General features: G+C 39.1%; 1 protein-coding gene, 1 long non-coding RNA gene and 1 pseudogene across 3 annotated transcripts; 2 read left to right on the top strand and 1 right to left on the bottom strand.

The window, feature by feature from the left end:
• Window positions 1-104744: 104744 nt before the first annotated feature.
• On the bottom strand, window positions 104745-227587 carry CHIC1 (cysteine rich hydrophobic domain 1). Of its 2 annotated transcripts, XM_033201124.1 has the most exons (6): window positions 226884-227587; window positions 212954-213008; window positions 205862-206017; window positions 112489-112545; window positions 112157-112216; window positions 104745-110921 (listed from the first exon to the last, which is right to left on the bottom strand). In XM_033201124.1, the coding sequence occupies exons 1-6, from the start codon at window positions 227177-227179 to the stop codon at window positions 110871-110873; spliced, it is 675 nt and encodes a 224-aa protein (XP_033057015.1). In that variant the 5' UTR covers window positions 227180-227587; the 3' UTR covers window positions 104745-110870. The 2 variants fall into 2 exon arrangements, with proteins under 2 accessions (XP_033057015.1, XP_033057016.1); XM_033201125.1 differs by lacking the exon at window positions 112157-112216.
• LOC117077437 lies at window positions 227098-231089 on the top strand. The gene is made up of 3 exons (XR_004434765.1): window positions 227098-227234; window positions 228196-228254; window positions 230249-231089. It is a non-coding gene; the product is annotated as an uncharacterized LOC117077437 (long non-coding RNA).
• Window positions 231090-254169: 23080 nt separating this feature from the next.
• Window positions 254170-255295, top strand: LOC117077573 (annotated as a pseudogene).
• The last annotated feature ends 33063 nt before the right edge of the window (window positions 255296-288358 follow it).

Raw genomic sequence — 288358 nt, 5'->3', positions numbered from 1 at the left:
GCTCAAGGAAATAAGAGAAGAAACAAACAAATGGAATAGCATTCCATTCTCATGGATAGAAAAAATCGATATCATAAAATGGCCATACTGCCCAAAGTAATTTACAGATTCAGTGTTATTTTCATCAAACTACCATTGACATTCTTCACAGAATTAGAAAAAACTACTTTAAATTTCATATGGAACCAAAACAGAGCCTGCATAGCCACAACAATCCTAAGCAGGAAGAACAAAGCTGAAGGCATCATGCTACCTGACTTCAAACTACACTACAAGGCTACAGTAACCAAAACAGCATGGTACTGGTACCAAAATAGACATATAGACCAATGGAAAAAAAACAGAAGCCTCAGAAATAACACCACACATCTACAACCATCTGATCTTTGACAAACTGAACAAAAGCAACCCACGGGGGAAGGGATTCCTTATTTAATAAATGGTACCAGGAAAACTGGCTAGTCACATGCAGAAAACTGAAACTGGACCCCTTCCTTCCGTCTTGTACAAAAATTAACTCAAGATAGATTAAAGACTTAAGTGTATAACCCCAAACCATAAAAACCATAGAAGAAGACCTAGGCAATACCATTCAGGACATAGGCACAGCCAAAGATTTTATGATGAAATCACCAAAAGCAATTGCAATGAAAGCAAAAGTTGACAAATGGGGCCTAATTAAACTAAAGAGTTACTGCACAGCAAAAGCAACCATCATCAGAGTGAACAAGCAACCTACAAATGGGAGAAAATTTTAGCAATCTACCAATCTGACAAAGGTCTAATGGAAGATCCCACTCATGAACCCACACAACTGGAATCTACAAGGAACTTAAACAAATTTACAAGAAAAAACAAACAACCCCATCAAAAAGTGGGCAAAGGATATGAACAGACCCTTTTCAAAAGAAGACATTTATGTGGCCAGCAAACACATGAAAAAAAGTTAAACACCTCTGATCATTACAGAAATGCAAATCAAAACTACAGTGAGATACCATCTCATGCCCATCAGAATGGCAATTATTAAAAAGTCAAGAAACTACAGATGCTGGTGAGGCTGCAGTGAAATAGAAATGCTTTTACATTATTGGTGGGAATGTAAATTAGTTCAACCATTGTGGAAGACAGTGTGGTGATTTCTCAAGGACCTAGAACCAGAAACACCATTTGACCCAGCAATCCCATTACTGGGTATATACCCAAAGGAATAGAAATCATTCTATTATGAAGATAGATGTACACATATTTTTATTGCAGTACTATTCACAATAGGATTGACATGGAACCAACCCAAATGCCCATCAAGGATAGACTGGACAAAGAAAATGTGGGCTGGGTGCGGTGGCTCACGCCTGTAATCACAGCACTTTGAAATGCCAAGGTGAACAGATCATGATGTCAAGACATCAAGACCATCCTGTCCAAAATGATGTAACCCCGTCTGTACTAAAAATACAAAACTTAGCCGGGCATGGTGGCACACACCTGTATTCCCAGCTACTCTGGAGGCTGAGGCAGGAGAATCACTTGGACCCAGGAGGCAGAGTTTGCATGAGCCGAGATCATGCCCCTGCACTCCAGCCTGCTGAGAGAGCAAGATTCCATCTCAAAAAAAAAAAAAAAAAAAGAAAGAAAGAAAGAAAGAAAGAAAATATGGTACATATACACCATGGAATACTATGCAGCCACAAAAAAGATTGAGATCATGTCCTTCACAGGGACGTGGATGAAGCTAGAAGCCATCATCCTTAGGAAACTAACACAGGAGCAGAATACCAAACACCACATGTTCTCACTCATAAGTGGGAGCTGATCAATGAGAACACATGGACACAGGGAGGGAAACAGCACACACTGGGGCGTCAGGTGTGGGTGATGGGAGGGAGAGCATCAGAACAAATAGCTAATGCATGCAGGGCTTAAAACCTAGGTGATGGGTTGATAGGTGCAGCAAACTACCATGGCGCATATACACCTATGTAAGAAATTGCATGTCTGCAAGTTCTGCACATGTATTTCAGAACTTAAAGTAAAAAAATAAAAATAAAAAGAATCAAAAGAAATGAACAAAGTCTCCAAGAAATATGAAATTATGTAAAATGGCCAAACATAAAAATCACGGGTGTTCCTGAGGGAGGAAAAAAAAAAATTGGAATATTTATTTGAGGGAATAATTGAAGAAAATTTCTGGGCCTTGCTAGAGGTTTAGACATCCAAATACAAGGAGTTCAAAGAACTCCTGGGAGATTCCTTTCAAAAAGAACATCACTGAGGCATGACTACATGCATCAGGTTATCTAAAATCTAAGTGTAGGAAAGAACTCTAAGAGCAGTGAGACAAAAGCATCACATAACCTACAAAGAAAATTCCATTAGATTAGCAGCAGACTTCTCAGCAGAAACCTTACAAACCAGAAGTGATTAAGATCTTATCTTTAGCCCCCTTAAATAGAATAACTGTCAGCCAACAATTTTGTATCCCATAAAACTAAGTTTTATAAATGAAGGAGAAATAAAGTATTTTTCACACAAGCAAATACTGAGGAAATTGGTCACTACCAGACCAGACTTACAAGAAATGCTAAAAGGATTTCTACATCTTGAAACCAAAGTTCCATATGCACCAGAATAGAATCTCTTCAAAGCATAAGACTCACAGAGTGTATGAAACAGTACCACAATGAAGAAAACAAAGTATCTCTGGAACAGTATCTTATATCTATTAACATTGAATGTAAATGGCCTAATTGCTCCACTTAAAAAAATAAAGATTGGCAGAATGGATAAAAAAAGTCACAAACTAAATATTTTCAAGACATTCACCTAACATGTAATGATTCTTATAAACTCATAGTAAAGGAGTAGAAAAATGTGCTCCATGCAAATGGAAATCAGAAGCAAGCAGTAGCAGGTATTCTTATATCATATAAAACAGCTTTTAAAGCTACAATGCTAAAACAAGACAAAAAGTCATTACACAATGATAAAAGGATCAATGCAACAAGAAGATATTATAGTACACTCTTAAACATATATGCACCTAACTCTGGAGCTCCCAGATTCAGTATAGAATTACTACTAGACATAAGAAAAGAGATAGACAGAAACAGAATAATAATAGGGGATATCAACACTCCACTGACAGCACTAGATACATCATTGAGGCAGAAAGTCAACCAAGAAACACTAGACTTAAATTGCACTGTAGAAAAAAATGGACCTAGTAGATATTTACAGAACATTCTACCCAAGAACTGCAGAACATACATTCTTCTCATCAGCATATGAAACATTCTCCAAGATGGACCACATGATAAGCCACAGAATGAGTCTCAATAAAATAAAAAAAAATCAAAATTATATCAAGTATATTCTCAGTCCTCAGTGGAATAAAGCTAGAAATCAACTCCAAAAGGAACCCTAGAAAGTATAAAAATACATGGAAATTATATAATCTGCTTCTGAATGATTTTGGGGCTAATAGTGAAATCAAAACAGAAATTCCAAAATTCTTCAAAGTGAATAATAGCAACACAAGTTATAAAATCCTCTGGGACACAGCAAAAGCAATGCTAAGAAGAAAGTTTATAGCATGAAATGCCTACATCAAAAAGTCTGAAAGGTCACAAATTGATAACTTAATGTCGCACCACAAGGATAGAGAAATAAGAATAAACTGAACCCAAAGCTAGCAGAAGAAAAGAAATAACAAAGATCAGAGCAAAACTAAATGAAATGGGTACAAAAAATACAAAAAGATTAATGAACAAAAGTTCAGTTTCTGAAAAGATACACAAAATTGATAGCCCATTAGCTAGATTAGCTGAGAAAAGGAGAGAGAAAATTCAAATAAGTTCAAGTAGAAATAAAAATGGAGACATTACAACCAACACCACAGAAATATAAAAGATCATTCAAGACTACTATGAACACCTCTATGCACACAAACTAGAAAATCTAGAGGAAATGGATAAATTCCTGAAAATATACAACCCCTAGCTTAAATCAGGAAGAAATAATAGAAATTCAGAACAGACTAGTAACAACAGTGAGGGTGAATTAGTAATAAAAAAAATTGCCAACAATAAAAAAAGCCTAGGGTCAGATGGATTCACAGCTGAATTCTACCAGATCTTCAATGAAGAACTGGTACCAATGCTACTGAAACCACTCCAAAAGATTGAGAAAAAGGAAATCCTTCCTAACTCATTCTATGAGGACAGTATCATCCTGATACCAAAGACAGGAAATAATATAACAAAAAATGAAAACTACAGACCAAAATTCCTGATGAACATAGATGCAAATATTCTCAACAAAATACTGACAAACTAAATCTAATATCAGGAAGCAGAGGGTCATTGGTTCTTGTCTTCTTGGAAGAAGGAATTCAACCAAGAGACATGCAGTTACAGTTAAGCAGTAGGAAAGTTTATTTAAAGTGAAAATATACCCTGAATGCTGAGTTAGAGTAGTCTGCTTAAGCATGAGACAGCCCAGATAGGCATTGTGGAGGCTCTCTTACAAGAGTCTCACAGGATTATTCACAAATGGTGTGAAGGAGTGTTATTAGCAAGCATGTTTTGGGTGGTCCCCTGGGCATGTCTTATTAGCATCTTAAATCTCTGCCTAGGGATGTGTTTTTTACTATTACAATGAGCAAAATGTTACTTTTAAGGTGACACTGCCAAGTTGAGGTGCATGCTAGGCACTGGGAAAACTCCCTACTACAGTCATTTCCTGTTACAGATAAGTCCTGGATGGGGCTGCATAAGCATTACCACAAGTCTAGATGTGGCTACTGGCTATTTTTTCTTTTTTTTAAAAATACTAACTGCTAGGGAAGCATTGATTGCTAGTGGGGCAAGGTTTCCAGAGCTTCCTTCCTCCAGGGCTGCTGTTCCTTCTTATGTATATCTATCTACAAACTCTAACAAATCCAACAGCACATCAAAAAGATAATTCATCATGATCAAGTGGGTTTTATCCCAGGGATGAATGGATGGTTCAACATATGCAATTCAATAATGTGATTCACCACATAAACAGAATGAAAAACAAAAACCATATGATCATCTCCATAGACTGAGAAAAAGCATTCAATAAAATCCAGCATCCCATTATGATAATAATCCTCAACAAACTGGGCACAGAAGGGACATACCCTAAAATAATAAAAGCCATATATGACAAATCCATAGCCAACATCATACGGAATGGGGGAAAAGTTGAAAGCATTCCCTATAAAAACTGGAACAATACAAGGATGTCCACTTGCATTACTTCTATTCAACACAGTACTGGAAGTCCTTGCCAGATTAATCAGGAAAAGGATATAGATTCTTTCTCTTTTCCAATTTGGATGCCCTCTGTTTCTGTTTACTGATAATATGATCAGACACCTAGAAAACCCCAAAGACTCCTCCAAAAGACTCCTAGGTATGATAAATAAATTCAGTAAAGTCTTAGGTTACAAAATCAATGTACACAAATCAGGAGCACTGCTATCCACCACCAATGACCAAGCTGAGAGTCAAATAAAAAACTCAATCCCTTTTACAATAGTTGAAAAAAAAGTACCCAGGAATATACTTAACCAGGAAAGTGAAAGATCGCTACAAAGAGGACTACAAACACTGCTGAAAGAAATTATAGATGACACAAACAAATGGAAATACATTCCATGCTCATGAGTTGGAAGAATCAATATTGTAAAACTGACCACACTGCCCAAAGCAATCTACAGATTTAATGTAATTCCTAACAAAATATCAACATCAAATTTCACAGAATTAGAAAAAGCAACCCTAAAATTCACATGGGATCAAAAAAGAGCCTGAATAGCCAAAGCAATCCTAGTTAAAAAGAAAAAATCTGGAGGCATTACATTACCTGACTTTATACTACAAGATTGTAGTAATAAAAACAGCATGCTACTGGCATAAAAGTAGACACATCAACCAGTAGAACAGAATAGAGAATGAATACATAAATAAAGTCAAACAAACACTTACAATCAAGTGATCTTTGATAAAGCATGCAGAAACATAAATTGAGGAAAAAAAACCCTGTTCAATAAATGGTGCTGGGAAAACTGGATAGCCACATGTAGAATAATAAAACTGGATCTCCATCTTCATATACAAAAACCAACTGAAGATGAGTTAAAGACTTAAATCTAAGACCTGAACCCATAAAAATTCTAGAAGAAATGGTTAGAAAAACTCTTCTGGACATTTACCTGGGCAAATAATTAATGACTAAGACCTCAAAATCAAATGCAACAAAAACAAAAATAAATAAATGTGACCTAATGAAACTAAAAAACTTATGCACAGCCAAAGAAATAATCATTACAGTAAACAGACACCCCTCAGAATGGGATAACATTTTTACAGACTATGCATCCAACAAAGGACTAATGTTCAGAATCCACAAGGAACTCAAATCAGCAAAAAGAAAACAAATAATCCCATCAGAAAGTGAAAAAATGACATGAATAGATACTTCTCGAAAAATACAAATGGCCAAAAAATACATGAAAAAAAATCTCAATACCACTAATCATCAGGAAATGCAAACTAAAACCACAATGAGAGGCCGGGCGCGGTGGCTCAGGCCTGTAATCCCAGCACTTTGGGAGGCCGAGACCGGCGGATCACGAGGTCAGGAGATCGAGACCATCCTGGCTAACACGGTGAAACCCCGTCTCTACTAAAAATACAAAAAACTAGCCGGGCAAGGTGGCGGCGCCTGTAGTCCCAGCTACTCGGGAGGCTGAGGCAGGAGAATGGCGTGAACCCGGAGGGGAGCTTGTAGTGAGCTGAGATCTGGCCACTGCACTCCAGCCTGGGTGACAGAGCGAGACTCCGTCTCAAAAAAAATAAAAATAAAAAAAAAATAAAATAAAATAAAATAAAACCACAATGAGATACCACCTAACTTTAGCCAGAAAGGCCATTATTAAAAATTCAAAAAGTTGACATGGACGTGGTGAAAAGAGAACACTTATACACTGCTGGTAGGAATGTAAATTAGTAAAACCTCTGTGGAAAACAGCATGGAGTTTTCTCAAAAAGCTAAAAGTAGATCTACCATTTGAGCCAGCAATCACACTACTAGGTATCTACCCAAAGGAAAATAAGCCATTATACCAAAAAGATACCTGCATGTGTATGTTTATCACAGCACAATTTACAGTTGCAAAGATATGAAAACAACCTATGTCCCTAAGCCAATTAGTAGATGCGGAGGATGTGGTATATATACACCATGGAATACTATGCAGGCATAAAAAATGAAATAATGTATTTTGCAGCCACTTAGATGGAGCTGGAGGCCATTATTCAAAGCAATTCAGGAGTAGAAAACCAAATACCATACATTCTCACTTATAAGTGGGAGCTAAAGTATGGGTATACAAATGCATATAGAGGGGCACAATGGACATTGGAGACTCAGAAGAAGGGAGAGTGGGAGGGGAGTGAAGGATAAAAAAACTGCATATTGTATAATGTACACTACTTGGGTGATAGGTGCACTAGACTCCTGACTTCACCACTATACAATTCATTCCTGTAACCAAAAACCGCTGGTACCACAAAAGCTACTAAAATAAAAGTAAAAACAGAACTGACAATAGTAAGTCCCTGCCTATCAACAAATACTTTGATTAAATTCCCCAATCAAAAGACAGTGGCTGAATGGATTTTTAAGAATATCCAAAAATATGCTGCCAACAAGAACATTATCTTTAATGACACACAATGGCTGAAAATGAAGGAATGAAAAAGGTTTTTCAAGCAAATGGTCACCAAAGGAGAGCATTAGACAAAAATAGACTTTTAATCAGAACCTGTGACGGGAGACAAAGAAGGTTACTATATAGTAAAAAGAGGGTCAATTCATTAAGAGAAAACCACAACTATAAATACATATGTACCCAACATCACAGCATTTAAATATATGAAGCAAATATTAAATAATGGGGGAAATATACAGCAATACAAAAATTGCAGGAGACTTCAATTCTCGACTTTCAGCAATAGATAGATCATCATACAGAAAGTCAATAAAGAAACAGCACGATGGACATTATGCAGCCATAAAAAAGGATGAGTTCATGTCCTTTATAGGGACATGGATGAAGCTGGAAACCATCATTCTCACCAAACTATTGCAAGGACAAAAAACCAAACACCACATGTTCTCACTCATAGGTGGGAATTGAACAATGAGAACACTTGGACACAGGAAGGGGAACATCACACACCGGGGCCTGTTGTGGGGTGGGGGGAGGGGGGAGGGGGGAGGGATAGCATTAGGAGATATACCTAATGTAAATGACGAGTTAATGGGTGCAGCACACCAACATGGCACATGTATACATATGTAACAAACCTACACGTTGTGTATATGTACCCTAGAACTTAAAGTATAATAAAAAAAAGTTAAAAAAGAAACAGCAGATTTGAATGACACTACAGACCAAATGGACCTAACAGACATAGTAGCAGAATACACATTCTTTTTTTTTTTTTTGAGACGGAGTCTCGCTCTGTGGCCCAGGCTGGAGTGCAGTGGCCGGATCTCAGCTCACTACAAGCTCCGTCTCCTGGGTTTACGCCATTCTCCTGCCTCAGCCTCCGGAGTAGCTGGGACTACAGGCGCCTGCCACCTCGCCCGGCTAGTTTTTTTGTATTTTTTAGTAGAGACGGGGTTTCACCGTGTTAGCCAGGATGGTCTGGATCTCCTGACCTCGTGATCCGCCCGTCTCGGCCTCCCAAAGTGCTGGGATTACAGGCTTGAGCCACCGCGCCCAGCCGCAGAATACACATTCTTAAGTGCATATAGAACATTTCCCAGGAGATCATATGTTAGGCCACAAAATAAGTTAACAAATCTAAAATTGAAATTATATCAAGTATCTTTTCAACAACAATGATATCAAATTAGAAGTCAGTAACAGGAGAAATTTTAGAAAATTCACTAATATGTGAAAATTAAACAGCATAGTCCTGAATAACTATGTTGCCAAACATAATGAACCAAACATAAAACAAATGAGCCAAACATAAAACAAAAGGGAGTTACAGAAATAACTTGAGACAATGGAAATGAAAATAAACATTCAAAACTTATGGGATACAGCAAAAACAGCTCTAAAAGGGAAGTTTATAGCAACAAACCCCTACCTTGAGAGAAAAGAGAGACCACAAATAAATGACCTAACTTTACACCCCAAGGGACTAAAAAAAGAAGAGCAATCTAAGTCCAAGGATAGCAGAAAAAGTAAACAACAGAGATCAAAGCAAAAATAAATAAAATAGAGGCTAACAAGACAATAGAATAGATCAATACCACTAATAGTGGAGTTTTTTAAAAGAAATACAAAACTGACAAATCTTTAGCTAGACTAAGAGAAGAGTTAAATAAATAAAATTAGAAATGAAAGAGAAAATATTACAACTGATACCCTACAAAACAAATGACCTTAAGCTACAATGATAAATTATATACCAACAAATTAGATAACCTAGACTTAACAGATGAATTCCTAGAAACATACAACTTACCACAAATGAATCAGGAAGAAGTGAAAAATCTGTATAGACCAATAGCAACTAGGGAGATCAAAGCCCTAATCAGAAACTTCCCAACAAGAAAAATCCCAGAACCAGATGGATTTACAGGTGAGTTCTATCAAGCATTAAAAAAAGAATAAGCAATTCTTCTCAAACTCTTCCAAAAATTTCAAGAGGAAGTAACATTTTCAATCTCATTTTATCTCATTTTATGAGGCCAGTATTATCCTCATATTAAAGCCAGATTAGGACACTATAAAGGAAAATGTAACTACAAGCCAATATTCCTGGTAAACATAGAGCAAAAATCCTCAACAAGATACTAAACACCAAATTAAACAGTATATAAAAAGAATCATGCACCATGACCAAGTGGAATTCATCCTTGTGATATGAGGATGGATCAACCTATGTAAATCAATAAATGTGGCACACCACATTAAAATAATGAAAAATAAAAATTATGTGATTATCTAAATAGATGCAGAAAAAGCAGTAAGAAAATTCAACATTCTTCATAATAAAAACTCTCAATAAAGTGAAGTAGGACTGCACCTCAACATAATAGAGGACAAACATGACAAGCCCTGAGCTAACATCATATTCAACAGTGAACCTTTCGGTTTTTCTTCTAAGATCAGAAACAAGGCAAGGGCACTCACATTTATACTTCTATTCAATATTGTACTGGAAGATATAGCCAGAGCAATTAGCCAAGCAAAGGAAAAAGACATAAAAAGGCACCAGAATCAGAAATGAAGTTAAATTGTCTCTGTTTGTAGATGACATTACTTTTTTTTTTTTTTAAAATAGAAACCCCCAAAGGGTTTCTGAGGCAGAGCAAAATGGTGAAATACAAACCTCTACTGATCATCCCCCCTACAAGGACACCAAGTTAATCACCATCTCCACAGAGTAAAACACCTTCATAAAAACTAAAAATCAGGTGAACACTCATAGTACCTGGTTTTAACTTCATATCACTGAAAGAGGCACTGAAAAAATAGACAAAACAGCCTGGAATTGTCAATGCCACCCCTCTTCCATCCCTAGCAGCAGCAGCATGGTGTGGAGAGCACCTCTGAGTGCTGGGGAGGGAGAATACAGCAATTGTGAGGCGCTGATCTCAGTGCTGTTTAGTTAGAGAAGAAAGGAAAACCATATGAAACTCAGCTGATGCCTGCCCACGGAAGGAACATTTTAACCAGCCTTAGCCAGAGGGAATGACCAATTCCAGTGGTCCAAATTTGAGTGCCTACAAATCTTGTCATCAAGGTCCCTCTACAGCACTCTGTATCTCCAAGTAAATTTGAAAGGCAATCTAGGCCATAAGGACTGCTACTCTTAGGTGAGTCTTAATGCTGAACTAGTCTCAGAAACAGTGAAATTGGGAGGTCTCAGAGACAGTGGATTGGGAAGACAGTGGATTGACAGTGGATTGTCTCAGTATGCAACACATTGAGACACAAGCTGGGGCAGCCAAGAAAGTGCTAGCATTACTCCTCTTCTAACTGAAGGATACACAGCTCCAAAAGACACCCCTTTCTTCCACTTGAGGAGGGGAGAGGGATGAGTAGGGAGAACTTTGTCTTGCATCTAGGATACCAGCTCAGCCACAGCAGGATGGCCACTAGTCAGAGTCATGAGGCCCCTGTTTCAGGCTGTAGCTACCAGACAACATTTCTAGACACACCCTGTGCCAGAAGGGAACCCACTGCTTTGAAGGAAAGGACAGTCCTGGCAGCATTCATCACTTGCTAACTAAAGAGCTCTTAGGCTCTGAATAAACAGCAGTAATACCCAGGTACTGCATTGAGGATCTTTGGTGAGCCTCTGAGACTTGCTGATGTCAGGTGAAACTCAGTACATTACGAGCTGTGGTGGCTACAGGGCAAAACTCCTGCTCGACAAAAGCAGAGGGCAAAGTAAGGAGAACTTCATCTTGCACCTTAGGTACCAACATGGCCACAAAGGGGTAGAGCACAAAGTGGGCTCTTAGAGTCCCTGATTCCAGGACTTGACTCTTGGACAGCATTTCTGGACCTGACTTGGGCCAGAGGGGAGCTCACTGCCCTAAAAGGTGAGTTCCAGGCCAGGCAGCATTCCCCAAAATCTGATTTAAGAGCCCTTGGGACTAAAGGGAACATTGGTGGTAGTCTGGCAGTACCCCTTGTGGGTTGGTGTGGTGGTGACTATGGAGTAAGGGTTCTCTGACTTTGGAAAGAGGAGAAAATAGGTATAGTGACTGTGTCTTGTGGTGTGAGTGCCAGCTCCACCACAATACCATAGCACACCAGGTAGACTTCTGAGGTTTTAGACTCAAGTCTCTGACTTCTGGGTTGCATCTCTTGACACATCTGAGGCCCGGGGGACCTTGTTGCCCTGAAGGGAAAAACACAGGCCTGGTTGGCTTTGCCACTGCTCATTGTAGAGTCCCAGGACCTTGAGTAAACATAGGCAGTAGCCAGGTTACAGAGAGCCTTGGGCAAGACCCAGTTCTGTGCTGGCTTCAGGTCTGACCCAGTGCAGTCATAGCCGTGTTGGTGACAAGGGTGCTTGTATTACTCTACCCCCAGTTTTAGGTGGCTCAGAACAGAGAGTGAGACTCTGGGAGAAAGTAAGGAAAGAGTACAATAGTCACTGTTTGGTAATCCAGAGAATTCTCCCAGATCTTGTTCAAGACCATAAAGATGGTCCCTCTACAAGTCTGCAAGAACCACGGGGTTACTGGGCTTGGAGTACCCTCTAAAGCAGATAGAGCTTAGATTACAACACCCAAGCTCTTTCAAATATCTGGAAAATCTCCCCCACCCAAAACAATCTCCCCCACCCAAAAACAATGGCTTCAAATAAGCCCCCACAGCAGAGACTACAATAAATACCTAACTCTTTAATGTCCAGACAGTGAGGAACACCTACTAGCACCAACACATTCCAGGAAAACATGACGTCACCAAATGAACTAACTGAGGCACCAGGGACCAATCCTGGAGAAACAGTGATATGTGACCTCTGAGATGAGACAGAGAATTCAAAATAGCTGTGTTGAGGAAACTTGAAGAAATTCAATGTAACACAGAGAAGGAATTCAAAAATCTCTTAGGTAAATTTAACAGAGTTTACAATAATTTAAAAGAACCAAGCACAAATTCTGGAGCTGAGAAATGCAGTTGGCATACTGAAGAATGCATCAGAGTCTTTTCATAGCAGAATTGATCAAGCAGAACAAAGAACTAGTGAGCTTAAAGACAGAATATTTAAAATACACAGTCAAAGGAGACAAAAGAAAAAAGAATTAAAAAAATAAAGCATGCTTACAGTTTCTAGAAAATAGCCCCAAAAGGGCAAATCTAAGTTATTGGCCTTAGAGAGGAGGTAGAGAAAGACAGTTGTAGAAAATGTATTCAAAGGAATAGCAGACAACTTTCTAAACCTACAGAAAAATATATAAAAGTACAGGAAGGTTATAGAACATCAAGCAGATTTACCCCCAAAGAAGACTATCTCAAGGCATTTAATAATCAAATTCAAAGGTCAAGGATAAAGCAAGAATCCTAAAAGCTGCAAGAGAAAAGAAACAGGTAACATACAATGAAGCTCCAGTAGTTTTGCAGCTTCTCAGTGGAAACTTTACAGGCCAGGAGTGTGGCATGACATATTTAATGTGCTAAAGGAAAAAAAACTTTTTTTTTATCCATTGTGAATATGTACCACTTTTTCTTTATCCATTTATCTGTTAATGGACACTTAGCTTGCTTCCAAATTTTAGCTATTGTAAACAGTGCTGCAACAAACATGGGAGTGTAGATATCTCTTTGCTATACTAATTTCCTTTCTTCAGGGATATACCCAGCAGAGGAATTGCTGGGTCCTATGGTAAGTAAATATGACAGATCCACAGCTAATATCATACTGAATGGGGAAAAACTAAAAGCCTTTCCTCTAAGATCTGAACACAAGGATGCCCACCGTCACCCCTGTTGTTCAACATAGTACTGAAAGTTTTAGCTAGAGCAATCAGACAGGAGAAAGATATGAGAATCCAAATTGGAATGGAAGAAGTCAAGTTATCCTTGTTTGCAGATGATATGATCTTATATTTGGAAAAACCTAAAGATTCCACAAGAAAAATATTAGAACTGATAAACAAATTCAGTAAAGTTTCAGGTTACAAAATCAACATACAAAAACAATTGGCATTTTCATCTTCCAATAGTGAACAATCTATAAAAGATACTAAAGAATAATCACATTTATCATAGCCACACATAAAACTAAATACCTAGGAATTAATAAAAAAAGTAAAAGATTTCTAGCATTAAAATGATAAAACACTGATAAAAAAATGAAGAGGACATCAAAAATATAAAAATATTCCATATTCATTGATGGGAAGAATAAATATTATTAAAGTGCTCATATTACCCAAAGTGACCTACAGATTCAATGCAATCCCTATAAAAATACCAATAATATTAATCACAGAAATGGGGAAAAAAGCTCTAAAATTTATATGGAACAACAAAAGACCTAGAATAGTCAAAAGTATCCTAAGCAAGAAGAACAAAACTGGAAGAATCACATTACCTGACTTCAAATTATATTACAGAGCTATACTAACCCAAACAACATGGTCCTAACATAAAAAGAGACACATGTAACAATGGAACAAAACAGAGAACCCAGAAACAAATTCACATACCTACAGTGAATTGACTTTTGACAAAGGTGCCAAGGACATACACTGCAGAAAATATAGTCTCTTCAATAAATGGTGCTGGGAAAACTGGATACTCATATACACAGGAATAAAACTAGATCCCTATCTCTCACCGTATACAAAAAACAAATCAAAATAGATTAAAGACTCAAATCTAAAACTTCAGACTATGAAACTACTACAATAAAACATGGGGAAAAATCTCCAGAACATTGGTCAGGGCAAAGATTTCTTAAGCAATACCCCACAAAGATAGGCAACTAAAGCAGAAATAAACAAATGGGATTACATCAAGTTAAAAAAATTCTGCACAGCAAAAGATATAAACAGCAAAGTAAACGGACAACCCACAGAATGGGAGAAAATATTTGCAAACTACCCATCTGACAAGCGATTAATTACCAGAATATATAAAGAGCCCAAACAGCTCTATAGGAAACCATCTAATAATCTGATCCAAAATGGCAAAATACTTGAATAGACATTTCTCAAAAAAGACATACAAATGGCAAACAGGAATATGAAAAGAGTTCAACATCACTGACCATCAGAGAAATGAAAATCAAAACTACAATGAAATGTTATCTCACCCTACTTTAACTGGGATGAGATAATATCTCATTGTAGATTATCTTCGAAAGACAGGTGATAACAAACGTTGGCAAAGATGTGGAGAAAAGGGAACAACAGTGTACCCTTGTACACTGTTGGTGGAAATGTAAATTAGTACAATCACTATGAAGAATAGTTTGGAGGTTCCTCAAAAAGCTAAGAATTTACTTACCATAGGATCCAGCAATTCCTCTGCTGGGTATATACCCTGAATAAAGGAAATTAGTATAGCAAAGAGATATCTACACTCCCATGTTTGTTGCAGCACTGCTTACAATAGCTAAAATTTGGAAGCAAGCTAAATGTCCATTAACAGATAAATGGATAAAGAAAAAGTGCTACATATTCACAACGGAGTATGATTCTGTCATAAAAAGAATGTGGTGATTCAATCATTTGCAACAACATGGATGGAACTGGAGATCATTTTGTTCAGCAAAATGAATCAGATACAGAAAGACGAACATCACATGTTCTCACTTATTTGTGGGATCTGAAAATCAAAACAATTAAACTCATGGGCATAGAGAGTAGAAGGATTATTACCGGAGGCTGGGAAGGGTAGTGGGGGCCTGGGGAGTAGATTGGGATACTTATTGGGTACAAAAATAGTAAGAAATAATAGACCTACTATTTGATAGCACTATAGGGTAACTATAGTCTATAATAATTGTACATTTTAAACTACTTAAAGAGTATAATTGCATTGTTTGTAACTCAAAGGATAAATGCTTGAGGGGATGGATACCACATTCTCTGTGATGTGCTTATCTCATATGGCATGCCTGTACCAAAACATCTCATGTAGCCCATAAATATATACATCTACTATGTACCCATGAAAATAAAAAAAGGAAAACCCCAGAGACTCCATCTTTGGAGTCTGTTCAAACTAATAAATAAATCCTGTAAAGTTGAAGAATATAAAAATCAACATACAAAAATCAGTGGTGTTTCATGCATGCGTATGTTTACTGCAGCACTGTTCCCAATAGCAAAGACTTGGAATCAACCCAAATGCCCATCAATGGTAGACTGGATAAAGAAAATGTGGCACATATACACCATGGAATACTATACAGCCATAAAAAAGAATGAGTTCATGTTCTTTGCAGGGACGTGGATGAAGCTGGAAATCATCATCCTCAGGAAACTAACACAGGAACGGAAAACCAAACACTGCATGTTCTCACTCATAAGTGGGAGTTGAACAATGAGAACACATGAACACAGGGAGGGGAACATTACACACCAGGCCTGTTAGAAGGTGGGAAGGTAGAGGAGGGATAGCACTAGGAGAAATACCTAATGTAGATGATGGGTTGATGGGTGCAGCAAACCAGCATGGCATGTATATACCTATGTAATAAACCTGTACATTCTGCACATGTATACCAGAACTTAAAGTATAATAATAATAATTAATAATAATAATAAATCAGTAGTGTTTCTACACACTACAGTAAACTATTTGAAAAAGAAATTAAGAAAACAATTCAATTTAGAATAGCATCAAAAACAATACTTAGAAATTGAACAAGGAGATGAGAGATATATACACTGAAAAATATAAAATATTTATGTCAAAAATAAAAGAAAACACATATATGAAGAGACACCCCATGTTCATGAATTGGAAGAATTAATAAAGTATCCATACAATCTAAACTGATCTACAGATTTAAAGTAATTCCTAACAAAATTTCAATATAATTTTTCAAAAAAATAGCAAAAAAATCCTAAAATTAGTATGAAACCACAAAAGACCCCAAATAGCAAAACCAATCTTGAGCAAAAAGAACAAAGCTGAAGGCATCATACTTCCTGATCTCAACTATATTACAAAGCTATGTAATCAGAACAATATCATACTGGCATAAGAACAGACAAATAGACCAATGGAAGAGAATAGTGAGTCCAGTAATAAACTCACATATATATGGTCAACTAATCTTTGACAAGGATGCCAAGAATGCACAATTGGTAAAAGATAGTCTTTTCAATAACTGGTGTTGAGAAACAGCATACCCAGACTCCAAAGGATGAAATTTGACCCTTAGCATATACCATAGCAAAAATTAACTCAGAATAGATTAAACTTAAATGTAAGTTCTGAACAAAAGCTTCTAAAAGAAAATATAGAGAAAAACTCCTTAACAGTGGTCTTGGCAATGATTGTTAAATATGATGGTAAAAACACAGGCAACAACAAGATATGTTAAAGACTTAAATGTGAGACCCAAAAGTATAAAACTGCTAGAAGAGACCATAGGCAAAACACTATAGGACATTCGTACAGGCAAAGATTTTATGGCTGAGACCTCAAAAGCACAGTTAACACAAACAAAAATAGAGAAATAGGACTATATTAAACTAAAAAGCTTCTGTAAAGCAAAGGAAACAATCGAGAATGAAGAGACAACCTATAGAATTGGAGAAAATATTTACAAGCTATCAATTTAACAAGGGACTAATATCCAGAACAAAACTGGACTTTATCTCACCATATACAAAAATTAACTCAAGATGGATCAAAAACTTAAAATTAAGCCCCAGACTAGATGGATTCACAGCCAAATCCTATGAAATATTCAAAGAAGAGCTAGTACCTATACTATGAAGTTATTCCTTCCTGAAAAACAAAAAGTAAAAGAGGACCCTAACTCGTTCTATTAAGCCAGCATCACCCTGATACCAAAATCTGGAAAAGACAATTAAAAAAGAAAACTACAGGCCAATATCTCTGATGAATATAGATGCAAAAATCCTCAACAAAATATAAGCAATTGAATCCAACAGCACATCAAAAAGTTAATTCACCAGGATTAAGTAGACTTCATTTCTGGGATGCAAGGTTGGCTCAACATACAAATCAGTAAATGTGATTCACCACATAAATAGAATTAAAAACAAAAACCACATGATCATCTCAATAAATGGAAAAAACAATCCAACATATCTTCATGATAAAAAAATACCCTTGAGAAACTAGGCATCAAAGGAATATACCTTAAAATAATAAGAGCCATCTATGAGAAACCCATAACCAATATCATACTGAATAGTCAAAAACTGTAAGCATGCCACTTGAGAACTGGAGTAAGACAGTGATGCCAACTCTCACCACTCCTATTCAACATAGTACTAGATGTCCTAACCAGAGAAATTAGGCAAGAAAAATAAATAAAAAGCATCCAAATAGGAAAAGTGGAATTCAAACTGTCTTTGTTTGCAGATAATATGATTTTTTTTTTTTACCTAGGAAACCCTATAGACTCTGCCAAAAGGATCCTGGAACTGATAAACAACTTCAGTAAAGTTTCAGGATATGAGATCAAAGTACAAAAATCAGTAGCATTTCTATACACCAATAATGTTCAAGCTGAGAGTGAAATCAAGAACACAATCCCATTTACAATACCCACAAAAACATAAATACCTAGAAATAAATCTAACCAGGAAGTGAAAGATGTTTACAAAGAGAACTACAAAACAATGCTGAAAGAATTCAGACATGACACAAAAAATAGAAAAACATTGTATGTTCATGGATTAGAAGAATCAATATCAAAATAAGATCACGCTGCCCAAAGCAATATATGCATTCAATACAATTCCTATCAAACTGCCAATGTCATTTTTCACAGAATTAGAAAAAATTATTTGAAAATTTGCATGGAACCATAAAAGAGATCAAATGACTAAAACAATCCTAAGTGAAAAGAACAAAGCTAGAGGCATAACACTACCTGACTTCAAACCATACTACAAGCCTACAGTAACCAAAACAGCATGGTACTGGTAGAAGAAGAGACATATATACCAATGAATAGAATAGAGAACCTGGGAATAAAGCTTCACATCTACAGCCATTTGATGTTTGAGAAAGTTGACAAAAATAAGCAATGGGGAAAGGATTCCCTATTTAATAAATGGTGGTGGGATAGCTGGCCAGCACATGCAGAAGAATCAACTGGTTTCTTATGTTTCACCATATACAAAACTTAAATCAATATGGACTAAAGATTTAAATGTAAGGTCTCATACTATAAGTACAAGAAAGCCTAGGAAACATCATTCTGAACGTTGGCCTTGGGAAATAATTTATGACTAACTCCCCGAAAGCAACTGCAACAAAAACAAAAATTGACAAGTGGGACCTAATTAAACAAAAGAACTTCTGAACAGCAAAATAAACTATCAACAGAGTAAACAGACAACCTACATAATGGGAGAAAATATTTGCAAGTTATGCATCAACAAAGATCTACTATTCAGAATCTATAAGGAAGTTAAACAATTCAACAAGTAAAAAACAACCCCATTAAAAGTTGGCAAGGCATAAACAGACATTTCTTCAAAGAAGATGTACAAGTGGCCAATACACATGAAAAAATGTTCCATATAACTAATCATCACAGAAGTGCAAAGCAAAACCACAATGAGATACCAACTCACGCCAGTCCAATGGCTGCTATTAAAAGGTCAAAAAATGACAGATGCTGACAGGGCTACAGAATAAAGGGAATACAGATACACTGTTGGTGAGAATGTAAATTAGTTCAGCTACTGTAAAAAGCAGTTAGGAGATGTCTCAGAAGAACTTAAAACAGAACTACCATTTGATCCAGCAAGCCCATTTCTGTGTATATATCAAAAATAAAAGAAATCATTCTATCAAAAAGATACATGCACTCACATGTTCAACACAGCACTATTCACAATTGCAAAGATATCAAATCAATCTAGATGCCCATTAATGGTGGATTGGGTAAAGAAAATGTGGTACATACGCATGTCCTCACTCTTAAGTGGGAGTTGAACAATGAGAACATATGGACACAGGGAGGAGAACATCATACACTGGGGCCTGCCGGGGGGGGGGGGAAAGGAGAAGGAGAGCATTAGGACAAATACCTAATGCATGCAGGGCTTAAAACCTAGATGATGGGTTGATAGGTACAGCAAACCTCCATGGCACATGTACACCTATGCAACAAACCTGTATGTTCAGCACATATATCCCAGAACTTAAAGTTAAATAAAAAATAGAAAAATAAAAAATAAAAAAACAAAAACTAATTTGTGATACTAGATCATTATGATTTTTAGCATTTAAAGAATTGAGTGATACTCATGAAAAAGAAATAAAGCTTCCTTCCATTTCTCTCAAAAAAAGAAAAAAGAAAATGTGGTATATATACACCATGGAATACTATTCAGCCATAAAAAGAACAAAATTATGTCATTTGCAGCAACATGGATATAGCTGCAGGTCATTATTCTAAGATAATTAATGCAGCAACAGAAAACCAAATACAACTTGTTCTCGTTTATAAGTTAAATATTAGGTACTCATGGATATAAAGATGGCAACAATTGAAACTGGACTCTTAGAGTGGGGAGGAAGAGAGGGGGTCACAGGTTGAAAAACTATTGCATACTATGCTCAGTACCTGGGTGATGGAATAATTCTTACCCTAAACCTCAGCATCATGCAATATAACCAGGTGACAGATCTGTACATGTACTCCTGAACCTATAATAAAAGTTAAAAATAAAATAATGAAAAAGTGGCCAAATTTGGCCAAAAGGACATGAAGAGACATTTCTCAAAAGAAAATATACAAGTGGCCAACGAGCATATGAATAAATGCTCATCACTACTAATCAGAGAAACACAAATTAAAACCACCACGAGATACTATGCCACACCAGTCAGAATGGCTATAATTATTATTTACAGACAAGGTCTTACTCTGTTACCCAGGTTGGAGTGCAGTGACATGGTCAGAGCTCACTGTAACCTCAAACTCCTGAGCGCAAGTGATTCTGCCACCTCAGCATCCCGAGTAGCTAAGACTACAGGTGTGTGCCACCATGCCTGGCTTTTTTTTTTTTTTTTTTTTTTTAAGTAGAGACAGGTTCTTGCTATGTTGCCCAGACTGATCTCAAACTCCTGGCCTCAAATGATCCTCCTGCTTCAGCTTCTCAAAGCACTTGGATTGCAGGCATGAGGCACCATGCCAGTCCAGAATACTATTATTAACAAGTTTAAAAATAACAGATGTTGACAAGGATGCAGAGAAAAGAGAATGCTTATACATTGTTGATGGTAACATAAATTAGTATTTCATCTATGGAAAATAGTATGGAGATTTCTCAAGGAACTAAAAATAGGACTCCCATTTGATTCAGCAATGCCACTACGGGGTATCTACCCAAAAGAAAAGAAATTGTTTTATCAAAAAGACACCTGCACTCATATGTTTATCACAGCACTATTTGGAATAGCAAAGTAATGGAATCAACCTAAGTGTCCATCAGTGAATGACTGGATAAAGAAAATGTGAGGGGTGTGTGTGTGTGTGTGTGTGTGTGTGTACACCACGGAATACTATGCAATCATTAAAAGGAATGAAATTATGTCTTTTGCAACAACATGGATGGAGCTGGAGGCCGTTATCTTAGGTGAAATAATTTGAAAACAGAAAATCAAACACAGTGTATCACTTTTAAGTGGGAGCTAAACAAAGTGTACACATGGACACAGAAGAAAAATAGCAGACACTGGGGACTCCAAAAGGAGCAAGAGTTGGAGGGTGATAAGAGCTGAAAAATTACCTGTTAGGCACAATGTTCACTAGTCAGGTGACGGGTACACTAGAAGCCCAAATTTTACCACTACACAATATATCCATGTAACAAAACTAAAAATGTACCCTCTGAATCCTTACAAATAAATGAAATAAATAAATAAGAAAACATGGTATTACACACAATGGAATATCATCAGGCCACAAAAAATAATAAAATCACATCATTTGAAGCAACATGGATAAACATGGAAGACATTATGTTAGGTGAAATAAACCAGACACAAAAATACAAATGTTGCATGTTCTTACTCATTGTGGGGGAGCTAAAACTGTTGATCTCATGGAAATAGAGAACAGAATGATAAATACCAGAGGCTGGGAAGTAGGTGTACATGGGAGGCAGGAATGAAGTGAGGTTGGTTAATAGGTACAAACATATAGTTAGATAGAAGGAATAAGGTCTAAAGTTTGATAGCAGAGTAAGGTGAACATACTTATCAACAATGTATTGTGTATTTCTAAGTAACTAGACGAGAGGGCTTGAAATACTCCTAACATATAGATAGAAATTATAAATATTCAAAGAGATGGATACCCTAAATATCCCAAATTGAGCATTAAACATTCTATGCATGTAACAAATACTCACATGCACCCCATAAATATATAAAATGTTATGTATCAATTTAAAACCCCAGCCAGGTGTGGTGGTTCATGCTTGTAATCCCAGAATTTTGGGAGGCTGACCTGGAGGACTGTTTGAGGCTAGGAGTTCAAGACCAGCTTGGGCAACATAGCAAGACCATCTCCACAAAAAAATTGAAAAAAATTTAGAAAGACCCTGTTTTTTAAAAAAATACCTGCTTTCTTTGTGGGCACTTAGTGCTATAATGTCCCCCTACCCACTGCTTTAAATGTGTCCAGAGATTCTGGTATGTTGTATCTTTGTTCTCATTGGTTTCAAAGAACATCTTTATTCTGCCTCATTTCGTCACATACCCAGTAGTCATCAGGAGCAGGTTGTTCAATTTCCATGTAGTTGAGCAGTTTTGATTGAGTTTCTTAATCCTGAGTTCTAGTTTGATTGCACTGTGGTCTGAGAGACAGTTTGTTATACTTTCTGTTCTTTGACATTTGCTGAGAAGTGTTTTACTTCCAACTATGTGGTCAATTTTGGAATAAGTGCAATGTGGTACTGAGAAGAACGTATATTCTGTTGATTTGGGGTGGAGAGTTCTGTAGATGTCTATTAGGTCCACTGGTGCAGAGTTGAGTCAATTCTGGATATCCTTGTTAACTTTCTGTCTCGTTGATCTGTCTAATGTTGACAGGGGGTGTAAAGTCTCAAATATATTGTATGGAGTCTAAGGAAAGATCTAAATTGAAACTTAACATCACAATTAAAGAAGAAGAGAAGCAAGAGCAAAACACATCAAAAGCTAGCAGAAGGTAAGACATAACTAAGATCAGAGCAGAACTGAAGGAGATAGAGACACAAAAATCCTTAAAAAAATCAATGAGAGGGGGGCGGAGCAAGATGGCCGAATAGGAACAGCTCCAGTCTCCAACTCCCAGCGCGAGTGACACAGAAGACCGGTGATTTCTGCATTTTCAACTGAGGTACTGGGGTCATCTCTTAGGGAGTGCCGGACAATCGGTGCTGGTCAGCTGCTGCAGCCTGACCAGCGTGAGCTGAAGCAGGGCGAGGCATCGCCTCACCTGGAAGCGCAAGGGGGAAGGAAATCCGTTTCCTAGCCAGGGGAACTGAGACACATAACACCTGGAAAATCGGGTAACTCCCACCCAATACTGCGCTTTAAGGAAACAGGCACACCAGGAGAATATATCCCACACTGGCGGGAGGGTCCATGCCCACGGAGCCTCCCTCACTGCTAACACAGCAGTCTGCGGCGATCTATCTGCAAGGTAGCAGCGAGGCTGGGGAGGGGCGCCGCCATTGCTGAGGCTTAAGTAGGTAAACAAAGCCGCTGGGAAGCTCGAACTGGGTGGAGCTCACAGCAGCTCAAGGAAACCTGCCTGTCTCTGTAGACTCCACCTCTGGGGACAGCCCACAGCTGAGGTCCAATAGGGAAAGCAGCGGGGGCCGGTGCAGAGGCGAACGACTGTCTGACAGCTTTGGGGAGAGCCGTGGATCTCCCAACGCGGAGGTTGAGATCCGAGAACGGACAGACTGCCTGCTCAGGTGGGTCCCTGACCCTGAGTAGCCTAGCTGGGAGACATCCCCCACTAGGGGCAGTCTGACACCCACACCTCACAGGGTGAGTCACCCCTGAGAGGAAACTTCCAAAGGAAGAATCAGACAGGTACACTCGCTGTTCAGCAATATTCTATCTTCGGCAACCTCTGCTGCTGATACCCAGGCAAACAGGGTCTGGAGTGGACCTCAAGCAATCTCCAACAGACCAACAGACAGTCCTTCTGACTGTCAGACGGAAAACTATCAAACAGGAAGGACACCTATACCAAAACCCATCAGTACGTCACCATCATCAAAGACCAGAGACAGATAAAACCACAAAGATGGGGAAGAAGCAGGGCAGAAAAGCTGGAAATTCCAAAAAATAAGAGCGCATCTCCCCCTGCAAAGGAGCGCAGCCCATCGCCAGCAACGGATCAAAGCTGGTCAGAGAATGACTTTGACGAGATGAGAGAAGAAGGCTTCAGTCCATCAAACTTCTCAGAGCTAAAGGAGGAATTACGTACCAGCGCAAAGAAACTAAAAATCTTGAAAAAAGAGTGGAAGAATGACAGCTAGACTAATTAATGCAGAGAAGATCATAAACGAAATGACAGAGATGAAAACCATGACACGAGAAATACGTGACAAATGCACAAGCTTCAGTAACCGACTCGATCAACTGGAAGAAAGAGTATCAGCGATTGAGGATCAAATGAATGAAATGAAGCGAGAAGAGAAACCAAAAGAAAAAAGAAGAAAAGAAATGAACAAAGCCTGCAAGAAGTATGGGATTATGTAAAAAGACCAAATCTACGTCTGATTGGGGTGCCTGAAAGGGGGGGAAAATGGAACCAAGTTGGAAAACACTCTTCAGGATATCATCCAGGAGAACTTCCCCAACCTAGTAGGGCAGGCCAACATTCAAATTCAGGAAATACAGAGAACGCCACAAAGATACTCCTCCAGAAGAGCAACTCCAAGACACATAATTGCCAGATTCACCAAAGTTGAAATGAAGGAAAAAATATTAAGGGCAGCCAGAGAGAAAGGTCGGGTTACCCACAAAGGGAAGCCCATCAGACTAACAGCAGATCTCTCGGCAGAAACTCTACAAGCCAGAAGAGAGTGGGGGCCAATATTCAACGTTCTTAAAGAAAAGAATTTTAACCCAGAATTTCATATCCAGCCAAACTAAGTTTCATCAGTGAAGGAGAAATAAAATCCTTTACAGATAAGCAAATGCTTAGAGATTTTGTCACCACCAGGCCTGCCTTACAAGAGACCCTGAAGGAAGCCCTAAACATGGAAAGGAACAACCGGTACCAGCCATTGCAAAAACATGCCAAAATGTAAAGACCATCGAGGCTAGGAAGAAACTGCATCAACTAACGAGCAAAATAACCAGTTAATATCATAATGACAGGATCAAGTTCACAATAACAATATTAACCTTAAATGTAAATGGACTAAAGGCTCCAATTAAAAGACACAGACTGGCAAACTGGATAAAGAGTCAAGACCCATCAGTCTGCTGTATTCAGGAGACCCATCTCACATGCAGAGACATACATAGGCTCAAAATAAAGGGATGGAGGAAGATCTACCAAGCAAATGGAGAACAAAAAAAAGCAGGGGTTGCAATCCTAGTCTCTGATAAAACAGACTTTAAACCATCAAAGATCAAAAGAGACAAAGAAGGCCATTACATAATGGTAAAGGGATCAATTCAACAGGAAGAGCTAACTCTCCTAAATATATATGCACCCAATACAGGAGCACCCAGATTCATAAAGCAAGTCCTTAGAGACCTACAAAGAGACTTAGACTCCCATACAATAATATGGGAGATTTCAACACCACTGTCAACATTAGACAGATCAACGAGACAGAAAGTTAACAAGGATATCCAGGAATGAAATCATCTCTGCACCAAGCGGACCTAATAGACATCTATAGAACTCTCCACCCCAAATCAACAGAATATACATTCTTCTCAGCACCACATCACACTTATTCCAAAATTGACCACATAATTGGAAGTAAAGCACTCCTCAGCAAATGTCAAGAACAGAAATTATAACAAACTGTCTCTCAGACCACAGTGCAATCAAACTAGAACTCAGGACTAAGAAACTCAATCAAAACCGCTCAACTACATGGAAACTGAACAACCTGCTCCTGAATGACTACTGGGTACATAACGAAATGAAAGCAGAAATAAAGATGTTCTTTGAAACCAATGAGAACAAAGATACAACATACCAGAATCTCTGGGACACATTTAAAGCAGTGTGTAGAGGGAAATTTATAGCACTAAATGCCCACAAGAGAAAGCAGGAAAGATCTAAAATTGACACTTAACATCACAATTAAAAGAACTAGAGAGGCAAGAGCAAACACATTCAAAAGCTAGCAGAAGGCAAGAAATAACTAAGATCAGAGCAGAACTGAAGGAGATAGAGTCACAAAAAAACCCTCCAAAAAATCAATGAATCCAGGAGTTGGTTTTTTGAAAAGATCAACAAAATTGACAGACCGCTAGCAAGACTAATAAAGAAGAAAAGAGAGAGGAATCAAATAGACGCAATAAAAAATGATAAAGGGGATATCACCACCGACCCCACAGAAATACAAACACCATCAGAGAATACTATAAATGCCTCTACGCAAATCAACTAGAAAATCTAGAAGAAATGGATAATTTCTGGACACTTACACTCTCCCAAGACTAAACCAGGAAGAAGTTGAATCCCTGAATAGACCAATAACAGGCTCTGAAATTGAGGCAACAATTAATAGCCTACCCACCAAAAAAAGTCCAGGACCAGATGGATTCACAGCTGAATTCTACCAGAGGTACAAGGAGGAGCTGGTACCATTCCTTCTGAAACTATTCCAATCAATAGAAAAAGAGGGAATCCTCCCTAACTCATTTTATGAGGCCAACATCATCCTGATACCAAAGCCTGGCAGAGACACAACAAAAAAAGAGAATTTAGACCAATATCCCTGATGAACATCGATGCAAAAATTCTCAATAAAATACTGGCAAACCGGATTCAGCAGCACATCAAAAAGCTTATCCACCATGATCAAGTGGGCTTCATCCCTGGGATGCAAGGCTGGTTCAACATTCGCAAATCAATAAACGTAATCCAGCATATAACAGAACAAAGACAAGAACCACATGATTATCTCAATAGATGCAGAAAAGGCTTTTGACAAAATTCAACAGCCCTTTATGCTAAAAACGCTCAATAAATTCGGTATTGATGGAACGTACCTCAAAATAATAAGAGCTATTTATGACAAACCCACAGCTAATATCATACTGAATGGGCAAAAACTGGAAATTTCCTTTGAAAACTGGCACAAGACAGGGATGCCCTCTCTCACCACTCCTATTCAACATAGTGTTGGAAGTTCTGGCTAGGGCAATCAGGCAAGAGAAAGAAATCAAGGGTATCCAGTTAGGAAAAGAAGAAGTCAAATTGTCCCTGTTTGCAGATGACATGATTGTATATTTAGAAACCCCATTGTCTCAGCCCAAAATCTCCTTAAGCTGATAAGCAACTTCAGCAAAGTCTCAGGATACAAAATTAATGTGCAAAAATCACAAGCATTCTTATACACCAGTAACAGACAAGCAGAGAGCCAAATCAGGAATGAACTTCCATTCACAATTGCTTCAAAGAGAATAAAATACCTAGGAATCCAGCTTACAAGGGATGTAAAGGACCTCTTCAAGGAGAACTACAAACCACTGCTCAGTGAAATCAAAGAGGACACAAACAAATGGAAGAACATACCATGCTCATGGATAGGAAGAATCAATATCGTGAAAATGGCCATACTGCCCAAGGTTATTATAGATTCAATGCCATCCCCATCAAGCTACCAATGACTTTCTTCACAGAATTGGAAAAAACTGCTTTAAAGTCATATGGAACCAAAAAAGAGCCCGCATTGCCAAGACAATCCTAGGTCAAAAGGACAAAGCTGGAGGCATCACGCTACCTGACTTCAAACTATACTACAAGGCTACAGTAACCAAAACAGCATGGTACTGGTACCACAACAGAGATATAGACCAATGGAACAGACAGAGTCCTCAGAAATAATACCACACATCTACAGCCATCTGATCTTTGACAAACCTGAGAGAAACAAGAAATGGGGAAAGGATTCCCTATTAATAAATGGTGGTGGGAAAATTGGCTAGCCATAAGTAGAAAGCTGAAACTGGATCCTTTCCTTACCCCTTATACGAAAATTAATTCAAGATGGATTAGAGACTTAAATGTTAGACCTAATACCATAAAAACCCTAGAAGAAATCTAGGTAGTACCATTCAGGACATAGGCATGGGCAAGGACTTCATGTCTAAAACACCAAAAGCAACGGCAGCAAAAGCAAAAATTGACAAATGGGATCTAATTAAACTAAAGAGCTTTGCACAGCAAAAGAAATACCATCAGAGTGAACAGGCACCCTACAGAATGGGAGAAAATTTTTGCAACCTACTCATCTGACAAAGGGCTAATATCCAGAATCTAGAAAGAACTCAAAATATACAAAAAAAAAACAAACAACCCCATCAAAAAGTGGGCAAAGGATATGAACAGACATTTCTCAAAAGAAGACATCCATACAGCCAACAGACACATGAAAAAATGCTCGTCATCACTGGCCATCAGAGAAATGCAAATCAAAACCACAATGAGATACCATCTCACACCAGTTAGAATGGCAATCATTAAGAGTCAGGAAACAATAGATGTTGGAGAGGATGTGGAGAAATAGGAACACTTTTACACTGTTGGTGGGATTGTAAACTAGTTCAACCATTATGGAAAACAGTATGGCGATTCCTCAAGGATCTAGAACTAGATGTACCATATGACCCAGCCATCCCACTACTGGGTATATACCCAAAGGATATTAAAATACTCTACTACAAAGACACATGCACACGTATGTTTATTGCAGCACTATTCACAATAGCAAAGACTTGGAATCAACCCAAATGTCCATCTGTGACAGACTGGATTAAGAAAATGTGGCACATATACACATGGAATACTATGCAGCCATCAAAAAAGGATGAGTTTGCGTCCTTTGTAGGGACATGGATGCAGCTGGAAACCATCATTCTTAGCAAACTATCACAAGAAGAGAAAACCAAACACCGCATGTTCTCACTCATAGGTGGGAACTGAACAATGAGATCACTTGGACTCGGGAAGGGGAACATCACACACTGGGGCCTATCAGGGGGAGGGGGGAGGAGAGAGGGATTGCATTGGGGAGTTATACATGATATAAACTTATGCACATGTACCTAGAACTTAAAGTATAATAATAAAAAAAAAATCAATGAATCAGGAGCTGGTTTTTTTTGAAAAGATCAACAAAATTGATAGATGCTAGCAAGACTAATAAGAAGAAAAGAGAGAGAAGAATCAAATAGATGCAATATAAAAATGACAAAGGGGTTATCACCACCTACCCCACAGAAATACAAACTACCATCAGAGAATACTAAAACACCTCTACACAAATAAACTAGAAAATCTAGAAGAAATGGATAAATTCCTGGACACATACACTCTCCCAAGACTAAAACAGGAAGAAGTTGAATCCTGAATAGGACCAATAACCGGCTCTGACATTGAGGCAATAATTAATAGCCTACCAACAAAAAAAGTCCAGGACCAAACGATCACAGCTGAATTCTACCAGAGGTACAAGGAGAACCTGGTACCATTCCTTCTGAAATTATTCCAATCAACAGAAAAAGAGGGAATCCTCCCTAACTCCCTTTATGAGGCCAACATCATCCTGATACCAAGCCTGGCAGAGACACAACAAAAAAAAAAAGAGAATTTTAGACTAATATCCCTGATGAACGTCCATGCAAAAATCCTCAATAAAATACTGGCAAACCGAATCCAGCAGTACATCAAAAAGTTATCCACCATGATCAAGTGGGCTTCATCCCTGGGATGCAAGGCTGGTTCAACATATGCAAATCAATAAACGTAATCCAGCATATAAACAGAACCAAAGACAAAAACCACATGATTATCTCAATAGATGCAAAAAAGGCCTTTGACAAAATTCAACAGCCCTTCATGCTAAAAACTCTCAATAAATTTCGTATTGATGGAATGTATCTCAAAATAATAAGAGCTATTTATGACAAACCATAGCCAATATCTACTGAATGGGCAAAAACTGGAAGCATTCCCTTTGAAAACTGGCACAAGACAGGGATGCCCTCTCTCACCACTCCTATTCAACATAGTGTTGGAAGTTCTGGCCAGGGAAATCAGGCAAGAGAAAGAAATAAAGGGTATTAAATTAGGAAAATAGGAAGTCAAATTGTTCCTGTTTGCAGATGACATGACTGTATATTTAGAAAACTCCATCGTCTCAGCTCAAAATCTCCTTAAGCTGATAAGCAACTTCAGCAAAGTCTCAGGATACAAAATTAATGTGCAACAATCACAAGCATTTTTATACACCAATAACAGACAGAGAGCCAAATCATGAGTGAACTTCCATTCACAATTGCTTCAAAGGCCATAAAATACCTAGGAATCCAACTTACAAGGGATGTGAAGGACCTCTTCAAGGAGATCTATAAACCACTGCTCAGTGAAATAAAAGAGGACACACACAAATGGAAGAACTTTCCATGCTCATGGATAGGAAGAATCAATATCGTGGAAAATGACCATACTGCACAAGGTAATTAATAGATTCAATGCCATCCCCATTAAGCTACCAATGACTTTATTCACAGAATTGGAAAAAACTACTTTAAAGTTCATATGGAACCATAAAAGACCCCGCATTGCCGAGACAATCCTAAGCCAAAAGAACAAAGCTGGAGGCATGACACTACCTGACTTCAAACTATACTACAAGTCTACAGTAACCAAAATAGCATGGTACTGGTACCAAAACAGAGATATAGACCAATGGAACAGAACAGAGCCCTCAGAAATAATATCACACAGCTACAGCCATCTGATCTTTGACAAACCTGACAAAAACAAGAAATGGGGAAAGGATTCCCTATTTAATAAATGGTGCTGGGAAAATTGGCTAGCCATAAGTAGAAAGCTGAAACTGGATCCTTTCCTTACACCTTATTCAAAAATTAATTCAAGATGGATTAGAGACTTAAATGTTAGACCAAAAACCCAAAAAACCCTAGAAGAAAACCTAGGAAATACCATTCAGGACATAGGCATGGGCAAGGACTTCATGTCTAAAACACCAAAAGCAATGGCAGCAAAAGCCAAAATTGACAGATGGGATTTAATTAAACTAAAGAGCTTCTGCACTGCAAAAGAAACTACCATAGAGTCAACAGGCAACCTATAGAATGGGAGAAAATTTTTGCAATCTACTCATCTGACAAAGGGCTAATATCCAGAACCTACTAAGAACACAAACAAATTACAAGAAAAAAACAAACAATCCCATGAAAAAGTGCACAAAGGAAATCAACCGACACTTCTCAAAAGAAGACATTTATGCATCCAACGGACACATGAAAAATGCTCATCATCACTAGCCATCAAAGAAATGCAAATCAAAACCACAATGAGATACCATCTCACACCAGTTAGAGTGGCTATCATTAAAAAGTCGGGAAACAACAGGTGCTGGAGAGGATGTGGAGAAATAGGAACATTTTTACACTGTTGGTGGGACTGTAAACTAGTTCAACCATTGTGGAAGACAGTGTGGCAATTCCTCAAGGATCCAGAACTAGAAATACCATTTGACCCAGCCATCCTATTACTGGGTATGTACCCAAAGGATTATAAATCATGCTGCTATAAAGACACATGCACACGTAAGTTTATTGCAGCACTGTTCACAATAGGAAAAACTGGAAACCAACCCAAATATCCATCAGTGACAGACTGGATTAAGAAAATGTGGCAAATATACACCATGGAATACTATGCAGCCATAAAAAAGGATGAGTTCATGTCCTTTATAGGGACATGGATGCAGCTGGAAACCATTATTCTCAGCAAACTATCGCAAGAACAGAAAACCAAACACCACATGTTCTCACTCATAGGTGGGAACCGAACAATGAGAACACTTGGACACAGGAAGGGGAACATCACACACTGGGACCTGTTGTGGGGTGGGGGGAGGGGGGAGGGATAGCATTAGAAGATATACCTAATGTAGATGATGAGTTAACGGGTGCAGCACACCAACATGGCACATGTATACATATGTAACAAACCTGCACGCTGTGCACATGTACCCTAGAACATAAAGTATTAAAAAAAAAAAAACACCTAGGGCAAAAAATAGAGATCCAAATTCAAACAAAATTTGTGTATTTAATATCTCAGAGGTCAAAGTGCTTTGAAGAAATTTATCACCGCATGTTTCAGAAATGAATCAGAATTGTGCATTAATCCTGATTTTATGGAAGGTGAGACTGTGATACGGGAAGGTTAAACACCACTTTCCCACAGTGGAAAAAATAATCCAATGTATGTTTTAAATAGTTGCATTTATGGGGCTTGTTTGTCAGATAGTTCCTTAAATTTGTTCAGTAAACAATATTGGATACTCTACCTAGGAGGGGGAAAGTAGAAAGGGTATCCTGTGTTCATTTCACACTGGAAAAAACCTAATTTCCTCTAACATGTCCCTAACCTTTCAACGTGAACTTATCTAAATGAAATACCAGAGGAGCAGTTTCAACTCTCAGGCACGGAATCCACACCTCAGGCACTTCAGCTCTTACCTCTAGGAGGAAGCATCCACCTGTAGTCACAGGGATTAGTATGGAATTCCTATTCATCTCAAGGTTTAGAAGGCTGTATTGTTAATCATTCTGGGTCTCTTCAGTTAAGGGAACTCCTGATTCAGTTCAACAGTTTCTGAGAAACTAGGGAGCCTAGTTTAGGAGATAGGCAAATAACGTACAAGTCAAGGGAGAGCTAATATGACAAGCAAAAGTTCTGGGGAGATAAGAAGTGGTTTTCCCTTTGCTCTTGGGAATATATACATATATATACATACATACATACATACATATATATATATATCTCCATCCAGAGAGAATGAATGAATCTGAGTATCACTGTACCCATGACCAGGGAAGGTCTAATTCTTCCTCACACTACCAATAAGAATGTATGTACTCACCTCTGTGAATCCACTCAGTGTTCATCTTCCAGCATCAAGTCGCCCCTTGCATTGTACTCTGCTTCAGTTGACTCTGGTTCCTGCTCTCTAGACAGCTCTGGGTTTAGGCCCCTGGATCTGGGAACAGGATATGGGTAGGCATGCTGTAGGAACTAATCATTAATGGTAACTGTTGTAGCAGCCACATAACTAGCCAAGAAGGAGAGAAGCAGACAAGTAATGAGTGAGGGATGCTAGAGTCTAGGAATGGGTAGAGATGAATGATAGCAGAGGTGAGCTCAAGTAGAGGAGGAGGAGGAAGATAATGGTAGTTCAGTGGCCTGGCCCCTGGCTGGCAGAGAACTAGCACAGACTTTGGCTAGAGCATAAGCTTTTGTCACAGCCCTTCTCCAAGTTTTCTAAAAATAAAAATGTGTGTGTGTGTGTGTGTGTGTGTGTGATGGAGAGGTGAGGTGGAGGTTGTGGGTTTCAGTTGGGGAGGAGGTATCTAGGATGAGAGGATGTATACATTTATAGAGCTGTAAGGGCTTATTGTCTTTGGAGGGCCTAGAAAACACTGGCACCTAGGTTCTCCACTACGGTGGAAGTGCTAAAATAAATGACGGTGGACCAGCTGATATGTGGTAGGGCAGGTGGTTGACCCTATACTCCTTTTTTCATTGGGATGTGGGGGCGCTGAGGGGGGTGGGTGGTGGCACACAGCCTCTGGGTCAGGTACTGGACCTCCATACCTACAAAGCTGCCAAATCTTTCCAGCAGAGCTGGACTTGCCTTCCTGTCCAACTGCACAGATTTTTAAATAGTTACTTGGTTTCTCAATAGTTCTCCCAGAGGGCTAAAGATTGAGTCCCCTTGTTCTTCTGACAACCCAAATTGTAGGCTCATTGAATTGAACGTGCTCTTAGTGACAGTTAAAAGAAAGCAAGAGAACAGTATTTATGCTCATTGGCCTCTTCCTGTCGGAATGCTGCCAGAGTTCCCTACCATCTACAATCCTGGTGATTGGGACCTGGGTGCAATGCTGATAGCTCTGCTGCCTGTTCTAACATCTTTAAAGCCCATGCTAACGGCATGGGTGCACATTAACTCTGCTAGCTCTTACTCCAGACTCACTGCCATTTCTTGACAAAGGGAACTTCTGTCCCCCATTATCCTCTCAATTATTGTAGAAGTGTCAACATTTCCCAGTGGTCTTCCTTCCAATGCCTGAAATAACACCATTGGCCCTAGTTTGTTCTTATTCAGTACCCTGAACACAAACCACTGTACTAAGGACTGTCACTCCCTTTCTTGACACAACAGCAGATCTCTTTTTGGCTTTTGTTCAGGAAAAAATGTCTTTTGCCTTCATACTATCTCCGGGTCTATATACTGGTGTTGTACCATGTACAAATTTATTTGGAAGGCAGGGGCATGCAGGAGAAGGCAGTGAGGTAGGAACTACAGACCACCACTTTAAAACCTCCTTGTGGGTGAAAAGGAAGGAAAATAAAGGAGAAAGAAAATATATAAAAATCTTAACAGTTTTGCATATTAGGATTGGGGTGATAAATTGCTTTCTTATTTATGCTTTTTCCTTTTCTGCTATTTTATAATAAGCAGTTATTAAAAAATAGCACTTAAAAAAAGACAAAGTACAGAAAAAAGTACCACATTAGGGCACTTTTAAAAAAAATATTTATTTATTATTTTTGAGACAGAGTCTCACTCTGTCACTAGGCTGGAGCACAGTGGTTTTGAGCAATTCTCCTGCCTCAGCCTCCTGATTAGCTGGAACTACAGGCGTGCGCCACCAGGCCTAGCTAATTTTTATATTTTTAGTAGAGACAGGGTTTCACCTTGTTGGTCAGACTGCTCTTGATCTCTTGACCTTGTGATTCACCCGCCTTGGCCTCCCAAAGTGCTGGGATTACAGGCGTGAGCCGCCGCACCTGGCCCACACTATGGTACTTTCTAGGGTACTTGCTGGGGTTCTTTTTATCCAGTCCAACCTTGCTTGGAGACAAGCAACAGGCACCTAACTCATTTCAGGTGGAATGAATGTTTCTACAACCATTTTTGTTTTAAAATTCTTCAGGAAGTTCTTATAAGTCTGGATCTTCTCACCTGTCATCTTACAACCTCCAATCAATAAAGCAATATTTGTTTAAAAGAAAAAATACCATCTCCTTTCACAGTTCCTTCCTTTTAATTACTTAAACAACTTCTTTGACCCTAGGTTTCTTTGTGTCCTTCTTAAATGTATGGCAACTCCAACTGCTTGGGTTCTCAATAGGCCTAGGGCGTGTATGTTTTAAAAATACTACCAGGCACAGTAGTAAGGGAGAGGCATTAATGTATAGCTTATGCTTAACTATACTAGAAACCGGGCATTGAACTGATTCACTATGAGAATCAAACATGTAGAAGCAGTCAGGATATTTGTTTTTTTTTTTTTTTTTTATTATACTTAAGTTCTAGGGTACATGTGCATGACGTTTATATCATGTATAACTCCCCAATGCAATCCTCCCTCCTCCCCCCCCCATGATAGGCCCCAGTGTGTGATGTTCCCCTTCCCGAGTCCAAGTGATCTCATTGTTCAGTTCCCACCTATGAGTGAGAACATGCGGTGTTTGGTTTCTCTTCTTGTGATAGTTTGCTAAGAATGATGGTTTCCAGCTGCATCCATGTCCCTACAAAGGATGCAAACTCATCCTTTTTTATGGCTGCATAGTATTCCATGGTGTATATGTGCCACATTTTCTTAATCCAGTCTGTCACAGATGGACATTTGGGTTGATTCCAAGTCTTTGCTATTGTGAATAGGTGCCGCAATAAACATACGTGTGCATGTGTCTTTGTAGTAGAGTAATTTATAATCCTTTGGGTATATACCCAGTAGTGGGATGGCTGGGTCATATGGTACATCTAGTTCTAGATCCTTGAGGAATCGCCATACTGTTTTCCATAATGGTTGAACTAGTTTACAATCCCACCAACAGTGTAAAAGTGTTCCTATTTCTCCACATCCTCTCCAACACCTGTGTTTCCTGACTTCTTAATGATTGCCATTCTACTGGTGTGAGATGGTATCTCATTGTAGTTTTGATTTGCATTTCTCTGATGGCGAGTGATGACGAGCATTTTTTCATGTGTCTGTTGGCTGTATGGATGTCTTCTTTTGAGAAATGTCTGTTCATATCCTTTCCCCACTTTTTGATGGGGGGTTTGTTTTTTTCTTGTATATTTGTTGAGTTCTTTGTAGATTCTGGATATTAGCCCTTTGTCAGATGAGTAGGTTGCAAAAATTTTTTCCATTCTGTAGGTTGCCTGTTCACTCTGATGGTAGTTTCTTTAGCTGTGCAAAAGCTCTTTAGTTTAATTAGATCCCATGTGTCAATTTTTGCTTTTGCTGCCGTTGCTTTTGGTGTTTTAGACATGAAGTCCTTGCCCATGCCTATGTCCTGAATGGTACTACCTAGATTTTCTTCTAGGGTTTTTATGGTATTAGGTCTAACATTTAAGTCTCTAATCCATCTTGAATTAATTTTCGTATAAGGGGTAAGGAAAGGATCCAGTTTCAGCTTTCTACTTATGGCTAGCCAATTTTCCCAGCACCATTTATTAAATAGGGAATCCTTTCCCCATTTCTTGTTTCTCTCAGGTTTGTCAAAGATCAGATGGCTGTAGATGTGTGGTATATTTCTGAGGACTCTGTTCTGTTCCATTGGTCTATATCTCTGTTGTGGTACCAGTACCATGCTGTTTTGGTTACTGTAGCCTTGTAGTATAGTTTGAAGTCAGGTAGCGTGACGCCTCCAGCTTTGTCCTTTTGACTTAGGATTGTCTTGGCAATGCGGGCTCTTTTTGGTTCCATATGAACTTTAAGCGTTTTTTCCAATTCTGTGAAGAAACTCATTGGTAGCTTGATGGGGATGGCATTGAATCTATAATAACCTTGGGCAGTATGGCCATTTTCACGATATTGATTCTTCCTATCCATGAGCATGGTATGTTCTTCCATTTGTTTGTGTCCTCTTTGATTTCACTGAGCAGTGGTTTGTAGTTCTCCTTGAAGAGGTCCTTTACATCCCTTGTAAGCGGATTCTAGGTATTTTATTCTCTTTGAAGCAATTTGAATGGAAGTTCATTCCTGATTTGGCTCTCTGCTTGTCTGTTACTGGTGTATAAGAATGCTTGTGATTTTTGCACATTAATTTTGTATCCTGAGACTTTGCTGAAGTTGCTTATCAGCTTAAGGAGATTTTGGGCTGAGACGATGGGGTTTTATAAATATACAATCATGTCATCTGCAAACAGGGACAATTTGACTTCTTCTTTTCCTAACTGGATACCCTTGATTTCTTTCTCTTGCCTGATTGCCCTAGCCAGAACTTCCAACACTATGTTGAATAGGAGTGGTGAGAGAGGGCATCCCTGTCTTGTGCCAGTTTTCAAAGGGAATTTTTCCAGTTTTTGCCCATTCAGTATGATATTAGCTGTGGGTTTGTCATAAATAGCTCTTATTATTTTGAGGTACGTTCCATCAATACCAAATTATTGAGCGTTTTTAGCATAAAGGGCTGTTGAATTTTGTCAAAAGCCTTTTCTGCATCTATTGAGATAATTATGTGTTCTTGTCTTTGGTTCTGTTTATATGCTGGATTACTTTATTGATTTGCGAATGTTGAACCAGCCTTGCATCCCAGGGATGAAGCCCACTTGATCATGGTGGATAAGTTTTGATGTGCTGCTGAATCCGGTTTGCCAGTATTTTATTGAGGATTTTTGCATCGATGTTCATCAGGGATATTGGTCTAAAATTTCTTTTTTTGTTGTGTCTCTGCCAGGCTTTGGTATCAGGATGATGTTGGCCTCATAAAAAGAGTTAGGGAGGATTCCCTCTTTTTCTATTGATTGAAATAGTTTCAGAAGGAATGGTACCAGCTCCTCCTTGTACCTCTGGTAGAATTCAGCTGTGAATCCATCTGGTCCTGGACTTTTTTGGTGGGTAGGCTATTAATTGTTGCCTCAATTTCAGAGCCTGCTATGGTCTATTCAGGGATTCAACTTCTCCTGGTTTAGTCTTGGGAGAGTGTAAGTGTCAGGAAATTATCCATTTCTTCTAGATTTTCTAGTTGATTTGTGTAGAGGCATTTATAGTATTCTCTGATGGTGTTTGTATTTCTGTGGGGTCGGTGGTGATATCCCCTTTATCATTTTTTATTGCGTCTATTTGATTCTTCTCTCTTTTCTTCTTTATTAGTCTAGCTAGCGGTCTGTCAATTTTGTTATCTTTTCAAAAAACCAACTCCTGGATTCATTGATTTTTGGAGGGTTTTTTGTGTCTCTATCTCCTTCAGTTCTGCTCTGATCTTAGTTATTTTGCCTTCTGCTAGCTTTTGAATGTGTTTGCTCTTGCCTCTCTAGTTCTTTTAATGTGATGTTAGAGTGTCAATTTTAGATCTCTCCTGCTTTCTCTTGTGGGCATTTAGTGCTATAAATTTCCCTCTACACACTGCTTTTAATGTGTCCCAGAGATTCTGGTATGTGTGATCTTTGTTGTCATTGGTTTCAAAGAACATTTATTTCTGCTTTCATTTCGTTATGTACCCAGTAGTCATTCAGGAGCAGGTTGTTCAGTTTCCATGTAGTTGAGCGGTTTTGATTGAGTTTCTTAGTCCTGAGTTCTAGTTTGATTGCACTGTGGTCTGAGAGACAGTTTGTTATAATTTCAGTTCTTGTACATTTGCTGAGGAGTGCTTTACTTCCAATTATGTGGTCATTTTGGAATAAGTGCGATGTGGTGCTGAGAGAATGTATATTGTTGATTTGGGGTGGAGAGTTCTATAGATGTCTATTAGGTCCGCTTGGTGCAGAGATGAGTTCAATTCCTGGATATCCTTGTTACTTTCTGTCTGGTGATCTGTCTAATGTTGACAGTGGAGTGTTGAAGTCTCCCATTATTATTGTATGGGAGTCTAAGTCTCTTTGTAGGTCTCTAAGGACTTGCTTTATGAATGTGGGTGCTCCTGTATTGGGTGCATATATATTAGGAGAGTTAGCTCTTCCGTTGAATTGATCCCTTTACCATTATGTAATGGCCTTCTTTGTCTCTTTTGATCTTTGATGGTTTAAAGTCTGTTTTATCAGAGACTAGGATTGCAACCCCTGCTTTTTTTTGTTCTCCATTTGCTTGGTAGATCTTCCTCCATCCCTTTATTTTGAGCCTATGTATGTCTCTGCATGTGAGATGGGTCTCCTGAATACAGCAGACTGATGGGTCTTGACTCTTTATCCAGTTTGCCAGTCTGTGTCTTTTAATTGGAGCATTTAGTCCATTGACATTTAAGGTTAATATTGTTATGTGTGAACTTGATCCTGTCATTATGATATTAACTGGTTATTTTGCTCGTTAGTTGATGCAGTTTCTTCCTAGCCTCGATGGTCTTTACATTTTGGCATGTTTTTGCAATGGCTGGTACCGGTTGTTCCTTTCCATGTTTAGGGCTTCCTTCAGGGTCTCTTGTAAGGCAGGCCTGGTGGTGACACAATCTCTAAGCATTTGCTTATCTGTAAAGGATTTTATTTCTCCTTCATGATGAAGCTTAGTTTGGCTGGATATGAAATTCTGGGTTTAAAATTCTTTTCTTTAAGAACGTTGAATATGGCCCCCACTCTCTTCTGGCTTGTAGAGTTTCTGCCGAGAGTCTGCTGTTATTCTGATGGGCTTCCCTTTGTGGGTAACCCGACCTTTCTCTCTGGCTGCCCTTAAGATTTTTTCCTTCATTTCAACTTTGGTGAATCTGGCAATTATGTGTCTTGGAGTTGCTCTTCTGGAGGAGTATCTTTGTGGCGTTCTCTGTATTTCCTGAATTTGAATGTTGCCTGCCCTAGTAGGTTGGGGAAGTTCTCCTGGATGATATCCTGAAGAGTGTTTTCCAACTTGGTTCCATTTTCCCCCACTTTCAGGCACCCCAATCAGACGTAGATTTGGTCTTTTTACATAATCCCATACTTCTTGCAGGCTTTGTTCATTTCTTTTCTTCTTTTTTCTTTGGGTTCTCTTCTCGCTTCATTTCATTCATTTGATCCTCAATCGCTGATACTCTTTCTTCCAGTTGATCGAGTCGGTTACCGAAGCTTGTGCATTTGTCACGTATTTCTCGTGTCATGGTTTTCATCTCTGTCATTCGTTTATGATCTTCTCTGCATTAATTAGTCTAGCTGTCAATTCTTTCACTTTTTTTTCAAGATTTTTAGTTTCTTTGCGCTGGGTACGTAATTCCTCCTTTAGCTCTGAGAGGTTTGATGGACTGAAGCCTTCTTCTCTCATCTCGTCAAAGTCATTCTCTGACCAGCTTTGATCCGTTGCTGGCGATGGGCTGCGCTCCTTTGCAGGGGGAGATGCGCTCTTATTTTTTGAATTTCCAGCTTTTCTGCCCTCCTTCTTCCCCATCTTTGTGGTTTTATCTGTCTCTGGACTTTGATGATGGTGACGTACTGATGGGGTTTTGGTATAGGTGTCCTTCCTGTTTGATAGTTTTCCGTCTGACAGTCAGAAGGACTGTCTGTTGGTCTCTTGGAGATTGCTTGAGGTCCACTCCAGACCCTGTTTGCCTGGGTATCAGCAGCAGAGGTTGCCAAAGATAGAATATTGCTGAACAGCGAGTGTACCTGTCTGATTCTTCTTTGGAAGTTTCCTCTCAGGGGTGACGCCACCCTGTGAGGTGTGGGGTATCAGACTGCCCCTAGTGCGGGATGTCTCCCAGCTAGGCTACTCAGGGGTCAGGGACCCACCTGAGCAGGCAGTCTGTCCGTTCTCAGATCTCAACCTCTGCGTTAGGAGATCCACGGCTCTCCCCAAAGCTGTCAGACAGAGTCGTTCGGGTCTGCAGCGGCCCCGCTCTTTCCCCTAATGGACTGCAGGTGTGCGCTGTCCGCAGCGGTAGAGTCTACAGAGACAGGCAGGCTTCTTGAGCTGCTGTGAGCTCCACCCAGTTCGAGCTTCCCAGCGGCTTTGTTTACCTACTTAAGCCTCAGCAATGGCGGCGCCCCTCCCCCAGCCTCGCTGCTGCCTTGCGGATAGATCGCCCCAGACGGCTGTGTTAGCAGTGAGGGAGGCTCCGTGGGCGTGGGACCCTCCCGGCCAGGTGTGGGATATATTCTCCTGGTGTGCCTGTTTCCTTAAAGCGCAGTATTGGGGTGGGAGTTACCCGATTTTCCAGGTTGTGTGTCTCAGTTCCCCTGGCTAGGAAAAGGGATTCCTTCCCCCTTGCGCTTCCAGGTGAGGCGATGCCTCGCCCTGCTTCAGCTACGCTGGTCAGGCTGCAGCAGCTGACCCGCACCGATTGTCCGGCACTCCCTAGAGAGATGACCCCAGTACCTCAGTTGAAAATGCAGAAATCACCGGTCTTCTGTGTCGCTCGCGCTGGGAGTTGGAGACTGGAGCTGTTCCTATTCGGCCATCTTGCTCCGCCCCCCATCTGTACTTAATTTCAAGCCCAGTCAGATATTTGATACTGTAATTTAATCTTCACATTTGATGTGTAAGAAAAAGAGTGAAATGGATCTGTTCCAGGCCACATAGTCTGAACTACTAAAATAACTCAAGTCTTCTATTTCACAACTTAGTGCTCTTTTTACCATATTACTTAACGATTTTATAAAATGTAGATATGTCAAGCCTTTGGCACCATTTTGAAATAAGAAAACTAGTCTTTGGCACCATTCTACCCAGGACTTTTACTGGGAGCTTGCCCTATATTCTGGGCTTTTCCTTTTTTCTGCATCTTTCATTAATATGTCTACCCCAGGCCAGCTCTTCAGGGCTCTGTTGCTGCTTCCCAAGGTGACAGCAGGTATGTTAACAGCCCACTCTCTCTCTATTCCTGTATTCTGGCAACGGTGTCATAGCTTAGAAGAATGATTATCAGAATAAATTTCAGGTACTGTGAAAGATCAGCAAGAAGGATGTTTAGGGATGGTGAGACCCTGTGATGGTTCTCAAATCATACTATGTTAGTGGTATTTTAGGATTATACATTTGGCCAGGTGTGGTGGTTCACTCCTGTAATCCCAGTGCTTTGGGAGTCTGAGGTGGGTGGATTACCTGAGGTCAGGAATTTGAGACCAGCCTGGCCAACATGGCGAAACCTCATTTCTACTAAAAATACAAAAATTAGCTGGGCATGGTAACGGGCACCTGTAATCTCAGCTACTTAGAAGGCTGAGGCAGGCGAATTGCTTGAACCCAGGAGGCAGAGGTTGCAGTGAGCCGAGATTGCATCATTGCACTCCAGCCTAGGCAACAGGAGCAAAACTCCGTCTCAGGAAAAAACAAAAACTAAAACAAAACAAAACAAACAAAAAACAAAACAAAACAAAACAAAAAACTATACATTCATGGCCAGAACTTACAATGTTGTAGAAAAGGGAAAAATATCTTTACTGTTGATAGAGGCACATCATTTTCCAAGCTTACCAGCTTCTCTCTCTAAGTCTAAAGGCATGTAAAGAATGAAAAATGATGCAGATGACACAGCAGGTTTGGAACACCTCATGGACTTACAGGCAAATCACTCGATTTTATATACCTTACTTTCTTCATTATGGTTGATATGGTTTGTCTGTGTCCCTACTCAAATCTTATCTCAAATTGTAATCCCCACACATTGAGGGAGGGACTCGGTGGGAAGTGATTGGATTATGGGGACAGGTTACCCCATGCTGTTTTTATGATAGTGAGGGAGTTCTCATGAGAGCTGATGGTTACACAAGTGTTTGGCAGTCCCTTCTTTCCTCTCTCTGCTGCTGCCTTGTGAAGATGTGCCTTGCTCCCCCTTCACCTTCTGCCATGATTATAACTTTCTTGAGGCCTCCCCAGTCATGCAAAACTGTGAGTAAATTAAACCTCCTTTGTTTATAAATTATCCAGTCTCAGTATCTTTATAGCAGTGTGAGAATGGACTAATACAGAGAATTGGTACTGGCAGAGTGGGGTACTGCTATAAAGATAACCTGAAAATGTGGAAGCAACTTTGGAACTGGGTAACAGGCAGAGGTTGGAACAGTTTGGAGGTCTCAAAAGAGGACAGGAAGAAGTGGGAAAGTTTGGAACTTTCTAGAGACTTGTTGAATGGTTTTGACCAAAATGCTGATAGTGATATTAAAAGTGAGGCCAGGCTGAGGTGGTCTCAGATGGAGATGAGGAACTTATTAGAACTGGAATAAAGGTCACTTATGCTATAATTTAGTGAAGAGACTGGCAGCATTTTGCCTCTGCCCTAGATATCTGTGAAAGTTTGAATTTGAGAGAGATGACTTAGGATATCTGGCAAAAGAAATTTCTAAGCAGCTAAGCATTCAAGAGATGACCTGGCTTATTCTGCAAGTGTTCAATTATGCGCATTCACAAAGAGATGGTTTGAAATTGGAACTTATGTTTAAAAAAGAAGCAGAACATAAAGGATTGAAAATTTTGCAGCTTGACCATGTAGTAGAAAAGAAAAACCCATTTTCTAGGGAAGAATTCGAGCTGGCTGCAGAAATTTGCATAAGTAACGAAGAGCTGAATGTTTATAGCCATGACAATGGGGAAACTGCCTTCAGGCCATGTCAGAGACCTTCATGGCAGCCTGTCCCATTACAGGCCTGAAAGCCTAAGAGGGAAAAATGATTTCATGGGCTGGGCCAAGGACCCTGTTGCTCTGTGCAGCCTTGGAACTTGGTGCCCTGTGACCCAACTACTCCAGATCCAGTCATGGTTGTGTTATGCCCAGACCCTTTGTTCCCCGAAAAAGACCACCAGAGTCCAGAGTCAAAGCCAAGCGGCAAGGATCTTTAATGCAAGTTCGAACTTGGTCCCTCCGTTCCACAACATACAGGAGGGCCAGAACAATGCGTGCGCTTGCCTTTTATAGCCTAATGTAAACAGGACTTGTAAAGTTGCAGAGGAACGAGGGAATTCTCTAGGTTACAGCATTACAATTGGTTAACATTTTAAGTTTATACATTTAGCAGTTTTTTTATTGGTTCCCGTGCTCTCACAAACGGCTGTTTTCTTATCGGGGATTTTCCAGGTGGTGTCCTTCTAAAGTTGAGATATATGGTAGTCTTTGAATTGAAAGATATATGGTAGGGAGACATATGGTGGGATGAGCCCAGGAAGTTGAGGGATATTGGAGGGGAGACATATGGTGGGATATGTTTATACTGGGCTCAGGAAGTTGAGAGATATATGGCAAGCACTAGTAATTAGAACAGAAAAAGAACAAGACAGGGACTTTCACATTGCTTGTCTATACAACATCTGAAATCTATAGATAACATTATCGGCTAGGTCCGGCATCAACTTTTAACTAGGCTCAAGGCGCCGCCCGGGCTGTCTGCCTGTAGGGTCAACTTCTAACTAGGCTCAAGCGCCCGGGCTGCCTGCCTGTAGATTTCATTTGGTCTCTTTCATTCCTCCCTTTCTCAAGTACCTCTAGAGCCAATCTTGGGTCTTATAAGTCTGATTCTGTTTCAGCATCTACAGGTTGGTATTGGGCTCTGAGGACCATGAGCTGTATGGTGTCAAACCTCTCTCTGACAAACCGCAAAATTCTGCTAACAACACAAGGTCCTACGGTAAACAGAAATAGTAGACTTAGTAGAGGTCCAATGAAGGGGGCCACAGAGAAAACATATAAGAATTCCACCATTGATTTGCAGCTGAGGCAAACTGCTGTTTTCTCATTTCTGTGCTTAACTTGCGTAGCTGTTGGACCCTGTTCTCTACAAGCCCTGATTCATTTACATAGAAGCAACAGTCCTCTTTCAGGAACATACATGTACCACCTTTTCAGCAGTGAGTAGGTCTAGGGCCCTCCGGTTCTGTAAGGTCACCTGAGCTAGGGATGTGAGCTGTCGTTGAAGGGAGGCAAGGGACTCAGCTGATTCCTCCATAGCCACGGCAAATTGTTGGTACAATTTGTTGCTTTCTATGAGGGTGTGACCTAGGGCTCCCCCTGCCAGTCCGGCCGCAATGAGGGATGATGTGAGGGAGATTCCTACAATGAGGGGGAGAAATATTGCTCGTGTAGGTCTCAGTTTAGGGATTGGGTGAATGGCAGTACTAGTCCAGTTACCGGTGTACCCCAGGAACTCGCCGGCAGTTAGTAGAGTTAGTCGGGGAACTAGTGTGACAGGAAGACACAGTAGGCTGGCAACAGAGGGACTAGGTAGATTCTTAGATAATGTTCCATTGCACCAAAAGAATATGCCCTGCGGGGCTCTTAGGGAGGCACTAGGGGGCGTCACAGTGATGCTACAGAGGCTGGAGTTAGTGCCTGAAAAACAGTAGGGAAACTTTTTCTGACTAGGGTTTTGGTACAGTGGCACATTAAGAATGGGGGCGTCCGTGAGATTCTGAAAGTCCCTAGTTTGGGTGGAGGATTCCCAGGGCAGAGGGACAGCGGTTAGTGGTGGATGCCCTAGGGTGGCACACAGAAAGCAGCCAGACAAGCTGTGAAGTCCCGTAAGGTTGGCAAGCTCTAATCCTTCTTGTAATATTTCCAGCCAGGAGAAAGGGCGTAATTCTTGTGTTAGTCTGTCTTCCTGTCGCTGGATATCCCCATGGACTAGGGGCAGTATTTGAACTAGGCCACGCCACAGATAGAGGTGACTACTAGGCCATGTGGAGGAAGAGGAATAGTATACAGCCCCATGTTGAGGCGTGGTCCAGCGGGGGTCCCAAGGGTCCTTAACTATCCAAGTATAGATACCGCCTCTACCCTGTTGGTAAAATTCCACCCGGATTGCTTGTTCCACCCTCTGACTGAGTGCATCTTACAGTAATTGTAGGGGCAGCCTGCGTTTTGGTGCCACCAATAGTGTTTACAATTGTGTTTAGTCTGATCAAACTCAAAGCATATCATTGGTGCCACTGGTTTGGCTATCTGAAAACCAGTAAAATTCAGCAAAATTGGGGCACTGCACCCTGAGGAGGGACAATCAGCACTGGCCAATAATTTCCCGGGCTTATGAGGTTGCCCTGGGTGGGTTTGGTTTTCATAAAGCCAGAATCTCCAAACAAAGGGATTAGAAACTGGTTTTGTGTTAGCCCCCACGGCCATTAGGGCGACTAACATTAGGGTTAGACTACCTAGCTGCATGTTTGTAGTGAGCTATGCTGCCGGCGCAGGGTGAGTTTTAAGGGTTGTTCTTAGCTTTGTCCACAGTCCACGTGGTCGGTGCTTCAGTCGCTATTTGACGGGTCCGAGAAGGTCGGAGGCTGGGTCCACCGGCTTGACGTGGGTGTAGTGGATCCACGACGCGATGCCTTCTACCTTTAGGGCAGTGGGTGTGGTTAGGAGTACTTGAAGCGGTCCCTTCCACCGGGGTTCTAAGGTTTCTTGCCGGTGTCGCTTGACTAGGACCCAGTCTCCCGGCTGGTACGGGTGGGGTGTCGGTGGGGGTCCGGTTTCATATAATTCCTGCAGCTTAGGCCAGATTTCCTGATGAATTTCTGCAAGGCTTGTAGGGAAAACAAGAGTTCAGATACATTTTCAGTTTCAGATTTGAGCAGATCATCTTTTAGGCTGGGAACTAGGGGTGGGGGTCTGCCATACATGATTTCATAAGGGGTAAGGCCCAGTCTGTAGGGGGTATTACGGGCCCGGAACAGAGCGTAGGGGAGAAGGACCACCCAATTAGCGCCAGTCTCCATAGTTAATTTAGTTAAGGTCTCCTTTAAGGTCCGATTCATCCTTTCTACCTGTCCTGAACTCTGGGGCCTGTGCGCAATGTAATTTCCAATTAGCCCCAAGAATGGAAGCCAAATCCTGACTCACCTTAGCAACGAAGGCCGGTCCATTATCTGACCCTATCTGGATGGGAAAGCCATACCTGGGGAGGATATCTTCCAGAATTTTTTTCGCTACAACCTGAGCGGTTTCTCTTTGGTTGGAAATGCTTCAGTCCACCCTGAAAGGTATCTACAAAGACAAGTAAGTACCGATATCCGTATTTTCCTGGCTTTACCTCAGTGAAATCTACTTCCCAGTAGATACCGGGCCTGGTTCCCCTGAGCCTTGTTCCCGCAGCAACCTGGGATTGGGGATAGGCGTTGCTAAGCTGGCAGACTTTGCAACTCATCACGATGCTGCTGGCCGTTTCCGCTATGCGTCTGATCTTGAGCTTGGAGCGTCTAATCAGGTCCATCATCCGCCGGGCACCCAGATGGGTGGATCGGTGGATGTGTTCTAACACTTGCTGTCCTAATTTTTCTGGTAGGATAATATGGTCTTTAGTATCAGTCCACCACCCATTCTGGATCTGTTTCAGGGGAAGTTTGTCGATCCACTGGAGATCTTGTTCTGAATAATCAGGGTAATTCGGCAGGTCTCGGGGGCCGGATCAGGGAGCTGGAGTGCAAGGAGTTGACTGGGAGCCTTTGCCACACTCCTTGCAGTTTGATCTGCCAGAAAGTTGCCTTGAGCAGTTGGAGTGGTTGGCTTCTGGTGCCCTGGGCAATGTACAATAGCCAATTTTCTGGTTTCCATAGGGCTGTTAGCAGGGCTAGGATCTCTTGCTTATTTTTTATTTCTTTTCCCTCAGCCGTTAGCAACCCTCGCTCCCTGTAAATGGCCCCATGTATGTGTGCCGTAGCGAAAGCGTACCGGCTATCTGTGTATACCGTCAGTTTTCTCCCTGCCCCTAAGGTAAGAGCTTGGGTGAGCGCTATCAGTTCGGCCCTCTGGGCCGATGTCCCCGGGGGCAGGGGTTCCGCCCAGATTACCTCAGTCTCTGAAGTCACCGCTGCTCCAGCATACCTCTGGCCTTGGTGTATGAAGCTACTCCCATCGGTGAACAAACGAGGTCGGCGTCAGGAAGTGGGCGGTCCTGCAGGTCCTCTCGAACTCCGTGCACCTGGGCTAATATCTCGGTGCAATTATGGAGCGGCGCGTCCAGGTCCGGGTTGGGCAGCAGCGAGGCAGGGTTTAAGGTCGTTGGGGCAGGAAAATTATTCTGAGGGGATTTAATAGTAGTCCCTGGTAGTGGGTGAGCCGGGCGTTGCTTATCCATCGGTTAGGCGGCTGTTTGAGTACACCTTCGATGGCATGTGGGGTAACGACCCGTAATTCTTGTCCCAAGACAAGTTTATCAGCATCTTGTACCATCAGGGCCGTGGCTGCGATCACTCGGAGGCAAGGGGGCCACCCGGCAGCCACTGGGTCTAACTTCTTTGACAGGTAGGCGACTGGCCTCCGCCAGGGGCCTAAGTTCTGAGTTAACACCGCCTTGGCGACGCCCTTACTCTCGTCCACGTATAAGTGGAAGGGCTTAGTGACGTCAGGCAGTCCCAGTGCAGGCGCAGAGAGTAGGGCGGTTTTAATCTGTTGGAAAGCCGACTCGGCTTCTTCTGTCCAATTAAATGGCTGCTGTCCCCGCGTTGCCTGATATAAGGGCTTAGCCAGCTCTGCAAACCCAGGTATACATAGTCTACAAAATCCTGCCGACCCCAGGAATTCCCTTACTTGTCGGGTGGATTGTGGCCTGGGGATCTGCAGAACAGTCTGTTTCCGGGCGTCTGTTAACCAGCGCTGCCCTCCTTTTAGCAGGTACCCCAGATACGTTACTTCTGGTTTACAGATTTGGGCTTTCTTTGCCGAGGCCCGATAGCCTAGACTCCCTAGAGCTTGTAAGAGACTTTTGGTCCCTTGGAGGCAAGCTTCTCGGGTCTCGGCAGCGATCAGGAGGTCATCAACATACTGTAATAAGGTTATTTCAGGGTGTTTGCGTCGGTACTCACCCAGGTCTTCATGGAGAGCCTCATCGAACAGGGTAGGAGAGTTTTTGAATCCCTGCGGCAGTCTGGTCCATGTCAGTTGGCCACTTATGCCCCTTTCAGGGTCAGTCCACTCGAAGGCGAAAAGCTTTTGGCTCTGAGGGGCTAAAGGCAAACTGAAGAAGGCATCCTTCAAATCTAAAACAGTGTACCATTGGTGTTTGGGGTTTAGAGTACTCAGGAGGGTATATGGGTTGGGCACAGTTGGATGTATGTCCATAACTCTCTTATTGACTTCTCTTAAGTCCTGTACAGGTCTGTACTCCCCGCTATTAGGTTTCCGTACCGGCAACAAGGGAGTGTTCCAGGGTGAGTGACAGGGCCGAAGGACCCCTTGGTCGAGGAGCCTACGGATGTGGGGCGTGATTCCTTCTTTGGCCTCTAAGTGCATTTGGTATTGACGCACCAACGGGGTCTGCCCCAGGCTTGAGTTCCACAAACAAGGCAGGACGGTGCTTTGCTAGTCCTAAACCTCCCGTTTCTGCCCAGGCTCCTGGAAATTGTTGAAGCCAGGTTGCTATGTCCTGGTCAGGGGCCGCCTGCTCCTGGTGGAGCCGGTATTCATCTTCTAAGGTTATGGTCAGGACGGGCACGGGCTGATTTTGGGAATCGGTCACGATGGGCCCCTCAGGGAGGAAATGGATCTGTGCTCCCATTTTAGTTAGCAGGTCTCTCCCTAGTAGAGGACAGGGGCTCTCAGGGATAACCAGGAAGGAGTGGGTTACATTCTTGGCTCCAAGATTTACTGTTCTTTGTGTCGTCCAGGGGTACTTTTTAATTCCTGTGGCCCCTTGTACCCACGAGGACTTGGAGGATAATTTTCCCTCAGTTTTAACTAGGACTGAGTGTTGTGCTCCCGTATCGACCAAGAACTGAACTGGGGACCCCTCCACTTGCAAGGTTACCCTGGGTTCGGGGAGGGGGACCGAACCCCGTCTTCCCTAGTCCTCATTCTGAGTGACTAGTACGGGTGTAGACCTAGGGGGTCCCCGTCCTTGCTGTTTTTTGGGACAGTCTCTTGCCCAGTGGCCAGCTTGTTTACAGTAGGCACATTGGTCTTTGCTCAGGTTGTTATATCTGGGGGACCGCTTAGGTTGGGTGTTCTCTGGCTGTAGATGCTCTTTTTGTACAACCGCTGCCAGGACCTTGGTCATTTTTTCCTCTGGAGTATCTCTATTATTGTAAACCCGCTGGGCTATCTGAAGGAGGTCCTGAAGCTGTTTTCCCTCCAAGTCCTCTAATTTCTGGAGTTTTTTTCTAATATCTGGGGTTGCCTGATTTACAAAAGACATTACGACGGCTGCTTGGCTTCCGGGAGCCTCTGGGTCCATAGGAGTGTATTGCCTAAAGGCCTCCATTAATCTTTCTAGGTAGCTAGCTGGGCTTTCTGTCTTTCCCTGCAGAACAGAGTATACTTTAGCCAAATTGGTGGGCTTGCGAGCAGCCGCCCGGAGACCTGCCATTAGAGTCTGGCGATAAAGGTGTAGCCGTCCCCTACCTTCTGCCGTGTTGTAGTCCCACGCCGGTCTGGACAGAGGAAAAGTCGCATTTATAAGGTCGGGGTTGGCAGTCGGTTGACCGTCGTCCCCCGGGACCAGCTTTCTAGCTTCTACCTGTATTCTCTCTCGCTCCTCCGTCGTGAACAAGATTCGGAGGAGCTGCTGACAATCATCCCAAGTGGGCTGGTGGGTAAACATAATACTATCCAGTAAAGCCATTAAATCTTTGGGGTTGTCTGAAAACCGAGCACTCTGGGTCTTCCAATTATATAGATCACTGGTGGAGAATGGCCAGTACTGGAGCCTAGGACTTCCCGTGTCGTCTGGGGGCCCTATTTCCCGAAGGGGTAACGCCACTGTGGAGTCAGGCGGCTGGGGAGGGGGAACCCGCAAAGTACGCCCTCGCGTTAGCCCCGCCGGCCCTTTGGAGTTGCTTTCACTTTCAGCGGGTACAGGCACGCTGACTGCTTCCCGTTCACCTGCTCCCTCCTGCGGCTCCTCCCGGGGGGCTGGGACCCGGGGACCGGAGGGGTATGGAGGGGGTTCTGTGGACAGAAGGTCCTCGCTATCTGGTAGAACAGGATGGGGGGGGCAGTCGGTTGCTTGGATTTTAGCGGTCGAGCAACCAGTGCCTTACAGGGTTCAGAGGCTAATTGGAAAGGGGACAGCCAAGGGGTCGGGTTCCCAGCTATATCCTGCCATATGAGGATATATGGGATATGATCCGGGTGATTAGCACGCCCAGGCTGGAAAACCTTGGACTTTACCCTAGTGATGACAGGGAGACAAAACGTCCCTTCGGGTGGCCACCCTACGTTAAGGGCGGGCCACTCGGAGCGGCACAGAGTAATTAGCTTTCCCTTCCTGATGTCCATACCAAGATCATGGCCCCTTGCCCTAACATCCTTGAAATTACTTGTAAGGAGAGATAGGGGAGTGCTGGGTATTACCCATCTTGAACAATAGCGCCCGGAGTGGCGTCTGCAACAGGTCCTGCAAGGCAAAAGTGAATTGCTGGAACAGGTCCTGCAAGGGAAAAGTGAGTTGCTGGAATATCAACAACAAGTTTACGTCAGTCGCCAGCGCGCGCCAGAAATCTGGGTCAGAACAAGTTCAGACAAGAATACGTCAGTCGCAAGCGCGCACCAGAAATCTGGGTCAAAATAAGTGCAAACAAGAACCAGATGAGAGCCGGGGGACGTCTCCCACCGGTCTCCGCTGGCTGTCCTATAGCGCGTCCGCCAGGACGTATGCCAGCTTCAGACCTCGCGAGTCACAGATTCAGGCGGACTTAGAGAGCCGCGAATTCAGACAGGCTAACAGCCTCAGGCGGACTTAAAGAGCCGCGAATTCAGACAGGCTAACAGCCTCAGGCGGAATTAAAGAGCCGCAGGTTCAGAACGGACACAGACAGACAAAGACGAAGACGGGCAAACACAGACGAGCCGGCTCACCTATTAGCAGATCGATCCTAGTAGATCCGTTGACCAGGGGTCTGGTGGGCTTGGGGAATCCCGGACGAGCCCCCAGATGTTATGCCCAGACCCTTTGTTCCCCGAAAAAGACCACCAGAGTCCAGAGTCAAAGCCAAGCGGCAAGGATCTTTAATGCAAGTTCGAACTTGGTCCCTCCGTTCCACAACATACAGGAGGGCCCAGAACAATGCGTGCGCTTGCCTTTTATAGCCTAATGTAAACAGGACTTGTAAAGTTGCAGAGGAACGAGGGAATTCTCTAGGTTACAGCATTACAATTGGTTAACATTTTAAGTTTATACATTTAGCAGTTTTTTTATTGGTTCCCGTGCTCTCACAAACGGCTGTTTTCTTATCGGGGATTTTCCAGGTGGTGTCCTTCTAAAGTTGAGATATATGGTAGTCTTTGAATTGAAAGATATATGGTAGGGAGACATATGGTGGGATGAGCCCAGGAAGTTGAGGGATATATGGAGGGGAGACATATGGTGGGATATGTTTATACTGGGCTCAGGAAGTTGAGAGATATATGGCAAGCACTAGTAATTAGAACAGAAAAAGAACAAGACAGGGACTTTCACATTGCTTGTCTATACAACATCTGAAATCTATAGATAACATTATCGGCTAGGTCCGGCATCAACTTTTAACTAGGCTCAAGGCGCCGCCCGGGCTGTCTGCCTGTAGGGTCAACTTCTAACTAGGCTCAAGGCGCCGCCCGGGCTGCCTGCCTGTAGATTTCATTTGGTCTCTTTCAGTTGAAAGGGGTCAACATGCAGCTAGGATGTTGCTTCAGAGGATGCAACTCCCAAGCATTGGTGGCTCCCATGTGGTGTTGGATCTGCAGGTCTCCCAGGGATTCTGATTGTTTTGGAGTGGGGCTCATACATTGATGTTTATCATATTCTCAAGTAAATATCAAAAGTTGGGTTTGAAAACTACTGGACTATATGTGATTCTATGAGATGACCATTCCCAGAGAAGCAGTTATAAAGATAAGCTATATTCAAAAGGATTTGTAAAAGCAGCTCAGGCATGCACAGAGACACAGGAGATTTACACACTCTGGGCCCAAGATCCCTGGCAAAGGTGACTGCAAATCAGGCAAGGCAGGCAGGTCCATACATACCCCTAGGAAGAGGGATGAATCCAGGGGATCAAGCAGTGTTGGTCTGCAGGCCCCACTTCCATGGCACCTCACAAGATAAGACCAACTGGCTTGGAAATCCAGACAGCCACTGGTAACAGGGTAGCATCTGCCTGAGATGGGATGAAGTCATTGCAGGGAGGGGTAGGTAACCAGCTTTGCTGTTTGGATGACTCAGCTGTTCCAGCCTATGGGCCATGGAGTGTCCAAACAGTTTGGACTCTCAGCTGCTTTACCAATACATGGTCAGACTGCTTCTTTAAGCAGGACCCCAATCCATTCCTTTTCCAGCCAGGGCCTCCAGGCACTCTCAATTGTGTTCTTTGGATAGAATTCTGATTTCTCCCTGGGACAGAGTGCCCAGAGGGTGGGGTGGGCCACCACCTTTGCGGTTTGCACAACTCAGCCATTCTAGCCTGTGGGCTTAGGAGAATCCAAGATGCCCAGGGCAGAGGTGGTTCACCAGCACAGCACTGCTGTTTTTTTGAGGTATGGCCAGATTGCTTCTTTAAATGGACCCAAATACATTCCTCCTTACTGGTTGGTCCTCCCAGTCAGAACCTCTGGCCACCGCCACCTGTGTCCCATAGCCAACAGAGTTCTACTTTCTTCCTGGGATGGAGAGCACCACCTTTGCTGTTTGAGCATCACAGTTGGTCCAGCCTGTGGGCCTTGGAAACCCAAACCAATTGGTGGCTGAAGGGATCCCCCAACACAGCACAGCCACTCTACCAAAATGCAACCAGACTGCTTCATTTTTTTTTTTTTTTTTTTAAGCTCTGGGATACATGTGCAGATTGTACAGGTTTGTCACGTAGGTATACGTGTGCCATGTGGTTTGCTGTACCTATGAACCTGTCATCTAGGTTTTAAGCCCCACATGCCTTAGGTATTTATCCTAATGCTCTCCCTCCCATGGCCCCCCACCTCCTGACAGGCCCCAGTGTGTGATGCTCCCCTCCCTGTGTCCATGTGTTCTCATTGTTCAACTCCCACTTATGAGTGAGAACATACAGTGTTTGTTTTCTGTTTCTGTGTTAGTTTGCTGAGAATAATGGCTTCCAGCTTCATCCATGTCCCCGTACTCATGCTTTTTTATGGCCAAAAAGCAGCCAGTCTGCTTCTTTAAGTGGGTCTCTGATCCTATTCCTCTTGACAGGGTAAGTACTCCCAACCAGTGACTCCAGGCACATTCTACAAGTGTGTTCAGGCAGGCAACAGGTCAGTAGCCCCCTGGGACAAGGCTCCCAGAGGTAGGAGCAGGCTGTTATCTTTGCTGTTTTGCAGCCTTCACTGGTGATGCCTCCAGATACTGGAAAAACTGAGGCAACTAGGCTCTGGAGTGGACCCCCAGCAAACCACAGCAGCCCTAGGGAAGAGTGGCCAGATGGTTACAAGAAAAACAAACAAACCACCAGCAACAAAAACAACAAAAGACAAAAACCCCATCCAAAAATTAGCAACTTCAAACTCAAAGGTAGATAAGTTCACAAAGATGAGAAAGCATCAGTGCAAAGACACTAAAAACTCAAAAAGCCACAGAGCCCCTTTACCTCCAAATGACCACAGCACCTCTCCAGCAAGAGATCAGAACTGGCCTGAGGCTGAGATGGCTGAAATGACAGAAGTAGGCTTCAGAAGGTGAATACAAATGAACTTTGCTGAGCTAAAGGAGCACATTGTAAACCAATGCAAAGAAGCTAAGAATCATAATAAAACAATGTAGGAGTTGTCAGCCAAAATAGTATAGAGAGGAAAAAAGAACCAACTTGATAGAGCTGAAAAACAAAATGCAAGAACCTCACAGTGCAATCACAAGCATAATAGGAGAATAGACAAGCAGAGGAAAGAATCTCAGAGCTTGAAGACTGTCTTTCTGAAGTAAGCAGGCAGACAATAGAGATAAAAGAATAAAAAGGAATGAACAAAACTTCCAAGAAATATGGTATTATGTAAAGAGACAGAATCTATGACTGACTAGGGTACCTGAAAGAGACAGGGAAAATCGAATCAAGTTGGAAAATACACTTCAGAATATAATTCAAGAGAACTTCCCCAATCTAGCTAGACAGGCCAACATTCAAATTCAGGAAATGAAGAGAGCCACAGTAAGATACTCCATGAGAAGATCTCCCCAAGACACAGAATCATCAGATTCTCCAAGGTCAAAATGAAAGAAAAAATGTTAAGGGCAGCCAGAGAGAAAGGCTCAGTCACATACAAATGGAATCCATCAGACTAAAATCAGACTTCTCAGGGGAAACCCAACAAGCCAGAGGAAATTTTGGGTCAATATTTAACATTCTTAAAAGAATTTCCAACCCCGAAGTTCATGTCCAGCGAAACTAACCTTCCTAAGCGAAGGAGAAATAAAATCCTCTTCAGACAAGCAGATGCTGAGGGAATTCATTACCACCAGATCTGCCCTGCAGGAAGGAAGCTCTAAATATGGAAAGGAAAAACTGTTACCAGCCGTTACAAAAACATACTGAAGTAAACAGACCAGTGACACTATGAAGCAATCACATAAACAGGTCTGCAAAACAACAGCTAACATCATGATGACAGGATGAAATCTACACATAACAACAATAACCTTAAATGGAAATGGGCTAAATGCCCCGATTAAAAGACAGAGTGACAAGCAGGATAAAGAACCAAGACCCACAGGTATGCTGTCTTCAAGAGACCCATCTCATGCAAAAACACACAAAAAATGGAGAAAAATTTACCACCTCTGTCCTTTGTCCCTGGTGCCTCCTTTTGGACAGATCGTGGCCCAGCCACCCCATGAATCCTCACAGAAAGGCAGTTCCCAACACAGCCCCCAGGAAGAAGTAAAACCAGTTGGGCTGTGAGGGAATAGAGATAAAACCATAAAAAGAAATGAACAAAACCTCTGAGAAATATGGGATTATGTAAAGAGACTGAATCTAGGACTGACTGAAGTACCCAAGCAAATGGAAAACACAAAAAAGCAAGTGTTGCAAGCCTAATTTCTGACAAAACAGACTTTAAACTAACAAAGATAAATAAAGACAAAGAAGGGCATTACATAATGGTAAGGAGTTCAATTCAATGAAAAGAACTAACTCTCCTAAGTAGATATGTACCCAACACAGGAGCACTCAGATTCATAAAGCAAGCTCTTAGAAACCATCAAAGGGATTTGAACAACCATATAATAATAGTGGAAGACTTTAACACCTCACTGACATATAAGCCCAGTCATCGAGACAGAAAATTAACAAAGACATTTAGGACTTTAACTCAGTGCTGGGTCAACTGTACCTAACAGACATGTACAGAACTGTCCATCCCAAATCAACTTAACTATGTAAAAATGACTAGCATTCCTATACATCAACAAGAGGCAAGCCAAGAGCCAAATCATAAATAAACTCTCATTCATAATTGCCACAATAAGAATAAAATACCAAGAAATACAGCTTACAAGGGAAGTGATGGACCTCTTCAAAGACAGCCACAAATCACTGTTCAAAGAAACCAGAAGTGACACAAACAAGTAGAAAAACATTCCATGCTCATGGATAGGAGAAATAAATATTGTGAAAATGGTCATACTGCCCAGGTCAATTTATATATTCAATGCTATTCCCATTAAACTACTATTAACATTTATCACAGAATTTAAAAAAAACTATTTTAAAATTCATATAGAATCAAAAAAGAGCCTGAATAGCCAAGGCAATCCTAAGCAAAGAGAACAAAGTTAGAGGAATCATACTTCCCAACTTCAAGCTTTACTAAAGGCCTACAGTAACTGAAATAGCATAGCACTGGTACAAAAACAGACACATAAACCCATGGGACAGAATAAAGAAACCAGATATAAGATTGCAACCATCTAAACTTTGACAAACCTGACAAAAACAAGCAATGGGAATATGATTCCCTATTCAGTAAATGGTGCTGGGAGAACTGGCTAGCCATATGCAGAAAATTGAAACTTGACCCTTCCCTTACACCATATACAAAAATCAACTTAAGATGGATTAAAGACTTACATCTAAAACCAAAAATCAGCTGGGCATGATAGCTCATGCCTGTAATCCCAGCACTTTGGGAGGCCAAGGTGGATGGATCACCTGAGGTCAGGAGTTCAAGACCAGCCTGGCCAACATGGTGAAACCCTGTCTCTACTAAAAACACAAAAATTAGGTGGGCATGGTGGTGCATGACTATAATCCCAGCTACTTGGGGAGCTAAAGTAGGAGAATCTCTTGAACCCAGGAGGCAGAGCTTGCAGTGAACTGAGATCATGCCATTGCACTCCAGCCAGGGCAACAAGAGTGAAACTCGGTCAAAAACAAACAAACAAACAAACAAAAACCCCAAATCACAAAATCTCTAGATGAAAACCTAGGCAATACCATTCAGGATATAGGCACGGGCAAAGATTTTATGACAAAGCCACCAAAAGCAATTGCAATGAACACAAATATTGACAAATGGGATCTAATTAAATTAAAGAGCTTCTGCACAGCAAAAGAAGCTATCAGAGTGAACAGACAATCTACATAATGGGAGAAAAAATTTTCCATCTATTTATCTGACAAATATCTAATATCCAGCATCTACAAGGACCTTAAACAAATTTACAAGAAAAAAAAAACCCATTAAAAAGTGGACAACGCACATGAACAGACACCTCTCAAAAGAAGATATACATGCAGCCGACAAACATGAAAAAAGCTCAAGATCGCTGATCATTAGAGAAACGCAAATCAAAACTACAATGAGATACCATCTCACACCAGTCAGAATGCCTATTATTAAAAAGTCAAAAAATAACAGATGCTGGAGAGATTGTGGAGAAAAAGAAATGCTTTTACATTGGTGGGAATGTAAATTAATTCAACCATTGTGGAAGACAGTGTGGCAATTCCTCAATGATCTAGAGACAGAACTACCAATTGACCCAGCAATCCCATTATTGGGTATATACCTGAAGGAATAGAAATCATTCCATTATAAAGACACATGCATGTGTATCTTAATTGCAAACAGTATTCACAACAGCAAGGATATGGATCAATGTAAATGCCTATCAATTATAGACTGGATAAAGAAAATGTGGTGCATATACACCATGGAATTCTATGCAGCCAGGAACAAGATCATGTCCTTTGCAGGTATACGGATGGAACTGGAGGCCGTTATCCTTAGCAAATTAATGCAGGAACTGAAAACCAAATACTGCCTGTTCTCACTTATAAGTGGGAGCTAAATGATGAGAACGCATGGACACATGGAGGGGAGCAACACACACTGGGGCATTTTGGAGGGTGGCGGATGGGAAGAGGGGGAGGATCAGGAAGAATAGCTTGTGGATTCTGGGCTTAATACCTGGGTGATGGGATGATTTGTGTAGCAAACCACTATGTCACACATTTACCTATGTAACAAACCTGCATGTTCTGCATGTATACCTTTGAACCTAAAATAAAAATCAGAGATAAAAAAAGGAAACATTGGACTTAAACTGGACTTTAGACCAAATGGGCCTAACAGACATTTGCAAAACACCTAACAACTGCAGAATGTACATTCTACTCATCAGCACACAGTTCATTCTCCAAGATAGACTGTATGTTGGCCTCAAAATAAGTTTCAATATTTTTTAAAAATGGAAATCACATCAAGTATCTTCTCATATCAAAGCAGAATTGAACTAGAAATCAATAACAAGAGGAATTCTTGAAACAATAGAAACACATAGAAATTAGACAACATACTCCTAACTGATCTCTGGGTCCATGACAAAATTAGGGCATACATTAAAAAAATTAAACAAATGGAAATGGAAACAACATAAACAACATACCAAAACCTCCGAGAGACGGCAAGAGCAGTGCTAAGAGGAAAGTTTGTAGCACTAAATGCCTACATCAAAAAATACAAATATCACAAATTAAAAGCCTAACATTGTACCTCAAGAAAATAGAAAAACATGAACAAACCAAAGCTAAAGCTAGCAGAAGAAAATAGTGATCAGAGCAGAACTAAATAAAATTGAGGCCAATAAAGCAATATGAATGATCAATGAAATGAAAAGCTGGTTCTTTGAAAAGACAAACAGAATTGATAAATAGCTAGCTAGACTAACCAAGAAAAGAAAGAAAATCTAAAATATTAATCAGAAATGAAAAATAAGACACTACAACTGATGCCTCAGTCATACAAAATATCATCAAAGAGTACTATGAACAACCATATTCTAACAAACTAGGAAACCTAGAGGAAATGGATAAAGTCCTGGAAACATACAACCTCTCAAGTTTGTGCCAGGAAAAATAGAAACTCCGAACAGCCCATCAACAATTAATGAGACTGAATCGATCATTTAAAAAAAGTTTCCCAACCAGAGCAGAAAAAAAGCTCAGGACACATGGATTCACAGATGAATTCTACCAAATGTGAAAAGAAGAAATGGTTGCAATTTTCCTGAAGCAGTTTTAAAAAATGGAGAGAATTCTTCCTCTCATTCTATGAAGCCAGCATCACTCTGATTCTAAAACCAGGCAAAGACACAACAAAAAAAGAAAATCACAGGCCAATATCCCTGAGGAAAATAGATGCAAAAATCCTCAAGAAAAAAAATACTAGCAAACTGAATCCAACAACACATCAAAAAGAGAATACACAAGTGAGTTTTATTCCAGGGGTTCAAGGATGGTTCAAATATACCAATCAATAAATGTGATTCATCACACAAACAATTAAGGGTAAAAACATAGGACCATTAGAATAGATTAGAAAAGACATTTGATAAAATTCAGCCTCCCTTCATGATAAAAACCCTTAGCAAAGAAGGCATAGAAAAAACATACCTCAAAATAATAATGGCCATATAGGACAAATGCACAGTCAACATAATACTGAAGGGGAAAAGTGGAAAGCATTCCCCCTAAGACTGGAACAAGATAAGGACGCTCACTTTCACCTTTCCTATTTAAGATTATACTAGAAATCCTATCTAGCCAGAGCAATCAGGCAAGAAAAGAAATAAAAGGCATCCAAAGTGGAAAAGAAGAAGTCAAATTATCCCTCTTTGCTGATGATGTAAGCTTATATCTAGAAAACCCTGAAGACTCCATCAAAAAACTTCAAAATATACACTTACCTAACTTCAAAATATACTACAAGGCTATAGTAACAAACACAGCATGGTACTGGTGTAAAAATAGACACATAGACCAATGGAACAGTTGAGAACTCACAAATAAAGCCACATATCTACGCCAACTGACCTTTGACAGAGTTGACAAAACATACACGGGGGAAAGAATACACAGTTCTGGGAAAATTAGATTTCCATATGCAGAAGAGAAAAACTGTACCCTTATCTTTCACTGTATACAAAAATTAACTCAATATGAATTAAAGACTTAAATGTAAGACCTCTGATATGGCTTGGCTGTGTTCCTACCCAAATCTCAACTTGAATTGTAGAATTTCCATGTGTTGTGGGAGGCACCCAGTGGGAGGTAATTGAATCATGGGGGCTGGTGTTTCTTGTGCTATTCTTGTGATAGTGAATAAGTCTAATGAGATCTGATGGGTTTATCAGGGATTTCTGCTTTTGCTTCTTCCTCATTTTCTTTTGCTACTGCCATGTAAGAAGTGCCTTTGGCCCTCCTCCATGATTGTGAGACCTCCCCAGCCACATGGAACTGTAAGTCAAATAAACCTCCTTTTCTTCCCGGTCTCAGGTATGTCTTTATTAGCAGCATGAAAATGGACTAATACAACCTCAAACAATAAAAATATTTGAAGAAAACCTAGGGAAAGTTCTCTTGGACATTGGTCTAGGCAAATAATTCATGATTAAGATCTCAAAAGCACAAGCAACAAAACCAAAAACAGACAAATGGGATTTAAGTAAACTAAAAAGCTTCTTCACAGCAAAAGAAATAACCAGAATGAACATACAAGTTGCAGAATGGGAAAAATATTTTTGAACCATGCATCAGTTGGGACTAATATTCAGGATTTACAAAGAACTCAACAACAACCACAAACCAAATAAGCCCATTAAAAAGTGGGCAAAGAACATGAACAGACATTTCTCAAAAGACATGCAAATGGCCAGTAAGCATATGAAAAAATGCTCAACATTGCTAATCAAAGAAATGCAAATTTAAACCACAATGAGATATCATTTTATGTAGGAGATCAGTCAGGGTGGTGGGAAAAGTTGTAGATAGATGCAAACCTTCTTTGAAGGCTGGCTGGTTTTACAAAAGCTTTGGAAAAGGATTTAGCTGAGGGCAGCCAATTCTCTTATCCAGTGCCTGAAAGCTTAGGTTGGATAACAAGGGGATGTAAAGAAACTGATCTAGAGAAGTTAGTTCACTTAGGCCTTGGAACTTGACCTTTAATCATTCGCACACAGGACTGCTCCCTTGGAAGGTGGGGAGGGGGAACCATGTTAATGACCCACAAGTGTGTTAACTCAAGGCCTTTGTCATTAAATCTGTGCTAAATAAATGCCTGCAGTGCCAGCTTGTCAGGGCCATGGCTGCTACAACTCTTTTTGTGAGTGGCCTGGTCCCCTAGCCCACTCTTTCACTGGATATCTGTTTTGGAGTGCATTTGTTCATTCATCATTTGGCCAGGGTCTGCGGGTCAGACCCAGCAATTTTACATTAGTTAGGATGCCTATTACCAAAAAGTTGAAAAATAACATGCTGGTAAGGATGCAGCAAAAAGAGAACACGTATACACTGTTGGTGGGAATGTAAATTACTACAGCCTCTATGGAGTACATCATGGAGATTTCTCAAAGAACTAAAACTAGAACTACCATTCGATCCAGCAATTCCACTACCGGGTATCTACCCAGAGGTAATCATTATATAAAAACCTACCTGCACTCATATGTTTATCACAGTACTCTTCACTATAACAAAGATATGGAATCAACCTGTTTGTCAACTGATTATTGGATAAAGTAAATGATATATATATATATACACACACAGTGGAATACTATTCAGCCATAAAAAATAATAAAATCATGTCATTTGGAGCAACATGAATGGAACTGGAGGCCATTATCTTTTTTTTTTTTTTTTTTTTTGAGACGGAGTCTCGCTCTGTCGCCCGGGCTGGAGTGCAGTGGCCGGACCTCAGCTCACTGCAAGCTCCGCCTCCCGGGTTTACGCCATTCTCCTGCCTCAGCCTCCGGAGTAGCTGGGACTACAGGCGCCCGCCACCTCGCCCGGCTAGTTTTTGTATTTTTTAGTAGAGACGGGGTTTCACCGTGTTAGCCAGGATGGTCTCGATCTCCTGACCTCGTGATCCGCCCGTCTCGGCCTCCCAAAGTGCTGGGATTACAGGCTTGAGCCACCGCGCCCGGCCGAGGCCATTATCTTAAGTGCAACAACTCAGAAACAAAATCAAATACCACGTTCTCACTTATGAAAGCGGGGGCTAAATAATGTGATCACAGGGACACAGAACATAAATTAATAAACACTGGAGACTTGAAAGGGTGGGAGTGTGGGAGGGGGTGGGGGATGAGAAATTACTTAATGGGTACAATGTTCATTATTCAGTTGATGGTTACCCTAGAAGTTTAGACTCCACTGCTACACGATATATCCATGTAAAAACACTACACTTGTATCTGTTAAATCTAGACAAATAAAACAATAGAACAATAATAAAGGAACCAATGTTGGAAAGGTTGTCAAGAAGCAGGAACAATTATGAATTGCTATAATGATATAACTAGGTAGTATAAATCTTTATAGAGAGCAGTTTGGCATTATGCATTGAGAGGTCATTAAAAAGTAAGCTTGCCCTTTAACCCAGCAATCTCATTTTTGGAATGTACCCCAAGGAAACATTTATAAATAAATTAAAAATATTTGTACAAAATGATATTTTTATTAATGAAAAATTGGGAATTGTCCAAAATCCTACAATGAAAAACTATTTAAATCATAAAATCATAGAACGCTGAAGCTAGAATCTTTGAGGTCATTTTGTCCAAATACCATTTATTTGCCACCCTTTTTTACTTTTCAGAGGAAGCAGCTGAACTCATGTAAACTCTAATATCAACTGGAATGCATATGTTACAGCCAAACTTGATAAAGACTATAAAATGTAAGACAAAACAAAAATATAGCCCATGAAAAGTTAAATTTTTAGGCCCACTCCTTGACAGCTATCTGACATTTCTAAATTATCAATAACAGTTGGCAACATGCTTCTTGGATGATTTGCCTGATTCAGAGACAATTTATCCAGAAATAGACATAGAGAAAGGAGGTGGTCCTGTCCTTAATGTAAAGATAATTCAATGGAAACAGAATAAGAAATTCTGCATTGAAAATAAGGCAACTTTAGCTTCAGTTCCAACTCTGCCATTAAAACCAAGTCTCTGACACCACTCTGGGTGGGTGTTTTCTTGTTTCTTTTGGAGTAGATGACCTCAAAGATCTTTATTTATAGCCAATATTTTATGTCATTCTATAATATGGTTCCTGGAAGCTTAAAATTAAATTCAAAGAGTTGGTTAGAACATCATGCTCCTGGCCGGGCGCGGTGGCTCAAGCCTGTAATCCCAGCACTTTGGAGGCCGAGACGGGCGGATCACGAGGTCAGGAGTTCGAGACCATCCTGGCTAACACGGTGAAACCCCGTCTCTACTAAAAATATAAAAAAACTAGCGGGCGAGGTGGCGGGCGCCTGTAGTCCCAGCTACTTGGGAGGCTGAGGCAGGAGAATGGCGTAAACCCGGGAGGCGGAGCTTGCAGTGAGCTGAGATCCGGTCACTGCACTCCAGTCTGGGCGACAGAGCGAGACTCCGTCTCAAAAAAAAAAAAAAAAAAAAAAAAAAAAAAAAAAAAAGAACATCATGCTCCTAATGCCAACCACTGCATTTAAATCTTACATGCTCCCCTTCTTCTACAATCACAAGCTAACCCCTCAACCCTAGGTAGCAATCTCTCAAATATGTTACTTGTCATGGGGAGGCCTGAATGAAAGTGTTTGGGCTACATTCTCAAAACCGGTAAACAATGCCAATATAGTACTGCCTGAGTATTAGGAAAGCAAGGCATAATCTGGTTAAAACTATTGTGTCAGCTTTCTGGAGGTCAGTTGGAAAGATTTAAAGGGAATAAAAGAGCAAGTTTCCTTTAAAAGCCTACATTTGGAGGAAGAAAACCAAAGGAAAGGTAAATTAGTTAGTAATCGTTAGTACTATATGCCACTGAGGTTTCACACAAACTTTGGACTTCCCAAGAGTCCAAATGAGAGGCTGATAGCTGTAGGAGTTCACTGGATACAGCTCCCCTGAGGGAGAGGATTTCTCCTTTTTCTCCACAGTGCCCTTGTAGGTAGTATGTGTGGAGATGTCCTAGACAACAACAATACCTTCCCCTTCACTTTACAATTTTGAAAGCTCTTCCACATCCATGACTTAATTAGATCCTCACAATAGTCCTGCAAGACAAGGATTATTATATTCTTCCCATTTCATAAACTTATCAAAGACTAAGTAATCTCAAAGCTAGTAAGATGTGGAGCCAGAATTTGAATCCACACAATCCAAGTTCAGTGCTTTTTCCACAACCACTTTTTCTCTACCTCAGACGCAAAGTCTTACTGCAGCTTCCAAAAACCACCTATTCTTTCTGTTCCTACTCACTGGTCCATGATCTATTTTCATGCTTATCTTTAGTTCTACTTTACATTCTGTTGACATAGAAAAGATCTATTGCATACCTAGAAAACAGAGTGAGGTTTTAAAGTAGGTTGTGAGTGTTATAGGCTCAGTTGCTGACATTTCTTGAGGAACTATTCATTTTCACAAATTCTAAATCATTGCCCAAGTCATCAAGCCATGTCCCATGGCCAATCTTTCCTGTTAAACAACTAGACAACATGAACATAAATTATCTCTGTCAGCCATTACTAGTCTGAGGAGGAAATGAAGAACAGTCTTTGGGAAACACTCTGACTTATTCAGATCCAATAGCATACATCCCTTCACTTGCCCTATTCTTCATGGTTAATCTTGACTAATTCTTCCCTTCATTACAACTTCTGGTACCAGTGTGGGCATGCTATGAGTCATCAATCCGTTTTCCTTAGTCTTGTGGTATATGGAATTCTGGTGTCTTTTAACCAGGCATTCTTTCTACCCATTGAGACTTAATTCTTACTTAGAGTGTGGATTATGACAAAGCTCATTAATCTCAGAAACCAAACCAACACTAACATGAATCAGGTGAATTCAGTGGGGTAGTCAGTAGAGTTATCATTCCCACTTGTCCACACAAATTTATTTGTTGACTGTTTTCAGCACTTTGAGCAAACGGAAGGTTTAGACAGAGATGAAGAAAAGTCAAGACTTACAGACAAAAGCCAAACAGAAAGACAAATGAAACTGAAGATTTTATAACATGTCATAATTGATTACTCATTAAGCACCTGTAGATTGTCAGATGAATATTAGCGATATCATGGAAAATGGGGCTCAGATGTTTTTCCCTTCAAATATGGATGTTAAGAGTATCAGTTTAAAGGTTATTTATTTGAAATTTTCTTTCCTTAGCCACCACAAATAATCAGCTGGAGGAAAAAAGGCCTCTAAAAATTTCCCCAACAACTGAAATTTGTAATTTTTCACGAACTGCTCTTTCTGTTTGGCCCCGGTTATGTACATCCTATTTTAGTTTATTAAACCTTCACTAGTATGGGCGTGAAAGAAAATGAAATACTTAAGGCTAAGGCTTTAGAGCCAGGATACTGTGAGAGGATTGCACTCCCACCTGTTAAAGATAAAGCCACAGGATGTTCCAATATATTTGGATAACAACAGACGTCAGTATCCTCCAGTTTTCAACATATCTCAGCTGGGAGTACCCTAATTACCTAATCAGAATGGTTTGCAATTTAGGATTTCTGCCCAGACAATAAACTGCCTCTGAAAACAACTTTTTTTTGTGTGTGTGTGGAAATCATTCCCTATTAAATAAAGCTTTCCTGTGCTTGTCTCTGGGTGCGTTTTTCAGGGTTGCCCCGACTTTGTGTACCTGGCTTGCAATTCTTTGTTTTTCAAATAAATGCTATTTTATTTGAATTTTGTATCAATATATATTTTAGTTAACATAGCGGGATTACAGAAGTGAGACCTTAAGTGATTTTACCTTCCAGTGGACCGCCGTTTTCTGAACTCAGGTGACGTACCCAAAACAAAGAGCTCCTTATGCTCTTTGTTTCTTCGGATTGTTGATATGGTCACTGGTAAGTCCTTTCAGGCTCCAGCCTCCTTCCCTTTAGTTGAGGACAATGTCTTTATTTGAGAATTTGGGAACAGCTGTTCTAATTGTTCTGGCAAAGGCTGTTACCTTGTGCAGGAGTTTTCCTGCTTTGTTAGAAAATGTCCTGTTGGTTAGGAGTTCTTCCATTGATGAGTGTAATTATCATTATAAATATGGGATTCTTTAATTCTAAACTTTGTAATTATTGTCCCCCTTCTGGGATTCAAGATAGTTATATGTTCAAAAATTATGAACTCTCCACCTGTGTTTATCTGGAACCATGGACCTTTTATACGAAAGACATTTTGAAACTAAAATGACCAAATTGGTGTTCCTTTGATATATTTAAACTAGACTTTCTCTGAACTAAATGGAGAAGACCTTGGTTTTAAAATAATAAAATCTAAATGAGATGCTTATTTTAATTAGCATTTAGAAGTGTCCAAACTCATTCAGGACTCTAAAATTGCCACCCTCCAAAACAAAGTCTCTAAACTCACAAAGGTGAATAAAAAATTGAAAGAAAAAGTCCTCAAGGCCCAGGTTTCTTCCCCTTACTCTCATTTTTCGACTTCTTCTGCTCCTCAGTCTCTATATCCTGTACTTGCTGAACTTCTGTTCTTCTCATCCCAAAACTTCCCTTGATTCCCCTCATTCTTCTAAACCTATTCAAATTCACCTCTTTAAGCTCCATCCACATAATAATGGCCCTCTCTTAAGTATTTCCTAAACACCCTGGACAAAAGCTTAACCTAGAGTTCCCCAAGGTTACTGAGAACCCTCACAAATTTGCTGAAGAGTTTCAATTGTTATCCAATCTTATGAACCTGGTTTCTCTGATCTTTACCAATTAATGCACATGCTTGTTGGAGAAGGTCAGCCACAACACTGGATGGCAAAATCAGGTAGAAACAATCTTCTAACTGATAACCAACACAATATGCTGCCCAATAGGGGAAATGCCCAAGAAAGAGCCAAACATTTATATGAAGACATTCCTTTAGCATTCCCTAAGCCACTAGAATAGAACAGGATTCAGGTTGGCACTCAAAAGGAAGGTGAGGCAGTACACGATTATTACAATAGACTTGAAATAGTTTTGTGGAAAACTGGACTCCCTTTGATGTGAAATCTACCAAAGTGGCCTTTAATTCTATGTTTATAAATGGCCTAGCTGAAGAGCTTGTAATTCTAGTTAAATTGGCTCAACTTAATTGGGAAACAATATCCACTTCTGACTTAGTTAACCTGGACAACAAATTAGCCTGAAAAATTTCTATGACCAATAAAGAAAGGGCCAAGAAAATGCCCTTTATAATAAAACATGGCAGTCTAATGCCATAAACCAATCTTTAAAACTTGTTTTTAGGTTTGGAGGTACATGTGCAGGTTTGTGATATAGGTAAACTTGTGCCATGGGTTTGTTGTACAGATTGTTTCATCATTCAAGTACTAAGCCTAGTACCCAATAGTTCTCTTTTTCTGCTCCTCTTTCTCCTCCCACCCTCCACACTTAATTAGGACCCAGTGTCAGTTGTTCCCTTCTTTGTGTTTATGGGTTCTCATCATTTAGCTTACACTTATAAGTGAGAATATGTGGCATTTGGTTTTTTGTTCCTAAGTTTGCTAAGGATAATAGCCTCCAGCGCCATCCATGTTCCTGCAAAGAACATGATCTCATTCTTTTCATAAAACCAAATCTTTTTTTTTTTTTTTTTTTTTTTTAGGCGGAGTCTCGCTCTGTCGCCCAGGCTGGAGTGCAGTGGCCGGATCTCAGCTCACTGCAAGCTCCGCCTCCCGGGTTTACGCCATTCTCCTGCCTCAGCCTCCCCAGTAGCTGGGACTACAGGCGCCCGCCATCTCGCCCGGCTAGTTTTTGTATTTTTAGTAGAGACGGGGTTTCACCGTGTTAGCCAGGATGGTCTCGATCTCCTGACCTCGTGATCCGCCTGTCTCGGCCTCCCAAAGTGCTGGGATTACAGGCTTGAGCCACCGCGCCCGGCCCATAAAACCAAATCTTAAATGGGTTTGCCACTACTGCAAAAAGTCTGGACACTGAAAAAAAGTATACAATTAAAACCTGCTAAAATTCCCTTAATAAACTGCCCTCTATGTTGCTTATGGACTGACGGTGGTCTGAGAAAACACAGTTGGGTTTTCCAAACTCTTAATCACTTGGGCAAAATATCCCTAATGACTGAAAAAGAGGTTCTCACTGTCATTACTGGCTTTGGAGCAACTCCCTGTGTATAACCTCAGCTGCCTCAAGCAGCCCCTTCCTTGGAGTATTGAGAACATTCAAATGGTGGGAGTTTCTAATACACCTATAACAGTTTGCAAATCTTTACCCTTGCTTTTTCAATTAAATCCTCTCCAGGACAGTCATTCTTTTTTCTAACTCCTTTGACCCCAGTTACTTTACTCTGAAGGGACTTAAAAATGTCATGCTGCCATTTCCTTTTCCCAAAAGGGGGAGAGAGTTCTTGAAATGGACATAACCCTTCCTTTAACTGACAACAGTGAAAATTTCTCAACATCTTTGTCCATTTTTGCCCTTAACCTAAATAACAAAAATACTGAGAGATTAGCTATTTTAAAAGAGGTTTTTGAGGACCTTTTGGCTAAATCACAACAGACATTGGATGAATCCATTTGGCTTCCCCACTACGAAATTCAAATTGACCCAAACAAGCCCCTTCCTAATATCAGACAATACCCCCTAAACCCTGAAGCCCTTGCTTTATTGCTTTTTCATTTAATTGGTTTATAATTAAACCAATTATAGAAGAATATAAAGCCAATCATCTTATAGTGCCTCACACAAGCATCTGCAAAACTCCTATCCTTCCCGTAAATAAACCTCATGGATGAGGATGAAGAGTTGTACAAGACCCAAGAGCCACTAATAACATTGTCATTCCTTGATGCTGTCATTTCAAATCCCCATACCTTCCTTACTTCTATCATCACGGAAAGAAAGTTTTTCACAGTGATAGACCACTGTAGTGCTTTTTTAAAAAGCATTCTTGTGAACCCTGTGAGTCAATTTTTATTTGCCTTTACATGGGAAGGACAACAATGTTCCTGGACAGTAATGCCTGTACTGAAAGTCCCTCTTTTCATAGATACTGAAGACAGATTTAGCAGACATTTTTCCCCCCAAGGATCGACTTTCTTGCAGTGTGCTGATAACCACCTCCTCTGTCCCCTTCTAAAGAGGCCTGTGAACATGATAGCATTCACCTCCTTAAACTTCTAGCAGACAAAAGCCATACAAGGTTTCCAGAGAAAAACTCTAATTTATTCAGGCCCATATCAAATATTCAAGATATTTGATATCAAACCAAGGACTTCTCTTGGATCTTGATAAACACTTTAAGCTTTCCCCAGTCTTAGACTAAGAGACAATTACAAGGGGTTTGGGCCTGGCAGTTTTCTGTCAAAACTGAATACCTTATTTTTCTTTGATAGCTCAACCATTATACATTCTTCTGAAAGTTAGCAAACTGGATTCCCTGGACTAGGAAGAGAATGCTTGTATAGCCTTCTATCAATTCAAAGACTTTCTAAGTTCTGCCTTAGGGCACCCCAATTATGAGCTCCCCTCCTTCATTTTCATGCATGAAAGAGAAGGACATGCATTAGAGGTCTTTACCCCAAAATGTGGAGATCAATACAGACTCCTTGTCTGTTATAGCCAGCAATTAGATTCAGTACTAAGGGACTTTCTCCCTGCATGATAGCTATGTGAGCCACTGTGGCTTTGACTAAATATATGAAAGAAATAGTCATGGGATCACCTGTCACTGTCTACGTTCTTCATGCTGTAGAAGTGTTACTCAACTCTCATGATGCTCAACATCTCTCTGCAAGAAGGCTCACTTATTGTAAGAAGTTGCTTTTGATTTTTCCTCATATTATTCTTTCTCACTGCAATAATCTTAATCCAGCAACCCTCCTTCCCCCACCTGATGAAAAGACACCTCATGACTGTCTAAATTGAACTGACCAGCCACTAAAGCCTGGAGTTGATTTACAAGAAACTCCTGTACCAAACACTTAACTTTCATGGTTTACTGATAGATCATATATGATATGTAATGAAGAAAACTAGGCTGGATATTCTATCACTATCCTTTATGAAGTGATTGAATTAGCCCTACTCTTGATGGCTACTTTGGCCCAACAAGCAGAATTTATGGCTTAACCAGAGCTTGTGTCCTGGCAAAAGGTAAAACTGCAAACCTTTACATGGTAGTCATTATGCCTTTGGGATTGTTCATGAGTAGCATGCTTTGGAAATGAAGAGGAATTTTTTTTTTTTCCTCCAAAGGGAATCAAATTAAAAATAAAACTTTTGTCAATAATTTGTAAAATTCACCATCCCCCTGCCTTGGCCATAATTGAAATTTGTGATCAATAATTTATCCTTTGTGTTACAAAATCCAGTTATACTCTTTCAGTTATTTTAAAATTTACAATTAATTAAAATTGGAATCTGATGAGGATAAAGGAAACAACTTGGCTGATCATGCAGTAAAAATGCCTGCCTTGAGTTTCACTAAGACTGAAAACCTTACATTTTTAGCTTACACTGAAAAGCTAACATTATTTTCCAAAAAAGGATTTAAATGATGTTGTTAAACATGGTCAGTCCTGAGTACCGCATAAATAAAAATTTATTTGGGCTGATAATGGTTGCATTATTTGCCCAACAAGAGATTTATGACATGGTTCCAATAATAAATTGGTATTATCAGGATCTATGAAAAAAACGCTACTCAAAATGACACATAAGAGGACTCAACAAAGTTATAAGTTTTATTTCTTTTTCTTTTTATTATTATACTTTAAGTTCTAGGGTACATGTGCACAATGTGCAGGTTTGATATGTAGGTATACATGTGCCATGTTGGTTTGCTGCACCCATCAACTCATCATTTACATTAGGTATTTCTCCTGATGTTATCCCTCCCCCAGGCCCCCACCCCTAAACAGGCCCTGGTGTGTGATGTTCCCTGACCTGTGTCCAAGTGATCTCATTGTTCAATTCCCACCTATGAGTAAGAACATGTGGTGTTTGGTTTTCTGTCCTTGTGATAGTTTGCTAAGAATGATGGTTTCCAGCTTCATCCATGTCCCTGCAAAGGAGATGAACTTATCTTTTTTTTTTATGGCTGCATAGTATTCCATGGTGTGTATGTGCCACGTTGTCTTTATCCAGTCTATCACTGATGGACATTTGGGTTGGTTTCCAGTCTTTGTTATTGTGAATAGTGCCACAATAAACATACGTGTGCATGTGTCTTTATAGTAGCATGATTTATAATCCTTTGGGTATATACCCAGTAATGGGATTGCTGGGTCAAATGGTAATTCTAGTTCTAGATCCTTGAGGAATCGCCACACTGTCTTCCACAATGGTTGAACTAGTTTACATTCTCACCAACAGTGTAAAAGCATTCTATTTCTCTACATGCTCTCCAGCATCTGTTGTTTCCTGACTTTTTAACGATTGCCATTCTAACTGGTGTGAGATGGTATCTTGTTGTGGTTTTGATTTGCATTTCCCTGATGACAGTGATGATGAGCATTTTTTCATGTGCCTGTTGGCTGCATAGATATCTTCTTTTGAGAAGTGTCTGTTCATATACTTTGCTCACTTTTTGATGGGGTTGTTTGTTTTTTTCTTGTAAACTTGTTTGAGTTCTTTGTAGATTCTGGACATTAGCCCTTTGTCAGATGAGTAGATTGCAAAAATTTTCTCTCATTCCATAGGTTGCCTGTGCACTCTGATGGTAGTTTCTTTTGCCGTGCAGAAGCTCTTTAGTTAAATTAGATCCCATTTGTCTGTTTTGGCTTTTGTTGCCATTGCTTTTGGTGTTTTAGTCATGAAGTCCTTGTCCATGCCTATGTCCTGAATGGTATTGCCTAGGTTTTCTTCTAGGGGTTTTTTTATGATGTTAAGTCTAACATTTAAGTCTTTATCCAACTTGAATTAATTTTTGTATAAGGTGTAAGGAAGGGATCCAGTTTCAGCTTTCTACATATGGCTAGCGGCTTTTCCAGCACCATTTATTAAATAGGGAATACTTTCCCCATTTCTTGTTTTTGTCAAAGATCAGATGGTTGTAGATCTGTGGTGTTATTTCTGAGGCCTCTGTTCTGTTCCATTGATCTATATCTCTGTTTTGGTCCCAGTACCATGCTGTTTTGGTTACTGTAGCCTTATAGTATAGTTTGAAGTCAGGTAGCATGATGCCTCCAGCTTTGTTCTTTTTGCATAGGATTGTCTTGGTAATGTGGGCTCTGTTTTGGTTCCATATGACCTTTAAAGTAGTTTTTTCCAAATCTGTGAAGGAAGTCATTGGTAGCTTGATGGGGATGGCATTGAATCTATAAATTACTTTGGGGAGTATGGCCATTTTCATGATATTGATTCTTCCATCCATGAGCATGGAATATTCTTTCATTTGTTAGTGTTCTCTTTTATTTCGTTGAGCAGTGTTTTATAGTTCTCCTTAAAGAGGTCCTTCACATCCCTTGTAAGCTGGATTCTTAGGTATTTTATTCTCTTGTAGCAATTGTGAAAGGGAGTTCACTCATGATTTGGCTCTCTGTCTGTTAGTGGTGAATAGGAATGCTTGTGATTTTTGCACATTGATTTTGTATTCTGGGACTTTGCTGAAATTGCTTATCAGCTTAAGAAGATTTTTTGCCTAAGAAGATGGGGTTTTCTAAATATACAGTCATGTCACCTGCAAACAGGGACAATTTGACTTCCTCATTTCCTAATTGAATACCCTTTGTGTCTTTCTCTCACCTTATTGCCCTGGCCAGAACTTCCAACACTATGTTGAATAGGAGTGGTGAACGAGGGCATCCTTGTCTTGGGCTGGTATTCAAAGGAAATGCTTCCAGTTTTTGCCCATTCAGTATGATATTGGCTGTGGGTTTGTCATAAATAGCTCTTATTATTTTGAGATACGTTCCATCAATACCTAGTTTATTGAGAGTTTTTAGCATTTCTAAGCAGCCCATAGAAGGGCTGTTGAATTTTGTCGAAGGCCTTTTCTGCATCTATTGAGATAATCATGTGGTTTTTGTCATTGGTTCTGTTGATGTGATGGATTACGTTTATTGATTTGTGTATATTGAACCAGCCTTGATCCCAAGGATGAAGCCAACTTGATCATGATGGATAAGCTTTTTGATGTGCTGCTGGATTCAGCTTGCCAGTATTTTATTGAGGATTTTTGCATCGATGTTCATCAGGGTTATTGGTTTAAAATTCTCTTTTTTTGTTGTGTCTCTGCCAGGCTTTGGTATCAGGATGACATTGGTCTCATAGAATGAATTAGGGAGGATTCCCTCTTTTTCTATTCATTGGAATAGTTTCAGAGGAACGGCACCACTCCTCTTTGTACCTCTGGTAGAATTTGGCTGTGAATCTGTCTGGTTCTGGATTGTTTTTGGTTGGTAGGCTATGAACTATTGCCTCAATTTCAGAGCATGTTATTGGCCTATTCAGAGATTTGGTTCTCTGGTTTAGTCTTGGGAGAATGTATGTGTCCAGGAATGTATCCATTTCTTCTAGGTTTTCTGGTGTATTTGTAATAAAGTATTTATAGTATTCTCTGATGGTGGTTTGTATTTCTGTGGGATCAGTGGTGATGTCCCCTTTACAATTTTTTATTGCATTTATTTGATTCTTTTCTCTTTTTTTTATTTATTAGTCTTGCTAGTGGTCTATCAATTTTGTTGATCTTTTCAAAAAACCAGCTCCTGGATTCACTGATTTTTTGGAGGGATTTTGTGCCTCTATCTCTTTCAGTTCTGCTCTGATCTTTGTTATTTCTTGCCTTTTGCTAGTTTTTGAATTTGTTTGCTCTTGCTTCTCTGGTTCTTTTAATTGTGACGTTAGGGTGTCGAATTTAGATCTTTCCTGCTTTCTCTTGTGGGCATTTAGTGCTGCAAATTTTCCTCTACATACTGCTTTAAATGTGTCCCAGAGATTTTGGTACGTTATGTCTTTGTTCTCACTGGTTTCAAAGAACATCTTTATTTCTCCCTTCATTTCATTGTTTACTCAGTAGTCATTCAGGAGTAAGTTGTCCAGTTTCCACGTAGTTGTATGGTTTTGAGTGAGTTTCTAAATCCTGAGTTCTAATTTGGTTGCATTGTGGTCTGAGTGTGGGAAAAGAAAGAGAGATCAGATTGTTACTGTGTCTATGTAGAAAGAAGTAGACATAAGAGACTCCATTTTGTTCTGTACTAAGAAAAATTCTTCTGCCTTGAGATGCTGTTAATCTGTAACCCTACCCACAACCCTGTGCTTGAGAGACATGTGCTGTGTTTACTCAAGGCTTAATGGATTTAGGGCTATGCAGGATGTGCTTTGTTAAACAAGTGCTTGAAGGCAGGATGCTTGTTAAAAGTCATCACCATTCTCTAATCTCATGTACCCAGGGACACAATTCACTGTAGAAGACCTCAGGGACCTCTGCCTAGGAAAGTCAAGTATTGTCCAAGGTTTCTCCCCATGTGATAGTCTGAGATATGGCCTCCTGGCAAGGGAAACCTGACCATCCCCCAGCCTGACACCCGTAAAGGGTCTGTGCTGAGCAGGATTAGTAAAAGAGGATGGCCACTTTGCAGTTGAGATAAGAGGAAAGCATCTGTCTCCTGCTCATCCCTGGGCAATGGAACCTCTCGGTGTAAAACCCAATTGTATGTTCTATTTACTGAGACAGGAGGAAACAGCCTTAGGGCTGGAGGTGAGACATGCTGGTGACAGTACTGCTCTTTAATGCACCAGGATGTTTATGTATGTGCACATCAAAGCACAGCACCTTTTTCTTAACCTTGTTTATGACACAGAGACATTTGTTCACATGTTCTCCTGCTGACCCTCTCCCCACTATTACCCTATTGTCCTGCCACATCCTTCTCTCCGAGCTGGTAAAGATAATGATCAATAAATACTGAGGGAACTCAGAGACTGGTGCCAGCACGGGTCATCCGTATGCTGAGCGCCAGTCCCCTGGGTCCACTTTTCTTTCTCTATGCTTTGTCTCTGTGTCTCTTTCTTTTCTCAGTCTCTCATCCCACCTGACGAGAAATGCCCACAGGTTGTGGTGGGGCTGGTTCCCTTTATCTGGTGCCCAACGTGGGTGCTTTTATCTAGGGTGAAGGTACTCTCGAGCATGGTCATTGAGGACAAGTTGACTAGAGATTCCCAAGTACATCTACAGTCAGCCTTGTGGTAAGCTTGTGCACTCTGAAGAACCTAGGGTAACAATGGGACAAACTGAAAGTAAATATGCCCTTTATCTCAGCTTTATTAAAATTCTTTTAAGAAGAGGGGGGTTAGAGTCTCTACAGAAAATCTAATTATGCTATTTCAAACAATAGAACAATTCTGCCCATGGTTTCCAGAACAGGGAACTTTAGATCTAAAAGATTGGGGAAAAATTGGCAAAGAATTACAGAAGCAAGTAGGGAGTGTAAAATCATCCCACTTACAGTATGGAATGATTGGGCCATTATTAAAGTAGCTTTAGAACCGTTTTGAAACAGGAGAAGATAGCGTTTCAGTTTCTGATGCCCCTGAAAGCTGTATAATAGATTGTGAAGAAGAGGCAGGATAGAATCCCAGAAAGGAGCAGAAACTTCACATTGTAAATATGTAGCAGAGCCGGTAATGGCTTGGTCAACGCAAAATGTTGACTATAATCAATTCCAGGAGGTAATATATTCTGAAACATTAAAATTAGAGGAAAAAGGTCCAGAATTAGCGGGGCCATCAGAGTCTAAACCACGATGGCCAACTCCTTTTCCAGCTGTTCAGATGCCTGTAACATTACAACCTCAAATGCAGGTTAGGCAAGTACAAACCCCAAAAGAATATCAAATAGAAAAAGATAGAGTCTCTGTCACGGCAATGCCAATCCAGATACGGTATCCACAGTATCAGCCAGTAGAAAATAAGACCCAACCACCAGTAGCCTATCAATACTGTCCGCCAGCCGAAGTTCAGTAGCAGCCGCCCCCAGAAAATCAGTTTGGACAGCCAGGAATGTTTCCAGCACCACAGGGCAGGGCACTATAGCCTCAGCCGCCCACTCTGAGACTTAATCCTACAGCACCACCTAGTGGACAAGGTAGTGCATTACATAAAATTTTTGAGGCAAGAAAACAAGGAGATACTGAGGTGTGGCAATTCCTAGTAATATTTGAACCGAGACCACCTGGAGAAGGGGCCCAAGAGGGAGAGCCTCCCCTAGCTGAGGCCAGGTATGAGTCCTTTTCTATAAAAATGCTAAAAGATATGAAAGAGGGAGTAAAACAGTATGGACCCAACCCCCCTTATATGAGAACATTATTAGAATCCATTGCTCATGGACATAGACTCATTCCTTATGATTGGGAGATTTTGGCCAAATCATCACTCTCACCCTCTCAATTTTTACAATTTAAGACTTGGTGGATTGATGGGGCACAAGAACAGGTCCGAAAAAATAGGGCTGCCAATCCTCCAGTTAACATAGAAGCAGATCAACCATTAGAAACAGATCAAAATTGGAGCACTACTAATCAACAAGCAATAATGCAAAATAGGTCATTGAGCAAGTTAGAGCTATCTGCCTTAGAGCTGGGAAAAAATTCAAGACCCAGAAACCACCTGCCACCTTCCCCTCATTCAATACAGCAAGACAAGGCTCTAAAGAGCTCTACCCTGATTTTGTGGCAAGGCTCCAAGATGCTGCTCAAAAGTCAATTACTGATGAGAATGCCGGTAACGTCATAGTGGAGTTGATGGCATACGAAAACGCCAACCCTGAGTGTCAATCAGCCATTAAGCCATTAAAAGCAAAGGTCCCGGCAGGATCAGATGTAATCTCAGAGTACGTAAAAGCCTGTGATGGAATTGGAGGAGCTGCGCATAAAGCTAAGCTTTTGGCTCAAGCAATAATGGGAGTTGCTTTAGGAGGACAAGTTAGAACTTTTGGGGGAAAATGTTATGATTGTCAAATTGGTCATCTAAAAAAGAATTGCCAGTCTCAAACAAAATATAACAACTCAAGCTACTATAACAACAGGTAAAGAGCCACCTGGCCTATGTCCAAAATGTAAAAAAGGAAAACATTGGGCTAATCAATGTCATTCTTAATTTGATAAAAATGGACAACCATTGTCAGGAAACAGAAGAGGGGCCAGCCTCAGGCCCCACAACAAACTGGGGCATTCCCAATTCAGCCCTTTGCTCCTCGGGGTTTTCAGACACAACAACCCCCACTGTCACAAGTGCCTCGGGAATGAGCCAGTTATCACAATACAGCAATTGTCCCCCGCCACAAGTGGCAGTGCAGCAGTAGATTTATGTACTATACAAGCAGTCTTTCTACTTCCAGGGGAGCCCCACAAAAATTCCCCACAGGGGTATATGGCCCACTGCCTGAGGGGACTGTAGGACTATCTTAGGAAGATCAAGTCTAAATCTAAAGGGAGTTCAAATTCATACTGATGTGGTTGATTCAGATTATAAAGGCAAAATTCAATTGGTTATTAGCTCTTCAATTCCTTGGAGTGCCAGTCTAGGAGATAGGATTGCTCAATTATTACTCCTGCCTTATATTAACGTTGGAAACAGTGAAATAAAAAGAACAGCAGGGTTTGGAAGCACTGATCCAGCAGGAAAGGCTACATATTGGGCAAGTCAGGTCTCAGGGAGCAGACCTGTGTATAAGGCCATTATTCAAGGAAAACAGTTTGAAAGGTTAGTAGACACTGGAGCAGATGTCTCTATCATTGGTTTAAATCAGTGGCCAAAAAAATTGGCCTAAACAAAAGGCTGTTACAGGATTTGTCAGCGTAGGCACAGCCTCAGAAGTGTATCAAAGTACCATGATTTTACATTGCTTAGGGCCAGATAATCAAGAAAGTACTGTTCAGCCAATGATTACTTCAATTCCTGTTAATCTGTGTGGTCGAGATTTAGTACAACCATGGGGTGCAGAAATCACTACGCCCGCTCCGTTATACAGCCCCACGAGTCAAAGAATCATGACTAAGATGGGATATATTCCAGGAAAGGGACTAGGAAAAAGTGAAAATGGCATTAAAGTCCCAATTGAGACTGAGGGAAATCAAGAAAGAAAAGGAATAGGGTATCTTCTTTAGGGGCGGCCACTGTAGAGCCTCCTAAACCCATTCCATTAACTTGGAAAACAGAAAAACTAGTATGGATAAATCAGTGACTGCTACCAAAACAAAAAACTGGAGGCTTTACATTTATTAGTAAAGAAACAATTAGAAAAGGGACATATTGAGCCTTCATTCTCACCTTGGAATTCTCCTGTGTTTGTAATTCAGAAAAAGTCCGGCAGATGGCATATGTTAACTGACTTAAGAGCTGTAAATGCCATAATTGAACATATGGGGCCTCTCCAACCCGGGTTGCCCTCTCTGGCCATGATCCCAAAAGACTGGCCTTTAATTGTAATTGATCTGAAGCACTGCTTTTTTACCATTCCTCTGGCGGAGCAGGATTGTGAAAAATTTGCCTTTACTACACCAGCCATAAATTAAAAGAACCAGCTACCAGGTTTCAGTGGAAAGTGTTACCTCAAGGAATGCTTAATAGTCCAACTATTTGTCAGACTTTCATAGGTCAAGCTCTTCAACCAGTTAGAGACAAATTTTCAGACTGTTATATCATTCACTATGTTGATGATATTTTATGAGCTGCAGAAACGAGAGACAAATTAATTGACTGTTACAGATTTCTGCAAGCAGAGGTTGCCAACGCAGGACTGATAATAGCATCTGAAAAGATTCAAACCTCTACTCCTTTTCATTATTTAGGGATGCAGATAGAAAATAGAAAAATTAAGCCACAAAAAATAGAAATAAGAAAAGACACATTAAAAACAAGTGACTTTCAAAAAATTGCTAGGAGATATTATTGGATTCGGCCAACTCTAGGCATTCCTACTTATGCCATGTCAAATTTGTTCTCTATCTTAAGAGGAGACCCAGACTTAAATAGTAAAAGAATATTAACACCAGAGGCAACAAAAGAAATTAAATTAGTGGAAGAAAAAATTAAGTCAGCACAAATAAATAGATCCCTTAGCCCCACTCCAACTTTTGATTTTTGCTACTGCACATTCTCCAACAGGCATCATTGTTCAAAATACTGATCTTGTGGAGTGGTCATTCCTTCCTCACAGTACAATTAAGACTTTTACATTGTACTCGGATCAAATAGCTATATTGATTGGTCAGGCAAGATTATGAATAATAAAATTGTGTGGAAATGACCCAGACAAAATAGTTGTTCCTTTAAACAAGGAACAAGTTAGACAAGCCTTTATCAATTCTGGTGCATGGCAGATTGGTCTTGCTGATTTTGTGGGAATTACTGATAATCATTACCCAAAAACAAAAATCTTCCAGTTTTTAAAATTGACTACTTGGAATGTACCTACAATTACCAGACATGAACCCTTTAGAAAATACTCTGACAGTATTTACTGATGGTTCCAGCAATGGAAAAATGACTTACACAGGGCCAAAAGCGCGAGTAATCAAAAGTCAATATCAATTGGCTCAAAGAGCAGAGTTGGTTGCAGTCATTACAGTGTTACAAGGTTTTAATCAATCTATTAATATTGTATCAGATTCTGCATATGTAGTACAGGCTACAAGGGATGTTGAGACAGCTCTAATCAAACATAGTATGGATGATCAGTTAAACTAGTTGTTTAATTTGTTACAACAAACTGTAAGAAAAAGGAATTTCCCATTTTACATTACTCATATTAGAGCACACACTAATTTACCAGGGCCTTTAACTAAAGCAAATGAACAAGCTGACTTACTGGTATCATCTGCATTCATAAAAGCACAAGAACTTCATGCTTTGACTCATGCAAATGCAGCAGGATTAAAAAGCAAATTTGATGTCACATGGAAACAGGCAAAAAATATTGTACAACATTGCACCCAGTGTCAAGTCCTACAACTACCCACTCAAGAGGTAGGAGTGAATCCCAGAGGTCTGTGTCCTAATGCATTATGGCAAATGGGTGTCACACATGTACCTTCATTTGGAAGATTATCATATGTTCAGGTAACAGTTGATACTTATTCACACTTCATATGGGCAACCTGCCAGACAGGAGAAAGTACTTCCCATGTTAAAAAACATTTATTATCTTGTTTTGCTTCATGGGAGTTCCAGAAAAAATTAAAACTGACAATGGACCAGAATACTGTAGTAAAGCTTTCCAAAAATTCTTAAATCAATGGAAAATTACACATACAACAGGAATTCCCTATAATTCCCAAGGACAGGCCATAGTTGAAAAAACTAATAGAACACTCAAAACTCAATTAGTTAAACAAAAAGAAGGGGGAGACAGTAAGGAGTGTACCACTCCTCAGATGCAACTTAATCTAGCACTCTATACTTTAAATTTTTTAAACATTTACAGAAATCAGACTACTACTTCTGCAGAACAACATCTTACTGGTAAAAAGAACAGCCCACATGAAGGAAAACTGATTTGGTGAAAAGACAACAAAAATAAGACATGGGAAATAGGGAAGGTGGCAATGTGGGGGAGAGGTTTTGCTTGTGTTTCACCAGGAGAAAATCAGCTTCCTGTTTGAATACCCACTAGACATTTGAAGTTCTACAATGAACCCGTCGGAGATGCAAAAAAAGCGCCTCCATGGAGACAGAAACACCGCAATCGAGCACCATCGACTCAAGATGAACAAGATGGTGATGTCAGAAGAACAGATAAAGTTGCCATCCACCAAGAAAGCAGAGCTGCTGACTTGGGCACAATTAAAAAAGCTGACACAGTTAGCTAAAAAAAGCCTAGAGAACACAAAGGTGACATACTCCAGAGAATATGCTCCTTGCAGCTTTGATGATTGTATCAGTGGTGTAAGTCTCCCCATGCCTGCAGGAGCTAATTATACCTACTGGGCCTATGTGCCTTTCCTGCCCTTAATTCGGGCAGTCACATGGATGGATAATCCTATTGAAGTATATGTTAATAATAGTGTGTGGGTACCTGGCCCCACAGATGATCATTGCCCTGCCAAACCTGAGGAAGAAGGAATGATGATAAATATTTCCACTGGGTATCATTATCCTCCTATTTGCCTAGGGAGAGCACCAGGATGTTTGATTCCGGCAATCCAAAATTGGTTGGTAGTAGTACCTACTGTCAGTACCACCAGTAGATTTGCTTATCACATGGTAAGTGCAGTGTCACTCAGGCCACAGGTAAATTATTCACATGACTTTTCTTATCAAAGATCATTAAAATTTAGACAGGGAAAACTTGGCCCAAGGAAATTCCCAAAAAATCAAAAGACACAGAAGTTTTAGTTCAGAAAACTTCTGTGTGGCCAATAGTGGGGTGATATTACAAAACAATAAACTCGGAACTATTATAGATTGGGCACCTTGAGGTCAATTCTACCACAATTGCACAGTACAAACTCAACCGTGTCCCAGTGCACGAGCGAGTCCAGCTGTTGATAGTGACTTAACAAAGTTTAGACAAACATAAGCATAAAAAATTACAGTCTTTCTACCCTTGGGCATGGGGAGAAAAAGGAATCTCTACTCCAAGACCAAAAATAATAAGTCCTGTTTCTGGTTCTGAACATCCAGAATTATGGATAGCCTCATACCGCCTTAGAATTTGGTCTGGAAATCAAACTATAGAAACAAGAGATCATAAGCCATTTTATTCTATCGACCTAAATTCCAGTCTAACAGTTCCTTTGCAAAGTTGTGTAAAGCCCCCTTATATGCTAGTTGTAGGAAATATAGGTATTAAACCAGACTCTCAAACTATAACCTGTGAAAATTGTAGATTGTTTACTTACATTGATTCAACTTTTAATTGGCAGTACCATATTCTGCTAGTGACAGTAAGAGAAGGCGTGTGGATCCCTGTGTCCGTGGACTGACCGTGGGAGGCCTCACCATCCGTCCATATTTTGACTGAAGTATTAAAAGGCATTTCAAATAGATCCAAAAGATTCATTTTTACTTTAATTGCAGTGATTATGGGATTAATTGCAGGCACAGCTATGGCCACTGTGGCGGGAGTTGCATTGCACTCTTCTGTTTAGACAATAAACTTTGTTAATGATTGGCAAAATAATTCTACAAGATTGTGGAATTCACAATCTGGTATTGATCAAAAATTGGCAAATCAAATTAATGATCTTAGACAAACTGTCATTTGGATGGGAGATAGGCTCATGAGCTTGGAACATCGTTTCCAGTTACAGTGTGACTGGAATAAGTCAGATTTTTGTATTACACCCCGAGTTTATAATAAGTCTGAGCCCCAGGCGCGGTGGCTCAAGCCTGTAATCCCAGCACTTTGGGAGGCCGAGGCGGGTGGATCACGAGGTCAGGAGATCGAGACCCTCCTGGCTAAGACGGTGAAACCCGTCTCTACTAAAAATACAAAAAACTAGCCGGGCGAGGTGGCGGGCGCCTGTAGTCCCAGCTACTCGGAGGCTGAGGCGGGAGAATGGCGGGAACCCGGGAGGCGGAGCTTGCAGTGAGCCGAGATCGCGCCACTGCACTCCAGCCTGGGCGACACAGTGAAACTCCGTCTCAAAAAAAAAAAAAAAAAAAAAAAAAAAAAAAAAAAACTCTGAGCATCACTGGGACACAGTTAGACGCCATCTACAGGGAAGAGAAGATAATCTCACTTTAAACATTTCCAAATTAGAAGAACACATTTTCGAAGCATCAAAAGCCCATTTAAATTTGGTACCAGAAACTGAGGCAATCGCGGGAGCTGCTGATGGCCTTGCAAATCTTAACCCTGTCACTTGGGTTAAGACCATCGGAAGTACTACTATTATAAATTTCATATTAATCCTTGTGTGCCTGTTCTGTCTGTTGTTAGTCTGCAGGTGTACCCAGCAGCTCCGTAGAGACAGCCACCATCCAGAATGAGCCATGATGACGATGGCAGTTTTGTCTAAAAGAAAAGGGGGAAATGTGGGGAAAAGAAAGAGAGATCAGACTGTTACTGTGTCTATGTAGAAAGAAATAGACATAAGAGACTCCATTTTGTTCTGTACTAAGAAAAATTCTTCTGCCTTGAGATGCTGTTAATCTGTAACCCTATCCGCAACCCTGTGCTTGCAGAGACATGTGCTGTGTTTACTCAAGGCTTAATGGATTTAGGGCTATGCAGGATGTGCTTTGCTAAACAAGTGCTTGAAGGCAGGATGCTTGTTAAAAGTCATCACCATTCTCTAATCTCAAGTACCCAGGGACACAATATACTGTGGAAGGCCACAGGGACCTCTGCCTAGGAAGCCAGCTATTGTCTAAGGTTTCTCCCCATGTAATAGTCTGAGATATGCCCTGGTGGGAAGGGAAAGACCTGACCATCCCCTAGCCATAAAGGGTCTGTGCTGAGGAGGATTAGTAAAAGAGGAAGGCCACTTTGCAGTTGAGATAAGAGGAAAGCATCTGTCTCCTGCTCATCCCTGGGCAATGGAATGTCTCAGTGTAAAATCTGATTGTATGTTCTGTTTACTGAGATAGAAGAAAATTGTCTTAGGGCTGGAGGTGAGACATGCTGGTGACAGTACTGCTCTTTAATGCACCAAGATGTTTATGTATGTGCATATCAAATCACAGCACCTTTTTCTTAACCTTGTTTATGACACAGAGACATTTGTTCACATGTTCTCCTGCTGACCGTCTCCCCACTATTATCCTATTGTCCTGCCACATCTCCCTCTCCCAGCTGGTAAAGATAATGATCAATAAATACTGAGGGAACTCAGAGACTGGTGCTGGTGCAGGTCCTCCATATACTGAGTGCCGGTCCCCTGGGTCCACTTTTCTTTCTCTATGCTTTGTCTCTGTGTCTCTTTCTTTTCTCAGTCTCTCATCCCACCTGATGAGAAACACCCATAGGTTGTGGAGGGGCTGGCCCCTTCACTGAGAGACAGCTTGTTGTGATTTCTGTTCTTTTACATTTGCTGAGGAGTGCTTTACTTCCAATTATGTGATCAAGTTTAAAATAAGTGTGACGTGGTGCTGAGAAGAATGTATATTCTGTTGATTTGGGGTGGAGAGTTCTGTAGATGTCTATTAGTTCTGTTTGTTGAAGAGCTGAGTTCAGGTTCTGGATATCCTTGTTAACCTTCTGTTTCATTGATCTAATATTGACAGTGTGGTGTTAATATCTCCCATTATTATTGTGTGGGAGTCTAAGTCTCTTTGTGGGTCTCTAAGAACTTGCTTTATGAATCTGAGTGCTCCTGTATTGGGTGCATATATATTTAGGATAGTTAACTCATCTTGTTGAAATGATCCCTTTACCATTATTGTAATGGCCTTTGTCTCTTTTGATCTTTGTTGGTTTACAGTCTGTTTTGTCAGAGACTAGGATTGCAACCCCTGCTTTTTTTTGCTTTCCATTTGCTTGGTAGATCTTCCTCCATCCTTTATTTTGAGCCTATGTGTGTCTTTGCTCATGAGATGGGTCTCCTGAATACAGCAGACTGATGGGTCTTGACCATCCAATTTGCCAGTCTGTGTCTTTTAATTGGGGCATTTAGCCCCTTTACATTTAAGGTTAATATTGTTATGTGTGAATTTGTTTCTGTCATTATGATGTTCACTGGTTATTTTGTCCATTAATTGATGCAGTTTCTTTGTAACATCAATGGTCTTCACAATTTGGCATGTTTTTGCATTGGCCAGTACCAGTTGTTTCTTTCCATGTTTAGTGCTTCCTTCAGGAGCTCTTGTAAGGCAGGCCTGGTGTTGACAAAATCTGTCAGCATTTGCTTGTCTGTAAAGGATTTCATTTCTTCTTCACTTATGAGGTTTAGTTTGGCTGGATATGAAATTTGGATTAAAAATTCATTTCTTTAAGAATGTTGAATATTGGCCCCTAGTCTTCTGGCTTGTAGGGTTTCTGCCGAGAGATCTGATCTTAGTTGATGGGCTTCCCTTTGTGGGTAACTTGACCTTTCTCTCTGACTGCCCTTAACACTTTTTCCTTTATTTTAACCTTGGTGAATCTGACGATTATGTGTCTTGGGGTTGCTCTTCTTGAGGAGTATCTTTGTGGTGTTCTCTGTATTTCCTGAATTTGAATATTTGCCTACCTTGCTCATTTGGTGAAGTTCTCTTGGATAATATCCTGAAGAGTGTTTTCCAACTTGGTTCCATTCTCCCCATCACTTTCAGGTACACCAATCAAATGTAGATTTGGTTTTTTCACATAGTCCCATATTTCTTGGAGGCTTTGTTCATTTCTTTTTACTCTCTTTTTCTCTAACCTTGTCTTCTCGCTTTAGTTCATTAATTTGAACTTTAATCACTGATACTCTTTCTTCCACTTGATCGAATTGGCTATTGAAACTTGTGCATGTGTCATGAAGTTCTCGTGCCATGGTTTTCAGCTCCATCAGGTCATTTAAGGTCTTCTCTACACTGTTCTAGCTAGCCATTCATCTAATCTTTTTTCAAGGTTTTTAGCTTCCTTGCGATGCATTTGAACATCCTATTTTAGCTTGGAGAAGTTTGTTATTACTGATCTTCTGAAGCCTACTTCTGTCAACTCATCAAAGTCATTCTCTGTCCAGCTTTGTTCTGTTGCTGGTGAGGAACTTCGATCTTTTGGAATAGAAGAGGTGCTCTGATTTTTAGAATTGTCAGCTTTTCTGCTCTGGTTTCTCCCCATCTTTGTGGTTTTATCTACCTTTGGTCTTTGATGTTGGGGACCTACAGATGGGGTTTTGGTGTAGATGACCTTTTTGTTGATGTTGCTACTATTCCTTCTGTTTGTTAGTTTTCCTTCTAACAGTCAGGCCCCTCAGTTGCAGGTTTGTTGGAGTTTGCTGGAGGTCCACTCCAGACCCTGTTTGCCTGGGTATCACCAGCAGAGGCTGTAGAACAGCATATATTGCAGAACAGCAAATATTGCTGCCCAATCATTCCTCTAGAAGCTTTGTCCCAGAGGGGTAGCTGCCTATATGATGTGTCTATTGGCCCCTACTGGAAGATATTTCCCAGTTAGGCTTCACGGAGGTCAGGGACTCACTTGAGGAGGCAGTCTGTCTATTCTCAGAGTTCAAATGCCGTGCTGGGAGAACGACTGCTCTCTTCAGAGCTGTCAGAGAGGGAGGTTTAAGTCTGCAGAAGTTGTCTGCTGCCTTTTGTTCAGCTATGCCCTGCCCACAGAAGTGGAGTCTAAAGGAGGTAGGCCTTGTTGACCTGTAGTGAGCTCTGCTCAGTTTGAGCTTCCAGGCCGCTTTGTTTACCTACTCAAGCCTCAGCGATTGTGGAAGCCCCATCCCCAGTCAAGCTGCCACCTCACAGTTCAATCTCAGACTGCTGCGCTAGCAGTGAGCAGGGCTCCCTGGGCATGGGACCCCCTGAGCCAGCCACTGGTGAGAATCACCTTGTCTGCTGGTTGCTAAGACCTTGGGAAAAGTGCAGTATTTGGGCAAGAGTGTCCCATTTTTCCAGGTAATCTGTCAGGGCTTCCCTTGGCTAGGAAAGGGAAATCCCCCGACCCCTTGCACTGCCTGGGTAAGGCGATGCCCTGCCCTGCTTCAGCTCTCCCTCCATGGGCTGCGCCCACTGTCCAACCAGTCTCAGTGAGATGAACAAGGTACCTCAGTCGGAAATGTAGAAATCACCCATCTTCTGCGTCAATCATGCTGAGAGCTGCAGACCAGAGCTGTTCCTATTTGGCCATCTTGGAATGCCCCCATAAGTTTTATTAAACAGTATTAGTTGGGAAACATTTCAAGGGCTTTCAAAGAAGCACATTTGTCTTAAGAGTATTGTTTGTCCAAAATTCAACCCAGGAAAAACAATTCAGACAGTTATATGTTATCTTGACCTGTCTAGTGAACCTTTTGAGATTTGGCAAATGGATTTCATCTAGCTACTTCCCATTCAATGTTATAAATATGTTCTTGTTATAATTTGTGTTTTCTCATTGGGTAGATATGTTCACCTGCTGACATGCCACTGCCTCAGCTGTTATAAAACTGCTATTAGGACAGATTATAACTGATGGGGAATACCTTCAGAGTTACATAGTGACCAAGGAACTCATTTCACTGGCCATGTTATAAAACACATTTGTGAATCATGGCTCATATTAGAATACTCTTTATTGTGCCTACCATTTCTAATCTTGCACATGAGTGGAAAGTACAAACGGCATCATCAAAACTAAACTGGTAAAATTTGTGGAAACTTTACAATTGCCTCTGGCCCTATTAAATCAAAGGTCTGCATATTTTGGAAAACATGAGTTGTTACCTTTTGAAATGATCACTGGATGGCAGATGCATTTAGTTTCCTCTGCCTTTGATATCATTCGATTAAAGGAGACATTCTCTAATAAAATAAAAAAATAATTAAGGCTAAAGGTAAAAATCATATGCTGGTAGTACAATATTTCCACAGTGTGCTCCCAGGAGATAAAGACATAAAACATCACAGCCTTTAGCCTGGTGATTTTTCTCTGTTGCAAGAGGCATTTACAACAGGATATCCTTCAACCTCCATGGAAAGGTCTCTGTTAGATCCTCCTTACCAATTCCAGCGCTGCCAAACTAAAAGGCATTGCTCTTTTATCATGTTTCTCAGTAAAAAAATATCCTACTGCTTTCTGGAATTCAGAAGCAATCAGAAACTTAAAGCTTCCTCTGACCTGGAAGTGAAGCAGACAACAGCTGAAGTTGACTGCTAACCCAACAACACCCTGTATATGAATAAGCTCCCTGAAATATTCAGCTTGTTATATATTGCTTTCTCTATATGCTTGGTTTTTGCCTTCTCTTTCCTTGTACAATGGTTACCTTGAATCGTATCATGGTTGAGCAAGGATGTGTTTGCACTGTAGCCAATACCCACTGCTATACTTGGATAAGTACTTCTAATAAAGTAGAGATCAACTTGGAAAAACCCATGCACATACTAAATAGGAAATTAGAGTATCCAGTGTTAAAATGTTTGGCTTTTTGATCTCATCAGCTGACTACCCTCTAACATCAGAACATGGCCAAAATTCAGTCTTCAACTTTTGTTACTCATTACTGTGGTTATTGTCACCATTGTTGTTCTTGTTGTAATATTTAAGTTATTTATTATTCCTCACCCAAATTTGCTTAGAAATAACAGTGTAACCAAAGTAATGGTTGCCAGGATGCTCAATATGGTCAACCAAGCCTATGGTTCAGAAAAGACATCTGATTTGACAACTTTTTTGGGACCTAAGCAGACTGGAGAGCACTCCCCTCAAAATCTCATTATTCAAATGTGGCCCAGTCTAGCCATACACACTTTTAGACATTGAGATCTTTCAACAAAAGTCATGACTCCCTAAGACAGGCCCATCCAGGCAGTGAGGGAAAAAATCAGACCCACTAATTGATCTGCCATGTTTTCTGGAAAAATATTGATCAAAAGAGGTAAATATGAAAGAAAAGGATGTATAAGGCTAAGACTTTAAAATGGAGTCAGGAGATTGTGAGATGATTGCATCCTCACATGCTGAGTAAAACCACAGGATGTTCCAATAGACTTGTTAATAACAGAAGTCAGTATCCTCTGGCCTTTAACATCTCTCAGTTGAGAGTACCCTAATAAAACAATCAGAATGAGTTTGCAATTTAGGATTCCTGCATAACCAATGAACTGTCTTTGAAGACAACTTTTTATGGACAGCCCATAATGAAAAAAAACCTTTCCTGAGCTTCTATAAGAGGATGTTAATTGGGGTTGCCATGATTCAATATACATGAATTGTAATTTTTAAAAAATTATACTTTAAGCTCTGAGATACATGTGCAGAATGTGCAGGTTTGTTACATAGGAATACACGTGCCATGGTGGTTTGCTGCACCCAGCGACCCGTCATCTACATTAGGTATTTCTCCTAATGCTAACCCTCCCCTAGCCCACGACCCCCAATAGGACCTGGTGTGTGATATTTCCCTCCTGTGTCCATGTGTTCTAATTGTTCAGCTCCCACTTATGTGTGAGAATAGGCGGTGTTTGATTTTCTGTTCTTGTGTTAGTTTGCTGAGAATGATGGTTTCCAGCTTCATCCATGTCCGTACCAAGGAAATGAACTCATCCTTTTTTAAGGCTGCATAGTATTCCATGGCGTATATGTGCAACTTTTTTTTTTTTCATCCAGTCTATCATTGATGGGCATTTGGGTGGGTTCCAAGTCTTTGCTATTGTGAACAGTGCTGCAATAAATATATGTGTGCATGTGCATGTGTCCTTATAGTAGAATTACTTATAACACTTGGGTATATACACAGTAATGGGATTGATGGGTTAAATGGTATTTCTGGTTCTAGATCCTTGAGCAATCACCACACTGTCTTCCACAATGGTTGAACTAATTTACATTCCTACTAACAGTGTAAAAGCATTCCCATTTCTCCACATTTTCTCCAGCATCTATTGCTTCCTGACTTTTTAATGATCGCCATTCTAACTGGTGTGAGATGGTATCTCATTGTGGTTTTGATTTGCATTTCTCTAATGACCAGTGATGATGAGCTTTTTATCATATGTTTGTTGGCTGCATAAATGTCTTCTTTTGAAAAGTATCTGTTCATATCCTTTGCCCACTTTTTGATGGGGTTGTTTGGTTTTTTCTTGTAAGTTTGTTTAAGTTCTTTGTAGATTCTGGGTATTAGCCCTTTGTCAAATGGATAGATAGCAAAAATTTTCTCCCATTCTGTATGTTGCCTATTCACTCTGATGATAGTTTCTTTTGCTGTGCAGAAGCTCTTTAGTTTAATTAGATCTGATTTGTCAATTTTGGCTTTTGTTGCCATTGCTTCTGGTGTTTTAGTCATGAAGTCTTTGTCCATGCCTATGTCCTGAATGGTATTGCCTAGGTTTTCTTCTAGGGTTTTATGGTTTTAGGTCTTATATTTAAGTCTTTAATCCATCTTGAGTTAATTTTTGTATAAAGTGTAAGGAAGGAATCCATTTTCTGTTTTCTGCATATGGCTAGCCAGTTTTCCCAACACCATTTATTAAATAGGGAATCATTTCCCCATTGCTTGTTTTTGTCAGGTTTGTCAAAGATCAGATGGTTGTAGATGTGTGGCATTATTTCTGAGGCCTCTGTTCTGTTCCATTGGTCTATATCTGTTTTAATACAATACCAAGCTGTTTTGGTTACTGTAACCTTGTAGTATACTTTGAAGTCAGGTAGCATGATGCCTCCAGCTTTGTTCTTTTTGCTTAGGATTGTCTTGGCTATATGAGCTCTTTTTTGGTTCCATATGAATTTAAAGTAGTTGTTTCTAATTCTGTGAAGAAAGTTAATGGTAGCTTGATGGGATAGCACTGAATCTATAAATTACTTTGGGCAGTAGGGCCATTTTCACGATATTGATTTTTCTATTCATGAACATGGAATGTTTTTCCATTTGTTTGTGTCCTCTTATTTCTTGACCAGTGGTTTGTATTTCTCCTTGAAGAGGTCCTTCACACCCCCCCTTTTTTTTTTTATACTTTACTAGTTCTAGGGTACATGTGCATGACGTTTATATCATGTATAACTCCTCAATGCAATCCCTCCCACCTCCCCCCTCCCCATGATAGGCCCCAGTGTGTGATGTTACCCTTCCCGAGGTCCAAGTGATCTCATTGTTCAGTTCCCACCTATGAGTGAGAACATGCGGTGTTTGGTTTTCTCTTCTTGTGATAGTTGCTAAGAATGATGGTTTCCAGCGCATCCATGTCCCTACAAGGGACGCAAACTCATCTTTTTTATGGCTGCATAGTATTCCATGGTGGTTATGTGCCACATTTTCTTAATCCAGTCTGTCACAGATGGACATTTGGGTTGATTCCAAGTCTTTGCTATGTGAATAGTGCCGCAATAAAATACGTGTGCATGTGTCTTTGTAGTAGAGTAATTTATAATCCTTTGGGTATATACCCAGTAGTGGGATGGCTGGGTCGTATGGTACATCTAGTTCTAGATCCTGAGGAATCGCCATACTGTTTTCCATAATGGTTGAACTAGTTTACAATCCCACCACAGTGTAAAAGTGTTCCTATTCTCCACATCCTCTCCAACACCTGTTGTTTCCTGACTTCTTAATGATTGCCATTCTAACTGGTGTGAGATGGTATCTCATTGTGGTTTTGATTTGCATTTCTCTGATGGCGAGTGATGACGAGCATTTTTTCATGTGTCTGTTGGCTGTATGGATGTCTTCTTTTGAGAAATGTCTGTTCATATCCTTCCCCACTTTTTGATGGGGTGTTTGTTTTTTTCTTTATATCTGTTTGAGTTCTTTGTAGATTCTGGATATTAGCCCTTTGTCAGATGAGTAGGTTGCAAAAATTTTCTCCCATTCTGTAGTTTGCCTGTTCACTCTGATGGTAGTTCTTTAGCTGTGCAAAAGCTCTTTAGTTTAATTAGATCCATGTGTCAATTTTGGCTTTTGCTGCCGTGCTTTTGGTGTTTTAGACATGAAGTCCATGCCCTGCCTATGTCCTGAATGGTACTACCTAGATTTTCTTCTAGGGTTTTTATGGTATTAGGTCTAACATTTAAGTCTCTAATCCATCTTGAATTAATTTTCGTATAAGGGGTAAGGAAGGATCCAGTTTCAGCTTTCTACTTATGGCTAGCCAATTTTCCCAGCACCATTTATTAAACAGGGAATCCTTTCCCCATTTCTTGTTTCTCTCAGGTTTGTCAAAGATCAGATGGCTGTAGATGTGGGGTATTATTTCTGAGGACTCTGTTCTGTTCCATTGGTCTATATCTCGGTTGTGGTACCAGTACCATGCTGTTTGGTACTGTAGCCTTGTAGTATAGTTTGAAGTCAGGTAGCGTGATGCCTCCAGCTTTGTCCTTTTGACCTAGGATTGTCTTGGCAATGCGGGCTCTTTTTTGGTTCCATATGAACTTTAAAGCAGTTTTTCCCAATTTGTGAAGAAAGTCATTGGTAGCTTGATGGGGATGGCATTGAATCTATAAATAACCTTGGGCAGTGTGGCCATTTTCACGATATTGATCTTCCTATCCATGAGCATGGTATGTTCTTCCATTTGTTTGTGTCCTCTTTGATTTCACTGAGCAGTGGTTTGTAGTTCTCCTTGAAAGGTCCTTAAATCCCTTGTAAGCTGGATTCCTAGGTATTTTATTCTCTTGAAGCAATTGTGAATGGAAGTCATTCCTGATTTGGCTCTCTGCTTGTCTGTTACTGGTGTATAAGAATGCTTGTGATTTTTGCACATTAATTTTGTATCCTGAGACTTTGTTGAAGTTGCTTATCAGCTTAAGAGATTTGGGCTGAGACAATGGGGTTTTCTAAATATACAATCATGTCTCTGCAAACAGGGACAATTTGACTTCTTCTTTTCCTAACTGGATACCCTTGTTTTAAGTTGTATTCCTAGGTATTTTATTCTCCTTGTAGCAATTGTGAGAATAGGAGTTCACACATGATTTGACTCTCTGTCTATTATTGGTATATAGAACTGCTTGTGATTTTTGCACATTGATTTTGTATTATGAGACTTCACTGAAGTGCTTATCAGCTTAAAGAGTTTCTGGGCTGAGACGATGGGGTTTTCTAAATACACAATCAGTCATCTGTAAACAGAGACAATTTGACTTCCTTTCTTCCTATTTGAATACCTTTATTTTTTCTTTTGCCTGATTGCCTGGGAGAACTTCCAATACTATATTGATAGGAGTGGTGAGAGAGGGCATCCTTGTCTTGTGCCAGTTTTCAAAGGGAATGCTTCCAGTTTTTGCTCATTCAGTATGATATTGCCTGTGGGTTTGTCATAGATAGTTCTTACTATTTTGAGATACATTCCATCATTACCTAGTTTACTGAGAGTTTTTACCATGAAGGGCTGTTGAATTTTATCAAAGGCCTTTTCTGCATCTATTGAGATAATCATGTGGCTTTTGTCATTGGTTCTGTTGATGTGATGCATTACGTTTATTGATTTGTGAATGTTGAACCAGCCTTGCATCCCAGGATGAAGCCGACTTGATCATGGTGGATACACTTTTTGATGTGCTGTGATGGATTTGGTTGTGAGTATTTTATTGAGGACTTTTGCATCAATGTTCATCAGGAATATTGGCCTGAAATTTCCTTTTTTTTGTTGTGTCTCTGCCAGGTTTTGATATCAAAATGATGCAGGCCTCCCTCACAAAATAAATTAGGAAGGATTCCCTCTTTTTCTGTTGTTTGGAATAGTTTCAGAAGGAATGGTACCAGCTCCTCTTTGTATCTTTGTGGAATTCAGCTGTGAATCTGGCCCTGGGCTTTTTTTGGTTGGTAGGCTATTAATTACTGCCTCAGTTTTGAACTTGTTATTTGTCCTTTCAGGGATTCGACCTCTTCCTGGTTTAGTCTTGGAGAATGTATGTATCCAGGAATCTATCCGTTTCTTCTAGGTTTTCTAGTTTATTCACGTAGAGGCATTTATAGTATTCTCTGATGGTAGTTTGTATTTCTGTGGGATCAGTGGTGATATCCACTTTATCATTTTTTATTGTGTGTACTTGATTCTTCTCTCTTTTCTTCTTCATTAGTTTGGCTAGTGGTCTATTTTGTTAATCTTTCCAAAAAGCCAGCTGCTGGATTCTTTGATTTTTTTGAAGAATTTTTCATGTGTCTATCTCCTTCAGTTCTGCTCTGATCTTAGTTATTTCTTGTCTTCTGCTAGCTTTTGAATTTTTTGCTCTTGATTCTCTAGTTCTTTTCATTGTGATGTTAGGGTGTCACTTTTCTTTCCTTTTTTCTTTTGTGGGCATTTAGTGCTATGTATTTTCCTCTAAACAGTGCTTTAGCTGTGTCCCAGAGATTCTGGTACATTGTGTCTTTGTGTTTCATTGGTTTCAAATAACTTATTTATTTCAGCTTTAATTTAGTTACTTACATAGTAGTCATTCGGGAGAAGGTTGTACAGTTTTCATGTAGTTGTGCTGTTTTGAGTGAGTTTCTTAATCCTAAGTTCTAATTTGATTGCACTGTGGTCCAAAATATTTTTTTTAAAAATGATTTCCATTCTTTTGCATTTGTGAGGAGTGTTTTACTTCCAACTATGTGGTCAATTCTAGAAGAATTGCCATGACATGCTGAGAATAATGTATATTTTGTTGATCTGGGGTGGAGAGTTCTGTAGATGTCTATTAGTTTTCCTTGGTCCAGAGCTGAGTTTGAGTCCTGAATATCCTTGCTAATTTTCTGTCTCATTGATCTGCCTAATATTGAGAGTGGGGTGTTTAAGTCTCCCAATATTATTGTGTGGGAGTCTGAGTCTCTTTGTAGGTCTCTAAGAACTTGCTTTGTAAATCTGGGTGCTCCTGTATTGGGTACATATATATTTAGGATAGCTATCTCTTCTTGTGCATTGTTCCCTTTACCATTATGTAATGCCCTTCTTTGTCTTTTTTGATCTTTGTTGGTTTACAGTCTGTTTTATCAGTGACTAGGATTGTAACCCCTCCCTTTCTGGCTTTCCATTTGCTTCGTAAATATTCCTCCATCCCTTTGTTTTAAGCCTATGTGTGTCTTTCCACGTGAGATGGGTCTTCTGAATACAGCACAGCGATTGGTCTTGACTCTTTATCTAATTTGCCAGTCTGTGTCTTTCAATTGGGGCATTTAGCCCATTTAAATTTAAGGTTAGTATTGTTCTGTGTGAATTTGATCCTGTCATTATGATGCTATCTGGTTATTTTGCCCATTAGTTGATGCAGTTTCTTTATAGTGTCGACGGTCTTTACAATTTGGTATGTTTTTGCAGTGGCTGATACCTGTTTTTCCTTTCCATATTTAGTGCTTCCTTCAGGAGTTCTTGTAAGGTGGGCTTGGTGATGACAAAATCTCTCAGTATTTGCTTGTCTGGATTTTATTCTCCTTCATTTATGAAGCTTAGTTTGGCTGTTATGAAATTCTGGGTTGAAAATTCTTTCTTTAAATGAATATGTGATGCCATCCCTCCACTCTCTTCTGGCTTGTAGGATTTCTGCAGAGAGATCCACTGTTCGTCTGATGGACTTCCCTTTGTGGGTTATCCGACCTTTCTCTCTGACTGTCCTTAACATTTTTTCCCTTCATTTCAGCCTTGGTGAATCTGATGATCATGTGTCTCAGGGTTGCTCTTCTCGAGGAGTATCTTTGTGGTGTTCTCTGTATTTCCTGAATTTGAATGTTGGCCTGTTTTGCTAGGTTGGGTAAGTTCTTCTGGATAATATCCTGAAGAGTGTTTTCCAACTTGGTTCCATTCTCCCGTTTACTTTCAGGTACAACAATCAAACGTAGGTTTGGTCTTTTCACATAGTCCCATATTTCTTGGAGGCATTGTTCATTCCTTTTCATTTTTTTTTCTCTAATCTTGTCTTCACACTTTATTTCATGATGTTGATCTTCAGTGTCTGATATCCTTTCTTCTGCTTGATTGATTCGGCTATTGATACTTGTGTGTGCTTCACGAAGTTCTCGTGCTGTGTTTTTCAGCTCCATCAGATCATTTATGTTCTTCTCTGAATGGGTTATTCTAGTTAGCAATTCATCTAACTTTTTTTTCAAGGTTCGTAGCTTCCTTGCATTGGGTTAGAATATGCTCCTTTAGCTTGGAGGAGTTTGTTATATCCTCTTTCTGAAGCCTACTTCTGTGAATTCATCAAACTCATTCTCCATCCAGTTTTGTTACCTTGCTGGGGAGGAGTTGTGATCCTTTGGGGGAGAAGATGCGTTCTGGTTTTTAGAATTTTCAGCCGTTTTGTGCTATTTCTCCCCATCTTCATGGATTTATCTATCTTTGGTCTTTGATATTGGTGACCTTTGGATGGGGTTTGAGTGGACGTCCTTCCTGTTGATGTTGATGCTATTCTTTTCTGTTTGTTAGTTTTTCTTCTAACAGTCAGGCACCTCTGCTGCAGGTCTGCTGGAGTTTGCTGAAGGTTCACTCCAGACCCTGTTTGCCTGGGTATCAGCAGCAGAGGCTGCAGAACAGCAAAGATTGCCTGCTCCTTCCTCTGGAAGTTTCATCTCAGAGGGGCACCCACAAGATGCCAGCCAGAGCTCTACTGTATGTCAACCCTTCCTGGGAGGTGTCTCCCAATCAGAAGGCATGGGTGTTAGGGACCCACTTGAAGAGACAGTCTGTCTTTTAGCAGAGCTTGATCACTGTGCTGAGAGATCTGGCACTCTCTTCAGAAACAACAGGCAGGAACATTTAAGTCAGCTGAAACTTTGCCTACAGCCATCCCTTCCCCCAGGTGGTCTGTCTCAGGGAGATGGGAGTTTTAACTATAAGCCCCTGACTGGGTCTCCTGCCTTTCTTTCAGAGATGCCCTGCCCAGAGTGGAGTAATTTAGAGAAGCAGTCTGGCTACAGAGGCTTTGCAAAGCTGCGGCGAGCTCTGCCCAGTTCGAACTTCCTGGTGGCTTGTTTACACTGTGAGGGAAAAACCTCCTACTCAAGCCTCAGTAATGGTGAATGCCCCTCCCTCCACCAAGCTCGAGTATCTCAGGTCGACTTCAGACTGCTGTGCTGGCAGTGAGCATTTCAAGCTAGTGGATTGTACCTTGCTGGGCTCTGTAGCGGTGGGATCCACTGAGCTAGACCACTTGGCTCCCTGGCTTCAGCCCCCTTTCCAGGGGAGTGAACAGTTCTGTCTTGCTGGCATTCCAGGTGCCACTGGGGTATGAAAAAAAACTCCTGCAGCTAGCTCAGTGTCTGCCCAAATGGCTGACCAGTTTTGTGCTTGAAACGCAGGGCCCTGGTGGCATCAGCACCCGAGGGAATCTCCTGGTCTGTGGGGTGCAAAGACCATGGGAAAATCATAGTTTCTGGACTGGAGTGTATGGTTCCTCATGGCACAGTCTCTCAAGGCTTCCCTTGGCTAGGGGAGGGAGCTCCCCGACCCCTTGCACTTCCTGGGTGAGGTGACACCCCACCCTGCTTCTGATTGCCCACCTTGGGCTGCACTCACTCTCTAACCAGTCCTAATGAGATGAGCCGAGTACCTCAGTTGGAAATGCAGAAATCACCTGCCTTCTGCGTTAATCTCGCTGGGAGCTGCAGACTGGAGCTGCTCCTATTTGGCCGTCTTGCCCCCTCTTGCCGAATTGCAATTCTTTATTTCTCAAGCAAATTCTATTTTCTTTGACCTCTGTGTAAATGTTTTGTTTAGTTAAAACGGAAGATTTATCTTTTGAAAACATTTTGTGGTCTCCTTTGATCTCCTTCTGCCTTACATTCTGACCATTATCTATGCCACTCTAAATATCTGCATTGCTACCCACTTTTCATCTGTGAAACCTCTTGTCAAACTGTAAGTACTTCAGGATGCTTTCTCAGACAAGAGAAATGAGAACCAGACTTTCAGATACCTCAGTGTTCTGCTGGTTGATTGGATCCACTTCTGTCCTCCACCTTCTATCAAATAATTCCTTTCTAATCTATACTGATTCAAACATGTTTTATTAAAAAAATACAAAGCAGAATGCAAAGCTTCTCAAGAAACAATATAGTTGCTACTTAATATGCTGTATCATTAGATGCATTTATTCAAGTGTTTTGTGTATATGAAGTATTTAAATATGTATATGTATATATTCATAGGGAGTGTATGATGTCACAATAGCGTGGTGGCTAAGAATATAGTCTCTGGAGAAACAAAACAGTGTGGGAATAATGCTTAATGCTGTGCCTAGTACATAGTAACTGCTCACAAAGTATTGATTGAATAAATGAAAGAATGAATCAATGAACTGTGCTATCTTAGAGGGTTAGCTTCCAGAAGGTAGGGATCACATGCTGCATAGACATGGCAGGGAACCATGCACATGATGGGTGTATAAAGAATGACCCAAAAGTTGAGGCGTGCCCCTAACTAAAAAGAACTGAGAACAACCCTTAACCTCTACCTTGGCAGAGTTTTGAATGGTCAACATATCTAACATAAGAACCAGCAGGTGATCATTACAGTTCTATTAAAAGGTCAGATTATTCCTATTTTACAAAAGAAATCAAGGCTAAAAGAGTTTACTTTCTGAAAATTTTCTAGAGAAAGAAATGGCAGCCCAGAAGCATAAAGCCAGTTATACTAAATCCAGTGCTCCTTTCCCTGAATCATGCCTACCTTCAAGAATGGATAAGCAGGAAAGAGGCAGCCATGTTAGGGGAAGTGTAAAATAATCCTAGAGGGCCCAGAATGTGGCAAGTAATATGTGAGGAGAGAGCTTGTTCATAGTCTTCAACAGGTGAAGTCAAATTTTAAAAATCTTCAAGGGAAGTAGTGAGGGAAAATGGCCATTAAAGTCTGTGGTTGATGTTTGGGAGAGGGAGTAAGCAGTTTGTTTTCCCATCTGATTGCTGAAAGATGGGAGGGGGATATTTACAGACTGACACATCTCTCTCTCTCTCTCTCTCTCTCTCTAGATGGGAGGGGGATATTTACAGACTGACACATCTCTCTCTCTCTCTCTCTCTCTCTCTCTCTCCTCTCTCTCTCTCTCGCTGATGCTATTCAGCTATCAGAGCTCTGTAAATCAGAATTCAAGAGCTGATAATTTCTTTCACTGATTTATAGTGAACAGTTCTGCAGGGCTGAGGGTTGATGGTATTTCATGTGCTCTTGATTGGAGGATCAAGAATACTCTATTCTACTCTTAGCTGCTGGCGATGGCCATTTTATCCCTACATTTTTTTTTTGCCTGCACCCAGACCAAATTATCTGCTCTAAGTAATGTGTCTGTTAATTCCTGCTCTTATTTCTCCTCTTCTATCCAGCAGAACACATGACCAGTTTCAGAATGTATCTCCCACACCTTTTCTAAATCAATTTTGCAATACAGACTTCATACCCATTCAACCAATAATCAATTTATAGAAACCAATATGAAGGAAATGATCAGATTGAGGCAAAGATTTCTGTATAAAGATGATCATGAAGTCATTATTCATTGTAGCAAGATACTGAAAACAGACTAAATACCAAATAACGGGAAATAATGAAATTATATATATTCATACATTGTGTTGTTATATAACCATAATTTAGTTTTGAAGAATAGATATATGGGAAAATGTTAAACTGTAAAAACAGTATTCAATAGACAATATAATTAACTGCTAGTTATATAGTTACTGGTAGTTAATATATAGGTAACTACCAATATTCAATAGACAATATAGTTAACTACCATTTGACCCAGCAATCCCATTACTATTAAAGAAACTATTACTAGTAAAGGAATAGACCCAGCAATCCCATTACTATTGAAGGAACTATTACTATTAAAGGACTAGAAATCATTCTATTACAAAAATACATGCACATGTATGATTATTACAGCACTATTCACAATAGCAAGACATGGAACCAACCCAAATGCCCATCAATGATAGGCTGGATAAAAAAAATGCAGTGCATATCCACTATAGAATAGTATGCAGCCATATAAAGGAATGAGATCATGTCCTTTGCAGGGACATGGACGAAGCTGGAAGCCATCATCCAGCAAACGAACACAGAAACAGAAAACCAAACACCTGTTCTCACTCATAAGTAGGAGTTGAACAAGGAGAACGCATGGACACAGGGAGGGGAACAACACACACCAGGGCCTGTCAGGGTGGGGAGGGAAGGAGAGCATCAGGATAAATAGCTAATGCATACGGGGTTTAATACCTAGGTGATGGGTTGACAGGTGCAGCAAACCACCATGGTACACATTTACCTATGTAACAAACCTGCACGTTCTGCACATATATCCTGGAACACAAAATAATACAGTGCAATTTTAAAACATTAAAATGGTAGTAGGTGGTTTGGTTAATGAGAGATATTAATTTTCTTCATAATTGCTTCTATTAGAAAATATGTTTTTATAATAAGAAAAAATTCTGTTAATAGCCATATTTCTCATTCATCAGACCCTAATACAGGTCTTATGGGAAAAAAAACCCCTAATTTAGTCCTGGTTGCAGTGTCTAAACTTAATGAGTTAAGCCTATTTTTGAAATAAGAAATTTTCATTTAGATTATGCCAAATTGGTTCAATGTAGTGTAAGAAAAAAATTCCAGTCAGTAGTCTTATCCACATAAGAAAATAAAAGGCAGGTTTTATAGATTCCCACCTAAGATTTTTTTTTTTTAAAACCATGTTAATATCACCTTGGGCAGTATCACTCTTGGGAGATAACAAGGCCAATGCTTCTTTGGGTGGCTGTCCAAACTTTTGTTGAAAAGATACAAAGTAAAAAAATGGTTCTAAAATAATGTTTTGGTCTTGCCAGCTTGTGGTTATGTTTCACTAAAAGGGGTCTGTGATGCCACTCTTCTATTTGGAAGCTTAGCAAGTTTCATAAACAGCATCCATTCATCATCATACACACACTTTCAAAGGCATAATGATTTCAAATACCCCAACGTTCTAAGAATCATTTCATGGAAACACAATGTCAGAATTAGATGAGACTTTATAGATTTTCTCTAAGGGATCTCAGGGATCATGAAATCAAGTGCCCACAATCACCAAATAACAGTGATGAAGCAGGTCATTTTTAAAATGCTTCCCTTACACATACACACACAGCAGTCTCTCCATTTCCATCACCCTCAATTTTTGTAATGATATATGTAGCTATCATGGTCTGTATTTTTTCAATTTTGAAAGAAACATGGGTTCAAGAATATTTTGCTTTCCTTTTAACTGAATCATAAGAAAACTTGGATTTCAGAAAGATAAGAGGGAATAGTGGTGACCATGGCAAAACAGAAAATAAATCTGCCATCTAAAAGGGACAGGCTGTTAACTCAGCTCTAGCTTATTGTCCATATGTGAAATTCAAAGAAAGCCAGAAATCTGGATTTCTATATGAAGACTTTTCAGTCTGTTAAGATGTGCAAAGAAATTCTGTAGGTCAAAAAGACATGTCTGAGGACTGGATACAGCTCAGTTTACAACCTTGATCTAGCTCAACCTCCTACCTTGAGTATGACAGACAAAATTAGGCTCACTGAGTGTACTAAGTTTTTGCTAGAGGTAACCTAGGTGACCAAGGATTTTAACTCAAATTCCTAGTAGTTATAACTGGAGCATTCTACTATCCTCCAGAGAATTTCCTACATTTATGTAAGTGAAGTATCTTATGAAGCATTAAGTATTTTAATAATACATGTAATGTCATGTGGCTTCTGTCCTCAAAGTAAAGTTGAATGTAACACTATTTCCCACATAGCATATTCTACTTCACATCTAAGTCATCAATAAAAGTATGCTTTTTTTGCCCCATCCATATAATAAAGCTTTGAAAAAATTTTAAACAAAGCATTACAAAACTTTTATATAGGTTTAAGTGTGTTGTCATCTCTGCTTTAACATTTTGAAATTTATAGTCTTTTCGAAATATTCAGTAAAATTACCAAATATATTGGGAAATATTAATGTTTGTCTTGTATATATTGTACTTTGAGTTTGCAAAAATTAGGCATAACCTTAAAAAATCTATTATTGCATAAAATCAACTTGAGTAGTAACTGAAGTAGAAGATATTAACACTTGAATTTCTTACACAATCTGATGAAGAGTCAAAATGTTCCCAAGTAGCTTCACATTTCCACAACCTTGCACTAAAAATTTATGCTCCATAAGGTGGAAATATACTTATACTTAAATTTTACAGTTTATAGGTAGCTATGCAGGGTAAATGCAAAGTCATTTAGAAATAACTTCCTACTTAGCCAAGTGCCAAATGCTGGGAACGACACAGGTCTCCAAACACAATATACAAGCACAGCTCATGTTACTGTGCTTCATTTTGGTGTGCTCTGAAGTTATTGTGGATTTTACAAATTGAAGATTTGTGGAAACTCTGCATTGAGTAAGTCTATTGGCACCATTTTTTTCGAACAGCATGTGTTCACATCATGTCTCTGTGCCACGTTTTCGTAATTCTTAAAATACTTCAAACTTTTTCATTATTAAAATCTGTTATGGTGATTTATGATCAATGACCATTGATGTTACTATTGTAATTGTTTTAGGGGACCATGGGCTGCACTCATGTAGGATAGCAAACTTAATAAATGTTGTGTTTTGACTGCCCCACTGATGTGCTGTTTCTCCAGCTCTCTCCCTCCTTAGGCCTCCCTATTCCCTGAGACAAAATAATATTGAAATTGGGCCGGTTAATAACCCTACAATCACCTCTCAGTGTTCAAGTGAAAAAAAGAGGTGCATGTTTTCCACTTTAAATCAAAAGCTTGAAATGATTAAGTTTAGCAAGGAAGGCATGTCAAAAGCCAAGAGAAGGTGAAAGCCAGGCCTCTTTCATGAGTTAGCAAATTGTAAATGCAAAGAAAAAGGCCTTAAAGGAAATACAAAGTGCTATTTGAACACATGAGCACATGAATGATAAGAAAGCAAAACAGCTTATTGCTGATATGGAGAAAGTTTTAGTTGTCTGGATAGAAGATCAAAGATCAAATCAGCCACAACACACCCTCAAGCCGAAGCTTAATCCAGAGCTAGGCCCTAATTCTCTTCAATTCTATGAGGGCAGAGAGAGGTGAGAAAGGAGCAGAAGAAAAGTTTGAAGCTAGCAGAGACTGGTTCATAAGGTTGAAGGAAAGAAGTTTTCTCTATAAAAGTGCAAGGTGAAGCAACAAGTTATCCAGAAGAGTTAGCTAAGATCATGGATGAAGTTGGCTACACTAAAGAACATATTTTCAATGTAAGCAAAACCGCCTTATATTGAAAGAAGACACTATCTAAGACTTTCATAGCTAGAGAGGGGAAATCAATGCCTGGCTTCAAAGCGTCAAAGGACACGCTGACTCTCTTGTTTTAGGGGCTAATGAAGCCAATGCTCATTTATCATTCCCAAAATCCCAGGACCTTTAAGAATTACGAGATCACTTGGACTCGGGAAGGGGAACATCACACGCCGGGGCCTATCATGGGGAGGGGGGAGGGGGGAGGGATTGCATTGGGAGTTATACCTGATGTAAATGACGAGTTGATGGGTGCTGACGAGTTAATGGGTGCAGCACACCAACATGGCACAAGTATACATATGTAACAAACCTGCACGTTATGCACATGTACCCTAGAACTTAAAGTATAATAATAATAATAAAAATAAATAAAAGCAAAAAAAAAAAAAAAAGAATTACACTAAATCTTCTCAGCCTGTGTCCTACAAATAGAATAACAAATGTCTGTTTACAGCCTGGCTTACTATTTTAAGCCAACTGTTGAGACCTACTGTTCAGAATAAAAAAGATTCCTTCTAAAATATTACTGCTCACTGATGATGCACTTAGTCACCCAAGCTCCGATGGAGATGTACAAGAAAATTAATGTTGTTTTCATGACTGCTAACACAATATCGATTTGGCAACCCATGGATCAACAAGTAACTCAACTTTCAAGTTTTAAGAAATACATTTTGTAAGGCTATAACTGCCATAGATAGTGATTCCTCTGATCAATCTCTGGGCAAATTAAATTGGAAATCTATTGGAAAGGATTCACTGTTCTAGGTGCCATTAAAAACATCTGTGATTCATGGAAGGTCAAAATATCAATGTTAACAGGAGTTTGGAAGAAGTTGATTCCAACCCCTCAAGGATGACTTTGAGTGATTCAACACTTCAGTGGAGGAAGTAACTGCGGGTGTGGTAAAAACAGCAAGAGGATTAGAAGTGGAGCTGAAGATGTGACTGAATTGCTGCAATCTCATGATAAGGTTTGAATGGATGCTCATCTTATAGATTAGCAAAGAAGTGGTTTCTTGAGATGGAATATACTCCTGGTGAAAATGCTGTGAATACTGTTGAAATGACAACAAATGATTTAGAATATTACATACACCTAGTTGATAAAGTAGTAGCTAGGTCTGAGGGGACTGACTCCAATTTTGAAAGTTCTGTGGGTAAAATGCTATCAATCAGTATTGCATGCTGCAGAGAAATCTTTTGTGAAAGGAAGAATCAATCAATATGGCAAACTTCACTGTCTTAGTTTAGGAAATTGCAAAAGCCACCCTAACCTTCAGCAGTGACCTGCCCCATCAGTCAGCAGCCATCAACATTGAAGCAAAACCCCCTCACCAACAAAAATATTATGACTCATGGAAGGCTCAGATGATCACTAGTATTTTTAGCAATACAATATTTTAAATTAAGGTATGTAGTTTTTAAAAGAAATAATGTTATTGTATATTTAGGAGACTACATTATAGTGTAAACACAATTTTATATGCACTGGGAAACCCCAAAATTTGTGTGACTTATTTTGGTTGTCTGGAACTGAATTCACACTTCTCTGAGGCATGTCTTTATAGCATAAAATACTTACAGGACTGAACATAACACTAGTATATGTGGGAAAAGGCCAGATATAAAATGCAATTTTAAAAGGAAGCCTCAATTAATTGCCTTATAATGATGGACACATGGGGAAGGGAAGAAAGGAAGATGCATCAAAAAAACACAGAATTCAATTCATTAACATAGATTTACACTTTATTTTAAGTTTGCATCCTGAGATAATAAAATTTTATCTGACAAGTGAACAATGACAGAAGCAGCAGTGAAAGTTTCAGAGAGGCAGGTATCCTTCATTTTGGCACAGCTGTATATAGATTAAGTTTTTCCAGGGAAGTCATTCTTGGACTCAAGGGAGAAAAAATGAATTCATTCCACAGGCTATGTAACAATGCAAGATGCATGAAAGTTCTTAGTTTGGACGATCATATCCACTATTATTCTTTTCTGGTAAAGCTGTCCCAACAGGAATCCTCTGACAAAAAGTCAAAATCCTAGGCTTCTCCACCAGATATTTTTATCAATGCCCACCCTCTAGTTACCTGGATATCCTGTTCTTGCAGCCAGATTAATATTTGTATGTGGTTAGTCCAAGGAGGGCAAATTCGCTTGTAGATTATATACTTTCAAACACTTGTTACTTGTTTCAAAGTCCAGGCATTAAAACAATTTTACACTATTTGCATACTAGAAAAAATGGAAAAAAAATGTCGAGATAAAAACAAAGAAATAAAAGAACATTTGAGAAATTATTGCCTTGATTCATCATGTTGAATTATATACAGAACTACTTTAAGAGTCAGAAATTGATATTTAGTCCAATGCTATAATATGACATTATAACATTTTCCACATTTGTAATCCTCTATGTATGTGTATATATGAGCAACATGTACACACCTAAATAAACTAGACCAGTTATATTCTAAAACAGAAAAAAAACTGAAGGCAAATTTTCACCTTGAGTTATATAGCCTAAAATAGCCAAAACACGCAAACACACGCATTTCATTATTTAGAGACTAGGTAAGCAATCTGTGGAGAGGGTCAAATAATTTTAGTTTCTTTACAAAAGTGGTTCCCAACATTTTTACCATAAGAATCCCTTCATTATTCTTTTTCCAATGTTTCCAAGTATTTAATAAGTTGCACATAATAGGCTTATTTTATTATTAATCAAAAACATACTGCCATTCACAGCTTTTGATCAGTTGTTAATAAGCAAGCAGTGATAACACAGAATTGAGAGAATATAGGCAAGATGCATGGAAATTCAATGTCTTAATTGGCTTGTGAAGCAGGAATATTATGGGTAAATATATAATTTCTAATATACTTTTTAAAATATTACAAAAAGATCAAGGATACCCTCCACTACTATCATCTGCTGAAGTTGGGAACCACCGATTTATATCCACCTGCTTTTCCTCCCTAAATATGTATTAACATAATACAATTACCCACTTTTAACATATAGGGGATTAATAACAAAATTTACTATTAAAACAACAGATCAACTGCAATAGTCATTCTGTAGGACCTGACTGAGAAAGAAAACACAGCATGGATTTAAAGAAATCTATTTAGAAATTATATAATTATGATATCCAGTATATCTTTCAGTCAACTTCAAAGCACACTAATATATGAAAATATCCTCAATTCCCTGTGAGGTAGGTCCAGATTATTGTCCCCACTTCAACAATGAGGACGTGAGGTACAGAGGAATAAGCAGCAGAGCCAATAATTAAACCAGAAGTGACTTGCATTTGAGACCCATACCACTTTCCTTTCCACCTAATTTTATCAATTTGTTCCAACAGATCTTTTTGAGGGCATGGAATTTGATTAGACACTAAAGTAAATGTTGGATAGGATATGAAATCTTTACATAAATGCAAAAGTGGGTCCTCCAATATTTCCATTGTTGTTACAGCTATAATTCTTGCCTGAATACCAACTGCATAGACAGATTCTACACAGGCAAAGCACACAGACCTCAGTGCTCAGTTCCTAGGAAAACTACATTTACTCTTAGCATCACCGGGGAACTAAGGTCTAGCAAGCATCAGGTTCTTGGAGTCTGTGTGATAATTAACACACATCAGCCAGCAGCCAGTTGGCAAATCAAACTTTTACTGCATGCAAGGCACTGTGAGAGTTTCCACCAAGAACAGTAGATCTGAGAGTAATCATTCTGAGATTCTATAGAGTAAAAATGTCCTAAGAATTCTTTGAATCACAGAATGTTAAGTGATCTCTAATTTTTTGTCCAGCTCTAGGTTCCACCCCATAATTTTACAGAAGAAGAGACAGACATGCAATTAAGATGACCTGCCTGGGGCCCACAATATTAGATCATTTCCTCATATTGTATGAATTTGACAAAGTTCACAGAAAATGGAACATACTCACAGGGTGCCATCAAAGCAAAAAGGCTGGCTCAGAATCAGGTAAGAAAAATTTGGGGCAAGATAAGATCATTCATTTATACATACAGATAAATATCAATTGTTTTAGTTCACATACTACATGAACAGGTATTAATAAAACCTATGCATTTTTTGTGGAACATTTCCCAACTGTTTGCTATTTAAAGGAACCCAAATAATTTGACAGTTGTTGCAAAATATTTTTAAAGTATACTTTTATAGGCATAAGAGAATCTAATTTCAATAAATTTGAGCACTTATAATCAAATTAGCAAAAAAGTATTTCCACTATGTGAAACTGCTCCAGTTAATCAGGTGAATATAATTTCTATATCCTCCTAGGTCAATATAGTACATTTTAATACAGTATTGTTTGAGAGCTTAACGTTCAAGTAGTGAGGTTTTACTTATTTTAAATGGAAGCTTATTTGTAAACAAAATAAAAATGCTAATGATCTTTTAAAGCTTTCACACATCTGTTCAAAGGCTTACATGTTTTTAAACTTATTCAAATTTCATCAAAAAGGTAGATGAGTTTAATTGCTCAGATATTAGTGTTTACAGGCCATAATATGAATAGTATGTACATTAAATACTTAAATGGGTTTTGGTGGGGCTTTAATCAAAGACAACTGTCCTTCCAGAACTAAATTAAATTACATGTTCAATTACATGTTTAGAATTATATTGTTTTTTTAAGTGACTAATAGTCCGGTTCTATAATATTTTGTCACTAACATATCATGATTGGGGAAAAGGAAGGAAAGAGGCTTTACATAATAAATAAAAGATAATACACCAGCAAAACATTCTTAAACCTAATTGAAAAGGATGATTTCCAATCTAATAATCTACCAATTCATTTATTATGCTTCCTTACACGTAATGTGTTATCTTTGTTCTAAAAAGACAAGGCACTTCTCCATCTTCTTCTAAAGTTTTACTACAGTGGTCTCTTTCCTAAACTAGCATAAGTGTTAGGAGGGAACAAAGAGTGGAGATGTATCTGGGATGGAGTTAATAAATCTGTAAATAACACTTGTCCATATAGTTATTAGGAATAAACATGTTATTGGCTTTTAGGACAAGCTTAAAAATAGGCAGTTGGTCAAATTTATTAAGCCAGAATCTTGGGCCAAATGAGAAACATTGGAACATTAATTTAAAAAAACAATCTTAGCTTCTAACCTCAAAGCCTTGTGAGATTTATATACTTTGGCAAAATACATGTTGTTTTGCTCTGGAAACTATCACAAGTTTCATAAAGGAATATTATGTAACAAAGAAATTCAAAATTACTTTCTTCAGTCTAAAAACAACTTTCACAAAAGTATGTTACTAACCTAATGGAAAATTACAAGTATGTTCTATCCTAAGTGTAACAGAAAAAAGGCTCCATGGGGGAGGAATTAATCACCAGTGTGCTGTGTCATTTTAGCATTCACTGCAACCAATTTCACTGAAAACAAAGCACCACTCCCCGCAAACATTACAAAATACTCAATTGCTAATCAGCCCCCTGCAAAGAAAAACAGTTTGAAAAAGTAGTCATACAAGAGAGGAAAAAAATTGGTATTTTTTTGGGTAGTTGGAGAAACTAAGATGAGTCAACCAGCATAACGAACCATAAAATAACAAACTTGAGTGATTAGAATAGGCTTTAAAATTAAGTTTACACATGCTGACAAATGGTTTTTGTGACAAATGCTACTGTAACTTGAATTATACCGTGTTATTTCCAGATACACTCTATTCCCATTCTCAATAATTGTTTCATGGAAACAATTCACCACTTCCTGCTGTTCTTCGAGCAAAACCAAGTGTGATTTATACATGGCAGAAAAAGTTCCTATGACTATCATATGATCAAATTCTAAGGTTACAGAAAAAAAAATAAGACTTCTAAGGATTAACACTTAAAGGCAATTATCCTATCAGTGATAATGAGACATTTTATATTATGCTGAAAATCGATTTTGGTATTAAAATATCACAGTTTGAAGCATAAATTTGATAACATTAGCTGGAACATAAACCTCAGATACAATTTTTCCCTGACCTTAGCTATAAAACAAGACATTTGGTATACATTTTCAGAGGCCTCTACCTTGTCTATAAAAATACACCTTGAATTTTGCAGCAGGCAAACACATGATATTTGCAGGCATACACATTATTAAAGGTTAGAGATTTGGGGTGGCTGAGTGGCATAGAGGTAATGGGGCACAGAGGAAGGTGGAAAAGTGTTTGTGTACACAATTATAATCACATAACAAATAGTATCTTCTTTTTCTCTCTTTTTAAAACTGGTCAAGGACTATGGATTTCAAATTAGGCATAAATTTTAAAAGTGGCTTAAAAAGGCTTGACCTTGTATAAATAAATGATTGTCCACTTCACTGAGATGAATCTTGCCTAAAAGGTTTACTAAAAGCAGTAAGAGTAAGATGACAAAATATTAGTGAGCCCTAGACACTTTTATTTTTAGCACTATGAGTTACAAATAATGCCTGCAAACAGGCATACATTTGTAGTTGAATTAATGTGATATAAAGCTTTCATTATACTGAATTTTCAAATTCTAGTTGTGTGGTGCTAGCAATCATTTTAATTGTGAAGAAAAATAGAGACATATGTACCAAATAAATGTTACATATGTGCTGAATTTATAAACTAATTTTGTCTAAACACTTGTCTTTCCTCATTAATGTTTTATAAAAGATCTTCAAAAACAGAACTGAGAATTTTTTTCAATTATGAATCAGCTGCTATATACTCTTTAGCTACAGCTTCTCAATTAGTTCTCTCTTTCTCAAACTAGAATATCAGAACTGCAGAAAGGCATTAATGGCTTTCAAGAGGGTCTAGATACCTTCTGAAGATATCTGAAATCTCAAAATACTCCTTAAAGGTCATAATTGTGCGTATTTTCAAAGGAAGAAAAGGCTAATAAATGCAGGATAGTGAGACTGTGAAAAGTGTCAGATGTCAAGTAATTTTTTTGTGGGGAGTAGAGAACAAAATGGAAATTATTAAATGAAATGGAAAAATAAAGGTCATGGTTTCAGGTGCAATACAGAATATCTGAGATAATAATTTCAATTTTAATCCACTTGTTACAAAGGGCAACCTTGCCCTACACCTGAAATTCTTAACATACTCATTATGGCCTTGCCATAAAACAGCATGTTAGCAGTCTCTACATTCAAAGGGATGCTTGCAAACTTCATTCATATTAAAATTTACGTAAAATTGTTGGCAATACAATAAGAGTAATATTACATTATGTAAACCATGGCATACCACATTTTACATTATGCAAAGAGGCAATATTTACAAGTCTTTAGGAGTTTAAGTATTTTATCCACTAACATAAGTGATAAAGCAAAGTGCAGGACAAAACCAGTGCCATTAATTGCATGTCCTTTAAAAGCAGAGTAAAACCATTTCTAAGAGCTACCAAAAGCTTATTTAAGTTTGTCCAGTAAGGGATTACAGAGCATCAAGTAGCCTAGAAAAATGATGCGAGTTTAGAAACAATGAATATGAAAATTATAAGGCAGCATGCTCAGAACAAGTTTTTGTTTTTTAAACACCAACACTGATGATTTATCTTTAATGGCAACTATCTATATATGTATATGCACACACACGTGTGTGTATTTAAAATTGAGAGTGCAAAACACAAGCCTCATTTAACGACAAAAAAGATGTGCAAATGTTCTTAATAAACCAACACAAAAGAGTGAGAAGAATATTCTACCATTATAAAGAATAAGTTGAACACAGCAAAGAAGACCATCTTCATTCCAAATCTACAAGGCACTAAGGGTAGGAAATGACAGGTAACACAGAAGTGACTGGATAAAACTCCTCAGTCAGGTCGGAATATGGGATATTTTGGTAAGAATTCTATTAGTATTACCTGTAAAATAAAAACAAAAATATATTTACAAAATATTTTTCATTTAATATAACTTATAAATAACCCAGAAATTCTATAATTGTTTTTCATAGCACAATATTTCAATTCTACACCATATAAAGTAAGTGAAATACATGAAAAATTATGTAAAGAACTTAAACCACAAGTTGTTATTAGATTGGCAATTTAAAAATTAAGCTGGCAAACAAAACTACTTATTGTAGCTAACAGATTTTACTATCTGATTTACAATAACTATTTGTTTAGGTTCAGAGGAGCAAACTCTATTATATTATGTTTTTCCCCCACACCCTTATCTTTTTGTTAGCAAAGTAGAGATTTCAAAAAATGCTACATAGATTAAAAAATGTCTTTATATTAGATCTATATATTATTCAATTAAAGCAACTGATATTAGTTGGAGATTACTATCGTTCACAAGTTGTGAAAAATATAATGTGCCCAAATGGATTGAGTAAAACATATTAATTACAAAAGGTTTGGAAATATAATTTTAAAAAACTCGGATATTTTTTGAATGTTTTATCTATAATGAATTTAAGAGTTGTGGTCATATGCACATTTTCCCCAAAATTATTCAAAGTGCAGAGAGATACGATAATAATCCTTACTTATGAAACACACATGGAATGTTTATTATTAAATATATACTACATGTTGGAAGTTTGGATAAATTTAATATTCTTTTCAATATTAGTTATGCAAAATTGATCACATTGGTTATATGTGAATTTATGTCTTATGACTAAGATTGTATAGCTTTCAGTTAAAACAAAAATTAGAACCTTACAGTTTCTTCACTAAAAGTTAAATGTCAGCCAAAAAAAAGCCATTAATAGGAATCCAGAATGCAGATGTCAACTCTTATTTTATGCAAGTTTTGACAAGATTACATTTAGAAACATTTTGTTCAACAGCAGCTTTCCCCACCACCACATGCTATGGTTGGTGCCTATGTTAAATGATTAAGGTTGTACAATGTTTTCATTTTAGCATACTAACTGAAACTTTTCTAAGATCTAAATGATTGTTAGCTTTCAAGATATTTTAGATTAGCTACAAATCTAAAGAAGATAGAAGAAAACCTCTATATTTCAATGGACAAAAGTTCTGGCTGAGAAGAAAAAAGAAGGAATAGTTGACAAATGAGAAACACAGGAAAATGGTACATTTAGAATGAATCAAAAAATAATTAAAAACAACCTCATACTTACATACTCCATCATATTGCTAGTTTCACATTTCCTCTTAGTCAACTTCCAGTGCAAAGCAAGCTAAGAAAGTATAGTCTTGTTAAGAATTTTTATATTAACTTAAACTAATTACAACCTATACATTTGAATAAATCACTGAAAACAATCCAGGAAAAGTACAGGATACAAAACAGAGCACTTAAAAATACCTTGTAAAGAATATATATTAAAAATTGAGTATTAGTTCTCTAATCCATTCCTTTGTGGCCTAAAAAATTCTCATTTTGTATTTATTTTTCAATTTAATACTGCAAATACATGAATGGGGCACTTATTTGCTTAAAATTTCTTACCTTGTGGTATAATCTGTTATTTTCCCATTCTATTAACTTCTGAATTGATCTTCTGGTCTAAGAAAAATGATCAAGACTTTGTTACAAGATGACCTGAAGAGCTGTGTAAACTATGTGCATCTATATTTTTCTACCTACTTGTAATATCCCATTACTTTCTCCTTGTTTTTCTATTAGAAATGAGAAATAAGCAATATAAGTGGCAGAAAGTGCTAAAAAGGAGTAAAATTTTGAATGACTATTATAAGATTATCTATCAATCAATCAATCATATTTTTATATATGCTTTCTAAAATGAAATATGTATGAATTTCTTTGTGTTGTGAGGCCATTCACTGGACTACTGTGAAAACCTAAACAATATACTAACTTGAGACAGTAGTTCATTTATGAATTTAATCTAAATTTTCACACAACTGTCATAAAATTACTTTAAATAATCATCTAATGCCAAGCTAATCTAATTTCTCACGGAAAGTTTTCCTATCACAGCTCCTGGCACAATACCTGTCATATAGCATTCAGTCAAGGTCTACAGGCTGAATAAAGCAAGCCAACATATATCAGAATTTCCACTGAAAAGAACATGTTAAAAACAGCCAGTGGAAAAACTTATACTTAGAAAAATATAAATCAGAGAAGCAGTAATGTAGCAAAGAGGGGGAGAGAGACTGAGTTGCTTTATTTAGAATCTGTATATTTTGTAGGGAGTACAAAATGTTAAAAAAAACTTTTCAAAACATTAAAATAAAAGATGACACCTGCCTAGCTCATCATGGACATTGCCAATACCAGTGTGCCCTACCTGAGAACTAATAGACCCACCCACTGGCTCACTGCACACACTGCCAGCACCTATGTGCTCCTCCCAGGGCCCCAGGGACTATCTGGCCTGGGAGCAAGCTTCTTGGCCCACTGGGACCTGCATGCCCTGAATGAGGGCCTGAGGACTGGCCCACCCAGGGTCTGCTGCCACCACTTTTTACACCTGCATGGCCCACCCATTGTCTGAAGACTGACATACTCAGGGCAAGCCAATGCCAGTGCCCACATGCACTATCTGGGGGTTTGAGGACCAGTCTACTTGGCATTGCTGTCCCAAAAAAAGCCTTACCACAGCCTCCACAATCAACTGAAGCCTGAGCCACTAAGGAACTCAAAGACACTGCTGAAACTGATTACAGCCAAAGTAATCAAAGGAAGCTACACTGTGCTGCCCATGCAGAACCAAAGCCAAAGCACCTTACCCAACCAACATTATAGATACATCTACAGGAAAAACTCTTTCCCTATGGGAACTACTCCACACAAATGAATGAAGTGGCAATTACAGCAGATGTGGATATCAATGTAAGGACAAACAACAACAAAGAAAACAAAAAAAAAAAACCTCCAAAAGGACACAACAATTTTCGAGCAACAGACTCCAAAGAAAATTTAATTTATGAAGTGCCTGAAAAGGCATTAAAAATGATCTTAAGAAAATTGATATATAAGAAAACAAAATAAACAAGATTTAAAACTCAGGAAAGCAATAATAATCTAGATGAGAAACCCAACAAAGATATTGTTAAAAAGAACAAAACAGAAATTCTAGAACTGAAGAATTCAATGAATGAAATTAAAAATACAATAGAAAGCTTCAACAATAGACAAGCAAAAGACAATTTCTGAACTTGAAGACAAGTCTTTTGAAATAACCTAGGCATGAAAAAAAGATGAAAGGAAAAAGAATAAAGAAAGCCTCTGTGACACCATCAAGCAAACAAATTTTTGACTTGTGGGAGTTCTAGAAGAGAAGAGATGGATAAAAAACATATTCAATGAAACAATAACTGAAAACTTCCCAAGTCTTGGAAGAGATATAGACATCCAATACAGAAAGCTCAAAGACTCCAAAAGAGATTCAACTGAAAAGGTCGTTTTCAAGGCACATCATACTCAAACTGTCAAAGTCAGAATCAGAATTCTAAAAACAGCAAGAGAAATGCAGCAAGTCACATATAAGGGAATTCACATCAACTAACAGGAGATTTCTCAGCAGAAACCTTCCAGGCCAGGAGAGACTAGACAGATCATCTGAACAGAGCATTAAAAAACAAACATCAGACTTAAACTGCACTATAGACCAAACAGACCGAATAGACATTTACAAAACATTTCATCCAACAATTGCAGGATACACATTCTTCTCATCAGCACATGGAACATTTTCCATGACAAAAAACATCTTAAGTAAAAAACTGTCTCAAATGGAAGAAAATCAAAATCATATCAAGTATCTTCTCAGACCATCATAGAATAAAACCAGAAATCAATAACAAGAGAAATTTGGAAACTGTGCCAATACATGGAAATTAAATAATGTGCTCCTGAAAGACCACTAGGTCAATAAAGAAATTAAGGAGAAAATAAAGTTTCCAAAAACAAATAAAAAGGAAAAGCAACATACCAAAACCTATAAGATACAGCAAAAGCAATACTAAGAAAGAAGTTTATAGCAATAAATGCCTACATCAAAACAGTAGATTTGAAAGAAAGAATATAATGATGCACCTCAAGGAACTAGAAAAGCAAGAACCAACCAAACCTAAAATTAGTAGAAGGAAAAAATAATATAGACCAAAGCAGAAAAAAAGAAGAGACTAAAAAATATGAAAGATAAATGAAAGAAAAAGTTGGTTCTTGAAAAGATAAAGTAGATAAACCATTAGCTAGACTAAGGGAAAAAGAGAAAAGCCAAATAAAGGGAGAGGGGCCAAGATAGCCGATTAGAAGCAGCTGTGGTCCACCACTCTCAAGGAGAGGAATGAAAGGGGTGAGTGAATATAGCACCTTCAACTGAAATATCTAGGTTCTCATGTTGGGACTGATTAGAGAAGTAACTCGACACACAGAGAACAAAAGCAGGGTGGGGCAATGGCCCACCTGGGAGTGACATGGAGCCAAGAGAAACCCACCTCCAGCCAAAGGAAGCAGTGAGTGACTGTGTGACCCTGGGAAACCATGCTTCTCTCAGGGATCTTTGCAACCCATGGGTCAGGAGATCTCCTCGTGAGCCCATGCCACTAGAGCCTTGGGTCCGATACAGAGCTGTATGGAGTCTAGGGGAGCAGCTACTCCGGCATGCACAGAGACCCAAGAGCTTTGCATACTTTGGTCCGGAGATCCCCAATGAATGTGTCTGCAACTCAGGCAAGACAGGAGGTCTGCATATACGCCTAGGAAGGGGGTAGAATCCAGGGAGCCGAGAGGCATGTTCTGCAGGCCCCATTTCCACCTCACCTCACAAAATAATAACCACTGGCTTGGAATCCTAGTCAGCCTCAGGAAAAAGGGAGAGGGACAGGTTCTACCTCCGCTATTTGGTCGACTCAGCTGTTCTAGCCTGTGGGCTTTGTAGAATCCAAATGGTCTGGAGGAGAAAGGGGTCCCCCAGCAATGCAGCACAGTGGCTTGGCCAGATTGTCACCAGACTGCTTCTTTAAGTGGGACCAAATCCATTCTTCCACACTGGGCAGGACCTTCCAGCCGGATCCTCCAGCCACGCCTGCAGGCACCTACTAGAGATAGAGCTCTTATCTCTCTCTGAGACATAGTGTGGCAGGGGATGGGCAGGGGTGGAGGAGGGTCACCACCTGGATTGGTTGGACAACTCAGCAGTTCCACCATGTGGGCTTAGAGTCCAAACAATCCAGATGAGGAAGGGTCCCCTGAGTAATGCAACATAGTGGCTTTCCCAGATTGTAGCCAAACTGCTTCTTGAAGCAGGGCACTGATCCATTCCTTCTCACTGGGCAGAACCTCCCAGCAGGACCTTTCAGCCATGCCTGCTGGCACCTATTAGGGGCAGAGCTCTGATCTCTTCCTGGGATAGAGTGCCCGGGAGACAGGAGGGCCACCACCTGGGTTGGTTGGTCACTCAGCTGTTCCAGTCTGCTAGCTTTAGAGAGTCCAAGCGCACAGGGGCAGATGTGGTTCCCCACTATGACACAGCTGTTCTGTTGAGGCACAACCAGACTGCTTCTTTAAGTGGGACCCTGATCCACTCCTCCTTCTGAGGTGTGTCCTCCCAGTTGGAACCTCTGGCCACCCTTCACCCCTCCTTTCCCTGGGATGGAATGCCTGAGGGGCAAGGCAGGCTGCCAACTTATCAGTTGGTCCAGTCTGTGGGCCATGAAAAGCCCAAACTGATCAGGGGCTGAAGGGATAACCAACACAGCACAGCTGCTCTACCAAAATGCAGCCAGAATGGTTCTTTAAGTGAGTGCCTGATCTTATTCCTCCTGACTGGGAGAGACCACCAAACGGGTCTCCAGTCACCTCCTACAGGCATGTTCAGGCTGGCAAAAGGTCAGTACTGCCCTGGAATGGAGCTTCCAGAGGAATAGGCTGACCGCCATCTTTTCTGTTTTGCAGTCTTCACTAGTGATACCTTCAGGTATGAGAAAAATTGAGGCAACTAGGGTCTAGAGAAGACCCTCAGCAAACTGCAGCAGCCCTATGGAACAGAGGCCAGACTGTCAGAAGAAAAACAAAGAGAAAACAACAATAAAAAAACCACAAAAACTCCATCCAAAGGTTGCAACTTCCAAAATCAAAGGTAGATAAGCCCACAAAGATGAGAAAGAACAAAAAAAATGCTAAAAACTCAAAAATCCAGAGTGCCCCTGTTCCTACAAATGACCACAACACCTCTCCACCAAGGGCTCAGAACTGGGCTGAGGCTGAGATAGCTGAAATGACAGAAGTAGGCTTCACAAGGTGGGTAATAATGAACTTTGCTGAGCTAAAGGAGCATGTTGTAACCCAATGCAAAGAAGCTAAGAATCATGATAAAACAATACAGGAGCTGACAGCCAAAATAGCCAGTTTAGAGAGGAAAATAACTGATATGTTAGACCTGAAAAATATACTACAAGAACTTCACAATACAATCACAAGTATTAATGGCAAAGTAGACCAAACAGAGGAAAGAATGTCAGAGCTGGAAGACTATCTTTCTGAAATAAGCCAGGAAGATGACAATACAGATAAAAGAATGAAAAGGAATGAACAAAACCTCTGAGAAATATGGAATTACATAAAGACACCGAATCTATGACTGATTTGGGTACCTGAAAGAAACTGGGAGAATGGAACCAAATTGGAAAACATACTTGAGGATATCATCCAAGAGAACTTCCCCAAACTAGCTAGACAGGCCAACATTCAAATTCAAGAAATGCAGAGAAACCCAGTAAGATATTCCACGAGATCATCCCCAATGCATGATCATCAGATTACCCAAGGTTGAAATGAGAGAAAAAATGTTAAGGGTAGCCAGAGAGAAAGGCCAAGTCACATACAAGGGGAAGCCCATGAGACTAAAAGCAGACCGCTCAGTGAAAAACCCTACAAGCCAGAAGAAATTGGGGACCAATAGTCAACATTCTTAAAGAAAAGAATTTCCAACCCCCAAATTCATGTCCGGCCAAACTAAGCTTCATAAGCAAAAGAGAAATAAAATCCTTTTCAGACAAGCAGATGCTGAGGGAATTTGTTACCACTGGACCTCCCCTGCAAGAACTCCTGAAGGAAGCACTAAATATGGAAAGGAAAAACTGTCATCAGTCACTACAAAAACATACTTAAGTACACAGACCAGTGACACAATGAAGTAATCACATAAACAAGTTTGCAAAATAAACAGCTAGCATCATGATGAAAAAAATCAAATCCATACATAACAACACTAACCTTAAATGTAAATGGCTAAATGCCCCAATTAAAAGACACAGAATGACAAGTTGGATAAAGAACAAAGACATATTGGTATGCTGTCTTCAAAAGACCCATCCTACATGCAAAGACAAAAATATGCTAAAAATAAAGGGAAGAAAGAAATTTACCAAACAAATGAAAAGCAGAAAAAAGCAGGGGTTGCAATCCTAGTTTCTGAAAAACCAAACTTTAAACCAACAAAGATCAAAAAAGACAAAAGAGGGCATAGCATAATGGTAAAGGGTTCAATTCAACAAGAAGAGTTAACTACCTAAATATATATGCAACCAATATAATAGCACCCAGATTCATAAAGCAAGTTTTCAGAGACTTTCAAAAGGCTTAGACTCCCACACAATAACAGTGAAAGACTTTAACACCCCACTGACAATATTACACAGATCATTGTGATAGAAGATTAACAGACATTCAGGACTTAAACTCAGCTCTGGATCAAGTGGACTTGATAGATATCTAAGAACTTTCCACTCCAAAACAACAGAATATACATTCTTCTCATCGCCAAATGGTACTTACTCTAAAATTGATCGCATAATTGGAAGTAAAACACTCCTCAGCAAATGCAAAAGAACAGAAATCATAATAGTCTTCCAGAGCACAGGACAATCAAATTAGAACACAAGATTAAGAAATTCACTCAAAACCACTGTGATGGTTATTACTGAGTGTCAACTTGGTTGGACTGAAGGATACAAAGTATTGATCCTGGGTGTGTCTGTGATGGTGTTGCCAAAAGAAGTTAACATTTGAGTCAGTGGGCTGGGGAAGGCAGATCCACCCTTAATCTGGTGGGCACAATCTAATCACCTGCCAATAAATATAAAGCAGGCAGAAAAATGTGAAAAGGAGAGACTGGCCTAGCCTCCCAGCCTACATCTTTCTCCCATGCTGGATGCTTCCTACCCTTGAACTTGGACTCCAAGTTCTTCTGTTTTGGGACTCAGACTCTCTCTCCTTCCTCCTCAGCTTGCAGACTGTGGGACCTTGTGATTGTGTCAGTTAATATGTAATAAACTCCCCAATACAACCAAACAACTGCATCGAAACTGAACAATGTGCTCCTAAATGACTCTTGGGTACATAATGAAATTAAGGCAGATGTAGGAGATTGGTCATGGGGGTGGGAGAAATTATAGGAAAAACACAAACCTTCTTGGAAGGCCGGAAGGTTTTACAAAAGCTTTGAAAGATAATTTGGCTGAAGGCAGCCAAATTCTCTTATGCGGAGCCTGAGAGTAAAACGTAGAAAAAAAGGAAGTGTAAAGGAATTGATCTAGATAAGTTAGTTTACTTAGGCCTCAGAACCTGGTCTTTAATCATCTGTGTGCAGGACTGCTCTCTCCAGGGGGGCGGCCATGTTAATTACCCACAAGTGTGTTGACTCAAAGCCTGTGTCATTAAATCTGTACTAAATAAATGCCTGCAGCACTGGCTTGTCAGGACCGTGGCTGCTGGGACTCTTTATGGTGCCCTCCTTGGTGGGCACTCCAGTCCCCTAGCCATGCAGCAAGGCAAAAAACCTGTGTCTGCATACATTTTTTCATCTGTCACTCTGCCAGGGTCTGCCGGTCAGACCCAGCAGCTGTTGCCCTATGTGAGAAATAACTGCAATGGATCGCAATGGAACCGCTGAAAACAAAGGTGAAGTGACTGCACAGTCAGTAAGTCATTGGTGCCTGCTTGGGATTTGCAAGTTTGAGGAAATTGTTCAGGCTAGGGTTTCATCATGGGACAACAGTTATCAGCTCAACAGCAACAGTATATAAAAGTATTGAAACAGCTGCTTAAAGCTAGTGGAGCCTCAGTTTCGCAGGCTCAATTAAGGGACCTAATGCAAACTGTTGTTTCCCATAACCCATGGTTCCCAGAAGAAGGTACGCTAGATGTAGAGCTCTTGGAACAAGTGAAGAGAAATCTTCAAGAACATCATGCACAAGGGCAATGGGTCCCAGTCACATCTCTAATGGTATGGGCTTTAGTAAGGGCTGCTTTGGTCCCGCTATACACAGAAGAGCCTAAAAGGGGGAGGGAAGAGGAACCGTCACCTACCTTTCCACCTCCATCTCCCTCAGCCTTGCCGTTTCTGGGCAAAAATAACAAAGAGGAAATGGGAGTTTTGCCTGAGCCCCCTCCTCCAATAAATTGGAAAAAAGACAAGGGATACACTACAGCTACGGGACCCTGTCATAGGCAAGTGGCATTAGAAGGGGAGCTGTTGGCCTGCCTGTTAATACAAAATTGACAAGGCAAAAAGGTAAATGAACCCATTTGTTTTAACATTTATAAAAAGATTTAAAAAAAGCATTAAAGCAAGCAGAGTCGCTAGACCATTTACGAAAGGAATAATTGAGGTGATGGCAGACAACTTCTGTATGAGCCCATGGGACTAGTCAGTGCTAGCTAAAACAACTTGGGAGCCCAGTCAATACCTCCTCTGTAGGGCAGAATATGATGAATTGTGCGAACAACAAGCCAACAAAATCAAGTGGCCGGGCAAGACACAACCACTGCTATGCTCCAGGGGAGGGGTCCCCATGCCGATGAACAACAACAACTAAATTGTGATCCCCTGGTCTACACACAAGTGTCTTTGTGTGATCTCAGGGCTTGGGACTGAATTCCCAAAAGTGGAGTTCAACAGGCATTTTTTTGTAAATGCTCGACAAGGGCCACAGGAGCCATTTGTTGAATTTATCATTTGGTTAACCCAGGCAATTAAGAGATGAATTAGTCATGCCCAGGCCACTGATATATTATTATTGCAATTGGTTTATGAAAATGCTAACATCGACTGCCAGCAAGCAATGCAGGCAATCAGAGGACAGGCAGCCACAGTTGGGGAACTTATACGAGCATGTCAACTGGTGGGGACTGAAACACACAAAGCCAAAATATTGGCTATGGCATTAAGGCCTCCTAAAGTGAAAAAGGAGAGAAACCCAAATTGTTTTCTATGTGGAGAGCCAGGTCATATGAAGCGGGAATGCCCCAATAACAGAGACTAAAGTTAACTCAGGAAAAGAACTCCCTTCTATATGCCCCTGATATAAAAAGGGGAAACATTGGGCAAATCAATGCAGGTCCAAATTGATAAAAACAGCAACCCCATAAGTAATCAGGCAGGAAACTTCATGAGGGACTGGCCCCAGGCTCTGCTCCAAATTGGGGCAATGCCAGTGGCTTTCCTCTGTCAGATGAAAAGCCCACAGTCCTCTCTCTCAGAGCTGCCACCACTGAGAGCACAAGACTGGACTTACTCTGCCCCAAAGAATTAGGGCTAAAAGAAGACGACCTTAAAAGGGTTGCAACCGGGATCTCGGGCCCACTGCCTCTGGGAACTGTGGGATTAGTCCTAGGGCGATCACACCTATCCCGTAAAGGAATTAATGTGCTCACCAGGGTAGTGATTATCAAGGTGAGATATTAGTTATGATGGAATGTAAAGGTCTGCATATTCTTCCCCCTGGATTAAAGATAGCTCAGTTAATACTCTTACTGTACTGGGTCCCCAACGCCCAGGGAAAAGAAAGGGGAAAGGGAAGTTTGGAAGCACGGGAGCCACAGGAGTATATTTGAACCAATTAATCACTGATCAGAGACCCATGATTACCTTAAAATTTGGAAACAAAAATTTTACTGGCTTATTGGACACAGGGGTGGGCGTTTCAATAATCAGTTATCAAAACTGAACAGAAACTTGGCCTTGGGTCACTCAGAAACAAAAAATTGTCAGTGTTGGGGAAGCACACACTGCCAAGCAGAGCATGTGCCCCCTCACATGTTGCAATTCAGAGGGAAGAAAGGCAGTTATACAACCCCTAATCATGCCCATCCTGTTAATCTTTGGGGAACAGGACCTATTAGCCCAATGCGGGAGTCACTCTGCAGACCCCTTTCTAATAATGGCCACTGTATTATCCCTCCCCTACCCGACATGGCTCTCTCAGATCCAATTTGGGTAGAACAGTGGCTTTTAAAGGGAGAGAAATTACAAAGAGCCCATGAATTAGTTGAGCAATTAAAAGCCAGCCATATAGAACAATCAAACAGCCCTTGGAATTCGCCCATTTTCGTCATTTCCCAAAAGTCTGGTAAATGGAGACTTTTGCATGACCTGTGGGTTATCAATGCTAATTTGCAACCTATGGGACCCCTTCAACAGGGTCTCCTTTCCCCCATGGTGATTCCTCAAGATTGGCCTATAGTTGTTATTGGCTTGAAAGACTGTTGCTATACTATTCCCCTTCCAGAACAGGACAGAGAAAAATTTGCGTTTACAATACCAGCTATCAATAATGAAAGGCTAGCTCACCAATTTCATCGGAAAGTGCTTCCTCAAGGAATGCTGAACAGTCCTACCATGTGTCAGTATGATGTAAATCAAGCTTTGCTCCCCAATAGAAAATAATTTCCTAATTGCACAATTATTCATTTTATGGATGATATTCTACTAGCAGCCCCAATGAACCAGTACTTTTAAGTTTATATGCCTCTGTCATAAAGAATGCACAGTTAAGAGGTTTAATCATAGCACCTGAAAAAGTATAAATGTTCTCTCCTTGGAAATATCTCAGGTACATACTAACTTCCTGGTCAGTAAGAACTCAAAAGGTTAAATTAAATACTGGCAACTTGCACATCTTAAATGATAATCAGAAATTACTAGGCGATATTAACTGACTTCACCCCACCTTGGGCAAAACTACTGGTAAGTTACAAAACCTGTTTTCTATCTTAAAGGGTGATGCTGCCCTAGACTCTCCAAGGTATTTAACTCCTGCAGCAAAAAGGGAAATAGAAGAAATAGAGCAAGTTATTTCTCAGAGGCAACTAGATCACATAAGATCCACAATACTCAGTTCAGTTGTTTGTTTTTCCCACTAAACATTCCCCAACAGGGTTAACAGGACAGATGCCCCTAGGGCTGAGCTTTCTAGAATGGGTTTTTTGCTCACATACCAGGACTAAATCACCCTCTCCCTATATCCAACTAGTTAGTAAAGTCATCTATTCAGGTGGCAGATGATGCAATCAGTTGCTAGGTTATGACCCTGATGTCATCAGAATTCCTTTAAGTAAAAAGCAATTAGAAGCAATAAGAAGCAGTATTGCCCTTATCTTTAGACCTGCAAATAGCACTTTCTGATTACACAGGCCATATAGAGAATGCCCTTCCTGCTGATAAACTACTTCAGTTCTTATCTCATACTTCTGTGGTTTTGCCTACCAAAATATTTCACTCCCCCATACCTAACGCTTTAACACTGTTTACATGGCTCTGGTAAACATAGAAAAATGGCTGTTTGGTGGAGACCACATAATTCCCTCACTCATTCTGGATTTACTAGCACTCAGACAGCTGAAGTGGGAGCCCTGGAAACTTTTTCTGCTCAGCCCATCAATATTGTTAGTGACTCTGCTTATTCTGTTTATTTACTGCAGAACCTTGAAACAGCCCTCATGAAGTCCACTCTGGAGCCCACACTGTGTGCACCTTTTCTTCAACTTCAGCAACTGCTAGATTAATGTACACATCCTGCTTTTATCACACATATTCGAGCCCACAGCTCACTGCCTAGCCCATTGGCTTATGGCAATGATCAAGCAGACCTACAAGTTATGACATTACTGTTTGATCAAGCCACCCAATTGCATCAACTTTTCCATCAAAATTGGAGAAACTTAACAATTTCAACTTACCCAGAGACTTGCTAAATAAATTATCCTGCAATGCTCAGATTGCTAGCTCACAGGCATGTCCCCTCCTTCAACAGGTGTTAACCCTAGAGGACTAGAACCTAATCAGTTATGGCAAACAGATGTTACACACATCCCTGAATTGGAAACTAAGATATGTACATGTATCTGTTGATACCAATTCTCACTTAATTAGCACTCATGCCTTTTCTGGAGAGTCCACTTGACATGTCATTAAACATCTTCTTTTAACTTTTGCCTTTATGGGGCAGCCCACAAAAATTAAAACTGAGAATGGTATGGCTTATGCCAGCTTACAATTTCAATAATTTTGTCACACATGGAACATCCAACATTCCACAAGCATCCTGTATAACCCCAAGGACAGGCCATAGTAGAACGTACCCATGCCACCCTTAAAAATATGCTCAAAAAACAAAAAAGGGGGAATGTGAGTAAGGACCCTGCAACACCGCTAGCACAAGCCTTATTTACCCTTAATTTCTTAAATTTAAATGATGAATTTCAATCAGCTGTAGAAAAGCACTTTGCTAAAACTTCTCAAGACATAAAACCCACAGTTTTATGGAAAGATGTTAACAGTAATGTATGGTGTGGTCCAAATAATTTGTTAATGTGAGGAAGAGGATATGCTTGTGTTCACACCCCCTCAGGTCCTCTTTGGATTCCAGTATGATGCATCAAACCATACCATGGCGTGGCTAGGACCCAACCCAGTACCAGAAATGAAGAAAATGACCATGCAGGACCTGCAGCCCTAGACGATGCAGCTTCCTTGGACGACACAAGCCCTGGACATTACCTGGGGGATGCTGAAGAAGACAACGCTGGAGGCTGAGCGAATCCTGCTCTGGACACAAGACACCATTTACTCCAGATAATTTGTTCCTTGCTATGCTCTCTGTTGTACACTGCAACTCGCATAGGGTATTAATCCTTTTTATGCTCTTGCTTTGTCTGCAACCTGTACCTGCTACACTCTATTGGGCTCATATCTTGCATCCACCTTTCTTCTGCTCCATCACCTGGGCAGACACCCACTTCCCAGCCTCTAATAATGTAACTGCTTGGCTAGGAGGAATAGATCTACCCCAGTGGGGTCCCTCATTAATGGCACACATTGGACTAAGGTGCCAGGTAACACTACATATCACTCCACTATCCTCCTACTGTGTGTAAGTTATAAAAGTTCTAACCCTTACGGTGTACCTGCCCAAACACAATTATGGCTATATCATGGCAAAGGAAATACCTTTACAGTCTTAGTTGTAGGTAGCCTCAAACTGGGCAATGCCACCAATGCCACTTTCCCCAGCATTCCTCCCTGTGCTAAAGAGCAAAGCCAAGAAAGTAATGGATTCCACTTGGCTGGGAGGTCTATCACGGGGCACAAGCCCGTAGCCTCCAGTTAGGCAATTATAACGTCTTTAACTGGAGCTCCCACAGCCCTTCAGGGTGATCATACTGATGTCCCCATCTACCATGGCATCACTGACAGTTTCGTAGCCATGGCGTGCTCCCCTATAATTTGGGCCAATAGGGGGATGGGGTATCCCAGATCCCAACTAGAGTCCATGCCACCCCAAGACACTTTATGGTGCCTGGGACATCTTAGCACCTCCCTTAAAACCTGGCATGGACATATCATAATTCCAGTCACAATACACTATGACCATTTTTCATAATCACACTGATCAGTACCTGATTTGCACTATCCATCCACATGTTTTCCTTATGGGAACCAATATTTCCATTACATCCCAAAACTCCACGTTTGTGACCTGAGTGCAGGGACAGGCTTAGTTCGCCTCTTGTATCACTAATTACAATATACCTAATTTAAATTACAAGTGTCATGGTATTAAGGAGACAATCTAAGGCATTCCTACCAGTCAATTTGACACACGATTGGCAAGGTTCCGCTGCTCTTATCACCTTAGAAAGTACCCTGTCCCAGGTCAGACACAAAAGATTCATAGTTACACTTATAGCCTTTATAGTCTCTGCCATAGTCATCCTAGCAATTGCTAGTGTTGCTGTAGTATCTATTACTGAATCACTACAAACAGCTACTTTTGTAAATAATTTGGCCAGGAATGTGTCTAATGAATGTCTCTTACAGCAGGGTATATATAGATCAAAAGATTCTTGAACGTCTGAAAGCCCTCGAAATATGTGCCTTGAAATATGTGGGGGAGCGACAAGATACACTGGCATTCCAACAGCAATTAAACTGTGACTGGGAGCTTAAGCACATCTGTGTCACCTCTCTACCTTGGAATCAATCAATACATAGTTGAGATGAGGTGAAACAACACCTCTAGGGAACCTTTCATGGTAATTTAACAGCAGATGTAAAGCAACTTAAAACTAAAATTCTAGAACCCCTAAATGCCAATGCCATAGATCTATACACTCAAAAAACAGTCAAATGGAAGGGCGTGCAAGAACATCTCTCCTGGATAGACCCCTACTCCTGGGGGTCACTCCTTGATTTGAAAGGAATGTTGCTAATTATACTCATGTTTGTCTTATGTTACTTGAAAATTGTAGGATGCAAAGCTGGAATATGAGTTATAACTGCTGTGCCGGACAAACCTGTTGCTGCACACATCTGCACACTTCAATCAACAAAACCTGATGCAAAAAAAAAAAAAAAAAAAAAAAAAAAAAAAAAAGAAAGAAAGAAAAGGGGAAGATATAGGACATCATCAGGGTGGTGGGAGAAATTATAGGAAAAACACAAATCTTATTGGAAGGCCGGGACGTTAAACCTTTGAAAGATAATTTGACTGAAGGCAACCAAATTCTCTTATCTGGAGCCTGAGAGAATTGATCTAGATAAGTTAGTTTACTTAGGCCTTGGAACCTGGACTTTAATCATTTGCGTGCAGCAGTGCTCTCTCCAGGGAGGTGACCATGTTAATTACCCACAAGTGTGTTGACTCAAAGTCTTTGTCATTAAATCTACACTAGATAAATCCCTGCAGCACTGGCTTATCAGGGCTGCAGCTGCTGGGACTCTTTATGGCACCCTCCTCAGTATCTGTGGGTGGCCTGGTCCCCTAGCCACTTGGCCAGGCAAAAAACCTGTGTCTGCATAAATTTTTTCATCCATTGCTTGGCCAGGGTCTGCCAGTCAGACCTGGCAGACAGAAATCAAGAAGTTCTTTAAACAAATGAGAACAAAGATATAATGTACCAGAACCTCTGGGATGCAGCTAAAGCAGTGTTAAGAGGGAAATTTATAGCACTAAATGACACATCAAAATGCTAGAAAGACCTCAAGTTAGCAATCTAACATCACAACAAAAATAACTAGAGAACCAAGAACAAACATATGCCAAATTAGTAGCAGATAAGAAATATGCAAGATCAGAGTAGAACTGAAAGAAATAGAGACACACACACACAAGAAAACCTTCAAAAAACAAATCCAGAAGCTGGATTTTTTTTTTAAATAATAAAACAGAGTGCTACCTAGACTATAAAGAAGAAAAGAGAGAAGATTATCAAGTAAACACAATCAGAAGATAAGGAAAATAACACCGCTGACCACACAGAAATACAACCAACCATCAGAGAATACTATAAATAAATACCTCTATACACACAAACCAGAAAATAAAGAAGAAATGGATATTTTCCTGGGCACAGACACCCTCCCAGGACTGAACCAGGAAGAAAGTAAATCCCTGAATAGACCAATAATGAGTTCTGAAATTGTGGCAGTAATAAATAACCTACCAACCAAAAAACAAAAAACAAAAAACAAACAAACAAACAAAAAACCAACCCAGGACCAGGATTCACAGCTGAATTCTAGCAGAGGTACAAAGAAGAGCTGGTACCATTCCTACTAAACTAAAGGAAAGTGTTTCCTTTAAAGATCTGGAACAAAACCAGGATGTACACTTTCACTATTTTGACCAAGATTTTACTAGAAGTTTTACCCACAGCAATAAGGCAAAAGGAAGAAATATAAAGCAACAAAGAGAAAGAACTCAAATTGTCCTATTTGCAGATGACATGATCATATATAATTAGGAAAGCCTAAAGATGTCACCAATCTTTCAAATTCAGTAAAGTTGCAGGATACAAAATCAACACATGAATGTCAGTAACATATCTATATGCCAACAATAAACAATCTGAAAAAGAAATTTCTAAAAATCCCATTTATAATAGATACAAAAAATTTTTAGGAATAGAAAACAGAGTTCTGTCCCTGAGCCCATGGATGAAGTTGGTGGAGTTCCTGCAGGGAGGTCCCACCCAGTGAGGAGGGATTGGTCAGCATCAGGCCTGAAGAGGTACTCTGGCCACAGTCTGACACACAGCCAGTGTGTTAGGCTTTAGGGGACATCTCTTGGGACTAAGTCATCCAGCCTCCCTGGCTCCAGCAGGGGAAACTTGTGGCCTCAAGCTACAGAGATGGCTCCCACCCTTCCCCTGCCCATAGAGCTTAGTGCTTTAGGCAGCTATCAGTTCCAGTGCTGGCGGTTGCCTCTCCCGCAAGGAGCTCAATCAGCTTAACAGGCAGCCACAGCTGTGGTGCTGGTCGCCCGTCTCTCCAGGAACTCAGCAGGGGAGTTCTAGAAACTCCCTAGAACTTAACTCTAGTTAAGTTCTAACTGGAAATTTAATCAGATTCTAGCTGAGATGCTGCTGAGAATCTGCACGGCTCTGATGTTGGAACCCTAGTCCCCAATGGCATGGGCTTATAAGTGGGATCTTCCAATTCGTGGGTTACACAGTTCTGTAGAAAAAGCATGGTTTCCTTAGCTGGGTAGCATGCTCACTCCCTTCAATCAACTGACTTTCAATGAAGGCACCAAAGATATACCATGGGTAAAGTGTATCCTCTTCAATAAATGGTACTGGGAAAACTGGATATCCATATGCAGAAGAATGAAACTAGACTCTTATCTCTCACCATATACAAAATCAAATAGAAATGTATTTTAGACTTAAATGTAAGACCTGAAACTATGAAACTACTATAAGAAAAGTTGGAGAAATGCTTCAAGGCATTGGTCTGGTTAAAGATTTTATGGATAAAACTTTGAAAGTAAAAATAGACAAATGGGATTACAACAAAAAAATACAAGGCAATAAAGTCAAAAAGATAGAAATGAAATTGTCTCTGTTGGCTTATGATCTTATCCTGTAAATAGAAAACCTGACAGATTCCACCAAAAAACTGTTAGAGTTGATAAACAAATTCAGTAAATTTACAAGATACAAAATCAACATACGAGTTTCAGTTGTGTTTCTATATACTACAAACTAAGAAAGAAATTACGAAAGCAATACCATTTACAATAGCATCACAAAAATTTACTCAGGATTAAAGTTCACTAAAGATGTGAAAGATCTGTATCCTGAAAACTACAAAAACAATGATAATATAAATGGAAGAACACACAGATGGAAGGATATTTTGTGTTTGTGTATTGAAAGAATGTTGTTAAAATGTCCATACTACCTAAAGCAACCTACAGATTCAAGGCAATCCCTATGAAAATTCCAAAGTTATATTTCACAAAAATAGAAAAAGCATTTTCTAAAATTCATTTGGAACCACAAAAGATTGCAAATAGCCAAAACAGTCTTGAGAAAAAAGAACAAAGCTGGAGGTCTCACACTATCTGATTTCAAAATATATTACAAAGCTATAAAAATCAAAACTGCATGGTAACAGCATAAATACAGACACATTGGACAATAGAACAGGATAGAGTGCCCAGAAATAGACTTATGTTTATTCATGGTCAAACCATGGTTAATTGGTTTGACAAAGTTGCTAAGAACACACAATAGAGAAAGGACAGTCTCTTTAATAAATGATATTGAGGCCGGGCGTGGTGGCTCAAGCCTGTAATCCCAGCACTTTGGGAGGCCGAGACGGGCGGATCACGAGGTCAGAAGATCGAGACCATCCTGGCTAACACGGTGAAACCCCGTCTCTACTAAAAACACAAAAAAACTAGCCGGGCGAGATGGCGGGCGCCTGTAGTCCCAGCTACTCGGGAGGCTGAGGCAGGAGAATGGCGTAAACCGGGAGGCGGAGCTTGCAGTGAGCTGAGATCCGGCCACTGCACTCCAGTCGGGCAACAGAGCGAGACTCCGCCTCAAAAAAAAAAAAAAATAAATAAAAAAAAAATAAATAAATGATATTGAAACAACAGAATATCCACATGCAGGGGAATAAAACTGGAACCTTACCTCATACCACACATAAAAATCAGCTCAAAATGGATTAAAGACTTAAATGCAGGACCTGAAAATATAAAACTACTAGAAGAAAACATAGGGTAAAATCTCCATGACACTGGTCTGGGTAGTAACTTCTTGGTAAAAGCGCAGGCAGCAAAAGCAGAAATAAATGAATAGGACTGCAGAAGGCACTCCTCATAAACATTGCAGGGAGGCAACAGACATGTAGAAGGCTAGGGCAAGACATTACAAGTCAATACATAAAAATAGACCAGCTAAAGTTCCAAAGGTGAGACTAGTTGTAAAATTAAGACACTGAAACACAGTTGCAGGGGCCATTGAAAACAATATGCTAAGAATAGATAAGGCTCAAGGACAGTATCTCTAGCTAGTTGCACTTTTAATGAACTCTAGTAGTCAACGACAGTATCTCTAGTTGAACTTTTAATGAACTCTAGTAGGCGCCAAGAAGGCAGACAAATAAGAAAGAGCTTAGAGACAAGGAACTAAGCAGAAGGTTACATCTGGGTGCAGAAAGTTTGTTTTGCATTGTTATTTTTGCTGACGTGGGGTTTATGGAGTATAAATAAAGTGAGGCGGAGGCTCTAGGCGTGGCCGCCATGTTCTCTGTTTGTCTTTGTCTCTTCATTCTCCACCACCACCACCACCGCGGTCCTCAATACACAGTTATGTATACGGGAATTGAGAAAGCCACACACAGGACCAGGCAAAATGCATACTCAGAAAACACCTGAGAAGATCTTAGCTTTTCATCTCATTCCTATGCTAAGATAGAGCTCAGGTAATCCATTAAGAACTGCCCCTGAACAGATCCAGTCTGCAAAGACTGGCAGATGTGGTTGTTTTTTCAAATTCCAGTGTTCAACAACAATGAAATAACAGGGCATACAAGAAAACAAGAAGGCACAGCCCACTCTTAGGAACAAATAAACTGGCAGAAAACATTCATAAGAAAGTCCAGACATTGCACTTATGTGACAAAGACTTTAAAAGAGCTTTCTTAAGTATTGTTAAAGAACTAAAAACATAAATATAGAAATAAAATCAAGAAAATGATAAACAAAATTAAAATTAAAAAAAGAGCTGGGTGTGGTGGTTCATGCCTATAATCCCAGCACTTGGGAGGCCGAAGTAGGCAGATCACGAGGTCAAGAGATTGAGACCATCCCGGCTAACACGGTGAAAGCCAGACTCCGTCTCAAAAAAAAAAAAAAAAAAAAAATTAAAAAAAGAGATAGAAGATGTAAAAAGAAACCAAACCAAATTCTAGAGCTGAAAATACAATAACTGAAATAGAAATTCAATAGAGGGAGTTGAAGAGCAGAGTTGAGCAGGCAGAAGAATCAACAAAGCAGAAGTTAGAACAATGAAAGTTACTGAACCTGAAGAGAATAAAGAAAATGAAGAAAAATGAGCAGCGACTATGGGACTTGTGAGGCACCATTAAATGGACAAATATGTATATTATGGGCTTTCAAGAAGAGACCTGGGATACAGGAGCAGAAACTTTGAAGAAATTATGGCTAAAACCTTCCCAAATTTAATGAATGAAATGAATTTACAAATCCAAGCTCAATGATATCCAAGTATGATAAGCCCAAGAGACCAACACCAAGACATACTCAAACTATCAAAAGAAAAACACCAAAAACAATCTTAAAATCAGCAAGAGAAGTAACTTGTCATATACAAGGATCCTCAATAAGATTTCTGCTGATTTCTCAGAAGAAACTTTGGAGGCAAGAAGGCAGTGAATATATACTTAAAGTATTGCAACAAAAAACATCTGTTAACATAGAATTCCATATGCAGCAAAACTTTCCTTCAAAAATAAAGGAAAAATTAAGACGTTCTAAGATAAACAAAAGCTGAGGAAGTACATTACCATTAGATCTGCCCTACAAAAAATGCTAAACGATGCTAGAAAGTAACTCAATTCCAGAGGACAATATAAACAGCTCTGGTAAAGGTAAACACCTGCACATATATAAAAGACATCATTATTACCATATTGTAATATACTGCTTTTTTTATTTCTATAAAACAAATGATAAACACATAAAATAATTGTGAGCCTACATTAGTGGGTATACAATATATACAATGTAATTTGTGACATCAATAACAAAGTGTCAGAGGAACAGGTATGTACATAAATAGAGATTCTGTATCTGATTTATGTTCAGTTGTTATTAATTTAAAGTGGACTCTTGTAACTTTTTAATGTCATATGTAACCTCCACGGTAACCACAGAGATAATATCTATAAAATAAACACAAAAGACAATTAGAAGAAAATAAAAATGTGTCATTACAAAAAAAAAAAAAAAGAAGAACTAAACAGAAAATGGTAGTAAGGGAAAGCAATAAGGGACAAAAAAGTTATAAGACATGCAGAAAAGAAATAAACGGCAAAGTAAGTTTTTACTTACCATTATTGTTTTAAATGTACATTGATGAAACTCTCTACCAAAATTTCAGAGATTGGGAGAGTGGATAAAAAGTGCTCTCAGTTTAGTGCAGCAGTGCGTACCTGTAGTTCCAGCCTCTCAGGAGTCTAAAGCAGGAAGATTGCTTGAGGCTAGGAGTTTGAGGCTGTAGTGCACTGTGATCATTCCTGTGAATAGCCACTGCACTCCAGCTGGGACAACACAGTAAGACCTCATCTTTAGAAATATAAAACATAAAGAAATCCTATCTATAAAGACTCACTTTGGATTAAATACACAAATACATGGAAAGTAAAATGATAAAAATATTACATGCTAATAGTAACCAACAGAGAGCAAAAATAAATACAATAATGTCAGACCAAATTGGCCTTAAGTAAAATTCTTACAAGTAACAAAGAACAACATATTAAAAAATGGTCAATGTAGCAGCTAAGAATATGTAAAAAGTATAAAAAGATATATACCAAACATCACAGCTCTAACCATATGAAGCAAACATTGACAAAATTGAAGGGATAATAGCTTCAGACTTCCATACACCACTTTCAATAATGAAGTTGACACCAAGAGAGAAATAAAAGAGAGTACTTGCATAACATCATGAGCCAACAGGACTGAAGAGACATATACACACACTCCATCCAACAGCAGAATACACATTATTTTCAATGGTACACGAAACATTCTCCAGGATAACCCAAAAGTTAGTTATTGAAAAAGATAAACAAAATTGACAAGCTTTAGCTAGACTGATGAAGAAAAAAGAGAAGACTCAATAAAATCAGAAATAAATGTGGAGACGTTACTACTGGTTTAAAAAAAATAAAAAATGATTGTAAGAGAATATGGTAAATAACTATATGCAAGTTGGTTAGGCTAAATGAAATGACTAAATTCTTAGAAACACAAAAGCTACTAAGGCTGAATCAGGAATAAATAGAAAATCTAAATAGAACAATAGGTGGTAAGATGATTTAATCAGAAATAAAAAATCTCCCTCAAATGAAAGACCTAGACGTATATGACTTCATTGGTGAATTATTCCTAACATTTAAAGAAGAATTAACACCAGTCCTTCTCAAACTCTTCCAAAAATTGAAAGAACTGCTTCTCTGAGGACATTACCCATTTAACAAAGCTATTCAAACACACTACAAAGAAAGAAAACTACTCTTACATCCCTTATTAATACTGATGCAAAATTCACAACAAAATAGTAGCAAATCAAAGTCAGTAGCATAATAAAAGTATTGTAAACCATGATGGAGTATGATGTATTCCTGCAATGCAAGAATGATTCATCATATGAAAGCCAATGTGATATACTACATTAACAGAATGAATGAAAACAACCACATGATCATTTACATTGATGCAAAACAAACATTTGAAACATTAAAGAGTAACATCACCAAGATAAGATGGCAGAATAAGAGGTTCCAGCTTTCATCCCCTACAGATACACTGGTTTTGGCAATCACCCATAGATGAGAACACTTTTGTGGGAGCCAGAGTCTAACTAAGGTTTCAGCACTGTAATCCAGCAAAAATCCTGAAAGTGGACACATTAAAGAGGGTAAAAACAACAGTTTCAATTTACCCATGTCATCTCTCCACCAAGATGGCACAGCTTGATGCCAAAAAAGCCCCCCTCCTTAACCTGCAATTTCTACCATGGAGAAAAGTTAGAGTTAAATGAGCACTTGGCTTCCTCAGCCTTGCAGGATATGGCCCAGGCTCACTTCTATCTCTCTGCACCTTGAATACTGAGGGAATTTGTATGGTTAAACTGTATGGAGACAGCAAGAAGCAAAAAGAAGGGGAGGGAGAGCACAACAACCAGTGTGCAGTTCAAAACAGTGGCTATAGATCCTGTTAACTTGCCTAAAGACTCCACCACATGGCCCACCCAAGAAATCTGAAGAATGACTTGTCTGAGGAACCCACCAACTAGCCAACGGGAGCTGTGAGCACTTAATTAACCCCTACAACACTGTGGATGGTGCCCATACTTCCCTGAGCACAGCCTGCCTGACCTCCCACAGACAGTACATGAATCTCAGTGGCAGGTATATATCTTAATAGCTGGCTTGACTCTTTTGGTTTGAGAAAAGGCATTCAACCTTGTTCATGCTTGGACAGTGCCATAGGGAAAAGAAACAGGAGGCTCATCACCATACCTGGCTTGACAGGATAAAGGCACACAATTCTAACACTTGTCCCCTAGGAAAGAGCAAGTGAAGCAGGGTGGGCACATTCACAGAAAAGTTCTGAGAGACCTTTGGAATCTCTACCTAGGCTCATTGGTAAAGTTCTATCTCTCCTGAAGCCAAAGAGTAAACACTGGAGAAGGTGAGTGTTCCTTCAATTGTGAAGACAGCAATGTGTGGCCAAAAGGAAAATAAAGGATCAAGGAAATATGATACCACAAAAAGAATAAAATAAAGTTCCAGTGAAGACCCTGAATAAATAGAGAATCAACAAAGAGCCTGACAAAAATTCAAAACAATCATCTTAAGGAAACTCATTAAGAGAACACAGACAATTATACAATATCAGAAAAACAAAACATGAACAAAATGAAAAATTCAAAAAAAGCAGAAGAAAATCTATTTTAAAAAAATCCAGAAATCCTAGAGCTGAAAATCACAATGACTGAAAAGTATAATGAAGACAGCCAATATCTGACTTGATCAAGCTAAGGGCAATATCAGCATCCTCAAAGACAGATCATTTGAAATTATCCAGTTACAGGAAGAAAAAGAAAAAAATAAGAATGAGTACAGAAAGCCAATGAGACTTATTGGACAAAAGCAAGTGAACCAATATACATTCTGGGAGTCAAAGAAGGAGCAGAAAAAGAGAAAGAACAGAAAGCTTATTAAATAAATAATGACAGAAAACTTTTCAAATCTGGAAAGGAAATGGACAGCCAGATGCATGAAGCTTAAAGAATTCCAAATAGGTTGAGCGCCAAGAGGTCTTCACTGAGACACATTTTAATGAAATTGTCAAAAGTCAAAAACAGAGACAATTTTGAAAGTGAAAACAACTCATCACATCCAAGGGAACTATTCACCACTGCCCCAATAAGAAAATCAGCAGATTTCTCAGCAGAAACCTTACAAGTCACAAGAGAGTGAGACCATATATTCAAAGTGCTGAAGGAAAAAAATCCGCCAATCAATAATACTATACCTAGTAAAGTTGTCCTTCAGAAATGGAGATAAAGACATTTCCACACAAATGGTGGCGGGAGGGAGGGTAATTTCATCACCAGTAAATCTGCCTTGTAAGAAATGCTAAACCAGGTTTTTCAAGTTGAAATAAAAGAATGCTTATTAGCAACATAAAAACATAAAAAAGTATAAAACTCACAGTAAAGGTAAGCAGAGTCAAGTTAAGAATAACAATACTGGCGGGGGGTGGTGGCTCATGCCTGTAATCTCAGCACTTTTGGAGGCTGAAGTCAGCGGATCACGAGGTCAGGAGATTGAGACCATCCTGGCTAACACGGTGAAATCCCGTCTCTACTAAAAATACAAAAAATTAGCTGGGCGTGGTGGTGGGCACCTGTAGTCCCAGCTACTCGGGAGGCTGAGGCAGGAGAATGGCGTGAACCCGGGAGGCGGAGCTTGCAGTGAGCCAAGATCCTGCCACTGCACTCCAGCCTGGGTGAAAGAGCGAGACTCCATCTAAAAAAACACCCAAAACCAAAAAACAAATAACAAACAACAAACAAACGAACAAAAGGAATAACAATACTGTAATGGTGGTTAAAATCACTTATCTCTATGATAAAAGTTAAAAGACAAAGTATTACAACTATAGCTACATTAATTTGTTAATGGACACATAACACAAAAAGAAAAAAATAACCTCATGGTAACCTCCAAAGAATAAAACCTATAGTAGACACAGAAAAGATGAGAAAAAAAAAAAAAGCATACCACTATGAAAAAAAAAAATCAACAAATGAAAAGGAGGACAGCAAAAGGGGAAGAAAGAAACTACAAACCAGTCAGGAAATACTTTAAAAAACAGCAATAACAAGTCCTTACCTACCAATAATTAATTTAAATATTAATAAATTAAAATCTCCAATGGAAAAACAGAGTGGCTGCTCAGTGAAATAAAAGAGGACATAAACAAATGGAAGTACATACCATGCTAATGGATAGGAAGAATCAATATCGTGAAAATGGCCATACTGCCCAAGGTTATTTATAGATTCAATGCCATCCCCATTAAGCTACCAATGACTTTATTCACAGAATTGGAAAAAACTGCTTTAAAGTTCATATGGAACCAAAAAAGAGCCCACATCTCTAAGACAATCCTAAGTCAAAAGAACAAAGCTCACTTCAAACTATACTACAAAGCTACAGTAACCAAAACAGCATGCTACTGGTACCAAAACAGAGATATAGACCAATGGAACAGAACAGAGTTCTCAGAAATAATACCACACATCTACAGCCATCTGATCTTTAATAAACCTGAGAAAAACAAGAAATGGGGAAAGGATTCCCTATTTAATAAATGGTGCTGGGAAAATTGGCTAGCCATAAGTAGAAAGCTGAAACTGGATCCTTTCCTTACTCCTTATACGAAAATTAATTCAAGGTGGATTAGAGACTTAAATGTTAGACCTAATACCATAAAAACCTAGAAGAAAACCTAGGTAATACCATTCAGGACATAGGCATGGGCAGGGACTTCATGTCTAAAACACCAAAAGCAACAGCAACAAAAGCCAAAATTGACAAATGGGATCTCATTAAACTAAAGAGCTTCTGCACAGCAAAAGAAACTACCATCAGAGTGAACGGGCAACCTACAGAATGGGAGAAAATTTTTGCAATCTACTCATCAGACAAAGGGCTAATATCCAGAACCTACAAAGAACTCAAACAAATTTATAAGAAAAAAACAAACAACCCAATCAAAAAGTGGGTGAAGGATATGAACAGACATTTCTCAAAAGAAGACATTCATATAGCCAACAGACACATGAAAAAATGCTCAACATCACTGGCCATCGGAGAAATGCAAATCAAAACCACAATGAGATACCATCTCACACCAGTTAGAATGGCAATCATTAAAAAGTCAGGAAACAACAGGTGCTGGAGAGGATGTGGAGAAATAGGAACACTTTTACACTGTTGGTGGGATTGTAAACTAGTTCAACCATTATGGAAAACAATATGGCGATTCCTCAAGGATCTAGAATTAGAAGTACCATATGACCCAGCCATCCCATTACTGGGTATATACCCAAAGGATTATAAATCATGCTGCTATAAAGACACATGCACACGTATGTTTATTGCGGCACTATTCACAATAGCAAAGACTTGGAATCAACCCAAATGTCCATCTGTGACAGACTGGATTAAGAAAATGTAGCACATATACACCATGGCATACTATGCAGCCATAAAAAGGATGAGTTTGTGTCCTTTGTAGGGACATGGATGCCGCTGGAAACCATCATTCTCAGCAAACTATCGCAAGAACAGAAAACCAAACACCGCATGTTCTCACTCATAGGTGGGAACCGAACAATGAGATCACTTGGACTCGGGAAGGGGAACATCACACACTGGGGCCTATCACGGGGAGGGGGGAGGGGGGAGGGATGCATTGGGAGTTATACCTGATGTAAATGACGAGTTGATGGGTGCTGACGAGTTGATGGGTGCAGCACACCAACATGGCACAAGTATATATATGTAACAACCTGCACGTTATGCACATGTACCCTAGAACTTAAAGTAGTAAAAAAAAAAAAAAAAAGCAATAGATAGCTCTGGATGCCTTCAAGTCTGAGGGCAGCCAGGAGCCATGGACTCTTAGCTCTAGAATGACTGTGGAAAATAAATCCACCACCCTCATTGTTGCATTTCACACTGAGTGTGAAAGGAGTTACTTCCTTGCTCAAAGCCATAGACCTGCTGCAGCTTCAGAGTGACAAATGGCAGAGCCAGGTTATCAGCCAGAACTGGAAGCTCTCATCATTTTCCCCTTCCCCTACTCTGATCTCATCACTTACTACATCCCATTCACCTAACCTTCCTCCTTGTTGTTTGAATTCCTGCCCTTTCACAAAACAGTTTCCATAATCAGCTTTACTGAGGTATGATTGATATAAAGTAAATGTGTCAATTTTAAACATCCAGTTCTAAGAGTTTCATCAAATTTATATACCCATATGTAGTATGTGTAACCACCAGAATCAAGATATAGGACATTTCTATTGTCCTCCTAATTTTTCTTGTTCCATGTTTCATTTGCAGCCAACCCCACTCCAACCTCTGGCCCTAGGCAACCACTGATCCGCTTTCTGTCACTGTTGATTAGTTTTGTGTGTACTCAAATGTCACATAATGAAATCCTACCATGTGTACATTTTTATGCTGTCTGGTTTCCTTCATTCAGCATAAATATTTTGAGATTCATTCGTGCCATGGTGTTACCTGCCTCAGTAGTTTGTTCCTTTTTATTGCTGAGTAGGGTTTCACCGTATGGATGTACAAATGTCTGTTCATTTGTTCTCCTGTTGATAGATGTTTGGGTTGTTATTAGTCTTTTGCTATTATGAATAAAGCTGCTATGGATGTTCTTGTACAAGTCTTTGTATGGACATATATTTTTGTTTCTTGTGGGTAAATATCTAGAAGTGGAATGAATGGGTCATATGGTGGGTGTATGTTTAACTTTATAAGAAACTGCCAAACTGGTTTCTAAAGTAGCTGTGCCATTTCACAGTCTCACTAGCAATGTAAGCAAGTTCTACTTGTTCCACATCCTTGTCAGCTCTTGATATTGTCAGACTTTTTACTTATAGCCCCTCTAGTGGATATGTAGGAATATCTTGATTTGCATTTCAACTAATGATGATGAGCCACATTTTCATGAGTTTGTTGGTCATTGTATTTTTCTTTTAAGAAAGTGTCTGTTAACATATTTGCCCATTTTTTTTTGTGGAAAAAAGACGTAAACAGACACCTCTCAAAATAAGACATACAAGTGACCAATAAACATATAAAAAATGTTCAATATCACTAATCATTGGAGAAAGGCAAATCAAAACCACAATGAGATACCATCTCACACCAGTCAGAATGGCTATTATTAAAAAGCCAAAAAAATGACAGATGCTGGAGAGGCTGTGGAGAAAAAAGAATGCTTTTACACTGTTCACGGGAATGTAAATTAGTTCAACCACTGTGGAAAGCAGTTTGGAAATTTCTCCAGGAACTTAAAACAGAACTACTGTTCAACTCAGCAATCTCACTACTGGGTATATAGCCAAAAGAATATATACCACCTTTTTGTTCCAAAAGAATATATACCACTTTTTGGTGTCATTTCACCAAAAAGACACATGTGCCTTCATGTTCATTGCAACACTATTCACAATAGCAAAAATGTGTAATCAACCAGGCACCCATCAACAGTGGATTGGATAAAGAAAATGTGGTATGTATACACCATAGATATTATGCAGCTGTAAAAAAGAACAGATCATGTCCTTTACAGGGGATATAGATGGAGTTGGAGGCCATTATCCTAAGTGAATTAATGCAGGGACAGAAAACCAAATACTACATGTTCTCACTTATAAGTGGAGCTAAGCATTGAGTACTCATGGACATAAAGGTGGCAACAATAGACACTGGGGACTACTAGAGGTGTGAAGAAAGGGAGGGGAACAAGGATTGAAAAAAAACTACCTGTTGGGTACTATGCTCAGTACTGGGGTGACAGGATCAGCTGGACCCCAAACCTCAGCATCATGCAATATACCCATGTAGTAAACTTGTACATATATTCCCTGAATCTAAAATGCAAATTAAAATTATTTAAAAAATTAAAATAAAAAAAAAAAGAAAGAAAAACAGTGGCCGAATGCTTTGACAAACAACACCCTATTATATGCTGCTCATGAGACACACACTAGGCTGAAAGTGAAGAATGGAAAAAGACAGTCCATGCAAATAGTAAACAAATATTAGCAGGAGTAATTATGCTGGAAAAAATATTTTCAGTCACAATCTGTCACAAGAAAAAAAGGACACTATATAATAAAGTGGTCAATTTATCAAGAGGATATATATCAAGAAGATATTATAAATGTATGTGCTCCCAAGTTCAGAGCATGTAAACATACATTTATAAGCCACTTGCAACAATGGATAAATCATATAGACAGAAAATCAGTATGGAAAGAGTGGACTTGAATAAGAATGCAAAACAAATAGACCTAACAGACATTCACAGAAAATTCCATCCAACAACAGCAGAATACACAGTCCTCTGAATTGCATATAGAACATTCTTCAGAACAGAGCATACGTTAGGCCAGAAAATGAGTCTTAACAAATTTCACAAGATTAAAATCATATCAAGTATATTTTCCTAATACAATTGTACAGAACTAGAAACAGTATAAAAATTGGAAAACTCACAAATATGTGGAAATTAAGCAAGATACTTCTGCACAACCAATGGGTCAAAAAAATCAAATGGAAAGTTTAAAAACAAATCCTGAGATGAACAAAAATGGAAACAAAATATATCACAACTTACGAGATGCAACAAAAGCAGTTCTAAGAGGAAAGTCTACAGTGATAAATGCTTACATTAAAAAGATATCAAATAACCTGTTTTTTTTTTTTTGAGATGGAGTCTCAGTCTGTTGCTCAGGCTGGAGTGCAGTGTGCAATCTCAGCTCACTGTAACCTCCGCTTCCTGGTTCAAGTGATTCTCCTGCCTCAGCCTCCTGAGTAGCTGGAATTACAAGCATGTGCCACCACGCCCAGCTATTTATGTTTTTTATTTTTGTATTTTTAGTAGAGATGCGGTTTCACCATGTTGGCCAGGCTGGTCTCAAACTCCCAACCTCAGGTGATCTGCCCGCCTAAGCCTCCCAAAGTGTTGGGATTAGGGGCATGAGCCACTGCGCCCAGCCTAAACAACCTAATTTTACACTTCAAGTAAATAGCCAGAATAGAATAAAGCAAGCCCAAAGTTAGCAGAAAGAAGGAAATAATAAAGACAGGAACAGAAATAAAATAGAATCTAGAAAAACAATTTAAAAGATCAAAAAAACTATGAGTCTTTTTGAAAAGATAAAGAAAATTGACAAACCTTTTGCAAGCTGAAGCAAGAAAAAAGGAGAACACTCAAATAAATAAAATCATAAATGAAAGAAGAGCCATTACAACTGATAACAGAGAAATACAAAAGGTCAGAAGATACTATATGAACAATTATATGTCAACAAATTGGATAGCCTAGAATAAATGGCTAAATTCTCAGAGAAATATAATATACCAAGACACCAAGACTAACCATGAAGAACTAGAAAATATGAACAGAACAAAAAAGAGCAAGGAGATAAAATCAGTACTCAAATATCTTCCAACAAAGAAAAGCACAGGATCAGATGGCTTCATGGGTGAATTCTACCAAGTACTGAAAAAATAATTAATGCCAATCCTTCTCAAGCTCTTCCAAAAAACTGAATAGGAGGAAACGATTCCAAATATATTCTACAAGGCCAGCATTACCCTGATACCAAAGCTAGGCAAGGACACAAGAGGAAATTAAAATTATAGGCCAATATCCCTGAAGCAAATAGATGCAAAAATCTTGCACACAATATTCGCAAACCAAATTCAACAGCACATTGAAAGGATCATACACCACAATCATGTAAGATTTATCTCTGGAATGCAAGGATGGGTCAACATACTCGAATCAATAAATGCAGTAAACAATACTAAGAGAATGAAGGATAAAAATCATGATCATATCAATATGTGCAGAAAGAACATTAACAAAATTCAACATCATTTCATAATAAAAACTCTCAACATATTAGGTAAATAAAAATGTACTCAATAAAGGCCATATACGACAAGCATACAGGTAACATCATATGCAATGATGAAATCCTGAGGAATAAGACAAGGATACCTACTCTTGACACTTTTGTTCAACTTAGTACTGGAAGTCATAGCCAGTGCAATTAGGCAATAAGTAAATAGATAAGCTAATTAAAATTAAAGGGCAACACAATCTAAAAGAAAGAAGTAAAATTTTGTTTGCTAATGACATAATCCTATATATAGAAAATCCTATAAAGACCCCACCAAAAAATTGTTAGCACTGAAAAATGAATTCAGTAAAGGTTTGAATTAAAAAAAATACAAAAACAGTTGTGTTTCTATACAGTATAAACTATCCAAAAGAGGAATTAACAAAACAATTCAGTTTACAATAGCTGACCAAGGAAGTCAAATATCTGTATAGTGAAGTATAAAACACTAATGGAAGAAATTGAAGAAGACACAAATACACAAAAAGATATCCCATTCACGGACTGGAAGAATTTATATGGCTAAAATGTCCATACTACCCAAAGCAAACTACAGATTCAATGCAATCCTATGAAATTCAATGGCATTTTTTTTCTTTTTTACAGAAATAGAAAAAACAATCTTAAAATTTACATGGAACCACACAAGATCTTGGATAGCCAAAAAAAATCTTGAGAATAAAGAACAAAGCTGGAGGCCCTAATCTTCCTGATTTCAAACTATATTTCAAAGCTATAGTAATCAAAACAGTATGATACTGACATAAAAGTAGACAAATACACCAACAGAGCCATAAATAAACTCATGCATATATGGTCCACTAATTTTTGAAAAGGAAAACAAGAATACACGTTGGAAAAAGGATAATCTTTTCAATAAATGGTGCTGGGGAACTGTATATCCATTTGCAAAGGAATGAAACTGGACCCTTGTCTTACACCATACAAAAATTAATTAAAAATAAATTAAACATTTAAACATGACTCAAAAATATAAAACTCCTAAAAGAAAACATAGGGAATAAGCCCACTGACATTGCTACTGACAATGATTTTTGAGTTGTGATTTTAAAAAAAACACAGGCAACAAAAGCAACAATAAGACAGACAATATCAAACTAAAAAGCCTCTGCACAGCAAAGGAGACAATTAACAAAATAAAAAAGCAATCTATGGGATGTGAGAACATAAATTCCAACAATATATCTGATATGAGGTTAACATCCAAAATATATAAGAATCTCATAAAAGAAAAATAACTGAATAGAAAAAAAAATCCTGATTAAAAAATGAGCAAAATACCTCAATGGGCATTTTCCCAAAAAAGACATATAAATGGCCAACAGTATATGAAAAGGTGCTCAACATCACTGATTGTCAGAGAATGCAAATCAACACCACAATGATGTATCACCTAAAACCTATTAGGATGTCTATTATTTAAAAAAAGATAACAAGTGTGGCAAGGAAATACAGCAAAGAGAATCTTGAACTCTACTGGTGGTAATATAAGCTAGTAGAGTTAATAGGTAGAAGAGTATGGAGTTTCCTCAAAAATTAAAAATAGATTGGGAGCAAAATGGCACAACAGAAGGCTCAACCAATCGTCCCCACCCCCACAAGGAAATCGAATCAACAACTATCTATACAGAAATAACACCTTCATAAGAACCCAAAATTAGGTGAGCACTCAGAGTACCTGGTTTTAACTTCATATCACTGAAAGAGGCATGGAAGAGATACAAAAAACACTCCGGAATCACAGAGGCTACCCCTCCCCAAACCCTGGCAACAGTGGTGTGGTGTAGAGAGCATCTCTGCCTGCTGGGGGAGAAAGAACACAGCAAGAGTGAGGCACTGAACACAGTGCTGTTCTGCTAGAGCGGAAAGAAAACCTGGACCAAACTCAGCTGATGCCCACCCACCCACTCATGGAGGGAGCATTTAAACCAGCCCTAGCCAGAGGGGAATTGCAGATTCCAGTATTTGGAACTTGAGTTTCTACAAACCTTGCCACAAAGGGCTACAGCCCTCTATATCTCCAAGTAAACTTGAAAGGTGATCTACCCCATAAGGACTGAAACTTTTCGGTGAGTCCTAGTGCTGAAATAGTCCCAGAAACAGTGGACTGTGGGTCACACAACATGCTGAGACGCCAGCTGGAGCAGTCAAGGGAGTGCTGGTATCATAACTTCCCTAAACTCAGGCTGCACAGCTCTTGGCTCCAAAAGAGACCCCCCTCCTTCAACTTGAGAGCAAAGGAAAGAGTTGGGAGAACTTTGTCTTCCATCTTGGATACTATCTTAGCCACAGCAGAACAGGCCACCAGACAGTTGTGAGGCTCCCGTTCCAGGACCTAGCTCCTAGACATTTCTATACACACCCTGGGCCAGAAGGGAACCCACTGCCTTGAAGGAAAGGACCAAGTCCTGGCAGCATTCATCACCTGTTGACTGAAGAGCTCTTGAACTTGAAATAACCAGCAGCAATACCCAGGTACTACATTGAGGGCCTTGGGTGAGCCTCTGAGACTTGCTGGCTTCAGGTGAGACTCAGCATATTACCAGCAGTGGCTATGGGGCAAAACTCCTAAGAAAAGCAAAGGGCAAAGTAAAGAAGACTTTCTTAGATACCACCACAACCAGGGCAGGGCAGAGCACCAGGTTGGCTCTTGGGGTCCTGATTTTAAGACTTGACTCTTGGACAGCATTTCTCAACCTACCATAGGCCAGAGGAGAGCACACTGCCTTGAAGGATGATTTGCAGGCCGGGCAGCTTTCACCACAAGCTGACTTAGGAGCCCTTGGGGCTCAAGGAAACACTGGCTGGTGCTCTGGTAGAATTATTCATGGCATGAGGTGGCAGTGGCTATGGGGTCAAGCTCCTCCGCCTTTGGAAAGGGAAGAAGAGTGGGAAGTACTGTGTCTTATGGTTTCAGTGCCAGCTCAGCCACAATACCATAGAACACCAGGCAGGCTTCTAAGGTTTTTGACTCTAGTCTCTGACTCTAGGACATCACCTCTGGACCCATCCAAGGCCTGGGTGATCTTGCCACCCTGAAGAGAAGGGCATAGGCCTGGCTGGATTTGCCACCTGATTGTAGAGCTCCAGGGCCTTGAGTGAACATAGGTAGTAGTCAGTGAGTGATTACAGAAGGCCCTGGGCTATACCCAGTGCTGTGATGGCTTTAGGTCTGACCAAGCACAGTCATAGTGATGGTGGCCACAAGGGTGCTTATGTCACTCCTCTCCCAGCTTTAGATGGCTCAGAACAGAGAGAGAAAGACTCTGGTTTTTTTGTGGGGGGAGGGGAGGAAATTAAAGAAAGAAAACAAGTCTCTGCCTGGTAATACAGATAATTCTTCCAGATCTTGTCCAAGACCAAAAAGGTGGTATCTCTACGAGTCTGCAAAAACTACAGGGTTAGTAGGCTTGGGATGCCCCCTATGCAGACAGAGTTTAGATCACAACACCCAAGCCCTTTAAAATATCTGGAAAACCTTCTCAAGAAGGATGGCTACAAATAATCCCAGACAACTAAGACTGCAATAAATACCCAACTCTTCAATGCACAGACACCGAAGAATATCTACTGGCATCAACAGCATCCAGGAAAACATGACCTCACCAAATGAATGAAATAAGGCACTAAGAACCAATCCTGGAAAAACAGAGAAATGTGATTCTTCAAATAGACGTTTAAAAATAGCTGTGTTGAGAAAACTCAAAGAAATTCAAGATAACATAGAGAAAGAATTCAGAATTCTATCAGATAAATTTAACAAATAGATTGAAATAATTTTTAAAACTCTAGAAGAAATTCTGGAGCAGAAAAAGCAATTGGCATACTGAAGAATATATGAGTCTTTTAACAGCAGAATTAATCAAGCAGAAGAAAGAACTAGCTTCTTGAAGAAAGGCAATGAGAAAATGCAGTCAGAGGAGAAAAATGAAAATAAATAAAAAACTGTAGAGTATGCCAATAGGATCTAGAAAATAGCATCAAAAAGGCAAATCTACGAGTTATTTGCCTTAAAAAGGAGACAGAGAAAGAGACAGAAGTATTAAGTTTATTCAAAGTGATAACAGAAAAGTCCCCAAACTTGGAGAAAGATACCAATATCCAAGCACAAGAAAGTTATAGAACACTAGGCAGATTTATCCTAATGAAGACTACCTCAAGACATTTATAATCATACTCCCAAAGGTAAACAATACAGAAAGAATCCTTTAAATGCCGCAAGACAGAGGAAACAACATACAATGGAGCTCTGGCTGTTCTGCTATGAAGTAGCCATTCTTTTATTTCTTTACTTTCTTAATAAACTTGCTTTCACTTTATGGATTCACCTCAAAATCTTTCTTGGGCAAGATCCAAGAACCCTCTCTTGGGGTCTGGATTGGGACCCCTTTCTAGTAACATCTTCCTGGCGAACCATGAAGGGATGATACTGAGGAGACCCCTGACCCAAAGGAAATAGACTGCAGCAACAATTGGCTGACTTTGGGTAAGTGGTGGGGTATCCAGTAAAGGACGGGATTGGGTTAGAGGCCCAATTTAGGGGAGTTAGAGTCTCTCCTAGAAACAGAGAGGGTTAAAGCACTTTCTCTAGAGAGAGAGAGAGGGTTAAAGGCCCCTCTTAAAAGGTAGTGACACTTAACCAAACTTGGGTTTGAGGCCCAACTTAGGAAGGTTACAGACCTTCCTAAGATTTAGGGGTTTAGAGGACCCTCTCAATAAAGTCCCTATCAGCTAAAAAATTGGTTTGACACTATGGGATATTAACTGTTACTCTCTTTGGATTAATCTGCCTTGCACTCTGCTGATGGCTGTGACAGGATTAGGCCGGTACAGGATCATGAGGTAAGGGGAGCTTTTTTTTTTTTTTTCCCTAAAGAGGAAAACTTGAGAGCTAATGGGAATGCTGGAGAAGATCCTTTGTGACCAACAAACAGCTGCCTGAACTTTTGATTTAATGTTGCTGCAATGGGTAGGTCTTTCTCTAGCCTCCCTGAGCTCTTTGCCTTCCCCACCTTGCAGCAGGCAATGCTTTTCTCTCTCTTTCTCTCCTCTCCCTTTATTATTTTTTCTGTTACTTAGGGTGACCATCTTGCCCAGACAACCATGTGCTGAAACTATTTTAATCTACTTGGAATGGATTAAAGATGACAGAGCCCATCAGGGGGCAAGTTTGAGCCTTGCCAGTTCAATATTGGTATGCTCTGTCACATGTATTTTTCTCTGGCTGAATGGAAAATATTAATTCAGGTTCCCTATGCAGCCAATTGGGTGGCCACTTGCAAAATTGAGAGGCTTTTGCCTGTGGTTCCATGAAACAGAAAAAAAAATTCTTTTGTGTTGTGGCTTGGCCCCAAGGGCTTTGATGTAGCAAGCAAGGTTACTAGGGCTGCTCAGGGAAAGAAAACCCAGAAACCTGACATGTTAGCAAAAGGGTAAGGATTTGTTACTGGTCAGACTTCTGTCCTCTTTCTTTATGCAAACTAGTTGAATGAATGGTAAAAATCACTGTTTATCTCCTCTGTAAAGTTTTGATTAACAGGAAAAACAATTTGTGAGGCTAGTCTTAAGCTGTAGCAAATCTGGTGTGCTTTGTGTGTCTTTCTGTATCATTCTGTCATAAAGAGGAATACCTTAAGATAGAACATGGGCTTAGGATCTCAGTTACAAACTGCTGCAGGTCCCTGAAACAACAACAAAAAAACTGGATGAAGTTTCCTTCTCATCTTGTTTCATATGCTTGGGAGCTTGACCTTGTAACCATGTGGCGGTACTCGCTTGGTCTCTGCTATCCAGGGAACAGAAATTTGAGGGTTCATGTCATAGTCAGCCCTAAAAATTATATTGAGCAGTTACGAGCCTATGCAAGCTCAAAACTGACTGCTCTAGGCTCCTTCTGGGAAGAGCAATAGAACTGTCCAATGCTGGAGCTTAGTAGCTAAGGCTTATTAGTTTCACCTGAGAGAAAGTTCAAAAGCCAGAAATATTGGCCAGTGCCTTGGCTAATATCAGGTAATAAGAAATTTTAAAAACAATTTCCTTTAAAGAGCACTATGGTTAAGCCAAAATTCACAAATGGGATCTAATTAAACTAAAGAGCTTTTGCATAGCAAAAGAAACTACCATCAGAGTGAACAGGCAACCTACAGAATGGGAGAAAATTTTTGCAATCTACTCATCTGACAAAGGGCTCATATCCAGAACCTACAAAGAACTCAAACAAATTTACAAGAAAAAATCAAACAACCCCATCAAACAGTGGGCAAAGGATATGAACAGATACTTCTCAAAAAAAGACATTCATACAGCCAACAGACGCATGAAAAAGTGCTCATCAACACTGGCCATCAGAGAAATGCAAATCAAAACCACAATGAGATACCATCTCACACCAGTTAGAATGGTGATCATTAAAAAAATCAGGAAGGGGGGCGGAGCAAGATTGCCGAATAGAAGAGCTCCAGTCTCCAACTCCCAGCGCGAGCGACACAGAAGACCGTGATTTCTGCATTTTCAACTGAGGTACTGGGGTCATCTCACTAGGGAGTGCCGGACAATCGGTGCTGGTCAGCTGCTGCAGCTGACCAGCGAGAGCTGAAGAAGGCGAGGCATCACCTCACCTGGAAGCACAAGGGGGAAGGAAATCCGTTTTCCTAGCCAGGGAACTCAGACACACAACACCTGGAAAATCGGGAACTCCCACCCCAATACGGCGCTTTAAGGAAACAGGCACACCAGGAGAATTATCCCACACCTGGCCGGGGGGGGTCCCACGCCCACCGAGCCTCCCTCACTGCTAACTCAGCAGTCTGCGGGGATCTATCTGCAAGGCAGCAGCGAGGCTGGGGGAGGGGCGCCCGCCATTGCTGAGGCTTAAGTAGGTAAACAAAGCCGCTGGGAGCTCGAACTGGGTGGAGCTCACATCAGCTCAAGGAAGCCTGCCTGTCTCTGTAGACTCCACCTCTGGGGACAGCCCACAGCTGATGTCCAATAGGGGAAGCAGCGGGGGCCTGTGCAGACGGGAACAACTCTGTCTAACAGCTTTGGGGAGAGCCGCGGATCTCCCAACGCGGAGGTTGAGATCCGAGAACGGACAGACTGCCTGCTCAGGTGGGTCCCTGACCCCTGAGTAGCCTAGCTGGAGACATCCCCGACTAGGGGCAGTCTGACACCCCACACCTCACAGGGTGGAGTCACCCCTTAGAGGAAACTTCCAAAGGAAGAATCAGACAGGTACACTCGCTGTTCAGCAATATTCTATCTTCGGCAACCTCTGCTGCTGATACCCAGGCAAACAGGGTCTGGAGTGGACCTCAAGCAATCTCCAACAGACCAACAGACAGTCCTTCTGACTGTCAGACGGAAAACTATCAAACAGGAAGACACCTATACCAAAACCCCATCAGTACGTCACCATCATCAAAGACCAGAGACAGATAAAACCACAAAGATGGGGAAGAAGCAGGCAGAAAAGCTGGAAATTCAAAAAATAAGAGCGATCTCCCCCTGCAAAGGAGCGCAGCCCATCGCCAGCAACGGATCAAAGCTGGTCAGAGATGACTTTGACGAGATGAGAGAAGAGGCTTCAGTCCATCAAACTTCTCAGAGCTAAAGGAGGAATTACGTACGCAGCACAAAGAAACTAAAATCTTGAAAAAGAGTGGAAGAATGACAGCTAGCCTAATTAATGCAGAGAAGGTCATAACCGAATGACAGAGATGAAAACCATGACACAAAATACGTGACAAATGCACAAGCTTCAGTAACCGACTCAATCAACTGAAGAAAGAGTATCAGCGATTGAGGATCAAATGAATGAAATGAAGCGAGAAGAGAAAAACCAAAAGAAAAAAGAAGAAAAGAATGAACAAGCCTGCAAGAAGTATGGATTATGTAAAAGACCAAATCTACGTGTGATTGGGGTGCCTGAAAGTGAGGGGAAAAATGGAACCAAGTTGGAAAACACTCTTCAGGATATCATCCAGGAGAACTTCCCAACCTACTAGGCAGGCCAACATTCAAATTCAGGAAATACAGAGAACGCCACAAAGATACTCCTCCAGAAGAGCAACTCCAAGACACATAATTGCCAGATTCACCAAAGCTGAAATGAAGGAAAAACTCTTAAGGGCAGCCAGAGAGAAGGTCGGGTTACCCACAAAGGGAAGCCCATCAGACTAACAGCAGATCTCTCGGCAGAAACTTTACAAGCCAAGAAGAGAGTGGGGGCCAATATTCAACATTCTTAAAGAAATAATTTTAACCTAGAATTTCATATCCAGCCAAACTAAGGTTCATCAGTGAAGGAGAAATAAAATCCTTTACAGATAAGCAAATGCTTAGAGATTGTGTCACCACCAGGCCTGCCTTACAAGAGACCCTGAAGGAAGCCCTAAACATGGAAGGAACAACCTTGGTACCAGCCATTGCAAAAACATGCAAAATGTAAAGACCATCGAGCTAGAAGAAACTGCATCAACTAACGAGCAAAATAACCAGTTAATATCATAATGACAGGATCAAGTTCACACATAACAATATTAACCTTAAATGTCAATGGACTAAATGCTCCAATTAAAAGACACAGACTGGCAAACGGATAAAGAGTCAGAGACCATCAGTCTGCTGTATTCAGGAGACCCATCTCACATGCAGAGACATACATAGGCTCAAAATAAGGATGGAGGAAGATCTACCAAGCAAATGGAGAACAAAAAAAAGCAGGGTTGCAATCCTAGTCTCTGATAAAACAGACTTTAAACCATCAAAGATCAAAGAGACAAAGAAGGCCATTACATCATGGTAAAGGGATTAATTCAACAGGAAAGCTAACTCTCCTAAATATATATGCACCCAATACAGGAGCACCACATTCATAAAGCAAGTCCTGAGAGACTACAAAGACTTAGACTCCCATACAATAATAATGGGAGACTTCACACTCCACTGTCAACATTAGACAGATCAACGAGACAGAAAGTTAACAAGGATATCCAGGATTGAACTCATCTCTGCACCAAGCGGACCTAAGAGACATCTATAGAACTCTCCACCCCAAATCACACAGAATATACATTCTTCTCAGCAGCACATCGCACTTATTCCAAAATTGACCACATAATTGGAAGTAAAGCACTCCTCAGCAAATGTCAAAGAACAGAAATTATAACAAACTGTCTCTCAGACCACAGTGCAATCAAACTAGGACTCAGACTAAGAAACTCAATCAAAACCGCTCAACTACATGGAAACTGAACAACCTGCTCCTGAATGACTACTGGGTACATAACAAAATGAGGCAGAAATAAAGATGTTCTTTGAAACCATGAGAACAAAGATACAACATACCAGAATCTCTGGGACACATGAAAGCAGTGTGTAGAGGGAAATTTATAGCACTAAATGCCCACAAGAGAAAGCTGGAAAGATCTAAAATGGACACTCTACATCACAATTAAAAGAACTGGAGAAGCAAGAGCAAACACATTCAAAGCTAGCAGAAGGCAAGAAATCACTAAGATCAGAGCAGAAATGAAGGAGACAGAGACACAAAAAACCCTCCAAAAAATCAATGAATCCAGGAGTTGTTTTTTTTTTATTATTATTTTTTATTTTTTATTTTTATTATACTTTAGTTCTAGGGTACATGTGCATAACGTGCAGGTTTGTTACATATGTATACTTATGCCATGTTGGTGTGCTGCACCCATCAACTCGTCACACCCATGAATTCATCATTTATATCATGTATAACTCCCCATGCAATCCCTCCCTCCTCCCCCCACCCCATGATAGGCCCCAGTGTGTGATGTTCCCCTTCCCGAGTCCAAGTGATGTCATTGTTCAGTTCCCACCTATGAGTGAGAACATGCGGTGTTTGGTTTTCTCTTCTTGTGATAGTTTGCTAAGAATGATGGTTTCCAGCTGCATCCATGTCTCTACAAGGGACGCAAACTCATCCTTTTTTATGGCTGCATAGTATTCCATGGTATATGTGCCACATTTTCTTAATCCAGTCTGTCACAGATGGACATTGGGTTGATTCAAGTCTTTGCTATTGTGAATAGTGTGCCGCAATAAACATACGTGTGCATGTGTCTTTGTAGTAGAATAATTTATAATCCTTTGGGTATATACAGTAGTGGGATGGCTGGTCATATGGTACATTTAGTTCTAGATCCCTGAAATCGCCATACTGTTTTCCATAATGGTTGAACTAGTTTACAATCCCACCAACAATGTAAAGTGTTCCTATTTCTCCACATCCTCTCCAGCAGCTGTTGTTTCCTGACTTCTTAATGACTGCCATACTAACTGGTGTGAGATGGTATCTCATTGTGGTTTTGATTTGCATTTCTCTGATGGCCAGTGATGATGAGCATTTTTCATGTGTCTGTTGGCTGTATGATGTCTTCTTTTGAGAAATGTCTGTTCATATCCGTTGCCCAATTTTTGATGGGGTTTTTTTGTTTTTTCCTGTATTTTGTTTGAGTTCTTTGTAGATTCGGATATTAGCCCTTTGTCAGATGAGTAGGTTGCAAAAATTTTCTTGCATTCTGTAGGTTGCCTGTTCACTCTGATGGTGGTTTCTTTGCTGTGCAAAGCTTTTTAGTTTAATTAGATCCCATTTGTCAATTTGGCTTTTGCTGCCGTTGCTTTTGGTGTTTTAGACATGAAGTCCTTGCCCCTGCCTATGTCCTGAATGGTACTACCTAGATTTTCTTCTAGGGTTTTTATGGTATTAGGTCTAACATTTAAGTCTCTAATCCATCTTGAATTAATCTTCGTATAAGGGTAAGAAAGGATCAAGTTTCAGCTTCTACTTATGCTAGCCAATTTTCCCAGCACCATTTATTGATAGGGAATCCTTTCCCCATTTCTTCTTGTTTCTCTCAGGTTTGTCAAAGATCAGATGGCTGTAGATTTGTGGTATTATTTCTGAGGCCTCTGTTCTGTTCCATTGGTCTATATCTCTGTTTTGGTACCAGTACCATGCTGTTTTTGATTACTGTAGCCTTGTAGTATAGTTTGAAGTCAGGTAGCGTGACGCCTCCAGCTTTGTCCTTTTGACTTAGGATTGTCTTGGGCACTGCCGCCTCTTTTTTGGTTCCATATAACTTTAAAGCAGTTTTTTCCAATTCTGTGAAGAAACTCATTGGTAGCTTGATGGGGATGGCATTGAACTATAAATACCTTGGGCAGTATGGCCATTTTCACCATATTGATTCTTCCTATCCATGAGCATGGTATGTTCTTTCATTTGTTTGTTTCCTCTTTTATTTCACTGAGCAGTGGTTTGTAGTTCTCCTTGAAGAGGTCCTTTACATCCCTTTTAAGTTGGATTCCTAGGTATTTTATTCTCTTTGAAGCAATTGTGAATGGAAGTTCATTCCTGATTTGGCTTTCTGCTTGTCTGTTACTGGTGTATAGAATGCTTGTGAGTTTTGCACATTAATTTTGTATCCTGAGACTCTGCTGAAGTTGCTTATCAGCTTAAGAGATTTTTGGGCTGAGACAATGGGGTTTTCTAAATATACAATCATGTCATCTGCAAACAGGACAATTTGACTTCTTCTTTTCCTAACTGGATACCCTTGATTTCTTTCTCTTCCCTGATTGCCCTAGCCAGAACTTCCAACACTATGTTGAATAGGAGTGGTGAGAGAGGGCATCCCTGTCTTGTGCCAGTTTTCAAAGGGAATTTTTCCAGTTTTTGCCCATTCAGTATGATATTAGCTGTGGTTTTGTCATAAATAGCTCTTATTATTTTGAGGTACGTTCCATCAATACCGAATTTATTGAGCGTTTTTAGCATGAAGGGCTGTTGAATTTTGTCAAAAGCCTTTTCTGCATCTATTGAGATAATCATGTGGTTCTTGTCTTGGTTCTGTTTATATGCTGGCTACGTTTATTGATTTGCGAATGTTGAAGCAGCCTTGCACCCAGGGATGAAGCCCACTTGATCATGGTGGATAAGTTTTTTGATGTGCTGCTGAATCCGGTTTGCCAGTATTTTATTGAGAATTTTGTTTCGCTGTTCATCAGGGATATTGGTCTAAAATTCTCTTTTTTTGTTGTGTCTCTGCAAGCTTTGGTATCAGGATGATGTTGGCCTCATAAAATGAGTTAGGGAGATTCCCTCTTTTCTATTGATTGAATAGTTTTCAGAAGGAATGGTACCAGCTCCTCCTTGTACCTCTGGTAGAATTCAGCTGTGAATCCATCTGGTCCTCGACTTTTTTTGGTTGGTAGCTATTAATTGTTGCCTCAATTTCAGAGCCTGCTATTGGTCTATTCAGGGATTCAACTTCTTCCTGGTTTAGTCTTGGGAGAGTGTAAGGTCCAGGAAATTATTCATTTCTTCCAGATTTTCTAGTTGATTTGTGTAGAGGTGTTTATTAGTACTCTGATGGTAGTTTGTATTTCTGTGGGGTTGGTGGTGATATCCCCTTTATCATTTTATTGCATCTATTTGATTCTTCTCTCTTTTCTTCTTTATTAGTCTTACTAGGGTCTGTCAATTTGTTGATCTTTTCAAAAAACAACTCCTGGATTCATTGATTTTTTGGAGGGTTTTTGTGTCTATCTCCTTCAGTTCTGCTCTGATCTTAGTCATTTCTTGCCTTCTGCTAGCTTTTGAATGTGTTCGCCCTTGCCTCTCTAGTTCTTTTAATCGTGATGTAAGAGTGTCCATTTTAGATCTTCCTGCTTTCTCTTGTGGGCATTTAGTGCTATAAATTTCCTCTACACACTGCTTTCAATGTGTCCCAGAGATTTCGGTATGTTGTATCTTTGTTCTCATTGGTTTCAAAGAACCATCTTTATTCTGCCTTCATTTTGTTATGTACCCAGTAGTCATTCAGGAGCAGGTTGTTCAGTTTCCATGTAGTTGAGCGGTTTTGATTGAGTTTCTTAGTCCTGAGTCCTAGTTTGATTGCACTGTGGTCTGAGAGACAGTTTGTTATAATTTCTGTTCTTTGACATTTGCTGAGGAGTGCTTTACTTCCAAATATGTGGTCAATTTTGGAATAAGTGCGATGTGGTGCTGAGAGAAGAATGTATATTCTGTTGATTTGGGGTGGAGAGTTCTATAGATGTCTCTTAGGTCCGCTTGGTGCAGAGATGAGTTCAATTCTGGATATCCTTGTTAACTTTCTGTCTCGTTGTATGTCTAATGACACATGGAGTGTTGAGTCTCCCATTATTATTGTATGGGAGTCTAAGTCTCTTTGTAAGTCTCTAAGGACTTGCTTTATGAATCTGGGTGCTCCTGTATTGGGTGCATATATATTTAGGAGTTAGCTCTTCCTGTTGAATTGATCCCTTTACCATTATGTAATGGCCTTCTTTGTCCCTTTTGATCTTTGATGGTTTAAAGTCTGTTTTATCAGAGACTAGGATTGCAAATCCTGCTTTTTTTGTTCTCCATTTGCTTGGTAGATCTTCCTCCATCCCTTTATTTTGAGCCTATGTATGTCTCTGCATGTGAGATGGGTCTCCTGAATACAGCAGACTGATGGGTGTTGACTCTTTATCCATTTTGCCAGTCTGTGTCTTTTAATTGGAGCATTTAGTCCATTGACATTTAAGGTTAATATTGTTATGTGTGAACTTGATCCTGTCATTATGATATTAACTAGTTTATTTGCTCGTTAGTTGATGCAGTTTCTTCCTAGCCTTGATGGTCTTTACATTTTGGCATGTTTTTGCAATGGCTGGTACCGTTGTTCCTTTCCATGTTTAGGGCTTCCTTCAGGGTCTCTTGTAAGGCAGGCCTGGTGGTGACAAAATCTCTAAGCATTTGCTTATCTGTAAAGGATTTTATTTCTCCTTCACTGATGAAACTTAGTTGGCTGGATATCAAATTGTAGGTTGAAAATTATTTTCTTTAAGAACGTTGATATTGGCCCCCACTCTCTTCTGGCTTGTAGAGTTTCTGCCGAGAGATCTGCTGTTAGTCTGATGGGCTTCCCTTTGTGGGTAACCCGACCTTTTCTCTGGCTGCCCTTAAGATTTTTTCCTTCATTTCAACTTTGGTGAATCTGGCAATTATGTGTCTTGGAGTTGCTCTTCTGGAGGAGTATCTTGTGGCGTTCTCTATATTCCTGAATTTGAATATTGGCCTGCCCTAGTAGGCTGGGGAAGTTCTCTGGATGATATCCTGAAGAGTGTTTTCCATCTTGGTTCCATTCTCCCCCTCACTTTCAGGCACCCCAATCAGACGTAGATTTGGTCTTTTTACATAATCCCATACTTCTTGCAGGCTTTGTTCATTTCTTTTTCTTCTTTTTTTTTTGGTTTCTCTTCTCGCTTCATTTCATTCATTTGATCCTCAATCGCTGATACTCTTCTTCCAGTTGATCGAGGTGGTTACTGAAGCTGGTGCATTTGTCACGTATTTCTCGTGTCATGGTTTTCATCTCTGTCAGTTCGTTTATGATCTTCTGTGCATTAATTAGTCTAGCTGTCAATTCTTCCACTCTTTTTTCAAGATTTTTAGTTTCTTTGTGCTGCGTACGTAATTCCTCCTTTAGCTCTGAGAAGTTTGATGGACTGAAGCCTTCTTCTCTCATCTCATCAAAGTCATTCTCTGACCAGCTTTGATCCGTTGCTGGCAATGGGCTGCGCTCCTTTGCAGGGGGAGATGCGCTCTTATTTTTTGAATTTCCAGCTTTTCTGCCCTGCTTCTTCCCCATCTTTGTGGTTTTATCTGTCTCTGGTCTTTGATGATGGTGACGTACGATGGGGTTTTGGTATAGGGTGCTTCCTGTTTGATAGTTTTCCTTCTGGCAGTCAGGACCCTCAGCTATAGGTCTGTTGAGAAGATTGCTTGAGGTCCACTCCCGATCCTGTTTGCCTGGGTATCAGCAGCAAAGGTTGCAGAAGATAGAATATTGCTGAACAGCGAGTGTACCTGTCTGATTCTTCCTTTGGAAGCTTCCTCTCAGGGGTGTACTCCACTCTGTGAGGTGTGGGGTGTCAGACTGCCCCTAGTGGGGGATGTCTCCCAGCTAGGCTACTCAGGGGTCAGGGACCCACCTGAGCAGCAGTCTGCCGTTCTCGGATCTCAACCTCCGCGTTGGAGATCCACGGCTCTCCCCAGAGCTGTCAGACATAGTCGTTCGCGTCTGCACAGGCCCCCTGCTTCCCCTGTTGGACTTCAGCTGTGCGCTGTCCTCAGAGGTGGAGTCTACAGAGACAGGGACGCTTCCTGAACTGCTGTGAGTCCACCCAGTTCGAGCTTCCCAGCGGCTTTGTTTACCTACTTAAGCCTCAGCAATGGCGGGCACCCCCTCCCCCAGCCTCGCTGCTGCCTTGTGGATAGATCGCGCAGACTGCTGTGTTAGCAATGAGGGAGGCTCCGTGGGCGTGGGACCCTCCCGGCCAGGTGTGGGATATATTCTCCTGGTGTGCTGTTTCCTTAAAGCGCAGTATTGGGGGGGAGTTACCCGATTTTCCAGGTGTTGTGTGTCTGAGTTCCCCTGGCTAGGAAAACGGATTTCCTCCCCTTGTGCTTCCAGGTGAGGTGATGCTCGCCCTTCTTCAGCTCTCGCTGGTCAGGCTGCAGCAGCTGACCAGCACCGATTGTCCGGCACTCCCTAGTGAGATGACCCCAGTACCTCAGTTGAAAAATGCAGAAATCACCAGTCTTTTGTTTCGCTTGCACTGGGATTTGGAGACTGGAGCTGTTCCTATTCGACCATCTTGCTCCGCACCCCCCCCCCCAGGAATTGGTTTTTGAAAAAATCAACAAAATTGACAGACCGCTAGCAAGACGAATAAAGAAGAAAAGAGAGAAGAATCAAATAGATGCAATAAAAAATGATAAAGGGGATATCACCACCAACCCCACAGAAATTTAAACTACCATCAGAGAATACTATAAACACCTCTATGCAAATCAACTAGAAAATCTAGAAGAAATGGATAATTTCCTGGACCCTTACACTCTTCCTAGACTAAACCAGGAAGAAGTTGAATCCCTGAATAGACCAATAGCAGGCTCTGAAATTGAGGCAATATTAATAGCCTACCAACCAAAAAAGTCGAGGACCAGATGGATTCACAGCTGAATTCTACCAGAGGTACAAGGAGGAGCTGGTACCATTCTCCTGAAACTATTCCAATCAATAGAAAAAGAGGGAATCCTCCCTAACTCATTTTATGAGGCCAACATCATCCTGATACCAAAGCCTGGCAGAGACACAACAAAAAAAGAGAATTTTAGACCAATATCCCTGATGAACATCGATGCAAAAATTCTCAATAAAATACTGGCAAACCGGATTCAGCAGCACATCAAAAGCTTATCCACCATGATCAAGTGGGCTTCATCCCTGGGATGCAAGGCTGGTTCAACATTCGCAAATCAATAAACGTAATCCAGCATATAAACAGAACCAAAGACAAGAACCACATGATTATCTCAATAGATGCAGAAAAGGCTTTTGACAAAATTCAACAGCCCTTCATGCTAAAAACGCTCAATAAATTCGGTATGATGGAACGTACCTCAAAATAATAAGAGCTATTTATGACAACCCACAGCCAATAGCATACTGAATGGGCAAAAACTGGAAAAATTCCCTTTGAAAACTGGCACAAGACAGGGATGCCCTCTCTCACCACTCCTATTCAACACAGTCTTGGAAGTTCTGGCTAGGGCAATCAGGCAAGAGAAAGAAATCAAGGGTATCCAGTTAGGAAAAGAAGAAGTCAAATTGTCCCTGTTTGCAGATGACATGATTGTATATTTAGAAAACCCCATTGTCTCAGCCCAAAATCTGCTTAAGCTGATAAGCAACTTCAGCAAAGTCTCAGGATACAAATTTAATGTGCAAAAATCACAAGCATTCTTATACACCAGTAACAGACAAGCAGAGAGCCAAATCCGGAATGTATTTCCAGTCACAGTTGCTTCAAAGAGAATAAAATACCTAGGAATCCAACTTACAAGGGATGTAAAGGACCTCTTCAAGGAGAACTACAAACCACTGCTCAGTGAAATAAAAGAGGACAAACAAATGGAAAAACATACCATGCTCATGGATAGGAAGAATCAATATCGTGAAAATGGCCATACTGCCCAGGTTATTTATAGATTCAATGCCATCCCCATCAAGCTACCATGAGTTTCTTCACAGAATTGGAAAAAACGACTTTAAAGTTCATATGGAACCAAAAAGAGCCCGCATTGCCAAGACAATCCTAAGTCAAAAGAACAAAGCTGGAGGCGTCACGCTACCTGACTTCAAACTATACTACAAGGCTACAGTAATCAAAACAGCATGGTACTGGTACCAAAACAGAGATATAGACCAATGGAACAGAACAGAGGCCTCAGAAATAATACCACACATCTACAGCCATCTGATCTTTGACAAACCTGAGAGAAACAAGAAATGGGGAAAGGATTCCCTATTTAATAAATATGGTGCTGGGAAAATTGGCTAGCCATAAGTAGAAAGCTGAAACTGGATCCTTTCCTCACTCCTTATACGAAAATTAATTCAAGATGGATTAGAGACTTAAATGTTAGACCCAATACCATAAAAACCCTAGAAGAAAACCTAGGTCGTACCATTCAGGACATAGGCATGGGCAAGGACTTCATGTCTAAAACACCAAAAGCAACGGCAGCAAAAGCCAAAATTGACAAATGGGATCTAATTGAACTAAAGAGCTTTTGCACAGCAAAAGAAACTACCATCAGAGTGAACAGGCAACCTACAGAATGGGAGAAAATTTTTGCAATCTACTCATCTGACAAAGGGCTAATATCCAGAATCTACAAAGAACTCAAACAAATTTACAAGAAAAAAACAAACAACCCCATTAAAAAGTGGGCAAAGGATATGAACAGACATTTCTGAAAAGAAGACATTCATACAGCCAACAGACACATGAAAAAATGGTCATCATCACTCACCATCAGAGAAATGCAAATCAAAACCACAATGAGATACCATCTCACACCAGTTAAAATGGCAGTCATTAAAAAGTCAGGAAAACACAGGTGCTGGAGAGGATGTGGAGAAATAGGAACACTTTTACACTGTTGGTGGGATTGTAAACTAGTTCAACCATTATGGAAAACAGTATGGCGAATCCTCAGGATCTAGAACTAGATGTACCATATGACCAGCCATCCCACTACTGTGTATATACCCAAAGGATTATAATCATGCTGCTGTAAAGACACATGCACACGTATGTTTATTGCGGCACTATTCACAATAGCAAAAACTTGGAATCAACCGAAATGTCCATCTGTGACAGACTGGATTAAGATAATGTGGCACACATACACCATGGAATATTATGCAGTAATAAAAAAGGATGAGTTTGCGTCCTTTGTAGGGACATGGATGCAGCTGGAAACCATCATTCTTAGCAAAGTCTCAGAAGAACAGAAAACCAAACACCGCATGTTCTCACTCATAGGTGGGAACTGAACAATGACATCACTTGGACTCGGGAAGGGGAACATCACACATCAGGGCATATCATGGGGAGGGGGGATGGGGGAGGGATTGCATTGGGAGTTATACCTGATATAAATGACGAATCAATGGGTGTGATGAGTTGATGGGTGCAGCACACCAACATGGCACAAGTATACATATGTAACAAACCTGCACGTTATGCACATGTACCCTAGAACTTAAAGTATAATTAAAAAAAAAAAAAAAAAGAGATGACAGAGAAAACTGCAGTCAAGCTCGGTGCTCCCTCTGGAGATTTTTGAATCCTTTTTTATTCCATGATAAGTCATTTTAGGGAGAATGGGAGTTCAGACAAGCTGCATTTCAGAAATGCTGTCGTAATGGTTTTTACTCTTCTTACTGGTGCTATTTTGTAGAATAAGGAACAATATTGACAAGTTTTCTTGGGCTTTTTATACACCTTTTTTAAAATCTCAAACTTCTATTTTTATGTTTAATGTTTTCATTAAAACTTTTTTGTAACTGGAGCCACGTTGTAACAAATATGCGGAAAAACACTGTGCCTTGTTTCAACAGTTTTTGCTAATTTTTAGGCTGAAAGATGACGGATGCCTAGAGTTTACCGTTATGTTTAATTAAAATCAGCATTGTCTAAAAAAAAAAAAAAGAAATGAAGGGTATTCAAATACGAAGAGAGGAAGTCAAATTGCCTCTGTTTGCAGATGACATGATTGCATATTTAGAAACCCCATCATCTCAGCCCTAAATCTCCTTCAGCTGTTAAGCAACTTCAGCAAAGTCTTAGGATACAAATCAATGTGCAAATATCACAAGCATTCCTATAAACCTATAATAGACAAGCAGAGAGCCAAATCATGAGTGAACTCCCATTCACAAATGCTACAAAGAAAATAAAATACCTAGGAATACAACTTACAAGGGATATGAAGGACCTCTTTAAGGAGAACTATAAAGCGCTGCTCAAGGAAAAGAGGGGACACCAAAAAATGGAAAAACATTCCCTGCTCATGGATAGGAAGAATCAATATTGTGAAAATGGCCATATTGCCCAAAGTAATTCATAGATTCAATGATATCCCCATCAATCTATCATGGACTTTCCTCACAGAATTGGAAAAAACTACTTTAAATTTCATATGGAACCAAAAAAGAGCCCGTATAGCCAAGACAATACTAAGCAAAAAGAACAAAGCTGGAGGCATTACTTTACCTGACTTCAAACTATACTGCAAGGCTACAGTAACCAAAACAGCATGGTACTGGTACAAAAACAGATATATAGACCAATGGAACAGAACAGAGGCCTCAGAAATAATGTCACACATCTACAACCATCTGATCTTTGACAAACCTGACACAAACAAGCAATGGGGAAAGGATTCCCTATTTAATTAATGGTGTTGGGAAAACTTGCTAGTCATATGCAGAAAACTGAAACTGGACCCTTTACTCACACCTTATGCAAAAATTAACTCAACATGGATTAAAGACTTAAAAGTAAAACCCAAAACCATAAAAACTCTAGAAGAAAACCTAGGCAATACCATTCAGGACACAGGCATGGGCAAAGACTTCATGACTAAAACACCAAAACCAATTCAAAAAAGCCAAAATTGACAAATGAGGTCTAATTAAACTATAGAACTTCTGCACAGCAAAAGAAACTATCCCCAGAGTGAACAGGCAACCTGCAGAATGGGAGAAAATTTTTTACCATCTATCCATCTGAGAAAGAGCTAATATCCAGCATCTACAAGGAACTTAAACAAATTTACAAGATAAAAACAACCCCATCAAATAGTGGCCAAAGGATATGAACAGACACTTCTCAAAAGAAGGCATTCATGTGGCCAACAAACACATGAAAAAAAGTTCATCATCACTGGTCATTAGAGAAATGCAAGTCAAAACCACAATGAAATACCATCTCATGCTTGTTAGAATGGTGATCATTAAAAAGTCAGGAAACAACAGATGCTGAAGAGGATGCGGAGAATTAGGAATGCTTTTGCACTGTTGGTGAGAGTGTAAATTAGTTCAACCGTTGTGGAAGACAGTGTGGTGATTCCTCAAGCATCTAGAGCCAGAAATACAATTTGACCCAGCAATCCCATTACTGGGTATGTAACCAAAGAATTATAAATCATTCTACTCTAAAGATACATGCACACGTATGTTTATCACAGCACTGTTCACAACAGCAAAGACTTGGAACCCACCCAAATGCCCATCAGTGATAGACTGGATAAGGAAAATGTGACATATATACACCATGGAATACTATGCAGCCATAAAAAGGATGAGCTCATGTCCTTTGTAGGGACATGGATGAAATTGGAAACCGTCATTCTCAGCAAACTAACACAGGAACAGAAAGCCAAACAGTGCATGTTCTCACTCATAAGTGGGAGTTGAACAATGAGAACACATGGACACAGGAAGGGGAACATCACACTCCGGGGCCTTTTGGGAGGTGCGGGAAAACGGGAGGGATAGCATTAGGAGAAATACCTAATGTAGATTAGGTCGATGGGTGCAGCAAACCACCATGGCACACGTATACCTATGTAACAAACCTGCACGATCTGCACATGTATCCCAGAACTTAAGTATAATAATTTTAAAGAAAAAAAGTGGGAAGGATGAAGTTAAAATGTAGAGTTTTTATTAGTTTTCTCTTTGCTTGCTTGTTTTTATATAATTGTTAACTTGTCATCAGTTTAAAATAATGTATTACGTTATTTGCAAGCCTTATGGTAACCTCAAATCAAAAATTAAACATACAACACACAACAAAAAGAAGGTAGACATTAAAGAACAGCACCAGGGAAAATCACTTTCACCAAAAGGAAGACAGGAAGGAAAGAAGGAGGGAAGAGAAGACAACAAAACACTAAAAAACAAGAAAATGAAAGGAGTAAATCATTACTGATCAATAATAACACTGAATATAACTGGATTAAACTCTCCAATGAAAAGAAACAGAGTGGCTGGGGAGAGAAAAGAAAAACAGCAGATAGGAGGCAGGACTAAATTGCGGCTCCCACTCAGGAGGACAGAGCAGCGTATGGAGATTCACACTGTGAACTCTTGCTCCAAGGACTACTGCATGAATGTACAAGAAAAGCTAAGAGAATTCATAGACCCTTGAAGGAAGAAGATTGCTCCTGCACACCCGGGAGACAGCTCAAAACGGTGAGTCTCCAAAGTGTGAAAGTGTGAAAGGTGGATCATCTTACCCCTGAACTGGGGAACCTAAGTTCCAGATCATGGGAGAAAGATTTGACCTTACCTGGAACTGAGACGATTTTAGAGAGCCAAGCAAAATGCAGGGGTAGAAGAAGCAGCGGGAAGTGCCCTGTGGGCTCTCTTAGCCCCCAAAGAAGCCATTTCTGACTTTGTCCTGCAGAGGTCCTTAAGGAGGGCTGCCAGAAGAACTGGGAAAAGACCAGAGGAAGAAGAAAACTTCTAGCTGAACTTTGTAAAAAAAAAAAAAAAAAAAAAAGAAAGAAAGAAAGAAAAAAAAAATCGACCTAATGTGAAGTTTCCTGGACAGAAATCAGGGGAGGAGGTGAGTCCAGAGTGCAAATACAGCACAGAAGGCACAGCAGGCGGGGAGGAATAAAACCTGAAAGCCTGCTTGCTTTCACAGCCAGGAGGCTGGTAGCCTGGGGCAGGTTCTCAGCCCTGCTTACCTGCTGCCGAAACGCAACGTGGTGCTGTTGGGGGTGGGGCATGGTGGAGTGAGACAGCTTTTGGGCTGCATGGGAGCTGGATGAAGCCTGTAATGGCTCTCTTTCCCCCAATTCCCTGACAACCTGCATGACACAGCAGAGGCAACCATAATCCCCTGGGAACATAACTCCATTGGCCTGAGAACCACACCCCGAGCCGCCACGGCAGCCACAGCAGATCCCACACAAGGAGAGTCTGAGCTCAGACACGCTCAACCATACCCTCATGTGATAGTCTTTCTCTACCCACTCTGGTAGCAAAAGACAAAGGACATATTATCTTGGGAGTTCTAGGACCCCATGCATTGCCTGATCATCCCTATACTACTACAGCTGATGTTTTCTTGAAAGTGCCACCTCCTGGCAAGCCAAATAGCACAAAACTAGTACAACAAAACTACAACTAAGGACCCTTGCAGAGTCCACTTCACTCCACTGCCACCTCCATCATAGTTAGGGCTATCCATGATTGAGAGACCTGAAGACAGTTCACATCACAGGACTATGTGCAGACACCTCCCAGTACCAGCCAGGAGCCTGGTAGCTCCACTGGGTGGCTAAATCCAAAAAAGAAATAATCACTGTAGTTCGGCTCTAAGGAAGCCACATACCTAGGAAAAGGGGGAGACTACTACAGCAATGAAGCACCCCATGGGACAAAAGAAATCTGAACAGCAGCCCTTAAGACACAGGATCTTCCCTCTGACATAGTCTATCAAATGAGAAAGAACCAGAAAAACAATTCTGGTAATATGACAAAACAAGTTTCTTTAACACTCTGATATGGTTTGGCTGTGTCCCCACCCAAATCTCATTTTGAATTGTAGATCCCCTAATTCCCATGTGTTGTGGGAGGTACCTGGTGGGAGACAATTGAATCATGGGGGCCACTTCCCCCATACTGTTCCCATGGTAGTGAATAAGTCTCACAAAAACTGATGGTTTTATAAGCGGAAATCCATTTTGCTTGGTTCTCATTCTTTCTTGCCACCACCATGTAGGAAGCACCTTTTGCCTTCTGCCATGATTGTGAGGCCTCCCTAGCCATGCAGAACTGTGAGTCCATTAAACCTCTTTTTCCTTATACATTATCCAGTCTTGGATATGTCTTTATTAGCAGCCTGGGAACAGACTAACACAGTAAATTGGTACTGGCAGAGTGGGGTCCTGCTGTAAAGATACCTGAAAATGTAGATGACTTTGGAATTGGGTAACAGGCAGAGGCTGGAATAGTTTGGAAGGCTCAGAAGAAGACAGAAAAATGTGGGAAAGTTTGGAACTTTGTAATTTGTTGAATGGCTTTGACCAAAATGCTAATAATAATGGACAATGAATCCAGGCTGAGGTAGTCTCAAATGAAGATGAGGAACTTGTTGGGAACTGGAGTAAACGTTACTCTTGCTATGTTTTAGCAAAGAAACTGGCGGCATTTTGCCCCTATCCTAGAGATTTGTGAAACTTTCAACTTGAGGGAGATGATCTAGGGTATCAGGCAGAAAAAAATTTCGAAGCAGCAAAACATTCAAGAGGTGACTTGGGTGCTATTAAAATTATTTACTTTCAAAGGAAAAAGCATAAAAGTTCAGAAAATTTTGCAGCCTGATGATGTGATAGAAAAGTAAAACCCATTTTCTCAGAAGAAATTCAAGCCGGCTACAGAAATTTGCATAAGCAAAAAGGAACCAAATGTTAAACGCCAAGACATGAGAAAAATGTCTCCAAGGCATGTCAGATTTTCCACTTTCTTTGTGGAATCCCCTACCATCACAGGCCCAGAGGCATAGAAAGAAAAAATGGTTTTGTGGGCCAGGCCTAGGGGCCCCCTGATGTGTGCAGCCTAGGGACTTGGTGCTCTCCATCCCAGCCACTCTAGCCATGGCTAAAAGGGGCCAAGGTACAGCTTGAGCCATGGTTTCAGAGGGTGCAAGCCTCAAGCCTTGGCAGCTTCCATATGGTGTTGATCCTGTGCGTGCACAAGAGTCAAGAACTGAGGTTTGGGAACCTCCACCTAGGTTTCAGAGGATGTATGGAAATGCCTGGATGTTCAGGCAGAAGTTTGCTGCAGGTGTGGGGCTCTAATGGAGAACATCTGCTAAGGCAATGCAGAAGGAAAATGTGGGGTTGAATTCCCCACACAGAGTCCTCACTGGGGCACTGCCTAGTGGAGCTGTGAGAAGAGGGCCACTGTCCTCCAGACCCCAGAGTGGTAGATCCACCGACAGCTCTCACCATACACCTGGAAAAGCTGCAGACATTCAACCCCCCTGTGAAAGCAACTGGGAGGGAGGCTGTACCATGCAAAACCACAGGGGCAGAGCTGCACAAGACCATGGGGACCCACCTCTTGCATCAGTGTGACCTGGATGTGAGACATGGATTAAAAGGAGATCATTTTGGAGCTTTAAGATTTGACTGCCCTGCTGGATTTTGGACTTGCATGGGGCCTGTAGACCCTTTGTTTTGGCCAATTTCTCCCATTTGGAATGCTTGTATTTACCCAATGCCTGTACCCCAATTGTATCTAGGAAGTAACTAACTTGCTTTTGATTTTACAGGCTCATAGGCAAAGGGACTTGCCTTGACTCAGATGAGACTTTGGACTGTGGACTTCTGAGGTAATGCTGAAATAAGTTAAGACTTTGGGGGACTGTTGGGAAGGCATGATTGGTTTTGAAATGTGAGAACATGAGATTTGGGAGGGACCGGGGCAGATTGATACAGTTTGGCTGTGTTCCCACCCAAATCTCATTTTAAATTTTAGCTCCCATAATTCCCATGTGTTGTAGGCAGGACCTAGTGAAAAATAATTGAATTATGGGGGCAGGTCCCCGATACTGTTCTCATGGTAGTGAATGAGTCTCATGAGATCTGATGGTTTTATAAGGGAAAACCCCTTTTGTTTGGTTCTCATTCTCTCTTGCTGCCACCATGTAAGAAGTGCCTTTTGCCTTTCACCATGATTGTGAGGCCTCCTCAGCCATGTGGAACTGTGAGTCATTAAATCTCTTTTTCTTCATAAATTACCCAGTCTTGGGTACATCTTTAATAGGAGTGTAAGAACAGACTAATATACCCCCACCTAAAGACAACAACAGCTCATCAGCAACAGATCCAAATGAAGAAGAAATCCCTGTGTTGCCAGAAAAAGAATTCAGAAGGGTGATTACTAAGCTAATCAAGGAGGCACCAGAAAAAGGTGAAGTATAACTTAATGAAATCAAAAAAATCATACAAGATTTGAAGGGAAAAATCTTCAGTGAGATAGACAGCATAAATAAAAAACAATCACAACTTCTGGAAATAAAGGACACATAGAGAAATGCAAAATGTACTGGAAAGTATCAGTAATAGAATCTAACAAGAAGGAGAAAAAATCTCAGAGCTCAAAGACAAGGTTTTTGAATTAGCCCAATCCAACAAAGACAAAACTAAAAGAATTAAAAGAAAAAAAAAGAACAAAGCCTCCAAAAAGTTTGGAATTATGATAATGACCAAACCTATGAATAATTGGTATTCTTGAGGAAGAAGAGAAATCTAAAAGTTTGGAAAACATATTTGAGGGAATAATCAAGGAAAACTTCCCCAGCCTTGCTAGAGATCTAGACATCCAAATATAAGAAGCTCAAAGAACACCTGAAAAATTCATCACAAAAACATCATCGGCTAGGCATATAGTTATCAGGTTATCTAACGTCAAGACAAAGGAGAGAATCTTAAGAGCTGCCAAGCAAAAGCATGAGGTAACCTATAAAGAAAAACCTATCAGATTAACAGCAGATTTCTCAGCAGAAACCCTACAAGCAAGAAGGGTTTGGGGCCCTACCTTCAGCTTCCTTCAACAAAACAATTATCAGCCAAGAATTTTGCATCCAGAGAAACTAAGTTTCATAAATTAAGGAAAGATACAGTCTTTATCAGACAAACAAATGCTAAGAGAATTCACCACTACCAAGCCAGCACTATAAGAATTGCTAAAAGAAGCTCTAAATCTTGAAATAAATCCTTGAAATACACCAAAATAGAACTTCCTTAAAGCGTAGCGCTCACAGGACCTATAAAACAAAAACACAATAAATTAAAAAAAAAACCCACAAAGTATTCAGGCAACAAGTAGCATGATGAATAGAATAGTGCCTCACATCTCAATACTAGCATTGAATGTAAATGGCCTAAAAAACTAAAAATAATACTACCACATGATCCAACAATCCTACTGCTGGATATACACCCAAAACAAAGAAAATTGGCATATTGAGAAGTTATCTGCACTACCATGTTTATTGCAGCACTATTCACAGTAGCCAAAATTTGGCAGGAACCTAAGTGTCCATCAACAGATGAATGAAGAAAATGTGGTACATATACACAATAAAGTACTATTCCATCATGAAAAAGAATAAAATCCTGTCATTTGCAACAAATGATGGAACTGGAGGTCATGTGTTAAGTGAAATAAGCCAGGAAAAGAAAGACAAATTTTGCATGTTCTCATTTACTTGTGGGAGCTAAAAATTAAAACAATCAAATTCATGAAAATAGTAGATTGATGATTACCAGAGGCTGAACAGGGAAAGTGGGAGTGGGAATGGTTGACGAGTACAAAAATTTAATTAGATAAAATGAATAATACCTACTATTTGTTAGCATGACAGGGTGACTACAGTTAACAATAATTTATTGTAAATTTTGAAATAACTGAAAGTGTATAATTAAATTGTTTATAAAATATATATTTTTAAAATTTGAAAATGGTAGGATTTGTCATTATTTTCTTTTTAAATATACTTTTAAGTTCAGGGGTACATGTACAGTTTTGTTACATAGGTAAATGTGTGTTGTGGGGGTTTGCTGTACAGATTATTTCATTGCCCCAGTATTAAACCTAGTACCTATTATTTTTCCTGATCCTCTCCCTCCCCCCACCCTCCACCCTCTAATAGGCCTCAGTGTGTCTTGTTCCCCTGTATGTGTCCATGTGTTCTCATTATTTAGCTCTCACTTATGAGACATGCGGTATTTGGTTTTCTGTTCTTGGGTTGGTCTGCTAAGGACAATGGCCTCCAGCCACATCCATGTCACTGCAAAGGACATAATCTTGTTCTATTTTATGGCTGCATACTATTCCGTGGTGTATATGTACCACATTTTCTTTTCTTTTTTTTTTTTTTGAGACAGCGTCTCGCTCTATCACCCAGGCTGGAGTGCAGCGGCATGATCTCAGCTCACTGCAAGCTCCGCCTCCTGGGTTCACACCATTCTCCTGCCTCAGCCTCCTGAGTAGCTGGGACTACAGGTGCCCGCCACCACACCCAGATAATTTTTTGTATTTTTAGCAGAGACGGAGTTTCACATGTTAGCCAGGATGGTCTCGATCTCCTGACCTCGTGATCCACCTGCCTCGGCCTCCTAAAGTGCTGGGATTACAGGCGTGAGCCACCGCGCCCAGCCTGTACCACATTTTCTTTATCCAATCTATCACTGATGGGCATTTTAGTTGATTTCCTATATTTGCTATTGTGAATAGTGTTGCAATGAACATTACGCATGCACGTGTCTGTAAAACAGAATGATTTATATTCCTTTGGGTATATACCCAGTAATGAGATTGCTGGGTCAAATGGTATTTCTGTTTTTAAGTTTTTGAGGAATCACCATACTGTTATCCAGAATGGCTGAACTAATTTACACTTCCACCAACAGTGTATAAGCATTCCTTTTTCTCCACAACCTCACCAGCATCTGTTGTTTTTTACATTTTAATGATAGGCATTCTGACTGGTGTCAGATGGTATCTCATTGTGGTTTTGATTTGCATTACTCTAATGATGAGTGACGTAGAGCTTCTTTTCATATAATTGTTGGCTGCATGTAAGTCTTCTTTGAGAAGTGTCTGTTTATGTCCTTTGCCCACTTTTTAATGGGGGTTTTTGTTTTTTTTTTTTTTTGTAAATTTGTTGAAGTTCCTTAAAGATGCTGGATATTAGACCTCCGTCGGATGCATAGTTTGCAAAATTTTTCCCCCATTCTCTAGGTTGTCTGTTTACTCTGTTGATAGTTTACTTTGCTGTGCAGAGGCTCTTTAGTTTAACTAGATCCCATTTGTCAAATTTTGCTTTTGTTGTAAGTGCTTTGAGTGTCTTCATCATAAAATCTTTGCCCGAGCCTAAGGCCTGAATGGTATTGCCTAGGTTGTCTTCTAGGGTTGTATAGTTTTGGTTTTACATTTAAGTTTGTAATCCATCTTGAGTTAATTTTTATATGGTGTAAGAAGGGTGCAGCATTAATCTTCTGCATATGGTTAGCCAGTTATTCCAGCACCGTTTATTAAACAGGGAATCCTTTTACCACTGCTTGTTTTTGTCTACTTTGTTGAAGATCAGATAGTTGTAGGTGTGAGGTCGTATTTCTGCATTCTCTATTCTGTTCCATTGGTCTATGTATCTGTTTTTGTACCAGTACCACACTGTTTTGGTTACTGCAGTCCTGTAGTATAAAGTCGAGTAACATGATGCCTCCAACTTTGTTTGTTGTTGTTGTTTGTGTTGCTAGTCAGGGTCTTTTTTAGTTCCACGTGAATTTTAAAATAGTTTTTTTCTAGTTCTGTGAAGAATGTCAATGACAGTTTAATGGAAATATCATTGAATCTATAAATTGCTTTGGGCTGTAGGGCCATCTTCATAATAAAGTAGGCCATCTTCATTGTCCTAACCAAGACAATGGAATGTTTTTCCATTTGTTTGTGTCATCTCTAATTTCTCTGAGCTTTGCAGTTCTCCTTGCATAGACCTTTCACCTCGCTAGTTAGCTGTATTCCTAGGTATTTTATTCTTTTTGTGGCAATTGTAATGGGGAGTTTGTTTGTTATTTGGCTCTCAGCTTGACTGCTGTTGAGGTACAGGAATGTTAGTGATTTTTGCACCATTGATTTTTGTATCCTGAAACTTTACTGAAGTTGCTTATCAGCCTAAGCAGCTTTGGGGCTGAGAATATGGGATTTTTTTTTTTTTTTTAAGCTATAGTATCATGTCATCTAAAACAGGGATAGTTTGTCTTCCTCTCTTCCTTTTCAGGTGCCTTTATTTCTTTCTCTTTCCTGATTGCTCTGTCCAGAATTTCCAATACTATGCTGAATAGGAGTGGTGAGAGAGGGCATCCTTGTCTTCTGCCAGTTTTCACAAGGAATGCTTCCAGGTTTCCCCCATTCAGTATGATGTTGGCTATGGGTCTGGGGTCTGTCATACATAGTTCTTACTATTTTGAAGTATGTTAATTCAACAGTTTATTGAGAGATTTTTTAAACGTGAAGGGATGTTGAATTTTGTTGAAAGTCTTTTCTGCATCTATTGAGACAATCATGTGGTTTTTATCTTTAGTTCTGTTTATGTGATGAATCCCATTTATTGATGTGATATGTTGAACCAACCTTGCATCCTGGGGATGAAGCCCACTTGATCATGGTGGATAAGCTGTTTGATGTGCTGCTGGATTCAGTTTGCCAGTATTTTGTTGAGGATTTTTGCATCAATGTTCATCAAGGATATTAGCCTGAAATTTTCTTTTTTTGTTGTATCTCTGCCAGGTTTTGGTATCAGGAAGATGTTGGCCTCATAAAATGAGTTAGGAAGAAGTCCCTCTTTTTCTATTTTTTGAATAGTTTCATTAAGAATGTAACATAAATAATTCATAAAGGCTTGAGGTGCTTAATACTCCCATTTATCCTGATGTAATTATTATGCATTTTGTGCCTGTATCAAAATATCTCATATACCCCATAAATATATAGATATACTATGTACCCACAAAAATAAAAAAATAAATTAAAATCCCCATAATAATAGTAAGGGTGGTGGGAAGAATCTTTGGGAGGTGATGAATGGGTTTATCATCTTGATGGTGGTGATGTTCTCTACGTTACTTATTTATCCCCAAGCCCACTAAGATGTATGCATCAAACCTATATAGTGGAATGACTGAATGATTATGTCCCCCCCAAAATAATTTGTATGTTGAATATGAATGGAAAAAAGAAAGCTCTATGTGATGGTATTAGGACTTGGGGCTGTTGTAAGATAATTAGTTCGGGTGATTAGTTACAAAAGAAACCCCAGATAGCCTTTTCACCATGTGAGGACACAATCAGTAGGCTCCATCTATGAAAAGGACAGTGCGCCCTGACCAGACACCAAATGTGTCAATAGCCAGAATGTGAGGTGAAACAGTGAGAAATAAATGTCTATTGTTTATGAGCTATCCAGTTTATGGAATTTTATAGCATCCGAACAGACTAAGATATACAGCTTTTATGTTTAAACCACCCCTCAATAAAGTGGTTCACATAAAAAAAGGAAAATTCAACACTTTCATGATAAAAACATTGAACAGAGGGGCTTCAACATGGCTGACTACAGGCAACTGGTACTCACTTCCCCCACAATGAAAAGCTAAAATAGCAAGTAGACAATTACACTTCCAATTGATCATCTCACAGAAAAGCCTGTAAGTCAACAGAGAAATGACAGGAAATACCTAAAGTAATGAAGGAGAGAGAAGTAAGATAGCCTAGGATAGGCTGGGAGCCTGAAATCGCTCCTAAATCTGTGGAAAGGGTAATTAAGATACCTCCAGTGTTGTACATTCCCACTGCAGACTACTGCAATTCCAGCCACAGGAGAGCCCCTAGACGCTTATGGGTCCTAAGACTAACAAAGGCCTGCCTGGAGATCACGTGAAGGCATTGCTCCATAGAGGGTAGTCACACTGGGTCCCATGCCCCTACAAGTCCTAAGCAGCTACAGTAAGGTGCCACACTGAGAGTCCAGCCTCCACTATACTGCTTCCTGTCTGAGGGGAGGAGAGCAATAACCCTGGAATCTCCACATTCCTAGAACTCCATTGATTTTCCCTACCTGCAGCATCTCTGTGACTGGCTGTCCCAACCAGGGCTGATCCCGAATCATTGGTAACAACTCCACTGCCCTCAGCAGCAAACTCACCACAAAGCTGCCTCTACTGTGAGCTGCCACCACCAGAGCCAAAGCACAAGTAAAACAAATGCCCCCTAGCCACCTGCATATAGCCACTGACACTGAAAGCAACCCTACCTGCCACAGGAACAACGCTGTAGTACAATCACTGTTGCCCCCACCCAAACATTCCACCAGGAGCCTGGAGATCACCCTGCCCCTGTGTACCAAACCAAGCACTTGCACACACTACCAGAGGGCCTGAGGACACATCCATCTGGACCAGCTCCACCAACGCCCCCCCCGCCCAAGTGCCCAAACACATTATCCAGCAGCCTAGAGACCACCAAGCCCAGAACACTATCATTGACACCTGAGAACTCCTCCTAGGAGGCTATGGTCAGGCCTACTCAACCACTACTACCACAGCTGGCATCCAATCACAAGCACCGTTTGAAGGCCTGGGGACTTGCCTGCCCAGCCCAGAGCAGGCACTGCCAACATCAGTGTGGACATTTTGGTAGCCAGAGGGTTGTCATGCCACTCCTACTGCCATTGTCTTTGCCATGTCCACTACCCTCCAAGATCCTGTCCACCCAACCGGCCCACCACTGCAACTACCCACACTGAAGCACCCTGTCTGGAAACCAAGAATTGGTTTGACAGGACCTGCTAACACTTGTGCCAGTATATGCTGTTCGGGGACCTGCTGCTGTCACCACTAGGGCAAAAAAAGGCTTACATAGTGTGTCATCCCCAGCAAAACGTCACTACAAGCTCCACTAACAACCACACCCTAAGCCACCAAAGGAATCAAAGACACCACTGATGCTTTTACAACTGAAAATGCCATGAAGACTAGACTACTGTATATATCAAGAATCAAAGCCAAAGTGCTCTACCCAACCAAAACCATAAAAACATTTTCAAAAAAAAGTCCGCCCCTAAAAAGCAATTTGAAAATTTGGGAGAAGCAACTGTTATATTAGATGCATACATATCAACATAAGGACACACACACACAAAACATCAAAAGCAAGGAAGTTTGACACCTCCAAAGGAACACAATAATTCTCCAGGAACAGGTTCCAATCAGAAAGAAATTTATAAAAACTTGGAAAAAGAATTCAAAACAGTGATATTTAAAAAAAGTACAGTGAGATGCAGAATAGAGTAAAACAATACAAAGAATCAGAAAACAATTGGGGATCTGAATAAGAAATTTACTGAAGAGATAGATACCATAAAAAAGATTTAAACAGAAGTTCTAGAAATAAAGAATTTATTAAATAAAATAGAAAATATAGTCAAAATCTTTAACAGACAAGTTCAAGCAGAAGAAATAATTTCAGAACATAAAGACAGGTCTTTTGAAATAACCCAGACAAAAATAAGAAAAAAAGAGTAAGAACAAAATGAACAAAGCCTACACGACATGGGACAGAATAAAGTTACTAAGTGTTTGAAGTTTTGGTGTCTAAGAAGGTGAAGAGAAAACGAAAGGGATAGGAAATCTACTTAATTAATAGCTGAAAACTTCCAAAGTTTTCTAGCAAAAGATTTAGATATCCTGATACAGGAAGATCAGAGATCTCCAAATAGATACCATTCGAAGAAGTCTCCTCCAAAATACATTATCGCCAAACTGTCAGAAGTCAAAGACAAAGAGAGAATTCTAGAAACAGTAAGAGAAAAGTGTCTTGTCACTTATAAAGGAACCTTACAGACTAACTAGATTTCTCAGCAGAAACCTTAGAGGCCAAAAGAGAATGGAATGATATATTCAAACTGCTGAACTAAAAAAAAAAATAATGCCAGCCAAGGATACTATACCCAGAAAAGTTATCCTTCAAACATGAAGGAGAAATAAGAGTCTTTTCCGGATAAGCAAAAGCTGAGGTAATTCATCACTACTAGACCCTTCCAACAAAAATTGCTTAAGGGAATCCTACACCTAGAAGCAAAAGCACACTACCTGCCCTCATGAAAACACATGACAGTATAACATCTACTGGTAAAGCAAATATAAATAAGAAAGAAAAGACTCAAATATTAACACTATAGAAAACCAACAAAGCACAACAGATGGATGGATGAAAGAAGGAAGGAAGGAAGGAAAGAAGGAAGGAAAGAAGGAAGGGAGGGAGGGAGGGAAGGTATACAAAACAACCAGAAATCAAATGATAAAATGAGGGGAATAAGCTCTCACCTATCAAAAGTAACACTGAACAAATAAAACTTTCCATTTGAAAGAAACAGACTGGCTGAATGAATAAAAAATTATGATACAACTGTCCTAGTCAATTTGTGTGCTATAAAAAATACTGGAAACTGGGGAATTTATAAAGAAAATAGGCTTATTTGGCTCAAAGTTCTGCAGGCTCTACACAAATGCTGGTTCTAGCATCTGCTCCTGGTGAGTGCTTCCGGTTGCTTCCACTTGTGGTGGAAAGGGAAGACGAGCTAGAATGTGCACAAATTATATGATAAAAGAGGAAGCAAGAAAGAGTGGAAAGGAAGGTACCAGGATCTTTGCAATAACCAGCAAAACCAACAGAATGAGAACTCACTCATTACCATGAAGATGTCACCAAGCCACTCAGGGGGGATCCCTCCCCATAACCCAGACAACTCCCATTAGGCCCCATCTTTAACACTGGGGATCAAATTTCAACATGAGATCTGGAGGAAACAAAGAAACCAAATTATAGAACCAACTATATGCTGACTACAAGAAACTCATCTAACCTGTAAAGACACATATAGACTGAAAGAATAGGTATAGATAAAGATACTCTATGCAAACAAAAACCAAATCAAGTAGGAGTAGCTATACATACATCAGATAAAACAAACTTTAAGTAAAAAACAGTAAAATGAGACAAAAAGGTCACTATGTAATGATAAAGTGATCGGTTTAGCATAAGGATATAAAAATTCTAAACATATATGCACCGAACAAACTTGAGCACCCAGATACATAAAATAAGTATTACTAGTTATAAAGGAAGAAATAAACTCCAATACAATAACAATTGGGGACCTGAGCACCCGACTCTCAGCATTAGATAGATCATCTATCTACACAGAAAAGTAACAAAGAAACATAATACTTAAGCTACATGTTAGGCCAAATGGATCTAACAAACATTTACAGAAAATTTCATCCAACAGCTACAGAATACACATTCTTCTAATCAGCACATGGAACATTCTCTAGGATAAATCACACGTTGGCACATAAAACAAGTATCAACAAATTAAAAAACTCAAAATTCTATTAACGATCTTTTCAGGTCACAATGGAACAAAACTAGAAATCAATAACAAAAGGAATGTAAGAAAATGTACAAATGCATGGAAATTAAACCACATGTTCCTGAATGACCATGGGGTTAACAGAAATAAGGGATGAAATAAAAACATTGCTTGAAACAAATGAAAACTGAAACACACCAAAACCTATGGGATACAAAAAAAGCAATGCTAAATGGAAAGTTTATAGCATTAAATGCCTACAACAACAACAAAAAATAGAAAGCTCACAAAATAACAACCTAACACTGCATCTCAAGGAACTAGAAAACAGAAAACAAACCAAACACAAAATTAATAGACCAAAAACAATAAATAAATAAAGATCAGAGCAGAACTAAATGTAACAGTGATTCAACAATACAAGAGATCTATTAAACAAAAAGTTGGTTTTCTGAAAAGAGAAACAAAATCAATAAACTGCTAGTTAGACTAACCAAGAAAAAAAGAGAGAAAAAAAACCAAATAAAATCAGAAGTGAAAACAGAGACATTACAATGGATACCAAAGAAATACAAATCATCCGACACTATTATGAACAACCAAACACTAAAAAACTAGAAAACCTAGAGTAAATAGATATTCCAGGACACTATAACCCACCAGCATCGATCAACAGAAACAGAAAACCTGAACAGACCAATATCATATAATGAGATTGAAGAAGTAATTTTAAAAAGTGTCCCAACAAAGAAAACTCCAGGAATGGATTGCTTCACAGGTGAATTCTACCAAACTATCAAATAAAAGCTAACACCAATTCATCACAAACTATTCAAAAATTGAAGAGGAGGGAATTCTTCCTAACTCATTATAATAGGCCAGCATTATACTGACACCAAAACCAGACAAGGACATAACATAAAAACAAATTGGGAAGGGACCCAGATGGCCAAACAGGAACAGCTCCAGTCTGTAGCTCCCACCGAGACCAACACAGAAGGTGAGTGATTTCTGTATTTCCAACTGAGGTACCCAGTTCATCTTGTTGGGACTGGTTAGGCAGTGGGTGCAACCCACGGAGAGTGAGCAGAAGCAGGGTGGGACATCACTTCACCCAGAAAATGCATGGAGCCGGGGAACCTCCCTCTCCCAGCCAAGGGAAGTGGTGAGGGACTGTGCTACCCATGCCGAGTACTCTGCTTTTCCCATGGATAAAGATACTCCAAGCAAACAAAAACTGCTATTAAAAAATGAATCATGCATTGCAGCAACATGGATGAAATGGAGGTCATTTTGTTACATAAAATAAGCTAGGCATGGAATAACAAACAGCGCAGGTTCTCACTCATGTGGGAGCTAAAAACATTGATCTCATAGAGGTAGAGAGTAGAATGATACTTCCAGAGGCTTGGAAGGGTGTGTGATTGGGGGAAATAAAGAGATGTTGTTTAATAGGTACAAACATGCAGTTAAAAGGAGTAAGTTGAATGTTTGATAGCACGGGGTATGAATGTTTACTCAAGTACAATGTATTGTATATTTCAAAATAGCTAGAAGAGAGAATTTGAAATGTCCAACACATAGAAATAATAAATATTCAAGGTGATGGACAGCCTAAATACCTTGACTCATTCCACAGTCTATGTATGTTACAAAATATTATATGTACTCCATAAATATGTAGAAATATTAACTATCAATTAGAAAAAACAAGGCTGAGATAGGAGGATGGCCTGAGGCCAAGAGTTCAAGACCAACCTGGGCAACACAAGAGACCCCATCTCTAAAAATATTTTAAAGAAAATATTAGCCAGGTGTGATGGTGTGTGACTGAAGATGCCGCTACTTGGGAGGCTGAGGTGGGAGGACTGCTTGAGCCCAGAAGTGTGAGGCTGAAGTGAGCTATGATTGCACCTCTGCACTCTAGTATAGGCAAGAGAGCAAGAACTGGTCTAAAACAAAACAAAACAAAAGACACTAAACAAATTAGAAATGGAAAGAAACTTACTCAACATGATAAAGGCCATACATGAAAAATACACAGCTAATCTAATATCATAATAAATGGTAAAAGACTAAAAGGTTTTTGTTTTAGAGGGGAAGATGGTAACAATACACACTTTCACCGCTTCTATTCAATTTAGCACTGGAAATCTCACTAGGACAATTAGGCAAGAAAAATAAATAAAAAGCATCTAAACTTTTTTTTTTTTTTGAGAGAGATGGAGTCTCACTCTGTCACTCAGGTTGGAATAGAGTGGTGCAATCTCAGCTGACAGGAACCTCCACCTCCTGGGTTCTAGTGATTCTCCTGCCTCAGCTTCCCAGGTAGCTAGAACTACAGGAGTGTGCCACCACACCCAGCTACTTTTTGTATTTTATAGTAGAGATGGGGTTTCAGTATAAGTTGGTCAGGTTGGTCTCGAACTCCTGACTCAGGTGATCCACCCATCTCTGCCTCCCAAAGTGCTGGGAATACAGGCATGACCCACTGCACCCAGCCAAAAACGCATCTAAATTTTAAAGGAAAAAGTAAAAATATCTCTGTCCACAGATGACATAAACTTATAGGTAGAAATCCCTAAAGAATCCACAAAAACTTATTAAATCGCACAAAAATGAGCAGTGTCACAGGATACAAACTGAATATACAAAAATCAGCTTGTTTCTGTAAAATAATAAGCATGCTGATGAAAATGAAAAAAATTCAATTTACGATAGCATCAAAATGAATAAAATACTTAGGATTAAATCTAACTAAGGAGGCAAAACACTGATACACAGAAAACCACAAAATATTGCCAGAAGAAATTTCAGAAGACTTAATTAAGACAGTCTGCTCTTATGGATTGAAGACTTCCTATTGTTAAGATGACAATACTACCCCCCAAAAATGTACAGATTGAATGCAATCCCTATCAGAATCTCAGTGACTTTTTCATAGAAATAAAAAAATCCTAAAATTCACAGGAAATCTCAAGACACCGCTAAACAATCCTAAAAATGAGAAAAAAATGTTGGAAGACTCACATCTTCCGATTTAATAATTTACTACAAAGCTCAAGTGATGATCTGCGCTAAGATGGCCAAATAGGAACAGCTCCAGCCTCCAGCTCCCAGCGTGAGTGACACAGAAGACGGGTGATTTCTGCATTTCCAACTGAGGTACCGGGTTCATCTCACTGGGGCATGTCGGACAGTGGGGACAGGACAGTGGGTGCAGCCCAATGAGCAAGAGCCAAAGCAGGGTGAGGCATCACCTCACCTGGGAAGCACAAGGGTTAAGGGAATTCCCTTTCATAGCCAAGGGAAACCGTGACACACAACACCTGGAAAATCGGGTCACTCCCACCCTAATACTACGCTTTACCAAGGGTCTTAGCAAACGGCACACCAGGAGATTATATCCCGCGCCTGGCTCGGAGGGTCCATGCCCACGGAGCCTCCCTCATTGCTAGCACAGCAGTCTGAGATCTAACTGCAAGGCGGCAGCGAGGCTGGGGGAGGGGCGCCCGCCATTGCTGAGGCTTAAGTAGGTAAACAAAGCAGCCTGGAAGCTCGAACTGTGTGGAGCCCTCCGAAGCTCAAGGAGGCCTGCCTGCCTCTGTAGACTCCACCTCTGGGGACAGGGCTTAGTCAAACAAAAGGCAGCAGAAACCTCTGCAGATGTAATGTCCCTGTCTGACAGCTTTGAAGAGAGTAGAGGTTTTCCCAGCATGGAGTTTTGAGATCTGAGAACTGACAGATGGTCTGTTCAAGTGGGTCCCTGACCCCTGAGTAGCCTAACTGAAGGCATCCCCCACTAGGGGCACACTGACACCTCACACCTCACAGGGCCGGGTACACCTCTGAGACAAAGCTTCCAGAGGAACGATCAGACAGCAACATCTGCTGTTCAGCAATATTCACTCTTCTGCAGCCTCCACTGCTGATACCCAGGCAAAAAGGGCCCGGAGTGGACCTCGAGCAAAGTCCAACAGACCTGTAGCTGAGGGTCCTGACTGTTAGAAGGAAAAATAACAAAGAGAAAGGACATCCACACCAAAACCCCATCTGTACATCACCACCATCAAAGACCAAAGGTAGATAAAACCACAAAGATGGGGAAAAAGCAGTACAGAAAAGCTGGAAATTGTAAAAATCAGAGTGCCTCTCCCCCTCCAAAGGAACGCAGCTTCTCGCTAGCAACGGAACAACCTGGATGGAGAATGATTTTGCCGAGTTGAGAGAAGAAGACTTCTGACAATCAAACTTCTCTGAGCTAAAGGAGGAATTACGAACCCACGCAAAGAAACTAAAAACCTTGAGAAAAGATTTGACGAATGGCTAACTAGAATAACCAATGCAGAGAAGTCCATAAACGAACTGACAGAGATGAAAACCATGGCATGAGAACTAAGTGACAAATGCACAAGCTTCAGTAACCGACTTGATTAACTGGAAGAAAGGGTATCCGTGACTGAAGATCCAATGAATGAAATGAAGCGAGAAGAGGAGTTTAGAGAAAAAAGAGTAAAAAGAAATGAACAAAGCCTCCAAGAAAGATGGGACTATGTGAAAAGACCAAATCTACGTCTGATTGATATACCTGAAACTGATGAGGAGAATGGAACCAAGTTGGAAAACACTCTTCAGGATATTATCCAGGAGAACTTTCCCAATCTAGCAAGGCAGGCCAACATGCAAATTCAGGAAATACAGAGAACGCCACAAAGATACTCCTCGAGAAGAGCAACTCCAAGACACATAATTGCCAGATTCACCAAAGTTGAAATCAAGGAAAAAATGTTAAGGGCATCCAGAGAGAAAGGTTGGGTTACCCAAAAAGGGAAGCCCATCAGACTAACAGTGGATCTCTTGGCAGAAACTCTGCAAGCAAGAAGACAGTGGGGGCCAATATTTAACATTCTTAAAAAAAAGAATTTTCAACCCAGAATTTCATATCCAGCCAAACTAAGTTTCATAAGTGAAGGAGGAATAAAATCCTTTACAGACAAGCAAATGCTGAGAGATTTTGACACCACAAAGCCTGCCCTACAAGAGCTCCTGAAGGAAGCACTAAACATGCAAAGGAACAACCGGTACCAGCCACCGCAAAAACATGCCAAAATGTAAAGACCACTGATGCTAGGAAGAAACTGCATCAACTAACAAGCAAAAACAACCAGCTAACATCATAATGACAGGATCAAGTTAACACATAACAATATTAACCTTAAATGTAAATGGGCTAAGTGGCCCAAATAAAAGACACAGACTGGTAAATTGGATAGAGTCAAGACCCATCAGTTTGCTGTATTCAGGAGACCCATCTCACATGCAGAGACACACATAGGCTCAAAATAAAGGGATGGAGGAAGATCTACCAAGCAAATGGAAAACAAAAAAAAAGGATATACATTCTTCTCAGCACCACATCGCACTTATTCCAAAACTGACCACATAGTTGGAAGTAAAGCACTCCTCAGCAAATGGAAAAGAACAGAAATTAAAACAAACTGTCTCTTAGACCACAGTGCAATCAAACTAGAACTCAGGATTAAGAAACTAAAAACTGCTCAACTACATGGAAACTGAACAACCTGCTGCTGAATGACTACCGGGTACATAACGAAATGAAGGCAGAAATAAAGATGTTCTTTGAAACCAATGAGAACAAAGATATACATACCAGAATCTCTGGGACACATTTAAAGCAGTATGTAGAGGGAAATTTACAGCACTAAATGCCCACAAGAGAAAGCAGGAAAGATCTAAAATTGATACTCTAACATCACAATTAAAAGAACTAGAGAAGCAAGAGCAAACACATTCAAAAGCTAGCAGAAGGCAATAAATCACTAAGATCAGAGCAGAACTGAAGGAGACAGAGACACAAAAAACCCTTCAAAAAATCAATCAATCCAGGAGCTGGTTTTTTGAAAAGATCAACAAAATTGACAGACTGCTAGCAAGACTAATAAAGAAAAAAAGAGAGAAGAATCAATAGATACAAAAAAAAAAAAAACAAAAAACCGATACAGAGGATGTCACCACTCACCACACAGAAATACAAACTACCATCAGAGAATACTATAAACACCTCTATGCAAATAAACTAGAAAACCTAGAAGAAATGGATAAATTCCTGGACACATACATTCTCCCAAGACTAAACCAGGAAGAAGTTGAATCCCTGAATAGACCAATAACAGGTTCTGAAATTGAGGCAATAAGTAATAGCCTACCAACCAAAAAAAAGTCCAGGACTAGACGGATTCACAGTTGAATTCTACCAGAGGTACAAGAAGGAGGTGGTACCATTCCTTCTGAAATTATTCCAATCAACAGAAAAAGAGGGAATCCTCCCTAACTCATTTTATGAGGCCAACATCATCCTGATACCAAAATCTGGCAGAGACACAACCAAAAAAGAGAATTTTAGATCAATATCCCTGATGAACATCGATGCAAAAATCCTCAAAAAAATACTGGCAAACCAAATCCAGCAGCACATCAAAAAGCTTATCCACCATGATCAAGTGGACTTCATCCCTGGGATGCAAGGCTGGTTCAACATATGTAAATCAATAAACATAATCCAGCATATAAACAGAAGCAAAGACAAAAACCACATGATTATCTCAATAGATGCAGAAAAGGCCTGTGACAAAATTCAACAGCCCTTCATGCTGAAAACTCTCAATAAATTTGGTATTGATGGAACTTATCTCAAAATAATAAGAGCTATTTATGATAAACCCACAGCCAATATCATACTGAATGGGCAAAATCTGGAAGCATTCCCCTTGAAAACTCACACAAGACAGGGATGCCCTCTCTCACCGCTCCTATTCAACATAGTGTTGGAAGTTCTGACTAGTTCTGACTAATCAGCCATGAGAAAGAAATAAAGGGTATTCAATTAGGAAAAGAGGAAGTCAAATTGTCCCTGTTTGCAGATGACATGCTTGTATATTTAGAAAACCCCATCGTCTAGCCCAAAATCTCCTTCAGCTGATAAGCAACTTCAGCAGTCTCAGGATACAAAATCAATGTGCAAAAGTCACTAGCATTCTTATACACCAATAACATAAACAGAGAGCCAACTCATGAGTGAACTCCAATAACATAAACAGAGAGCCAAATCATGAGTGAACTCCCATTCACAATAGCTTCAAAGAGAATAAAATACCTAGGAATCCAACTTACAAGGGATGTGAAGGACCTCTTCAAGGAGAACTACAAACCACTGCTCAGTGAAATAAAAGAGGATACAAACAAATGCAAGAATATTCCATGCTCATGGATAGGAAGAATCAATATCATGAAAATGGCCATACTGCCCAAGGTAATTTATCTATTCAATGCCATCCCCATCAAGCTACCAATGACTTTCTTCACAGAATTGGAAAAAACTACTTTAAAGTTCACATGGAACCAAAAAAGAGCCCACAAGGCCGAGACAGTCCTAAGCCAAAAGAACAAAGCTGGAGGCATCACGCTACCTGACTTTGAACTATACTACAAGGCTACAGTAACCAAAACAGCATGGTACTGGTACCAAAACAGAGATATAGACCCATGGAACAGAACAGAGTCCTCAGAAATAATACCACACATTTACAACCATCTGATCTTTGACAAACCTGAGAGAAACAAGAAATGGGGAAAGGATTCCCTATTTAATAAATGGTGCTAGGAAAATTGGCTAGTCCTAAGTAGAAAGCTGAAACTGGATCCCTTCCTTACTCCTTATATGAAAATTAGTTCAAGGTGTATTAGAGACTTAAATGTTAGACCTAAACCATAAAAACCCTAGAAGAAAACCTAGAAAATACCATTCAGGACACAGGCATGGGCAAGGACTTCATGTCTAAAACACCAAAAGCAATGGCAACAAAAGCCAAAATTGACAAACGGGAGCTAATTAATCTAAAGAGCTTCTGCATAGGAAAAGAAAGTACCATCAGAGTGAACAGGCAACCTACAGAATGGGAGAAAAATTGTGCAATCTACTCATCTGACAAAGGGCTAATATCCAGAACCTACAAATAACTCAAATAAATTTACAAGAAAAAAACCAATGATCCCATCAAACAGTGGGCAAAGGATATGAACAGACACTTCTCAAAAGATGACGTTTATGCAGCCAACAGACACATGAAGAAATGCTCATCATCACTTGCCATCAGAGAAATGCAAATCAAAACCACAATGAGATACCATCTCACACCAGTTAGAATGGTGATCATTAAAAAGTCAGGAAACAATAGGTGCTGGAGAGGATGTGGAGAAATAGGAACACTTTTATATTGTTGGTGGGACTGTAAACTAGTTCAACCATTGTGCAAGACAGTGCGGTGATTCCTCAAGGATCTAGAACTAGAAATACCATTTGACTCAGTCATCCCTTTACTGGGTATATACCCAAAGGATTATAAATCATGCTGCTATAAAGACACATGCACACGTATGTTTATTGCAGCACTATTCACAATAGCAAAGACTTGGAACTAACCCAAATGTCCATCAATGACAGACAGGATTAAGAAAATGTGGCACATATACACCATGAAATACTATGCTGCCATAAAAAGGGATGAGTTCATGTCCTTTGTAGGGACATGGATGCAGGTGGAGACCATCATTCTCAGCAAACTATCGCAAGAACAGAAAACCAAACACTGCATGTTCTCACTCATAGGTGAGAATTAAAAAATGAGAACACCTGGACACAGGAAGGGGAACATCACACACCGGGGCCTGTTGTGGGGTGGAGGGTTGGGGGAGGGATAGCATTAGGAGTTATACCTAAGGTAAATGATGAGTTAATGGGTGCAGCACACCAACATGGTACATATATATATATATATATATATATATATGTGTGTGTGTAACAAACCTGCACACTGTGCACATGTACCCTAGAACTTAAAGTATAATAATAATAATAATAATAAAAAGCTCAAGTGATCAAAAAAGTGTAGTACTGGCATAAAGAGAGACATACAACCCAATGAAATAGAACACTGAGCCTAGAAGTAAAGTCTCAAATATATGGGCAACTATATTCAACAAGAGTATTAAACATTCGAAGGAGAAAGTATGTCTTCGCAACAAATGCTACAGGGAAACCTGGATATCCCCATGCAAAAGAGTGAAGTAGGAAGCTGACCTCACATAGATAAAAATTAACTCAAAGTGTATCAATGCACTAAATGTAAGAGCTACAACTATAAAACACTCAGAAAAAAAGAAGAAATTGTCACGACACTGGATTTTGCTATGATTTATTAGATATCATGTCTAAAGGGGTGGCTGGCAAGATGGCTGAACAGAAACAGCTCTGGTCTGCAGCTCCCAGCGAGATCAATGAAGGAGGCAGTTGATTTCTGCATTTTCAACTAAAGTACCCAGCTCATCTCACTGGACTAGTTAGACAGTGGGTGCAGCCCACAGAGGGCGAGCAGAAGTAGGGTGGGGTGTTGCCTCACCTGGGAACCACAAGGGGTCAGGGAACTCCCTCCCCAAGTCAAGGGAAGCCATGAGGGACTGTGCCGAGAGTGAGGAACAATGCATTCCGGCCCAGTTACTATACTTTTCCCACAGACTTTGCAACCCACAGACCAGAAGATTCCCTTGGGTGCCGACACCACCATGGCCCTGGGTTTCAAGCCAAAAACTAGGCGCCCATTGGACAGACATCGAGCTAGCTGCAGAAGTGTTTTTTTCATACCCCAGTGGCTCCTGGAATGCCAGCGAGTTAGAACTGTTCACTCCTGCTGGAAAGGGGGCTAAAGCCAGTGAGCCAAGTGGTCTAGCTCAGCGGATCCCACTCCCATGGAGCCCAGGAAGCTAAGGTCCACTGGCCTGAAATTCTCACTGCCATCACAGCAGTCTGAAGTCAACCTGGGATGTCCCAGCTTGTTGGGGGAAGGGGAGTCCACCATTACTGAGGCTTGAGTAGGCAGTTTTACCCTCAAAGTGTAAACAAAGCTGCCAGGAAATCTGAACTGGGCAAAGCCCACCACAGATTGGCAAAGCCACTGTAGCCAGATGACATCTCTAGATTCCTCCTCTCTGGGCAGGCCATCTCTGAAAGAAAGGCAGCAGCTCCAGTCAAAGACTTATAGATAAAACATCTCCCTGGAACAGAGCACCTGGGGGAATGGGCGGCTGTGGGAGCAGCTGTAGCAGACTTAAACATTCCTGTCTGCCGGCTCTGAAAAGAGCAGCAGATCTCCCAGCATAGCGCTCAAGCTCTGCTAAGGGAAAGACTGCCTCCTCAAGTGGGTCCCTGACAACCGTGCCTCCTGACTGGAAGACAACTCCCAGGAGTAGTCAAGAGACACTTCATAGAGGGGAGTTCCAGCTGGCATCTGGCAAGTGCCCTTCTGGGACGAACCTTACAGAGAAAGGAGAGGCAGCAATCTTTGCTGTTCTGCAGCCTCCGTTGGTGATACCAAAGCAAACAGGGTCTGAAGTAGACCTTCAGCAAACTTCAGCAGACCTGCAGCAGAGGGCCCTATTAGAAGGAAAACTAACAAACAGAAAGGAATAGCATCAACATCAACAAAAAGGATGTACACAAAAACCTGTTCCAAAGGTCATCAACATCAAAGGCCAAGGGTAGATAAATCCATGAAGATGAGAAAAGATGAGTGCAAAAAGGCTGAAAATTCCCAAAACCAGAATGTCTCTTCTCCTCCAAAAGATCACAACTCCTCATGAGCAAGGGAGCAAAACTGGACAGAGAATAAGTTTGGCAAATTGACAGAACTAGGCTTCAGAAGGTGGGTAATAACAAACTCTGCTGAGCTAAAGGAGCATATTCTAACCAATCAAGGAAGCCAAGAACCTTGAAAAAAAATTAGAGGAATTGCTAACTAGAATAACCAGCTAAGAGAAGAAGATGAATGGGCTGATGGAGTTGAAAAACACACCACAAGAACTTCGTGAAGCATGCACAGTATCAATAGCTGAATCAATCAAGCGGAAGAAAGAATATCAGAGACTGAAGATCAACTTAATGAAATAAAGCATGAAGACAAGATTAGAGAAAAAAGAATGAAAAGGAATGAAGAAAGCCTCCAAGAAATATGGGATTATGTAAAAGAGCAAACCTACATTTGATTGGTGATAGGGAAAATGGAACCAAGTTAAAAAAACACCCTTCAGGATATAAGCCACAAGAACTTACCCAACCTAGCAAGACAGGACAACATTCATATTCAGGAAATACAGAGAACACCACAAAGATACACCTGGAGAAGAGCAACTCCAAGACACATAATCGTCAGGTTCACCAAGGTTGAAATGAAGTAAAAAACGTTAAGGGCAGCCAGAGAGAAAAGTCGGGTTACCCACAAAGGGAAGTCCATCAGACTAACAGCAGATCTCTCTGCAGAAACCCTACAAGCCAGAAGAGAGTGGGGGCCAATATTCAACGTTCTTAAAGAAAGGAATTTTCAATCCAGAATTTCATGTCCAGCCAAACTAAGTGAAGGAGAAATAAAATCCTTTATAGACAAGTAAATGCTGAGAGATTCTGTCACCACCAGGCCTGCCTTACAAGAGCTCCTGAAGGAAGCACTAAACATGGAAACGAAAAATCAGTAACAGCCACTGCAACAACATATCAAATTTTAAAGACCATCGACACTATGAAGAAACTGCATCAACTAATGGGCAAAATAACCAGATAGCATGATAATGACAGAGCAAATTCACACATAACAATATTAACCTTAAATGTAAATGGGCTAAATGCCCCAATTAAAAGAAACAGACTGGCAAATTAGATAAAGAGTAAAGACCCATCCATGTACTGTATTCAGAAGACCCATCTCATGTGCAAAGACACACACAGTCTCAAAATAAAGGGATGGAGAAATATTTACCAAGTAAATGAAAGGCCAAAAAAAGCAAGAAGTGCAATCTTACTCTCTGATAAAACAGAATTTAAACTGACAAGGATCAAAAAAGACAAAGAAGGGCATTACAAATGGTAAAGGGTTCAATGCAACAACAAGAGCTAACTATCCTAAATATATATGCACCCAATACAGGAGCGCCCAGATTAATAAAGCAAGTTCTTAGAGACCTACAAAGAAACTTAGACTCCCTCCCACACAATAATAGTGGGAGACTTTAACACCCCACTGTCAATATCAGACAGATTAATGAGACAGAAAATTAACAAGGATATTCAAGACTTGAATTCAGCTCTGGATCAAGCAGAACTAATAGACATCTACAGAACTCTCCACCCCAAGTCAACAGAATATATATTTTTCTCAGCACCACATCACACTTATTCTAAAACTGACCACATAATTGGAAGTAAAACACTCCTTTGCAAATGCAAAATAATGGAAATCCAAACAAAACATCTTTCAGACCACAGTGCAATCAAATTAGAACTTAGGATTAACAAACTCACTCAAAACAGCACAACTACATGGAAACTGAACAACCAGCTCCTGAATGACTACTAGGTAAATAACAAAATTAAAGCAGAAATAAATAAGTTCTTTGAAACCAATGACAACAAAGACACGACATACCAGAATATCTGGGACACAACTAAAGCAGTGTTTAGAGGAAAATTTGGAGCACTAAATGCCCACAAGAGAAAGCAGGAAAAATCTAAAATCGATACCCTAAAATCACAATTAAAAGAACTACAGAAACAAGAGCAAACAAATTCAAAAGCTAGCAGAAGACAAGAAATAATTAAGATCAGAGCAGAACTGAAGGAGATAGAGACACGAAAAACCCTTCAAAAACAAAACAAAACAAAACAAAAAAAACCTAATGAATCCAGGAGCTGATTTTTTGAAAAAATTAACAAAATAGACTACTAACCAGACTAATAAAAAAGAAAAGAGAGAAGAGGAAAATAGACACATTAAAAAATGATAAAAGGGGTATCACCACTGATTCCACAGAAACATAAACTACCATCAGAGAATACTATAAACACCTCTATGCAAATAAACTAGAAAATCTCGAAGAAATGGATAAATTCCTGGACACATACACCCTCCCAAGACTAAACCAGGAAGAAGTTGAATCTCTGAATAGACCAATAACAATTTCAGAAATTCAGGCAGTAATTAACAGCTTACCAACCGAAAAAAGCCCAGGTCCAGACGGATTCACAGCTGAATTCTACTAGAGGTACAAATAGGAGCTGGTACCATTCCTTCTGAAACTATTCCAAACAATAGAAAAAGAAGGACTCCTCCCTAACTCACTTTATGAGGCCAGCATCATCCTGTTAACAAAACCTGGCAGAGACACAACAAAAAAGAGAAAATTTCAGCCAATATCCCTGATGAACATCGATGCGAAAATCCTCAATAAAATACTGGCAAATAGAATCCAGCAGCAAATCAAAAAGCTTACCCACCACGATCAAGTCAGTTTCATTCCTGAGATGCAAGGCTAGTTCAACATACGCAAATCAATAAACATAATCCATCACATAAACAGAACCATTGACCAAACCCACAAGATTATCTCAATAAATGCAGAAAAGGCCTTTGATAAAATTAAACAACCCTTCATGCTAAAAACTCTCAATAAACTGGGTATTAATGGAACACATCTCAAAATAATAAGAGCTATTTATGACAAACCCACAGCAAATATCATACTGAGTGGGCAAAACTGGAAGCACTGCCTTTGAAAAGAAGCACAAGACAAGGATGCCTCTCTCAACACTCCTATTCAACATAGTATTGGAAATTCTGGCCAGGACAATCAGGCAAGAGAAAAAAATAAAGGATATTCAATCAGGAAGACAGGAAGTCAAATAGTCTCTGTTTGCAGACGACACGATTGAATATTTAGAAAACCCCATCATCTCAGCCAAAATCTCCTTAAGCTAATTAGCAACATCTGCAAAGTCTCAGGATACGAAATCAATGTGCAAAAATCACAAGCATTCCTATATACCAATAATAGACAAACAGAGAGCCAAATAATGAGTGAACTCCCATTCACAATTGCTACAAATAGAAAAAATACCTAGGAATACAACTTACAAGGGACATGAAGGACCTCTTCAAGAAGAACTACAAACCACTGCTCAAGAGAGGACAAAAACAAATGGAAAAACATTCCATGCTCATAAATAGGAAGAATCAATATCGTGGAAATGGCCATACTGCCCAAAGTAATTTATAGATTCAATGATATCCCTATCAAGTGACCATTAACTTCACATAAGTAGAAAAAACTACTTTAAAATTCATATCAAATCAAAAAAACAGCCCATATACCCAAGACAACCCTAAGCAAAAAGAACAAAGCTGGAGGCATCACGCTATCTAACTTCAAACTATACTACAAAGCTATAGTAACCAAAACAGCATTGTACTAATACCAAAACAGATATATAGACCAATGGAACAGAACAGAGGCCTTAGAAATAACACCACACATCTACAACCATCTGATCTTTGACAAACCTGCCAGAAACAAGCAATGGGGAAACGATTCCCTATTTAATAAATGGTGTTGGAAAACTGGCTAGCCATAAGCAGAAAACTGAAACTGAACCCCTTCCTTACACCTTATACAAAATTAACTCAAGATGGAGTAAAGACTTAAACGGAGGACCTAAAACCATAAAAACCCTAGAAGAAAACCTAGGTGATACCATTCAGGAGATAGGCATGGGCAAAGACTTCATGAGTGAAACACCAAAACCAATGGCAACAAAAGCCAAAATGGACAATTGAGATCTAATTAAACTAAAGAGCTTCTGCACAGCAAAAGAAAGTATCATCAGAGTGAACAGGCAATCTACAGATTGGGAGAAAATTTTTGCAATCTATCCAACTGAAAAAGGGCTAATCTTCAGAATCTACAAGAAACTTAAACAAATTTATAAGAAAAAACCAACCCCCACCAAAAAGTGGGTGAAGGATATGAACAGACACTTTTCAAAAGAAGACATTTATGCAGCCAACAAACATGAAAAAAAAGCTCATCATCACTGGTCATTAGAGAAATGCAAATCAAAACCACAATGAGATACCATCTCATGCCAGTTAGAATGGTGATCATTAAAAAGTCAGGAAACAACAGATGCTGGAGAGGATGTCCAGAAATAGGAACACGTTTACACTGTTGGTGGGAGTGTAAATTAGCAAACCATTGTGGAAGACAGTGTGGCAATTGCCCAAGGCTCTAGAGCCAGAAATACCATTTGACCCAGTGATCCCATTACTGGGTATATACCCAATGGTTTATAAATCATTCTCCTATAAAAACACACGCACACGAATGTTTACTGCAGCACTATTCACAACAGCAAAGACTTGGAACCAACCCAAATGCCCATGAATGATACTCTGGATAAAGAAAATGTGGCACATATACACCATGGAATACTATGCAGCCATAAAAAAGGATGAGTTCATGTTCTTTGAAGGGACATGGATGAAGCTGGATACCATCATTCTCAGCAAACTAACACAGGAAGAGAAAACCAAACACTGCATGTTCTCACTCATAAGTGGGAGTTGAACAATGAGAACACATGGACACAGGGAGGGGAACATCACACACAAGGGTCTCTCAGGAGGTGGGGGGGGTAGGGGAGGGATAACATTAGGAGAAATACCTAATGTAGATTACAGGTCGATGGGTGCACCAATCCACCATGGCACATGTATACCTATGTAACAAACCTGCACATTCTGCACATGTATCCCAAAACTTATAGTGTATATATATAATTATGTTTTATATATAAAATACATAAAAATATATATTTTAAAAGATATAATGCTGAAGCCCAGGCAAGAAAAGAAAAATAGTTTAATGGGACTTCATCAAAATCAACAATTTTGTGCATCACATGGCACTATTAAGAGAGTGAAAAGACAAACCACAGAACAGTAGAAATTATTTGTAAATTATATATTTGATAAGAGATTAACAACAAGATTATATAAAAAAGCCCACAACTTAAGAACAAATAAACAACCTAGAGAGAAAATGGACAAAGGATGTGAACAGACATGTCTTCAAAAAAGATATACAAATGTTCAACAAGCAAATGAAAAGACACTAAATATCATGAATCATGAGGGAAATGTATATCGAAAACACAATGAGACACCATTTTATGCTCATTCGGGCGGCTGTTATAAATAAAATGGAAAATAACACACATTGATGAGGATGTGCATACATCTGAACTCTTCTGCATTGCTGGTAGGAATGTAAAATGGTACAGCTCCCATGGAAAAGATTGCGGTGTGCAGAAGCTCTTTAGTTTAATTACATCCCACTTTTCAATTTTGGCATTTGTTGCAATTGCTTTTGGTATTTTAGTCATGAAGTCTTTGTCCATGCCTATGTTCTGAATGGTATTACCTAGGTTTTCTTCTAGAGTTTTTATGGTTTTGGATCTTACATTTAAATCTTTAATCCATCTTGAGTTAATTTTTGAATTTTTGTGTAAGATGTAAGAAACAGGTCCAGTTTCAGTTTTCTGCTTATGGCTAGCCAGTTTTCCCAACACAATTTATTAAATAGGGTATCCTTTTCCCATTGCTTGTTTTTGGCAAGTTTGTCAAAGATCAGATGATTGCAGATGTGTGGTGTTATTTTTGAAGTCTCTGTTCTCTTCCATTGGCCCATATATCTATTTTGTACCAGTACCAAACTGCTTTGGTTACTGAAGCTTTGTAATATAGTTTGAAGTCAGGTAGTGTGATGCCTCCAGCTTTGTTCTTTCTCCTTAGGATTATCTTGAGTATATGGGCTCTTTTTAAGTTCTATATGAAATTTAAAGTAGTTTTTTTCTAATTCTGTGAAGAAAGTCAATGGTAGCTTGATGGGGATATCATTGAATCTATAAATTACTTTGGGCAGTATGGCTATTTTCACAATATTGATTCTTCTTATCTATGAGCATGGAATGTTTTTCCATTTGTTTGTGTCCTCTCGCATTTCCTTGAGGAGAGGTTTGTAGCTCCCACTAAAGAGGTCCTTCACATCCCTTTTAAGTTGTATTCCTGGGTATTTTATTCCTGTGTAGCAACTGTGAATGGGAGTTTGCTCGTGATTTGGTTCTCTGTTTGTCTATTACTGGTGTATAGGAATGCTTGTTATTTTTGTGCATTGATTTTGTATCCTGAGACTTTGCTGAAGTTGCTTATCAGCTTAAGAAGTTTAACTATCATCAGAGTGAACAGGGAATCTACAGAATGGGAGAAAATTTTTGCAATGTATCCATTGGACAAAGGGCTAATATCCAGAATCTACAAGGAACTTAAACAAATTTGCAAGAAAAAAACAACCCCATCAAAAAGTGGGCAAAGGATATGAACAGACACTTCTTGAAAGAAGACATTCTTGAGGCCAACAAACATATGAAAAAATCTCATCATTACTGTTCATTAGAGAAATGCAAATGAAAACCACAATAAGATACCATCTCACTCCAGTTAGAAAGGCGATTATTAAAAAGGAAACAAAAGATGCTGGAGAGGATGTCCAGAAATAGGAACACTTTTACACTGATGGTGGGAGTATAAATTAGTTCAACCATTGTGGAAGATAGCGTGGTGATTCCTCAGGGATCTAGAACTAGAAATACCATTTGACCCAGCAATCCCATTACTGGGTATATACCAAAAGAATTATAAATCATTCTACTACAAAGACACATGCAAATGTATGCTTACTGCAGCACTAGTCACTACAGCAAAGACTTAAAACCAACCCAAATGCCCATCAATATTAGACTGGATAAAGAAAATGTGGTACATATACACCCTGGAATACTATGCAGCCATAAAAAAGGATGAGTTCATGTCCTTTGCAGAGACATGGGTGAAGCTGGAAACCATCATTCTCAGCAAACTAACTCAGGAACGGAAAACCAAACACTGCATGTTCTCACTCATAAGTGGGAGTTGAGCAATGAGAATATATGGGCACAGGGAGGGGTACATCACACAACGGGGCCTGCCGGGGGGTGGGAGCAAAGGGGAGGGATAGCAGTAGGACAAATACCTAATGTAGATGATGGGTTGATGGGTGCAGCAAACCACCATGGCACATGTAACACACCTGCACGTTCTGCCCATGTATCCCAGAACTTCAATATAATAAAAAAAAAAAAAAAAGAAAAGGTTATGGTGGTTCCTCAAAAAGCAAAACAGTTGCCATATGACCAGAATTGTACTCCTAGATATATACCCAAAGGAATTGAAATCAAAGACTCAGGCACTTGTACAGTAATGTTTACTACAGCATTATTCCCAATAGCCAAAAGGTGGAAACAACTCAAGTGTCCATCAATAAATAAGTGGATAGACAAAACTATGATATTTACACAAAATAGAATGCTATTAAGCCATAAAAGAGAATGAAATTCTGAAATATGAAATGGATTAACTCTGAAGACTTTACGGTATGCGAAATAAGCTCAATCTAAAAGAAAAATTATGGCATTATTTCACTTACATGAGGTATCCAGAATAGGCAAATTTGTAGAGACAGAAAGATTAGAAGTTAGCAGAGTATGAAGAAAGGAAGAATTGAGAAGTTATTACTTAATGGCTATAGAGTTCCTGTTTGGGTAATGAAAAAAAAAACTGGAAATTGGTAGTGGTAATGGTTCCACAACAGTATAAATGTAATTGAGGCCTCCAAGTTGTGTACTTGAAATGCATATGCATTGCAATACAAAAAAGACACACTACTGAGTAAAATCCTATCTGCTGGCCCTTATATTTAAACTCTATCTACTGGATTGTAACCTGAATTATACCAGCAAACAAAAATAAATTCCTTCAGCATGCAATGCCTATGAAATCCAATGCAGAAAACTAAGGACACTCTGAAAGCACTCAAAAAGAAAGCGGGTAGATCGACTGAGGTCAGGAGTTCAAGATCAGCCTGGGCAACATGGTGAAACTCCATCTCTACACAAATACAAAAATTAGCCGGGCATGATGGCAGGTGCCTGTAATCCCAGCTACTCGAGAGGCTGAGGCAGAAGAATTGCTTGAACACAGGAGGCAGAGATTGCAGTGAGCTGAGATCATGACTTTGCACTCCAACCTGGGTGACTGAGCAAGACTCTGCCTCAAAAAAACAAAACAAAACAAAACAAAACGAAACAAAACAAAGGAAAACACCTATATACAACATTTGCCAAACCTTCAAGAGAAAAAAAACCCTGTAAAATAAAAGGTCCCATCCAAATAACAGCAATTTCAAAATGAGAAACACAAGAACCCTCAGAGCAGAAAAAAAAAAATCAATGCAATAATTCCAGCAATTCAAAAAGTCAGTGTGTTTACTTACCTACCAATGATTGCACTATGTCCCCAGCAATGGATTCTAAACAGCTTTAAATGTCTGAAATGACATAGAATTCAGAATCTGGATGGCAAAGAAGTTCAAAAAGATTCAAGAGAAAGTTGAAGTCCAAACCAAGGAAGCCAGTAAAATTATCCAAACGTTGAAAGATGACTTGACCATATTAAAAAAAAAAAAAAAAAAAAAAAAAAAAAAACTGAACTTCTGGAATTGAAAAATTCACTAAAGGAATTTCAACATAAAATTAGAAGCATTAACAAGATTATATCAAACTGAAGGAAGAGTTTCAAAGATTGAAGACTGGTGTTTTGAATCAAGCCAGTCAGACAGAAGCAAAGAAAATAGAATTATAAAAAAGGAACAAAGTCTCTGAGAAATAGGGAGTTATGTAGATAGACCAAACCTATGACACATTAGGACTCCTGAGACAGAAGGAGACAGAGTAAGCAACATGGAAAACATATCTGAGGACACAGTTCATGAACATTTCCCTAATCTTGCTAGAGGTTGATATGCAAATTCAAGAAATTCGGAGAACCTCTCCATGATACTATACAAGACAATCATCCACAAAACACAAAATCTCTAGGATGCAGCAAAAGCAGCACGAAGAGGAAAGTTTACAGTTTCAAATGCCCACATTCAAAACTTAGAAGGATCTCAAATTATCAATCTAACATTGCACCTAGAGGAACTAGAAAAACAAAAACAAACTAACAAAGCTAACAGAAGAAAACAAAAATCAGAGGAGCACTGAAAGGAACTGAGACCCAAAATCCATACAAAGGGTCAATGAAACCAAAAGTTGGATTTTTGAAAGGATAAACAAGATCTGTAGATTGACAGCTAAATTAACAAAGAAAAATGAGAGATGATCCAAATAAGCACAATGAGAAATGACAAAGGAGACATTACAACCAATCTCACAGAAACATAAAGATCCTCAGACACTATTATGAACACCTCTATGCATACTAATTAGAAAATCTAGAGGAAATGAATAAATTTCTGCAAACGCACAGGCTCCCAAGATTGAATCAGGAAAAAATAAATGGAAATCCTGAACAGAACAATAACATGTTCCAAAATTGAAACAGCAATTAAAAACCTACCAATGAAGAAAAACCGTAAACCAGATGGATTCACAGCTGAATTCTACCAGACATAAGAAGAACTAGTACCAATCGTACTGAAATTATTCCAAAAATAGAAGAGAGACTCCTCCTTAATTCGTCCTATAAACCAGCATCATCCTGATACCAAAATATGGCAAAGACACAATGAAAAAAAACTTCAGACCAACATCCCTGATGAACATAGACACAAAAATCCCCAACAAATACTAGCAATCTGAATCCAGAAGCACATCAAAAAATTAATTCTCCACAATCGAGTAGGCTTTAATCCTAGGATGCAAGGTTGGTTCAATATACGCGGATCAATAAATGTGATTCACCACATAAACAGGACTAAAAACAAAGACCATATAATCTTGTCAACAGAGAAAAAGCTTTTGATAAAATCCAACTTCACTTCATAAAAACTCTTAACAAACTAGCCATCAAAGGAATATATCTCAAAATAGTTAAGAGCCATCTATGGCAAACCCAAAGCTAACATCATATATAACAGGCAAAAGCTGGAACCATTTCCCAGCTTTTTTGAGAACTGGAACAAGAAAAGGATACTCACTCCCACCACTCCTATTCAACACAGTACTGGAAGTCCTAGACAGAACAATCAGTCAAGAGAAAAAATAAAAAGGCACATAAATAGGTAAAAAAGTGAAACTACCTCTTTTTGCTGATGGTATTATTCTACACCTAGAAACCCAAAAGACTCTGCCAAAAGGCTCCTTGAACTGATTTTTAAAAAGTCAGTAAAGTTTCAGAACACAAAATCACAATATTTTGTGATTATTGAAAAAATGATTCTAAAGTTTTCTTTAGTTTATATGGAAAAGTAAAAGATCCATAATAGTCAACACAATATTTAAGGAGAACAAAGAGGACTGATACTACTGATACTGATACTACTTGACCTCATGACTTACTATAAAGCTACAGTAATCGAGACAGTGTGGAATTGATGAAAGAACTGATTAGTTCAGTGGAACAGAATAGAGAAGCCAGAAACAGACCCTCTGACAAAAAGGTAATTCAATGGAAATTGTTGTCTTTTCAACAGATGGTGCTGGTACAACTGGACATCAACATGCAAGGAAAACTGAATGTATTCACATACCTTACACCTTTTACAAATGCCAAACTCTTAAAATTCCTAGAATATAACACACAACAAAATCTAGGTGACCTTGGGTTTGGCAATGAATTCTTACATACAATACCAGAAAGTAAGATGCATAAAATAAAACATTAATAAGTTGAAATTCATTAAAATTAAATGTTCCACTCTACAAAATATACTATTAAGAGAGTAAAAAGACAAACCACAGGCTGAGAGAAAATATTTGCAAAACACATACTTTGTAGAAGACTGGTATCCAAAGTATACAAATAACTCTTTAACAACTCAACAATAATAACATAAACATCCCAATGAAAAAGTGTGCATAGGCTCCTCAGTCCTCACCCCACTAGAGCCTCCTCCAGAAACTGGTGGGTGAGGGAATTTGGAGGCCACTAAGCCCTCTTTTCCTTCAGGAACCATCCTGTACCCATGCCACTACAAAAAGGGGGGTCACAGGCCTGATCAGAAACCTCTTCAAAGAAGATACATAGAAGAAAAATAAGCTTGTAAAAAGCTGCTCAATATCATATGACTATGCAGAATTAGAAATTAAAACAATAGTGAGGTATCACAACCTACGTTTTAGAATGGCCAAAATCCACAATACTGACAACACCAAACGTTGATGAAGATGCAGAACAATAGGAAGTCTTATTCATTGCTGGTGGGAATACAAAATGGCACAGCGATTTTGCAAGACAGTTTGGCAGTTTCTTACAAAACTAAACATACTCTTACCATATGATCCAGCAATCATCAAATGAGTTCACAACTGCCCACTCAAAAACCTGTACTTGAATGTTTATAACAGTCTTATTTATGAGTGCCAAACCTTGGAAGCAACCAAGAAACCCTTCAACAGGTGAAGAGATAAAACTGTGGCAAATCCCAAAATGGAATATTATTCAGTGACAAAAGAAATTAGCTATCAAGCCAGAAAAAGACATGGAGGAACCTTAAATGCATATTGGTAAGTGAAAGAAATCAATATTAATATATTCTATATAATTCCAACTTATATGACATTCTGGAAAAGGAAAACCTATGGAGACAATAAAATGTTAGGTGATTGCTCAGGATATGAGGGTGGAATGAAATAGGTGTAGCATAATGGAGTTTTAGGGCAGTGAAACTGCTATTCTGTATGATACTGGATGATGGATACATATCATTATACACTTGCCAAAATCCATAGGATGTAGAACACAAAGAGTGAAGCCTAATGTAAACCATGGACTTTAGTTAATTATAAGATACCAACATTGGCTCATCAACTGTAACAACTGTACCACACTAATGTAAGATCTCAATAGTAGAGGAAATTGGGTTTATGGAATCTGTGCTTTTTGCTCATTTTTTTCTGTAAACCTAAAATTAGTTTTAAAAATCTATTAATTAAAAATTGCATATTAAAAAGTGAAGATAAAATAAAGACATTCCTAAATAAAAACTGAGAGTATCTGTGGCCTGCGACCCAGTTTATGTGAAATACTAAAGGAAGTTCTTCAGGCTGGCATCAAGTGGCACCAGATATTAATTGGAATCTGCACATAGAGAAAAAACATTTCAAGAAGCCAAATAAATTCCAAGTAGGATAAATTCAAAGTGAACCATACCAAGATAAAGTATAATTAAACTGTTGAAAGTAAAAAACAAAGAGGGAAATCTTGAAATCTGTAAGAAAGAAGTGACTTGTTAAGTACAAGAGATTCTTCATAAGATTAACAGTTATTTTCACATCAGAAACCATGAAGGTCAGAGGCAGTGGGATGGCATATAGTATTTAAAGTGCAGAAATTACAAAACAAACAAGCAAGCTCTGTCAACCAAAAATTCTATACCACGCAAAATTATTCTTCCAAAAAAAAAAAAAAAAAGAAATGAAGAAATTCCCAGACAATCAAGGGCTGAGGGAGTTCATCACTATTAGGACAGATTTTTAATAAGTTCTAAAGAGAGATCCTTAGGCTGAAATGAAAAGACACTAGACAATAACTTGAGGCATGTGATAAAACAAGAAAAATGGTAAAGGTAACTGCACAAATATATTTAAAAGCCAATATTGTATTTTGGCGTTGGAACTCTTTTTCCTGCATGATTAAAAGACAAAATGATAATCATAAGTCTGTTAATGGACACACAATACATAACATATAATTTGTGATAACAACAACATAAAATGGGAGGTATGGATATATATAGCAGTAGAATTTACATACTATTAAAGCTAAGGTGATATAAATTCAAACTAGTGTTTTATAAGTTATAAGTTATGATGTTAATTGTAACAACTAAGAAAATAAAAAGATATAGAAAAGGAAATAAGGTACACAGTACACTAAAAAACCTCAATGAAACATAAAATAAATAAGTAATGAAGGACTTGAAGAACAAAAACATACGACATGGAAAACAAATTAGCAAAATAGCAGAAGTCCTTCCTTATGTGTTATGGGCTGAATTATATTCCCTCGAAATTCATACATTGAAATCACAACTCCCAGTATCTCAGAATGTGAGTAAGCAATGTACATTCACTGAGGGCAGTAAATGCCTACATAAAGAAAGAAGAATGATCTCAAATCAATAACCTAAATTAAGACCTTATGGAACTAAAAAGAGCAAACTAAACCCAAATATAGCAGAAGAAAGGAAAAAACAGAGTAGAGAGAAATGAAATACAGAATAGAACAATAGAGAAAATGAACAAGACCAAAAGTTTTTTCTTTGACAAGAAATTTGACAAACTTTCAGCTACAAGGATTAAGAAAAAAGAGAAGAAGACTGAGATGACTAGAATCAGAAATGAAAATAGGGATATTACATATCACTCTTACAGTAATTCAGAAAAAAATTAGAAGAGAATACTAAAAATAATTGTAGGCCAACAAACTAGACAACCTAGATGAAATGAACAAACTCCTAGAATTGACTCAAGTAGAAATAGAAAACCTGAATAGACCTATAACAAGTAAATATTGAATGTGCAATCAAAAACCTATCAAGAAAAAAAAAATCCCAAGATCAGACGGTGTCACTGTTAGGTATATGCCCAAAAGAAAGAAAATTCTCCCAAATATTTAAAAGAAGAATACCAATCCTTCTTAAACTTTTGTAAAATACAGAAGAGAGGGAAACACTTTTTAACTTCCTAACTGAGGGGAAGGAAAATGAGAAATGGCTGCTTAATGGATATGGGATTTTCCTTGCAGGTGATAAAAAATTTCTGAAACTAGATAGTGGATGGTTGCATAACACTGTCAATGTAGTTAATGCCACTGAATTATACACTTTAAAGTAGTTAAAAATGCAAATTTTATGTCATGTGTATTTTTCCACAAAAACCATTATGCTCAGTTTTAAAAGCCTTGAAAGAATACATATTGTATAAAATGTTCAAAAATGTGAATATAAGAGAGAAGGTAGATCAGTGGTTGTTTAGGGCTAGAAGGATTGGAGGGAAATTGAGAGTGACTAAAAGTGGTCACAAGGTTTACTCTTAGGATGATGGAAATGTTCTAAAATTAGATTATGGTGATAGTTACATAACTCTGTAAGTACATTAACATTCAATGAATTGCTCTCTTAATATGAGTTAACTTTATGTTCTGTAAATTATTTCTCAATAAATTATTTTTATAAATCAGATGGCTGACTCTCAAGCTGACCAGAAAAGTATCAAAGTTAGCTTAATACCAATCACTGTACTTCTGCAGAGCAGATACAATCCTACATTCAATATAATTAGCCAGTAAAGTTAACAAAAAAGAAAGCAAACTTATCAGCTTTTAGTATTAATATGCCATAAACGTCATTTCTTATATACGGCTCAAATGACTCAATGTTGACACATAAATTAAAGGTTCAAAGATAGTAAGGAAAAGGCAGTCTATGACCAAGTTATAATACTCAATGCACTTGCTTTATGCATGTTGTCTTTGACCAAGAGCACAAAATGTATTTTATGTAAGACCTAAATTATACATAGATTACATGTAATTTGCTTAATTCTTGGCAGAACTATTTGTCTCTCATTGCAAAGACCGATTTTCTTTTCCAAATGGCATAATGTATGGATGGGGCATTTGTTTCTATCATATGCTTTTCCTTCTTTTTATAACTAGCTACAAAAACACAGAATCAATCAGGACAGTGAATTACAACCTCTATCTCCTGAAACATCATAGTCATGTCATGAGTCAGAAAGTAGTCCTTTCCTCTGACCATCTCTCTCAATTTAATAAGTATTAAAGCAAAAAGGAAAGGATAAAAGTAATTTCAAATTTTGAGTGATAGCATGACTGGGGCTGAAACTGACTATGATACCACAGTTGGTTCAGTGGTAGATAGAAGAACAGGTAAATGAAAAGCCTCATTTCATATATCATGTAGCTGTGAAATCCCACCAGAGCCAAGAGAGATTAGGGGGAACTCAAGGCACTCTGACCTATATTTCTTTTCTTTATCACCTAATTTGCTAGAGAAAATTCCCATGAATTATACTGCCAAAAAAATTATAAGGCAGACTATCTACATAAAAATTCTTGTCTTGGAAACATTTTCAATAATTGGCTAATATAGCATCTTCATTATTATTTCCATTTTATTTTGTGAGCAAACAGAGATATGACTTCGATAAAGCTAGATACCCAATTAGAGATGACTATAGCAAGATGTCAAACAACAGCCCATAGGCCAGATCTGGTTTGCTGCCTGTTTTTGTAAATAAAGTTTTATGAGAACACTCACTTACATACGGTTATGGCTGTTTACATGTGACAATGCCATAGTTAAGTGGTTGCAACAGAGACCTCTGGCCCACAAAGACTAAAATATTTACTATTTGGTTTTCTATTCACTGTTAAAGAATTAAAATTCAGTGGGCTGTTTATTATACAACTTATGTGAACATTTCTTGTCTCAGGACTAGTCAATTTGATGTAAGAAACACGATGTAGTCAAGAGAATGCAGTGTTAAAGACAAAAACAAAAACAAAATAAAGCAAGGATTATTTTTGTGGCTGGGCTATTTGCCGTGTAACTCTGAGAAAGTCACTTCACCTCTCTGGATTTATGCCCACACCTGTAAAATAAGGGATGTGAACTATATGAATGCAAATCATCCTTCCAATTAAACTATTGTAGTCTATTCAACTTATTTTACAGATTAGAAAATCAGTAGTGAATGTATAAAAATTCTTAATTATATTTTATATTTTTTCATAAATTTCATAAATTATATTTCATATATTAGAAAATCAGTAGTGAATGTATAAAAATTCTTAATTATATTTTATATTTTTTCATTAAATTTCATATAAATTTCATAAATTATATTTCATTTTTCATAAATGTAGACAGACATCTTTGAGTTGCTTTAATTTCATCATAAAACCATGTTAAAAGTAACCAGTAGTATCCCGATTTTATAGGTGAGAAAACTTGAGGCTACAGAAAGAACAGTGACTTGCACAAGGTTACCAGCACGTTCTTAATGTTTTGCGATCTAGTATAGTGTTGACAACATGGCACATACAAATCAGAGGCCATGAACTATAACGCTTACACAGCAAGGCAGATAATGTAAACTATCGGTGGTTTCTAAGATGAACCAGAGAATGTATGTTCTACTTAAAGGAAGCAGCCACCACTCAGAGCCAACTGTTGACATATAGCCATGTGGGTCCAGTATTGCCAGATCTTTAGATTTTACAAGAGGCTGGATATCATGAATTTTATTTTAAATATTCCAAGGTTTAATGCTGGTAAACTGCTTAAAATGTTTAAAAACAGAGTGGGCTGTATTTGGCTCATGGATGACAATTTACAAATCTATATTAAATAAATTTTTTAAATTGACAGATTTGCGAACTAGAATATACTGATGCCTCAACTTCACTATGAGCTTTTAATTATCCAAGTAATGGAGGATAGGAGAGATCAGAGCATCAGTATTATCTTAGTTTCCATTGAATATTTTATTCAAAGTATTGATAGTAAAATCAAATAATTGAAAAAAAATGTTTCTCCTTATTTCAGGCCTTCTGGTGAAGGTATTAACAAATAGACAAAGTGTAAACAGGTCATCAGAAAAAGGATAGTCCTGGATAATACAGAAACCAAAAAAAAAAAAAAAAATCTGTTCTTAAGTAATTGAGATTAGCTGTATTTACATGAGGGGAAATTCAAACATGATTAATTCATACTGAGGCTTTAAAAATAATAGGGATGGGTAGGAGCTACTGATTTAACTTTTAAAAGTAAGATATGACAATTAAGAAAGGAATTTATGCTGTCAGCTTTTTTTTTAATTTATAGAAAACCATTTGAGAATACTGTACCTGCTTTGACAAACAATAAACTAAGCAATGTTTACAGTGAAGCTCTGACCTACTTGTGACTGCCAACAGAATCAATAAAATGCTTAACTTTTCCATTCAAAAAGTCATAGAGTTGGCAATATTTCATTATTTGTCTTTTTGAAGTAAACATTAAACCAGGCAGGAAAAGAATGGAGATGATAAATAATGAGTGCTTCTTGGGAATATTTTTGGCTTTAATAAAATAACTGCACCACTATTATTCTTCCACAAGGCACTATAATTTTGAATCTGATTTCGTTGGCTACTTATTATACAAAAGTTTAAATGAAATCATTCATGCAGTACTAGGAAAAATACTTTAGGTAAAATGAATGAATTTTCCTCAATGGCTTCAATTAAAATGTTTTAAAGGTCTCTTCCCACCAGAGGAAAAAATTCACAAAAACTAAAGTGAAATTTTAAAGAAGACAAGATTAAGAGAGTACTCTTAAATCCATGACATAAGTAGTAACGCTATGCTAGCATGTTATTGTAACATGTTTAAAACTAAGGATTTGCCCTGCAAACTTTGTAGGTTACTCTCACTTTTGCCTTCTTCAGATCAGAAGCTCTCCTTTATACCTATAACTTGGAAATACCTTAAGTCACAGCATCAAATATTTTAAAAAGAATAAGTAGCCCACTTACATTTATAATTACTTAGTATTTAACTTATACTGCATTTATGTGAAATGATGGGAACCCATGTTAAATGGTAAAAGTTGGACAAATAACAATGTGTCTGTTCCCAAGTTTCCTTATCTCTAAAATAAAGATAGCATTGTTACAAGAATTAAATAAATTGTGTAAAGTACTTGAAAAGAGTTCATAGCACATAGTAAGCTTTCGATAAATGCTAGTTATTATTATTATTATACAATAAAACAGTTACTCACTCTTTTGTTGAGACAAATAACAGGCCATAGGCTGCAACCCAGTGTGCAACAGCAGCAGAGACAACCACACAGCAGCCATTTCACATTGACCGGGAGAGCCTTTTTCAAACATGCATTCACACGGCCAATGCTGGTTTTAAATTCTTCTGGGGCCACCTACAAGAGGTACAATCTTTAACAGTTTGTGGGCAGCTTTCCACTATCTCTAAATCTAAGAAAAACGTTTATTACAAATAATTTAAGGAATCACAAATATCTAAATAGATATATTCCCCATAAATATGTTCACACACTCTAGGGTGGCATTGAAAAGCGCAACAATATAATTTCATGTTCATAGAACTTAGCCTGATGTTGAAAAACAATCTTCTGAAATGACCACCAATAAAGTGACTGCAACAAACTTGACGGAAAAGGATAACTTTCAAGCTGTTTTCTTACCAAATATTCTCATTATCAAGGCAGTATAATTGATAGTCTCTAGTCATTATGAGTAAAAGCTGGGTAAGACTAGAAGCATAACACAACAATAAAAACCCAAATACTACTAGAGGAAATGCAATTAAAATTAGACCTTGGCAATATTCCTGGATTACTTTGAAAAAGGCAACTCTCAAACCCTTATTCCCTGGCAAATTTGCAATATAACAATTTTAACATTAGCCACTGTTAGTTACACTAACAAAAGACAATGCCTAGTGATTGCATTCGAAATGGCCTGTTAATATTCATTATAAAATGGACTCGAACTGCTGTAAATTTTCAAAGTTGAAAGGTCTTTAAATACACAAGTTTAATATTTCTAGTTACTACCTCCATTCCTGGAAGTGGCTACTTGTGCTTCTCTGTAAACAAGGACAAAGTCAGTTCAAAGGCATGCACATGACTGGAATAATTAGATTTATACCAAAAATTCTGCTTGAAGGTTATACAATTCAAACGTACACTAAAAATAGTTTGCTTTCAGTGAAATCACATTTCTGGATTACAAAAATGATTCCCTTTCATTTAGAAAGCTGTCAGACTATAAAGTTTACGAAAGAACTTTTAGCATCTGGCTATAAAAGCAAAAATTATGCAATTGTTAGGAAAAGTAAGATACTATAAAATAAAAACCACATTAGCAGACTAGGAATCAAAAATATAGAGCTTTACTACCACTATTCCAAATAAAAATTGTATTTGAGGAATCAATGTATTACATTTTTGTCTCTTAATAAAGATGTCTTAGAATCAACACCACAAAACATATACCTATTAGCAAATGTTATAAAAATACATGATCACAGAATTCAGCACTAAAGTAAGCTAAACATTAAGAATATAAGCTTTATTAGAAGCTTTATTAGAATTGTTCATGTCACTCAATAAGGTTAATTGCGTAGCCCATGAATCTGATTTTCTTACTAATATGTGAACAACAATAGTTGTGAAATTATAAGGCTCAAAACTTTGTTTACACGGAGCAAGTAAACTAATTTCATTCTCCATCTAGACTGTCAGCAACATGATGTAAAGACAATCACTGTGTGCAAAGAATTCCAATTAAATGGCAAAATTTCTAAGTAAATATGAAAACAAATTCAGAGAGCCTTGCCTTATAATTGAAATTAGAAAACACTAACAACTTAGGGCACTAAGCACATTAAACTAAGACAAACTAAAAACATTGAAAAACAGATCAAGAGACTTGAATTATAGTTACTTATTAGCTATGAAAAATTCAGGCAAAATCATTTAATTTTCTGAGTTTCAGTTTCCCACTGATAAAACGAGAATAATAATCTTCATTAAATATATGTCACAAAAAATGTAAATTAATCCTGGAAGTAAGCTCCTGACTGAAATGCTTTGAAAAAGAAAGTCCATGAATCATGTCTCTGAGAAGGTTTGGAGAAAAAAAAACTCTCTTTTGCATGAAGTGTCACCTGAAGGCAATGGGTTTACTCAGTAACTATTAATATTCTATAGTTTTCCTATATACTATATTACAAACAAAAGCATAATTTGTTTATAATCTGCTGCATGTTAAACACAGATTCAATGCTCTTTAATTCTTCAGCAAAAGAAAAACAAAAACAAAAATAACAAGCTCTTCTTTCTAAAAACAAGGTACCAAGTTTCTATCTTAAGATTTACCTCTCCAACAGCAATATTCAACTTCTTTTCTCCTAGGGAATCACTGAGCAACCAAATAGAAGTTAAAATAAAGAAAAAATATGTACATATTTAGCTTTAAACTATAATATTACATTACTGTCAACTCTCTTTAAATTATGTATCCAGAATAGCTAACGTTTTTTAAACATGGTAAATTTTGATAAAAACTCATGCAAATCATAAAATTATTAAATGTGTCCATTTACAAATTTAAATGTTTGTAACTGGAATTTACATTTTTATTTAAAAAGTAGGTACAACACAGATGTTAAAAAATAAAACTAAAAGGTGCAGAAATGAGTTAGTCCAAAAGAAAAAAATTTGTTTATAAGGAGCCTTAGAAAAGAAAGCTCCACTTCTACCAGGGATGAATAGTGTTAGAAGACTGAGGGAGACAAAAGCTAGAGAATAAAAGAGGGAAGAGAAAACTGGCTTTTTATTTCAAACATTGTGAATAAAATAAATTGTATGCTGAGGTATATAAAATTTGTTATAAAACTTGCCTTTTATTATATGCTTCTGGAATTGAAAACAAAAACATTACCTAAATATGTGGTCATTTTCCTTCTTTCCCGCCAACACTTTCTTCTTTTTAACATTTAATAGTGTCAATTTCTATTTTCTTACTATGGACAAATTCAAAACTAAAATATTCAAGTTACTGAAAATGAGAATTCAAATGTTTTGAGGTCATAAGACAAATATATTGAAAAGAAAAGCTTTTACTAGAGTTTCAAACAATAAACTAACATCTGCATTTTGACTTTAAAAGGAGGACAGGATTGCCTTTGAAAGAAATCTGTATTTGAGTAACAGTAAAAGTCATAAACAGAGCTAAAGACATAAGAAGTGAGAATTAGTTAACTCATTTTAAACAACGTGAAAGAAATGTTTAGTTAACTCTGTAGAATCAGGTTAACATTTTACTCATTTACTTTCATATAATTGAGTATCTCTAGCAATGAAGGTTAGATAGTAGAAGATCCTTACTTTCTAACTGAACAGTAGGTTGTAAAGAAACATTTCATTTCTTTTGGCTTTCTTGGAATGAAAAAAGAAAACCACACCATAAAGGTGGGGTAAAGGGTCATAATATTTTATAACAGGATGTAAGAGACTCTGTAAACAGAAGAAACTCTAGGAAACCCCAGCAGGTCTGATCTACTTCCTTCAATCATGGGGAACACAATCCTATCAATCAGGTGTCATACTGTATCACAATAGTAAAGGTCGATTTTTATTGCTTACAATCCCCAAACACTGCACACTAGTCTCCCTATAACATGGTTTAATTGTTTCAAGCTAAGGGCCAAAAGTTTTACTTTCTTTTCTAAATTTCTGTGGTTCTTTTATTTTCTGGTCACTAGAATCTGTGTGTATACACCTGTTCGATATGAAATACAGAAAAAAATCTTTTCTGCACTTAATATAAAAGGTTATCTTTTTGTTTGCATTAAAAGCATTAACACATAAGAAGCAAAAAATTAAAATTGAGCCACAGAGCTTGTCAAAATTGTTTTTTGAGGTTTTCAGACTTCCCTCTGCAATTTTGCTTAGCTCAGGCAGGCATAAAAACTATTTAGAATTGCATTCATATTGGAAGACTGATTTTGAATTTCGTAAAAGGTAGACTTTTTTCTACTTTAGCTGTCACGGTTATTCATTTAAAAATATTTTAATGTAAGAGCTGTTAAGTCTGAATTTAGACCTTTTTTCTTTTATTTTTTTCCTCAGATACACATGAATAATGTTTGCCTTTTCTCTCCAGTTATTTGAGAAGCATTTTGATAATGCAAAGGAACCTATACAATGAAAGTGCCTGTCAGAGAAAAATTATCTCAATGAGAAAATGAATAAAGCTAATGTTACCACCACGTGACTTTCAAAAATCAGGTCTTCAGAATTCCTTTTAGCGTTTTTCCCATCACCAAACACATGCTAAGAAAAATATCACAGTTACAATTTATACCTTATCTAACACATGATAAATTTTGTACACTATACATAATGTACACTTAAATAAATACTCAAGTCATTACGATAATGTGCTACAAAAACAATCACTTGAAAAGAATGGATATCTTTATGAGCAGCTCATATCCAGATAATTTAGGTTGTGTGAGTGCATACCAAAAGCAGCTTATTATTCTTTCTTACTCCTCTAGTTTAAAACAGTCTACTACCTTTGGGGCCACTGGAATTTTTAGTTTCAGAAGGCTTGTAAATAAATGAGTAAGTGTGAAAAGAAATTCTGAAGATTCCTTGAGCATATAAAATAGGCCAATTTCGAAAATGGATAATTTGTATGCCTGGGAATTTTATACACTGACATATTTTTTAGATTATTCATTTCTAGAATTTCTTGGACCTGTATTTCAAACTAAGCCAATGGTAAAGTTGGATATAACTACACCTACAATACATGCAGCAGCATCAAAGGAAACATGAAGAATAAGTTTTTTACTGAAGTTCTTATAAATCACATTCTCTTTAATTTTAATAATGAATTTACCATCTTCCTACAAAAATACATTATTATTCAAGATATATTTCCATAGCTACTTTATTCATTGGAAAAAAACATTTATGATTAATTCATATAAGACAAATCTAAGTCTAGGCTGCTGCTTTAATTGGTAAATTATTCCAATTGATCAGGATAGGAAGGTAGAATGTGCTCAAGAATGAGCCAAAATCTCACACCAAGGGTTCTTTGTGTCCTAAAATGTTAAATGGCCACATATTTTCTAAGGCTAACTTAGCCAGGAACTATGATCACCTGTTTAGTATTCTGTGGAATGATTTGATATTATACCTCAGAAGAGACAGAAAAGATCAACAGTCAACAGAACAAATCAGTGGTGAGACCAGAGAATAATAAAATAATAATGTATTCTCTCAGAATTAGATGAAGAAAAATTGCAAAAGCAATGAAAATTGAAAGCCAGTGAGTAAAATGAAAAGCAACCAGAGTGAAACTACAATACAATGATGAAGAACAGTTAACAGCAACTACAAACTAACATTGGGAAGCTAATAAGTACATGACAGAATACTAGGAATTTTATATAGGCTCTCTCATTTAACTCTTAAATTAAAAAGTGAGGTAACTATCAGCATCATCTCTATTTTTCACATAAGAACTGAGGCTCAGAGAAGTGACCTGCCCAAGGCCACACGGTAAGTGACAGAACTTGGATTCCAACCCAGATTTGACTGCAAAGCTTGTTTAACTACTATATTTTATCTCAACCTACCTCCCATTTTTCAAGGGGAAAACGAAGCAAATAAAGTGTAACATACCTTGCAGGGTTAAATTAAACAGAATTTCTTATGATTTCAAAGATGTTCCTTGAAAAAAGAAATAGGTCTGCTGTCTACTCCCCCAAAGAGGCTGGGGGGAGATTGTGATTAGGCCAAAAGCAAAAAGAATACACAGTTGGAAAATGCATGACAAAAAGAAGCAAATGTCACTAGAAGCATCTTTTCTGGTTCTCAAAGAGTTTAGAACAAGGGACATTGAATTAAGAACAAATTAAAGTTCAAAAGGTAATATAGTCACATGGTTTAAAAATGAAAGCAATACTAAAAGATATACAGAAAAGTCTCATCCTTATCCTTGCCTCCATCCATCTCATTCCTCTTCTCCCATCAAAGGTAATAACTTTTATTAGTTTCATGTGTATCTCTCTAGAATTTCTTTATGTATTTATTAAAGGGCCTATTTCTCCAATTTATTACACATACTAAACACACTGATTTTCATTTTGCTTTTCTCACCAACAATATGAGAATAATTGATGCTACAATAGAATAAAAAACCTGTTAGATTAGATAATTTTAAAACATGACCAAAATCTATACTGACAAATACCATTATTCTAGCACTAAAATTAAATATATTGAATTTAAAGGCTTCAAAATACAAAAAGTTAACTTCCTTTAACCCCTAATCATCTTTTTAGCTACCCAAGCTTTCAACTATTAACCATTTGGCAATGATTGAGTATTCTATATTACAATGGTTTTTCTCTCCTCTTCTATAATTGCTCAAGTAACAAACATATATAAATAACTTTTTGCCTTAGGCAGAGCCTTTTCCTTTGGGAATAGAAAGTTCACATTATTGTCATAAGATGATCTTCCAAATATAGTTTCTTTTTAAAAATTGTATATATTTAAGGTGTACAACATGATGTTTTGATATACATATACACAGTAAAATGATTACTAGTCAAACACATTAGCATATCAATCTCCTCACGGTCACCTTTTTGTTATTTTGTGATAAGAACACCTGAAATCTACTCTCAGCAAATTTCCAGTGTATAATACAATATTATCAACTATAGTAATCAGGCTGTGCATTAGGTCTTTAAATTTATAGTTTTGAATCCTAGTAAATCTTTGAATTTACTAGAAACTACTACTCAATGTAGAAAACCAGGGACTAGAAAGGTACTAATTGATTACAGTGAGTCCAATCTTACTAACTCAAACTATCTAAAAGTCAGAAAAACATCTAATAAAAAATTTAATTATTTTCATGTATAACAAATCATACCATATGGTACTTTAAAAATTAATAGCAGTGATACAGTTAAAAAATAACTTTAACTCTAAAAACACTGGAAGTTAATGACCCAAATAAAAACAATTATAGCTACCTATGCTGAGAAAAAAAATACAAAAGTGAAAAAGCTGAATGGATAAATAAATAATGGCTGGCATTAATGGACAATGAACAAAATAACTGGTCAGAGGCTGGTAGCCATGGCAACAGCTTTCAGACACTATAAACACAGCTTCCAACTACTGAGGCCTCCTATTACTTGACTTCATTAACAATGATTCAAAGCATTTGTCATAACAATGAGTAAGCCATAAAACAATGCTTTAGAACTGAAAACTTCAAAGCAAATTCTCACTTACCTTCCCTGTTAGAACGGAGGGAAATTCAGTATCAAACTTGTTGCTCAAGCCAAACCTTCAAAACAAAGACAGAACAAAATATGTTCTACCCAGCATATTTAAATATTTCCTTTTTTTAAAAAAAGTTATAAACCTCTGCATTTTTCTTTTGGCCTTTTGATTTTAAAATGTGCCCTGAAAAATTTTTATATGATATTTATAGAAAGCAAATCTTTGATTATTAATCCAAACTAATTTTTAAAAAGCTTAACAAAAAGCAAACATTAAAGTGGGATTCTAACTCAATCCATGATGTAGGATTAAAAATAATAAGTTAAAGAAACACATATTGAGCTGGAAATGTCCATTTTTAACGGAAATGTTTCAGTTAAAACCTACTTTAGTTGATAACTGTTGGAGCTGGATTATGGGTACTGTGTGGGATTTCATTATACTATTCTTTCCACTTTTGTGTATGTATGCAAATATTCCTAATAAAAACGACCCCTCCACAATTAATACAGCCTTTGGAACTACAGAGTTTGACCACTTGTGACCAGTTACTATTCAGATACTCAAAGTTTAATCCTTATGAATGGCTTTCACGTTTGTGCTCAACCAGTTTTGAAAAAACAGATCCCAGACTTGAAAACTCTCTTTTCCAGTACACTCAGTGAAATCTGCATTAAGAAGTCAAAATGAATTTTATGAGGCTTTGCTCACTTGCTTGTTGATTTCAGGGATAACAAAGGTCACTTCCTGAATGTTAGATGATACTATTTCATATTAACTACAAGTTTACATTAGTGGAGGATAGGTTGTAAGCAAAAAGGAAAAGACAGTAACATTTATTGAGAACTCCATATGAGGTGGGCAATAACAGTAACAGCTACCAATAACTATGTATTTATCATGGGCTAGACACTGTGCTAACTAAATATAGTCACATGCTACATAAGATGTTTCAAAGATAGACTGCATATATGATGGTGGTCCCATAAGATTATAATGGAGCTAAAAAATTTCTATTTCCTAGTGTTGCCATAGCCCTTGTAATGTCATAGTCATAGCCTTCATAATATCGTAGTACAATGTATTACACACGTTTGTGGTGATGCTGGTATAAACAAACTTACTTTGCCACCATAGAAAAGTATAGCACATACAATTACATACAATACATAATACATGATGATAATAACAAATGACCATTACTGGCTTATGTATTTATTATACTATACTTTTTATTGTTATTTTAGAATATATTCCTTCTTCTAACAAAAAGTTAACTGTAAAATAGCCTCAGGCAGGCCCTTTTAGAAGTACTCTAGAAGGTACTGTTATCACAGGAGATGACAGCTCCGTGTTATATTGTCCCTAAAGACTTTCCAATGGGATAAGCTGTGAAGGTGGAAGTGATATTGATGATCGTGACCCTGTGTAGACCTAGGCTAATGTGTGTGTTTGTGTCTTAGATTTTAACAAAAAAGTTTAAAAAGTAAAAAAAAATTAATAGAATAAGGATATAAAGAAAATATTTTTGTACAGCTGTACAATGTGTTTGTGTTTTAAGCTAAGTATTATTACAAAAGAGTCAACGAGTTTCTAAAAATTGAACAGTTTATACAATTAAAAAGTTATAGTAAGCGAAGGTTAATTTATTATTGAACAAAGAATAGCATTTGAAAATAAATTTATTGTGGCCTAAGTATATGGTATTTACAAATTCTACAGTAGTGTACAGTAATATCCTGGGCCTTCACATTCACTTACCACTCACTCACTCACTCGCTCACTCACTCACACAGAGCAACTTCTGGTCCTTCAAGATCTATTCATGGTAAGTGCCCTATTAAAGGTATAACATTTTTTGTCTTTTATATTATATTTTCTCTGTACTTTTTCCATGTTTAGATACCCAAATACTTACCATTGTGCTACAACTGCCTATAGTAATCAGTATAGTCACACGCTGTACAGGTTTGTAGCCTAGGAGCAACAGGCTTACCATATAGCTTAGGTGTGTACTAGGCTATGCCATCTAGGTTTGTGTAAGTATACTCTATGATGTTCACACAATGATAAAATTGCCTAACAATGCATTTCTTAGGAGGTATCCCCATTGTTAAGTGACACATGACTCTATATTACTTTTATGCTTTAAAAGTCTTCAAGAGAAGTATTGTCAACCCCATTTTAAAGACAAAGAAGCTAACATCCAGAAAAAAAATTCAAAAAATAAATTAAATGACTTGCCCACAGTCATGTATTAAGTGGGGAAAACCAAAACTCCAATGTTGACCCCCTAAATCCTTATTTTATCCTATATTAAGTTCCTTGAGAACAGGAACTATGGGTTATTTATTTTGCTGTTTTCTATTATACCTAGCAGCATAATGAAATCTAATCAGTGTTGAAAAATGTTTGTTGAATAATAAACTACTGTACTATTTAACTGATTTATGGCACTTGGTTGTAGGGTCACTTTAAAGAAATGTTAAGAATCCAATGTCTAATGAAAACTCTGTGCAAGACCTAGAGGAACTGGGAAAACAAGAACAAAATAACCCCAGAGCTAGCAGAAGAAAATCTGAGAACCAAAAATCCACACAAAATATCAATGAAACCAAAAGTTGGTTCTTGGAAAGAATAAACAAGATTTACAGACTGCTAGCTAGATTAATAAAGAAAAAAGAGGGAAGATCCAAATAAGAGCAATCAGAAATGACAAAGATGACATTACGACCGATCCCACAGAAATACAAAAAATCTTCAGATAACTATTATGAACACCTAGCACACAAAATTGAAAATCTGGAGGAAATGGGTAAAATTCTGGAAACATACAAGCTCCCAAAATTGAATCAGGAAGATTTGAAGCCCTAAACAGAACAAGTTTCAAAATTGAATCAGAAATAAAACACCAACCAACCAAAAAAAGCTCAAGACCATACTGATTCACAACCAAATTCTATTAGATGTACAAAGAAGAGCTGGTACCAATCCTACTCAAACGATTCCAAAAATTTGAAAAGGAAAGACTCCTTCCCAACTCATCCTATGAAGCTAGCATCATCCTTAGCGGAAAAGCTGGCAGAGAAAGAAGGAAAATAAGAAAACTACTGGCCAATATCCCTGACGAACATAGACACAAACATCTTCAACAAAATACTAGCAATCCGAATCCAGCAGCACATCAAAAAGTTAATTCGCCATGATCAAAGAGCCTTTATTCCTGGGATGCAAGGTTGGTTCAACATACACAAATCAATAAATGTAATTTACCACATAAACAGGATTAAAAACAACAACAAAAAGATCATCTTAATAGGCTCAGAAAAAGCTTTCGATAAAATTCAATATTCCTTCATGATAAAACCCTCAACAAACTAACCATCAAAAGAATGTACCTCAAAATAATAAGAGCTATGTATGAGAAACCCACAGCCACCATCACACCCAACAGGCAAAAGCTGGAACCATTCCCCTTGAGAACTGGAACAAGAAAAAAATGTCCACTCTCACCACTCCTTTTCAACATAATACTGCAAGTACTACTCAGAGCAGTCAGGCAAGAGAAAGAAAAAGAGGCATGCAAGCAGGAAAACAAGAAGTCAAACGATCTCTTTTTGCAGACAATATGATTCTATACCTAGAAATCCCTAAAGACTTGCCAAAAGGCTCCTTGAACTGATAAAGAAAAAACTTCACTAAAGTTTCAGGAAATAAAATCAATGTACAAAAGTCAGTAGAATTTCTATACACCAATAACATTTAAGCTGAGAGCCAAATCAAGAATAGCATCCCATTTACAATAGTCAAAACAAAAACAAAAACAAAACAAAACAAACAAAAAAAACAAAAACAAAAAAAACCCCTAGGAATACATCTAACCAAGAAGGTGAAACATGTCTACAAGGAGAACTATAAAACACTGCTGAAAGAAATCAGAGATGACAGAAACAAATGGAAAGATATTTCATGCTTACGGACTGGAAGAATCAACAACATAAAAATGGCCATACTGCCTAAAGCAATTTAAAGATTCAATGCTATACCTGTCAAACTACAAACATCATTCTTCATAGAATTAGAAACAACTATTCTACAATTCATATAGAAACAAAAAGGGACCTAAATAGACAAAGCAATCCCAAACAAAAATAACAAAGCCAGAGGCATCATATTACCTGACTTCAAACTATACTACAAGGGTATAGTAACCAAAACAGCATGGGACTGGCACAAAAACACACATAGACCAATGGAACAGAATAGACCACAGAAATAAAGCTGCACACCTACTACCATCTGATCTTTGACAAAACTGACAAATGTGAGTAATGGAGAAAGGCACCTCTGTTCAATAAGCTGGGATAACTGGCCAGCCATATACAGAAGAATTAAGCTGGAACACTACCTGTCATGATATACACAAATTAACTCAAGATGGAGTAAGTACTTAAATATAAGACTTCAAATTATAAAAATCCTAGAAGAAAACCTGGGAAACACCCTTCCCAACATTGGCCTTGGCAAAGGATTCATGATTAAGTCCTTAAAAGCAACTGCAACAAAAACAAAAATTATGAAGACCTAGTTAACCTAAAGAGCTTCTGCACAACAAAAGAAATTATCAATAAACAGACAACATACAGAATGGGAGAAAACATCCACTATCCATGCATCAACAAAGGTATAATATACAGAATCTATTAGGAATTTAAATAATTCAATAAGCAATAAACAAATAGTCCCATCAAAAAGTGGGCAAAGGGCACGAATACACATTTCTCAAAAAAAAAAACACATATAAGGGGCCAACAAACATATGAAAAAATGCTCATCATCACTAATCATTAGAGAAATACAAATCAAAACTACATCTCATGCCAGTCAGAACGGCAATTATTAAAAAGTAAAAAATAACAGATGTTGGCAGGACTGCTGAGAAAAGGGGATGCTTATACAACTTTGGTGGGAATTTAAATTATTTCAGCTACTGTAGAAAGCAGTTTGGCGATTTCTCAAAGAATCAAAAATAGAACTACCATTTGAACCAGCAATTCTATTACTGGGTATATACCCAAGGGAAGATACATTGTTCTACCAAAATTACACATGTGACTCATCACAGCATTATTCATAGCAGCAAGGATATGGAATTGACCTAGGGGTCCATCAATGGCGGACTAAAGAAAATATAGAACATATACACCATGGAATCCTATGCAGCCATAAAAAAGAACAAAATCATGTTCTTTGCAGTAACATGGATGTAGCTGGAGGTCATTATCCTAAATGAATTAACACAGAAACACAAAACCAAATATCGCATGTTCTCACTTATAAGTGGGAGCTAAACATTAAGTACACATGAACATAAAGATGGGAATGATAGACACTGTGGACTACACGAAGTGGGAAGAAGGGAGGTGAGTAAGGGTTGTAAAACTCCCTGTTGGGTACTATGCTCACTACCTGGGTGATGGGTTCAATTGTACCCCAAACCTCAGCATCATGTAATATAGCTTTGTAATGAAACTGCACATGTATCCCCCAAATCTAAAAGTTGACAAAGAAAAAAAAAACCTCTATGCAGGAATTTCATATTGCCCTTGTATCATTTATACTAATAACTCATTTTCAAGGAGACATGCAGTTTTAAGCACAAAAACTCTCTATATTTAGCAGCTAGTAGCAAGACACATACCTGTACATAAATATACTATACTATGTTTAAAATGTATTTTGAAACAAATTCTGTATTTTAAAATAGTCAAGTAAATAAATTAGCAATTGAAAAAAGATTTTAACTACATTTAAAAAATCCTTCATTAATTCTGTTCAGGTGTGTCAGTACAACATGTAATGAGAATATTTTATACAAATACATATTCCCTTTAAATCAATACATAGACACAAAAGTATAGTTAAACTGAAAACAAGGTGGGACACCATTATGCATGAATTTTTACGGCAATCTTCATCTGCTGCTTGAGAAATTGACAATCTAGTATTAAACCTATTTGTAATTATTTGCTTCAGCAATCAATAATATTTAATATTACAAGAAACATATTTTATTTAAATCTATTCAGCGAGTGAAGTAGTCACTTTATCACTAGCGAAAAGATGCAATTCATTATTACATGAAGAGTAGATTCTTATTGTACAAAGACATAGATGCAGTTTTCATTTTTAGAAAGTAGATATGATTATTTTAAGTAGACCTCTATTTCCACATCTTGTCTAAATGCCTTATAGATGCAACATCAGTAACATGTTCCTACCTTGATTAGCAATTGCTGCTAATTTAGCTTTTGCCAGCTGTCATTCCCCTACTAGATATCAAATATGCAGTCAATACAGACAGATATATCCTTCAAAATGTATATAATATTTTATTGTTTTAAAAATTCTTAGCTTTACTATTCCCTCTTTTCACTTATCAGCAGACAAATGAACTGTCCACTGCTTCCATTTCCCTAATATCTCCTTTCTTAAGAAATTTTGAAACTTGATTTTTGATACTGTCATTTTGCTGAAAATAATCTCTTATTCAGTAAATTTACTCAAAATGACAAGTCCATCTTGTCTTGTTTATTGCCAAATTCAATGTCTTCTCAGAACTTTTTCAGTTGACTTTGTTTGCAGCTGTGACACTGTTGATCACTCCCTTCCTAACACTCCCATTCTTTCATTCTGTCCTCAGACTCCAGAGTTCTTCCAAAATTTAGTTTTTAGTCTTCTGCTTTTCTTTCTAAGCAAACTATAAAAGTTCATCTGTATTTGACAGCTTTGACAATCATTTTTCTCTGTTAACAATAATCATATCTATAGCTCTAGTAATATTTTTGTACATGCTCTGGTCCCTCATCTTTAATTGTATACTGAAAATTTCTGTTTGGACATCTTGCCACAAAACAATACCACCTTAAGTGAAACCTGTCTAAAACTAAATGTTATATTTTCTTGGAACCTGGTCCCCCCTTTCAAATTCATCTCTATCAATGGCACATTACTCTCTTCCTTTAACCTATACCTTGGTATCATATTCGCACCCTCCCTCTCCTATGTTTTGCATCTTGCTTACAGCCAGGTGGTCCCTAAATCCTGTTATTTGCTCCTTTGAAATCATTCTCATAATGATCCCTTCCTTTCCATTGTCACTGCTACATTGGCTCTTGTCCTTGCTCATGTGGTTCTCCTTGCTTCCCCTCCGAAGTTTAAATCTAAGTCCTACTCAGCCTTCAAGGCTCAAGTTCCAACCCCTGCTGTAACGCCTTCAATGGCCAAGCCTTTATGGATTCCTTCTTTATCTAAATACTCACGGCCACTTCTAATGTGCACTATACAATTCAACAGTTAACAAAATGTTGTCTTTTATTCCTTGCTGCTCCATATCAATATCTTAAAGGCAATTTTCCTGTTCGCTTTGTAAAGCAAAGCCTATACTTTGTTTTCTCTGTGTTCTTCACAGTGTTTAGCCCAGTGCTCAAGTTCTAGAGAAATACTTGCTATATTCACATTACTAACTTTCTTCTCCAATATATAAAGGGATTTCCTTTTCTAAAATATAAGAAATATATTAGAAATGGTAACTAAAGTGTTGCTTTATTTCTTAAAATACTCCCTTATGACCTACATATATCCATATAAAAAGTATGAAGAAAGGCAAAGTAGGCTTGATACTCTCATAGTTTTGGCTAATAGGCAGCAGCAATCTTGCTCTTGCCTATAAGACATTTTTTCCCTTAACTTTCCCTGTTAGAGACTCAGCACACTAAAAAATACTTATCTCAAATAATTTTAGGTACATTTCACTTAGCAGCTACTAGGAAATGTTGAAATGGCTGCTGCTGAATAAACACCTCAGCTGGGTTTCATAAACAAACCATTAAGTTAAGAATTATGAGTCCAGAGAGGCTAGACAAACTTATCTACTTATTACTGATCCGTGGTAGATATTAGCCAAGATGTGGGGCTCAGCAGGCACTTGGGAAGTGCTCACACTATCATTTTATCAACTTCATTAAATATAGAATCTATTGTACGTTTGAAGCTGACCCAGCTGGTAGTTCTCAATGATTGTATTTTCTTCAAGTGTCTTCAATGCCCATAATTTTAATTTCTTAGACAAATTCTTTGAAGTAAAGGAAACCGAGGCAAAGGATCTATACTCTCACTTCCTCTTCCCTTTTCTCTCCCTCCCCATACCTCTCACCATTTTTCATATTTGAAAATGGCCATATACTAGCCTTTCAAAATCTTGCACAAATTAAAGTTCATGTACTCAGTTTAAGAAAATGTGGTAAAATTCTGCCAATAAGACACGACTTCACTAGAAAACCATGCACTTATACTAATACTGATTCTGAAGCATGTGCACTGAACTCTATTTGCTACACCAAGGAAAAGGCTATGCCACAAAATAAAAGGAGATTTTTAAATGATCCTAGTTAAATCTCTTTAATATTTCATATGGGAAAAATGTCTTCCCATACTCTACAATGGCAAGTTACCATGGCTTCAATATTCTCAAAGCCTAAAACCTTAAAAAAATGCACCTTACATAAAAACAAATTAACAATGCATCACTGTAATTTCTCAGACAACTGTTACAGAAAAGGCATTCCATTCCCTGATTTCAGAAGTATCAATATTTGTAGTGCTAAGTTTTTGGAGAAATGCACTTTGGCAAAATTGGCCATCTTTGTCAATTCTATAATCTAATAACTTCAGCTTTCTTAATTTTAATGAGAATTTTATGAGCCTCTGCGAATTAGTAATATGTTGTCTCTACTAATTTTTATGCAGGTGTAATGGTAAATATCTATATATTTTAAGTAATATAAAGAAGGTGGTAATGTCTATAAGGAAAACAATCTCGTGATGGAATATTTTTTTCTGTATTTCAATACATTAGATCCAAATATTTATCCCAAAAATATCAAGAAGAAATGTGATACTGTTATATTATTCAGATGTACAGTATTTTTGAAGCACAATACTTCCAAGAGACATTTCATTATTTCTGTTTCTATAGTCTCAAATCTGTAAGAGTTAATATAATCATATTTTTTAAAATTTGGAAAAAGATCTCCTAATATCCATTTATGATCATCATCTCAGAACTGGAAATACAAGTAGTATGATTACGTCATTCTACCTCTTAAGAAATTAAAATAAATTTCATGTTAAAAGACTAATATCTTCTTAAGGTAACTAGAAACCCAAAACATTAATACTCTGACACATAGGGAATAGCTTAACAAAGCTTTCAGAGGTAAGCTCATGCCACAAACTCCATCACTGGTGATACTAGTACTGGTGATACTGTTGTATTCATACACATCTATGCTCAGAAACAAGTGCTCTCCACAGCAGGATTCAACTAACATATTTGTTGAGGGCCTATAGTATAGTTTGTACTATCTAGGCACATTGAGTGTTACTAAAGTGAACCAATATTCATTCAACTCACCTCTTGTCAGGTACTGTGCTATGCACTGAGGATTCAGAGGGAATCAGAAATTGTTCTTGTCATTGCAACTTACAATTTAGTGGAAAAAAAGAAGACTTGCAGAAGGTGGTGACATATAGAGAGCCAGGGAAATGGGAGCCAGGGAAACGGGAGGTGAATGTTAGCATTCTAGGTGGAGGCCCCAGATTGAGCAGAGGCAGTGAGATTAAAAAAAAAAAAAAAAAACAGCACGCTGTGAACAGGAACATACAAGCAGTAAGGGAAATGGCAAAAGTTTAGGCTGACAGATACACAGAGTCCATTTCTGTATGCTCTGTTATGGAGCTTAGATTCTCAGGTGAAGGGAAAAACCACAAGATAATCTTAAGCAGCAAAAATGGTTTGATTAGATCTGTATTTTTTGTGTCTTAATCTAGCAGCAGGCTGGAGGATGGATGTGAGGATGACAAGGTTGAAGGCAAGATGACTAGCTAGGGTAGTGAAAGGGTCCTGAATCAATAAAGTGGTGGTAGGGAGAAAAAGAAATTCTTAAGCCATGTATTGTTGATATTTGCTAATTGCTTAGCAGTGGCAAGTGTGAGTGGGGAGAACTAAGCATGCTTTAATGGGATAGGTGGAGGTACCTTCAACTGAGGTTGTGAATACAGAAATAGGAAAGCTATTTTGAGCATTTGGGGGTGGGGATATGAGGGGGGTGTTGGGAGATTTTTGTTTATGTCAAATTTAAGATAACAGTAAGCTACTGAGTGAAGAAGCCCAGATAAGAACCCAAGCAGAGTCTGGTAAAGAAATCCCTATTTGGGAGCCATGAGATAACTGAATCTATGAGAGGTAAGATGAGACCATCTAGGGAGAGTAGGGAATAAGAAGAGTAGTGGGCTGAGAACAAAACTCTAGAGAATGCTGGTATTTAAAGGTCAAGAAGGAAGAGAAGCCCATGAATGAACAGGTAAGAAACTGCCAGAAAAGTAAAAGGAACACCAGGAGAGTGAAGTGGCCAAGGAGTTCTGGAATTTATTTTGGCTGGCAAAATGTTTTTTCTTAAATTAGAATTTGAATACCATTAGATGAGATACAAAACTTTCAGTTCAACTAAAGCCCCATCTCTCCTTATGCTGCACTATTTTTTGTGACCTGCCTTGCCTCTGAAGGCCTGTGTGTTTGTGAACCCTGGAGTAGAAGCTTCTAAAAAAGAAGAAATCATTGTAAGTATCAAATGTAGCAGAGAGAACCTGTAGGATAGGGAATGAAAGATGTCCACTAATTTAGCAACAAGAGGGTCACAGTGATGTTAATTAAGGATAGCTCCTCTGTGGTTTTGGTAGCAGAATCCAGATCAGAGACGGGTAAAGATAAAACAGATAAGGTAAATGTAGCTACTTTTTTTTTTAGAAATTTGAAGGATAAGAAAGAGAGATTGGATAGTAGCTAAAGGGAACACGGGCATAGGAAGGCTTTTGTCTTATTTTGTTTTTTAAAAATTAGAGACTGAATATGGTTACAGGTTGAGCCAGTAGAGAGGTAATATTGGAGAGATGGGTGGCCTGGTGGAGCAAGATCTGGGAGGAGGCTGGAAAAGAAAGGTATGGAAGGCACAAATGGACAGGTGAGCATTGGACACATGGAGGGTCTCCTTGAACTCTGAGACTGAAGGAAGATGGCCCAGAAACTCAGAGCTAATTAAGATCCAGTGCAGGTTTTCAGCAGGAAAGTGACATGACTAGACTGTGTTTTAAGAAAATTAGTTTGGCACAAGCACACAGGATGGACTGGAGCAGGGAGAGGCAGCAGACCGTGGCAATAATTCAAGCAGGAGATGATAGCAACCCAAACCAGAGTGGTGCCAAATAGGAATGAGAAAATGAAAAATCTAAGAGATATTTCAGAAACTATGATGACATAATCCTGGGGCAGACTGACACAGGGCGATTCAAGGAGAAGGAGAGTCAAAATGACTCAAAGGTTTTGAATGTTACCTGGGAGATCAGAACGGTGGCATCAAGGAAAGAAATGAAACAATGGAAAGCACGGGCAATGTGGAGAGGGATGTTGGGTTTAAAATATACTGAGTTTGAGGTGATGGCTTTCAAATTTTAAACTTCGAGAAGAAACAAAATGCTCTATACAATAGAAGACTGCACAAAGAACGGAAAAAAAATCAGGGCTGGGAGATAATATTAAATACTTCATTCAGATAGGGTATATAGTTTAAGGCAACTCTAACACTCCTATGCCACAAAAAAAATAAACAGAAGTTGATATTTTAGAAGTATCAGAATAAGATTTTAGAAGTCTCAGAATAAGATTACCTATTTCATAAGGATTTTACTTTACCTGATAAAAGGAAGGCTTCACCACCATACAAAGACCCATTTCTCAGATCCAGTTAAATTTTCTCCTAGACATGTAATCTCTTTCAAATCCCAAGACATTTAATGTCATATGTGATTTCTAGGTGTAAGAATGTATACAATAAAACTAAATAAGTTTCCAAAGTATATACATTGGTTAGTGAGTCTAGTACTGGTTTGCTGCTTTTCAGGTTTTGGTTTCAGTCAATGAATACCACCAGTACTACTCGCACGCTCCTAATTAGAAGGATGTTATACCCATCACAAGGGCCTGGGGCATGGCAAGTGTCAGTGTTCTTCTAATGAAGAAAATAGGTTGGAAAGTACCTGTGCAAGGTCGAATGGAACCACAAATAAATTCAGGTAACTTTAATTTTATTTTCTTGTTCCTTCTCCTTTGCATGAAGTTTGCAAATGTGGAGGTGGAATATTGGAGTATAAAATCATGGACTAAAGGGACATGTAACATAATCTGCATAAAGGTAACCTTTGGTACCAGCCATCATAATTAGTTCGAGTAATAAATTGTCTCCCTAGTGACAAAAGGAATGGAAGTAAAACCGTGCAATAAGCTGGCATCTAAACATTGCAGGCTATCTGCAAAATTCTTGGACCAAGAAAAATTGTCTTAAAATTTCCTAATCAAAAAGTAGCTCTAAAACCTTCCCCCAACCCTTCCCCAATTTCAAAATATTTGTTAATATATTTGATGCAAAGATTACAAAAGTATATTACAATTAAAATACACAACATGTCATGCCTGTAGTCCCAGCTACTCGGGAGGCTGAGGCAGGAGAATTGCTTGAACCTGGGAAGCAGAGGCTGCAGTGAGCCAAGATCATGCCACTGCACTCCAGCCTGGGCGACAGAGCGAGACTCCATCTCAAAAAAATAAAAACAACAACAACTCAACATGTTAAAAATTAAAACTAATATAAGGGAGGTAGTGCATACATGATTTTATATAACATGAACTCAACTGAAAGTCAAAGGGACTAGGTGAGCCATCATCAAAACCAGAGGCAGCATGACATAATAACAAAAGGCAACCTATTCTGAAAATGCAGTAAAAGATAGCATAGTTCAGAGGGTGAACATGACACAGTACTCAAACTTCCAAACAGTCATGGTCCAAGCAAATAAAAATGAGGAAGCACTCTTTAAAGCCCAGAGAATCATCAACATCTTTGCCCTGTAGCTATGTTATGAAGTCCCTCCCCATTTTATTTTCTCAAATATTCAATTTTTTCTCAAGATTTTAATTTTTAAAAAAACCACCCTGGATAAATTCTAAAGAAATCATGCTCAGCTCCCAAAGTACTAATTTCCATATACATATTTAATGCCTGTATATTTCATATTTGGGCATACAAAATCCCTTGGAGGTAAATTATCTCACAACTGAAAAGCTTTGGAAACCATCTACTCCAAACCCTTCATTTTAGAGATGAAGAAATCAAGGCGCAGAAATTAGAAAAAGCAACTTGACCAAGGTCACAGGGCCAGTAAGAAGCAAAACCGGGACTAGCATCTAAGAGCCCGGACTCAATCCCGTTTCTCTTTCTACTTTCCATAGCTGCCTCTCAACCTGAACCTCTAATTGAGTGATATACAAGGAAGGATTAGATAGGAAGAATGGATGGATGAATATGTGGGTGAATGAACATTCTATTATTATTCACAAAATGTATCATGTTTCTGTTTTGAAGAATGCAAGCCTAGTTCTTGCCACATGTCACAGCAATTGCTGTTTCCCACAAAGTATCAATCTTGTCAGCAAAAAACGCTCTGGTACATCCTGCAGTTTAGAGACTGTTCACTTGCCAGCATACTTACAAGAAAGGAGACTCACCCCTACTCCAATCGCTCTGGCTCCCAAACCCCTAACTTCCCTCTCCTATACTCACTCTTTACCTGGCATTGGTGCATCATATTTACATTCACCTCACTTCCTTCACACGTATCCACCCATGGTTTCCCCATTTAGACCTGGTGTCCTTTCCTAACTGTACGCCTCAGTAAACCCTCCCCCACTCCACAGGCCCCTCGATCACTTCTCATTCCTCTGTTGCCAAATCTCAGGCTTCAAGTCCCAAGACCCCCTCTCGCTTACACAGTGATGTGGCCGGCACCCCGCACTAATACAGGGTCGGGAGCATATCTCCGCAGATGCTCCTCGCTCACTACCCGAGGCGGGGGCGGCGCCTCCTCCTCTTCTTCCTCCTCCTCCTCTTCTTCCTCCTCCTCCTCTTCCTCCCCCTCTTCCTCCTCATCCTCCTCGTCATCGTCGGGCCCAGATACAGACGACGACGACGACGGCGACGACGACGACGTTGCCGCTTCTTCTTCCTCCTCCTCCAGTTCAGAGATGGTGTCGAACTCCGCCATGTTGGGCAGCAGGATGCTCATCACGTGACCTCGCGATCGCCGCCACTCTCCCGGAGAAGAGTTTGAACCTGCTGAGGTGCTGCAAGAGGAGGGGGAACGAAATGAAGAGAAACAGGAGGGGTGTAGGGACAGGATTTGAGGAGACGCGCCTGCGTGTTGGGCAGACGGGGGGGGGGGTGCGGGGGGGCGGCTGTTGGAGGCGGGGGCACTAGAGAGGAGCAAAGTCAGTGTACGCTTGCGCGGCTCCAAGGGGAGGGGGCCGCTAGAGGTGAACTCCAGGGAATCATCCAGGTCCGGTCTGCGGGTGCTCGCCTTAATACTGCTCTCTGAGCGTCAGCTACTTGTGTTCTGGGTATCTTCTGATTTGATTTCATATTAGTTAATGCTGGGCATTATTAACCCCACTGCAGGCGGGTGAGGGAAAGCATATTGTATAAAAGTAAGATTAGAACTTTATCCAAAATATCTCAAGGTATATACCAATCCCTTACGTTTGTTCAGCATTACAGTTTAAAAGCCTTGCGTCATAACTTTGTCACAATCTTGGGAGGCAGGGTAAGCACTTTTATTAGCATTTTACTTAAGAGGAAACTTTTTACTACTTCTACTGTGTAATACTTAACGGAGGACTTAAGTCAGGGACTGTGCTAAGTGCTCTGTATGTGTATCTCATTTAATCCTCCACAATCCTGTGAGGTATGTATCATGATGATTTTATTTTACAGATGGGAAATCTAGCTGCGGAGAAAATAAGTAATTTGTCCAGTGTCAGGGAGCTACTAAATGGCAGACCTGATTTTTAATTTGGTGGTCTCTTCTGATTCCAAAAGCCCAGTACTCTTAACCAAAGGGCTGTACTGCCTGAAGTTATTTGGAAAGATTTTGTAGAGTGGTGCCTCTTGGGCTCTTCCTTAAAAGATGAATCAGAATATGCATGTTTGAATTTTGGAGTGTTTTCTGGGGGAGGGGGCAGATGGAGGGAGTGAAAGGAGCATTCTAACCTAAGGAAACCTTAATTAACATCATCCATTTTCCAGGCACTGAGCTAGACCCTCATGTACAATATTTCAGTTTAATCCTACCTTAATCCTGAGAGGTAGGTATCATTATATCTATTTTATTACATGACAAAAGTGGGTCTCAGAAGTTAAGTAATTTATTCAGGTATATGGTGACCTTTTGTCCACAATTTTCCATTTTAAATAGTCTATCCTATCTTCTTTACACTCGCTAAAATGTTGTGGAGATCACATATTTTGCGTTTCTAAATAGTGTGCCAAACTGTTTCATACTTGGAAGCAGCACAAAACTCCATATCATTAAGACAGTAAAGTCACACAGCTGCTAAGTAACAGAACAAACACTGTAATCCAAGCATTCTAATACCGGCTTCACTGCTCTTTCTGCTACATTACAGCTGTATCCCAATCAGATGGTGTGTCTCTGGGGAAACAGACATAGTCAAACTTTAATTTAGGATGAGCATGGCATTATCAGTATAAACAAAGTATTTATGTGTGTGAAGTAGGAAGAAATTAGTTCTGTAAGAGAAATGAATCAAACCACTATCATCAAGGAGTATGTGTTATTAAAATGAAAAGCCCATTTTTATTTAACAGTTGGATTATTTAGGGAACTTTAAAAATAAGTCATAACACTATCAATAAGCAACAAATTATAACTTTTTGTCGTTTAGATGATTGTATCCACTAGCCAGGAATTATAGAAGATGGAACCTTAAAATATTTTGTAGTAGCCTTCTGGCAAGACATGTATCATTTATCTTTGCTTTTTTTGGATGTTAATAAATGTGTCAGAGTTAAGATCAAAATTAATACTCTGCAACAGTTCTTTTCTTTCAAGAAAAAAAAAAACTGTAAACGACATTTAAAATTTGTCCAAATATCTTATCCACGAAGGTCCACTAAGTCTGTGTATAGAGGGAAAAGTATTTCACCGACTACTACTTAAATGATAGTTTCTCCTCACACTCAAGATTAGGCTAGGAAAGGCTATTTGAAGGACAGAAAGGGAAAGGAGTAGGGGGTGGACTCTGTAATAAGTGCAAGTAAGATATTGGAACTATGGTAAAAGTGGAGAAATTATGGCCATGGAGAATGAGAAGGAAGGAAAGGGATGGGGAAAATCTGTTAAAATAGAAAGAGGCCCCTCGTATTTAGTCAGATGTCAAAAGGACCAAACAGTTCAGGGAAGTGCTATACTTGGCTAAACGCACAAGGTAGTCAAATCTATCCATCTGTTTTCTGCCTTATATATTGTGATTAAAAGTCATATGTGATTCCAAAGGTCATTTGTTTTGCTTAGCTATAGGAGAATTTGGAATAAGCAAGCTGAAGAAAATACATTTTGTTTATCCATTGTCAGTAAACACGAGAAACACCATGGTTCCTGAATGATACCTTAGTATTAAGAATAGTAAATCGAGGAGTAGATGGAAAAGAGAGCAGGTTGTGTAACATTATGCCTAACTTGCTAAGCAGGGTATGGGGGTATTTTTCCCATATAATTAATAGGGAACTGAGGCATGAGATCATTAACCATCTAAGAGGTTTCAACCTTAACAGCTGAAAAGAATTGTAACCTTTTAAAGACAGCTTTATTGTATTTATTTATCAAAGCATTCAATTCATTGGTTTTAGTTACAGAGTTGTGCAACTGTCACTACAAACTAGTTTAAAATATTTACATTATCCCCAAAAGAAATCTCTGTCCCATTTTTCAGCCATTCCCCATTCATCCCCAACATTTGGTAAGCATTAATCTACTTTCTTTTCTACAGATTTGTTTAATGGACATTTAAATAAATGGGATCATACACTAAGTGATCTTTGTGTCTAGCTTCTTAGCATATGTTTTTGTGGTTCGTCAATGTTGTTTCATGTATCAGTACTTTATTCCTTTTAACTGATGAATAACATTCCATTGTTGGGGTAAATCGTATTTTGTTTATTTGCTTACCAGTTGATGACATATGGGTTGCTGCCACATTTTGGATGTTATGAAAATACTGCTATAAACATTTGCACACATGCTTCTGTTTGAACATAGGTTTTAATTTCTCTTGTATAGATAACCTATGAGTGGAATTCCCGAGTCATATGCTAAGATGATGTTGAACTTATTAAGACACTGCCAAGCTGTTTTTCCAAAGTGACTTCATCAATTTACATTCCCACAAGCAATGCGGGAGAGCTCCACTTTTTCCACATCCTCTCCAACACTTGTTATTGTCTTTTTTTATTATAGCTATTCTTATGGGTGTGCATCATGGTTTTACTTTGCATTTCCCTAATGATTAGTGATGAACATCTTTTCATGTACCTGTTTTCTGTTTGTATAGCCTCTTTGATGAAATGTCTACCCAAATCTTTAGCCCCATTTTAAAATAAAGTTCTTTTTGAGATACTTGTAGATTCATGTGTAGGTGTAAAAAATAATACAGAGAGATCCTGTTTACACTTTACTTACTATCCCCCAATAGCTACATCTTGCATAACTATTGTTATGCAGATTTAACAACCACAAAATTGACATTGATACAATCCATCTGTTTTATTCAGATTTTCCATCATAGATGTACTCATTTGTGTCTGTGTGTGTGTCCGTTTAGTTCTCTGCAATATTATCAGAGGTATAGGTTCTTAAGACCATCACTACAGTCAAGATACAGAATAATTACATCACCATGAAGATCTCTCCTGTTATATTTTCATAATACTTCTTATCCTCCTCCTTACACTATGTAAACTGTGTCATACTATATGTAATTTTGGGGGCTTAGATTTTTTTCTCTCAGCATACTTATACTGAGAATCACCCAGGTTATTGTGTGTATCAGTGGTTATTTTTATTGCTGTGTAATACTCCACAGTATAGATTTACCAGTTTGTTTAGCTATTCACCCACTGAAAGGCATGTGTTGTTCTCACGTTTCAGATGTTATGAATAAACTGCTATTAAAAAATTGTGTACAGCTTTTTTGTCCTTTAAAAAATTGGGCTATTTGTCTTCTTATGGATTTATAAATGTTCTTTATGCATCCTAGATAGAAGTCCTTTATTACATATATAATGTACAACTATTTTGTCCCAGTCTTTGGCTTGCCTTTTCTCATGGTTAATGATATCTTTAGAATGGAAAAGTTTTAAATTTTGATCAATTCATCAATTTTTAATCACTTATGCTTCTGATGACATACCTAAGAAATTTTTGGCTAACCCATTATCAGAAATATTTGCTCTTATGTTTTCTTCTAAGAGTTTTATTGCTTTTTTTTTTTTTTTTGAGCTGGGGTCTCACTCTGTTGCCCAGGCTGGTGTGCAGTGGCACAATCTTGGCTCACTGCAAAGCTCTGCCTCCTGGGTTCACACCGTTCTCCTGCCTCAGCCTCCCAAGTAGCTGGGACTACAGGTGCCTGCCACCACGCCTGGCTAAATTTTTTTTTGTATTTTTAGTAGAGATGGAGTTTCACCATGTTAGCCAGGATGGTCTCAATCTCCTGACCTCATGCCGCCTGCCTCGGCCTCCCAAAGTGCTGGGATTACAGGTGTGAGCCACTAGTCCTGGCCGAGTTTTATTGTTTTAACTCTAACATTCAGGTCTGTGATTCATTCTTAATCAATTTTTTGTGTATGGTATTAAGTAAGGGTCTAAATTTATATTTTTGCATTGTGGTTATGAAATTATTCTAGCACCATTACTGAAGACAGTCCTGTTTTCATTGAATTGCCTTGATATTGATACAGGAGATAGAAATAAATTATTTAGGCAAATAAGGCAAAAGAGTGTCCTCAGCAGAACTTCTTTTCCAACAAAAAGCAGCCCAAGAAATCACTTCTTTTCTTTCTTTTCTTTTCTTTTTTCTTTTTTTTTTTTTTGAGACAGAGTCTCTCTCTGTCGCCCAGGCTGGAGTACAGTGGTGCAATCTCGGCTCACTGCAACCTCTGCTGTCCGGGTTCAAGCAATTATTCTGCCTCAGCCTCCCAAGTAGCTGGGATTACAGGCACCTGCCACCACGCCTGGCTAATTTTTGTAGTTTTTTAGTAGAGACGGGGTTTCACCATCTTGGCCAGGCTGGTCTTGAACTCCTGACCTCATGATCCACCCGCCTCAGTCTCCCAAAGTGTGGGATTACAGGCGTGAGCCACCGCACCTGGCCAGAAAACACTTCTTTTCTAACAAAGGGAAGTCTGGAAGATTGTGCTGCAAACATAGATAAGGAAGCTGGAAGCTTGCACAGGGGATGCCAGCAGCTGTACCTATAGAAAGGGCTACCTGGGGCCAGGCATGTCCACCATGGGGTCTCCAACTTCCCTTTTTTGTTAGAATGTGCAGAGTAAGAAAGAAAGAAGCAACATGGAGTAGCTCAGGCAGAGGACCCAACTGCATAATAAAAGATTGGGGTTAGGGCTGCCAGAGATTTGCACCCTATGCAGATGGCACGTATGGTCCTAACGGGGTTTTCAGGTCCTATGTCGATCAGGTACTGCCTCCCAACTAGCTCATCTATAAAAACCCTTGCATTTCACTGCACATTGGCAATCCATTTTTCTGGGAACCCTCTCTGTGGCAGGCAAATTCTTTCTCCTATTACAATTCTGCTATAAACCTCACCCTTTGTATGTGTCTGCATCCTTGATCACTGTGGCTGTGAGACCAAGAACGTGAGGTGTCACCCCGTTCAATGAGGCTGCTTCAATATCTTTGTTGAAAATTAATTGACCATTAATATTCGGGTTTATTTTGGGACTCTTAATTCTAGTCAATTTTTTTCTCTATGTCTATCTTCATGCCAGCACCAAATCATCTTGAATATTGTAACTTTATAGGAAGGTTTTATTTTTTTTATTTTTATTTTTTTTAGCGTTTTCACTTGAGCTTTATTTTTGAATGGTGATTTTTTTAATTGAAGTTTTTAAACTGGAAAATACATTTAGGAAATTTAGTGTATTTATTTTACACACATACATTCATATGTAAAAGTTAATATAAATTTAAAAATACAACTGTAGTTTAATGCTTTGTATATAAAAGTAAGAACAAAAGTTATTTTGGAAAACTTTAGCAATAAACCAGAGTTTCTGTCTTCAAGTTGTTTACGATTGATTATACCCAAGGCTCTTAATCAAATAAAGTCTTGTTTATATTTAGCAAAATAACAGATGGCTTCAGAAAATAAGTACTTTAAGATAGGAGAGGCAGATTTGTACAACTCTCACCTTTTGTTCAAGTGAAGAAACAGAATTCATGCCAGCAATTTATTGAGTATCTACTATGTGCCAGGTACTTTTTTTTTTTTTTATTATACTTTAAGTTCTAGGGTACATGTGCAAAAGTATACACATATGTATACTTATGCCATGTTGGTGTGCTGCACCCATCAACTCGTCAGGACCCATCAATTCATCATTTATATCATGTATAACTCCCCGATGCAATCCCTCCCCCCTCCCCCCTCCCCATGATAGGCCCCATGTGTGATGTTCCCCTTCCTGAGTCCAAGTGATCTCATTGTTTTCTAGTTTATTTGCGTAGAGGCATTTATAGTATTCTTTGATGGTTGTTTGTATTTATGTGTGGTTGGTGGTGATATCCCCTTTATCATTTTTTATTGCATCTATTTGATTCCTCTCTCTTTTCTTCTTTATTAGTCTTGCTAGCGGTCTGTCAATTTTGTTGATCTTTTCAACAACCAACTCTGGATTCATTGATTTTTTGGAGGGTTTTTTGTGTCTCTATCTCCTTCAGTTCGGCTCTGATCTTAGTTATTTCTTGCCTTCTGCTAGCTTTTGAATGTGTTTGCTCTTGCCTCTCTAGTTCTTTTAATTGTGATGTTAGAGTGTCCATTTTAGATCTTTCCTGCTTTCTCTTGTGGGCATTTAGTGCTATAAATTTCCCTCTACACACTGCTTTAAATGTGTCCCAGAGATTCTGGTATGTTGTATCTTTGTTCTCATTGGTTTCAAAGAACATCTTTATTTCTGCCTTCATTTCGTTATGTACCCAGTAGTCATTCAGGAGCAGGTTGTTCAGTTTCCATGTAGTTGAGCGGTTTTGATTGAGTTTCTTAGTCCTGAGTTCTAGTTTGATTGCACTGTGTTCTGAGAGACAGTTTGTTATAATTTCTATTCTTTGACATTTGCTGAGGAGTGCTTTACTTCCAATTATGTGGTCAATTTTGGAATAAGTGTGATGTGGTGCTGAGAAGAATGTATATTCTGTTGATTTGGGGTGGAGAGTTCTATAGATGTCTATTAGGTCCGCTTGGTGCAGAGATGAGTTCAATTTCTGGATATCCTTGTTAACTTTCTGTCTCATTGATCTGTCTAATGTTGACAGTGGAGTGTTGAAGTCTCCCATTATTATTGTATGGGAGTCTAAGTCTCTTTGTAAGTCTCTCAGGACTTGCTTTATGAATGTGGGTGCTCCTGTATTGGGTGCATATATATTTAGGAGAGTTAGCTCTTCCTGTTGAATTGATCCCTTTACCATTATGTAATGGCCTTCTTTGTCTCTTTTGATCTTTGATGGTTTAAAGTCTGTTTTATCAGAGACTAGGATTGTAACCCCTGCTTTTTTTTGTTCTCCATTTGCTTGGTAGATCTTCCTCCATCCCTTTATTTTGAGCCTATGTATGTCTCTGCATGTGAGATGGGTCTCCTGAATACAGCAGACTGATGGGTGTTGACTCTTTATCCAGTTTGCCAGTCTGTGTCTTTTAATTGGAGCATTTAGTCCATTGACATTTAAGGTTAATATTGTTATGTGTGAACTTGATCCTGTCATTATGATATTAACTGGTTATTTTGCTCGTTAGTTGATGCAGTTTCTTCCTAGCCTCGATGGTCTTTACATTTTGGCATGTTTTTGCAATGGCTGGTACCGGTTGTTCCTTTCCATGTTTAGGGCTTCCTTCAGGGTCTCTTGTAAGGCAGGCCTGGTGGTGACAAAGTCTCTAAGCATTTGCTTATCTGTAAAGGATTTTATTTCTCCTTCACTGATGAAACTTAGTTTGGCTGGATATGAAATTCTGGGTTGAAAATTCTTTTCTTTAAGAACGTTGAATATTGGCCCCCACTCTCTTCTGGCTTGGAGAGTTTCTGCCGAGAGATCTGCTGTTAGTCTGATGGGCTTCCCTTTGTGGGTAACCCGACCTTTCTCTTTGGCTGCCCTTAGGATTTTTTCCTTCATTTCAACTTTGGTGAATCTGGCAATTATGTGTCTTGGAGTTGCTCTTCTGGAGGAGTATCTTTGTGGCGTTCTCTGTATTCCTGAATTTGAATGTTGGCCTGCCCTAGTAGGTTGGGGAAGTTCTCCTGGATGATATCCTGAAGAGTGTTTTCCAACTTGGTTGCATTTTCCCCCTCACTTTCAGGCACCCCAATCAGACGTAGATTTGGTCTTTTTACATAATCCCATACTTTTTGCAGGCTTTGTTCATTTCTTTTTCTTCTTTTTTCTTTTGGTTTCTCTTCTCGCTTCATTTCATTCATTTGATCCTCAATCGCTGATACTCTTTCTTCCAGTTGATTGAGTCGGTTACTGAAGCTTGTGCATTTGTCACGTATTTCTCGTGTCATGGTTTTCATCTCTGTCATTTCGTTTATGATCTTCTCTGCATTAATTAGTCTAGCTGTCAATTCTTCCACTCTTTTTTCAAGATTTTTAGTTTCTTTGCGCTAGGTACTTAATTCCTCCTTTAGCTCTGAGAAGTTTGATGGACTGAAGCCTTCTTCTCTCATCTCGTCAAAGTCATTCTCTGACCAGCTTTGATTCGTTGCTGGCGATGGGCTGTGCTCCTTGCAGGGGGAGATGCACTCTTATTTTTTGAATTTCCAGCTTTTCTGCCCTGCTTCTTCCCCATCTTTGTGGTTTTATCTGTCTCTGTTCTTTAATGATGGTGACGTACTGATGGGGTTTTGGTATAGGTGTCCTTCCTGTTTGATAGTTTTCCTTCTGACAGTCAGAAGGACTGTCTGTTGGTCTGTTGGAGATTGCTTGAGGTCCACTCCAGACCCTGTTTGCCTGGGTATCAGCAGCAGAGGTTGCCGAAGATAGAATATTGCTGAACAGCGAGTGTACCTGTCTGATTCTTCCTTTGGAAGTTTCCTCTCAGGGGTGACTCCACCCTGTGAGGTGTGGGGTGTCAAACTGCCCCTAGTGGGTGATGTCTCCCAGCTAGGCTACTCAGGGGTCAGGGACCCACCTGAGCAGGCAGTCTGTCCGTTCTCAGATCTCAACCTCCGCGTTGGGAGATCCACAGCTCTCCCCAAAGCTGTCAGACAGAGTCGTTTGCGTCTGCACTGGCCCCGCTGCTTCCCCTATTGGACTCCAGCTGTGCCTGTCCCCAGAGGTGGAGTCTACAGAGACAGGCAGGCTTCCTTGAGCTGCTGTGAGCTCCACCCAGTTCGAGCTTCCAGCGGCTTTGTTTACCTACTTAAACCTCAGCAATGGCGGGCGCCCCTCCCCCAGCCTCGCTGCTGCCTTGCGGATAGATCTCCGCAGACTGCTGTGTTAGCAGTGAGGGAGGCTCCGTGGGCGTGGGACCCTCCCGGCCAGGTGTGGGATATATTCTCCTGTGTACCTGTTTCCTTAAAGCGCAGTATTGGGGTGGGAGTTACCCGATTTTCCAGGTGTTGTGTGTCTCAGTTCCCCTGGCTAGGAAAAGGGATTTCCTTCCCCCTTGCGCTTCCAGGTGAGGCGATGCCTCGCCCTGCTTCAGCTCTCGCTGGTCAGGCTGCAGCAGCTGACCAGCACCGATTGTCCGGCACTCCCTAGTGAGATGACCCCAGTACCTCAGTTGAAAATGCAGAAATCACCGGTCTTCTGTGTCGCTTGTGCTGGGAGTTGGTGACTGGAGCTGTTCCTATTCAGCCATCTTGCTCCGCCCCCCCACATTTAAGTCTTTAATTCATCTTTAATTAACTTTTATGTAAGTGTAAGGAAGGAGTCCATTTTCAGTTTTCTACATATGGCTAGCCAGTTTTCTTAACACCACTTAATAAATAGGGAATCCTTTCCCCATAGTTTGTTTTTGTCAGGTTTGTCAAAGATCAGATGGTTGTAGATGTGTGGTTTTATGTCTGAAGCCTCTGTTCTGTTCCATTGGTCTATATATCTGTTTTGGTACCAGTGTCATGCTGTTTTGGTTACTGTAGCCTTGTAGTTTAGTTTGAAGTCAGGTAGCTTGATGCCTCCAGCTTTGTTCTTTTTGCTTAGGATTGTCTTGGCTATACGAGCTCTCTTTCAGTTCCATATGAAGTTTAAAGAACTTTTTTCCAATTCTGCGAAGAAAGTCAAAGCTAGCTTGATGGGGAAAGCATTGAATCTGTGAATTACTTTAGATAGTATGGACATTTTCTGGATGTTGATTCTTCCTATCCATGAATATGGAGTGTCTTTCCATTTATTTGTGTTGTCTCTTATTTCCTTGAGCAGTGGTTTGTAGTTCTTGAAGATGTCCTTCACATCCCATATAAGTTGTATTCCTGTGTATTTTATTCTCTTTGTAGCAATTGTGAATGGGAGTTCACTCATGATTTGGCTCTCTGTTTGTCTATTATTGGTGTATAGGAACGCCTGTGCTTTTTCCACAATGATTTTTTATTCTGAGATTTGCTGAAGTTGCTTATCAACTTAAGGAGATTTGGGGCTGAGATGGTGGGGTTTTCTAAATATACAGTCATGCCATCTGCAAAGAGAGACAATTTAACTTCCTGTCTTCCTCTTTGTATACCTTTTATTTCTTTCTATTGCCTGATTGTCCTGGACAGAACTTCTGATATTCTGTTGAATAGGAGTGGTGAGAGAGGCCATCCTTGTCTTGTGCCAGTTTTCATAGGGAATGATTTCAGATTTGCCCATTCAGTATGATATTGGCTGTGGGTTTGTCATAAATAACTCTTATTATTTTGAGAAACATTCCATCAATACCTAGTTTATTCAGAGTTTTTAGCATGTAGGGCTGTTGAATTTCATCTAAGGCCTTTTCTGCATCTATTGAGATAATCATGTGGTTTTTGTCATTGGTTCTGTTTATGTGATGGATTGCTTTTATTGATTAATGTATGTTGAACCAGCCTTTCATCCCAGGAATGAAGCCGACTTGACCATGGTGGATAAACTTTTTGATTTTCTGCTGGATTCAGTTTGCCAGTATTCTATTGAGGATTTTCACATTGATGTTCATCAGGGATAGTGGCCTGAAATTTTTCTTTTTAGTTGTGTCTCTGCCAGGTTTGGTATCAGGATGATGCTGGCCTCATAAAATGAGTTAGGGAGGAGTCCCTCTTTTTCTATTGTTTGAAATAGTTTGAGAAGGAATGGTGCCAGCTCCTCTTTGTAGCTCTGGTAGAATTTGACTGTGAATCTGTCAGGTTCTGGACGTTTTTTCATTGGTAGGCTATTAATTACTGCCTCAAATTCAGAACTTGTTATTGGTCTATTCAGGGACTTAACTTCTTTCTGGTTTAGACTTGGGAGGGTGTCCAAGGAATTTATCCATTTCTTCTAGGTTTTCTAGTTTATTTGCATAGAGGTGTTTATAGTATTCTCTCATGGTAGTTTTATTTCTGTGGGATCTGTGGTGATATCCCCTTTATCATTTTTTAATCATCTATTTGATTATTTTCTCTTTTCTTCTTTATTAGTCTGACTCTTGGTCTATCTATTTTGTTGAGCATTTCAAAAAATCAGCTCCTGGATTAATTGATTTTTTGAAGGGTTTTTCATGTTGCTATCTCCCTCAGTTCTGTTCTGATCTTAGTTATTTCTTGTCTTCTTCCAGCTCTTGAATTTGTTTGCTCTTACTTCTCTAGTTCATTTAATTGTGATATTAGGATGTCGATTTTAGATCTTTCCTGATTTCTTTGTGGGCATTTAATATTATAAATGTCTGTCTAAACACCATTTAAATGTCTCCCAGAGATTCTGGTACATTGTGTCTTTGTCCTCATTGGTTTCAAAGAACGTCTTTATTTCTGCCTTCATTTCATTACTTACCCAGTAATCACTCAGTAGCAGGTTGTTCAGTTTCCATGTAGTTGTGTGGCTTTTAGTAAGTTTCTTCATCCTGAGTTTTAATTTAATTGCCCTGTGGTCTTAGAGACTGTTTGTTATGATTTCCGTTCTTTGGCATTTGCTGAGTAGTGTTTTACTTACATTTATGTTGTCAATTTTAGAATAAGTGCCATGATGTTCTGAGAATAATGTATATTCTGTTGATTTGGGGTGGAGATTTTTTAGATGTCTGTTAGGTCCGCTTAGTCCAGAGGTGAGTTCAAGTCCTGAATATTCTTGTTAATTTTGTCTCCTTGATCTGTCTAATATTGAGAGTAGGGTGTTAAAGTCTCCCACTATTATTGCATGAGAGTCTGAGTCTCTTTGTAGTTCTCTAAGAACTTCCTTTATGAATCTGGGTGCTCCTGTATTAGGTGAATATATATTTAGGATAGTTAGGTCTTCTTGTTGCACTGATCCCTTTACTATTATGTGTGCCCTTCTTTGTCTCTTTTGATTTTTGTTGGTTTAAAATCTGTTTTATCAGAGACTAGGATTTCAACCCCAGCTTTTTAATTTTTTTTTTTTTTGCTTTCCATTTGCTTGGTATATATTCCTCCCTCCCTTTATTTTGAGCCTATGTGTGTCTTTGCACATGAGATGGGTTTCCTCAAAACAGCACACTGATTGATCTTGACTCTTTATCCAATGTGCCAGTCTGTGTCTTTTAATTGCGGTGTTTAGCCCATTTACATTAAAATTTTATTATTATTATTATACTTAAGTTCCAGGGTATATGCACAACGTGCAGATTTGTTACATATGTATACATGTGTCATGTTGGTGTGCTGTACTGATTAACTCGTCATTTACATTAGGTATATCTCCTAATGCTATCCCTCCCCACTATCCCCTCCTCATAATAGGCCCCGATGTGTGATGTTCCCCATCCTGTGTCCAAGTAATCTCATTGTTTAGTTCCCACCTATGAGTGAGAACATGCGGTGTTTGGTTCTCTGTTCTTGTGATAGTTTGCTGAGAATGATGGTTTCCAGCTGCATCCATGTCCCTACAAAGGACACAAACTCATCCTTTTTATGGCTGCATAGTATTCCATGGTGTATATGTGCCACATTTTCTTAATCCAGTCTGTCACTGATGGACATTTGGGTTGATTCCAAGTCTTTGCTATTGGGAATAGTGCTGCAATAAACATACGTGTGCATGTGTCTTTATAGCAGCATGATTCATAATCCTTTTAATATATCCTCAGTAATGGGATGGCTGGGTCAAATGGTATTTCTAGTTCTAGATCCTTGAGGAATCGCCACACTGTTTTCCACAATGGTTGAACTAGTTTACAGTCCCACCAACAGTATAAAAGTGTTCCTATTTCTCCACATCCTCTCCAGCACCTGTTGTTTCCTAACTTTTTAATGATTGCCATTCTAACTGGTGTGAGATGGTATCTCATTGTGGTTTTGATTTGCATTTCTCTGATGACGAGTGATGATGAGCATTTTTTCATGTGTCTGTTGGCTGCTTAAATGTCTTCTTCTAAGAAGTGTCTGTTCATATCCTTTGCCCACTTTTTAACGGGGTTGTTTGCTTTTTTCTTGTAAATTTGTTTGAGTTCTTTGCAGGTTCTGGATATTAACCCTTTGTCAGATGAGTAGATTGCAAAAATTTTCTCCCATTCTGTAGGTTGCCTGTTCACTCTGATGGTAGTTTCTCTTGCTGTGCAGATGCTCTTTAGTTTAATTAGATCCCATCTGTCAATTTTGGCTTTCATTGCCATTGCTTTTGGTGTTTTAGACATGAAGTCCTTCCCCATGCCTACGTCCTGAATGGTATTTTCTAGGTTTTTCTCTAGGTTTTTTATGGTTTTAGGTATAACATTTAAGTCTCTAATCCATCTTGAATTAATTTTCGTATAAGGAGTAAGGAAAGGACCAGTTTCAGCTTTCTACTTATGGCTAGCCAATTTCCCAGCACCATTTATTAAATAGGGAATCCTTTCTCCATACTTGTTTTTGCCAGGTTTGTCAAATCAGATGTCTGTAGATGTGTGGTATTATTTCTGAGGGCTCTGTTCTGTTCCATGGTCTATATCTCTGTTTTGGTACAGTACCATGCTGTTTTGGTTACTGTAGCCTTGTTGTATAGTTGAAGTCAGGTAGCATGATGCCTCCAGCTTGTCTCTTTGGCTTAGGATTGTCTTGGCAATGTGGGGTCTTTTTTGGTTCCATATGAACTTTAAAACAGTTTTTCCCAGTTCTGTGAAGAAAGTCATTGGTTGCTTAATGGGGTGGCATTGAATCTATAAATTACCTTGGGCAGTATGGCCATTTTCACGATATTGATTCTTCCTATCCATGAGCATGGTATATTCTTCCATTTGTTTGTGTCCTCTTTTATTCACTGAGCAGTGGTTGTAGTTCTCCTTGAAGAGGTCCTTCACATCCCTTGTAAGTTGGATTCCTAGGTGTTTATTCTCTTAAAGTTATTGTCAATGGGAGTTCATTCATGATTTGGCTCTCTGTTTTTCTGTTACTGGGGTATAAGACTTGTGATTTTGCACAATGATTTTGTATCCTGAGACTGCTGAAGTTGCTTATCAGCTTATGGAAATTTTTGGCTCAGACAATGAGATTTTCTAAATATACAATCATGTCATCTGCAAACAGGACAATTTGACTTCTTTTCCTAACTGAATACCCTTGATTTCTTTCTCTTGCCTGATCGCCCTAGCTAGCACTTCCAACACTATGTTGAATAGGAGTGGTGAGAGAGGGCATCCCTGTCTTGTGCCAGTTTTCAAAGGGAATTTTCCAGTTTTTGCCCATTCAGTATGATGTTGGCTGTGGGTTTGTCATAAATAGCTCTTATTATTTTCAGGTACGTTCCATCAATACCGAATTTATTGAGCGTCTTTAGCATGAAGGGCTGTTGAATTTTGTCAAAGGCCTTTTCTGCATCTATTGAGATAATCATGTGGTTCTTGTCTTTGGTTCTGTTTACATGCTGGATTACGTTTATTGATTTGCGAATGTTGAACCAGCCTTGCATCCCAGGGATGAAGCCCACTTGATCATGGTGGATAAGCTTTTTGATGTGCTGCTGAATTCGGTTTGCCAGTATTTTATTGAGGATGTTTGCATCGATGTTCATCAGGGATATTGGTCTAAAATTCTCTTTTTGTTGTGTCTGCCAGGCTTTGGTATCAGGATGATGTTGGCCTCATAAAATGAGTTAGGGAGGATTCCCTCTTTTTCTATTGATTGAAATAATTTCACAAGGAATGGTACCAGCTCCTCCTTGTACCTCTGGTAGAATTCAGCTGTGATTTCATCTGGTCCTGGACTTGTTTTGGTTGGTAGGCTGTTAATTATAGCCTCAATTTCAGAGCCTGCTATTTTGTCTATTCAGGGATTCAACTTCTTCCTAGTTTAGTCTTGGAAGAGTGTAAGTGTCCAGAAAATTATCCATTTTCTCTAGATTTTCTAGTTTATTTGCGTAGAAGTGTTTATAGTACTCTCTGATAGTTTGTATTTCTGTGGGGTCGGTGGTGATATCCCCTTTATCATTTTTTATTGCGTCTATTTGATTCTTCTCTCTTTTTTCTTTATTAGTCTTGCTAGCGGTCTGTCAATTTGTGATCTTTTCAAAAAAACCAACTCCTGGATTCATTGATTTTTTGGAGGTTTTTTGTGTCTCTATCTCCTTCATTTTCTGCTCTGATCTTAGTGATTTCTTGCCTTCTGCTAGCTTTTGAGTGTGTGCTCTGCTTCTCCAGTTCTTTTAATTGTGATGTTAGAGTGTCCATTTTAGATCTTTCCAGCTTTCTCTTGGGGCATTTAGTGCTAAAATTTCCTCTACGCACTGCTAAAAGGTGTCCCAGAGATTCTGGTATGTTGTATCTTTGTTCTCATTGGTTTCAAAGAACATCTTTATTTCTGCTTTCATTTCGTTATGTACCCAGTAGTCATTCAGGAGCAGGTTGTTCAGTTTCCATGTAGTTGAGCGGGTTTGATTGAGTTTCTTAGTCCTGAGTTCTAGTTTGATTGCACTGTGGTTCTGAGAGACAGTTTGTTATAATTTCTGTTCTTTTACATTTGCTGAGGAGTGCTTTACTTCCAATTATGTGGTCATTTGGAATAAGTGCGATGTGGTGCTGAGAGAAGAATGTATATTCTGTTGATTTGGGGTGGAGAGTTCTATAGATGTCTATTAGGTCCGCTTGGTGCAGAGATGAGTTCAATCCTGGATATCCTTGTTAACTTTCTGTCTCGTTGATCTGTCTAATGTTGACAGTGGAGTGTTGAGTCTCCCATTATTATTGTATGGGAGTCTAAGTCTCTTTGTAAGTCTCAAGGACTTGCTTTATGAATCTGGGTGCTTCTGTATTGGGTGCAGTATATTTGGGAGAGTTAGCTCTTCCTGTTGAATTGATCCCTTACCATTATGTAATGGCCTTCTTTGTCTCTTTTGATCTTTGATGGTTTAAAGTCTGTTTTATCAGAGACTAGGATTGTAACCCCTGCTTTTTTTTGTTCTCCATTTGCTTGGTAGATCTTCCTCCATCCCTTTATTTGAGCCTATGTATGTCTCTGCATGTGAGATGGGTCTCCTGAATACAGCAGACTGATGGGTGTTGACTCTTTATCCAGTTTGCCAGTCTGTGTCTTTAATTGGAGCATTAGTCCATTTACATTTAAGGTAATATTGTTATGTGTGAATTTCATCCTGCCATTATGATATTAACTGGTTCTTTGCTCGTTAGTTGATGCAGTTTCTCCTGGCCTCAATGGTCTTTACATTTTGGCATGTTTTTGCAATGGCTGGTACCGGTTGTTCCTTTCATGTTTAGGACTTCCTTCAGGGTCTCTTGTAAGGCAGGCCTGGTGATGACAAAATCTCTAAGCATTTGCTTATCTGTAAAGGATTTTATTTCTCCTTCACTGATGAAACTTAGTTTGGCTGGATATGAAATTCTGGGTTTAAAATTCTTTTCTTTAGGAATGTTGAATATTGCCCCCCCCCGCTTACTTGCTTGTAGAGTTTGTGCTGAGAGATCTGCTGTAGTCTGATGGTCTTCTCTTTGTGGGTAACCCGACCTTTCTCTCTGGCTGCCCTTAAGATTCTTTCCTTCATTTCAACTTTGGGGAATCTGGCAATTATGTGTTGAAGTTGCTCCTCTCAAAGAGTACCTTTGTGGCGTTCTCTGTATTTCCTGAATTTGAATGTTGGCCTGCCCTAGTAGGTTGGGGATGTTCTCCTGGATTATATCCTGAAGAGGGTTTTTTCCAACTTGGTTCCATTTTCCCCCTCACTTCAGGCACCCCAATCAGACGTAGATTTGGTCTTTTATCATCCCATACTTCTGCAGGCTTTGTTCGTTGTTTGTCTTCTTTTTTCTTTTGGTTTCTCTTTTGCTTCATTTCATTCATTTGATCCTCAATCGCTGATACTCTTTCTCCCAGTTGATCGAGTCGATTACTGAAGCTTGTGCATTTGTCACGTATTTCTCGTGTCATGGTTTTCATCTGTCATTTCGTTTATGACTTCTCTGCATTATAATTACTGTAGCTATCAATTCTTCCACTCTTTTCAAGATTTTTAGTTTCTTTGCGCTGGGTAAGTAATTCCTCCTTTAGCTCTGAGAAGTTTAATGGACTGAAGCCTTATTCTCTCATCTCGTCATAGTCATTCTCCGTCCAGCTTTGATCCGTTGCTGGCGATGAGCTGCGTTCCTTTGCAGGGGGAGATGCACTCTTATTTTTTAAATTTCCAGCTTTTCTGCCCTGCTTTTTCCCCATCTTTGTGGTTTTATCTGCCTCTGGTCTTTGATGATGATGACGTACTGATGGGGTTTTGGTATAGGTGTCCTTCCTGTTTGATAGTTTTCCTTCTGACAGTCAGGATCCTCAGCTGTAGGTCTGTTGAGATTGCTTGAGGTCCACTCCAGACCCTGTTTGCCTGGGTATCAGCAGCAGAGGCTACAGAAGATAGAATATTGCTGAACAGTGAGTGTACCTGTCTGATTCTTACTTTGGAAGCTTTCTCTCAGGAGTGTACTCTACCGTGTGAGGTGTGGGGTGTCAGTCTGCTCCTAGTGGGGGATGTCTCCCAGTTAGGCTACTCAGGGGTCAGGGACCCACTTGAGCAGGCAGTCTGTCCGTTCTCAGATCTCAACCTCTGTGTTGGGAGATCCACTGCTCTCTGCAAAGTTGTCAGACAGAGTCGTTTTCGTCTGCAGAGGTTTCTGCTGCTTTTTTTTGTTGTTGTTGTTGTTTAGCTTTGCCCTGTCCCCAGAGGTGGAGTCTACAGAGACAGGCAGGCTTCCTTGAGCTGCTGTGAGCTCCACCCAGTTCAAGCTTCCCGTGGCTTTGTTTACCTACTAAGCCTCAGCAATGGTGGGCGCCCCCCCAGCCTCGCTGCTGCCTTGCGGTTAGATCGCAGACTGCAGTGCTAGCAATGAGGGAGGCTCCGTGGGCATGGGACCCTCCTGGTCAGGTGTGGGATATAATCTCCTGGTGTGCCCGTTTGCTTAAAGCGCAGTATTGGGGTGGGAGTTACCCAATTTTCCGGGTGTTGTGTGTCTCAGTTCCCCTGGCTAGGAAAAGGAATTCCCTTCCCCCTTGCGCTTCCCAGGAGAGGCGATGCCTTGCCCTGCTTCAGCTCTCACTGGTCGGGCTGCAGCAGCTGACCAGCACCGATTGTCCGGCACTCCCTAGTGAGATGAACCCAGTACGTCAGCTGAAAATGCAGAAATCACCGTTCTTCTGTGTCGCTCGTGCTGGGAGTTGGAGACTGGAGCTGTTCGTATTGGCCATCTTGCTCCACCCACCAGATCCCGAGTTCTAAGATCAACTCTTTTAGCAAATACAAGTCTATAATAAAGTATTTTATAGTTATTATATAGTATTATAGTCACCATGTTGTACATTAAATCCCTGGAACTTATTTATCCTACATGACTGAACTTTGGTACCCTTTTACTTACAGCTCTCGATTTTTTTTTTTTTTTACCTTGCATTTCCTGGCAACAATGTTCTAATCTCTCTTATACATAGTTCAGCTTGTTTGTTTATTTATATATTTTTTAAATTTCAGAAATGGGGAGTGCAGTGGCATGATCATAACTCAGTGCAACCTTTAAATCCTGACTCTAGCAATCCTCCTGCCTCACCCTCCCAAGTAGCTCAGACTGCAGGTGTGTGCCACCATGCCCAGCTTTTTTTTTTTTTTTTAAATGGAGACTATGTCTTGTTATGTTTTCTAGGCTGATGTCCTACTTTTATCCTCAAGCAATCCTTCTATCTCAGCCTCCCAACACTCTGGGATACAGGTATGAGTCACCACACCTAGCCAACTCAAGTTTTAAAAATCCGCATATAAGGGGATCATGCAATATTTATCTTTCAGTGTCTGGCTATTTCACTTCACCTAATATCCTTCTAGTTTATCTACATTGTCACAAATGACAGAATTTTCTTCTTTTTAAGGCTAGATAATATTTCGTGTGTGTGTGTCTACTTTAGAAATCCATTTATTTGACAAACACTTAGGTTGTCTCTATATTTTGGCTATTGTGAATAATGTTGCAATGGACCTTGGGGGTGCTGATATCACTTCAAGATACTGATTTTATTTCCCTTGTATATATATCCAGAAATGGAATTGATGGATAGTATGGTAGTTCTCTTTTTAAGTTTTTGAGGAATCTCTATATTGTTTTCCATAATGACGGTACCAATTTATACTCCTGTAAACAGTATACTAGGGTTCCTTTTTCCCCACATCTTCACCAACAGTTTTATTTATTTATTTATTTATTTATTTATTTATTTATTTTCTGAGGTGAAGTTTCACTCTGTCACCCAGGCTGGAGTGCAGTGGTGTTAACTCAGCTCCTGCAACCTCTGCCTCCTGGGTTCTAGTGATTTCTCCTGCCTCAGCCTCTAAGTAGCTGGGATTACAGGCTTGTACCACCATGTCTAGCTAATTTTTGTATTTTTAGTAGAGATGAAGTTTCACCGTGTTGGGCAGGCTGGTAGGAACAGGCCATTTTCACTTCTTTTGTGATTCTTCAGTTACTTCAGGCCATCTAGATGTATACAGGCAGGTCACAGGGGATATGATGGCTTAGCTTGGGCTCAGAGGCCTGACATTCCTGTCTTCTTATATTAATAAGAAAAATAAAATGAAACAGTGGTAAAGTGTTGGGGTTGCAAACATTTTTGGGGGTGGTATGGAGAGATAATGGGCAATGTTTCTCAGGGCTGCTTTGAGCAGGATTAGGGGTGGCATGGGAACCTAAAGTGGGAGAGGTTAAGCTGAAGGAAGATTTTGTTGTAAGGGATGATATTGAGGCATTGTTAGAAGAAACATTTGTCATATAGAATTGTTGGTGATGGCCTGGATATGGTTTTGTATGAATTGGAAAACTAAATGGAATAAGAGAAGGAGAAAAACAGGTATTAAAGGACTAAGAATTGGGAGGACCCAGGACATCCAATTAGAGAGTGCCTAAGGAGGTTCAGCATAGCCCTGCCAGCAAAGATTATTTATTTACTTTAAGAGTTGAGATAGGCAGTTTGGGGATAGCACCAGGAGATATCAGCTGTGATGGCTTGGAGAAACAGTGTAAACTGGCAGTGTAAACAAGAGCAGGGCATTTATGAGTAGCTGAGAATGGTGAATAAGAGTATGACTAGACAGAAGATAGTAGGGATGACAAGTTTTTGGGGCACAGTCCAAGTTGGTCTGGTGCCTGGAATGAGACTGGGGCCTAATAAAAAGGAGCATCCATACAGGAGCTCAAATGGGCTGTACCCTGTAGCATTCCAAGGACAGGCCTGAATTCTGAGAAGGGAAAGTGGTAAAAGTATTGTCCAGTCCTTTTTAAGTTGGTAACTGAGCTTGGTGAGGTGTGTTTTTAAAAGACCATTAGTTCACTGAATACCAAGAGCCTGAGAAACTGCTTGGGTGATTTGACTAATAAAGTCCGGTCTGTTATCAGACTGTATACAGGTGGGAAGGCCAAACCAAGGAATTATGTCTAACAGAAGGGAAGAAATGACTGCAGTGGCCTTCTCAGACCCTGTGGGAAAGGCCTCTACACATACAGTGAAAGTGTAGAGGTATTTTAGTTTCCTGACTGAGGCGTGTGAGAAAGTCAATTTGCCAGTCCTGAGAGGGGGCAAATACCCAAGCTTGATGTGTAGGGAAGGGAGGGGGCCTAAGAAATTCCTGAGGAGTAGTAGAATGGCAGATGGAACACTGAGAAGTGATTTCCTTGAGGATGGATTTCCATGATGGAAAGGAAGTGAGAGGTTCTAAGAGGCAGGCTAGTGGCTTGTAACCTGCATGGAAGAGGTTATGAAATGACAACAGAATAGAATGGGCCTGTGAGGCTTGAAGTAAATATTTTCCTTGGTCCAAGAACCATTTGCCTTGTGTGGGAAGAGATTGAAAGGTGGAAGTCTCAGTGGGGGAGTGGGTGGGAGTGGCCAGATGAGGAGGAGAAAAACTGCTCTGAGGGATAGAAGTTGGAATGCTAGCTGCTTTTTTAGCTACCTTATCAGCATAAGCATTCGCCTGAGCGATGGGATCTGATGTCTTTTGATGGCCTTTGCAGTGAATGACTCCAGCTTCCTTTGGAAGTAAAGGGGCTTTGAGAAGCATTTTTTATTAAGAGACATTAATGATGGAGGACCCTTGTGTAGTGAGGACACCTCTTTCAGCCCATATAACAGCATGGTGGTGCAGGATATGGAAGGCATATTTAGAGTCAGTATAAATACTGACGTGTAGTCCCTTTGCAAGAGTGAGTGCTTGAGTTAAAGCAATGAGTTTGACTTGTTGAGAGGTAGTGGAGGGGGGCAGAGCGTAGCCTCAATGATAGATGTGGAAGATACTGTAGCCTAGCCTACCTTTGCTGGTGAGTGGCAATTAGGCCTGGTGGAATTTCTATCAATAAACCAAGTGTGTTCAGGGTGAGGAAAAGGAAAGAAGGAAATATGGGGAAATTGAGTGAATGTCAGGTGGATCAGAGAGATACAGTCATGGGGGTCAGGTGTGGTATCAGGAATAATGTGGGAGGCCAAATTGAAGTATGGGCCAGGAACAATGGTAATTGTGGGAGACTCAATAAAGAGTGAGTATAGCTGAAGGAGCCGGGGAGCAGAAAGTACATGCATAAGGTGGGAGGAAGAAAATAGATTTTGAAGTTATGAGAACTATAGAGAGTGACTTGAACATAGTTTGTGATTTTGAGGGCCTCTCTTAAGTATTAAGGCAGTGGCAGCTGCTGCATGCAGACATGAGGGCTAGGCTAACACAGTAAGGTCAAGTTGTTTGGACAGAAGGGCTATACAGGGCATGGTCCCAGCTCTTGTGTAAGAATTCTGACTGCATTAACCATGCCTAGGAAGGAAAGGAGTTGTTTTGTAGAAGGGATTGGGGTTTGGGAGATTAGTTGGACATGATCAGCAGGAGAGCATGTGTGTTTTTATGAAGAATTATGTCAGATAGGTAATGGATGAGGAAGAAATTTGGGCCTGACTGAAGTAATGGAGCTGTCTGTGAAACCTTTAGGCAGTACAGCTCAGGTAATTTGCTGAGCCTGATGATGTCAGGGTCAGTTTAGTGAAAGCAAAGAGAGGCTAGATGAATGGTACAAAGGAATAGTAAAGAAAGCATGTTTGAAATCCAGAACAGAATAACGGATTGTGGAGCGAGGTATTGAGGATAGGAGAGTATATGGGTTTGGCATTATGGGGTGGATAGGCAAAACAATTTGGTTGATAAAACACAGATCCTGAACTAACTTGTAAGACTTGTCTGGTTTTAGGACAGGTAAAATGAGGGAATTGTAAGGAGAGTTTATAGGCTTTAAAAGGTCATGCTGTAACAGGAGAGTGATAACAGGCTTTAATCCTTTTAAAGCATGCTTTGGGTGGGTTACTGGCATTGAGTGGGGTAAGGGTGATTAGGTTTTAATTGGACAGTAATGGGCATGTGATTGGTTGCCAGGGAGGGAGTAGAGGTGTACCATATTTGTGGGTTAAGGTAGAGTGATACAAGGTGAGGATGCGAAGGAGGCTCTGAACTGGGAAAAAGGGTGGCAATGAGGTGTGGCTGTAGCCGAGGAATAGTCAGGGAAGCAGATAATTTAGTTAAAATGTTTTGGCCTAATAAGGAAACTGGGTAGGTGGGGATAACTAAAAAGGAGTGCATAAAAGAATATGGTCCAAGTTGGCACCAGAATTGGGGAGTTTTAAGAGGTTTAGAAGCCTGGCCGTCAATATCCACAACAGTTATGGAGGCAAGGGAAACAGGCACTTGAAAAGAAGATAATGTGGAGTGGGTAGCCTCCGTATTGATTAAGAAGGGGACAGACTTACCCTCCACTGTGAGAGTCACCCGAAGCTCGGCGTCTGCGATGGTCTAAGTGGCTTCTGAGGTGATCGGGAAGCATCAGTCTTCAGCTGCTAAGCTGAGAAGATCTGGGAAGGAGTCAGTCAGAGAGCCTTGCGCCAGAGTTCCAGGGGCTCTGGGAGTGGCTGCCAGGTGAGTTGAACAGTCCGATTTTCAGTGGGATCCCACACAGATGGGACATGGCTTAGGAGGAATCCCAGGCTGCGGGCATTCCTTGGCCCAGTGGCCAGATTTCTAGCACTTATAGCAAGTTCCTGGGGGAGGAGGTCCTGGAGGAACCCCTGGCAGCTGTGGTTCAGGTGTTTGGAGTTCTTGTGTGCTGGAGATGTGGCTGGGGTTTGTCTCACAGTGGAGGCAAGGAATTGCAACTCAGAAAAACATTGCTACTTGCTGCCTCTATTATTGTACACCTTGAAGGCGAGGTTAAATAAGTCCTGTTGTGGGGTTTGAGGGCCGGAATTTAATTTTTAGAGCTTTATTCTAATGTCAGGAGCTGACTGGGTGATAAAATGCATATTTAAATGAGATGGCCTTCTGACCCTTCAGGGTCTAGGGCTGTAAAGAGTCTAAGGGTTGCTGCCAAGTGGGCCATGAACTGGGCTGGGTTTTTCATATTTGGTGAAAAAGAGCCTAAACGCTAACTGATTTGGGAGAGGTCGGATAAAGAAAAAGGAGCATTAACCTTGACTATGCCTTTAGCTCCAGCCACCTTTTAAAGAGGAAATTTCTGGGCAGGTGGGGGACGGCTAGTCACGGAATGAAACTGTAAGCTGGACCAGGTGTGAGGAGGGGAGGTGATAAAAGGATTATAGGGTGGTGGAGTGGAGGCTGAGGAAGAATTGGGACCTAGCTCAGCCTGGCGAGGAGCAGCGTGGGGAGGAGGGGAGAGGTCAGATGGTCATAAAAAAGGAAGATTGGAAAGATTCAGCGATGCTTGGGGTTGGGACTGAGGGGACAGGTGGGAGGGAAAGAAGGAAGATTTGGGATGAGTTGCATTGGGAACAGAGACTAGGCAGGGACCAATGTGTAAAAGAATGCCTGGACGTCAGGCACCTCAGACCGTTTGCCCATTTTATGACAAGAATTATTTAGGTCTTGTGGGATGGAGAAATCAAAAGTGCCATTTTCTGGCCATGTAGAGCCATTATTGAGTTTGTATTGTAGTTAAGCAGCATTGCAGAAGAAAATAAGGCATTTAGGTTTTAGGTCAGGTGTGAGTTGAAGAGGTTTTAAGTTCTTGAGAACACAGGCTAAGGGAGAGGGAGGAATGGAGGGTGAAATGTTGCCTATAATGAAGGAGGCAAGTCCAGAGAAAAGAGAGGGTAGAGACATGGAGAGAAGGGGTGGGGGTGCTTGCCCCCTTGGAAATTGGAGAGAAAAGAGGGTAGAGACACAGAGAGAAGGGGTGGTGGGGTGCTTGCCCCCCAGAAGAGCAATGCTTGCCACTAAGGGTGAAGGACCAAGCTAGGCATCCACGCGTGGTCAGACACCTCTGAAACATGGGTGAATAACAAGCAGACATCCCCGCATGATTAAACACCAAGGGAAGACTGTCTTCTTGAGTCCATGACTGGCGCTGGAGTTTTGGGTTCATGGATTAAACACGTCTCCTGTCTCTACCAGAAAAGGAAAGGAACTGAAATTAAGAGAAGGGAGAGATTGAAGTGTGGTACCAAGATTGAAAAGAGAAAGTGGTTGAGGGATAGTGAGAGAGGTTGGAGAAGAGAGTGAAAAGAGGCTGCTTACCTGATTTAAAATTGGTAAGATGTTCCTTGAGCTGGTCGGTCTGAGGACCTGCGGTCGTAGGTGGATCTTTATCACGGAGCAAAGAGCAGGAGGACAGGGGATTGATCTCCCAAGGGAGGTTCCCCCCGACCTGAGTCACGGCACCAAATTTCACTCACATCCATGAGAAGAGACCACCAAACAGGCTTTGTGTGAGCAATAAGGCTGTTTATTTCTCCTGGGTGCAGGCGGGCTGAATCCGAAAAGAGAGTCAGCCATGGGAGATAGGTAGAGATGGGGCCATTTTATAAGTTTTGGGTAGGTAAAGGATGATTACAGTCAAAGGGGGTTGTTCTTTGGTGGGCAGGGGTGGGGGTGATAAGGTGCTCAGTGGGGGAGGTTTTGAGCCAGGATGAGCCAGGAGAAGGAATTCACAAGGTAATGTCATCAGTTAAGGTAGGAACAGGCCATTTTCACTTCTTCTGTTATTCTTCAATTACTTTAGGCCATCTGGATATATACCTGCAGGTCATAGGGGATATGATGGCTTAGCTTGGGCTCAGAGGCCTGACAATAATCCCTTCTCTGTTGTCCCCCAAAGTCTTAACTTGTTTCAGCCCCAACACAAAAGTTCTCAAGTCCAAATTCCAAAGCCTCATCTCAGACTCAAGTCGAGTTCCTTCCATCTATGAACTGTAGAATCAAAATCAAGTTATTTACTCCCAAGATATAATGGTGGTACTGGCATTGGTAAACGTCCCCATTACAAAAGAGAGAGAGAATTCAGTCAAAAGAAAGGGCTAATAGGCCCCACACAAGTCTTAAACCCAACAGGATATTCATTGAATCTTAAAGCTCCAAAATAATCTCATTTGACTCGATGTCCTGCATCCGGGGCACACTGGTGTGAGGAGTGGACTTCCAAAGCCATGGGTAGCTCTGCTTTTATGGAATTGCTGAATGCAGCTGACATGGCTGCCCTGATGGGTTGGAGTCCCAGTGCTTATGAATTTCTCAGGCTGAGAGTGCAAGCTGCGCTTACCTCTGTTGTTGTTGGGTCTAGAGGATGGCATCCCCCTCTCACAGCTCCATTAGGTAGGCAGTGACCTGGTGGGGAGTCTGTGTGGGAACTGCAATGCCACATTTCCCCTCAGCACTGCCCTAGTAGAGGCACACTGTTGCAGCTCCATTTCTGTGGCAAGTTTTTGCCTGGGCATCCATGCTTTCTCATACAACCTTTGAAATTTTAGGTGGAAGTTGCCGAGGCTCCTTTACTCTTGCATTCTTTGTGCCCACAGGCTTAACACCACATGGAAGCTGCTGATTTACAGCTTGTGCCCTCTGAAGCAGTGTCCTGGACCCTTTTGAGTCAAGGCTGGAGCCAGAGCAGCCAGGATATGAAGAGCAGTGTCCTGAGGCTGAGTAGGATAGCAGAACCCAGGACTTGGCCCCTGAAACCATTATTTCCTGGTAGACCTCTGGGCTGTCCCAAAGACTTCTGAAATGCCTCCTAGTCTTTTTATTTTTTTTTACTCATTGTCTTGGATATTAGCACTTGGCTCCCTTTTAGTAATGCTAATCTCTCTAGCAAGTGATTGCTCTAAAGCCTGCTTGGATTCTTTCTTTACTGCAGGCTAATATGCACATTTTCTGAACTTATGCTCTGCTTTCCTTTTAAATATAAGCACTAACTTCAAGTTATTTATTTGCTCCTATATCTGATAACATGCTGTTATAAGCAACCAGGCTACATCTTGAATGCTTTCCTGCTTAGAAATTTCTTGCACCAGGGGCGACAGCTGCAGCGGCACCCCAGCCCCGTAGGATCCCTGGCGCCAGGTCACCCAGCTGTCAGCAGCATGCAGGGTAAATGCAAAGCACTGAAGTTAAATTTTGCAAATCCACCTTTCAAATCTACAGCAAAGTTTACTCTGAATCCCAATCCTACAGGAATTCAAAACTCACACATAGAGAGACCGAGATCACACAGCTTTGAGTTATCAGGAAAACTGAAGGTCTCCGCTGAACAACATTGAGATTTCACTGCAGAGGACTTGAAAAACCTTGGAGAAATTGGATGAAGAGCTTATGGTTCTGTCAACAAAATGGTCCACAAACCAAGTGGACAAATAATGGCAGTTAAAAAATTTGGTCAACAGTGGACGAAAAAGAACAAAAACAACTTCTTATGGATTTGGATGAAGTAATTCGGCGTAGTGATTGCCCTTACGTTGTTCAGTTTTATGGTGCACTCTTCAGAGAGGGTGACTGCTTGATCTGTATGGAACTCATGTCTACCTCATTTGATAAGTTTCACAAATATGTATATAGTGTATTAGACGATGTTATTACAGAAGAAATTTTAGGCAAAATCACTTTAGCAACTGTGAAAGCACTAAACCACTTAAAAGAGAACTTGAAAATTATTCACAGAGATATCAAACCTTCCAATATTCTTCTGGACAGAAGTGAAAATATTACACTCTATGACTTCAGCATCAGTGGACAGGTTGTGGACTCTATTGCCAAGACAAAAGATGCTAGCTGTAGGCCATACATGGCACCTGAAAGAATAGACCCAAGTGCATCGTGACAAGCATATGATGTCCGCTGTGATGTCTGGAGTTTGGAGATCACATTGTATGAGTTGGCCATGGGCCGATTTCCTTATCCAAAGTGGAATAGTGTATTTGATCAACTAACACAAGTCATGAAAGGAGATCCTCCGCAGCTGAGTAATTCTGAGGAGAGGGAATTCTCCCCAGTTTTATCAAGTTTGTCAACTTGTGCCTTACGAAGGATGAATCCAAAAGGTCAAAGTATAAAGAGCTTCTGAAACATCTTTTTATTTTGATGTATGAAGAACGTACTGTTGAGGTCGCATGCTATGTTTGTTAAATCCTGGATCAAATGTCAGCTACTCCCAGCTTTCCTGTGTATGTTGATTGATATCGCTGCTACATCAGACTCTAGAAAAAAGGGCTGAGAGGAAGCAAAAGGTAAAGAATTTTCATCCCATATCACAGTGTTTTTATTGCTCGCCCAGACACCATGTGCAATAACATTGGCGTTCATTTCCATCATGTCTGTATATTCCTGTCACCTAGAACATGCAGCCTTGTAATACCTGACTGATCACACAGTGTTAGTGCTGGTCAGAGAGACCTCATTCTGCTCTTTTGTGATGAACATATTCATGAAATGTAGAAGTCAGTACCGTCAAGTTGTTGACTGTGATTAGATCACATCTTAAATTCATTTCTAGACGCCAAACTTGGAGATGCAGCTACTGGAATGGTATTTTATCAGACTTCCAAATCCTGGAAGGACATAGTGATGGAGGTACTATATCTGAACATAGAGACTCATGCTTGAGTGAGAAGAGCTTGCACAGCCAATGAGACACATTGCCTTCTGGAGCTGGGAGACAAAGGAGGAATTTACTTTCTTCACCAAGTGCAATAGCTTTACTTATGTGATATTTCGTTGCTTTACAGTTACAGTTGATGTTTGGGGATCAATGTGCTCAGCCAAATTACCTGTTTGAAATATCATGTTAAATTAGAATGAATTTATCTTTACCAAAAACCATGTTGCATTCAAAGAGGTGAACATTGAAATATTAAGACAGGACAGGATGTGTTATTTTCTCCTTTACCAGTCCTACTTTGCATTGGGAAGACTCAGGAGTCTGCCACTTGTCAAAGAAGGTGCTGATCCTAAGAATTTTTCATCTCAGAGTTTGGTGTGCTGCCAACTTGATGTTCCACCTGCCACAAACCACCAGGACTGAAAGAAGAAAACAGTACAGAAGGCAAAGTTTACAGATGTTTTTAATTCTACTATTTTATCTGGAACAACTTGTAGATAAGTTGATCCTAAACCTGATACTTTGGCCATCATAACTCAGTAACAGGGAGAAGTAGCTAGTAGCAATGTGCCTTGATTGATTAGATAAAGATTTCTAGTAGGCAGCAAAAGACCAAATCTCAGTTGTTTCCTTCTTGCCATCACTGGTCCAGGTCTTCAGTTTCCGAATCTCTTTCCCTTCCCCTGTGGTCTATTGTTGCTATGTGACTTTTGCTTAATCCAATATTTTGCCTTTTTTATATCAAAAAACCTTTATAATTACCAGGGATGTTCCTTACCAAGGATTTTTAGCCCCAAATCTCTCATATACACTAGTGTTTAAAAGACTAAGAATAGTGGGGCCCAGTCAATGTGGTAGGTGATAAAGAGGCATCTTTTCTAGAGACACATTGGACCAGATGAGGATCTGAAAAGGCAACCTTTATGTTCATCACCTGCTAGAATCTCTTGTAGTACACCACTATTTCTTGGCATTGGAATTCTACTGGAAAAAATACAAAAAGCAAAACAAAACCCTCAGCACTGTTACAAGAGGCCATTTAAGTATCGTGTGCTTCTTAACTTATCCATTAGCCAGGTTCTCATTAGGTTTTGCTTGGGCCTCCCTGGCACTGAACCTTAAGGCTTTGTATGACAGTGAAGCAGCACTGTGAATGGTTCAAGCACACTGGAATATAAAGCAGCCATGGTCTGAGATGCAGGTGATGCCATTACAGAACCAAATCATGGCAGGTATTGCTGTGTCTCCTCTCAGAGTGACAGTCATAAATACTATCAAACAATGAAGGGAGAATGGTGCTGTTTAAAATCACATCCCTGTAAATTGCAGAATTCAAAAGTGATTATCTCTTTGGTCTACTTGCCTTATTTCCCTATCTTCTCCCCCACAGCATCCTAAACTTTAGACTTCCCACTGTTCTGAAAGGAGACATTGCTTTATGTCTCCCTTTGACCACAGGAAGCTGTCATCCTCCATTCCTCCCGGGGACTCAAGAGGAATCTGTTTCTCTGCTGTCAACTTCCCATCTGTCTCAGCATAGACTCACTTTGCCACTATGCAAATGGAGAAAAAAGCAATTCTGACTGTCCAGGAGCGAATCTGACTGTTCTATTGTGTAGATTACCACATAAAAAGGCTATTTTCATATATTAATCATAGATTATTATATACTATAAACTTAAGGGCAAGGAGTTTATTACAATGTATCTTTATTAAAACAAAAGGGTGTATAGTGTTCACAAACTGTGAAAATAGTGTAAGAACTGTACATTGTGAGCTCTGGTTATTTTTCTCTTGTACCAGAGAAAAATGTATAAAAATTATCAAAAAGCTAATGTGCAGGAATATTGCCTTATTTGTCTGTAAAAAATGGAGCTCAGTAACATAACTGCTTCTTGGAGCTTTGGAATATTTTATCCTGTGTTCTTATTTGAATTCCTCCTCTATTTAAGATATATACATGGAATCGAAGTGTTTGTGTAATAGTTCTGTCCTTTTGCCTGCAGGTCAGTTGTAATAAATCTAGGTTGTGGTGATGAAAAAGAAAGGAAGGAAAGAAGGAAGGAAGGAAGAAAAGAAAAGAAAAGATAAGATAAGAAAAGAAAGAAATTTCTTGCACTAGGTACCCTAGGTTGACAATCTTAAGTTCAAAATTCCACAGTTCCCTAGGGCATGAACACAATGCATCTGAGTTCTTTGCTAGCATGTAACAAGGGTTACTTTTACTCTAGTTTCCAACAACTTTCTCATTTCCATCTGATACCTCTTTAGCCTGTACTTTACTGTTCATATCTCTAAGAGCATTTTGGTCACAACCATTTAACCAATCTCTAAGAAATTCCAAACTTTACTTCATTTTCCTGTCTTCTTCTGAACCCTCCAAACTCTTCCAACCTCTGCCCATTACCCAGTTCCAAAGTTGTTTCCACATTTTCAGGCATCTTTATAGTAAAACCCCACTCCTGATAACAATTTTTTGTGTTAATGTGTTTGCTTTGCTCTAAAGGAATTCCTGAGACTGGGTAATTTATAAAGAAAAGATATTTAATTGGCTCATGGTTGCACAGAGCTGTGCAGGAAGTATGGTGCCAGCATCCTTTTGGCTTTGGGTGAGGCCTCAGGGAACCTTTACTTATGGTGGGAAGTAAAGTAGAAACAGCATGTCACATAGTGAGAGTGGGAGCAAGAGAGAGATGTAGGAGGTGCCACACACTTTTAAACAGCCCTATCTCACATGAACTCACAGCAAGAACGCACTCATTTTTGTGAGAACAGCACCCACACATTCATAAGGAATCTGCCCCCGTGACCCTAGCACCTCCCATCAGGCCCCACTTCTAACATTGGAGATTACATTTCAACGTGAGAAATTTAGGAGACAAATATCCAAATCATCTCACATTTAAAAAAATAGACAGAATTGTGTGATAAATCACAGTGTATTCATTATCAAGTTCAAGAATCACTCAGCAAAAACAACATAATATTTACTTTTTATCAGTACACCCATTCACTTTTCTTTTTCTTATATTTATTTTGAAGAAAATTCTACACATCACATTTCATTTGTAAGTATTCAATACATTAGAAAATAAAACTCCCAATGGTATTATTTTAACAAAATCACAATACCACAGTCATACCCAACATACTAATTACATTCTCAACATCCTATGTTCAAATTTCCAATTAGCTCATAAATGACAGAAATAATTTTTTCCATTTTATTGGACTTCAGATACAAATAAAGATCACCACTAAAGTTCCTTGATATGTTCTTGGTGTTTTTATTTAAACTGCAATATTTCTTATTAAATAAATCATAAATATTTGTTGGTAGTTCATTTATTCATTTTTCCTCTTTACATATGGTAAACATACTTCTTCGTGTATAATTCTATGAGTGTTGAAAAATGCAAACAGGTGTAATCACAACCACAATCAAAATATGAAATAATTCCATCATCCCCCAAAAGTTCATTGTGCTGTATCCTTATAGTCCAACCTTTCCTGAACCCTCATTTACTGGCATCCACTTAAAACTTTTCCTTTTCCATAACGGCATTTCTATCATTTGAATGTTTGTGTCCCCACCAAATTCTATGTTGAAACATAATCTCCAGTGCAACAGTATTAAGAAATGATGCCTGTAGGAAGTGATTAGGCCATGATGGCTCTGCTTTCGTGGGTTGGATTAGTGCCTTATGAAAAGGCTGCGGGCAACTAAGTAGACCTTTTATTCCCCTTCTGCTATGTGAGTACACGACATTCATCCCCTCTGGGCGATTCAACAATGAGATGTCATCTGGACGTAGAGAGTAGCCTTCACCAGGCACTGAATCTGCTGGTGCCTTGGTCTTGGACATCCAGTCTCCAGATTTGTAAGAAGTACATTTCTATTATTAATAAATTACTCAGTCTGCGGTATTTTATTATTGCAGCCTGAACTGACTGAGCCAGAAATGGGTACTAATGACCCACGTATTTCTGTAACAAATACTGAATATGTGGAAGTGGCTTTAGAACTGGTTAATGGATAGAGGCTGGAGGAATTTAAAGGTAATGCTAGAAAAAGCCCAGATTGCTGTGAATGGAGGATTAAGGGTGATTCTGTTGAAGGCTCAAAATAGGATAGCTGTAGACAGAGCCTGAATCTTCTTAGAGATTATCTAAGTGGTTGTGATAAGAATGTTGGCAGAAATATGGAAAGTAAAGGTCTTAAAGACAGAAAATAGGAATATCTTATTGGAAAATATTGAAAATGTTATTGGAAAAAGACCACCTTTATGACAAAGTGGCAAATAACTTGTCTGAATTATTTCCATATCTTAGCACTTTGTGGAAAGCAGAATTTAAGAGTGATAAACTAGGATATTTGGTGGAAGAAATCTCCAAGCAAATTGTTTTAAGTGTGGCATGGCTTCTTTTGACTGCTTATAGTAGAATGTGAGAAAAGAGAAATTAAAAATGAAATTGGCTGAGCAAGATGTCTTATGCTTGTAATCCCAGTGTTTTTTGAGGCCAAGCCAGGAGTAACACTTGAGGCCAGAAGTTCAAGACCAGCCTGGACACCATGGTGAGACCACATCACTACAATTTTTTTTTAATTAGCCAGTCATGGTGGTATGTGCCTATAGTCCTAGCCATGCATGAGGATTAGGCAGAAGGATCATTTTAGTCTAGGAGTTCAAAGCTGCAGCAAGCTATAATCATGCCACTGAATTCCACCCTGGGTGACAGAGTAAGACCCTGTCTTAATAAATGAATGAATAAGGGCAGGCAAGGTGGCTCATGCCTGTAATCCCGGCAATTTGGGAGGCCAAGGTGGGTGGATCACCTGAGGTCAGGAGTTTAAAACCAGCCTGGCCAATATGGTGAAACCCTGTCTCTACTAAAAATACAAAAATTAACTGAGTGTGGTGGCATGCGCCTGTAGTCCCAGCTACTCAGGGAAGCTGAGGCAGGAGAATCGCTTGAACCAGCGAGGTGGAGGTTTCAGTGAGCCGAGATCGCGCCACTGCACTCCATCCTAGACGACAGAGCGAGACTTTATCTCAAAACAAACAAATAAACAAAATAAATGAATGAATAGATAAATAAAAATAAATGTATAATCAAAGGGGAAGTAGAACTTAAAGATTTTATAAAATTTTCAGGCTAGCCACTTAAAGAATAAAATGCATATTCAGGAGAGAAAACTAAAGGTGTGGCCAAGCAAATATTTGACAAGGAGGTTAGTGTGGACATAAGGAAGTCAGATGCTATTTATCAAGTATGAAAGAATGACACTGACAACATTTTAGAGATCTTCAAGGCTACCGGGCCCATCACAGGCCCAGAGTGCCAAGACCTTGAGGATATAACAGGTTCAAAGAAAGGACCCAAATGACTTGTGGAACCATGGGGCTCATTGCCCAGTGCCATCTCAAGTTTCTGCTCCTTGCATTTGGGCACAGCACTCCTTGGCTACACCAAATATGGTTCAAGAGGACTCAGGTGTGGCTCTGGCCACCCCTTCAAAAGGTACAAGTAGTAAATCTTGGCAATGTCTATGTAGCATCATCTTTGCAGGCATGCAGTGTGCAAGAGCTGTGGAGGCATGGCTATCTTCACCTAGATTTCAAGGGATTCTTTTTTTTTTTCTTTTTTTTTTTTGAGACGGAGTCTCGCTCTGTCGCCCAGGCTGGAGCACAGTGGCCGGATCTCAGCTCACTGCAAGCTCCGCCTCCCGGGTTTACGCCATTCTCCTGCCTCAGCCTCCCGAGTAGCTGGGACTACAGGCGCCCGCCACCTCGCCCGGCTAGTTTTTCGTATTTTTTTTAAGTAGAGACGAGGTTTCACCGTGTTAGCCAGGATGGTCTCGATCTCCTGACCTCGTGATCCGCCCGTCTTGGCCTCCCAAAGTGCTGGGATTACAGGCTTGAGCCACCGCGCCCGGCGATTTCAAGAGATTCTTAGGAGAAAACCTCAGGGCCCAGGCTGAGAAGTGCCACAGGGGTGAGGCCACCCCAGAGAACTTCCATTAGGGCAATGCCTTGTCTACCATGTGGGTGGGACCATTGCAGAGAGTCTCCACTTAGAAGAATGCCCAGAAGAGGTGTGGAATTGAGGTTAACGAAGAGATCCCCCACTAGGGCAATTCCAAGCAGTGCTGTGAGGGTAAGGCTGCCTCCAAGACCCCAGAAATAAAGAGCCTCCAGCATGAAACATCAACCTAGGAGAGCTGCAAGTAGCTGACTTCAAACCTTGAGAGCTGCTTTGTGGGTTATCCACACCAAAGTCATGGGGTCAGGGTTGTCTGGAGCCTTAGAGGCCCAAACCCTACTCCAGTGTATCTGAAATGCAGGATATAGGGTCAGAAAAGGTTATTCTCAAGCCCCAGGATTTAATGTTATGTGCCTTGTTGTGTTTTGGACTTACTTGGAACATTTTTCTTCTTGCCTGTTTCTCCCTTTTCGAATGGAAATGTCTATCCTATGCTGATCCCACCATTGTATTTCAGAACACACAACTTGTTTGATTTCACAGCTGGAGGGGTAATTTTCCTCAGGACGAATGATACCTTGAATCTCACCCATATTTGATCTAGGTGAGACTCTCGACTTAGACTTTAAAGATGATACTGGAAAGAATTAAGATGTTTTGGGCTATTAAGATACAATGAATGTATTTTACACGTGAGAGGGACGTGAATTTGGGGTGGGCCAGGAGCAGAATGCTATAGTTTGGATGTTTGTATCCTCTCCAAAATTAATGTTGATTCTTGATCCCCAGTGTAACAGTATTAAGAGGTGAGGCCTTAGGAGGTTATTTGACCATAAGGACTCTGCTCTCATGGTTATAATTAGTGCCATATAAAAGCACTGGAAGGAACTAGCTAAGCCTTTTTATTCCCCTTCTGTTCCTTTTGTCATAGCAGGACACAGTGTTATTCCCCTCTGAAGAATGCAGCATAGTACCATCTTGTAAGCAGAGATCAAGCTCTCACCAGAGACCAAACCTGCCAGCACCTTCATTTGAACTTCTAGCCTTTAGAATTATGAGAAATAATTTTAAGTTCTATATAAATTACCTGGTTTCAGATATTTTGTTATAACAGCAGGAATAAACTAAGACAGGCATATAATATGCCATCAAATAGTATGTAGCTTTTTGAGTCTTACCTTTTTCTTCTGGTACTCATCATGTTGCATGTATCAATTCATGTTTATTACTGAGTAGCATTATACATTGTATAAATGTTCCATAGTTTGTTTTTTCATTCAACAGCTGATAGACATTCTGTTGCTTCCAGTTTTTGGCAATTAGGAATACAGCTGCTATAAACACTTTTATACAGTTTTTTTTTTTTTGTACTTACATAGTTTTTAGTTCTCTGGGCAATAATCTAAGAGTGCAATTGCTATATTATATTGTAAGTGGATGTTTAATCTTATATGAAACTAAAACTGTTTTTCCAAGGTTGTTATACCATTTTGTATAACCAACAATCATGCCAGTTATGCCACATTCTCAAGAGCACCACGTGTTGTCAGTTCTTTTAATGTTAATTTTTTAAAAATTTAGTTACAAAATTTAAGTTTCAATTTTGAGTTTTAATATGTGTTTAGTAGTATCTCATCATTGTTTTAATTTGCACTTTACTGATGACTAATATATTGAGCATATTTTTATGTGTCTCTTCGCTACCTGTATAATTTTGGTTAACTGTTCAAGACTTTTGCCTGCTTTCAAATGGAGTTTGTTTCCTTATAACTGAATTTCAAGAGTTGTTTACACATGCTGCATAAAAGGCTTTTTTTGACAGATGTGTGATTTTCAATGATTTCACTGAAGTCTATGGCTTATCTTCTTATTCTATTAACCATGTATTTCACAGAGAAGAAATATACTGTTTTTCTTTTTTTTTTTTTGAGACAGAGTCTCGCTCTGTTGCCCAGGCTGCAGTGCAGTGGCCAGATCTCAGCTCACTGCAAGCTCCGCCCCCCAGGTTTACGCCATTCTCCTGCCTCAGCCTCCCGAGTAGCTGGGACTACAGGTGCCTGCCACCTCCCGGCTAGTTTTTTGTATTTTTTAGTAGAGACGGGGTTTCACTGTATTAGCCAGGATGGTCTCAATCTCCTGACCTCGTGATCCGCCCGTCTCGGCCTCCCAAAGTGCTGGGATTACAGAAATATACTGTTTTTCTTTTGGAAAGTTTGATAAAGTCTAACTTATCATTTTTTCTTATGGGTCATTCTTTTGGTGTCATTTCTAAGGAATGTTTGCTTAATGCAAGGCCAAAAGATTTTTCTCTCGTATTTTCTTTTAGAAGTTTTGTACTTTACAGTGTTACTTTTAGATGTATAATATACTTGGAGTTAATTAGTTATGAAGTGTAAATTATGAGAGGACTTTCATTTATCTGTTTGCCTACAGATATCCAGTAGTTTCAGTGATCTTTATTGAAAAGACAATCCTTTCTTCATTAAGTTGCATTGAGTTGCCTTTGCAACTTAATACAAATCAATTGACTAATCCAAAATATACAGATAAAATATAAAATTACCCATTATACCAGGAAAATAGGAGGCCAAAACTTAAAATCACAAGACAAATAAAAAAGACACTTACCAGATGCCAAAACTGACATGACACAGGAATTGAAATGATCTGCAATGATTTTAAAACAGGTATCACAAAGATGCTTTTATCAGAAATTTCAAATTCTCTTGAAATAAATGAAAAAATAAAAGAAGTAAAAAATTACAATGTAATAAAAAAGAACTAAATGTAAATTATAGATTGAAAATTAAAGTTGCAAAAATAGAAAACTTACTAAGTTCAATGCTAGTGTGGATATAACAGTATAGAATCAGTGAATTAGAGGATAGTTCAAGAGGGTTTACCTAACTGAAACAACAAAGAAAAAGTAGGCTGAAAAGAATAAGTGAGAGTCTCAAAGACCTGGGAGACAATGATAAATTTGACATTTATATCATTGGAGTTTTAGAAAGATGGGAAAATAAGTGTGGGTTTAAAAGAGTACTTGAAATTTGACAGAAGATACAAACATATAGATTCAAGACGCTCCATGTAAACTAAACAGGACTAACCCAAGGAAATCCACACCAAGACACATCATAGACTTTTAAAAACTGAAGAAAAAAAAAATCAAATACAGAGAAAAATGATGCATAGAAGAATACCAACATAAAAAACTGAATTTCTCAACTGAAATCATATAGGCCAGAAGGAAGTGGCACAGCATTTTCAAGTGCTGAAATTAAAGAACTGTTAACTCAAAATTTTATATGCAGCAAAATATCCTCCAAGAGTGAATGGAAAATAGAGTTTCTCAGGTAAAAAATTAAAAGAATTTGTTATAAGTAAACCTACTCCTAAAGAATAGCTATAGAAAGTTCACTTAACAGAAAAAAATATATATAGAAGCAGAAGCCTTGGAATCTCCGAAAGAAAACAAGAATATAGAATAGTAAAGATAGGGATAAAAATATAATAGTTTTCTTTTCACGTGGTTTCTGAATCTTGTTTGACAGGTTGAAGTAAAAATTATAGCGCCATCTGATATGGTGCTCAACGTGTGTAGAAGAAATATGTAAGACAACTATATTTAAAAAATGGGCAGGGTAAAGGGAGGTAAGTTAAAGTAGGGTTTCAACACTTAATTTGAAGCTGTTTAATGTTGGTATCAGTAGACTGTGATAAGTTGCATAAACACACACACACAGATGAAGACTAAACTCTTTTATTTTTATCTTGTCCAAATTTCTATCTAAGGGATTTGCGGAGCCATGCCCTACAAATAATAAATTATCATCAGATGGGTTTTATTTAACCCTATATATCATGATTTACTTTCCAAACTGACTCTGGCATAACATTGTGAGACAAAGAAGAAAATAAAAATATTTTATCCCCAAACATGTTTCTTTGCCATATTTTGAAATGGCCCTGCAAAGCTGTTCTTTGTAGGGAAAAATTTGCATCTGTAAAGAATCTCTGTTAACACAGCTAGATCTTTTTCTTCCAGACCCTCCTACACCTAAAGAGATTAAGATCCGGATAGGAAACCTTTGTCACCTATTGCCTGTAAAGGCAGCCACTGTGAGACTTTAAAGAACTTTGGTCTCCATAATCTTTATCTTAACCTGAACATTCTCTTTCTATCTATCCCAGGTCTTCAGATAAACTCAACTAATTGTCAATCAGAAAATGTTTAAATTCACCTATAGCCTGGAAGCCCCTGCTTTGAGTTGTTCCACCTTTTGGGACCAAACCAATATGTTTCTTAATGTATTTGATTGAGGTCTCATGCCTCTGTAAAATGTATAAAACCAAGCTGCACCTCGACCACATTGGGAACATATTCTCAGGACGTCCTGAGGGCTGTGTCATGAGCCATGGCCACTCATACTTGGATCAGAATAAATCTCTTCAAATATTTTACAGAGTTCTACCCTTTTCCCCTTTTATTCATATATCAAAGAAATTAAACTATAAAAAGAAGGATATTAAAGATAGTATAAGCAAATAAAAATGGAATTCTAAAAATGTTCAAGAAATTATCAGAATGGCAAGAAAAGGAAAACAGAAGAATGAGAAATAGAACAAACAACAAATAATAAAATGGTAGACTTAAGTCTTAACTAACAAAAATTACTTTAAGAGCAAATGGTCTAAATATGCCAACTAAAAGGCAGAAGTTGACAGAGTGGATTAAAAAATAAAACAAGCCCAATAATATGCTGTCTACAACTAACATTTCAAATGTAATGATTGAAAGTAAGCCAGCATACAACATACACATGTAACATACATGCACATGTACTCCCTGAATCTAACATTAAAAAATTACAAAAAAAGAATGGTCATGAGAAAATATGCCATGTGAACACCAATAAAAATAAAATGGGCCAGTAGATATAAAACAATTGAAATAATTTTGAGTACATTATCTGCTAACAGTAGAATCAAGCTAGAAATCAATAATAGAAAGATAATAGAATAATCTCCAAGCATTTATAAATTAAACAATATACTTTTAAAATAATTCATGTGTAAGCCTCAAAGAAATATTTTCTAAAAGTACACAAACCTAAATTAAAATGAAAACATATCAAAATCCATGGAATGCATCTATAGCAGGACTGAGAGAAATTTATAGCAATGAATATTTACATTAGAAAAGGGAGGCCGGGTGTGGTGGCTCATGCCTGGAATCCCAGCACTTTGGGAGGCTGAGGTGGGTGGATCATGAGGTCAGGAGATCGAGACCATCCTGGCCTACATGGTGAAACTGTCTCTTCTAAAATACCAAAAAAAAAAAAAAAAAAAAAAAAAAAAATAGCTGGTTGTGATAGTGCACAGCCTCTCAGGAGGCTGAGGTAGGGGAATCGCTTGAACCCAGGAGGTGGAGGTTGCAGTTAGCTGAGATCATGCCACTGCACTCCAACCTGGTGACAGAGTGACACTCCATCTCAAAAAAACAACAAAAAAAAACAAAAACAAAAAAAAAGAAAATAAAAAGAAAAGAAAAGGGAAACGTCCAAAATAAATAATCTAAATTCCAATCTCAGTAACATAGAAAAAGAACAAAATAAACCCAAAGCAAGAAGAAGGAATGACATAATAAAAACAAATCAATAAAATTAAAAATAGAAACAGGTAGAGAAAATCAATGAAATAAAAGATGGTCCTTGAAAAGTTCAGTGAAATGGATAAACGTATAAGCAAGACTGACAAAAGTAAAAAAAAAAAAGATGATACTAACTACCAATATCAGGAAAAGAGCAAGGATTATTACTGCAGATTCAGTAGCCCTTCAATGTATAATAAGAAAATACTAACAAACCTGCACATGTACCCTTAAACCTAAAATAAAAGTTATAAGAAAGAAAGAGAAAAGACTACAAACAACTCTAGAAACAATAACTAGACAACTTAATAAAATACAGCAGTTACTTAAAAGCCACAATCTACCAAAAGCCAACCAATAGGATATAAATAATTAAAATAGTCCTAGAACTATTTAAAAATTAAATTACAGTTAAAACCCTTCTAAAACCATCCCCAGGCACAGATAATGCCACCAGAAAATCCTACCAAATATTTGAAGAAAAATTAACACCAATTTTACACAATTTCTTATGCAAAATAAAAAGTGAAGGATTACTTTACAACTCATTCTATGAGGCCAGTGTTTTTCTAATACCATAACTGAACAAAGAAAGTATAGAAGAAGAAAATTACAGATAAATATCTCTCAGAGACTTACGCAAAAATCTACCAAGTTGTTACAAAACAGAATCTAGCTATGTCTATGCATAATTTTACAACACGACCAAGTAGATTTTTTTCCAGAGGCTGTAATTCTAGTTCAGTATTAAAAAAATCAATCAGTGTAATTTACAATGTCAGCAGGCTAAACAAGAAAAAAACCATAATCATATTAATTGATGCAGAGACGCATCTGAAAAAATCCAATAGTCGTTCATGAAGAAAAAAATTGTTCAACAAGCTAGGATTGGAGAGAAACTTCCTTACCTTGATAGAGTGTTTTTAAAACTTATGGCTAACATTATAATTAATGGTGAAAGACTTAATTCTTTCCCCCTAAGCTCTAGAATAAAACAAAGATATCTTAATTAACCACTCCTATTCAAAATAGTGCTGAAAATTCTAGCCAATGAAGTAAGTCAAGGAAAAGAAATAAAAGGCATACATATTGGAAAGAAAAGAATAAAACTGTCACAATTTGCAAATGACATGGTTATTTACATAAATATCCCACAGAATACACCCAAAACTCTTAGAACTAGCAGGTGAGTTTATCAAGGTCACAGGGTACAAGATCAACACACAAAAGCCAATCAAGTTTTTATATTTTAGCAATTGATATATGGAAATGGAAATTTAAAATGTGACACCATGTGCAGTCACTCTCAAAACGAATTAAGTATAATTCTAACAAAGCATGTATAGGCTCTGTATGTTGAAAATTAGAAATTTCTGATAAAGCAAATAAAAGAAGATCCAAATAAATGGATATATATATATATAATGTTTATGAATTAAAAGACAATATAGTCAAGATGCCAAATCTCCTGAAGTTAATCTATAGATTTCACATAATTTCTATCAAAATCCCAGCAAAGATTTTGTTTGTAAATATATATAACTTTATTATAAAATTTATACAGAAAAGCAAAGTATCTAGAATAGCTAAACAATTTCAAAAAGAAACATAAGTGGGAATAATCACTTTATCTAATATTGAGATTGGTACAGTAATCAAGACTGTATAGTATTGGTGGAGACATACACACATGAATCAATGGAATGATTTTTCACAACAGTACAAAACCAATTCAAATTAGGAAGCATAACTTTTTCAACAAATGATGCTGGACTAATTAGACAACCATAGGCAAGAAAAATTGGCAAAGGCCCAAATTTCCCTCAGAGTCAATTGATAGATAAAGGTAAACCCCTACAGTGGAGTACCACTCAGCAATAAAAAGGAATGTGTTGTTAATACATGCAACAACTTGGATGGATCTAAACAACTTTATGCTCAGGGAAAAAAGCCATATGCCAAATGCTACAGTAATGTAACACATGTTATCAATTAATTGATTGACTTTTTAAAGTTTTTAAACACCCAGATTTCAGTTTTGTCAATTTTCTCCATTAAAATAAAATATTTCATTGGTTGTCTCTTATCTGTTTTATTATTTTCTTTCCTTTTGCTCACTTTAGGTTTTCTTTTTTTCTCTCTAGTTTCTTAAGGTGGAGGCTGAGATAATTGATTTCAGTCTTTTCTTGGTTTCTGAAACAGTCTATAAGTTTTCTCTAAATATTGATTTAGTGGTATCCCACAGTTTGAGATGTATTTTAATTTTCATTCAGTAAAAAATACTGTCTAATTTTTCTTTTGATTTCTTTCTTGACCTGTGTGTTTTAATTTACACATCGATATTATTTTTAGTTGACAAATTATAATTGTATACATGTATTGAGTACAATATGATGTTTTGATATATGTATATAACATAGATGATTAAATCTGGCTAACTAACATTTCTATCACTCACTTCATTTAATTTTTATGGTGAGGCATTTGAAATGTACTCTGTTAGTTATTTTGAAATATAATCATATATCACATAATGATTTTTTGGTTAACAGTAAAGTACATGTATGATGGTGTCTTCATAAAATTATATTATAGTATTTTAACTTAACCTTTTCTATATTTAGATATGTTTAGATACACAAATACTTATCATGATGTTACAATTGCCTGCAGTAATCAGTATAGTCACAATGTGTACAGCTTTATAGTCTAGGAGCAATAGGCTATTTTACATCGCGTAGGTGCATAGTAGGCTATACCAGGTAGATTTGTGTAAGTAAACTCTATGATGTTCACATAATGACGAAATCACCTAATGACATGTTTCTCAGAAAGTATCCCTGTAATTAAGTGATGCGTGACTGTATACATTATTATTGATTATGATCAACCTGCTGTGTAATAGATCTCAAAACATCTTCCTTCTGTCTATCTGCAACTTTGTACCCTTTGACCAAGAAGTCCTCACTCCCTCCATCACTCCTCTTCCAGACTCTGGTAAATATCATTCTACTGTCTACTTTTATGAGTTCAATTTTACAGAAATCACATATAAATGAGATTATGTGGTATTTGTTTTTCTGTGCCTAGCTTATTTTACTTAGCATAATGTCCTCCAGGCTCTTCCACACAGTCACAAATGACAGAATTCCCTTAATTTTTAAAGGCCAATAAGTATTGCATTGTGTACATGTACACCACGTTTTCTTTATTCATTTTATCCACTGATAGACACTTAGGTTTCATCTATATATTGGCTACTATGAATAATGCTGTAATACACATAGAAGTGCAGCAACCCTTTCGAATTACAGATTTCATTTCCTTTGGATATACACACAGAAGTGGGATTCTTGGATCATATGGTAGTTCTATTTTTAGTTTTTTGAGAAAACTCCATACTGTATTCCATAATCATTTTACTAATTTACATTCCTACCAAAAATATCAAGAATTTTCTTTCCTCTGTATCCTTGCCATGTTTATCTTTCATCTTTTTGTAGAAAGCCATTCTAACATGTGTGAGGATATATCTCATTATAATCTTAATTTGCATTTATCCTAGTGATTAGCTATGCTTATCCTTTTTTTGAATGTTCCTGTTTGCCATTTGTACGCATTCTTTTGAGAATGTTTATTCAAGTCTTTTGTCCACTTTTTAATTAGATTTTTTTTGTTTGCTTTTCTGCTATTGAGTTGTTTGAGTTCTTTATATATTTTGGATGTTAACTCCTTAAGAGCTGCATGGTTTGTTAACGTTTTCTTCCATTCTATGGGCTGTCTTTTTACTCTGATAATTATTTCCTTTCTTGTGCAGAAGATTTTAATTAGATGTCTTCAATTTGTCTATTTTTGCTTTTGTTGTCTGTTCTTTCGGGATCATACCGAAAATATCATTGTTCACACCAATGTTGCGGAGCTTTCCTCCTATGTTTTCTCATAGTATTTTCATAGTTTTGGGTCTTTTTTTTTTTTGGACCTAGAGCTTTCTTTTTTTTTTTTTTTTATTATACTTTAAGTTCTAGGGTACATGTGCATGACGTTTATATCATGTATAACTCCCAATGCAATCCCTCCCTCCTCCCCCCTCCCCATGATAGGCCCCAGTGTGTGATGTTCCCCTTCCCGAGTCCAAGTGATCTCATTGTTCAGTTCCACCTATGAGTGAGAACATGCGGTGTTTGGTTTCTCTTCTTGTGATAGTTTGCTAAGAATGATGGTTTCCAGCTGCATCCATGTCCCTACAAAGGACGCAAACTCATCCTTTTTTATGGCTGCATAGTATTCCATGGTGTATATGTGCCACATTTTCTTAATCCAGTCTGTCACAGATGGACATTTGGGTTGATTCCAAGTCTTTGCTATTGTGAATAGTGCCGCAATAAACATACGTGTGCATGTGTCTTTGTAGTAGAGTAATTTATAATCCTTTGGGTATATACCCAGTAGTGGGATGGCTGGGTCATATGGTACATCTAGTTCTAGATCCTTGAGGAATCGCCATACTGTTTTCCATAATGGTTGAACTAGTTTACAATCCCACCAACAGTGTAAAAGTGTTCCTATTTCTCCACATCCTCTCCAACACCTGTTGTTTCCTGACTTCTTAATGATTGCCATTCTAACTGGTGTGAGATGGTATCTCATTGTGGTTTTGATTTGCATTTCTCTGATGGCGAGTGATGATGAGCATTTTTTCATGTGTCTGTTGGCTGTATGGATGTCTTCTTTTGAGAAATGTCTGTTCATATCCTTTGCCCACTTTTTGATGGGGTTGTTTGTTTTTTTCTTGTATATTTGTTTGAGTTCTTTGTAGATTCTGGATATTAGCCCTTTGTCAGATGAGTAGGTTGCAAAAATTTTCTCCCATTCTGTAGGTTGCCTGTTCACTCTGATGGTAGTTTCTTTTGCTGTGCAAAGCTCTTTAGTTTAATTAGATCCCATGTGTCAATTTTTGCTTTTGCTGCCGTTGCTTTTGGTGTTTTAGACATGAAGTCCTTGCCCATGCCTATGTCCTGAATGGTACTACCTAGATTTTCTTCTAGGGTTTTTATGGTATTAGGTCTAACATTTAAGTCTCTAATCCATCTTGAATTAATTTTCGTATAAGGGGTAAGGAAAGGATCCAGTTTCAGCTTTCTACTTATGGCTAGCCAATTTTCCCAGCACCATTTATTAAATAGGGAATCCTTTCCCCATTTCTTGTTTTTGTCAGGTTTGTCAAAGATCAGATGGCTGTAGATGTGTGGTATTATTTCTGAGGACTCTGTTCTGTTCCATTGGTCTATATCTCTGTTGTGGTACCAGTACCATGCTGTTTTGGTTACTGTAGCCTTGTAGTATAGTTTGAAGTCAGGTAGCGTGACGCCTCCAGCTTTGTCCTTTTGACTTAGGATTGTCTTGGCAATGCGGGCTCTTTTTTGGTTCCATATGAACTTTAAAGCCGTTTTTTCCATTCTGTGAAGAAAGTCATTGGTAGCTTGATGGGGATGGCATTGAATCTATAAATCACCTTGGGCAGTATGGCCATTTTCACGATATTGATTCTTCCTATCCATGAGCATGGTATGTTCTTCCATTTGTTTGTGTCCTCTTTGATTTCACTGAGCAGTGGTTTGTAGTTCTCCTTGAAGAGGTCCTTTACATCCCTTGTAAGCTGGATTCCTAGGTATTTTATTCTCTTTGAAGCAATTGTGAATGGAAGTTCATTCCTGATTTGGCTCTCTGCTTGTCTGTTACTGGTGTATAAGAATGCTTGTGATTTTTGCACATTAATTTTGTATCCTGAGACTTTGCTGAAGTTGCTTATCAGCTTAAGGAGATTTTGGGCTGAGACAATGGGGTTTTCTAAATATACAATCATGTCATCTGCAAACAGGGACAATTTGACTTCTTCTTTTCCTAACTGGATACCCTTGATTTCTTTCTCTTGCCTGATTGCCCTAGCCAGAACTTCCAACACTATGTTGAATAGGAGTGGTGAGAGAGGGCATCCCTGTCTTGTGCCAGTTTTCAAAGGGAATTTTTCCAGTTTTTGCCCATTCAGTATGATATTAGCTGTGGGTTTGTCATAAATAGCTCTTATTATTTTGAGGTACGTTCCATCAATACCGAATTTATTGAGCGTTTTTAGCATAAAGGGCTGTTGAATTTTGTCAAAAGCCTTTTCTGCATCTATTGAGATAATCATGTGGTTCTTGTCTTTGGTTCTGTTTATATGCTGGATTACGTTTATTGATTTGCGAATGTTGAACCAGCCTTGCATCCCAGGGATGAAGCCCACTTGATCATGGTGGATAAGCTTTTTGATGTGCTGCTGAATCCGGTTTGCCAGTATTTTATTGAGGATTTTTGCATCGATGTTCATCAGGGATATTGGTCTAAAATTCTCTTTTTTTGTTGTGTCTCTGCCAGGCTTTGGTATCAGGATGATGTTGGCCTCATAAAAGAGTTAGGGAGGATTCCCTCTTTTTCTATTGATTGAAATAGTTTCAGAAGGAATGGTACCAGCTCCTCCTTGTACCTCTGGTAGAATTCAGCTGTGAATCCATCTGGTCCTGGACTTTTTTTGGTGGTAGGCTATTAATTGTTGCCTCAATTTCAGAGCCTGCTATTGGTCTATTCAGGGATTCAACTTCTTCCTGGTTTAGTCTTGGGAGAGTGTAAGTGTCCAGGAAATTATCCATTTCTTCTAGATTTTCTAGTTTATTTGCGTAGAGGCATTTATAGTATTCTCTGATGGTTGTTTGTATTTCTGTGGGGTCGGTGGTGATATCCCCTTTATCATTTTTTATTGCGTCTATTTGATTCCTCTCTCTTTTCTTCTTTATTAGTCTTGCTAGCGGTCTGTCAATTTTGTTGATCTTTTCAAAAAACCAACTCCTGGATTCATTGATTTTTTGGAGGGTTTTTGTGTCTCTATCTCCTTCAGTTCTGCTCTGATCTTAGTTATTTCTTGCCTTCTGCTAGCTTTTGAATGTGTTTGCTCTTGCCTCTCTAGTTCTTTTAATTGTGATGTTAGAGTGTCAATTTTAGATCTCTCCTGCTTTCTCTTGTGGGCATTTAGTGCTATAAATTTCCCTCTACACACTGCTTTAAATGTGTCCCAGAGATTCTGGTATGTTGTATCTTTGTTCTCATTGGTTTCAAAGAACATCTTTATTTCTGCTTTCATTTCGTTATGTACCCAGTAGTCATTCAGGAGCAGGTTGTTCAGTTTCCATGTAGTTGAGCGGTTTTGATTGAGTTTCTTAGTCCTGAGTTCTAGTTTGATTGCACTGTGGTCTGAGAGACAGTTTGTTATAATTTCTGTTCTTGTACATTTGCTGAGGAGTGCTTTACTTCCAATTATGTGGTCAATTTTGGAATAAGTGCGATGTGGTGCTGAGAAGAATGTATATTCTGTTGATTTGGGGTGGAGAGTTCTATAGATGTCTATTAGGTCCGCTTGGTGCAGAGATGAGTTCAATTCCTGGATATCCTTGTTAACTTTCTGTCTCGTTGATCTGTCTAATGTTGACAGTGGAGTGTTGAAGTCTCCCATTATTATTGTATGGGAGTCTAAGTCTCTTTGTAGGTCTCTAAGGACTTGCTTTATGAATCTGGGTGCTCCTGTATTGGGTGCATATATATTTAGGAGAGTTAGCTCTTCCTGTTGAATTGATCCCTTTACCATTATGTAATGGCCTTCTTTGTCTCTTTTGATCTTTGATGGTTTAAAGTCTGTTTTATCAGAGACTAGGATTGCAACCCCTGCTTTTTTTTGTTCTCCATTTGCTTGGTAGATCTTCCTCCATCCCTTTATTTTGAGCCTATGTATGTCTCTGCATGTGAGATGGGTCTCCTGAATACAGCAGACTGATGGGTCTTGACTCTTTATCCAGTTTGCCAGTCTGTGTCTTTTAATTGGAGCATTTAGTCCATTGACATTTAAGGTTAATATTGTTATGTGTGAACTTGATCCTGTCATTATGATATTAACTGGTTATTTTGCTCGTTAGTTGATGCAATTTCTTCCTAGCCTCGATGGTCTTTACATTTTGGCATGTTTTTGCAATGGCTGGTACCGGTTGTTCTTTCCATGTTTAGGGCTTCCTTCAGGGTCTCTTGTAAGGCAGGCCTGGTGGTGACAAAATCTCTAAGCATTTGCTTATCTGTAAAGGATTTTATTTCTCCTTCACTGATGAAGCTTAGTTTGGCTGGATATGAAATTCTGGGTTGAAAATTCTTTTCTTTAAGAACGTTGAATATTGGCCCCCACTCTCTTCTGGCTTGTAGAGTTTCTGCGAGAGGTCTGCTGTTATTCTGATGGGCTTCCCTTTGTGGGTAACCCGACCTTTCTCTCTGGCTGCCCTTAAGATTTTTTCCTTCATTTCAACTTTGGTGAATCTGGCAATTATGTGTCTTGGAGTTGCTCTTCTGAGGAGTATCTTTGTGGCGTTCTCTGTATTTCCTGAATTTGAATGTTGGCCTGCCCTACTAGGTTGGGGAAGTTCTCCTGGATGATATCCTGAAGAGTGTTTTCCAACTTGGTTCCATTTTCCCCCTCACTTTCAGGCACCCCAATCAGACGTAGATTTGGTCTTTTTACATAATCCCATACTTCTTGCAGGCTTTGTTCATTTCTTTTTCTTCTTTTTTCTTTTGGTTTCTCTTCTCGCTTCATTTCATTCATTTGATCCTCAATCGCTGATACTCTTTCTTCCAGTTGATCGAGTCGGTTACTGAAGCTTGTGCATTTGTCACGTATTTCTCGTGTCATGGTTTTCATCTCTGTCATTTCGTTTATGATCTTCTCTGCATTAATTAGTCTAGCTGTCAATTCTTCCACTTTTTTTTCAAGATTTTTAGTTTCTTTGCGCTGGGTACGTAATTCCTCCTTTAGCTCTGAGAGGTTTGATGGACTGAAGCCTTCTTCTCTCATCTCGTCAAAGTCATTCTCTGACCAGCTTTGATCCGTTGCTGGCGATGGCTGCGCTCCTTTGCAGGGGAGATGCGCTCTTATTTTTGAATTTCCAGCTTTTCTGCCCTGCTTCTTCCCCATCTTTGTGGTTTTATCTGTCTCTGGTCTTTGATGATGGTGACGTACTGATGGGGTTTTGGTATAGGTGTCCTTCTGTTTGATAGTTTTCCTTCTGACAGTCAGAAGGACTGTCTGTTGGTCTGTTGGAGATTGCTTGAGGTCCACTCCAGACCCTGTTTGCCTGGGTATCAGCAGCAGAGGTTGCCGAAGATAGAATATTGCTGAACAGCGAGTGTACCTGTCTGATTCTTTCTTTGGAAGTTTCCTCTCAGGGGTGACTCCACCCTGTGAGGTGTGGGGTGTCAGACTGCCCCTAGTGGGGGATGTCTCCCAGCTAGGCTACTCAGGGGTCAGGGACCCACCTGAGCAGGCAGTCTGTCCGTTCTCAGATCTCAACCTCCCCGTTAGGAGATCCACGGCTCTCCCCAAAGCTGTCAGACAGAGTTGTTCGCGTCTGCCACGGCCCCGCTCTTTCCCCTAATGGACTGCAGCTGTGCGCTGTCCGCAGAGGTAGAGTCTACAGAAACAGGCAGGCTTCTTGAGCTGCTGTGAGCTCCACCCAGTTCGAGCTTCCCAGCGTCTTTGTTTACCTACTTAAGCCTCAGCAATGGCGGGCGCCCCTCCCCCAGCCTCGCTGCTGCCTTGCGGATAGATCGCCGCAGACGGCTGTGTTAGCAGTGAGGGAGGCTCCGTGGGCGTGGGACCCTCCCGCCAGGTGTGGGATATATTCTCCTGGTGTGCCTGTTTCCTTAAAGCGCAGTATTGGGGTGGGAGTTACCCGATTTTCCAGGTGTTGTGTGTCTCAGTTCCCCTCGCTAGGAAAAGGGATTTCCTTCCCCCTTGCGCTTCCAGGTGAGGCGATGCCTCGCCCTGCTTCAGCTCACGCTGGTCAGGCTGCAGCAGCTGCCCGCACCGATTGTCCGGCACTCCCTAGAGAGATGACCCCAGTACCTCAGTTGAAAATGCAGAAATCACCGGTCTTCTGTGTCGCTCGCGCTGGGAGTTGAAGACTGGAGCTGTTCCTATTCGGCCATCTTGCTCCGCCCCCCGGTCACTTACCTCAGTTTTGGGTCTTATATTTAAGTCTTTACTGGTTTGAGTTGAGTTTTGCATATGATGCGAAATAAAGATCCAATTTCATTCTTCTGCATGTAGATAAACAGTTTTCCCCACAAAACTGTTTGAAGAGACTGCTTTTCTCCATTGTGTGTTATTGGCATCTTTGTCAAAAATAAATTGGCCATAAATGTATGGGTTTATTTCTTGGCTATGATCCTGTTCCATTAGTCTATGTGTTTGTTTTTATGCCAATATCAAGCTGTTTTGACTGCTATAGTCTTGTATTAGAGTTTGAAATCAGGGAGTGTGATGCCTACAGCTTTCTTCCTTTTGCTTAAGATTATTTTGGCTACTTGAGGTCTTTTGTGATTCCATACAAATTTAAGAATTTTTTCTTATTTCTGTGAAAAATGACATTTGAATTTTAATAAAGATTGCATTAAATCTGTAGACCACTTTGGCTGACATGGCCATTTTAACAATATTAGCTCTTCCAATACATAAACATGGGATATTTTCTAATTTATTTGTTTTCTTCCATTTCTTTAGTCATTGCTTTATAGTTTCTGTATAATTCTTTCACCTTCTTGGTCAAATTTAGACCTAGGTATTTTATTTATTTTGTTGCTATTGTAAATAGGATTGTTTTCCTAATTTCCTTTTCCAATATTTCTTTATTAGGATACAGAAATGGTACTTATTTTTGCATGTTGATTTTGTATCTTCCAACTTTACTGAATTTATTGATCAGTTCCAACAGTTTTGTGGTGAAATATTTGGGTTATATAGATATATCATCTGTTAGAGCAAAGAGTAAATAAGACATTTTTACTTTTTTCTTTCATATTGGGATTTTTGTTTTGTTTTGTTGTTGTTGTTGTTGTTGTTGCCTGATTGCTCTGAATAAAGCTTCCAGTACTATGTAAAAAAGATGTGTTGACACTGGGCACCCTTGTCTTGTTACTGATCTTAGAGGGAAATCTTTCAGCTTTTCACTATTTAGTATGATATTAGCTGTGGGTTTTTCATATATGGCCTTTATTGTGTTGATGTACATTCTCTCTATACTGAATCTGTTGAGAGTTTTTTTATTTTTATCTTTATTTATTTATTTATTTATTTTTATTATTATTATTTTTTGAGACAGAGTCTCGCTCTGTCGCCCAGGCTGGAGTGCAGTGGCCAGATCCCAGCTCACTGCAAGCTCCGCCTCCCAGGTTTACGCCATTCTCTTGCCTCAGCCTCCCGAGTAGCTGGGACTACAGGCGCCTGCCACCTCGCCCAGCTAGTTTTTTGTATTTTTTTAGTAGAGATGGGGTTTCACCGTGTTAGCCAGGATGGTCTCAATTTCCTGACCTTGTGAGCCACCTGTCTCGGCCTCCCAAAGTGCTGGATTTACAGGCTTGAGCCACCGCGCCCAGCCTATTTTTATTTTTATTTTTGTGTATGTGCTTACTAAAACATTTTATTTTCATAGTTTTCCCAAGAATTGATCAATCTAAATTCAACAGGAAATGAAAGTATACCCAAGAGCAGACAAGTCCAGGAAAAACCATGCTAACTGATTTGCATGCAGATTAGTAGTTATTAACACCTTATTTGATTTTTTGGAGGCACTTAGAGTAGACTTCTGTGGCTCATTTGAATTATGGATGAGCTGAGCTAAAGCTAATAGGGCTACATTTGTCTTTGTTCTATTGGTTCTGAATTACCCATCTGGAACTATAGTTATGTTCCTTTTGTGTGTGGCCTTTCCTTTTTTTTTTATTTCTTTTTTTCTTTTTTTACTTTAAGTTCTGGGATACATGTGCGGAACATGCAGGTTTGTTGCATAAGTACACGTGTGCCACGGTAGTTTGCTGCACCTATCAGCCTATCATCTAGGTTTTAAGCCCTGAATGAATTAGGTATTTGTCCTAATGCTCTCCCTCCCCCTGCTCCCGACCTGCCGACAGGCACTGGTGTGTGATGTTCCCCTCCCTGTGTCCATGTGTTCTCATTGTTCAACTCCCACTTATGAGTGAGAACATGTGGTGTTTAGTTTTCTGTTCCTATGTTAGTTTGCTGAGAATGATGGCTTCCAGCTTCATCCATGTTCCCACAAAGGACATGAACTCATTCTTCTTTTTGGCTGCATAGTATTCCATGGTGTATGTGTGACAGATTTTCTTTATCCAGCCTACCATTGATGGGTATTTGGGTTGGATCCAAGTCTTTGCTATTATAAATAGTGCTGCAATAAACAAACATGTGCATGTGTCTTCGTAGTAGAGTGATTTATAGTCCTTTGGGTATATGCCCAGTAATGGGATTGCTGGGTCAAATGGTATTTCTGGTTGTAGGTCCTTGAGGAATTGCCACACTGTCTTCCACAATTATTGAACTAATTTACACTCCCACCAACAGTGTAACAGCCTTCCTACTTCTCCACATTCTCACCAGCATCAGTTGTTTCCTGACTTTTTAATGATAGCAATTCTAACTGGCATGAGATGGTATCTCACTGTGGTTTTGATTTGCATTTCTCTAATGACCAGTGATGATGAGCTTTTTTTCATATGTTTGTTGGCTACATAATGTCTTCTTTTGAGAAGTGTCTGTTCATATCCTTTGTCCACTTTTTGATAAGGTTGTCTGGTTTTTTTTCTGGTAAATTTGTTTAAGTTCCTTCTAGATTCTGAATACTAGCCTTTTGTCAGATGGATAGGTTACAAAAATTTTCTCCCATTCTGTAGGTTGCATATTCACTCTGATGATAGTTTCTTTTACTGTACAGAAGCTCTTTAATTTAATTAGTTCCCATTTGTCAATTTTGGCTTTTGTTGCAACTGCTTTTGATGTTTTAGTCATGAAGTTTTTGCCCATGCCTATGTCCTGAATGATATAGACTAGGTTTTCTTTTAGGATTTTTAATGGTTTTTGGTTTGACATTTAAGTATTTGATTTATTTATTTATTTTTACTTTAAGTTCTGAGATACATGTGCAAAATATGCACCTTTGTTGCATATGTATAGATGTACCATGGTGGATTGCTGCACCTTTCAACCTGTCATCTAGGTTTTAAACCCCACATGCATTAGGTGTTTGTCCTAATACTCTCCTGCCCCTTGCTCCTTATCCCCTGACAGTCCCCAGTGTATGATGTTCCACTCCCTGTGTTCATGTGTTCTCATTATTCAACTCCTACTTATGGATGAGAACATGTGGTGTTTGATTCTCTGTTTCCTTGTTAGTTTTCTGAGAACGATGATTTCCAACTTCATCCATGTCCTTACAAAGGACATGAACTCATTCTTTTTTATGGCTGCACAGTATTCCATGGTGTATATGTGCCACATTTTCTTATCCAGTCTATCAGTTATGGGCATTTGGATTGATTCCAAGTCTTTATAAATAATGCTGCAATAAACATACATATGCATGTTTCTTTATAATAGAATGATTTATAATCCTTTGGGTGTATACCCAGTAATGGGATAAATGGGTCAAATGGTATTTCTGGTTATAGATCCTTGAGGAGTCGCCACATTGTCTTCCCCAATGGTGGAACTAATTTACACTCCCACCAACAGTGTAGAAGCATTCCTATTTCTCCACAGCCTCGCCAGCATCTGTTGTTTTTTGACCTTCTAATCATCACCATTCTAACGTGAGATAGTATCTCATTGTGGTTTTGATTTGCATTTCTCTAATGATCAGTGATGATGAGCTTTTTCTCATGTTTGTTGACCACATAAATGTCTTCTTTTGAGAAGTGTCCTTTTGTATTCTTCGCCCACTTTTTGATGGGGTTGCTTTTTCCTTGTAAATGTGTGTAAGTTCCATGTAGATTCTGGGTATTAGCCCTTTGTCAGATGGATAGATTGCAAAAGTTTTCTCCCATTCTGTAGGGTGCCTGTTGATGCTGATGATAGTTTCTTTTGCTGTGCAGAAGCTCTTTGGCTTAATTGGATCCATTTGTCAATTTTGACTTTTGTTGAAATTGGTTTTGGGGTTTTAGTCATGAAGTGTTCGCCCATGCCTATGTCCTGAATGGTATTGCCTAGGTTTCTTCCAGGGTTTTTATGGTTTTAGGTTTTAGGTTTAAGTCTTTAATCCACCTTGAGTTGATTTTTGTATAAGGTGTGAAAAAGGTGTCCAGTTTCTGTTTTCTGCATATGGCTAGCCAGTTTTCCAGCACCATTTATTAAATAGGGAATCATTTCCCCATTCCTTGTTTTTGTTAGGTTTGTCGAAGATCAGATGGTTGTAGATGTGGGATGTTATTTCTGGGGTCTCTGTTCTGTTTCATTGGTCTATATATCTGTTTTGGTACCAGTACTATGCTGTTTTGGTTACTGTAGCCTCGTAGTATAGTCTGAAGTCAGGTAGCATGATGCCTCCAGCTTTGTTCTTTTTGCTTAGGATTGTCTTGGCTATATGGGCTCTTCTTTGGTTCCATATGAAATTTAAAGTAGTTTTCCCTAATTCTGTGAGAAAAGTCAGTGGTAGCTTGATGGGAATAGCATTGAATCTATAAATCGCTTTGGATAGTAGGGCCATTTTCACGATATTGATTCTTCCTATCCATGAGCATGGAATATTCTTCCATTTGTTTATGTCTTCTCTTATTTCCTTGAGCAGTGGTTTTTAGTTCTCCTTGAAGAGGTCCTTATTGTCCCTTGTAAGTTGTATTCCTAGGTATTTTATTCTCTTTGTAACAATTGTGAATGGGAATTCACTCTTGATTTGGTTGCCTGTTTGTATATTATTTATGTATAGGAATACTTGTGATTCTTGCACATTGATTTTGTCTCCTGAGACTTTGCTGAAGTTGCTTATCAGCTTAAGGAGATTTGGGGCTGAGACGGTGGAGTTTTCTAAATATACAATAATGTCATCTGCAAACAGAGGCAATTTGACTTCCTCTCTTCCTATTTGAATATGCTTTATTTCTTTCTCTTGCCTGTTTGCCCCGGCCAGAACTTCCAATACTGTGTTGAATAGGAGTGGTGAGAGAGCACATGCTTGTCTTGTGCCAGTTTTCAAAGGGAATGCTTCCAGTTTTTGCCCATTCAGTATGATATAGGCTGTGCGTTTGTCATAAATAGCTCTTATTATTTTGAGATATGTTTCATCAATGCCTAGTTTATTGAGAGTTTTTAGCATGAAGAGGTGTTGAATTTTATCTAAGGCCTTTCTGCATCTATTAAGATAATCATGTGGTTTTTGTCATCGCTTCTGTTTATGTGATGGATTATGTTTATTGATTTGCGTATGTTGAACCAGTCTTGAATCCCAGAGATGAAGCTGACTTTCTCATGGTTGATAAGCTTTTTGATGTGCTGCTGGATTCAGTTTGTCAGTATTTTATTGAAGATTTCACATTGATGTTCATCAGGGATATTTGCCTGAAATTTTCTTTTTTTGTTGTGTCTATGCCAGATTTTGGTATCAGGATGATGCTGGCCTCATAAAATGAGTTAGGGAGGAGTCACTCTCTTTCTATTGTTTGGAATAGTTTTGGAAGGAATGGTACCAGCTCTTCTTTGTACCGCTGGTAGAATTTGGGTGTAAATCCTTCCAGTCCTGGGCTTTTTTTCATTGGTAGGCTATTAATTACTGCCTCAATTTCAGAACTTGTTACTGGTCTATTCAGGGATTCGACTTCTTCCTAGTTTATTCTTGGGAGGCTATATGTCTCCAGGAATTTATCCATTTCTTCTAGATTTTGTAATTATGTGTGTAGAGGTGTTTATAGTATTTCCTGATGGTAGTTTGTATTTCTATGGGATCAGTGGTGATATCCCCTTTACCATTTTTTATTTTGTATATTTGATTATTCTCTCCTTTCTTCTTTATTAGTTTATCTAGCTGTTTATCTATTTTGTTAATGTTTCCTTCAGAGATGCGCTGCCCAGTCAAGAGAAATCTAGAGAAGCAGTCTGGTCACAGCTGCTTTGCCATGCCCAGCCCAAACCTCCCAGCCTCGTTAGCGCTGTCAGGGGAAAGCCACGTACTAAAGCCTCAGTAATGGCAGATGCACCTTCCCCCACCAAGTTTGATCATCACAGGTCGACTTCTGACTGCTGTGCTGGCAGTGAGAATTTCAAGCCAATAGTTCTTAGCTTGCTGGGCTCCATGGGAGCAGAACCTGGTGAGTGAGATCACTTGACTTTCTGGCTTGAACCTTCTTTCCAGGGGAGTGAATGGATCTGTCTCGCTGGGGTTCCAAGCACCACTTTGGTATGAAAATAAACTCCTGCAGCTAGCTCAGTGTCTGCCCAAACAGCTGCTAGTTTTGTGCATGAAACCTAGGACCCTGGTGATGTAGGCACACAAGGAAATCTCCTGATCTGCATATTGCAAAAACTGTGGGAAAAGAGTAGTATCCGGACTGGATGGTATAGTCCCTCATGGTTTCCCGTGGTTTGGGGAGGGAGTTCCCTGGCTCCTTGCACTTCCCAGGTGAGGCAATGCCCCACCCTGCTTCTGCTCACCCTCAGTGGGCTGCACCCACTGTCTAACCAGTTCCAATGAGATGAACTGGGTTCAGTTGAAAATGCAGTTGAAAATGCAGAAATCACGTGCCTTCTGTGTTGGTCTCGCTGGGAGTTGCAGACTGGAGCTGTTCCTTATCGGCCATCTTGCCACATCCTCGGGTAGTTTGTGTTTTTCAAGAGATTGATTCATTTTACCTAAGAAATTAAATTTAAAGGTACAGGATTATTGTCAGTATCTTTTATGATCCTTTTAATGTTCACAGGATCAGTAGTGATGAACCGTCTATTATATCTGGTATGGCTAATTCATACCTTCATTCTTTATTTGTTGGTTAGCTTGGCTAGATGCTTAACAATTTATTAATCTTTTCAGATAGCTTTTTTTTTTTCATTCTTTCAGCCATTGCTTTCTTTTTATTTACAGTTTGTGTTCAATGCAAATCAATGCCATAGGAAGTTACTATGAATCAAAGCATAAATACACAAACACAATATACAATCCAAAATAGATGTTCAGCATTCTGGAATGAAGCAAAAGAGTGTTCATTTATGCACAGAGTAGCTTCAGATCTGTTCGATCTGTTTGTTCCCATGTAGTTTTCTAACAGTGGAAGAAAATGACTTTGGTCATCAAGACTATTGTGGCCATATTAGACTACTGGAACAGCTAAGCATCAGTGTGTGACCACGCGAACAAAAGACTTTGGGGAGCGTCTATTTTTTAAAAAGGTTTCTGTGTGTCGAGGCAGTTGTAAAAAGTTTACTGTAGAATCAAGGCCACTTCTAGGCTTAGGACCATGTTCTAACTATCTAAAAATATTGACTGATAACAAAAAGTGTTCCAAATGTGGTGATTCTGATCCATAGTTTTTAAAATAAGTACATACAAAAAGAGTATGAAAGTTTCTGTGAATTTAATGCACATTAGCTTCCAGTCTTCACTTCCCAAATATTTGATTTGTAGTTTTGACTCCTTTACATTTTTGCCTTTTTAATTTCATGATTTTAAATTTTACCTTCAAAACAGATCTTTTTTTAATTGTAAAGAATATTTAACATATGCAGAAATAAAAAGCATTTTGAAATTAGTCACAGTCAATGCAATTCTGCTCTTTGGAATCAGTTTAGCTAAATGAATGTAGTGCTCTTTTTTTTTTTTTTGAGACGGAGTCTTGCTCTGTGGCCCAGGCTGGAGTGCAGTGGCCGGATCTCAGCTCACTACAAGCTCCGCCTCTCGGGTTTACGCCATTCTCCTGCCTCAGCCTCCCGAGTAGCTGGGACTACAGGTGCCCGCCACCTCGCCCGGCTAGTTTTTTGTATTTTTTAGTAGAGACGGGGTTTCACCATGTTAGCCAGGATGGTCTCGATCTCCTGACCTCGTGATCTGCCCGTCTCGGCCTCCCAAAGTGCTGGGATTACAGGCTTGAGCCACCGCACCTGGCCATGAATGTAGTGCTCTTGTTGAATGGAAATAGGTGATAGGAAATGCCTACTGTCTGACTCTGTATGGATAATCAAGAGTCACTCAGAATGCTTGGACCTGGGGGTAGATTTTAATTCATTATTTTCCTGGCATATGTCAATTACTAAATAAAAGGTCAAATGCAATGTCAAATCCAAAGCCTCAAGAGGAGAGTAAGCTCAGTTCCCAAGAGAACAGTGATAACCCAAGAATGTAAAACTTAATCTAGAGTATATCAGCATTAAATTAGTGCTGTTGAAATAGTACATTGAGGATTTGCAGTAATATCTGGAAGTGCCTCCCTATGTACATATAAATAGAATCATGGAAACTTTTTATATTACCTGTTTTATGGAATTATAGAATTAATGAACCAAATGAAAACTGAATCTCCATTCCACAATCAAAATTTTTATTTTTATTTTTAAGGTAACATAAATGTCTATATTTCTTAAGCCACATTCAAGGAAACCATGTGTTAACTATTTTGGATGTTGCCTCTCCTTCATCTTGTAAGTGAAACTCCAGCAGATTGAATATTGGCATCCATTATCTAGTCAAACCTCTAACATGTTCTTCAAACTACACAAATTTGGGATTGTCAACATTTTCTGTGTCAATAAAATGTGTAGAATTAGTAGGTTCTATGAAGACCTGTTTTTTCCTTGCCACATTGGACTTCCAGAAGCCATTTGGATTGGGTTTGGAAGATGGGGAAGTACAGATGTTTCTTGGCCTGAGTCTCTTATAGTAGAGATGTAGAAGAGAGAGTGACACCACGAAGAAACTAGCTGTTGACTGCAGGGCACCACCACTGCCTTGGTGGTGGTGGCATTAGCTGGATTTGGGGAAGCCGAAGTACTCTGGGAGGAGTTACTTGAAACTGTTACAACAGCTGTTTGATTAGAATAAAACTGCATGGGTAGGAGCAGTGCCAGCAGCAACAGCCCCAGCCCGAGCCTGGCCACCATTGCTCTGCCCATGTCCCCTCCGTTGGTGTGTGGCATGTCTCGCTGGATTCTGGGAGCTTGGAGAACCGCTGTCTCCAGGCGGGTGCAGGCAAGGTGGCCCAAACAGATTTTTAAAATCAGTTTTGACTCATGCATTTTGATGCTGTCTTGTTAGATGAATACATGTTTAGAATTATTATGTCTTCTTGGAGAATTGACTCTTTTATTATCTTGCTATGTTCTTCTTTATATCTGATAATCTTTTCTGTCCTAAAACTTTCTTCATCTTAAATTAGCATAGTTACTTCAGCTTTGTGTTGGGAAGTTATATACTCCTCAATCCCTTTATGTTTTATCCATTTTGACAATTTCTGTCTTTTAACCACAGTGTTTGACCACCCACATTTAAAATGAATATTAATATAGTTGAATGCAATCTATAGCATTTGTAACTTTTTCTATTTACTGCATTTGGTTATTTTTCCCTTCCTTCTCTCCTCAGGCTAGCCCCCACTTGGGTCCCCACCCCACGACAGGCCCTGGTGTGTGATGCTCCTCTTCCTGTGTCCACGTGTTCTAGTTTTTCAACTCCCACTTATGAGTGAGAACATGCATTGTTTGATTTTATGTTTTGTGTTAGTTTGCTGAGAAAGATGATTTCCAGCTTCATCTGTGTCCCTGTAAAGGACATGAACTCATCCATTTGTATGGCTGCATAGTATTCCATGGTCTATATGTGCCACATTTTCATTATCCAGTCTATCATTAATGAACATTTGGGTTGGTTCCAAGTCTTTGCTATTGTGAACAGTGCCACAATAAACATATATGTGCATGAGTCCTTATAGTAGAATGATTTATGATCCTTTGAGTATATATCCAGTAATGGGATTGCTGGATCAAATGGTATATCTGGTTCTAGATCCTTGAGAAATCACCACACTGTCTTTCACAATGATTGGACTAATTTACATTCCCACAAACAGTATAAAGGTGTTCCTATTTCTCCACATTCTCTCCAGCATCCGTTGTTTCCTGACTTTTTAATAATCGCCATTCTAACTAATGTGATATGGTGTCTCATTGTGGTTTTGATTTGCATTTCTCCAATGGCCAGTGATGATGAGCTTTTTTTCATGTTTGCTGGCTGCATAAGTGTCTTCTTTTGAGAAGTGTCTGTTCATATCATTCACCCACATTTTGATGTGGTCGTTTGTTTTTTTCTTGTAAATTTTTTAAAGTTTTTTTTAGATTCTTGATAACAGCCCTTTCTCAGATAGATAGATTGCAAAAATTTTCTCTCATTCTGTAGGTGGCCTGTTCACTCTGACGAGTTTCTTTTGCTATGCAGAAGCTCTTTAGTTTAATCAGATCCCATTTGTCAATTTTGGCTTTTGTTGAAATTGGTTTTGGTGTTTTAGCCATGAGTATTGGCTCATGCCTATGTTTTGAATGGTATTTCCTGGGTTTTCTTATAGGAATTTTATGGTTTTGGGTCTTCCATTTAAGTCTTTGATTTATCTTGATTTTTGTATAAGGTGTAAGGAAGGGGTCCATTTTCAGTTTTTTGCATATGGCTAGCCAGTTTTTCTCAACACCATTTATTAAATAGGGAATCCTTTCCCCATTGCTTGTTTTTATAAGGTTTGTCAAAGATCAGATGGTTGTAGATGCGTGGTGTTATTTCAGAGGCCTCTGCTCTGTTCCATTGGTCTATATATCTGTTTTGGTATCAGGACCATGCTGTTTTGATTACTGTAGCCTTTTGGTATAGTTTAAAGTCAGGTAGTGGGATGCCTCCAGCCTTGTTCTTTTTTCTTAGGATTGTCTTGGCTATATGGGCTCTCTTTTGGTTCCACATGAAGTTTAAAGTATTTTTTTCCAATTCTGTGAAGAAAGTCAATCATAGATTGATGGTGATAGCATTGAATCTATAAATTACTTTGGATAGTATGGCCATTTCCACGATATTGATTCTTCCTATCCATGAACATGGAATGTCTTTCCATTTATTTATGTCCTCTCTTA

Source organism: Trachypithecus francoisi, unplaced genomic scaffold (genome assembly GCF_009764315.1).
Source record: "Trachypithecus francoisi isolate TF-2019V2 unplaced genomic scaffold, Tfra_2.0 Lachesis_group6, whole genome shotgun sequence".
NCBI lineage: Eukaryota > Metazoa > Chordata > Mammalia > Primates > Cercopithecidae > Trachypithecus > Trachypithecus francoisi.
The sequence above is the reverse complement of the archived record's forward strand: the minus strand, read 5'-3'. Positions and strand labels throughout refer to the sequence as shown.

What these genes read in the sequence shown, in the direction of transcription:
- CHIC1 (XM_033201124.1), bottom strand. Translation starts at nt 227,179, where the DNA reads ATGAGCATCCTGCTGCCCAACATGGCGGAGTTCGACACCATCTCTGAA. An exon ending in TTATTTGTCTCAACAAAAGA is followed by an intron (nt 112,546 to 205,861) that starts GTGAGTAACTGT and finishes CATTTTTCTTAG; the next exon opens with ACCAGAAGATCAATTCAGAA. An exon ending in ATAACAGATTATACCACAAG is followed by an intron (nt 112,217 to 112,488) that starts GTAAGAAATTTT and finishes ATACTTTCTTAG; the next exon opens with CTTGCTTTGCACTGGAAGTT.